Source organism: Oncorhynchus mykiss, chromosome 1, assembly GCF_057628025.1.
Source record: "Oncorhynchus mykiss isolate SJ-2025 chromosome 1, ASM5762802v1, whole genome shotgun sequence".
Lineage (NCBI taxonomy): Eukaryota > Metazoa > Chordata > Actinopteri > Salmoniformes > Salmonidae > Oncorhynchus > Oncorhynchus mykiss.
In genome coordinates, this window is record NC_143022.1 from 53,175,314 (window position 1) to 53,463,671 (window position 288,358).

The 288,358-nt window shown below is 43.2% G+C and overlaps 5 protein-coding genes and 1 pseudogene across 12 annotated transcripts in view; 4 read left to right on the forward strand and 2 right to left on the reverse strand.

Moving 5' to 3' along the window:
• Nucleotides 1-344: 344 nt before the first annotated feature.
• shank2b (SH3 and multiple ankyrin repeat domains 2b) lies at nt 345-136,433 on the forward strand. The gene is made up of 22 exons (XM_090233556.1): nt 345-621; nt 3,265-3,471; nt 5,059-5,130; nt 6,110-6,218; nt 6,770-6,921; nt 20,667-20,834; nt 21,801-21,917; nt 24,887-24,964; nt 27,702-27,768; nt 38,579-38,894; nt 48,107-48,267; nt 49,028-49,144; nt 67,636-67,717; nt 74,347-74,429; nt 75,858-75,982; nt 116,974-117,109; nt 117,903-117,989; nt 120,031-120,057; nt 124,836-124,963; nt 125,469-125,610; nt 127,060-129,496; nt 131,161-136,433. Exons 1-22 carry the CDS (start codon nt 403-405, stop codon nt 131,687-131,689), a joined length of 5,559 nt encoding a protein of 1,852 aa, XP_090089682.1. The 5' UTR covers nt 345-402; the 3' UTR covers nt 131,690-136,433.
• Nucleotides 136,434-151,975: 15,542 nt separating this feature from the next.
• Nucleotides 151,976-218,382, forward strand: LOC110524569 (anoctamin-1). Of its 8 annotated transcripts, XM_036979578.2 has the most exons (27): nt 151,976-152,466; nt 162,530-162,711; nt 168,145-168,492; nt 179,189-179,287; nt 179,545-179,696; nt 181,204-181,258; nt 181,419-181,470; nt 181,860-181,915; nt 183,199-183,240; nt 187,848-187,912; nt 188,176-188,310; nt 190,077-190,237; nt 192,549-192,631; nt 193,022-193,033; nt 193,763-193,834; nt 194,137-194,211; nt 195,278-195,352; nt 196,465-196,666; nt 197,397-197,508; nt 197,730-197,787; nt 198,351-198,451; nt 198,895-199,037; nt 206,198-206,350; nt 208,619-208,671; nt 215,447-215,631; nt 215,841-215,946; nt 216,849-218,382. In XM_036979578.2, exons 2-27 carry the CDS (start codon nt 162,604-162,606, stop codon nt 217,095-217,097), a joined length of 2,952 nt encoding a protein of 983 aa, XP_036835473.1. In that variant the 5' UTR covers nt 151,976-152,466; nt 162,530-162,603; the 3' UTR covers nt 217,098-218,382. The 8 variants fall into 8 exon arrangements, with proteins under 8 accessions (XP_036835473.1, XP_090089713.1, XP_090089701.1 ...); XM_090233587.1 differs by lacking the exon at nt 194,137-194,211; XM_090233575.1 differs by lacking the exon at nt 193,022-193,033.
• On the reverse strand, nt 211,876-212,619 carry LOC149985562 (uncharacterized; annotated as a pseudogene).
• A 26,234-nt stretch (nt 218,383-244,616) lies between the features above and the next one.
• LOC110524575 (fibroblast growth factor 3) lies at nt 244,617-246,499 on the forward strand. The gene is made up of 3 exons (XM_021604377.3): nt 244,617-245,205; nt 245,578-245,681; nt 245,943-246,499. The coding sequence occupies exons 1-3, from the start codon at nt 244,938-244,940 to the stop codon at nt 246,315-246,317; spliced, it is 747 nt and encodes a 248-aa protein (XP_021460052.3). The 5' UTR covers nt 244,617-244,937; the 3' UTR covers nt 246,318-246,499.
• A 4,079-nt stretch (nt 246,500-250,578) lies between these two features.
• Nucleotides 250,579-252,709, forward strand: LOC110524584 (fibroblast growth factor 4B-like). The gene is made up of 3 exons (XM_021604390.3): nt 250,579-250,996; nt 251,929-252,032; nt 252,398-252,709. The coding sequence occupies exons 1-3, from the start codon at nt 250,696-250,698 to the stop codon at nt 252,572-252,574; spliced, it is 582 nt and encodes a 193-aa protein (XP_021460065.1). The 5' UTR covers nt 250,579-250,695; the 3' UTR covers nt 252,575-252,709.
• A 26,616-nt stretch (nt 252,710-279,325) lies between these two features.
• The window catches only part of LOC110524590 (G1/S-specific cyclin-D1), a 12,026-nt gene continuing 2,993 nt past the window's right edge, over nt 279,326-288,358 (reverse strand). Inside the window, exons 4-5 of the mRNA XM_036979616.2 lie at nt 286,433-286,581; nt 279,326-282,261 (exon numbers count right to left, since the gene is read on the reverse strand). Coding sequence (XP_036835511.1) covers nt 282,106-282,261; nt 286,433-286,581 — 305 coding nt within the window. The 3' untranslated portion in view covers nt 279,326-282,105. The remainder of the gene's footprint in view (nt 282,262-286,432; nt 286,582-288,358) is intronic.

Sequence of the window (288,358 nt, forward strand, 5' to 3'; positions counted from 1 at the left end):
CTCCCCGGAACTTTTGACCCAAGTTAAACAATTTAAAGGCAATGCTACCAAATACTAATTGAGTGTATGTAAACTTCTGACCCACTGTGAATTTTTTTATTTTTTATTTCAACTTTATTTAACCAGGTAGGCTAGTTGAGAACAAGTTCTCATTTGTAACTGCGACCTGATGTGATGAAAGAAATAAAAGCTGAAATAAATCATTCTCTCTACTATTATTCTGACGTTTCACATTCTTAAAATAAAGTGTTGATCCTAACTGACTAAGACAGGGAATGTTTTACTGTGATTAAATATCAGGAATTGTGAAAGACTGATCCGACTTCAACTGTATGTGTGTTAGTAGTATATACTGTATAATGTACACTGTGTAGCACTGTCTCCTCTCTCCAGTAGACTATCATGCCTCGGAGTCCTACGTCCAGTGAGGAAGAAATGGCCCAGAGTGTCTCTGACGGGTCTGGAGGTTTTGAGACAGACAGCTCCAAGGAGGAGGCTGGCCATGGAGGACCTGGAGGGGAAAGGGCCAGCAGAAGGACCGACAGGAGAGCAGAGAAGGATAAGGCCGCCCGCAGGGAGTCACTGGTCTTCTGTGTGGTCATCCCTGACCTGCAGCAGTCTGTGAGTATACAGTTCTGTCTCATTAAACTGGTTTTTCTTATCATACTGCAGGAATATACTATCTAAATCCAGATCGAAGCCAAAACATAAGCACGTTTCACTTTCCATTTGTGTTGTCATCCCTGACCGACAGCAATCCATGAGTAGGGACAGGGACATTGTATATATATATTTTTTTTCATATTAGTCATTTAGTAGACAGCTTTATCCAGAGTGACTTACAATCAGTGCATTCAACTAAAATAGTTAAAACAATGAAGAAAAAGAAAAGGAGAGCCTCACACTATGAGCTCAAAAGCAATCATTTAATAACCAACATTTCAACAGACAAGCTGTCTTCATCAGGGTATAATGACAAACACTGCAGGTCACTAGTTTCTATCGTTTGGAAGGACACACACAGGTGTCTGTAATCATGGCCGGGTGTGGAACAACGACCACATCACAATCATTACAAGTAAAACATCTTCAAAGAAAACAGCAGCTATCTGCGAAATCAGTGCTAATGAGAGTAGAAAAATAATTGGGATGTTTGTTGGAATTACGACATACCGGTAGTTGTTTCTGCAGTTTGTTACTGCGTTTTGCTTATATGAAAGACTAAACCCTAGGCTAGTAAAATTGTAAGTAAAGCACAAACCTGTTAACAAAAACGAGGTCATAGCAATCGTGGGATATTTACGCCAACCTAGCTGCAAACAGTCAATGTGAAAGAGCGAACTACAATTGCTATGTACTGTATAATGTATCAACTGAAAGTCAGACTGTTCTCAGCCAAGCAATTAGATAGATACAGTGCCTTCAGAAAGTATTCACACCCCTTGACTTTTTCCACATGTTGTTGTGTTACAGACTGAATTTATTATGGATGAAATTGAGTTTTTTTTCCACTGTCCTACACACAATACTCCATAGTGTCAGAGTGGAATTATGATTAATTTTTTATTTTTATATTTACAAATTAATAAAAACTGAAAAGCTGAGATGTATTGAGTTAATAAGTATTCAACCCCTTTGTTGTGGCAAGCCTAAATAGGTTCAGGAGTAAAAATGTGCTTAGCAAGTCACCTAATGCATGGCATGGACACACTCTGTGTGCAATAATATTATTTAACATGGTTTTTGAATGACTACCTCATCTCTGTACTGCACATATACAGTTATCTTTAAGGTCCCTCAGTCGAGCAGTGAATTTCAAACACAGAATCAACCACAAAGACCAGGGAGGTTTTCCAATGCCTCTCAAAGAAGGCAGATGGGTAAAAAAAAAAGCAGACATTAAATATCCCTTTGAGCATGGTGAAGTTATTAATTACGTTTTGGGTAGTGTATCCATGTTATGGGAATGCTTGTAATCATTAAGAACTGGGGAGTTTTTCAGGATAAAAAGGAAACGGAATAGAGCTCAGCACAGGCAAAATCGAGAGGAAAAACCTGGTACCGTCTGCTTTCCATTAGACACTGGTAGATTAATTTACCTTTCAGCAGAACAATAACGTTAAACATAAAGGCCAAATCTACACTGGAGTTTCTTACCAAGAAGACAGTGAATGTTCCTAAATGGCTGAGTTACAGCTTTGACTTAAATCTACTTGAATATCTATGGCAAGACATGAAAATAGTTGTCTAGTAATGATCAACAATCAACTTGACAGAGCTTGAAGAAATCTGAAAAGGATCATGGGCAAATGTTGCATAATCCAGGTGTGGAAAGCTCTTCGAGATTTACCCAGAAAGACACACAGCTGTAATCGCTGCTAAAGGTGCTTCTACAAAGGATTGACTCAGGGGTGTGAATACTTACATACATGAGATATTTCTATGTTTCCTTTTCAATACATTGCGACATTCCTCTAAAAACACGTTTTTACGTTGTCGTTATGGGGCATTGGGTGTAGATGGGTGTAAAAATGTCTAATTTAATCCATTTTGAATTCAGGCTGTAACACAACAAAATGTGGAATAAGTCGAGGCATATGCATACTTTCTGAAGGCTCTGTACGTAAAAGGGAGAAAGAAAGCAATTGAAAATCGGTAGCTTGGTTATTCAGCCACAAAACAAATATTTTCTTGCTGAGAAGAAGTGCTGTTGTTTTTCCAAATTCCTTATCAGAAATGAACATGCACTCTCATATAAACCCACTAGGATTTTCTGGATAACAGCATAATCCATTGCTATAATCCTTACTAATTGATTGAGCTAATTCCAGTTATTGTTTCCTTCCACCAATACTGTGTAGTGTACACCTCTGCCAAATGACTTCGTGAATATGGAATTATCATTTTTTTGTCCAGCTTCTTTTGGGAAGAGGCTAGCTAATTACTGAAGCAGAATATCATTCGTAGACATTTCCATACTGTTCTATACAGGACTTCCTAGTCTATTCTACTGTAAATAAAATACTATATTCACAGCCATTGTCTCACTGGCAGGGAGACGTGTGCTATTGTTTGTCCAGGTCCATCTGTTACCACCTGCTGCCAGAATGGAACATCTGCATGTGTGTGTTAGAAGCAGAAATGTATGCTTTTTAAACCCAACGCCACCTGTCCTCTAATGTTTTGGAGCAGAAATCTATGTTTAAACTCCAGGTTTGGTATGTTAGCATGATCTTTGCATATGTTGTCTTTGTTTTGGAGCAGACATGTATGAGGTTTAAACCCGAGGCCACCGTATGGGTTGCTAAACAGCAGATCCTGTGTACACTGACCCAGACGTTGAGGGACGTGCTGAACTATGGCCTGTTTCAGCCCGCCGTGGAGGGCCGCAAGTCTGGCTTCCTGGACGAAGAGCGCCCCCTCAAAGACTACCCTACTCCCGCCAGCATCAAGGGGGTTCCAACTCTGGAGGTACAGTAAAAGTACGGCTTTGATCCATCCCTCAGGTCCAGCCCTAACCCTAGCCCGAGTCCTAACTCTAACCCTCAGACTAACTCACCCACCAGCAGCAAGGGGGTTCCAACTCTGAAGGTACAGTAAAAGTACTGCTTTGATCCATCCCTCAGGTCCAGCCCTAACCCTAGCCCGAGTCCTAACTCTAACCCTCAGACTAACTCACCCAACTCTGGTTGTACAGAAAAAAGTGCTACACCGTTAGTCTGTATTATTAAAACGCACATCCATAACTGATTGCTTCACCACATACAGTACTTTCATCAGGCTATTACGTTTTGATCAAAGAGTGGATCTTCGTCTTGTCAAATAGATGCGCTCCTGGCTCAAAACATTACACTATAAAGTATGCGGTAGAGCAATCGTGTGTGCATTGCAGGCCCTACTTAAATAACCCACTACGGCTCCATCCCTCAAGTCCAGTCCTCCTGTATTGGCAAACGTAAGTCACTGATTGCTCGACAACAGACCTTTATTAGGCGAGCACAATGTTGTTATGGATTGTGTGTGTGTGTGTGTGTGTGTGTGTGTGTGCCCTACTTCCTCCATCCAGCACTGCTCCATCCCGGCGGTCCAGTAACACAGCACTGGACACGCTGCTCGTACCCCAACCAGGGGTGCTGTATAAGCACTTCTCCGGGTTGATCATTATCAAAGAATCTAATCTGTAGAAAATTCAGCCACTTTAATGAATGATCGAGGGACTGCATCACTATAATAAGTCTTGTTTTCCAGCTCAGCTGGATTTGTGATGAGGCGGCATAGCGTGAAACTCCATTCAACTCCACTCCCTCTCTCTGTTCTTTGTTCTATATAGCCTCAGTCAGTGGTCCCCTGGTATCACAAGTACTTAATTACTGCCTGCCTGGGTGATATTATCTAGTATAGTACACCTTAGTTACTTAGTATTAGACATACGGATCACCCATTCTGGGGCAGTATTCATAAAGTGTCTCAGAGAAGTGGTGATCAGTTTTGCCTTGAAGATCATAACTGAGTCTTTATAGAACAATGACATGGACGGGGGGGGGGGGACACACCTGATCCTAGATCAGTACTCCAACAGTACGCTGAGATGATTTTGTGAATATGGGCCCTGGGTATGATTGGGAAGTAATCTTTTTTTTGAATCTCCTTTCTACAGTTTTGTTATAAGAGCAAGGTCTACCAACAACACAATGTGAAAGTTTCCATAGATACAAAAACATCCTCTTGGCTCCCTCTCTCTGCTTTGTTCTATATAAACCCAGTCAGTGGTCCCCTGGTATCGCTAGTACTGAAGTCTTAGTTACTACCTGCTTCTTCTACTGGTAGTTGAACACCTTACTTAGTATTGAATATATGGATCACCAATATCAGCGCCGCAGGGGATGATTATATCTGTTTTGTTAGTCGGGATCATTACGAGTTGATTATAAGAGGATGTTATATAGGGTGTTCATGCTCATGATTAGTATTAACAATGCATTACAACAACATCATAGTGTATTATACTGTTTGGCTTTAAGTAAAGCGTTACCAATTTTTCTCTTCTCCTATTTACAGTTCCGTTACAAGAGCAGGGTCTACCAGCAGCCCAATGTAAACGAAAAGCAGATTGCCAAAATCCACACGCAGGTGAGAAAAATAAATGAGGCTTCATATTCCTTTTTCACTTCTTCTTTCAAGTGCCTTGAATATCTATTGCTGATGTAATTTATTGTATTGGATCAGGTGAAAGCTATATCTTGGACCCTTTTCACACCATATATCCGTCAATGATGGAACCGTGCTGAAAAGAGCAATGTGAAAAGACAATATCAGCCGCAGTAGAGTACGGCTCAGGTCATTACAGTCGTGTGAAAAAGTGATATTATTAACGGAGCTTGTCTCTGAGACTTTCATTGCATTATGAGCGAAAGAACATCTCAGGGCCTTTCTCTGTAATACTGATCAAATCAATACACTATTCGGCTACAAGCTGAATATAAAGTGTGAATTATTGAACTGCATCATTTCAATGGGCTCAATATTCAGCAGGTATGCGTTTTAACACATAGAACAGGATGGATTATTGGATTAAGACAGAAAACGACTTGAGTCCAGGAGAAATTCTATCCCTGTCCTTCTCGGTCAAAAAGGAATGCCACACTAAATAATTCACCCATCAAATTCCATCCCTGCTGTTTCCCCTGTTCTTTCAAGTCCACTCTTCCTTTATATGTGTTCGTGCGCGCGTGCGTGTGTGGTGTGTGTGTGTGTGTGTTGGAGTTGTTCAAAGTGTGTGTACTGTGGCTGCGTTAGAGTGCTCTGGTCAGCGTCAGTCCCCCTGTAGTGTCTCTGTCCTGCCTGAAGGCTGCAGGCGAGCCTCTCTCTCTCTGCCTGGCACTGTTCAGCTCAGCTCAGCTCTGGGACCTGCTCTCTTAGCTATTTATAACTGGCCTGGAAAGCAGCACATGTGTCCCTGGTCCCTGGGAAAGCACCATGAGAAGAACAGCAGTGCAGAGACCTGTGTAACCATCATCTGACCTCCCTACTGTACCAACCTCCCTGTCCCTGTATCACCACCCCACCCTGCTCTCTCTCTCTGTCTTTCTCTGCCCCCTCCTACTCCTAGGCCAACTATAGGAAATTCATGGACCACATTCAGCATCTCCAGCTGGATAAAGTGGTAAAGATGCTGGAGAAAGGCCTCGACCCCAACTATCAAGACCCTGATACTGGTGGTACGCCACACACACACACACACACACACACACACACACACACACACACACACACACACACACACACACACACACACACACACACACACACACACACACACACACACACACACCTAGGCTCTTACTCAATATTGTGATGTGCACCTCATGTTGTATTATACAGCAGCTGCTGAGAAGTAAACAGTGTCTGCTAAATTATGAATAGCTTAGTTTACTGAAAAAGGAAATTAGAGATCAGCTCACCTCAAATGTTTTTAAAATCTCAGTTTACGGCTACAGTAGACTGAGACAATTGCTTGTGTTTTTGTGCACCTTCATTCTGTAGGACCTATAGGGCTGGTTTCCAGGACAAAGTCTCGTCCTAGACTACAAAGTTATTTCGATAGCCGTTCTTCATTGAACATGCCTTCTATTCCAGAATTAGCCTCCTATTCCAGGAAACCTACCCATCACATTTGCTTTGATGATGTTCATACAATAAACTCAGGGTTTCTTCTTTTAAGTAATATCCGTAACACTGAACAGCACCGTGTTGTGTGTTTGTTTTGTAGAAACTCCACTGACCTTCGCAGCCCACCTTTACAATGTGGAGCAGGTCATCGTTGTATTGAAACAAGGTGGAGCACATCTGGACTTCAGATCACAAGATGGGATGACCGCTCTCCACCATGCGGTCAGGGCCAAGAATCAGGCCACGCTGAAGGTTATCCAGCATCTCTATGCCTTTTACAGCTTATATAAAGTCGGCCACAATTCCCCTCTCTACCCCTTCCCCTTGGCCTTACCCTTTGATGTGTGCAGATCTGTATGGTTGAAGCAACATAGTGGAACATCCGCCACTACTGCTTTTCTCCAGACCCTTCAGATCTGCAAACGTAGAAGGGTTAGGACCAAGGATATGGGAAAGAGAGAGAATTGGTATCGGCTGATACCTTTAGATTTTTCTAAACAATCTATCCCATAACAAATCAAATCCAACTTTGTCACATGTGCCGAATACAACAAGTGTAGACCTTACCGTGAAATGCTTACTGACAAGCCCTTAACCAACACCCCACATATAGGAATCATAATTGACAATGTCCTACGCATAACACATGTGAACGACCACCTGGATTTGGTCGGTCGTATGTAGCAAAATTTGAAATGGTGTGTGTTTTTTTAAATACATTGGATAAGAGTAAAGACTCATAGCTACAACATGGTATATCATACACTGCAGTTGAGGAACAATGGGAAAGTAATTGAGTTTGAGTTTATTTGTATTTTTACAGGGACAGTGCACATTAATCAACGTTTTAGTAAAAATGCCGGTTTTAGCCAACTGCATAATTTTCAACTGCAGTCCCTGGGCAGGTTTTTAAAATTAATTACAATACAGACAATCAATGAGCTGTGAGCACACGCAGAGCAACATAGGACAAGCAAGACATAGCATGCAGACAGAGCAACATAGGACAAGCAAGACATAGCATGCAGACAGAGAAACATAGAACAAGCAAGACATAGCATGCAGACAGAGCAACATAGGACAAGCAAGACATAGCATGCAGACAGAGCAACATAGGACAAGCAAGACATAGCATGCAGACAGAGCAACATAGCACAAAAAGCAACAAGACAAAACCCATAAAAGCAACAAAGTGTTTTCACACCTCACAATCTACAGGCAGCAGACAACATGGAAAGCAGCAATACACAGCTAGGGATAATGTTCACAAATCTGATTGACCTTTAGCCGTGTTTTTTGTGAAAGTGTGATAGGTGGTGCAATTCTGCTTTGAAAGTTGATAAACTTGTAACATCACTTTTGAGATAATGGTATTTGCATGTTTTGGTACCTACTAGAGAGCTCTTCTTTGTCTATACCTATTCAGCATTGTTCACACCCAGATACTTTATGTCTATGTCCTGGGAAATTTTCTTGTCACTTACAACCTCATGCTAATCGATCCCGAAGAAGCTTACGGACAATGTCAAATGTGATATAACGAAGCACCTGAGTGAGTTGGGTGCGCAATTACGCAGGTACTTTCCAGAAACGGATGACGCAACTGGATTTGTTATCCCTTTCATGCCCCTGCCTCCAGTCCACTTACCGATATCTGAACAAGAGAGCCTCATCGAAATTGCAACAACTGGTTCTGTGAAAAAATGTATTTAATCAGAAGCCATTGGGCTGTGCTCAGAGTATCCTGCCTTGGCAAATCGCACTGTTAAGACACTGATACCCTTTGCAACCACGTACCTACAGTTGAAGTCGGGAGTTTACATACAACTTAGCCAAATACAGTTAAACTCAGTTTTTCACAGTTCCTGACGTTTAATCCTAGTAAAATACGCTGTTTTAGGTCAGTTAGGATCACCACTTTATTTTTTAAGAATGTGAAATGTCAGAATAATAGTAGAGAGAATTATTTATTTCAGCTTTTATTTATTTCATCACATTCCCAGTGGGTCAGAAGTTTACATGCACTCAATTAATTGCCTTTAAAATGTTTAACTTGGGTCAAACGTTTAGGGTAGCCTTCCACAAGCTTCCCACAATAAATTGGGAGAATTTTGGTCCATTCCTCCTGACAGAGCTGGTGTAACTGAGTCAGGTTTGTAGGCCTCCTTGCTCGCACACATTTTTTCAGTTCTGTCCAAACATGTTCTATAGGATTGAGGTCAGGGCTTTTTCAGTTATGCCCACAGGAATTTGTGATGGCCACTCCAACACCTTGACTTTGTTGTCTTTAAGCCATTTTGCCACAACTTTGGAAGTATGCTTGGGGTCATTGTCCATTTGAAAGACCCATTTGCGACCAAGCTTTAACTTCCTGACTGATGTCTTGAGATGTTGCTTCAATTTATCCACATAATTTCCCTCCCTCATGATGCCATCTAGTTTGTGAAGTGCACCAGTCCCTCCTGCAGCAAAGCACCCCCACATCATGATGCTGCCACCTCTGTGCTTCACGGTTGGGATGGTGTTCTTCGGCTTGCAGGCCTCCCCCTTTTTTCCAAACATAACGATGGTCATTATGGCCTAACAGTTCTATTTTTGTTTCATCATCCCAGAGAACATTAGTCCAACGCTCTTTGTCCCCATGTGCAGTTGGAAACCGTCGTCTGGCTTTTTTTATGGTGGTTTTGGAGCAGTGGCTTCTTCTTTGCTGAGCGGCCTTTCAGGTTATGTCGATATAGGACTCATTTTACTGTGGAGATAGATACTTTTGTACCTGTTTCCTCCAGCATCTTCACAGGGTTTACTGTTGTTCAGGGATTGATTTGCACTTTTCGCACCAAAGTACGTTCATCTCTAGGAGACAGATCGCGTCTCCTTCCTGAGCGGTATGACGGCTGCGTGGGCCCATGGTGTTTATACTTGCATACTATTGTTTGTACAGATGAACGTGGTACCTTCAGGCGTTTGAAAATTGCTCCCAAGGATGAACCAGACTTGTGGAGGTCAACAATTTTTTTCTGAGGTCTTGGCTTATTTTTTTCAATTTTCCCATGATGTCAAGCAAAGAGGCACTGGGTTTGAAGGTAGGCCTTGAAAAACATCCACAGATACACCTTCAAGAGGTGTAAAAAGCCTATCAGAAGCTTCTAAAGCCATGACATCATTTTCTGGAATTTTCCAAGCTGTTCAAAGGCACAGTCAACTTGGTGTGTGTAAACTTCTGACCCACTGGAATTGTGATACAGTGAATTATACGTGAAATAAACTGTCTGTAAATAATTGTTGGGAAAATTTCTTGTGTCATGCACAAAGTAGATGTTCTAACCGACTTGCCAAAACTATAGTTTGTTAACAAGAAATTTGTGGAGTGGTTGAAAAATGAGTTTTAATGACTAAGAGTATGTAAACTTCCGACTTCACACTACTGCATGTGAGAGTGGATTCTCAGCCCTCGCTAAGCAAGAAAACTAAATACAGATACAGACTATGCGTGGGAAATGATTTAAGACTGAGACTGTCCAAGGGGTACGAGACTATAAAAAGTTTGGAAACCACTGCTCTACGGGAGCTAACGTGCGCTAACGTGATTAGTATGATGTTTTAAGTCCCAGGACATAGACATATCTGATATGGGGAGAAATCTTAAATTCTTGTTCATTTAACTGCACTGTCCAATGTATAGTAGCTATAACAGTGAAATAATACCATGCTATTGTTTGAGGAGAGTGCACAGTAATGTATCAGGAATCAAGGTAAGACCCAAGTGAAGACTGTGTGAATTAACAATGTTTATTGTAACCACAGGGTCAGGCAAACGACAGGTCAAGGCAGATAGGGGTTGATAATCCAGAGTAGAAGCAAAGGTACAGGACGGCAGGCAGGCTCAGGGTCAGGGACAGGCAGAGTTCAGTAATCCAGAGGTGGAGCAAAGGTGCAGGGCGGCAGGCAGGCTCAGGGTCAGGCGGGTGGGTACAGGGTCAGGACAAGCAAGGGTCAAAAACCAGTAGGACGAGAAATAGAGAGGCTGGGAAAAGACAGGAGATGACAGGACAAACACTAGTAACATTGACAAACAAGACGAACTGGCCCAGACAGTTTTTCTGGGGCAGTGTGCTTTTGGGGGAGTGATTTTACACTCCGGGCAGCTGTGACAATAGTCTTCCACAGCCCTTCTTATCCCGGGCCAGTGGAACTAGGCGGTGATCCGTTCCCGGGTCTTATCCATTCCCAGGTGCGCCTCTAACAGGTGAACAATTCCTGCGTACAGTTGGGGCAGCAACAGTACCTCTCTAAGTTCCCCCTGTCTGCACGACACCTGATGCGGGGAATGGGCTCCTCCTCCAGTTGTTCACTGGGGGGGGATCGGGTTCCGTCACCCCCTCGGACTCCGACTCCGGACCCGTAGATACGGGTTTGTCAACTTGCTTCCGGGCCACGCTCTTGTCTTACACCGGCTCATACCTTTTTCCTCAGCTCCTGCCTCCACAGTGCCATGAACAGTGGACAATCTCGTCCCACGAGGAGGGGTACCCGGCAGCTCCGGTACGGCACCCACCGCCATTTGGCAGCCCCCTTGTGGCGTCCCGATATTGGTCTGTACGGTTGAATACCGCTTTGTGTCACCGTGGACACATGAGACGGACATCTCCCTACCACGTTCGGTCCCCTAGGCCAGCAGGGTCGTGGCTATGAGCGTAACAGGAGTTGACATAGTTCACTGCGTGGCCCACCTCGCCTACGGGGCTTGCTGATGGCATTGAATCCTCTCGAGTCGGACAATTCCATGAAAGGTGCCTCTGGGCGCCACACTCAAAACACTCCCTTAGATCTCCATCTACCTGGGGTCGACTGTCGGTTCGGGATATACTGCGGTGTGGGTGTCCTTCCATCCCCTCGGACGGGTCTCCGACTCGGCCCGGCTCCCCTTCAGGAGGGCCTCTGTGTTCTGATGCATCTCCACTGCTCCTGGGAGGCCCTTCAAGGTCTGGGGCGTGCATAGATTCGCTGCCCTTCATGTCGTGGGGTAGGTAAGAAGCGATCCATGACCACTTTGTCTATGATGGAGAGGGTGGATATGTCGGTTTGGAAGCACGTCCTGGTGATTCGCACTAGGTGCCTGATCTGGGCTCGGGGGGAGGCATCGGCCACGTACCTCCAGTCGTGGACCAGTTGGGCCCGCTGGGCCTGTCTGAGTATGTCGTAGTTAGCTGCCTGTTCGTTGTTAAGGTCCAAATACGCCTTTTGGGAAATCCCGGACAGGTACGGGGCCAGCAGACTTACCCACTTCGGCCTTGGCCATACTTTCCGTAGCGCTGTCCGTTCAAACATGCAGAGGTATGTTTTCGATGTCATCATCCTCTGTTAGCTTGTTTAAAAACTGGTCTGGATGCGATTCAGTAGACGTTCCTCCTTGTAGCTTCCTGTTTTCTTCAACGAGGCAAACATTTTGTTGCCGCTTTTCCTCCAGCATTCGTTCATGAACCGTCTGTTGGGCCCGGGACGAGCTGAACTATCAACGTGTCCAAGCGTCTGCTGCGTAAACGTCAACCCAGATCTGACCATGTTATCAGAATGCCCGCATTCTCCACCAATTGTGGCAGACCAGGGGGTTTGGTCAAGACGTTTAACAGATCAGACACAGACACAATCGTATTAGCTCGGTTTCAAGGGTGTTTATTAAATAACAAACAAAGAGAAAAGAATAGGAGACCTCCTCCGGGATATCATCTTCTGGGCTCCGGAGTCTTGCGGTATCCTGTGGGGAACAAAACCGAGCTCCCTCCGTTATCTCTGGTACTGAGCACGATTATACAGGAGTTACCTCTCTTCCGCCTAGTCCCCAAACTTGTGTGCTGCCCTTCTGGCAGCTTTATGGGACTCGTCCAGCTAGTGAGCAATCAGCCCCTTGATTACTGGGCTCTCGAGTGGCGCAGCGGTCTCAGGCACTGCATCTCAATGCAAGAAGTATCACTGCAGTCCCTGGTTTGAATCCAGATCCACATCCGGCCGTTATTGGGAGTCCCATAGGGCTGCACACAATTGGCTTGGGTAGGCCGTCATCGTAATTAAGAATTCGTTCTTAACTGACTTGCCTGGTTAAATAAAAAAATGTAAACAATTACAAATTACTCACCAACCACAATCAGCCCGAATTAGTCCTGACTGGAGAGCCCGTTGAGACCTGGCACGTCCAGCAGAGGGAGCCTTCGACGCGACAAGTCTCCCGCTGGTTGCTAACCTGCTGTATGCCACAGTAGGCATACATTTAAGCTATACAGTACCCCACCCCCATTCCATGTATTACATTTTGACCTACCAGCACCATCACCACCTGTCACATGACACCATCACCCATTTACCCCAAGGCGGCTCAACTTACCCTGTCCCTATGCTCAATTTACCCCATAGTTTATTAAGTACACCACCCCGTTCATGAAAATGGATCACTCCTACAAACAGTGAGTCACGTGGCCGTGGCTTGTTATATAAAGCAGGCAGGTAGGCACTGAGCCGTTAGAATGAAGAAAACAAGTGACCTAAGCAATTTTGAGCTTGATATGGAGTGCCGGATCCAGTATCTCAGAAACGGTCACCCTCCTGGGCTTTTCACGCATGACAGTGTCTAGGGTTTACCGAGAATGGTGAGACAAACAAAAAACACCCAGTCAGCAGTAATCCTTTCGGCGAAAAGAGCTTGTTGATGAAAGAGGTCGAAGGAGAATGGCAAGAATCGTACAAGCTAAACGGCCGGCCACAAACAGACAAATAACGGCGAGGTACAACAGTGGTGCGCAGAACAGCATCTTGGAATGCACAACACGTCGATCCTTGTCACGGATGGGCTATTGCAACAGACGACCACACCGGGTTCCACTCCTTTCAGCTAAAAACAAGAAAAAGTGGCTCCAGTGGACACGCAATCACCAACAGAGAACAATTGAGGAGTGGAATAACATAGCCTGGAACATGACATTGAGTTCAGTTTACTTTAGTGGCCCACACAGTCCCAAGACCTTAACCCAATAGAGCATCTTTGGGATGAGATGGAACGGGCTGTTCGCAGCATGAATGTACTACCGTCCAATTTGCTGCAACTGCCATTGCGTCAGCATGAACCAACATCCCTGTGGAACGTATCTGACACCTTTTAAAATGCCCTAAAGACTTCAGGTTGTTCTGGAGTCAAAGGGGGGCGGGGGTCAGACCCGGTATTAGATGGGTGTACCTAAACTGGCCGGTGAGTGCATGTAGATATCTTTGTTAGAAAGAATACTATATGTTGACCCGTTGACTCCTGCACCTCACTTTGATAGGCCATGAGAATGAGGAGAAATTGGATGTCCCAATCGCTCTGGTTCCTGGGCAGTCTCAAGGGCTAGTCGGGCAACTAAAGTACATATGAATCTTTCGACTAGCCTATCGTTGTGCGGATGCTAGTGGGTAGTCCGCGTCTTCCTGTTACCCAGACGTAGAGGTCTTCATGTGTCCAAAAAGTTGGACCTGTTCCGAAATGGATCCGTGGCTTTCCCACCGGACCCGATATGCATAAATTAAAACATTTAAACGGAGACCTGTTCCGAAATGGACCCAAGGATGACAATCGGACCCATTTTGAAACAACCTATGTAAAAACATATCCAAAAAGACCCGTGCAGGTTCAGATCCGAGAGATCCATTCAGATCTGAGAGAAGAAAGAAAGAGAGGAAGAAACCACAGACCTGGCACTGCCAGTGGCATCAATAAACAAGAAATATTGGCCAAATAACCAATAGTTACGTGTCCATAAAAAATGCCTCTAACAAATGACAAAAAAACCTATTCATTGTGGTTTGATGTGTAGCATATTAAAAACTTTATAGCCTATTGTTTTTTTTGTTTTTTATCAGGTATGAAGGTACCACCCAGATGCAGACACGTCGAATTAACAATGGTTTAATAATCCAACAGGGGCATGCAATAGACAGGTTAAGGCAGGCAGGGGTCAGTAAACCAGAGGTGGGGCAATGGTACTGGACGGCAGGCAGGCTCAGGGTCAGGCAAAGTGGTCAGGCAGGCGGGCTCAGGGTCGTGACAGGAGGGCGAGAAAAAAGAGAGTTTGGAAAAAGCAGGAGCCGAGACAAAAAACACTAGTTGACTTGACAAACAAGACAAACTGGCAACAGACAAACAGAGAACACAGGTTTAAATACACAGGGGATAATGGGGAAGATGGGCGACACCTGGAGGGGGGTGGAGGCAATCACAAAGACAGGTGAAACAGATCAGGGGGTGACAGGTTTTTACTTTCCTAAAACAATAATGGCTGTCAGTGATTTGAGTGCTAAATGCTTTAGGGTATTGCATTCCTATAGACCTAATAGGCTTAGGCATCCACTGTATGATGTTAATATTTCAAAAAGAAATATAAAGGAAGAAACACTTAGGTGCCATGTTCCCGACACCAACATGCATTCTTTATCTTTGTCAGATAGGCTACTACTGCTATACCGATATAGGCATACAGAACGGGGCTAATTTGTTAATTTTCGAACCAAATATTATTTTGATGAGCATTATATTGTTCGATTAAAAGAGTAACTCTGTTAGGCCTTCTTCCTCACCTCAAGTTCAACTGTCAAAGTCAGTTGGAGCTCCAGTGCGCATTGCCTTCATTGGCCTGCAGTAGCTAAGGCTAATAATAGCCATACCACACCAAACCTTCACAAAAGTTTATTTACTGTTCATTTCCTGGTAGCAGCTCTGGGAGTAACAAAGACCCACATTGGAGTAACAAAACTGTCTGGGTAGAGGTCTTTACGGATCCAACAGACCCGAAATTCTGAGATCTGACCCACTTGCAGGTTCATGGCCTTACAGTGTTTCTGCTCGATCACAGTCGCGGCATTCTGGCGCACATGGCCGCCTGGACAGGCTATCAACTTCTAGAAGCTCCCGGCGTGTTACACAATAGTTATTCTCTGGCTTGTCAAAGATGTGACTGTAATCGGCAACAACTCATTCTCTTTCCTGGGTCATTACTGGCATCCGTATCGAGGATGAACTTAGCGGAACTCAGAGGAACATTATCACTCTCCCCTCAGTCTCGATCTGTCTCGCTCTCGCTCAGATCCCCCTCAACACGCCAAACCTAGTGAGTTATCTGAACTAGGGGCAACTCCTTCCCCCATACTTTCCCCATGAGCCCCCGCACATAATAGAGCTAAAGGGTCGCTACAATATTGTAAAGCACATATGTCAGAGTCAAGGCCCGCGGGCCACATCCGGCCCGCAAGAAGGTTTTTTACGGCCCCTGGGATGATCTTGATTTATTATTAGAACCGGCCCGCAGCAAGCCGGCAGCCCGCAGATCTTTTACACGCACCAATACTACATTTCCCACAATGCAAAGGTGACGCACCGAGCAGTAGGCTGCTTCATTTCAATATTTATTGGCACAGCAGTCGTCAGCATCACAGTAAAATTAACTTTCAGATACCCATCAAAAATGGCAAAACGGAAGGTGGATACTGAGAACCGGGGGTTTCAAACAAGGTGGGAGTCGGAGTATATGTTCACGAAGGTAGCTGGAAAACCTGTGTGTCTTCTGTGTGGAGAAAGTGTGGCGGTACTGAAAGAGTATAATCTGAGACGACATTATGAAACGAAACACGCGGACACACACGCGGACGCAACTGTCAAGGCCAGTTTTATTTTGGCAGAAGAGATCGCTAAATCAGCCCGGCCATTTACGGAGGGGGATTTCATCAAAAACTGCATGATTAAAGTTTGTGACGAAGTTTGCCCAGAAAAAAGGCAACTCTTTTTAAATGTGAGTCTGAGCAGAAACACCATTGCCGAGAGAGTAGACCAGTTGTCCATCAATCTAAAAGAGCAGCTTGTGAAAAAGGGAAAAGATTTTATTGCATATTCCTTGGCTGTGGATGAGAGCACCGACATTTCTGACATTGCCCAGTTGTCAATTTTCATCCGCGGAGTGGACTCCAACCTAAGCGTGACAGAGGAGTTTTTGGCTTTACGTCCTATGCATGGCACAACTACGGGGCATGATTTGTATGAAGAGGTGTCAAGATGTGTAAATGAGATGGAGCTGCCTTGGGAAAAACTCGTGGGTTTGACAACCGACGGAGCACCTGCGATGTGTGGACACAGGAGCGGACTGGTGGCGAAGATACGGGAAAAGATGCAAGAGGAAAACGCGACAGGTGAGCTGACAGCTTATCATTGTATCATACACCAGGAAGCGTTGTGCGGTAAAGCCTTGAAAATGGAGCATGTAATGAGCATCATCACGCGCACAGTTAACTTTATCAGAGCCAAAGGTTTGAATCACCGCCAGTTCAAGGCATTTCTGACGGAGTTAGAAACGGAGCATGGTGATTTGCCTTATCACACAGAGGTGCGATGGCTAAGCCAGGGAAAGGTGCTTCAAAGATGTTTCGAGCTTCGTGAGGAGATTTGTCTGTTCTTGGACAGCAAAGGGAAAGACACAACACAACTCCGAGACGAAATGTTTCTGTGTGAAATGGCTTTTCTGTGTGACATTACGAGTCATCTGAATGCAATAAACTTGCAGCTGCAGGGTCGGGATCGTGTCATCTCTGATATGTACAGTACAGTGAAGGCATTTAAAACCAAACTGACTCTGTGGGAGACGCAGATGCGGAAAGAAAATTTGAGCCACTTTCCCAGCTGCCAGACCATGAAAGAGAAGCTCTCTACCAGTGCGTTCCCGAGCACACAGTTGGCTGATAAAATAGGTATGCTTGCCGCTGACTTTCGACGCCGATTTGCTGACTTTGAAGCACAAAAAAGCAGGTTGGAACTGCTCGGTAACCCATTTGCTGTTGACGTGGAAAGCTCACCACCAAACCTCCAAATGGAGTTGATTGACCTCCAATGCAATGATGCACTGAGGGCAAAATATGCGGCAGTGGGTGCTGCGGAGTTCGCCCGTTTCCTCCCCGGCACAATGCCCCAGCTGCGCATCCAGGCTGCTCAAACGTTGTCTATGTTTGGCAGCACATACCTGTGTGAACAACTGTTTTCTTTGATGAACCTGAACAAAACATCACACAGAAGTCGACTTACTGCTGAACACCTCCACTCAATTCTGAGGATTTCTTCAGCTCAGAGCCTTACCCCGAACATTGATGAACTTGTGGAAAAGATGGGACACCACCAAGTATCACCCTCAACCTCAAACAAGTGAACATTACTGTGCAATCACATATTTAGAGTTTTTACTCAGTTCAAGTTTAAAAGTTAAAATTTAATATTTGTTTTCACTGCATGTTACTTCTCCTTAAACAAAGTGTTGTTTTTGATTAATAGATTTTTGCACTTTATTTTTTTGTATTTCAATCCAATTATATTTTAAAAATATTTCAGTTGAGTGGATGATAGAAAATTGCTATTATTGTTTTTTCTTTGAAGTAAATTTAGCCCACTTTTGCTAAAATAGAAAATATAGTCTACTGATGGTGCCTTGAATACCGGTTTCTTTCATTTAATGTTCATGTTATGGGGATATTTATATAAAGGAAATTTGTCTTTTGTGTCTGTTGAAAATTAAAGATTACTGACAGAGCCATAAGAAAATATTGCTTTATTTATCTGATCATATTGTAATATATTTGTTAGGTTTTCAGTAGGTTCAATTAGGTTCACTAGACTATATGCGTCATTTAAAAAATTTTCAATGAACATTCGAACAGTCCGGCCCTCGTCTTGTAGCTGATTTTTTTATTTGGCCCTCCGTCCATTTGACTTTGACACCCCTGTTGTAAAGCAATAAAGAGGCTCCGAACATGTTAATAACAAGGGTTATGCAGACATGCAGACTGTACAGTAACTGTCCAGTGAAAATCTCACGTTTAGAAGTTAATATTCTGTTAAAACTTACCAAAATAATGTTGACTCATCAAATACCAATCCTGTACCACACTGAACAAAAATATAAACGCGATATTTAAAGTGTTGGTCCCATGTTTCGTGCGCTGAAATAAAAAAATCCCAAATTGTGTGCACTAATTTGTTTACATCTCTGTTAGTGAGCATTTCTGCCAAGATAATCCATCTGGTGTGGCTTATTAAACAGCATGATCATTACATAGGTGCACCTTGTGCTGACCTTGTGCTGAGGTTTTTTTCACATAACACAATGCCACAGATGGCTCAAGTTTTAGGGAGCATGCAATTGGCATGCTGACTGCAGGAATGTCCACCAAAGCTTTTGCCAGATAATTAAATTGTTCATTTCTATTCCATAAGCCGCCTCCACTAGAGAATTTGGCAGTATGTCCAACAGGCCTCGCAACTGATGAAACTGTGGGTTTGCACAACCAAATAATTTCTACACAGAAACCGTCTCAGGGAAGCTCATCTGCGTGCTCTTCATCCTCACGCTTCTCCAGTGTGCTCTTCACGGATTAATCCTGGATTCAACTGTACCGGGCAGATGGCAGATAGTGTGTATGGCATTGTGTGGGCGAGCGGCTTGCTGATGTCGAACAGAGTTGTGAACAGAGTGCCCCATGGTGGCGGTGGGGTTATGGTATGGGCAGGCATAAGCTATAGACAATGAACACAATTGCATTTTATGTATGTGTAACAGTATAGACTTTACGTCCGTCCCCTCGCCCCGACCTGGGCACGAACCAGGGATGCTCTGCACACATCAACGGTCACCCTCGAAGCATCGTTACCCATCGCTCCACAAAAACCGCGGCCCTTGCAGAGCAAGAGGAACCACTACTTCAAGGTCTCAGAGCAAGTGACGTCACCGATTGAAACGCCACTAGCGCGCACCACTGCTAACTAGCTAGCCATTTCACATCGGCTACACTCACCCCCCCTTATGACCTCCTCCTTTTTCTGCAGCAACCAGTGATCCGGGTCAACAGCATCAATGTAACAGTATAGACTTTACGTCCGTCCCCTCACCCCGACCTGGGCACGAACCAGGGATGCTCTGCACACATCAACGGTCACCCTCGAAGCATCGTTACCCATCGCTCCACAAAAACCGCGGCCCTTGCAGAGCAAGGGGAACCACTACTTCAAGGTCTCAGAGCAAGTGACGTCACCGATTGAAACTCCACTAGTGCGCACCACCGTTAACTAGCTATTTGATACAGTGACGAGATCCTGAGGCATGTTTGGGATGCTCTGGATCGACGTGTAATCCAGCATGTTCCAGTTCCCAAACAATATCCAGCAACTTTGCACAGCCATTGAAGACTAGTGGGACAACATTCCACAGGCCACAATCAACAGCCTGATCAGCTTTATGCGAAGGAGATGTATCTCACACCAGATACTGATTTTTTTTTTTTATCCGCGCCCCTACCTTTTTTTAAGGTATCTTGCATATCTGTATTCCCAGTCATGTGAAATCCATAAATTAGGGCCTACTGAATGTATTTAAATTGACTGATTTCCTTATATGAACTGTAACTCTTTGAAATTGTTGCATGTTGCGTTTATATTTTTTGTTCAGTGTATAAATTGGAGAAAAAACACTTAAAAAACACCACTTGTATCTCAAACAGACTGTTTATTTATTTTTTGTACTATTTCCTCCTGTCATCATCCTAAGGAGGATGAGCTGGCCAATAAGCGGGCTACTGCATGAATGTTTTTAATGACCAGTATACGCCCACACCATTCTGTTGTTGTGGTTTGCCCACACCATTCCAACACAGAAAATTGGCTATTTAACTTGCTTGAATACACTTTTTTTGGAAGCAAAGCTATTTCACTCATATTGTAATTAATTATAGGTCATCTTTTATAGAATTCGGGAAACATTGGACAGTTATTTTAAAGAAAGTGTAGCTCAGGGCTGAAGTTTCTCCTGTGTACAGATCTAGGATGTATCAGCTTCCCCAAACCTAACCTTAACCATTAGTGGATTTTTTTTTAAACTGACCTAAGATCAGCAACGTCAACTTAAACCTAAATTGCTCACCCTAATACTCTCTGTCGCCCCCCTCAGGCTCTACTGGACCTGGGCGCATCTCCAGACTACAAGGACAGCCAGAGTCTCACCCCCCTCTACCATACAGTCTTGGTGGAGGGAGACCCAAGCTGCTGTGAGCTGCTACTGAGGGCCCACGCCACTGTCTCTTGCCATGACGAGAACGGCTGGCACGAGATTCACCAGGTGTAATAATCGATTGGATTTATATAGAGGTAGCCTAACGGTTAAGAGCTTTGGGCCAGTAACCTTTTGGGCCAATAAGCTGGCAAGGTGGAAAAATCTGCCGTTAACCCCCAACAACAACTACTCCCCGTGCATTTGGTTGTGCAACTGATTAGGTATCCCCCTTTCCCGAAGGGTTTTACATACAAGCGTTCTACATAATGGTTTAGTTGAGAGTCTCAAGTTACAGCGCCTGATACAGTACTAAAGCAAATTAGCCAAGCCATTGAAATTATATGGACTCCCTTGAATAAGCTATCTTGTCTTTGATTAGATATAATTCTGCTTTTGGTAGATGTTTCACTTTATGAATTGCTTTGGTTGAGAAGCAAGCTTGGCTAGACCATCAGCAGCAAAAACAACAGTAAGATAGCTCAGCTCAGTTGGTACTCTGACTGACATCTAGTGTGCAGAGCAAGACGATACAGTTGAGAATATCCGTAGTCTACCGACTCCTGTTTGGTCATTTTCTATGATAGTCCCGGTGTGCCTTATGAAAGCTAGGCTGCTGTATAGATTGTTTCATTTTCTTTGTTTATGTATTTGTGACAGACGTGTAGATATGGACATGCCTTTTTTAAAAAAAAATGTTTTTACCTCCTCTCTGTTAGTTTGTTTGTATGTCAGACCTGTAGGTATGGACATTATTTGACCTGGTCTCTGTGTTTGTATGACAGACCTGTAGGTATGGACATTTTTTGACCTGGTCTCTGTGTTTGTATGACAGACCTGTAGGTATGGACATTATTTGACCTGGTCTCTGTGTTTGTATGACAGACCTGTAGGTATGGACATTATTTGACCTGGTCTCTGTGTTTGTATGACAGACCTGTAGGTATGGACATTATTTGACCTGGTCTCTGTGTTTGTATGTCAGACCTGTAGGTATGGACATTATTTGACCTGGTCTCTGTGTTTGTGTGTCAGGCATGTAGATATGGACATGTCCAGCACCTGGAGCACCTGTTGTTCTACAGAGCAGACATGGGTGTCCAGAACGCCTCGGGAAACACGGCTCTACACATCTGTGCTCTATACAAGCAGGTGAGAAAACACAAACCACCAATCGGCTGTCAATCAACAGTACAGAGGGGTTTATATTCTACCACCTACAATGTTTTAATTATAACATTAGCATATTGTTTTGGTACAGGCCCATAGTATTCAGGATTAGGGTCAATTCCATTTGAATTCATGCAATTCAAGAAGTAAACTGATTTGACTGAATTGAAATGGAATTCACCCCAATCCTGAAAATTATGCTATTATTAGCAAAGGGGGGAAATTATGATGAATACATATGCTGTTGATTCGTCACATGGATAAAGATTGACTGGATGCGCTGCTGATGATACATTTCACTGCGATGGATGAATCCTGGGGGAACACGAGTCAATATTGTCTTAACATTTTAAAATGTACCCATCTACCCATGTTCTATATGGGCTTAGAGATCGATGGAAACGAACGATGACAATTATGAAAATGCCATTCATTACTGTGCGTGTGCGCTGACCCTTGTGTCAATGGCTATGAATTATAGTTTAAATGTTAATCCCTCCACTCTGTCATATGAGCATTACACACACACTCACACACACACACACACACACACAAACACACACACATTTTCCAGATGGTGGTTTTAGCATGGGATGTGTGTGTGAGATATCTCTCCTGTTCTCTGTAGGGTTCACTGCTCCCATGAGATATGGCAGAGATTAAAAAAATAAAAAATAAATTAAACTCTCTCCTGCCATTAGAGAGAGAGAGTGAGGAATGATGAGAGAGACATAGAGACAGAATAAGAGAGAGAGAATGAGAGAGAAAGAGAGAGAGATGATTCCCTCTCCATTGTTTGGTGTTGTGCAGTCTCTTTCCTCAAGTGCTCTGCTCAGCTCCTACACGGGCAAGGTTTATCTCAATGGCTTTCTGATTGGACGCCCTTTTGCATGACAGCGTTAGTGTGATCTAATGACTGTAATGACAGCCACTGGGAGGGATAAACTTCACTGTACATCAACCTCAGCCTGATTTAACCTTCACATAATGTTATTATTATTATAGATATCTGCCCCATATTTTATGCATAATTTGTTGTTCATCTGAGGACTAGTGGCAGTAGAATATAAAAAAGAGCATGCTAAGTATGCTTCTTTGCATCTCTGCTAAAATCTGGGTAGCAGATTGAAAGGAATGAGTCTTATTCTGTACATTTAGTAATCGCTTGCTTTTCTAAAGTCTACCAACATTGACAGCAGGCATGCCAGCCAAGACAAGCTAGCTACTCTTAATTTATTGATAGCCTGAAATGGCTTCTTGGTAGCTAGTTATGTTGGGAGATTGGGAATCTATCTGGGCTAGCTAAAGCCAACTTCTTACAATTTCTAGGTAGCTAGTATTATTCCAACAACAAAACATTTAACCAGATAAATCTGAGGAGGCCACGCGCCCCTGTGCCCCCTATGGACATGATGCCTCTGAATTTATTGAACATTAAAACTATGAATATTCATATCTCAAAAGTACCCTTTTGATTTTTATAATTTTTTCGGCAGATTGTTTTTAAAAGTTTATCAAATTTCTAGTGTGGGCTCTCTGCTACTTTTAAAGTTATGATACATTTTATGAGCACCACCAACACAGTGGTTAGGAAAATGGATTTGAAAACTCCCTCTGCTGGTGATTTGCTGAAGGGTAGTGCTAGCAGGGATCCTTTGGACGTCCAACTCCACCGTCACACAATTAAGTAGAAAGTTATAACAGTTAAGGTAAGGGTTATTGTTAGGGTTAGGTAAGGGTTATTGTTAGGGTTAGGTAAGGGTTATGGTTAGGGTTAGCGTTAGTGTTAGGGTAAGAGTAGGGGTTAAGGTGTAGGGCAGGGACGTCCCAAGGACCCCGGATAGCACTACCCATTTTCTGAACACGCAATCCTACAGGAGGGATGCCATTGGTTAATGTTGTTAATATTGTTAATGTTGACTCAGTTCACATGAAAATTCTATTTCAGAATATAGCCTTACTCCATATTTTCGAGCACACTATAAGGAGTACAATGTCATCAAGATGTTGTCTGTATAGGGTATGGTTCATGGTCCATAAGGTCTAACAGGAGGCATGCATTGGTTTAAAAAGGACCTAAAATGGCCACTTTCATCATGATTTTCTATGTAAAAAGCATGTTAAACATCCTTAACATTTGCATGGAAAGGGAAAGGGGATACCTAATGAGTTGCACAACTGAACGCATTCAACTGAAATGTGAGTTACTAAATAAAAATTCAGGCCATGCTGGCGTGGAATCGCCCAGTAGGCGGAGTATTAGCCCTGAACTGGGGTGTGTGTGTGTTTGTTTGTGTGTGTGCAAGCACTATGCGCGTGTGTGTATGTGCAGGCACTGTTCGTGTGTGGGCGCCTGCGTGTTTGTGAGCCTGATTGTATGGGTGTGTGTATGCTTGCGTGTGTGTATGTGTGTGTGTGTGTGTGGGCACGTGTATATGTGTGTTCGCGTGCGTGTGTGTGTTTGTAGTGGAGCCTTCCGTGGGTGGGCTGCTGAATCCAGCTAGCAGCAGGCTATAGTGCCACATACAGTTACCACAGCTCCATCTCTTTATTCACCAATCTTTACACTACGTGTGTTCACTGCACTGAGATTCTTACTGGAGAACTGAGGTTTTACCTGGTAACAGACACAGGGCATCATCAGCCAGAACAGGGTGAGCTGCAGCTCCAGGACAATGATCAGTCCTGGAATGTTCTGGAATCAGTCTGGATCAGTTGATGGAATGGAATGCCTGAGCAAGATGGTTTCTGGTTCTCTCGTTTAATGGGCTCAGTACAGAAGAGGGTCATACTGTACAGTAGCTGGCTGGAGAAAGAGAGAGAGAGAGAGAGATAGAGAGGTGAAGTGGAGTTTAAATTAATGAGGTCCTGGTCACAACCCTTACAGTGTCTTACTCTGTTCTCGCTCTCTCTCTCTCTCTCTCTTTTTAATTGTATTTATCCTCCCTAAGGAACACTGTGCCAGAGTACTGCTTGTTCGTGGTGCCAACAAGGAAGTGAAGAACTACAGAAGCCAGACATCATTCCAGGTATGGACTGACTCACACCTCTAACCATTACTGCTTACAGTAAAGGTGTGCTGTTGAGGATAGATGGCTACATTCCAATCTCCAGTCTAGCATGCCACATGGCCAGTACACTGCTTCCTTCTTCTATATGGTATGCTATATAATGGTCATCCATTGTTTCCATTACTCTTCTTTTCTCAGATGAATTACATCAGTAGAGAGCTTGTTACAGTAGTGTAGTATGTGATACTATTTTTGCGGGCAGGTGGCAAGTCTAATAAGTCTGTGTTTTCGGGTCTCATTTTGTTCACTTGCCGTTTCAGAAGGGAAATGCAATAGGTTTGATAATGATTTAAGCAAAGCACTATGAGTCAGTGGTTCCTTATATGGTAGTATTTTATGTCGCTGTGAACAAGCAGTCAGTGGTCCTGGGATAATTATTCATGTTTTAATGGTTGTTTACATGCACGTGTCAGCGTTCCACGGTGTTCTAAATTTCAAACAACCAATTAGTCATACTGTAGGTGTGATGCATTTTGGGGGTTGAAAGTAAAACATATCGAATGGATATCGAAATAGCTTTCTAGCTATAGTTGACTGTATGTTTTATTTTTCCCATTTATCATTCCTATTCTGTTTACCAACTGTGTACTACTTTTCATGCAGATATTCCATATCCCACAAATAATTGAGCCGTGAATTCACACCGACATTGTTTTGACCTATTTTATTTTACTGGCAGCAGGCCCATATAGCTGCTAAGACATGTTGCTATTTAAGTAGCATGGCAAAATAAGAACTACTGCATGAGGTACATTAGTACCAAGCGCACAAACACAAATAAAGTTTATTCTGGGAAAGAGTCTCCCATTGTGGTACGTTTATGGTACAAAGTTGAACATTTTTCACCAAATCCCCTCTTTTCCTCCTCATGCTTTCTTAGCAGTCTGAACTCATCCTCAGTTACTCTGAACTCCTATTACTTGGTCTGATCCCCGGCGGAGCCAACTGTCTTCTCTTGCATCACGTAGGAGTCAGTGGAGTGTTGCTGTTTATGCAATGTACATTTCCGCCGAGCGCTGATGCGTCCTCAAATTCTCTCTATTATTCATTCATCCCTTCATACTTCTGAAATTGTTTCTTGCCTCAGTGACTCCTTAATTACAGCTAATTTGAAGGGGTCCATAAACCGCATTCACCACACCCAATCAAATTCTGATTAAGTCTTCCCAGTTAAACAGGCGTCTGCTGACTGATGGTGACAATTTAAGAGCTGAGATTAAGGGAGCATCCCAAATGGCACCCTATTCCCTATATAGTGCCCTATGGGCCCCGATTAAAAGTAGTGCACTATAGAGGGAACAGGGTGCCATTTGGGACGCATCACTGATTCAGAGCAAATTGGACCACTTCACTACTTGCTCCTCTTTTCTGACCCACTTTCATCCTAAAATCACATCCCGCTCCACTTCCTAGTACACCCTGCCGTCATACCTCACCTTATCTCCATATGGTTTGGGACAAGGTAATCCTCCCCTGCCTCACATCATTCCTCATCCCCCCTCTCCATCTCCCTCTCTCTCTCATCTCTCTCTCTCCCACTCTCTCTCCCACCCGCCTTCTGCTCTCCGTTTCTGTGGTCTTTTTTCTCTCTGTCCCTCTCTGCCCAGCCGTCATAACTTACCTCCATACGGTTTTGGGGACCAGGTAAACAGACCGCAGAGCAGAGAGCGGAGCGCGTATGGTGTACTTTGCTGTGCAGAGTTAAGAGGGGGGTATAATCGTTTTAGCAGAAAGGGTTCTATAGCAGGCTATCATGGTGGTTATACTGTAGCAAAAGGTTGTTTCTGGGAGATGAGCTGGGAAGCAGGAGTCATGACATGTGTTGTCACCCCCAGAGAGGACCTCCTGGCTCTCATCATCGTGAAACCATCAGCTGGAGATTATACAGCCTCGTTCCACACTCTAGCTGGCATTGAATTACAGCCCTACTACTCCAAGCCAATATACAGTAGCTACCGTAAGGTCATTGCTGTATTACATTGATAGGTTCATTGCACTCATTTCAGCTGTGCTATTGAAAATGGAAGTATACTTTGGGCTAAATTTCACTTATGCATCATTAATGGAAAATGCTATTTGTTTTTCAATACGGAGGCAATTTCATATTTGCAACGGAGGGATGAGTTTATTCCGTTTATTTCCATGATAAGTAGCGATTCAAGTTGTGATTTCGGTTGTTCTTTTCCGTGACTGAACTAGCTGGATGTTCATGAGAGGTGCTGTATGACTCAGGTGGAGACTTTGTATGGTCTTTGTCTCCAGCGACTAAAACTATGGTCGACCTGCTTTGATGCAGCCAGAGCCTCAAGTCGTTTCTTCTGACCTGACTTATGTAAGACGAGCTAAAGGTGGCCTGAGCCGGCAGGGTCTACTGGCTGGATATGTGTTGACTCACCCACTGTGGCTGTAGCTCGGCTGTCCGCCACCCACGACAGTACAACTCTTAGCGGGCTGCTGTTTGTTGTGTTATTATTAGTAGCTATAATCATTTCAGGTTGCATTTCATAAAAGTGAGTCCTTCGACAATGGGTATTAAGTTGTTTTCGGGCAAATAACTGAGGCACCGCATGTGGGAGGCCATCAGACCAGGTAGTCAGGCATTTTGAATTATGAATACCATAGGTCAGCCATTTTGCTTGATTTAAAAATGGTACTGTGATAAATGCTAAAAGACAAATCTATCATTCTGTTCCAGGTGGCCATCATCGCGGGGAACTTTGAATTGGCAGAATTAATCAAGAATCACAAAGAGACTGATATTGGTAAGTTACTGAACTAAACACTTATATGTGTGTCTAAACTGGGTGTATTTTAAGAGAAGAAGAAAAGACGTTCTTGTTCTAATATAGGAAATGGTGAGACTGGTAAACCATTGAGCGCAGCAGTCAGTATGGTTGACCAGGCTAGGAAATGGTTGCAAGCAAATCTGTTGTATTGAATGGGATTCAAGTCATGTCCAATTCATGTGCTTCTTTATAAATGTTGTATGTTGTTGACCAAAGATCTTCCTCTCTGAATGGGCCCTGCTGTTTACTGTTTGATGGACCTGCACTGTGGTTCCTCTCACCTACAGACAGTCTGTTTTCTGCTCCAATCCCACATCTACTTCCACACTTAGCCACAGTACACAGTGGAGCTGACCTACATAGTGCAGAGTAGAGCGCCTGGGATGAGAACACACACACGCGTCACACACATCCTGCATGCACACATACACACACGCATGTGCGCATGAACACATGTATGAACACACACACACACACACACACACACACACACACACACACACACACACACACACACACACACACACACACACAAACATGTATAAAGTGTACTCTTTATAATAGGTTACTTTGCTGTATAATGTGTACTGTATGTAGTACACTATAGAATACCCCTAAAAAGACAGCATGCCTTTGAGAACTAAGAACAGTGTTCCAGTGGTTGTCTGTGATATGAATGGGACAATCTCCCTATATTCTTTACAAAGGGCACATCCATCCTCTCTTATCCTCACATGACACTCTTAGAAAAAAAGGTGTTATCTAAAAGGGTTCTTCATCTGTCCTCATAGGAGAACCCATTGAAGAACCCAATTTGGTTCCAGGTAGAACCATTTTTGGTTCCATGTAAAAACCCTTTCCACCTCAAGTTCTACCTGGAACCTAAAAGGGTTCTCCTACAGGGTCAGCCAAAGAACCCTTTTTTCTAAGAGTGTACACTACCCTTCAAAAGTTTGGGGTCACACTTGTGTTATGAAAGAAAAGCTCATTTTTTTGTCCTTTAAAATTAAATAAAATAGATCAGAAATACAGTGTAGACATTGTTAATGTTGTAAATGACTATTGTAGCTAGAAATGGCTGATTTTTAATGGAATATCTCCATAGGCGTACAGAGGCCCGTTATCAGCAACCATCACTCCTGTGTTATAATGGCACGTTGTGTTAGCTAATCCAAGTTCATCATTTTGAAAGGCTAATTGATCATTAGAAAACCCTCTTGCAATTATGTTAGAACAGCTGAAAACTGTTCTGATTAAAGAAGCAATAAAACTGGCCTTCTTTAGACTAGTTGAGTATCTGGAGCATCAGCGTTTGTGGGTTCGATTACAGGCTCAAAATGGCCGGAAACAATTAACTTTCTTCTGAAACTCGTCAGTCTATTCTTGTTCTGAGACATTAAGACTATTCCATGCGAGAATTTGCCAAGAAACCGAAGATCTCGTACAACGCTGTTTACTACTCCCTTCACAGAACAGCGCAGACTGGCTCTAACCAGAAGTGAAAGAGGAGTGGGAGGCCTGATGCACAACTGAGCAAGAGGACAAGTACATTAGTGTCTAGTTTGAGAAACAAATACCTCACAAGTCCTCAACTGGCAGTTTCATTAAATAGTGCCCGCAAAACACCAGTCTCAATGTCAACAGTGAAGAGGCAACTCCAGGATGCTGTTCCTCTGTCCAGTTCCTCTGTCCAGTGTCTGTGTTCTTCTGCCCATCTTAATCTTTTCTTTTTTAATTAGCCAGTCTGAGATATGTCTTTTCCTGTGCAACTCTGCCTAGAAGGCCAGCATTCCGGAGTCGCCTCTTCACTGTTGACGTTGAGACGGGTATTATTTAATAAGGCTGCCAGGTGCCCTAAGGTGCTGGTGATGGGGATTCTCTCTAATCTTTCTTTGCTTGTCACTTTGTAACTGCTGGAGTCAGGTCTTTCCTATGTCCTTAGGCCAGGGTTTTGACATTATGAACTCTCCTCGGCCTTCTGGCATGCTGTCAACATAATGCTACTGCCAGCAATCTTACTGTGCAATTGCCGGAGCATTTCTGTCTTTTCCTCTCCAAATAGGCACTGACACTTACACTAACTCATTTTGTCATGCATTTTCAACCTCCCAAGAGAATTTTTGTTCTCTCTGTCTTCCATTCCGTTATCGCTTCTTAATGTTTTGTAACCTTCTTTTGTAAATTGCTGAACACCTTCTATCTGATCTAAACAGTCAAACTGAAAAGTCTTTGTAACAGTGGACCTCAGTACATGTTCATTTATAACTCTGTACGATATAGTACAACAGCATGCCTACAGACAGGGGCGTCATGCACCCATTATTTTAGATGGGGGACGAAGTATATGGCGATGGAGGGGGGGGTGCACATTGATTCTTTAACCTATTACTGGAGTGGGCTAAACCAGGATCACACAGAGTGTTTCTTAGTGGTCTTAAACAAACGTATACACCTCACACACATCATTATTAGCTTAAAAAAAGAAGACACCTGTACCATGTCAGCTATAGAGTTGAAATGTATCAAATGTTTGCATCCCAATAGTACACTTTATATACAACACAGAAGACTGAAATATAACTAAATCAGTTGGCATAGAAAAAAAGATTTTTGGAATTAAAAAAATAAATAAAATGAAAAATATTAATAACATTCCACCCATGAAGCCAATAGAGGGTGATTTGGTAATTTGACTGCAGGAAAGGGTATGAACTTTTATGCCTTTTAGGGTTTTAGTACAACTGCCACACTGGTATATACTATCGTAACACACTAATTAAAGCAATTCGAGTATTTTCTAAAGTCTAGCAACCTTGCCAGTTGGCATGCCAGCTAAGATAGTTTGACAACTCACTCTAACTTGATTGATAGCCTGAAATGGCTTGGTAGCTAGCCATGAGGTCGGGAGATTTGGAACCTATCTAGCTGGCTAGCTAAAGCCAACTTCATAAAATTGTTAGGTGGCTAGTATTACAGATGTAACGGTTTTCTTGAGGTGAAGGAGAGGCGGACCAAAATGCAGCGTGGTTTCTATTCATGGTTTTTTAATGAAGAAAACTATACATGAATAAACTAACAAAACAATAACCGTGAGAAAACCTAAACAGCCTATCTGGTGACAACAAACACAAAGACAGGAACAATCACCCACGAAACACTCAAAGAATATGGCTGCCTAAATATGGTTCCCAATCAGAGACAACGATAAACACCTGCCTCTGATTGAGAACCACTCCAGACAGCCATAGACTATGCTAGAAAACCCCACTAAGCCACAATCCCAATACGTACAAAAAAAAAACAAGACAAAACACACCACATAAAAAAAACCATGTCACACCCTGGCCTGACCAAATAAATAAAGAAAACACAAAATACTAAGACCAGGGCGTGACAACAGAGAAACAACAAAACATTTGCATTTGATTTATTCATCAAGAAGGAATCAATATGCTACCTAGCTTGATCAAATTAAAATTAAAATAAATAGCAAAAAAATACAAAAACTATAGTAACACAATAAAATAACATTAAAGAGGCTATATACCAGGAGTACCGGTACCGAGTGAATGTGCAGGGGTACGAGGTAGTTGAGGTAGTATGTACATGTAGGTAGGGGTAAAAGTGACTAGGTAATCAGGATAGATAATAAACAGAGTAGCAGGAGCGTGTGTGAAGAGTGTGTGTGTGTGTGTGTATGTGTGTGTGTGTGTGTGTGTGTGTGTGTGTGTGTGTGTGTGTGTGTGTGTGTGTTGAAGTGTCAGTGTAATATGTGTGAGTGTGTAGGTAGTATCTAGAGTCCTGCCTAACATATCTTTGCTCTGTGGTGCACCTTGGAAGCTTACACATCTTTTTTTAAATAATTATGATAAAACGTCAGCTTAAAAATTTAGTTTTGTAATTTATTTAATTTAATAAAAAAACTGACCTGAAAAATCTGAGGGGGCATGTGCCCTTGTGCCCCTTATGGGCATGACACCTCTGCGTACAGTCATGACATGAAAACCTATAGTATCTGCCTTGTTCAACAGTCAACTATGTAAATCATTGTCACATACCAGTGGTTGCCATGGTTCCCAGATCCATGTGATAATAGGCTTAGGGGATCTGAATCTTTGGTTCCTCGATGATGATGATGATGGGAGACTCATGGGTAGGGAGGTAGCCTCTTTATATAGTATACATCTATGCATTGATGGTTAGTTTTCCTAAAACATTTTTAACTCATTAGTGTTGTTTACATCAATGTCCTGTGAACAATTAACCGCCTTGCGTCATTTTATGGTCTACTGTATCACTGATCTATGTGGTGATTCATGTGATGCCAGAAGTGTTCTAACGAATTTCCTATATCTATGGATCCATCATTCAGGGTTTGTGATGCTCAAACGATGGTTCCTCAGTATTTTACACTCTTAGCGATTGATCTTTTCCAGCACAAGCTGCTCGTTAATTTGTGTTGTGTTTGATTGATTGAGTGGTTGATGTTTTAATGCAAATGTTTAGGTTTTGAAGAGTTCATGTTATTCCTTGGGGAGAAGAGCGGTGGTTGGTGGTTGTCAGGTTGAAAAAGTGGCTTGTGAAAGTATTTACCCCATTGGCATTTTTTCTATTTTGTTGCCTTATAACCTGGAATTCAAATGGATTTTTGGGGTGTTTGTATCATTTGATTTATACAACATGCCAACCACTTTGAGGATGCAAAACATGTGTTATTGTAAAACAAACAAGAAATAAGACAAAAAAAAACTGAAAACTTGAGCGTACATAACTATTCACCCCCCCTCCAAAAGTCAATACTTTGTAGAGCCACCTTTTGCAGCAATTACAGCTGCAAGTCTCTTGGGGTATGTCTCTATAAGCTTGGCACATCTAGCCACTGGAATTTGTGTCCATTCTTCAAGGCAAAACTGCTCCAGCTCCTTCAAGTTGGATGGGTTCCGCTGGTGTACAGCAATCTTTAAGTCATACCACATATTCTCAATTGGATTGAGGTCTGGGTTTTGATGAGGCCATTCCAAGACATTTAAATGTTTCCCCTTAAACCACTCGAGTGTTGCTTTAACAGTATGCTTAGGCTCATTGTCCCGCTGGAAGGTGAACCTCTGTCCCAGTCTCAAATCTCTGGAAGACTGAAACAGGTTTCCCTCAAGAATTTCCCTGTATTTAGTGCCATCCATCATTCCTTCAATTCGGATCAGTTTCCCAGTACCTGCCAATGAAAAACATCCCCACAGCATGATGCTGCCACCACCATGCTTCACTGTGGATGAGGTTCTCGGGGTGTTGAGAGGTGTTCGGTTTGCGCCAGACATACAGTTTTCCTTGATGGCCAAAAAGCAAAATTTTTGTCTCTGACCAGAGTACCTTCTTCCATATGTTTGGGGAGTCTCCCACATGCCTTTTGACGAACACCAAACATGTTTGCTTATATTCTTGGCCACTCTTCCGGAAAGCCCAGCTCTGTGGAGTGTATGGCCTAAAGTGGTCCTATGGACAGATACTCCAATCTCCGTTGTGGAGCTTTTCAGCTCCTTCAGGGTTATCTTTGGTCTCTTTGTTGCCTCTCTGATTAATGGCCTCCTTGCCTGGTCCGTAAGTTTTGGTTGGCGGCCCTCTCTTGGAAGGTTTGTTCTGGTGCCATATTCTTTCCATTTTTTAATAATGGATTTAATGGTGCTCCGTGGGATGTTCAAAGTTTAGAATATTTTTTTAGAACCCAACCCTGATCTTTACTTCTCCACAACTTTGTCCCTGACCTGTTTGGAGAGCTCCTTGGTCTTCATAGTGCCGCTTGCTTGGTGGTACCCCTTGCTTAGTGGTGTTGCAGACTCTGGGGCCTTTCAGAACAGGTGTATATATATACTGAGATCATGTGACAGATCATGTGACATTTAGATTGCACACAGGTTGACTTTATTTAAGTCATTATGTGACTTCTGAAGGTAATTGGCACCAGATCTTATTTAGGAGCTTCATAGCAAAGGGGGTGGATACATACAGTTGAAGTCGGAAGTTTACATACACCTTAGCAAAATACATTTAAACTCAGTTTTTCACAATTCCTGACATTTAATCCTCAAAAGAATTCCCTGTCTTTGGTCCGTTAGGACACCACTTTATTTTAAAAATGTGAAATGTCAGAATATTAGTAAAGATAATGATTTATTTCAACTTGTATTTCTTTCATCACATTCCTAGTGGGTCAGACGTTTACATTCACTCAATTAGTATTTGGTAGCATTGCCTTTTAATTGTTTTATTTGGGTCAAATGTTTTGAGTAGCCTTCCAGAAGCTTCCCACAATAAGTTGGGTGAATTTTGGCCCAGTCCTCCTGACTGAGTCAGGTTTGTAGGCCTCCTTGCTCAAACACGCTTTTTCAATTCTGCCCACACATTTTCTATAGGATTGAGGTCAGGGCTTTGTGATGGCCACTCCAATACCTTGACTTTGTTGTCCTTAAGCCATTTTGCCACAACTTTGGAAGTATGCTTGGGGTCATTGTCCATTTGGAAGACCCATTTGCGACCAAGCTTTAACTGTCTTAAGATGTTGCTTCAATATATCCACATAATTTCCCTACTGCATGATGCCATCTATTTTGTGAAGTGCACCAGTCCCTCCTGCAGCAAAGCACCCCCCACAACATGATGTTGCCACCCCCGTGCTTCACGGTTGGGATGGTGTTCTTCGGCTTGCAAGCCACCCCCTTTTTCCTCTTAATGGTCATTATGGCCAAACAGTTCTATTTTTGTTTCATCAGACCAGAGGACATTTCTCCAAAAAGTATGATCTTTGTCCCCATGTGCAGTTGCAAACCATAGGCTGGCTTTTTTATGGTGGTTTTTGAGCAGTGGCTTTTTCTTTGCTGAGCGGTATAGGACTTGTTTTACTGTGGATATAGATACTTTTGGATGAACCAAGGATGAACCAAACTTGTGAACCAACTTTGTCAACTTTTGAAGTTGACTTGTGGAGTTCAACAATTTTTTTCTGAGGTCTTGGCTGATTTCTTTTGATTTTCCCATGATGTCAAGCAAAGAGGCACTGAGTTTGAAGGTAGGCCTTGAAAAACATCCACGGTACACTTCCAATTGACTCAAATAATGTCAATTAGCCTATCAGAAGCTTCTAAAGCCATGACATAATTTTCTGGAATTCTCCAAGCTGTTTAAAGGCACAGTCAACTTAGTGTATGTAAACTTCTGACCCACTAGAATTGTGATACCGTGAAATAATTTGTCTGTAAACAACTGTTGGAACAATTACTTGTGTCATGCACATAGTGGATGTCCTAACCAACTTGCCAAAACTATTGTTTGTTAACAAGACATTTGTGGGGTGTTGAAAAAACGAGTTTTAATCACTCCAACCTAAGTGTATGTAAACTTCACACTTCAACTGTATACACGCACCACTTTTTCTTTCTTTTTTATAATTTCACCCCACCAATTTGTGCTTGAAATCCAAATAAAAATCCATTTAAATTACAGGTTGCAATGCAACAAAATGGGGAAAACGCCAAGGGGGTGAATACTTTTGCAAGGCGCTGTATCTTACAATCCGTATACCGTAGATGCGAAGAGGTGATCCATAGGGATTCCCCCATCCACAGTTCCCCTATAGCCTACAGTCATTTAGATGTTAGATTTTAAACTGGTTTGATGTCATAATGCTTTGAAATCCGTCATAGACAGCACATTTTCCGGCACGGGATAGAGCCACCATTATCATTTCCTGAACCATCAGAGTAAGTGAAAATGTTGCATTAAATGGACTGATTCCTATATATTTATTTAGCTAGGCAACCAATGACCACACCAATGGTTTGAGCAATGTTGATGGTAGGAGTATTTCCAAATGCCAGGCTCTGAATTCATTATGTTGTTTCCCCAATGAAAGTCCCAAAGGTATTCTGAAGAGGTGCTGAGTCTGACATTATAACATGTTATAATATCAGAACATTTCTTCATTTCCATCACATTCCCATTGGATTTGGAGTGTGTCTTGTGCTGTCAATGATTGGTTGCAAGGGCTGTGGAACCACACCATAATATACATAAGGAGTCAGATCCTTTCACAACCAACAAGCAACTTGCAAGTGACAAATTTAGACTTCCTCACTAAGGTTGCCTAGCAACACAAAGGGTTTGTTTCCGATACAGCTGTTCCCGCGAAAGCAAGGGTTAAAATCCCATCTCCCACTGAACATTGCATGTCTCATTTGGGTGCTATGGGATTGCAAGCGATGCATCTCTTCGCCATGTTTGACAGTCACATATTGAAAATGTGCCTGTCCTGTCATCTATGGCAAAATCATTAACTTGTTATTGAAGTAGTTTTAGTTAATGCAGCCCTTACTCTAGTTGATACAGCTGGCAGTGCTAATGATAATAATCAGAGTTGATGTGGTTTAGTTTAATTCTCCCCATCCGTGATGATTATAATAATGGACATATTCTTGCTCCTTCGAGTCCAGCCTGATATGCTGTGCTGCTTGTCTATGTGCCTGGGTGAAGCTGTGAGAGAGAGCGAGAGTGTGTCTGTGAGAGAGAAGTGTGTGTCTGAAAGAGAGAGCGAGAGTGTGTCTGTGAGAAAGTGAGTGTGTGTCTGTGAGAAAGTGAGTGTGTGTCTATGAGAGAGAGTGAGTGAGTGTGTGTCTGTGCGAGAGAGTGAGTGTGTGTCTGTGCGAGAGAGTGAGTGTGTGTCTGTGAGAGAGAGTGAGTGTGTGTCTGTGAGAGAGAGTGAGTGTGTGTCTGTGAGAGAGAGTGAGTGTGTATGTGTCAGAGAGAGAGAGAGAGAGTGAGTGTGTGTCAGAGAGAGAGAGAGATTGTGTCTGTGTGCGTGTGTGTGTGAGAGAGAGAGAGAGTGTCTGTGTGTGTTTGTGAGAGAGAGCAAGAGAGAGTGTATGTGTGTGAGAGAGAGAGGGAAAGGGATATGTGTGGATCTGGTGCATTGTGCACCCATCCTCATAGTCAGTGACAAGCGAAATCATGTGGGGTGGGCTCTCTCTGTCACCAGCGTGCCTGCCTGCCTGGCTCCGTCCCTGCCTTCCTCCCTGCCCAGTCAATCTCTCTCCCTCCCATTGTGACTCGCTATACCACTGGAGCTATTCGCTGCTGCTTTTTCGCGCTACAAGACTCGGATACATTTCACATTCACTCTTTCTCCACATTCCCCTTAATATTTAAGCAATAAGGAAAAGAGGGGAAATGAAGTCTTTTCTGAATGCCTTGAAGAAAGAAGGTGAGCTGTTGTAGTTGATTTTGGAGGATTTTGATGGCTCTCAATGTTTTGAGTGTGTGATTGAAAGTTTGTGTGGCATACAGGAGCTGAGAAAATGAGTTCTAGACTGTACGTTGTGGTATGCCTTTTAATTGATATGGTAGTTCTAGCTTAACAAAAACTCGGCGTGTAGTTTAATAGCAACTGTTCATTAACTAAGGCAATTGTTGAATCACTAATAGTCACCGTTGTATAACTTGTTTTGCTAATATAAATATTGATGGCTGCTTTCATAACCGCTTCAAAAAGTCTCAAGAGGATGCTAACTATTTTGGCCCTACGGTTTTCAAAGAACACAGCCTGGGAAAGTAATGTCTGTTTACCGGATATACTGTAGAGTGCAACCTAGGTTGTTGGTACTTGTAGGTTGATTTGACGAATGATGATCAATGTCGACAACTCACAATATCTGACTCTGCAAAGGGAACGGACTTTTTGCGACCAGTGAATTGTACATGTAATCGGACCATTCTTGCAGAAGAGATGGAGTTATATTGAACTGTCATACAGACACACAGGGAATGCATTTGTTAGCATATGTCACTTTGTTAAAGCAGATCCAAGCATATCGCCATAACTTTATTCGCTTTGCCTCTTCCGTTGATGATAGGCCATTCAGATATCACCGGTTATTGGGAGAGAGGTGAAGAGGGTGTGGGATCTGTCTTGTTCAGGTAGTGGTGGGTTGGCCGTTTTTCCTTTCCCTTACCTTTCCTCTCTTTCCTGCCTCACGGACGTACACTTTATTGTGGATCATTTTCACCGAGTTTTGGAGGTTCACTGGTACGGCTTTACATTGTGCAATCAGGACTTGACTCTTCCTCGGGGGGAATGCGTAGACTTCTTTTTTTGTAAGACGTCTTTTGGAAATGTTTTAAATAGATGACCCTTTTCCTAGGACGGTGTACTGTGATTTTGGCTGTTTTACAAAGCAGTGTCTTCTCTCTCACTAAGTGGCCTGTCTTTGCAGGGTTAAATCATGTGGATGCTGTATATAAGCCTCCTCTTCCTCCTTGGTGTTTAGAAGGCAGCGGAGAAATAAACATCATCATTAATCATGCTTCAGCTGTGTGCACGGTGCGCTGCTTCAAACACAGGGGAATTCCACCAAGGCTCCTATTATAGCTGGTGTTGAATAGAGTCCTCTCCACAGCCAGGCTGGCTGTTCTGAGGCCGTGAGCCTAGCGCGTTTGGAGCTCTCCTTGCATCTTCATTGAGAATCAAGATGCTTAATACCTCAAGGTTGTTAATTGAAGGTGTATGCGTGTGCGTTTGTGTGTGTGTGCGTGCGTGCGTGCGTGCGTGTGTGTGTGTGTGTGTGTGTGTGTGGAGTATTCTGCTTACTGACCTGCTTCTATTTGAGTTTCAAAGGAACAATGAAGAATCTCTACCATAATGAAACTTGGTCTAATTTCTCCCTCCCTCCCTCCCTCCCTCCCTCCCTCCCTCCCTCCCTCCCTCCCTCCCTCCCTCCCTCCCTCCCTCCCTCCCTCCCTCTAGTGCCTTTCCGTGAGGCGCCGGCCCAGACTGCCCGGCGCAAGCAAGCCCCACGGAGCACCCTCGCTGCACCACGGCCGACGCTCTTGCGCTCCAACAGCGACAACAACCTGAACGTGAACAACCGGTCACCCCTGCCGTCCCCGAGCCACTCTCCCCTGCGTAGCCTCTCCCCCCGCCGGCCCCAGCAGCAGCAGATGCCCAGCCCCAATGGAACAGTCAGGACCATGGGGAAGGGGGCTCCCCGCCCTCCCCGCTCACCTTCCCTGGGGCGCCTGGGGGAGGAAGCACGGAGACAGACCCCTCAGCGACAGCCCAGGTCAGTCACCAACCAGGGTTTGAGTTATATATTGGCTCTTGAGGGCTCCCAACTTCTTTTGCAGGTGCCCAAAGTGAAATCGTGGATTTTTTTAGGGGGGGGCCCGGCCCATATTGATATCTCCATACTTATGGGTGGGCCCTGATTTGTTATGGGGCCACCCAGGCTTACTAGACCTCCTTTTAGTTAAACAATGTCACCAACTTTAGGGTGCGACTGCTATAGGGAGTGACTTTCCAATTAGTGCCCTTGGTAGTTTACAGAACCTCTACAAACAGAGTGCAGTTACAAAGAAGGATTTTGGCCCAGAAAATATGTCCCAAATGAGTCCCTGGTGCACATGGCAGCCTGGGGAATAGAGATGGTAGATGTGTGGCGCTCACTGTAGGTCTGAGCAGTCTCTCTCAGGAGAGTGTGGATGTGTGTTCATGGATGTGTGTGGATGTTGGCCCAAAAACAGTCCCTGGTGTTCACTGCATCTTGGGGAGTAGAGATTCTAGATGTGCTCCACCATCGGTCCAATCAGTCACTCTTATGAAAGTGGCAACGTCGGAGTGGGGGTTTCTGTTGCAGACAGGGGAGGGAAGGGTTTGTTCAGTTGGGATGAGTGAGGCCCTGCTCAAAAGTAGTACACCGTACAGGGAATAAGGTGAGAGGAATTACAGGCAGGCAGAGGAGAGGCTTGGCAGTACAGCTGTCCCACTGCGACTTGGTTAATGTGTACAGATTCCCCAATGCCAATCGTGACAACTGTTACTCTTCGTGAACAATACCCCAGTCCTACTTCAGCAAACTGCTTTCGGTTGGTTTACTTAATTTGACACTCCAACCCCCCTACCCCAGATATACCCTGGATCCCGGTCTCATCACATATACCCCCCACCCTCCTACTTCACATCTGTCATTGTCACCATGGATGTACCACCAGATTTGAGTTGAGACCATTTTTTGGTCCACGTCAATGACGACGTGTGTTTGCGTGCGAGCGTGTGAATCTCTTCACCATAGCAGGGGGTCTGTGGAGAACAGAGCAGGCTCAGTAAGTGGGCCACGCCAATTACTCACTGCTCGCATAAAAGGAAAACGGAAATTCATCTAAATTGAATCTAAATATGACAGATGTCACACAATAAATGATCCTATGGGAATTGTACCTTTTTTTTTCTCCCCTTCAGCTTCCCCGTGTTCAGCCCGTGTTCAGCCCGTGTTCAGGATGCATAATGAGTTGTTGTGATTGCCTTCACTCGGCCTCCTCTCAGCCAGGTCAGCAGGCCTACTGGTGTATGAATACATTATTACTGGCACCGTTACTGGAGTAGAGCGGTTCAAATGGGACACCGTTAGTTCCTCCCTAGTTACTGGAGTGGTTGCTATGGCCATTACTGCCATATGGTGCATATGTGTTTTTAGCAGCTAACTAGCTTACTCCACGGTGTGTTAGATAATATCCTCCAACTGCGGACCAAAGCAAAGCGCTAACAGCTGTAGTGTGTTTCGGATGCGATCTGATAATTGCTGTTTGCTATTACGCTCCTGTTGTCCGTGTGGACAACGGTGATTCAGAGGCCAATATAAAACACACTATTTTCTGTATTTAGTTCTAAGGCGTAGACAGTACTTGTGCTAAATAACTGTTCAGGGTTAGAGCCTGCTATTTTAACTGTATTAGATAATTCACCTAGATTATTGCTTTACTTGGTACTGTAGTAGACACTCTATCTTGGTTTACATACTGTACCTAGAAAGAGCAATGACAAATAGCTCACACGTATAGGCCATTCCTTCTGTTTTTGATTTAGTCATTTTAGCCAATGATCTTATCCAGAGCAATTTATAGTAGTGAGTGCATACATTTTTCATACTGGTCCCCTGGGGAAATTGAACCCACAACCCTGGTGTTGCAAGTGCCAATGCTCTACTAACTGAGCCACTCAGTGCCTGTTATAGTTTCATTGAAACGCTGATATATCCTGACATGATACCTTAAAAGAAGCAATTATATACCATGACAGTGAGTGTTACATGAACACTCATCTGTTTTTGCCTCAGCATAGCAGTAGATCAGAAATAGACACATTGTGACAATATTCAGACACAACCATTGGCTGATGCTGCTGTTGGAGGACCTATTTTCTTCCTGTTCTTGTTTTGCATAAATACCTCAGCCCACGACTGCCTCTTCCAAATTTAACATCCTTATGTAATCACTGTCTTTGGTTCAGGGTATGAGGGGTGGGTTTGTGCACGGCTCCATCCCAAATGACACCCTATTCCCTACATAGTGCACTACTTTTGACCAGAGCCCTATGGGCCCTGGTCAAAAGTAGTGCACTATATATATATATATATATATATATATATATATATACACTGTTCAAAAAAATAAAGGGAACACTAAAATAACACATCCTAGATCTGAATGAATGAAATATTCTTATTAAATACTTTTTTCTTTACATAGTTGAATGTGCTGACAACAAAATCACACAAATATTATCAATGGAAATCAAATTTATCAACCCATGGAGGTCTGGATTTGGAGTCACACTCAAAATTAAAGTGGAAAACCACACTACAAGCTGATCCAACTTTGATGTAATGTCCTTAAAACAAGTCAAAATGAGGCTCAGTAGTGTGTGTGGCCTCTACGTGCCTGTATGACCTCCCTACAACGCCTGGGGATGCTCCTGATGAGGTGGAGGATGGTCTCCTGAGGGATCTCCTTCCAGACCTGGACTAAAGCATCTGCCAACTCCTGGACAGTCTGTGGTGGATGGAGCGAGACATGATGTCCCACATGTGCTCAATTGGATTCAGGTCTGTGGAACGGGCGGGCCAGTCCATAGCATCAATGCCTTCCTCTTGCAGGAACTGCTGACACACTCCAGCCACATGAGGTCTAGCATTTTCTTGCATTAGGAGGAACCCAGGGCCAACCACACCAGCATATGGTCTCACAAGGGGTCTGAGGATCTCATCTCGGTACCTGATGGCAGTCAGGCTACCTCTGGCGAGCACATGGAGGCCCCCCAAAGAAATGCCACCCCACACCATGACTGACCCACCGCCAAACCGGTCATGCTGGAGGATGTTGCAGGCAGCAGAACGTTCTCCACGGCGTCTCCAGACTCTGTCACGTCTGTCACATGTGCTCAGTGTGAACCTGCTTTCATCTGTGAAGAGCACAGGGCGCCAGTGGCGAATTTGCCAATCTTGGTGTTCTCTGGCAAATGCCAAACATCCTGCACGGTGTTGGGCTGTAAGCACAACCCCCACCTGTGGACGTCGGGCCCTCATACCACCCTCATGGAGTCTGTTTCTGACTGTTTGAGCAGACACATGCACATTTGTGGCCTGCTGGAGGTCATTTTGCAGGGCTCTGGCAGTGCTCCTCCTGCTCCTCCTTGCACAAAGGCGGAGGTAGCGGTCCTGCTGCTGGGTTGTTGCCCTCCTACGGCCTCCTCCACGTCTCCTGATGTACTGGCCTGTCTCCTGGTAGCGCCTCCATGCTCTGGACACTACGCTGACAGACACAGCAAACCTTCTTGCCACAGCTCGCATTGATGTGCCATCCTGGATGAGCTGCACTACCTGAGCCACTTGTGTGGGTTGTAGACTCCATCTCATGCTACCACTAGAGTGAAAGCACCGCCAGCATTCAAAAGTGACCAAAACATCAGCCAGGAAGCATAGGAACTGAGAAGTGGTCTGTGGTCACCACCTGCAGAACCACGCCTTTATTGGGGGTGTCTTGCTAATTGCCTATAATTTCCACCTGTTGTCTATTCCATTTGCACAACAGCATGTGAAATGTATTGTCAATCAGTGTTGCTTCCTAAGTGGACAGTTTGATTTCACAGAAGTGTGATTGACTTGGAGTTACATTGTGTAACACTCTCTCCAGAAGTTCAGTGAGGATCTCTGAATGATCCAATGTTGACCTAAATGACTAATGATGATAAATACAATCCACCTGTGTGTAATCAAGTCTCCGTATAAATGCACCTGCACTGTGATAGTCTCAGAGGTCTGTTAAAAGCGCAGGGAGCATCATGAAGAACAAGGAACACACCAGGCAGGTCCGAGATACTGTTGTGAAGAAGTTTAAAGCCGGATTTGGATACAAAAAGATTTCCCAAGCTTTAAACATCCCAAGGAGCACTGTGCAAGCGATAATATTGAAATGGAAGGAGTATCAGACCACTGCAAATCTACCAAGACCTGGCCGTCCCTCTAAACTTTCAGCTCATACAAGGAGACTGATCAGAGATGCAGCCAAGAGGCCCATGATCACTCTGGATGAACTGCAGAGATCTACAGCTGAGGTGGGAGACTCTGTCCATAGGACAACAATCAGTCGTATATTGCACAAATCTGGCCTTTATGGAAGAGTGGCAAGAAGAAAGCCATTTCTTAAAGATATCCATAAAAAGTGTTGTTTAAAGTTTGCCACAAGCCACCTGGGAGACACACCAAACATGTGGAAGAAGGTGCTCTGGTCAGATGAAACCAAAATTGAACTTTTTTGCAATAATGCAAAACGTTATGTTTGGCGTAAAAGCAACACAGCTGAACACACCATCCCCACTGTCAAACATGGTGGTGGCAGCATCATGGTTTGGGCCTGCTTTTCTTCAGCAGGGACAGGGAAGATGGTTAAAATTGATGGGAAGATGGATGGAGCCAAATACAGGACCATTCTGGAAGAAAACCTGATGGAGTCTGCAAAAGACCTGAGACTGGGACGGAGATTTGTCTTCCAACAAGACAATGATCCAAAACATAAAGCAAAATCTACAATGGAATGGTTCAAAAATAAACATATACAGGTGTTAGAATGGCCAAGTCAATGTCCAGACCTGAATCCAATCGAGAATCTGTGGAAAGAACTGAAAACTGCTGTTCACAAATGCTCTCCATCCAACCTCACTGAGCTCGAGCTGTTTTGCAAGGAGGAATGGGAAAAAATTTCAGTCTCTCGATGTGCAAAACTGATAGAGACATACCCCAAGCGACTTACAGCTGTAATCGCAGCAAAAGGTGGCGCTACAAAGTATTAACTTAAAGGGGCTGAATAATTTTGCACGCCCAATTTTTCAGTTTTTGATTTGTTTTGACTTGAAAAAGTTTTAAATATCCAATAAATGTCGTTCCACTTCATGATTGTGTCCCACTTGTTGTTGATTCTTCACAAAAAAATACAGTTTTATATCTTTATGTTTGAAGCCTGAAATGTGGCAAAAGGTTGCAAAGTTCAAGGGGGCCGAATACTTTCGCAAGGCACTGTATATATACAGTTTGTAGAGGCGGGTAGCTGGTAGCCAGGACTGTGCCCCACATAGCACCCTATTCCCTACAGAGCCCTATGGGCCGTGGTCAAAAGTGGTGGACCATATAGGGATTGGAATATGGTGCCATTTGGGACACAGGTCATCAACCATGGTTGGTTAGTGGTAAACAAGGACGTGCCTTTTTGTAGTTTGTAAGGGCGGTTATCTAGCCGGTAGTTGGTAGCTTGTGTCCTATAAACCTCTCACTGGGTTATTTACACCGTCAACAGTTTTTTTATGATCTATTATTCATCCCGTTCATAAGTTTCTCTTACGTCTCATACCGTCCATAGCACACGTGCGCAGTACAATACCCTTGTGTTCTTCCTATTTGGTATATGGCAACGCAAGAGTGTCCCGTTGCAATTTAATGACCGTCACAACCCTACACGACACTATAACTATGTAGACACTAAAGTACCCAGACCTGTTTGTTAGCCTAACCTTATCTCCATAGTCTTTCCATCATGCAGTAACCCGGTGCCAGTTTCACATTTTGGTTGCATCACACTGCTAAGTTTGATGCCCACTATTCTAGCAGATCCCCCAGACACTCTTTTTTTCTCCAACTATTACATTTTTTTCACACAATTGTGTCGACCCCAACCAAACTGTGCTGGCTCCAGCACATTTACAGCAACTATGGTGGATGTGTAACCAAACCAGCTCAAGACAGCTTGGCTCGGCTCGACACAGTAGTGTGTGTAGAGCCACGAAAGCATCTGGAGGATTTGATGTGACAGCTTGACTGTTAAACAGGCAGTGAGCTGCTGTCAGTCACAGTGGTCTGCCATCTCCACACACACACACACACACACACACACACACACACACACACACACACACACACACACACACACACACACACACACACACACACACACACACTGCCATGGCTACTAAGCGTAAAGTCATGACTAAAAGGTTAACATTGGTTTGACTGTTGCCATGTACAAAGGTCACGTTTTTATGATTTCGACCTACCAGTGAATGAATGGCAGTGACTTTGGGCCTATGCATTTATAGGCTATAAAGTGTGTAGCATCTGTAAGTCAAATAAAATCTCAAATTGTGTTGCTGTAGTTACACAAAAAAGTGTTACGTAACGTGAATGTCGGTATTGTTGGTGAGACCCTATCATGCTTTATGGGCTGGCAGGTAGTCTAGTGGTTAGAGTGTTGGGCCAGTAACCGAAAGGTTGCTGGATCGAATCCCCCGAGCTGACAAGGTAAAAAATCTGCCCCTGAGCAAGGCAGGTAACCCACTGTTCCCCCGGTAGGCTGTCATTGTAAATAAGAATTTTGTCTTAACAGACTTGCCTAGTTAAATGAAGGTCAAATGTACACACTGCATTGTATTCAGTGTGTGGACTCTGCAGAGTCTCTTGTCTTGATAGTTTGCTATCGTCAGCACCTGCTCAGACAATGGATGTGTCATGGTTTCCCTTATACTGCTTCACACTCTCAAAATCTACAACCTGAAAGGGTTCTTCGGCTGTCCCCATAGGACTCTTTTTAGCTCCAGGTAAAACCTTTTTGGGTTCCCATGTAGAACCCTTTCCGCAGAGGTTTCTACATGGAACCCAAAAAGGTTCTACCTGGAACCAAAAAGGCAACTGAAAAACCCTTTTGGAACCCTTTTTTCTAAGAGTGTGAAGGATAGGAGGCTATGCTATGCTATGCTAGCCTATCCAGTTGGCATGAGGGATGCCTTTGGCTGTGACTTCGACAGAAATAGTGATTCACTTGGTATGAAATCTGATCTCGGTTAGTTTGGTCTGCGGAATCCGGTCGGATGCTCGATTAAACCATTTACGTTCACGCAGTCGGGTACATTAGATATGACAAGGTATAGTCCCTGCCTACAGTTAAGCGGAGGAGGCTGTGCTACACTAGGTACCTACAGTGATGCTAAACTAGGTAGTTAGCATGAGGGATGCCTTTGGTTGTGACTTTGACAGAGTCTCTATAGAGTCTTAATGAAGCACCAGCCACTGAGGGCATGTACAGCTGGAATTCTCATCTGGCCCACTTTCTCTCTCTCTCTCTCTCTCTCTCTCTCTGCCGCTCTGCTGGCCTCTATCGCCGTGTGTGTGTGTGTGTGTGTGTGTGTGTGTGTGTGTGTGTGTGTCATGCTGTGTCCCTGGGCTAGCAGGTGGAGCAGCGAGGTGGGTAGGCTCTCATCCCCCAGGCCGAGCACAGGAAGTGAACATACCAGGACATCACATATCACTGCTCTGCTGCTGCCTTGGTTGTCAGACGTTTACAGTACACCATCCCCATCATCTCCATGAGTACAGCATGTCATCTGTGGCGCTTCAAAATGTGTTGTCATTTTCGGTGTAGATCTTGTTGAATTACACTGTGTTCATACCAGTGACATTGACAGATTATTTTTTTTTACCCGTTTTAAGTCTAAACACAGTCCACAAAGTTCTTTCTATGCAAATAAGCTTTGCTGTACAAGGCTCTTGTGCTAAATACACAAGATAATCTAAATTTGGGGCCCTTAACTTCATACTGTATTGCAGAAGACATTGTAATGTTTCCATCTACATCCTCTTCCCCTGTGTCATTTCTCTCTACAAAGCAGGTGAATGCCAAGAGCTCTGCGGATAATAGCTCTGATTGGTTTCCCTGTTCTCCTCATTGTGTTGTAGAATAGATGATGTGTGCAGAGAGTAGGTCTGGACCACAAGCTGGGATAGGAGTGGTAATAGGGCCCCTGTTGAGGGACCCAGACACTGTACAGCAACTCCAAACAACCGAATGGACAGAGAGAGTTTGCTGCTTTAATTAGCTAGAAGGAGCATTCGTATTCAACAGAGGAGAGCCTCGTTACTGCCTCAGGCTTCAATATAAAGCTATGTCCAAGGGATTGTAAACATATACGAGTGGACCATCATAGGAATTATATTGTCCAAGCACTATCCAATCATTTGATAATGTAATGTCTCTCAATTGCTACATTTTTCACATCTCCACGCTAACGAATGTCAGACTTTTGAGTGGGGAATGGAATATATCAACATCAAATGGATGATCAACACAGATTTGATGATACTCCTGTCATTAGTGTGGATAATGAGCCCGTTCCAGCTCTGATCTCCTATTGTAGGCCGTCAGTTTTACAGCAGTCCAACAGAGGGGGCCATTGTACAACCTTTCATTCCTGTCAGTGAATTTCCTCAGCTGCTATGATGTGCTGCTCATTGAGTAGAGTAGAGTTCACTAAATACTAGGGATGTGACGATCATGGGATTTTGTTGACAACTATTGGTCACCGTTATAAAATATACAAAATAAATAAATACAAGATAATGACTGGACTCAACCACACATGATATCTTTTTGAATGCCCGGGTGTCTCGTCTTGTCAGCTGTTCTTTCCAAACAAAATGATATTTTTTCCACCTCTTGTCTCTCCTTATGTCGGCTGTTATATGTAAACCAAGCTTACTTTTACTTTGCTGCTTTCGGGTAAAGTTTTTGCGACTTTAAAATGAAGTTGATGATATTTATTTTTGAATAATGTTATTATTAAAACGCTCATGACAGTTATTTTATTATAGACGGTCTTCATCCATAATCTGCAGTTACACGGTTATAGAGCCCTACTAAATACATACCCATATAATTTCACTGCTATGTGAAAATATGTACCTTGCACTTTTTTCTCTTCCCTATCCTGTTCCCCGAATATGCCCAACCCACAGTATACCGTTTACAGGGGGCACAGGCTGCTAAAGTGTGCTTTATACCAAAAGGCTGTGCTCCATTTAATAAAATCACTGTATGTGACCACAAAAAAAAAGTATGTTTCTATTTTTGTGACTACGGACTACGGACTAACCTCAATCTTTTTCCCCTCTCCCCTCTCCAGCCCCCACAGGGGTCGGGAAGCCTTCTCTGATGGCATAGACAGCCAGGGGCCCACGCGTAAGCTGTACAGTGCTGTGCCAGGCAAGCACTATGTGGTGACCCAGTCCTACCAACCACAGGCCGAAGGAGAGATCCCCCTGTACAAGAACGACAAGGTCAAAGGTAAACATCCTGGTCGATCTATGCTGTATCCCAGAGCGAAGTAGTGTTTTAATTGGGACACCTTTTTTACTGCTTGAGTACTGGGCGTTCTTATAGTATAATGGCTCTCAAATACAGTATGAGCGCCGGTACAGTACATTAGTAATAGTTCCGGCACCTTTTTCATTTCACTTTAAGCACTGGGGAGAGAGATATTAGAGGCAACCACTCAGAAGGATGTCATTAAGAAGTCCATCAGTAACCTGCTTAGATTTAGCTAAACGATTTTTCCCAACTAAGTAAACAGTGAAAAGCAAGACACTTATGCAAAAGACTGCAGTGCATTGTATTTACTCTAGTTATTTACTCTCACTTCTACTCTAGTTATTTACTCTCACTTCTACTCTAGTTATTTCTAACATCAGTGGTAGCTTTGTCTCTTAGGGAAAAGGACTATTTCGTTTACGGGTGTGTTTTTCCTCAGTGCTTTTTGAGTTTTAAAATTCAATTGTGCCTTTTCAAAGGTTACATAGTATTTACCTGTCAGGTTGTCATGTTGGGCAAGCTAGAGTGGCATTGAAGAGACCACAGGCACATTGGTGGAGTGGAGCTGGGGTCTTTTTTAGATGAATAATGACTAATGCAGTCAATTCTTCTTTTACATACTACTATTTACATTGTTCTTACACAGTCTTTCCCCCCTTATCTCACTCCCCCTTCCCCACCCTCTCTCTTTCTCTCTTTTCACCCACCCTTCCCCTCCTCTCTCTCCCCCTCGCAGTGCTCTCCGTAGGGGAAAGTGGTTTCTGGGAGGGCAGTGCCCGTGGTAACTTGGGGTGGTTCCCAGCAGAGTGTGTGGAGGAGAACATCCCTAACCAAGTCCAGGAGGAGAAACCATGTAAGTCCTCGGTGTGTGTGTGTGTGTGTGATCCCTAGCCAGGCCCACTAGGAGAAGCCTCCTCTCAAGACAGATCACCACGCTGTTCTAAATCACTTCTAAATCTCCACTCGCAGCGCCACGAGGATTGATGTTTTATTGATTGGTAGAACAGTTGTTAGTGTAAAGTCTGATGCCAAACGGCCTCATTTTTCGCCTCACGCATCCCGTCCCTCTCCTCCTCTACAACTCAATAGGGCTCCATTATATGAATAAAAGAAGGAAATGGACCTTTGTAACAAGAGTTATTTCGTGACCTATCGTTTTATTCAAATACACACACTCCGTTTCTTCAAAGAAAAAAGCAATCAGATTCTTGTGAGATATTTTTCTCCTGTGCTCGGTCTCAGCTTTAGCTCTCTTATGCTTCGATAACCATCTGAATATGTGAAGTGCCTTCTGGCCATGGCAGGCTGGTAATGCAATTAGCACTCGGCAGCATGGACACAGTCCACAGCCTACACATGCGTTCTCTCACAACACAGTGTTTGCGTGGATCATTTGCATTCAGTAGGCTAAGCCACAGGGTACATGCATTTACAGTAGCCTATTTTTGCCTGTACAGTAGCGAGCATGCGGACCTCATGTTCAATACATGCGTAACCTGTGTATTTCACGCTTGGTTCCCTGACCTCTCCTAGTATGTCATTCTGGATTATGGGTAGAGAGAGCCACACTGATACCTGAGACTAGACTACAATGCAGCTGTAGTACTGTAGTGAAGATGTTAAAATGTCTGAGATGTTGGCCGGTAGACTGCTTTCTTGCTTTGCATTTGTGCAAGTACAGTATTTTTGTACAGTTTGTGTGAATTTGTGTGTGTGTACTCTGTGCGCATACTACGTGTGTGTGTGTGTGTGTGTGTGTGGGTGTGCGTGCGCGGCGCGCGTGTATGCTTCTGTGTGTCTGCGTGTGCCCCTTGCTCCTGGGGGCAACATTCTGTTGAAAGTTATTTTGGTCCAAATAAATGCCTTCCACATCAGTGCAGCCAGTGTTCAGTAGCTTATGAGGCCATGCAGCTCTGCTCAGGCCAGAGGGGATGAGGGCTCTCTTGAGTTTAAAGCACACCATGATTGCATGATCCGGCTGCACTGATGTACTGACATAATAGTAAGGCAGCTATTGAAAACGCTTAAAGGGATAGTGCGAGATTTTGTCAAACCATTTTCGACCTACCCAAATTCAGATGGACTCATGGAGACCATTTGTATGTCTCTGCATGCGGTTCTAAGGAAGTTAATAACTGGCGTCAGCGCAATGACTGGAAGTCTACCGGAACGGCTAGCATGCACATCTACCTCTTACTTCCAACTGAATATGTGAAGGGCCTTCTGGCCATGGCAGGCACACACACAATTAGCCCTCAGCAGCAAGGACACCGTCCACAGCCTACACATGCGTCCTTCACAACGCAGTGTTTGCTTGAATTATTTGCATTCAGTAGGCTAAGCCACAGGGTACGCGCATTTTACGGTAGCCTATCTTTGCCTGTACAGAAGCGGTTGTGCGGACCTCATACATGCTATAACCTGTGTGTTTCACCCTTGGTTCCCTGACCTCTCCTAGTGTGTCTTCTGGATTGTGGGTAGAGAGAGACATTAACTTTTACTATGTTACGTCTATGCCTGAGTCCGGGTTGATCTTGCAGGAGTTGCTGTTCCACAACTACCGCATATCAACCAATCAGCATCCAGGATCCAAACAACCGTTTTATAACACATTATAAAAAGCAGCATTTGAATAAAGCGATACTTCAATGCTTTCACTTTCGCCATCACTGTCTTATCAATCTTCTTGAACAACAAAATAATATACAGGATTCCCACCGGGGACCAAAATATATGATGTCACTATTGTAGGTCATTTTGCATAAAAGTGTCTTCTAAATGGACTGTTAGGAGGGTGGTGTACAGAAATAAATGAATGATGTTTTAAATTAGAAGTCAGGCAGGCTTGAGAAGCATTGGCAAACCATCTGTGATACAATTGGCTGGGAGGGTCTGGTGTGTGTGTGTGTGTGTGTGTGTGTGTGTGTGTGTGTGTGTGTGTGTGTGTGTGTGTGTGTGTGTGTGTGTGTGTGTGTGTGTGTGTGTGGCATCACAATATGAGTCATTATGATGTCATTCTGCCTGCTACTCCACTCTGACAGAACACTGATATGCCATTGAATGTTCCAGACCCTCATGTTTGTGTGTGTGTGGTCCAGTGTGTGTGTGTGTGTTTATGTGTTCCAGAGTGTGTGTGTGTGTGTGTGTTCCAGACACTTACCTGTGGCTTATATAGTATCAGAACAATGTGCAGTGACTGGAGAGGTCTCTTGATAGGAGGAGGCTAGCTTTGGTGTTTACCCCTTAAAATGTGTATTGGCCTAAATGTATTTAAAGTCCAATAATGTCTATACTGAACGAAAATATGAACACAACATGCAACAGTTTTCAGGGAATTAGTCAACTGAAATAAATTATCTAGGCCCTGGGCAGGGGTGCAGGCATGGGTGGGCCTGGGAGGGCATAGGCCCACCATTGTGGGAGCCAGGCCCATCCACTGGAGAGCCAGGCCCAGCCAATCAGAATTAGTTTTTCCCCACAAAAGGGCTTTATTACAGACAGAAATACTCCTCAATTTCATCAGCTGTCCAGGTGGCTTGTCACAGACGGTCCTGCAAGTCAAGAAGCCGGATGTGAAGGTCCTGGGCCAGTGTGGTTACATGTGGTCTTTGGTTGTGAGGCAGATTGGATGTACTGCTAAATTCTCTAAAATTATGTTTTGCCAGCGGCTTGTGGTAGAGAAATTAATATAAAATTATCTGGCAACAGCTCTGGTTGCCAGTTGCACTCCTCCCTAAAACTTGAGAAATCTGTGGCATTGTATTGTGTGACAAATCCGCACATTTTAGATTGGCCTTTTATTGTCCCAAGCACAAAATGCACCTGTGTAATGATCATGCTGTTTAATCAGCTTGATATGCCACACCTGTCAGGTGGATGGATTATTTTGGCAAAGGAGAAATGCTCACTAACAGGGATGTAAACAACTGTGTGCATATGCAACATTTCTGGGATCTTTTATTTCAGCTCGTGAAACATGGGACCAACACTTTACATGTTACGTTCAGATTTTTATTTTGTTTATTTGTGAATCCTGAAAGACCTACTTGCTGTACTCAGTGACTGGACAGAGTCACAATGACTCAGTCAGTACATTTTGACCGAATCTGTGAATTATAGCAGTCCGTGCTACTGTACAAATGCAGTTTGTGAAGGATATGATAATTCACTATTTGACAATGCAATGTGGACGAGGCTATAATTAGCAGGTACTTTTCATCCAGTCTTGTCCTCACAAATACGTCTGTTTTCATACACCTGAAGGGAAGATAAAGCACAGAGGATTTCAGACATTGTTATTGCTCGAGGTCAATAATTACTACCGAAGGACCATCTGAATATTATAGTAGTGGCTACCTGTGCTTCTGTTTGGTTACTAACATCATGCAGTCGTACCAGCATGAACCCTTTACTGTAACACTCATGTACATTCCTGATTGATATATTGCCATGGAAACGTCCTCTGTACACTGTACAAGCCCGGTTGCTAAGGAGTGGGCCTTGGCAAGATTTTTTTCTCTCTCTCTTTTTGTACAATTTTTTTCTCTCTCTCATTCTCTCTCTGCACTAAGAACGGAGCTTACGTGGGATTTTGTCATTACCAGATAGAGTTGTTCTCTTCATGTCTATGGACATGGTTATGGGCTCTATAAATTCACATACCGGGATTGGTCAAACTTTCTGGGGATGTTGACGAAAGGCTTTCTAACCTGAGGACTAGAGGTGGAGAGGTGAGGTATCCTGACTTAGGACGGGGACTTGAAGGTGGAGGTGTGAGCGTTTCTGGGAAGCACTCCATTTCAGGAGAGGACAGAAGGGGGCAAATGGAAGAAACTGCCAAATCCAGGAAGAAGGTTCATTTTGGAGGTACAGCACTGTGTGAGTGTTGGGGGGGGGGGGGGGGGGGCAGGATTGAAGCGAGGACCATATCTAGCTGGTAGTCTGGTTGTAAACATTATTCAAAATGTTTTCTGGAATCCTAACGGAAAGTGTTTTACCTGGAAGGGAGAAAGGCATATGTAGGTGGTATTTCTGTTAGTTATTTTCAGTGTTTTTAGTTGGAAGTGTGTGTGTGTGTGAGTTTATTGCGTGGACAACGGATTGGGTAAATTCTATTCTCAAGTTGAGTATAGTGCTGCTTATATAAAGGAGGCGGAAGAATTCGTAATGGTAAATTATAAGGATTTTAATGCGCTGTACTGTATGTTCCTTTAATGTATGGCCTTACTGTATGTACATGTATGCATTCATCTTCCTCAGTTGAAGTAATTCAAAGGATGTAGACATCTGATTACACCCAACATATACAGTACAGTTCAGCACTGATGTTGAATCTATTCAGGGCCGAATCTATTCCACGGTGCTAGTTTTCTATTCCAAACACTTAGTATCCTTGGCCTGTGTCAGTGTCCATTTGAATCGCAGGAGTCAGGTTGGAGCCTCTGTGGATTTACCAAGCTAGCCACTGACTGTGCTATGCTAGGCTAGGCTAGCTACAGTGCCCCCATGGTGATGTGATTTAGTGTCAGCAGCTGTCAGAACAGTGCACGCTCTTGTCAAGTAGTCTTTTTTAATTCTGCTCTCCGTGTGTTAAGGAGAGGAGGCAAGTGAGGGAGAGAGAGAGAGAGGTGTGTTTGCACTCTCGAGAACAGCAGCAGCATTGAGAGGGAGACAGAATGAGAGATGGTGGGTACAGAACATACACTATATATTCAAAAGTATGTGGACCTTCAAATTAGTGAATTTGGATATTTCAGCCACACCCGTTGCTGACAGGTGTATATAACTGACCACACAGCCATTAAATCTCCATAGACAAACACTGGCATTAGAATGGCCTTGCTGAAGAGCTCAGTGACTTTCAATGTGGCACCGTCATAGGACGCCAGCTTTCCAACAAGTCAGTTCGTCAAATTCCTGCCCTGCTAGGGCTGTCCCGGTCAACTGTAAGTGCTGTTATTGTGAATTGGAAACAACATCTAGGAGCAACAACGGCTCAGCTGCGAAGTGGTAGGCCATACAAGCTCACAGAACAGGACCACTGAGTGCTGAAGCGCATAACATGTAAAAAGTGTCTGTCCTCGGTTGCAACACTCACTACCAAGTTCCAAACTGCCACTGGAAGCAACGTCAGCACAATAACTGTTCATTGGGAGCTTTATGAAATGGGTTTCCATGGCCAAGTAGCCGCACACAAGCCTAAGATCACCATGTGCAATGCCAAGCGTCAGCTGGAGTGGTGTATAGCTCCACAATGAAGAGGACCACAATGGAAATAAGTCCCGGACTTTATTTGATGTTATCCCAGCCTATCTAAGGTCTTCGAAAGCCAAGTCAACAAACAGATCACTGACCATCTCAAATCCCACCGTACCTTCTCCGCTGTGCAATCTGGTTTCCGAGCCGGTCACGGGTGCACCTCAGCCACGCGCAAGGTACTAAACGATATCATAACCGCCATCGATAAAAGACAGTACTGTGCAGCCGTCTTCATCGACCTGGCCAAGGCTTTTGACTCTGTCAATCACCATATTCTTATCGGCAGACTCAGTAGCCTCGATTTTTCTAACTGCTTTGCAGACAGAGTTCAGTGTGTCAAATCGGAGGGCATGTTGTCCGGTCCTCTGGCAGTCTCTATGGGGGTGCCATAGGGTTCAATTCTCGGGCTGACTCTTTTCTCTGTATATATCAATGATGTTGCTCTTGCTGCGGGCGATTCCTTGATCCACCTCTACGCAGACGACACCATTCTGTATACTTCTGGCCCTTCCTTGGACACTGTGCTATCTAACATCCAAACGAGCTTCGATGCCATACAACACTCCTTCCGTGGCCTCCAACTGCTCTTAAACGCTAGTAAAACCAAATGCATGCTTTTCAACCGTTCGCTGCCTGCACCCGCACGCCCGACTGGCATCACCACCCTGGATGGTTCCGACCTAGAATATGTGGACATCTATAAGTACCTAGGTGTCTGGCTAGACTGTAAACTCTCCTTCCAGACTCATATCAAACATCTCCAATCCAAAATCAAATCTAGAATCGGCTTTCTATTTCGCAACAAAGCCTCCTTCACTCACGCCGCCAAACTTCCCCTAGTAAAACTGACTATCCTACCGATCCTCGACTTCGGTGATGTCATCTACAAAATAGCTTCCAATATTCTACTCAGCAAACTGGATGCAGTTTATCACAGTGCCATTTGTTTTGTTACTAAATCACCTTATACCACCCACCACTGCGACCTGTATGCTCTAGTCGGCTGGCCCTCGCTACATATTCGTCGCCAGACCCACTGGCTCCAGGTCATCTACAAGTCCATGCTAGGTAAAGCTCTGCCTTATCTCAGTTCACTGGTCACGATGGCAACACCCACCCGTAGCACGCGCTCCAGCAGGTGTATCTCACTGATCATCCCTAAAGCCAACACCTCATTTGGCCGCCTTTCCTTCCAGTTCTCTGCTGCCTGTGACTGGAACGGATTGCAAAAATCGTTGAAGTTGGATAAACATCTGCTTAAACATCTGCTATCTGAGCAGCTAACCGATGGTTGCAGCTATACATAGTCCATCGGTAAATAGCCCACCCAATTTACCTACCTCATCCCCATACTGTTTTTATTTATTTACTTTTCTGCTCTTTTGCACACCAGTATCTCTACCTGCACATGACCATGTGATCATTTATCACTCCAGTGTTAATCTGCTAAATTGTAATTATTCGCCTACCTCCTCATGCCTTTTGCACACAATGTATATAGACTCTTTTTTATATTTTTATTTTCTACTGTGTTATTGACTTGTTTATTGTTTACTCCATGTGTGACTCTGTGTTGTTGTCTGTTCACACTGCTATGCTTTATCTTGGCCAGGTCGCAGTTGTAAATGAGAACTTGTTCTCAACTAGCCTACCTGGTTAAATAAAGGTGAAATAAAATAAAATAATAACCTCAATGATTTTATTAATGTGCATGTATGGCTTTTAAGTTTTATGTGTGCTTGTTTTTTAAAATGGTCGAATTAATAAACTAAACTAAACTCCGCCATTGGACGCTGGAGCAGTGGATACGTGTTCTCTCGAGTGATGAATCACGCATCACGATCTGGCAGTCCAGCGGATGAATCTGGGTTTAGCGGATGCCAGGAGAACGATACCTGCCCGAATGCATAGTGCCAACTGTAAAGTTTGGTGGAGATGGAATAATGGCCCAGGGCTGTTTTTCATGGTTAAGGCTAGGCCCCTTAGTTCCAGGGAAGTGAAATCTTTAAGCTTCAGCATACAATGACACTCTAGACGATTCTGTGCTTCCAACTTTGTGGCAAAGGTTTGGGGAAGGCCCTTTCCTGTTTCAGCATGACAATGCCCTCGTGCACAAAGCGAGGTCCATGCAGAAATGGTTTGTCGAGATCAGTGTGGAAGAACTTGACTGACCTTCACAGAGCCCTGACCTCAACCCCATCGAACACCTTTGGGATGAATTGGAACGCCGACTGCGAGCCAGGCCTAATCGTCCAACATCAGTGCCCAACCTCACTAATGTTCCTGTGTCCCAGCAGCGATGTTCCAACATCAAGTGGAAAACCTTCCTAGAAGAGTGGAGGCTGTTATAGCAGCAAAGAGGGGGGACCAACTCCATATTAATGCCCATGATTTTGGAATGAGATGGGCAGGTGTCCACATGCTTTTGGTCATGAAGTGTATATCACTGACAGGTTGTAGTGTACCATTTGGGGATGATTTGGGGATGAAAGAGAGACACGGGGGGCTGCTGTACAGCACAACACTGACACGGGCTTTGTTCTCAATGGCACTCTATTCCATATATAGTGCAGTACTTTTAACCAGAGCACTATGTAGTGCACTATAAAGGGAATAGGTTGCTATTTGGGACATAGCCAGAGCAACAACACTGACAGGGTGTTTCATTAGTACTGTGGATGGCTGGGGGATTTAACCTGTGCTAAAAAGGTGCTTTACACGTCTATCTCATTGCCATGGTGTGCATAGCCTACAATCTGGGCGTATCTCAGAATATATTAGCTTGGCAGTTTTATATCTGAGCCTTAAAATTTGAACTTAAAATTGAAACTAAAGATGGTGATTTAAGCCGTGATGTACATTTCAGATGTCTATGAGATTTAAAATAGTGGACTTTCATGAAAAAGCAGATGGGATGACCTACAGTGGGATAGTGTACTTTCTAGAAGAGGCCTTGAATAGGGTAATGCCCACATCACATGTTATCTACATGGATGATACGTGCACATAATATAAGTCATATAACTCACCCTGCTATCAAAGAGGCTGTGCTTAGAAAATAAATCAGTGACTATGACAACGAGGAAGTAGGTTGGAGGGGAAAGTGTTGAGTCCCACGCAGCCCAGCTTCTGACAACTGATATCATCACATATCAACATAGAGAACCTACAGAACAATGCCAAAATAACACTCACTGTGGTCTTCAACAACATCTTCAACATCTCCACATCCTTTGAATTAATTATCCTAGTTTCTAAAGGCTTTTGGATGGCTATCGGACAGCTAAATGTTTTCTGTTTTAAAAGGGCCTTTTGGTTTTACATTGGCTTATTGTTGTTATTATATGTCTATATTTAGAGTTCATCTTTTGTCAAATACTGAATATTTGGTGGTGTTTATTGCAATTAGGAAAGGGTGTTCTTAGGAAAGGCTAAGTGCACTATGTGCACTATACAACTTGGATTGTATCCAGTGTTAATTATTCTCTGTGCTATCCCTAACACACACACACACTGTAATGGGTGCGTGCCGGTGGCAGGGAAGTCAGGAGAACGAACTTGGTATAAACAGAGTCATTTAATAAGTGCTCACAAAATATACAAAATTATAAAAGTAGGTACAAAACCCGTCGCACACGAGAACATAACTAGCACATACCATACAATCAAACAATCACAGTCAAGGACATGAGGGGAAACAGAGGGTTAAATACACAATATGTAATTGACGGGATTGGAACCAGGTGTGAAGGAAGACAAGACAAAACAATTGGAAAATGAAAAATGGATCAGCGATGGTTAGAAGGTCGGTGACATCGAACACTGCCCGAACAAGGAGAGGGACCGACTTCGGCGGAAGTCGTGATAGCACCCCCTCCCCCCTCCCCCCTGACGCGCGGCTCCAGCAGCGAGTTGACACCGACCTCAGGGACGACCCGGAGGGCGAGGCGCAGGGCGATCCGGATGGAGGCGGTGGAACTCTTGCAGCATTGAAGGATCCAACACATCCTCCACCGGAACCCAGCATCTCTCCTCTGGACCATACCCCTCCCAGTCCACAAGGTACTGAAGGCCCCTCGCCCGACGTCTCGAATCCAGTATGGAACGAACGGAGTACGCCGGGCGGAGGAACATCCATCACCTTAGTATTGCGGAGGAACCTCCAGCACCTTAGTCTCCAGGAGCGGGTCAGCCACCACCGGCATGAGGAGAGACACTTGGAACAAAGGTTTAATGCGGTAATTGCAGGGAAGCTGTAACCTGTAACAAACCTCATTCACTCTCCTCAGGACTAAATGGCCCCACAAACCGCGGACCCAGCTTCCGGCAGGGCAGGCGGAGGGGCAGGTTTCGGGTCGAGAGCCAGACCCGGTCCCCCCGGTGCGAACACCGTGGCCTCACTTCGGTGAAGGTCTGCGCCAACTTTCTGGCGCAGCACGGCGCGCTGATGTCTCCTCCGTGCGCCGGAACCAGTCGTCCACCGCAGGAGCCTCAGTCTGACTCTGATGCCAAGGAGCCAGAACCGGCTGATACCCCAATACACACTGGAAGGGAGAGAGATTAGTGGAGGGGTGGCGGAGCGAGTTCTGGGCCATCTCTGCCCAGGGCACGAACGCTGCCCACTCCCCTGGCCGGTCCTGGCAATAAGACCTCAGAAACCTACCCACATCCTGGTTAACTCTCTTCACCTGCCCGTTACTCTCGGGGTGAAAACCTGAGGTAAGGCTGACCGAGACCCCCAGACCATCCATGAATGCCCTCCAGACCCTCGACATGAACTGGGGACCCCGATCAGACACTATATCCTCAGGTACCCCGTAGTGCCGGAAGATGTGTGTAACCAGGGCCTCCGCAGTCTGTAGGGCCATAGGGAGACCGGGCAAAGGGAGGAGATGACAAGACTTAGAAAAACGATCCACAATGACCAGGATCGTGGTGTTACTCTGTGAAGGATCAAATCAAATCAAATTTTATTTGTCACATACACATGGTTAGCAGATGTTAATGCGAGTGTAGCGAAATGCTTGTGCTTCCAGTTCCGACAATGCAGTAATAACCAATGAGTAATCTAACCTAACAATTTCACAACAACTACCTTACACACACAAGTGTAAAGGGATGAAAGGGATGAAGAATATGTACATAAAGATATATGAAGGAGTGATGGTACAGAACGGCATAGGCAAGATGCAGTAGATGGTATCGAGTACTGTATAAACATATAAGATGAGTAATGTAGGGTATGTAAACATATAAAAGTGGCATTGTTTAAAGTGGCTAGTGATACATGTATTACATAAAGATGGCAAGATGCAGTAGATGGTATAGAGTACAGTATATACATATGAGATGAGTAATGTAGGGTATGTAAACATTACATTAAGTGGCATTGTTTAAAGTGGCTGGTGATACATTTTTTACATCAATTTTTCCAATATTAAAGTGGCTGGAGTTGAGTCAGTGTGTTGGCAGCAACCACTCAATATTAATGGTGGCTGTTTAACAGTCTGATGGCCTTGAGATAGAAGCTATTTTTCAGTCTCTCGGGCCCGGCTTTGATGCACCTGTACTGACCTCGCCTTCTGGATGATAACGGGGTGAACAGGCAGTGGCTCGGGTGGTTGTTGTCCTTGATGATCTTTATGGCCTTCCTGTGACATCGGGTGGTGTAGGTGTCCTGGAGGGCAGGTAGTTTGCCCCTGGTGATGCGTTTTGCAGACCTCACTACCCTCTGGAGAGCCTTACGGTTGTGGGCGGAGCAGTTGCCATGCCAGGCAGTGATACAGCCCGACAGGATGCTCTCGATTGTGCATCTGTAAAAGTTTGTGAGTGCTTTTGGTGTCAAGCCAAATTTCTACAGCCTCCTGAGGTTGAAGAGGCGCTGCTGCACCTTCTTCACCACGCTGTCTATGTGGGTGGACCAATTCAGTTTGTCCGTGATGTGTACGCCGAGGAACTTAAAACTTACTACCCTCCCCACTACTGCCCCGTCAATGTGGATAGGGGGGTGCTCACTCTGCTGTTTCCTGAAGTCCACAATCATCTCCTTTGTTTTGTTGACGTTGAGTGTGAGGTTATTTTCCTGACACCACACTCCGAGGGCCCTGACCTCCTCCCTGTAAGCCGTCTCGTCGTTGTTGGTAATCAAGCCTACCACTGTAGTGTCGTCTGCAAACTTGATGACTTGAGTTGGAGGTGTGCATGGCCACGCAGTCGTGAGTGAACAGGGAGTACAGGAGAGGGCTCAGAACGCACCCTTGTGGGGCCCCAGTGTTGAGGATCAGCGGGGTGGAGATGTTGTTACCTACCCTCACCACCTGGGGGCGGCCCATCAGGAAGTCCTGTACCCAGTTGCACATTGTGAGGTCGAGACCTAGGGTCTCGGGCTTGATGACGAGTTTGGAGGGTACTATGGTGTTAGAGCTATGAGCTGTAGTCGATGAACAACATTCTCACATAGGTGTTCATCTTGTCCAGATGGGTTAGGGCAGTGTGCAGTGTGGTTGCGATTGCGTCGTCTATGGACCTATTGGGGGGGTAAGCAAATTGGAGTGGGTCTAGGGTGTCAGGTAGGGTGGAGGTGATATGGTCCTTGATATGGTCTCAAAGCACTTCATGATGAAGGAAGTCAGTGCTATGGGGCGGTAGTCGTTTAGCTCAGTTACCGTAGCTTTCTTGGGAACAGGAACAATGGTGGCCCTCTTGAAGCATGTGGGAACAGCAGACTGGGATAAGAATTGATTGAATATGTCCGTAAACACACCAGCCAGCTGGTCTGCGCATGCTCTGAGGACGCGGCTGGGGATGCCGTCTGGGTTTGCAGCCTTGCGAGGGTTAACACATTTAAATGTTTTACTCACGTCGGCTGCAATGAAGGAGAGTCCGCAGGTTTTGGTAGCGGGCCATGTCAGTGGCAATGTATTGTCCTCCAAGCGAGCAAAGAATGTGTTTAGTCTGTCTGGGAGCAAGACATCCTGGTCCGCGACGGGGCGGGTTTTATTTTGTAATCCGTGATTGACTGTAGACCCTGCCACATACCTCTTGTGTCTGAGCCGTTGAATTGCGACTCTACTTTGTCTCTATACTGACACTTAGCTTGATTGATTGCCTTGCGGAGGGAATAGCTGCACTGTTTGTTTTCGGTCATGTTTCCGGTCACCTTGCCCTGGATAAAAGCAGTGGTTCGCGCTTTCAGTTTCGCGTGAATGCTGCCATCAATCCATGGTTTCTGGTTTGGGAATGTTTTAATAGTTGCTGTGGGTACGACATTGCCAATGCACTTGCTAATAAACTCGCTCACGAATCAGCGTATTCATCAATGTTGTTGTTTGACGCAATGCGGAACATATCCTAATCCACGTGATCGAAGCAATCTTGAAGCGTGGAATCAGATTGGTCGGACCAGCGTTGAACAGACCTGAGCGCGGGAGCTTCCTGTTTTAGTCTCTGTCTATAGGCAGGGAGCAACAAAATGGAGTCGTGGTCAGCTTTTCCAAAAGCAGGGCGGGTGAGGGCCCTATATGCGTTGCGGAAGTTAGAATAACAATTATCCCGGGTTTTACCAGCCCTAGTAGCACAATCGATATGCTGATAGAATTTAGGGAGTCAGATTAGCCTTGTTAAAATCCCCAGCTACAATGAATGCAGACCCAGGATATGTGGTTTCCAGTTTACATAGAGTCAAATAAAGTCAGTTCAGGGCCATCGATGTGTCTGCTTGGGGGGGAATATATGCGGCTGTGATTATAATCAAAGACAATTCTCTTGGTAGATAATGCGGTCGACATTTGATTGTGAGGAATTCTAAGTCAGGTGAACAGAAGGACTTGAGTTCCTGTATGTTGTTATGATCACACCATGTCTCGTTAATCATAAGGCATACCCCCGCCCCTCTTCTTACCCGAAAGATGCTTGTTTCTGTTGGCGCGATGCGTGAAGAAACCAGCTGGCTGTACCGACTCCGATAGCGTGTCTCGAGTGAGCCATGTTTCCGTGAAGCAAAGAACGTTACAGTTTCTTATGTCTCTCTGGAATGCAACCCTTGCTCGGAGTTCATCAACCTTGTTGTCAAGAGACTGGAAATTGGCGAGTAGTATGCTCGGGAGCGGTGCGTGATGTGGCCGTCTCCGGAGCCTGATCAGAAGACCACTCCGTCTGCCCCTTTTATGGCGTTGTTGTTTTGGTTCGCCGGCTGGGATCCAATCCCTTGTCCTGGGTGGTGGGCAAAACACAGGATCCGCTTTGGGAAAGTTGTATTCCTGGTCTTTATGATGATGAGTTGACGTTGCCCTTATATCCAGTAGTTCCTACCGACTGTATGTAATCAAACCTAAGATTACCTGGGGTACCAATGTAAGAAATAACACGTAAAAAACAAAATACTGCATAGTTTCCTAGGAACGCGAAGTGAGACGGCCATCTCTGTCGGCGCCCCTGAGGAAGATCGGTGGTGCGATCACGGCCGTTGTGGAACGGGTAAGGGTTGTAACTTACCTATGGGCAGGTGCCTAGGAGCCTTACACTGGGCGCACACCGAGCAGCAGGAAACATAAATCCTCACATCCTTAGCCAAAGTGGGCCACCAGTACTTCCCACTAAGACAGCACACCGTCCGACCGATCCCAGGATGACCAGAGGAGGGTGACGTGTGGGCCCAATAGATCTGCCGGTCGCGGACAGCAGACAGAATGTACAGATGCCCAGCTGGACACTGGAGGGGAGGGGACTCTGCACGTAACGCCTGCTCAATGTCCGCATTCAGCTCCCACACTACCGGCGCCACCAGGCAAGAGGCCTCCTTCTTCTTCAAAAAAAGAAACTTGAGGAGGCGGGTGAAGGGGGCGACCGAATGTACCGCTGACGCAGGGATTCAGAGACATATGTTTCCATAGCCTCCATCTCCGCCTGTGAGAGGGAATACACGTGACTCCTGGGAAGTGCAGCGTCTCTATCGCACAATCGCCCCGTCGATGAGGTGGTAATTGAGTCACCTTCTTTTTAGAGAAGGCGAGGCCAAATCAGCATATTCAGGGAGAACACGCACGGTGGAGTCCTGGTCTGGACTCTCCACCGTAGTAGCACCGACGGAAACCCCTAAACACCTACCTGAGCACTCTCACGACCACCCCGTGAGAGCCCTCTGTGGCCAAGAAACAGTGGGGTTATGACAAGCTAACCAGGGTAGGCCCAGCACCACGGGAGAGTCAATAAGGAAGAGACTTCTCTCCGTATGACCCCCCTGCGTCACCATGCCCAAAGGCGCGGTGACCTCCCTAATCAACCCTGACCCTAATGGTCGACTATCTAAGGTGTGAAAGGGGAAGGGCACACCCACGGGAACGATGGGGATCCCTAAACTATAGGCTCTATCAATAAAATTCCCAGCCGCGCCTGAATCTACAAGCGCATTATGTTGGGAATGTGGGGAAAACTCAAGGAACGTGACAGATACAAACATATATGCAACAGGGGGCTCTGGGTGAGAATGGTGCCGGCTCACCTGGGGTGACGCCAGAGCGCCCTGCCTGCTGCCACGATTCCCAGAGGAACCAACCCGGCACCAACCGGCAGTGTGAACTCTGAGGCCACAGATGGTGCACGAGCGGGGATCCCCTCCGGTCTCCCTGCGCAGCGCCCCTCCCAGCTCCATGGTTATTGGAGAGGGAGTGCGGGAGGATGGAACCACCAGACACCGATCTGAACGTCCGCGAGTAGCCAGCAGGTTGTCCAGTCGGATGGACAGATCCACCAGCTGGTCAAACGTGAGGGTGGTGTCTCTGGAGGCCAGCTCCTGACGAATGGGACGACTGTTTGTGGACGACACAACAGTGGTAGGCTTGATTACCAACAACGACGAGACGCCCTACAGGGAGGAGGTGAGGGTCCATGGAGTGTGGTGTCAGGAAAATAACCTCACACTCAACGTCAACAAAACTAAGGAGATGATTGTGGACTTCAGGAAACAGCAGAAGGAACACCCCCCTATCCACATCGATGGGACAGTAGTGGAGAGGGTAGTAAGTTTTAAGTTCCTCGGCGTACACATCACAGACAAACTGAATTGGTCCACCCACACAGACAGCATCGTGAAGAAGGCGCAGCAGCGCCTCTTCAACCTCAGGAGGCTGAAGAAATTCTGCTTGTCACCAAATGCACTCACAAACTTCACCGTATCACCGCCTGGTACGGCAACTGCTCCGCCCACAACCGTAAGGCTCTCCAGAGGGTAGTGAGGTCTGCACAACGCATCACCGGGGGCAAACTACCTGCCCTCCAGGACACCTACACAACCCGATGTCACAGGAAGGCCATAAAGATCATCAAGGACAACAACCACCCGAGCCACTGCCTGTTCACCCCGCTATCATCCAGAAGGCGAGTTCAGTACAGGTGCATCAAAGCTGGGACAGAGAGACTGAAAAACAGCTTCTATCTCAAGGCCATCAGACTGTTAAACAGCCACCACTAACATTGAGTGGCTGCTGCCAACACACTGACTCAACTCCAGCCCCCTTAATAATGGGAATTTATGGGAATTTATGTAAAATATATCACTAGCCACTTTAAACAATGCTACTTAATATAATGTTTACATACCCTACATTATTAATCTCATATGTATACGTATATACTGTACTCTATATCATCTACTGCATCTTTACGTAATACATGTATCACTAGCCACTTTAAACTATGTCACTTTGTTTACATGCTCATCTCATATGTATATACTGTACCCGATACCATCTACTGCATCTTGCCTATGCCACTCTGTACCATCACTCATTCATATATCTTTATGTACATATTCTTTATCCCTTTACACTTGTGTGTATATGGTAGTAGTTTTGGAATTGTTAGTTAGATTACTCGTTGGTTATTACTGCATTGTCGGAACTAGAAGCACAAGCATTTCGCTACACTCGCATTAACATCTGCTAACCATGTGTATGTGACAAATAAATTTGATTTGATTTGAATGTCCTCGCGCAGACTGCAACGGTAATAGTCGATCAGGGCCTGTTGTTCCATCCAGCGCCGGCAGCCAGGGTCCTAAACTCCAGGGCGAACTCCTGGGCGCTCCTCGTCTCCTGCCTCATATGGTAGAGGCGCTCACCCGCCGATCAACCCTCGTGCGGGTGGTCGAAGACTGCCCGGAAGTGGCGGTTGAACTCCTCAAACTGGTCCAACGTCGCATCTCCCTCTCTCCACACGGCGTTGGCCCACTCCAGGGCTTTCCCGGTGAGGCACGAGACGAGGGCGGACACCCTCTCACGGCCCGATGGAGCCGGGTGGACGGTGGCCAGATAGAGGTCTAATTTCAATAAGAACCCCTGGCAGTTTGCAGACCTCCCGTCGTACTCCTGGGGCAAGGAGAGACAGATCCCACTGGGTTCAGGTGGGAAAGGGGCGCTCAGGAGAGTCCCCGGTTGTGCTGGTGAAGGTGCTGGAAGAACTCCCTGTCTCTCCCAGCGGTCCATTGTCTGGACAACATGATCCATGGCGGCGCCAAGATGGTGAAGCATAACTGCATGCTCCTGGACGCGCTCCTCCACCTCAATGGCCGGGGTACCTTCTCCTGCTGACTCCATAGTTCGGGTCGGTGATTCTGTAATGGGTGCGTGCTTGTTATAAACGGAAGTCGTTTAATAAGTGCTCACAAAACTCCAAAGACCAAAATATACAAAATAATAAAAGTGGGTACAAAACCCGTCGCACACCAGAACATAACATACATAACATACAATCAAACAATCACCGACAAGTACATGAGGAGAAACAGAGGGTTAAATACACAACATGTAATTGATGGGATTGGAACCAGGTGTGAAGGAAGACAAGACAAAACCAATGGAAAATGAAAAATGGATCAGCGATGGCTAGAAGGTTGGTGACGTAGACCGCGAAACACCGCCCGAACAAGGAGAGGGACAGACTTCGGCGGAAATCGTGACACACGCACACACACACACACACACACACACACACCTTACTTTTGTCCCCTTCTTTAATTTGCGTCAATCCACTACAGCATTTGCAGCCACTTCTTTCTAAAGCCATTACACACTTCCCTACACTGATTGTTAGGCAATATTGATCCATGCCTGGGTTCCAACATTATACCAATAACGTGCTGCTTAAGGTTACTCACAGTGGCTTGGGCTGACTGCTTGATCAGCTTGAGTACATTGAGGGTCCGGCTTATATTGCATAATTCAATTTGCTGGGAGACAGCACCTGGGAATAAAGTGCCATATGGTGCAGTGCTTGTTTCTGTGAAAGAGCCTCTATGAATCTCACTACGGCATCTTCTATTTCTGCATGGAGTCCCAAAATGCACCCTATTACCTGAATAGTGCACTACTTTTGACCAAATCCCTATGAGGTTCGGGTGAAAAGTAGTGCACTGTGTAGTGAATAGGGCACCATTTGGGACGCGGGATCTGTTTGTTCTGAGTGGTTTGTGACACTGGCTGACTGGCTCTGTTGTGCGGTTTTGGTAGTAGCCGCCATTGAAGTAAAGCTATTTCTAGCAGTACATGTACGGGGGTACATGTTCTGCTTATTTTCAGGGGTTAAGAGGGACTTCTTCAAACAATTATAAATGACGTAATGGTCATAATGTTTGTCGGTTTTCTGCCTCAGTACTCGTACCTATTTGATTTCATAAAATGGGTTGAACACAACCGCCACATAGAATAAACATGGATAATGACCTATTGATTTGGAAGGGTTCAATGTGATAAGATATCTCTTGTATCTCTCCATAAGCTTCATTTTGAAAATGAAAAGCTGTTATATTCTGCCTCTTACTTCGAAACAGTACCGTACTCCAGTAATCCATGTTAATTTAGAGCATGAGGAGGGCAGGAAATGATGTAATGCTGCATCCGTTGAATTGGTTACCCCTTTACACGTCACTAACTTAATGGCTTGCGTCCCAAATGGCACCCTATTATGGGCCGTGGTTAAAAGTAGTGCACTATATACTGTAGGTGACAGGGTGCCTTTTGGAAAACAGTCATGGTCACCCCTTTAATGAATTGTTCACCCCTTTTACTGATTGTTTTGTTGTCTGTACTGCAGATGCCAGGGCAGACAGAGCTGAGAGGAGGAAGCTCTTCAGGCACTACACTGTGGGATCCTACGACAGCTTTGATGCGTCAAGGTAAGGATTGGTTTCAGGATTGGTCTTGGTTTACTTACTGTTTTTCCGAATGCCTATTCAAGGGGATGTTCAGAGGAAATTGGTGGAACCATGATACTCTACAGGGTGTGATATCTTCTTCTAAACTGCTATAGCATATGATAAGTTTTGCAGACATTTATAGCTTCTGTGACGAAGATGCTGCTGACACATAACCCCTAATGTTTGGTGTCTGACTTCAGACTACAGATCTGAAGTAGCATCACCGGCCTTATTCAATTGTAAAGAATGGAGGAAGCAACTATGCACATAGTAAGCTATTCATCTGGGGGGGTCTTCGTCAGCCAATCCTCCCTGATGATGAGGCGAGGGGTGAATGTGAATTGTGAACTCAAGCGTATAAGGCACTTGGCTTATTTCATGTATTTTATTTTTCGTTTGGGAATAGCACGTATGGGACATTGCATGTTACCCTTTTACCTGGCTTTCATGTGCATATTTCGGTTATTTCATTCATTCGTATCAACCGCATTCATTTTGTATGTCAGATCATCTACAGTAGTACTGCACTCTAATCTGTGGCGCCACTGATTACAGCACAAGAAAGGGCTCTGAGAGGACTCTTTGGATCCTTCTCTCTGGTAAAAAAAAAGCTTCTAAAAGGGTTCTTTGTGGGCGACAGGGTTCTACCTAGAACCGTACAGCGTTCTTCTACAGGTGCAAGTCCTAAGGACCTTTTTATTTCCAAGAGTGTACTGTGCCAAAGCCTTTTATGGCAAAGCAAACTTGTGCAAGTGGAGAACATTGAGGAGGAAATTGGCTGGGTGGGAGTGTGTGTGCGCGTGTATGTGTTTGTCTCCAAAGGAGAGGAGATAGGCTGGGTAGGAGTGTGCATGTGTGTGTGTGTGAAACCTCTCGCTGTCAGATGGATGGTGATGTAAGAAATGCTTGAGCTCGGGGCCTCGCTTGTTCGCACTTGGGCATTCGATGCCGGGACTGTTATGCAAACAGTAACAAAGTAAGAAAAGTATACCTAGGAAAGAAAGCACTCCATTCACAATGTCCTCAGCTTCTTCCCGGGGAACGGTCCACATGAGAAAGCATGGGGTAACTACATGTTTTAACTAACCAACATCCCAAGGAGACTGTATTGCAGCCCATGCACTAGCCTACATACCGGATGGATTTAATGGAGAGACCAAGAGAAGAGACAAAGAGATATCCTCCTCCATCCAACAGTACTAACATACAGTGCCTTCTGAAAGTATTCAGACCCCTTCCCTTTTCCCCCACATTTTGTTACGTTGCAGCCTACTTGTAAAATGAAGAAGAAATGAAGAATATCCTCATGAATCTACACACAACTCATAATGGCAAAGCGAGATAAGTTTTTTTTTAGAAATGTTTGCAAATGTACAGTGCCTTACGAAAGTATTCGGCCCCCTTGAACTTTGCGACCTTTTGCCACATTTCAGGCTTCAAACATAAAGATATAAAACTGTATTTTTTTGTGAAGAATCAACAACAAGTGGGACACAATCATGAAGTGGAACGACATTTATTGGATATTTCAAACTATTTTAACAAATCAAAAACTGAAAAATTGGGCGTGCAAAATTATTCAGCCCCCTTAAGTTAATACTTTGTAGCGCCACCTTTTGCTGCGATTACAGCTGTAAGTCGCTTGAGGTATGTCTCTATCAGTTTTGCACATCGAGAGACTGAAATTTTTTCCCATTCCTTCTTGCAAAACAGCTCGAGCTCAGTGAGGTTGGATGGAGAGCATTTGTGAACAGCAGTTTTCAGTTCTTTCCACAGATTCTCGATTGGATTCAGGTCTGGACTTTGACTTGGCCATTCTAACACCTGGATATGTTTATTTTTGAACCATTCCATTGTAGATTTTGCTTTATGTTTTGGATCATTGTCTTGTTGGAAGACAAATCTCCGTCCCAGTCTCAGGTCTTTTGCAGACTCCATCAGGTTTTCTTCCAGAATGGTCCTGTATTTGGCTCCATCCATCTTCCCATCAATTTTAACCATATTCCCTGTCCCTGTTGAAGAAAAGCAGGCCCAACCATGATGCTGCCACCACCATGTTTGACAGTGGGGATGGTGTGTTCAGCTGTGTTGCTTTTACGCCAAACATAACGTTTTGCATTGTTGCCAAAAAGTTCAATTTTGGTTTCAACTGACCAGAGCACCTTCTTCCACATGTTTGGTGTGTCTCCCAGGTGGCTTGTGGCAAACTTTAAACAACACTTTTTATGGATATCTTTAAGAAATGGCTTTCTTCTTGCCACTCTTCCATAAAGGCCAGATTTGTGCAATATACAACTGATTGTTGTCCTATGGACAGAGTCTCCCACCTCAGCTGTAGATCTCTGCAGTTCATCCAGAGTGATCATGGGCCTCTTGGCTGCATCTCTGATCAGTCTTCTCCTTGTATGAGCTAAAAGTTTAGAGGGACGGCCAGGTCTTGGTAGATTTGCAGTGGTCTGATACTCCTTCCATTTCAATATTATCGCTTGCACAGTGCTCCTTGGGATGTTTAAAGCTTGGGAAATATTTTTGTATCCAAATCCGGCTTTAAACTTCTTCACAACAGTATCTCGGACCTGCCTGGTGTGTTCCTTGTTCTTCATGATGCTCTCTGCGCTTTTAACGGACCTCTGAGACTATCACAGTGCAGGTGCATTTATACGGAGACTTGATTACACACAGGTGGATTGTATTTATCATCATTAGTCATTTAGGTCAACATTGGATCATTCAGAGATCCTCACTGAACTTCTGGAGAGAGTTTGCTGCACTGAAAGTAAAGGGGCTGAATAATTTTGCACGCCCAATTTTTCAGTTTTTGATTTGTTAAAAAAGTTTGAAATATCCAATAAATGTCGTTCCACTTCATGATTGTGTCCCACTTGTTGTTGATTCTTCACAAAAAAATACAGTTTTATATCTTTATGTTTGAAGCCTGAAATGTGGCAAAAGGTCGCAAAGTTCAAGGGGGCCGAATACTTTCGCAAGGCACTGTATAAGAAAAAAATAAGAAAAACGCAGACGTATTCAGAACCTTTTGGAATGAGACTCAATATTGAGCTCTGGTGCATCCTGTTTCCATTGATCATATTTGAGATGTTTCTTCAACTTGATTGGAGTCCACTTGTGGTAAATTCAATTGATTGGACATGATTTGGAAAGGCACACAGTCTATATATGGTCCCACAGTTGACAGTGCATGTCAGAGCAAAAACCAAGCCATGAGGTTGAAGGAATTGTCTGTAGAGCTTCGAAACAGGATTGTGTTGAGGAACAGATCTGAGGAAGGGTACCACAAAATGTCTGCAGCATTGAAGGTCCCCAAGAACACAGTGGCCTCCATCATTCTTAAATGGAAGAAGTTTGGAACCATTAAGGCTCTTCCTAGAGCTGGCCGCCCGGCCAAACTGATCAGTCGGGGGAGAAGGGCATTGGTTAGGGAGGTGACCAAGAACCTGATGGTCACGCTGACAGAGCTCCAGAGTTCCTCTGTGGAGATGGGAGAACCTTCTTGAAGGACAACGTTCTCTGCAGCACTCCACAAATCAGGCCTTTATGGTAGAGTGGCCAGACGGAAGTCACTCCTCAGTAAAAGGCACACGACAGAGTTGGAGTTGGCCAAAAGGCACCTAAAGGACTCAAAGATGATGAGAAACAAGATTCTCTGGTCTGGAGGAAACCTGGCAACGTCCCTACGGTGAAGCATGGTGGTGACAGCATCATGCTGTGGGGATGTTTTTCAGCGGCAGGGACTGGGAGACTAGTCAGGATCGAGGCAAAGATGAACGGAGCAAAGTACAGAGAGATCCTTGATGAAAACCTGCTGCAGAGCGCTCAGGATCTCAGACTTAGGCGAAGGTTCACCTTCCAATAGGACAACGACCCTAAGCACACAGCCAAGACAACGTAGGAGTGGCTTCGGGACAAGTCTCTGAATGTCCGTGAGTGGCCCAGCCAGAGCCCGGATTTGAACCCAATCGAACATCTCTGGAGTGACCTGAAAATAGCTGTGCAGTGACACACCCCATCCAACCTGACAGAGCTTGAAAGGATCTGCAGAGAAGAATGGGAGAAACTCCCCAAATACAGGTGTGCCAAGCTTGTAGCGTCATACCCAAGAAGACTCAAGGCTGTAATCGCTGCCAAAGGTGCTTCAACAAAGTACTGAGTAATGGTCTGAACACTTATGTAATTGTGATATTTCCGTTTTTTAGTTTGAATACATTTGCAAAAATTTCTAAAAACCTTTGTTTGCTTTGTCATTATGGGATATTGTGTGTAGATTGATGAAGGAAAAAAACTATTGAATCAATTTTAGAATAAGGCTGTAACGTAACAAAATGTGGAAAAACTAGAGGTCTGAATACTCTCCGAATGCACCGTACCCACCAACCAGTACAGCCAGTGTAAAGAGCAAAGTAGGTTGTCATGGACACACAGACAGTCCCTGTTACCGGTGCTGTGATGGCTGTTTGCATGCTGCTCTGCTCATCTGCTCTGGCATGGGGGGTGACAGAGGTGAGGGACTTCAGCATGGTCCCAGATCTGTTGCTGCTGTCTTGCCAACTCAGCATAGCAGATCTGGGCCTTGCCAACTCAGCCCGAAACAAACTGATCTGGGACCAGGCTATAGGGACAGAGCCTCTCTGTAAACTTGGCCAGGCTTCTGGTTTGCTCAACAGACAACATATTTGGGGATTGGTCCTCTTGACCAGTTGCATTGTTGCACTGCACTGCTCCAATAAATGAATGTCATCTCTTCAAACGTCTGTTGATGTTCAAGCTACAGTGTAATCTCTTAATACATGTAGCAGAAAGGAGACTACTACTGATTAGCTTGGTAAATACTGTCTGCATTGAGATTTGTCTCCTTTCGGCTTCACGTACATATTTCACGGTAGCCTTTTGGGATAGCTATAGGCTGCCTTCTGGGTTCATACTAGGATATTGGAATATAGATGATTAGACTCTGTTTCCTGAAGGTCTGTAATCCCTGTATTACATGTGGAACACCCTTACAAAACGATTGCAGTCAGAGTGCAGTACAACCGCAGTGTGTTGCAAATACTGCATCCAAAATAAATAAAAAATAGTTTACTGCAGTAATTTTGCAGTGTAACTGCAGTTAGAGTGCAGTATAACTTCAGTTCAACTGCAGTCCACTGCAGTTATTCTGCAGAATCTACCATAACCTTGTTGCACAAAGACAGCGTTTCCCAAACTCAGTCCTCAGGACCCCAAGCACATTTTGGTTTTGCCCTAGCACTACACAACTGATTCAAATGATCAAAGCTTGATGATGATTAGTTGATCATTTGAATCAGCTGTGTAGTGATAGGGCAAAAACCAAACCTGCACCCCTTGGGGTCCAGAGGACCGAGTTTAGGAAACCCTGCACTATGATGACCTGTAGCGTGACTTTGGTCCTGGAATGCTATGACTAGCCCCCATTCTGATCACCAGCTCAAAGTAGAATTGGTTACCATGGCAACCGAGCATCCCACCACAATCACGCTGCTACCTCTGCTGCTCTCCCTTCAAGTTCCTCCTTGGAACCCAACCAAAGCATTGAACACAATACTAATTCTGGAATGATGTCTACTTCTGTAGCCTGGTTTATGACAATCAGGCTGACCTACTGTTTTTATTCAAGCATAGGCCTACCAGATTGGAAGAATGACAGTTAGATTGTCCATGCATCTGAAATGGTTAACTACTTCTACTCCAGGGGTTCTTGAGAATGAAATTCAGCAAATTCTTCTTGAGAAAATAATAAGTGAGCGCTTTTCATGTATTTTTTATTTTTTTTAAACCTTTTCACCAAATTGTGTATTCTTTCTTTTGGCACAATATTGGTATAATTATTTGTTTAGTTAAAGGCTATTTACTCCAATAAATCACATTACTGCATGTTGGTCTGCATGCAATTTTGCAAACATATGTAGGCTAATATAGCCTAACTCTTCTCAGCTTTCACCCATGATACAGATGTTCATCCAGATGTTGCTGTATACACAGAATAATACGAAATCTCTGAGACCAGGTTGCATACACTAAAGGATACTGCCGACTGAGGAATGACATACATTTGATAGGCAGGCTATGGGTGGTCGCTTCCAATAAATTGAAATAAATTACTCCAAATCGCCTGTCTTCATTCATCCATTAATTCATTCGTTCGTTCATTCATCCACTCAGCTTTGCACCCTATAGGCTACCCCTCACCGCTCCCTCCCTCCATCCTTCCCAGAGCCGCTGGCTTTTCAGAAGCATTTTTTTAAATTTTCTTCTAATGTTAACCGCTTTTGATTTTGCTCTCCTTTGGGTGGAAATGTTTTCTCTCCGCTGTCTCCGGCTCCACCCGTTTTTTGTTTTGTTTTGCCTCAACGTTTTCGGCAAAGGTGGACTTAATCTTTGGAGGAGCACTGTGACGGTGCGCTGTCGCTGTCACATCGACACAGGGAGCATCACTCATTACCATAATTGATTAATTCGGTGTGCAGCCGACGAGCTGTCATGATGAAGCACTCGGGGCGAGCAGCTGTGGCTATGATGCGGATGATAGGATGTAGTAACAACGGTCGCTTTGCGCGGAATTTTCTCCACAGCGACTGTGTTATTGACGAGAAGACGGTAGTTCTACAGAAGAAGGATAATGAGGGATTCGGGTTTGTGCTGCGAGGGGCGAAAGGTAGGAGACGGACCCTTAACTTAGTGTCTGTCTGTTGCTCCCTTGTTATGTTCATGTGTCGTCCCCGGTCCACGTTGCAATATTTGTTTCCGTTGCGTCAGTGATGAGAATCACACACATATTGCTTATTATGCACCCATGCTGTTTTGAACACCCACTTCCTTCCATAGAAATTCCAATACTTTTTTCCCCCTTCTGTTGACGACCGTGTGATAGTTTTTGTGTTGTAGCTCATTCTCAAGTCAGCTCTGCCCCATATCATGTTTTGTGTGACCACCATAATAAGTATAATATTGGTGCCTATAGGAGCCTATAATAACTGAATAACTACTGATATTCTGTTGACTTAAACAGGTTCCCCCGTCACAAACATATGTGCCTGATCAAGTAGACAAGAGCCTCTGCATCTGCTCCATAGAGTAGAAATGAACATAAGCTACTGTATTGAATGAGCAGACTAACAACGGCCTTTGGAGTTTTTTTCATGGCTGATTTATTGCAAGTGTCACTTGTCACCACCGGTTTCTTGGAGGTGCTGTGACTTCAGTTCTGCTAGAGAAAGATGCTACACAGTATTCATGTGACATCTGTAGCAATCTGCAACATCTAAACTGAAGTCAACTTTGATGTGACTTTGCTGATATTTGTAAAAAAAAAATTAAAAAAAATCTACTTGCATAGGTTTAGGTGTGTAGTATATGGCATGCGATCCTGTCAGATCTGCAGTTTGTCAGATCTGCAGTTTGAGACACACGCACACACACACGCACACACACACACACACACACACACACACACACACACACAGCTCTCTACTGAACTGTACACAGTCAGTGCAGGGAATTTATTTGGACCAGGTCTGGAGGGGTGAATGATGCGTCTCCCCAGCTCCAAACCTCTGCTGCAGCCCCAGCCCTAGCCCACAGTCTCTGTCGCTGTCCCTGGCCAGACAGCATGATTATGCCACTAAGCTGTGATTACATTGCCATTGTTTTCTACATGCATGTTTTCCGTGTCTTACTGATAATTACATTGCATTGGGATGATCCCGTCTAAATACAAATGTTACTGCAATATTGCTGTAAGGATGTTCCTGCATGTATTACTGTATATCGTCAATGCACGCACAGCTTCCATGTCCATGTGTTTGTGCGTACACGCGTACGCAACACGGTTTGCAACGTCGTCATATTATTGGGTCCAGTAAAACATGTTTTCCATTTCCCAGATGGTGTCTGTTTTGAATGTTGACATTCAAAGGTGTCTATTCCACGTTACACTTGTGTTGAATTGAATTGAATGACCTGTATTACATATGTGCAGTAATGATACTGTCCCAGTGACATTGCTTCCCTGCATTTCTCACCTTCTCTTCTCTCTCTGACTTTACCTGGGACGTTGCCTGGCCCTGCTCACCCACCCCTCCAGCGGACACGCCTATCGAGGAGTTTACTCCCACCCCTGCCTTCCCCGCCTTGCAGTACTTGGAGTCTGTGGACGAGGGCGGGGTTGCGTGGCGGGCGGGGCTTCGCAACGGAGACTTCCTCATCGAGGTAAGGAAACATAGTCTTTCTCAATTCATCTCTCCTCGATTGCTTGTGTCCTCTCTCCTTGCCTCCTCCATAAAATGCATTGGAAAAGAGGGTCTGATGGGCCTACTTCTCCAGTACGGTTGAGAGGGAGGCGAGGAGATGGGATGTGAGGATTCAAACGTTCCTTCCTGGACTTGGAAGATGCCTTTTCAGTGTGAAGAATTTGTGATGATTATGTGCCTTTTGAAACTGGATGGGAGGTCTGTCTGAAAGCATTTATGAATGTGGGCACGACAAGCTCCATAAGCATGGGTCTCTTTTATGGGAATTTAGGGTAGTTTACTCCATTTAGCATTTAGAGTTTTGTTTGACCCAGAAAATAATGGCTTTCAGAACAGAACAGCCAATTCTGGCATAGTTTTCTCTGCCTCCAAGTGAAGTGAACCTCAAAAAGTGAGTTATAAAAGTCTGGATAAGCTCCAGAAAGATTCCTCCTGAACATACTTAATGAGAAATCTGTGTTCTGTTAATGCTGAAATAAGGAATACTACGCTACTGTGCTGAAAGATTGTTTTTTGGCTGCACCTCGTCTCATGTTGGTTGAAGCGCTGTCTGCTCCCCTCCTGAACTACTGTAACGTCCTCCCATGCAGTACACTGTCCAGTTCTGTCTGTCAGTCTTTTTGGGTTGTAAGGCGATTTGAGTTCATCCCCAAGCATAGCCTGAAATCCAAACCGATACGTTCCGCTTCACTGTCATTTCCCCAAACGTAACAGGATGAACAGTTAAATTCCAGGCTAACTCAGACAGTCACTATGGATTAAATTTCCACTTGAACACAGCACATACTGTAGTATTGCGTAGCACTCAGCTCCTCTTGCTGTGGATTTATCTTCCCTTTGTCAGGACAGTGCTTCACCTAAATTCTTTATTTCTTTACTTCATTGTCTTAACATTTGACCACAACAGGTTGTGGTGGAACAGACCCTCTGGTCTAGTAGTTGAGATGAATGAATGAATGAATGCTTGAACAGACTATGGAGAGGAGAGGTCCGTTCCAGTTCATCCTTTTTTCCATGGCTGTCACTTCAGTTCTATGTCAGCAAAACAAATGAGAGAGATAAATTCAGAACTCCAACTCAGCATACCCTGTGTGCTGTGTGAAGGTTTTATAGGCACGTCCTAGATTTCATCCGTGTCGGTGTTCTTCAGTGTGTTACTTCAACAGAACTACAATGAGATTGTATTTCTAGGGTTACTTGAACAGGGACGGGTGGAAGTCATTTTGTACTACAAGGCAGAATAGAGGGGAGATAACGATTGGCCATCTGTCTTCCTAGAGCATACAGACGCCGTGTTCATGGACTCATTGGGCGCTGAACAGCCTGTGTTTTTAAAATCAGCTGTCAGAGCAGGACGGTGATGATGTTACAAAACAGGGGGGGGGGAGACATCAACTACACTGTAAAAATAGACAGTCAAAACACAGTGATTGTGTAACGAAACCATGAAAAGTAGTGTACCTAAACTAAGATGTGGTGTTTGAACGTAAACCCAACGTGTACGTGTTCTGATACACAGAAAGTATTTTTAAAAACAGAATAGAAGTACTCTGAATAACACCCAAAGGGGTTATTCATTACACACAAAAAAAAAAAAATATATATATATATATATATATATATATATATATATATATATATATTTTTTTTTGCAGACTGTCTCTCATATTGTCAAGTGGTTTAGAAATGCAAATGGTTTATAGCCAGAATATTGATTGATGATAAGGACCGATAGAGAATAGGTTTTTTCCACCTTCATTCTTTTCAGTGATTTATTTATTTAGACAGATTAGAAACAAGTGGGAAACAGGTATGGAGTGAAAGTGGGACAGGTAGAAGTGGGACAGGAGGAAGTGGGAATTCAACCTCCAACTTCAAATGGAATGTCATTGTAATTTTACACACTCAACCAGACAGCCGCACTGTAAAAAAATATATTATGGGGTGAATTGAAATTGACAAAACAAAAAAACAGCAACATATAATTAATATAAATTAATGCAAGTCATTTCAATGTTTTGTTAATTTCATTTGACCCCAAAAATGTAAGAACAAATCCAACGTAATATGTTGCTCCAAATGTCAGTGTATTTTATGAGGACAACCAAAGACAGAGGACATGGAATGATTTAACTCATTGGAAGTCTGGTTCTAATCTCCTATCATGCTCTGTTTTGAAAGTGTTGTGTGTGTTTAAAAAATGCTCAGACTTAATGAGTGTTTTACGCAACGTTGTTTGCATGTTTGACGAGAGAAACGTATACTTCTATATGAGTATTAAGCAGCTCGTTGTGCCCTGAGGCTCAATGGATCATGATGAACGGATATCAAAACCGTCAGGCAAAATGACGTTGAGGGATGAGACCACCCATTCCTACATTCCCAACTTTAAATGGTAGAGGTAATTACAGTATCCTGCCATTTGTTATGTAAAACCTCTAGTTACTGCTGTTGAATTGAGCCCTGAGCTCAACAATGCCTGCCAAAATGTGTTAAACTGGCAAGTGACCAGATACATAAATCAGTGTTAAACATCAAAATATTCCAGAAGAAGGGATCTAATTCTTCACTAGACAGGAGGTGAAACACCATAACAGTGTTTAGAAGCTATAGAAAGAGGAAACGACACCAAAAGAGGAGGGATCTAATTCTGCATGGTTTCAAAAACGTCTCAGGATGGTGTGTTTAGGGTACCACAGCAAAGTTAAGGTTTCATCTCCTTCGCATTGGTGGCAGCTCAGTTGCCACTAGTTTTGGTGTTACAAAACACTTCATTGTAACAGTTTTGAATAGAGTACAGTGGTGTATGTCTTGCAGCTAAACTAATATCATCCTACCACTTCCCATATTACTGTATAGTCAAGCTAGAGATAGCCCCAGGGAATTGTCCCTTTGCGTTCAAAGTTGTTGTCGTGCTATTACAGTCTATTAATCATGGGAAGCTTTAAGATTTGTCACACTTCTCCCGTCTTTTTGGTGATTATTCCTCAGAATAGGATTTGATCTTGATTTGATGTCATCCAACTAGCCAATAATGTACAGCATTGCCCATTAAATATTACATTCTTTAGCTCAACAGTAAATTCCTGTCAAATAGTATGATGACATTACAGCAAATCTGTGCCCTGGTTGGGGTTGGGGCAGTCTCGGGAGTTCACAGCTTACTCTTGTGTGTTTTGGTGCTCTGCTTGGTCATCCCCAACATCTCCAATGTCCTTGCAGGCTGCCAGTAAACCCCTGTTTAATGGTCCAGTCAATACTTGAGATGTGGATAGCTTTGGGAACGGGGATGGGGATGGAGGGTTTAAAGCCTGTCGGGTGTTGTGGGTGAATCTCCTGGGGATGTGGAGGTGAAGGTTTATCGCCTGTCTTCAGGGAGAGGGGGTTCTGCTCTACAGATGGGTATGTCTGGGACCTCAGAGTGATCTGTCTCGTAGGCCCTTCACTCTATCAGTGATCTGTCTCTTAATCCCTTCACTCTATCAGTGATCTGTCTCTTATTCCCTTCACTCTATCAGTGATATGTCTCTTATTCCCTTCACTCTATCAGTGATCTGTCTCTTATTCCCTTCACTCTATCAGTGATCTGTCTCTTATCCCCTTCACACTATCAGTGATCTGTCTATTATTCCCTTCACTCTATCAGTGATCTGTCTCTTATTCCCTTCACTCTATCAGTGACCTGTCTCTTATTCCCTTCACTCTATCAGTGATATGTTACTATTAGGAGTGTGAATGTTAATATGTTTAACACAATATTGAGATCCTTAATGTTAGGAAAATAAATATATAAAACCTGTGAGGAAGAGGCAAACTTTAAGCTACTTTGGTGAATTTGCGAGGCATGCAAGATAAGACTTTGCGATATAAAGATTACCAAATCAAATGTTATTTGTCACATGCACCAAATACAACTTCTGTAGACTTTACAGTGAAATGCTTGCTTATGAGCCCTTCCCAATAATGCTGAGTTTAAAAATAACAATACTAATTAAATAGTAACACGAGTAATAAAATAAAGCACACAAGAATGGAGCAGGGAGTACCAGGGAGTACCAGATCAATACAGGGAGTACCAGTATATACAGGGAGTACCAGATCAATACAGGGAGTACCAGTACCAGATCAATGTGCAGGGGTTCAAGGTATTTTAGGTAAATATGTACATGAAGGCAGGATAAAGTAACTAGACATCAGGAGTAATAAGAGTCAAATTAAAAACAGAGTAGAAGCAGAACAATAGGAGTGTACTTGTGTGTGTGTGTGTGTAATGTGTATGAATGTGTGTTTGTGGTGTCGGTATGCGTGTAGGTTTTGTATGTGTGTGTGTAATGTGTATGAATGTGTGTTTGTGTTGTGTCGGGATACGTGTGTGTGTGTGTGTGTGTGTGTGTGTGTGTATGTAGTGTAGTGTATGTGAATGTGCACACATTCTTTCTCCTTCCCCCGTCCTCTCTCTCCTTTGCACTGGCTCGACTGCTCTTTCTCTTTGCAAAGGATGTGAGTGTGTGTTCAGTCTTCAGTCTGTTGCATGTTGAATATCCTAGCAAAATATGTCCCAACCCTTTTCGGTTACTTTTTTCTCTGCCCGGGGGGTACTCTGAGGTCCTGCATGGAAATACTTTGAGAAGTTAAATTAGATGGTGCCAGGTGGAATTTTATGATTTCAAAAAAAATATTTAACAGAAAACCTGTTTAAAATGGTCACATTTGTCACATCCCTAGTTACTATCCCTTGTTCTTTTCGCTGCGAGAAAGTGTGTTGTTTTTCTTTGGGTGGCCTCTGGTTCTGGCTGCTCCATTTTATTACAGATGTTGGCCAGCCAAGACTTAATTTAAAGAAGCAGACCAATGCTGCTATGTAGTTGGTTGTGCCAGGCATATAGCCCAAATAACCTATTGTGACACTGTAGTCTAGGTTACTTTGGTGATCCACTGTTGTCCACTGTGACAGTAGCTCAAGTTGTAGATGCTGTCCACTGTGATGTGGTGCTGAATCTCTGATTGTCTCTGTTACAGTGTGTTTCCTTACTTTAGCACTCTAGCATATGCTGTATGCTGGAAAGAAAATACAAACACCACATGTATATGTATATTGTATACAGTGCATTCGGAATGTATTCAGACCCATTGACTTTTTCCACATTTTGTTACATTACAGCCTTATTTTAAAATTGATTTAATAAAAACATTTCCTCATAATGATAAAGCGAAAACTGTTTTTTTGACAAATGTATTACAAAAAAAAGTATTCAGATCCTTTGCTATGAGACTCGAAATTGAGCTCAGGTGCATCCTGTTTCCATTGATCATCAAAGGAAGGATGAATGGAGCAAAGTACAGAGAGATCCTTGATGAAAACCTGTTAGAGCGCTCAGGACCTCAGACTTGGGGCAAAGGTTCCCCTTTGGGAGTACCAGGGAGTACCAGTATATACACCGACCCTAAGTACACAGCCAAGACAAAGCAGGAGTGGCTTCGGGACAAGTTTCTGAATGTCCATGAGTTGCCCAGCCAGAGCCCGGACTTGGAACCTATTCGAACATCTCTGGAGAGACCTGATAATAGCTGTGCAGCGACACTCCCCATCCAACCTGACCGAGCTTGAGAGGATCTGCAGAGAATAATGGGAGAAACTCAAATACAGGTGTGCCAAGCTTGTAGCGTTATACCCAAGAAGACTCAAGGCTGTAATCGCTGCCAAAGGTGCTTCAACAAAGTACTGAGTAAAGGGTCTGAATACTCATGTAAATGTGATATTTCCGTTTGTATTCTTTTATGCATTTGCAAAAAAAAATAACCAATTTTTCCTTAGTATTCATGGGGTGTCGTGTGTATGTTGATGAAGGAAGGAAACTATTTAGTCCATTTTATAATAAGGCTGTAACGTAACAAAATGTGGAAAAAGTCAAAGGGTTTGAATACTTAACGAATGCTCTGTATGTATATTGAATGTGTATATTGAATATGTATATTGAATGCACCTATTCAGTATACTGTGTTTCATCTCGTCTCCTCTCTCGCATCTCTACTTTTATTTTCTCCTCACGGTTGTAGCCTACTTTTTCTCTGTTGTTTTTCCAGATAGACACATAGCTCTGCATTCTGTCAAAGCCCAGTAAACAGAGTACTGTTGTCAGTGAGCTTGTGTCAGCTTTTCGTTGCTAACGGAATTATTCAACATTTGGTCCAAATGAGCATTCATGCTGCATGAACACCAACCTATCCAGGAGGTACACACACAGCAGTCAAATTAAGTGGCTGTATATGCTTAAGTGAATGCTGAAGGAGGTACTGGAAGTGGGAAGCCCATAGGGTCACGGCAGGTTGTAATATGGTTTGTTAATGCACATAGTGGATGTACAGTTGAAGTTGAAGTTTACATTCACTTAGGTTAGTCATTAAAACTTGTTTTTCAACCACTCCACAAATTTCTTGTAAACAAACTATAGTAGTTTTGGCAAGTCGGGTTGGGCATCTACTTTGTGCCTGCAATTTTTCCAACAATTGTTTAGATAATTATAAGTGAAATAAACTGTATCACAATTCCAGTGGGTCAAAAGCCTCTGATTGGAGGTGTACCTGTGGATGTATTTCAAGGCATACCTTCAAGCTCAGTGCCTCTTTGCTTGACATCATAGGAAAATCAAAAGAAATCAGCCAGGACCTCAGAAAAACAATTTGAGTCCTCGACAAGTCTGGTTCATCCTTGGGAGCTACTTCCAAACACCTGAAGGTACCACGTTCATCTGTACAAACAAAGCACACAAGGATAAACACCATGGGACCACGTAGCCGTCATACCGCTCAGTAAGGAGACGCGTTCTGTCTCCTAGAGATGAACATACTTTGGTGCGGAAAGTGCAAATCAATCCCAGAACAACAGCAAAGGACCGTGCGAAGATGCTGGAGGAAACGGGTACAAATGTATCTATATCCACAGTGAAACGAGCCCTATATTGACATAACCTGAAAGGCCGCCCAGCAAGGAAGAAGCCACTGCTCCAAAACCACCATTAAAATACCAGACTACGGCTTGCAACTGCACATAGGGACAAAGAGCGTTTTTTTTTAGAATTGTCCTCTGGTCTGGCCATAATGACCATTGTTATGTTTGGAGGAAAAAGGGGGAGGCTTGCAAGCCGAAGAACACCAACCCAACCATGAAGCATGGGGGTGGCAGCATCATGTTGTGGGGGTGCTTTTCTGCATGAGGGATTGGTGCACTTCACAAAATAGATGGCATCACGAGGCAGGATAATTTTGTGGATATATTGAAGCAACATCTCAAAACATCAGTCAGGAAGTTAAAGCTTGGTCGCAAATGAGTCTTCCAAATGGACAATGACTCCAAGTATACTTCCAGAGATGTGGAAAAATGGCTTAAGGACAATAAAGTCAAGGTATTGGAGTGGCCATCTCAAAGCCCTGACCTCAATCCTATAGAACATTTGTGGGCTGAACTGAAAAAGCGTGTGAGAGCCAGGAGGCCTACAAACCTGACTCAGTTACACCACCTCTGTCAGCAGGAATGGGCCAAAATTCACCTAACTTATTGTGGGAAGCCTCTGGAAGGCTACCTGAAACGTTTGACCCAAGTTAAACAATTTAAAGGCAATGCTACCAAATACTAATTGAGTGTATGTAAACTTCTGCCTCACTGGGAATGTGATGAAAGAAATAAAAGCTGAAATAAAACATTCTCTCTACTATTATTCTGACATTTCACATTCTTAAAATAAAGTGGTGATCCTAACTGACCTCAGACAGGGAACTTTTACTAGGATTAAATGTCAGGAATTGTGAAAAACTGAGTTTAAATGTATTTGGCTAAGGTGTATGTAAACTTCCGACTTCAACTGTATATTTACATAAACATGTATGTATGGCTCTGGTAGTGAAGATAATATGACAGTGCTGCTGGCCTGAACGGCCATGGCCAAACGGACCTCCACATATACTCCGGCTCCAATTTAACCAATTGACAATATACACTGAGTGTACAAAACATTAAGAACACCTGCTCTTTCCATGACATAGACAGACTAGGTGAATCCAGGTGAAAGCTATGATCCATTTATTGATGTCACTTCTAAAATCCACTTCTTAAATCCACCACTAGATTAATCAAATCAAATTGTATTTGTCACATACTCCGAATACAACAGGTGAAGTAGACCTTACCATCAAATGCTTAGTTCCAAGCCCTTAACCAACAATGCAGTTGAAAATATATAGTCATGAAAATAGTCAAGAAAATAAACTAAAGTGAAAAAAACCTATAAAAATACAATCAAAAATGAACGCAAGAAATGTACGTAACAATAATGAGGATATACACAAGGGGTACAGGTTAGTCATGGTCATTTGTAAAGTGACTATGCATAGATAATAAACAGCGAGTAGCAGCAGTGTGAAAACAAAGGGGGGTCAATGTAAATAGTCCGGGTGGCCATTTGATGAATTGTTCAGCAGTCTCATGGCTTGTGTGGAGAAGCTGTTAAGAAGCTTTTTGGTCCTAGACTTGGCGCCCCGGCACCCCTTGCCGTGCGGTAGCAGAGAGAACAGTCTATGACTTGGGTGACTGGAGACCATTTTTGAGGCCTTCCTCTGCCTAGTACTGGACCCCAGTGATGTACTGGGCTCTACTCACTACCCTCTGTATTGGACAGGATGCCGAGCAGTTACCATACCAGACGTTGATGGAACCGGTCAGGATGCTCTTGATAGTGCAGCTGTATAACTTAGTGAGCATTTGGGGACCCATGCCAAATCTTTTCAGTCTCCTGAGGTGGAAAAGGTATTGTCGTGCCCTCTTCACAACTATCATGGCATGTTTGGACCATGCTAGTTTGTTGGTGATGTGGACACCAAGGAACTTGAAACTCTCGCTCCACTTCAGCCCCGTCAATGTTAATGGGGGCCTGTTCGGCCCTCCATTTCCTATGATCCACAATCAGCTCCTTAGTCTTGCTCACATTGAGGGACAGGTTGTTGTCCTGACACCACACTGCCAGGTCTCTGACCTCTGCCCTATAGGCTGTCTCATCATTGGTCAGCTAACTTAATGATGGTGTTGGAGTCGTGCTTGGACATGCAGTCTTGGGTGAACAGGGATTACAGGAGGGGACTAAGTACACACCCCTGAGGGGCCGCAGTGTTGAGGATCAGCGTGGCAGATGTGTTGTTGCCTAACCTTACCACCTGGGGGTGGCCTGTCAGAAAGTCCAGAATCCAGTTGTAGAGGGAGGTATTTAGCACCAGGGTCCTTAGCTTAGTGATGAGCTTTGTGGGCACTATGGTGAACGCTGGGCTATAGTCAATGAACAGCATTCTCACATAGGTGTTCCTTTTGTCCAGGTGTGAAAGGGCAGTGTGGAGTGCGATTGAGATTGCGTCATCTGTGGATCTGTTGGGGCGGTATGCTAATTGGAGTGGGTCTAGGGTTTCCGGGATGATGGTGTTGATGTGAGCCTTGACCAGCCTTTCAAAGCATTTCATGGCTACCAACGTGAGTGCTACGGGGCAGGAATCAGTTAGATAGGTTTACCTTCACTTTCTTGGGTACAGGGACTATGGTGGTCTGTTTGAAGCATGTTGGTATTACAGACTTAATCAGGGAGAGGTTGAAAATGTAATTGAAGACACTTGCCTGTTGGTCCGCGCATGCTTTGAGTACATGTCCTGGTAATATCTCTGGCCCCGCGGCTTTGTGAATTTTGACCTGTTTAAAGGTCTTGCTCACATCGGCTACAGGGAGTGTGATCACACAGTCGTCCGGAAGACCCGGTGCTCTCATGCATGCTTCAGTGATGATTGCCTCAAAGCGAGCATGAAAGGCATTTAGCTCATCTGCTAGGCTTGCATCACTGGGCAGCTCGCGGCTGGGTTTGCCTTTGTAGTCTGTAATATTTTTCAAGCCCTGCTACATCCGACGAACGTCAGAGCCGGTGTAGTAGGGTTCAATCTTAGTCTTGTATTGACGCTTTGCCTATTTATGGTTCGTCTGAGGGCAGCTCTAGCATTTGGAAGTTTCCTGTAATCCATGGCTTCTGGTTGGGAAATGTACGTCACCGTGGGGACGACAATGTCGATGCAATTATTGAAGAAGCCGGTGATTGAGGTGGCATATTCCTCAATGCCATTGGATAATTCCCGGAACATATTCCAGTCTGTGCTAGCAAAACAGTCCTGTAGCGTAGCATCCGCGTCATCTGACCACTTCCGTATTGAGCGAGTCACTTGTACTTCCTGGTTTAGTTTTTGCTTATAAGCAGGAATCAGGAGGATAGAATTATGGTCAGATTTGCCAAATGGAGGGCGAAGGAGAGCTTAGTATGTTTCTCTGTGTGTGGAGTAAAGGTGGTCTAGAGTTTTTTTCCCTCTGGTTGCACATGTGACATGCTGGTAAAAATGAGGTAAAACAGATTTAAGTTTGCCTGCATTAAAGTCCCCAGATACTAGGAGTGCCGCCTCTGGATGAGCATATTCTTGTTTGCTTATGGCCTTACACAGCTCGTTGAGTGCGGTCTTAGTGCCAGCATTGGTTTGTGGTGGTAAATAGACAGCTACGAATATTATAGATGAAAACTGTCTTGGTATATAGTGTGGTCTACAGCTTATCATGAGGTATTCTACCTCAGGCAAGCAATACCTTGAGACTTCTTTAATATTTGACATTGTGCACCAGCACTTATTGACAAATAGACACACACCCCCGCCCCTCGTCTTACCAGATGTAGCTGCTCTGTCCTGCCGATGTACGGAAAAGCCAGCCAGCCAGCTCTATATTATCCGTGTCGTCCTTCAGTCAAGTCTCGGTGAAACATAAGATATTACAGTTTTTAATGTCCCGTTGGTAGGATAGTCTTAATCGTTGATCGTCCAATTTGTTTTCCAATGATTGCACGGCCAATAATATGGGGGGGGGGGGGGAGTGGTGTATTACCCACTCGTCGGCTAATTCTTACAAGGCAGCCCGCCTTCCTCCCTTTTTTCCTCTGATGATGATAGGGATTTGGGCCTTCTCTTGATAAAGCAGTATATCTTACGTCAGACTCATTAAAGAAAAAATCTTAGTCCAGTTCGAGGTGAGTAATCGGCAAGTAATTGTCCAGAAGCTCTTCTCGGTCAGAAGAGACATTATGTACAAAATGAGTTAAAAACAATGTGAAAAAACAATTGGTTATGAGCCTGTGAAAGTGGTGGGGTGGGGTTGTAGACAGATTAAAGAAGGATTTTTATGCCTTGACACAATTGAGACATGGATTGTGTATGTGTGCTATTCAGAGGGTGAATGAAAGCAAGAAAAAAATGTAAGTGCCTTTGAACGGGGAATGGTAGCAGGTGCCAGGCGCACCGGACGACTCAATATTAGGAAGGTGTTTTTTCTGTTTTGTACACTCAGTGTATCATAGCTCAGATACACAATTTAACATTCATATTCACCTGACGTTCAGGTCGGATGTGAGGCAGTCACAATCAAGCATTGTTTGTTTGAACAGCCTCTCTCTCTGAGAGTGTAGATAAAAGGACTCAGGCTTCATCCCAAATGGCCTCCTATTCCCTACATAGTGCACTACTTTTGACCATTCCTTATGGGCCATTTGGGAATGCCATTTGGGACTCAGCCTCAGTGCATCCTCACAACAATACAGAAGCTCTTAGCAGTGGCCCTCCAATGCTCTTTAGCTCCCCGTTGGATGAGGAGCTCTTATCTGTCTGTGTGGCTCCCTCTCCTCTCACAGAGAACACAGCAGCTGCTTGAAATAACCTATAATCTAGCTTATGTTTAGCACTGATGTTATGTTCCCTGCAGGAACACATTTTCAGTGGGAAAGGTTGTGGGTGTGGGTGTGGGTGGAGGTGTGTTTGTGTTTGTGGGTGTAGGTGCAGGTGTGTTTGTGAATGTGGTTGGTCTGTGTGTGTGTGTGTGTGTGTGTGCGCGCGCGCATGTGAAGAAGGAACGCATTTTCACTGTTTAAAGGTACAATCAGAAGATGAAACAATAACAAAGCCTTTTCCCCACCATTGTTTTGGTAGAGGAGAGATAAAGTTAAAACAAAGCTCCAATTGCAACTGGCCTTTTTGTTACATGTTTTGTTGCGTTCAAACACCATTTCATTGATTTTAAATAAGCGTAAGATAAGAGTTGAGCACATTCTCTCCCTTTACCTGGTACTGTATTGATATGACACTCAGCCAGCCCTTCTCAGCCCTCTGCAGTGCTCTGCTTTCTCTGTGACCATGACTATCTCATGGACAGTAGCCCAGAGTGTGGACGGTAGCCCAGAGAATGCAGGGCATGCCTTGGAGGTACCTCATGGCCTAATAACCACACAACCTGTCACATCCCTGCTTGGTGTAACCTATTTTGAGGATAGGAGGAAAGTGAATTAGTAACATTTCCAACTGTCTCTTAGTTGTTTATTTGTTAATATTGTAGTCAAATGTATTTGAAATAATTCAATCCGAGCTTTTAGAATGATGACGTTGTTCAGTGTTACACATTCCCCAAGGGAAAATGTGGGAGATGCAATGTGGGACAATGCATTTACAGGAATCACCATTATTACCCAATGAATAGCCAGTAGAATCATTATACTTCCTATTCATTGAGTAATGGGGATTCTTGTAAATACAATCTAATTAGCGATGGTGGGGACCTGTTCATTCATTCCCTACACATGCTGCTGGACGTCCAGGGTTCACGCACGTCGTAATACATCACAATGGTCACCTAGCAACCAGCTTCACATTGTGTCCCTAGGCTCGCTGGGATGGATAAAAGGGAGGCAGACAGCTGTTAGAGATTTACTAGCAGCACCCTCTCTGTCTCTGTCTCTCTGACGGTCTGGGTACTCTAATCTGAACGTGTTTTTTAAAACGTATGCGGGTGGCTGGGGTTCGGTGACAGTGTGATTGAGCTGTGTCGCTGTGTGTCCCAAGCCATGAATGTTGCTTTATTGTCTTATATACTGTAGTAAAGCCTGTATACTCAGACAGTATACTATTACTATTTCTAACTTAGCTGATTAGCTACATTTTATGGTATTCACTTCAAGGTCATCTCAGATGTGCACGGATCAAACCAAAGCGAGAGATTATACACCGAGTCTAGAAAACATTCAAATGTATTCAGGCTGAAGGGAGAAGACAGGTTAAAGAAGGACTTTTAAGCCTTGAGACAATTAAGACATGGTGTATGTGTGCCATTCAGGGGGTGAATGGGGCAAGACAAAAAATGTATGTGCCTTTGAACAGGGTGTGGTAGTATGTGCAAGGCACACCGGTTTGTGTCAAGAACTGCAACGCTGCTGGGTTTTCCACGCTCAACAGTTTCCCATATCTATCAAGAATGGTCCACCACCCAAAGGACGCCCAGCCAACTTGACACAAGATGTGGGAAGCATTGGAGTTAACATGGGCCAGCATCCCTGTGGAACGCTTTCGTCATCTTGTAGAGTCCATTGCCCGACAAATTGAGGCTATTCTGAGGGCAAAAGGAGGGAGTGCAACTCAATATTAGGAAGGTGTTCATAATGTTTGGTTTACTCAGTGTATATTTTCTTGTGGTGTTTACATTTCAGGTATTGGGTACACCATTGATACTTTGTTTTTCTATACTTTTTTTCTATACTTTAAGTTTCCATATGCTTACTCTTCGACAATGACATCACATAGTATCTAATGTGGGTTATGTAATTCCTTTCTCTTGAATGTTATCAGTGTGTGGGGATCCCTTTCCTCTCTTCATTAGTCTCTTATCTGTGTGTGCCTGACGTACGATACCCCTACTCTTAATACATGGGCTTTGAGCTGAGGTAGCTCCAATTCAGGCCACCCAGAAAAGGCTCTAAAATGGAATGGATAAGTAATCACACCCAGCAGCTCCTCTGTGCACTTGGTAATTAGCCTACTCAAGACAAAAGAGTTTTGCCTGCCCCGAAGACTGAAGAATAGAATAGCAGAGAGGAGATTGCACTTGATCATGGGATTGCAATGGGACTGTGGGTGATTGGCCACTGTTAACCCTCCCGCTCTCTGAAGTGGCTCAGTGAAACCGCAGTGAAACAGCCTGAACTCCATTGATTGCCAGCCACTGGTCTTTTCCCTCTTACATGATAACATCCCTGTCCAAAAGGGAAGAAAATGTTTGTTGGCATCCTATTCCCTATGTAGGGCTTATAGTGCCCTGGTCAAAATTAGTGGACTATTTTGGGAATAGGTTGCCATTTGGAACTCATCCATTCTCTCCGGGCAGCTGGAGTTGATTGCACTGTATGACTCCATAACCACAAGACAACAGGTGTGTCTCAGAAGGATTTTTACACATAACCTGGATACATATTTTATACATCAGGTGAAGTGTATGTGGTTTCTGTGCATTTGAGCCTGTGTACTGGGTGATGAATCAAGCAATGAATAATGATTGTGTTGTTCTGTTACTGTAGATACAGGCTGTATCTACTCATCTCTCTCTTTCCTTGAATTGGCTGTATCTGGATTGGGTTGTTTTTCTCAAGTTATTTTCTTATCAATCTAAAATGGATCATCTCTCTATCTCTGTGTTCTGGGCAGGGGTACCCGAGGGTCTCTATAGTTCACTGAGCAGTGCTATTTAATGATTGGGCTGGCAAACATTCAACATTATGTAATGACTGTGTGTGTGTGTGTGTGTGTGTGTGTGTGCATCCTTTTAGTACAATGTTAATTCTGCTGGAAGTGACCAGAAGTGACACAAAATCCTATTTCTGAAAGATGTAAGGGCCCTGTAGACACTTTCACACAACCTCTCTCCTTGGCAAATCACTCACTGCATTCCATGCTATCTGTTTTTCAAAGTCAAAGCCATGAATACCACATCCCCATAAGATCTACTGGGTGCCTGTAGGGTTATTAACATTAAGTCCTGGACCCATGTTGTCCAAAAGCGTATACTTTTGAATCATCTGTCCACAGAACATTCTTCCAAGAGTCTTGATGATCACCCAGGTGCTTCCATGTGCTCTTTTGAAAACTTGAGTCAACTTTTTGGATGACATGGGTCCCATTTTGACTGGATAAAAAACAAACACTGCATTCCAAAGTAAGAACCTCATACCAAAGGTCAAACAAGGTGGTGGTAGTGTGATGGTTGGGGATGCTTTACTGCCTCAGGACCTGGATGACTTGCCTTAATAGAAAGAACCATGAATTCTGCTCGGTATCAGAGAATTCTACAGGAGAATGTCAGGCCATCAATCTGTGAACTCTGCTGGGTCATGCAGCAAGACAATGACCCGAAACACACAATCAAGTCTACATGAAAATGGCTAAAAAGCAACAAATTTGAAGTTTTGGAATGGCCTAGTCATAGTCCAGACCTAATCCCATTTGAGATCTTGTGTCAGGACTTGAAATTAGCTGTTCATGGTTGAAAACCTACAAATGTTGCTGTGTTAAAGCAGTTCTGCATGGAAGAGTGGACCAAAATTCCTCCACAGCGATGTGAGAGACTGATCAACAACTACAGAAAGTGTTTCATTGGAGTCATTGCAGCTAAAGGTGGCACAACCAGTTATTGAGTGTAAGGGGAAATACATTTTTCACACAGGGGGTGTTGCATAACTTTGTTGATTAAATAAATTACATAAGTATGAAATTGTGTTATTTGTTCACTCGGGTTCACTTTATCTAATATTACGTTTTGGTTAAAGATCTGATAACATTCAGTATAAAGAAATATGCAAAAGTAGAGAAAATTAGAAAGGGGGAAAATACTTTTTCACAGCACTGTATATGTACTGTAGAAAGGGACTGCATATAGGATATGAAAGTATGGGAATGTACATTTTTTTTAATGTAGATATTTTTCTATTGATAATGAGAACTGTGAATTTCTATTTTTCTACAAAGCAATTGTGATGAACCAGATAATTGACACTTGACACTATTGGAAAATATATCTTTATTAAATTCTATTAAGAACTTTTCCTGAAACCAGCCAACTTTCTCTTGTCTCATATTTTCTCGTGTTTTACAGGAAACATCTGTTTTCCTGGTCTCAATCCTTGGACCTGTAACAAACACGTCATAGGCTATGGTATATACAACAAGATGGCGTAGCAGTTGGATGTCTGTTTTGTCTTGTCCCGTCCCATGTCTATATAGTTTTCTACGTATATATTTGGTATATATTTTTTTTATCTCAATTTCCATCTCCTCCAACCCACCTCACCCAATGTGTTACGAATCTGCTATTTATACTTTAGACCCGGATCCCCCATCAGAAGCTAGCCAGCTAACTAGCTAGTAGTCAGTTAGCCACTGCTAGCGGTCATCACCAGCTGATTCTTGGGCTGCAATACCTCTTTTGCCAATTGGCCTGGACCCTTTACTGCCGACACGGAGCCCCGCCGATCCATCACGACTGGTCTGCTAACATAACTGACCGAGGGGATTTCAACAGGCTCTTCCGTTACGACGTCCCCTGGAGGCCCATCTGCTAGCCTGCTAGCCTAACTTCTGTAACCATAAAAGCCTTTGTTTCATGCATGTTAACATTAGAAGCCACCTCCGTAAGTTTGTTTAATTCACTGCTTTAGCACACTCCGCCAACCCAGATGTCCTAGCCGTGTCTGATTCCTGGCTTAGGAAGGCCACCAATAATACTGAAATTTCCATTCCTAACTATAACATTTTCCGACAAGATAGAACTGCCAAAGGGGGCGGAGTTGGAATCTACTGCAGAGATAGCCTGCAGAGTTCTGTCATACTATCCAGATCTGTGCCCAAACAATTCAAGCTTCTACTTTTAAAAATCCACCTTTTCAGAAACAAGTTTCTCACCGTTGCCGCTGGTTATAGACCATCTTCAGCCCCCAGCTGTGCCCTGGACACCATATGTGAGATGATTGCCCCCCATCTATCTTCAGATTTCGTACTGTTAGGTGACCTAAACTGGGACATGCGGCCGTCCTACAATCTAAGCTAGATGCCCTCAATCTCGCACAAATGAACCTACCAGGTACAACCCTAAATCCGTAACCATGGGCACCCTCTTAGATATCATGCTGACTAACTTGCCCTCTACATAAATCTCTGCTGTCTTCAACCAGGATCTTAGCGATCACTGCCTCATTGCTTGCATGCGTAATGGGTCCGCGGTCAAACAACCACAACTCACTCTGTCAATCACCGCATTCTTATCGGCAGACTCAATAGCCTTGGTTTCTCAAATGACTGCCTCGCCTGATTCACCAACTACTTCTCAGATAGAGTTTAGTGTGTCAAATCGGAGGGCCTGTTGTCCGGACCTCTGGCAGTCTCTATGGGGGTGCCACAGGGTTCAATTCTCGGGCTGACTCTTATCAATGATGTCGCTCTTGCTGCTGGTGATTCTCTGATCCACCTCTACGTAGACAACACCATTCTGTATACATCTTCTTTGGAAACTGTGCTAACAAACCTCCAAACAAGCTTCAATGCTGTACAACACTCCTTCCGTGGCCTCCAATTGCTCTTAAATACAAGTAAAACTAAGTGCATGCTCTTCAACCGATTGCTGCCCACACCCTCCTGCACGACTAGCATCACTACTCTGGACATTCTGACTCAGAAAATGTGAAAGACTACAAAAATCTAGGTGTCTGGTTAGACTGTAAACTCTCCTTCCAGACTCACATTAAGCATCTCCAATCCAAAATTACATCTAGAATTGGCTTCCAATTTCACAACAAAGCCTCCTTTTCTCATGCTGACAAACATACCCTCGTAAAACTGACTATCCTACCGATCCTTCACTTCAGCGATGTTATTTACAAAATAGCCTGCGACCTGTATGCTCTCGTTGGCTGGCCCTCGCTACATATTCGTCGCCAAACCCACTTGCATCAGGTCATCTATAAGTCTAGGTAAAGCCCCACCTTATTTCAGCTCACTGGTCACCATAGCATCACCCACCCATAGCACGCGCTCCAGTAGGTACAGTATATTTCACTGGTCATCCCCAAAGCCAACACCTCCTTTGGCTGCTTTTCCTTCCAGTTCTCTGCTGCCAACAACGAACAAATTGCAAAAATCATTGAAGCTGGAGACTTATCTCCCCCTCTAACTTTAAGCATCAGCTGTCAGAGGAGCTTACCGATCGCTGTACCTGTACACAGCCAATCTGTAAATAGCACACCAAACTACCTCATTCCCATATTGTTACTTATCCTCTTGCACATCATCATCTGCACATCAATCACTCCAGTGTTAATGCTAAATTGTAATTATTTCGCCTCTATGGCCTATTTATTGCCTTACCTCCCTTCTCTTCTACATTTGCACACACTGTACATAGATTTGTATGTTATGTTATTGACTGTACGTTTGTTTATGTGTAACTCTGTGTTTTTGTCTTTTTGCGCACTGCTTGCTTTATCTTGGCCAGGTCTCAGTTGTAAATGACAACTTGCTAGCCAGTGCTTAAAAAAATATCTAGACATAACTATTAGACATTTACACAATTGTATTTATTTCACCTTTCATGCGACACAAAGATAAATAGAATAATTTTAACTCTGCAAATAGGACTGCTGGGGGATTTAAAAAGTCAGTCAGTCGATCAACAATATAATAATACTCATAGAAAAAAAGGTAATTCATTATTTAATTTAGAAACTATGAGAATAGAAAGGTTTAGAAAGAACTCTTGTGAAACATCACAGCACTGTTGAAAAATATATGGCAAATAGCAATCAAAACCAGATGGTGTTCAGAGATGGATGTGAGGGGTATAATGGAGCTGAAGGGTGGGACTAATATAGGAATTAGACATCACTTTGCAAGCCATCATAATGTGACTTGGTGCTGGTAAATAGTCATTTAATTTCATCAGGGTTTAATGATTTATGGGATACATACCACAGAGCAACACTCTCCCCTTAATTAATATGCAAGTGTGTATGTTTGTTATGCCTTCTCTGTCTCAGCCTGTCCGTATCCTGCTCTCTCACTGTAGCCCAAACGTCTCTTATGACCGAAAAGAGCTTCTGGACATCAGAACTGTGATTACTCACCTCAGATTAGACAAAGAGTTTTTCTTCAGTGAGTCGGACCAGATCCCCGTCAGATCCCCGTCATTCGCTTGAGAAGGAAACAGAGATTTAGCGGAAAATGATCAGGGTGCCTTGTGAGGATTAGGCGAGGAGTGGCACCCTGCTAGCTAATGTTCAATCGCTGGAAAATAAATGGGATAAACTGAAAGCAAGTATATCCTACCAACGGTACATTAAAACTGCAATATCTTATGTTTCACAGAGTCGTGGCTGAACGACGACATGAATAAACATACAGCTGGCGGGTTATACACTGTATCGGCAGGATAGAACAGCAGCTTCTGGTAAGACAAGGGGTGGCGGTCTATGTATATTTGTAAACAACAGCTGGTGCACGATATCTAAGGAAGTCTCAAAGTTTTGCTCGCCTGAGGTAGAGTATCTCATGATAAGCTGTAGACCACACCATCTACCTAGAGAGTTTTCATCTGTATTTTTCGTACCGGTCTCCATACCACCACAGACCGATGCTGGCACTACAACCACACTCAATGAGCTGTATATCGCCAAAAGCAAACAGAAAAATGCTCATCCAGAGGCAGCGCTCCTAGTGGCTGGAGACTTTAATGCAGGGCAACTTAAATCAGTTTTACCTCATTTCTATCAGCATGTTAAATGTGCAAACAGAAGGAAAAAAATTCTAGACCACCTTTACTACACACACAGAGACGTGTACAAAGCTCTCCCTCGCCCTCCATTTGGCAAATCTGACCATAATTCTATCCTCTTGATTCCTGCTTACAATCCAAAATTTAAGCAGGAAGCACCAGTGACTCGGTCTACAAAAAAAGTGGTCAAATGAAGCAGATGCTAAACTTCAAGGCTGTTTTGCTAGCGCCCACTGGAATATGTTCTGGGATTCTTCTGATGGAATTGAGGAGCACACCACATCAGTCATTGGGGACGTCATCTTCACAGTGACTGTACATACATACTAGAGGTCGACCGATTATGATTTTTCAACGCCGATACTGATTATTGGAGGACCAAAAAAGCCGATACCGATTTAATCTGCCGATTTTTTTTTTTTTTTTTTTTTAAATACGTTTTTTTTCTTTTTTTTTTAATAATGACAATTACAACAATACTGAATGAACACTTATTTTAACTTAATATAATACATCAATACAAACAATTTAGCCTCAAGTAAATAATGAAACATGTTCAATTTGGTTTAAATAATGCAAAAACAAAGTGTTGGAGAAGAAAGTAAAAGTGCAATATGTGCTATGTAAGAAAGCTAACGTTTCAGTTCCTTCCTCAGAACATGAGAACATATAAAAGCTGGTGGTTCCTTTTAATATGAGACTTCAATATTCCCAGGTAAGAAGTTTTAGGTTGTAGTTATTCCAGGAATTATAGGACTATTTCCCTCTATACCGTTTGTATTTCATTAACCTTTGACTATTGGATGTTCTTATAGGCACTTTAGTATTGCCAGTGTAACAGTATAGCTTCCGTCCCTCTAGTTAGCGTGCGCTAACTAGCTAGCCATTTTACTTCGGTTACACCAGCCTCATCTTGGGAGTTGATAGGCTTGAAGTCATAAACAGCGCAATGCTTGGCGCACAATGAAGAGCTGCTGGCAAAACGCACAAAAGTGCTGTTTGAATGAATGTTTACGCGCCTGCTTCTGCCTACCACCGCTCAGTCAGATTCTTGTATGCTCAGTCAGATTATATGCAACACAGGACACACTAGATAATATCTAGTAATATGATAAACCATGTGTCGTTAACTTGTGATTATGATTGATTTTTTTTAATGAGATAAGTTTAATGCTAGCTAGCAACTTACCTTGGCTTACTGCATTCGCGTAACAGGCAGTCTCCTGGTGGAGTGCAACGAGAGGCAGGTCGTTATTGCGTTCGTTATCAGATTAATTGGTCGACCTCTAATACATACCCCAACCAGAAGCCATGAATTACATTTGCACTGAGCTAAAGGGTAGAGCTTCCGCCTTCAAGGAACGGGACTCTAACCCAGAAGTTTGTATGAAATCTCGCCCTCCGACGAACCATCAAGCAGGCAAAGCGTCAATACAGGACTAAGGTCGACTCGCACTACACTGGCTCCTACGATCGTCGGATGTGGCAGGGCTTGCAAACTATTACAGACTACAAAGGGAAGCACAGGCAAGAGCTGCCCAGTGACACGAGCCTACCAGACGAGCTAAATAACTTCTATGGTCGCTTCGAAGCAAGTAACACTTAAACATGCATGAGAGCATCAGCTGTTCCGGACAACTGTGTGATTGCGCTCTGCACAACCGATGATGAGTAAGACCTTTAAACAGGTCAACATTCACAGGGCCAGACGGTTTACCAGGACGTGTACGAGCATGCTCTGACCAACTGGCAAGTGTCTTCACTGACATTTTCAACCTCTCCCTGTGTGAGTCTGTAATACCAACATGTTTCAAGCAGACCACCATAGTTCCTGTGCCCAAGAACACTAAGGTAACCTACCTAAATGACTACCGACCCATAACACTCACATCTGTAGCCATGAAATGCTTTGAAAGTCTGGTCATGGCTCACATCATCACCATTATCCCAGAAACCCTAGACCCACTCCAATTTGCATACCGCACCAGCAGAGCCACAGATGACGCAATTTCAATCGCACTCCACACTGCCCTTTCACACCTGGACAAAAGGAACACCTATGTGAGAATGCTATTCATTGACTCCAGCTCAGGGTTCAACACCATAGTGCCCTCAAAGCTCATCACTAAGCTAAGGACCCTAGGGCTAGACATCTCCCTCTGCAACTGGATCCTGGACTTCCTGACGGGCCGCCCCCAGGTGGTATGGGTAGGTAACAACACATCCGCCATGCTGTTCACTCATGACTGCATGGCCAGGCACGACTCCAACACCATCATTAAGTTAACTGATGACACAACAGTGGTAGGCTTGATCACAAACAACGGTGAGACAGCCTATAGGGAGGAGGTCAGAGACCTGACTTTTTGGTGCAAGTATAACAACCTCTCCCTCAACGTGATCAAGACGAAGGAGATGATTGTAGACTACAGGAAGAGGACGACCAAGCATGCCCCCATTCTCATCGATGGGGCTGTAATGGAGCAGGTTGAGAGCTTCAAGTTCCTTGGCATCCACATCACCAACAAACTAACATGGTCTAAGCACACCAAGACAGTCGTGAAGAGGGCACGACAACACCTATTCCCCCTCAGGAGACTGAAAAGATTTGGCATGGGTCCTCAGATCATCAAAATGTTTTACAGCCGCACCATCGAGAGCATCCTGACAGGTTGCTACACTGCCTGGTATGGTAACTGCTCTGCCTCCAACCGCAAGGCGTATGGCCCAGTACATCACCGGGGCCAAGCTTCCTGCCATCCAGGACCTCTATACCAGGCGGTGTCAGAGGAAGGCCCTAAAAATTGTAAAAGACTCCAGCCACCCTAGTCATAGACTGTTCTCTTTGCTACCATAACACATTGCAAGCAGTACCGGAGCGCCAAGTCCAAGAGGCTTCTAAACAGCTGCCAAGCCATAAGTTTCCTGAACAGCTAATCACCAGACTATTTGCATTGCCCCCCCTTCTACTTTGCTGCTACTCTCTGTTATTATTTATGCATAGTCACTTTAATAACTCTACCTACATGTACCATGTACCATGTACCTATTACCAATTACCTCGACACCGGTGCCCCCTGCATATTGACTCTGTAACGGTGCCCCCTGCATATTGACTCTGTAACGGTGCCCCCTGCATATTGACTCTGTAACGGTGCCCCCTGTATATTGCCCCGCTATTGTTATTTACTGCTGCTCTTTAATTATTTGTTGTTCTTATCTTTTACTTTTTTGTAGGTATTTTCTTAAAACTGCATTGTTGGTTAAGGGCTTGTAAGTAAGCATTTCACTGTAAGGTCTACACACCTGTTGTGTTCGGGCGCATGTGACTAATACAATTTGATTTGAGATCTCGTTATGGTGTGGTGGAATTAGGGGGTTGTGATGTTAGGGCAGGGGTGAAAGTAGAATACACTTCTTCCTGGGGGGTCATAATCATAGAACTACACATAGAATCCCTATTAATGCAATAGGATCTCTGTGGCCTAGTTGTAAATATTTTGTCATTTCCCTTTTAAAATGTATTATTTTTATTGTGGCAAAAACACTTTATTGTGGCCAAAATTATTGTGGCAAAAACATTGCCAAACAATCACCACAAAGGGCACCTTTACTAGGCTACCCGTGCACGTTCATCCAAAACATATTTACAGCCTCCAAATTAGTGGTGAACGGAAAGAATCATCTGTGACACTAAACACCAAGAAGTTGCAATAATGTGGCAATTGCTATTAGGCTAGAATGTATGCGTCCACTGCTGTCCGTGCATGCCTCAGTGTCGGGCCACTCTTCTCTGCCTTGGCAAAATATCATTGTTCTCGTCAAACCACATCACATTTTGGAGTGTAGACCATACCACCCGTATTCAAGTCCATTCGCTCATTTTTCATGCCTCTGACATGCGGTAATGATTTAAAAGTAGTCCACAGTTTTCTTGACATTTTTTTATTTATTATTGTGATGGGCTCATGTTTTACTCTTCCTGCGTAACCCCCGCTGTTTATTTTGCCGGGATGCTGTACCGGACCGTACCGCCTTACTTTCACCCCTGTATTAGGGTGTTGTGTCTTTTGGGAGTTGTGGTGGTGTAGAGAAAGCAGCATTAGGGTGGTTGTGTCCTTAGGGGAGTCGTGGTGGTGGCTTGTATAAGGCAGAGGTTCACAGAGGGGAAGGAGTATTTCACCTTCCCCATGGGATGAGCATGATCCTGTCACTCTGGGGACTCTTTCTGTTATGGAGGCATCATCATTATGAAATACATGAGCTTTGGTTGTAGTCTCTCTTTCTGGACACTTTAGAAGCTGGGGGATAGATTGCTGTGTGCAGAAGGCTTTTGAACTTTAATGTGGAATCAGAGGTCAGTGAGGAGACTTGCCTTCCCCAAAGGATCAGCATTGTCTGTCACACTGGGACTGTGGAACTGGCGTTATAGAAGCTTTGGCATTCTATTATGTTCGCATAACAGCTGGTCATGTTTTTTTTGTTTTCTTATGATTTCAACAATTCAAACTAGGTTCGAGTAACCTTCTCAGGGCAAAATGGGCGAACAAACTGGCCATCCATTATCAACACCATGTGTGAACAGCCTTCTAGCTGTTAGGTTCTAAATAAAGAGTAAAAACTCACAGACAAGTAGTAAAAGCTCAAACTAAGTTTATTCACCCAATGGGTCAGACAGCTGAACAGACAAAAACATGTTCCCACCAGCACAAGTATATACAGTATACCGCAATTTGGGTGAAGTCTCCTCCTTCCCTCTAAACATTCCATCTTTATTGCTAGACAGGGAGTTAAGTGACTCCCTTAATGTGACCTGACCTGACCTCGGCCCCTATTCCTCACCGATCCACAGCTCTCCACCCTTATCAGTGACCGCAACCATATACATTCCTCCTACAGATAAACCATTAACTTCTGGTGTAGAAACAAGACTGTGGCCCTTCTCCTTTCCATAGGATTAACTGTATTTCAAATCTAGAAGTCAGAACCCATCCTAGCCATTTGGACACTTCTTTGGCAGATGGGGGTTGTGATGACACTTGGCTTCAATACATTGCTTGCTGTCCCTATTATGATGAAGACACTCCCCTGGCTTTTGGCTTGGCTCAATAATGCAGTCACACAGATCTCTTAATATCAGCTGTCCAGCTGTGCGATGGAAGCTTTAAGACTAATTCATGATGCGTATTGAGAACTTTTATGAGTAAAAGTGTCGCGATTGTTTGGTAATATTTGGATATGATGTGTCTGTGACAGGACCTCCGATTCGAAAGAAGATTGTTGGCTTTAGCTCCCAGAGCTCATGTTTATTCTGTGTTTTCCAGTGTCAGCCATATATGCAGAAAATATATGCTGTAATGTGTGTTATTAGAAGTGGATGAGTGAAGACATTGCTAGTAGGAGCAGTTTTTCATGCGTGTATTCACGAGTGACACATCTCTTGTAAAATCTTTTTAAGTCTTCTATTTGTCTAATTTCCCTCTGTCTTAGTGCCACTGATTTCTGTTTAGTTTTTAACTATAATGGAATTGTAGTCCAACGTTGGATCATAGTCTTGCATGCTATTGACAGCTCCAGTATACAACACATTAAGAACACCTGCTCTTTCCATGACATAGACTGGCCAGGTGAATCCAGGTGAAAGCTATGATCCCTTATTGATTTAAGAAGGATTTTTAAAACAATTGAGACATGGATTGTGTATGTGTGCCATTCAGAGGGTGAATGGCAAGACAAAATATTTAAGTGCCTTTGAACGGAGTATGGTAGGAGGTGCCGGGTGCACTGGTTTGAGTGTGTCAAGAACTGCAACGCTGCTGGGTTTTTCACGCTCAACAGATTCCCGTGGGTATCAAGAATGGTCCACCACCCAATGGACATCAAGCTAACTTGACACAACTGTGGGAAGCATTGGAGTCAACATGGGCCAGCATCCCTGTTGAACGCTTTCGACACATTGTAGAGTCCACGCCCTGATGAATTGAGGCTGTTCTGAGGGCAAAAAGGGGTGCAGTATTAGGTTCCTAATGTTTTGTACACTCGGTGTACATGCTTATGATGCAGGTTCGCTACAGCACGATGCATTCTGAGTGTGTGATTAGCCTAGCTGGAAGCTGAGGGATAGTTTGCTGTGTGCAGAAGGCTTTTGAATGTTATTGTCAGAGCTTGGTGTTTGGCTTCTTTGGTTGGTGCTTAGGAATCTATCCAAGTTTAACCATATTTTATGGGCCCTGGTCAAAAGTAATGCACTACATATAGGGAATAGGGTGCCATTTTGACACAACCATGGTTTTGACCAGTTTAAACAGAAGGCTAAAAGATGCTGTGTCAATAGGACGAACAGTCTCTTTGGCAAGCCTTAGCGTTTATTGCTGCATAGTTCCAGCAGCACAATCCCCTCATGATTTATGTACTTAACAGTAATGATCTGTTTATCACCAGTGACATAAAGAGAAGAAGCATTGGCCAGTTTAAATTCACAATACCGCTGACTAGATTAATTCCTCGCAGCCAAACACAGACACACATACACAAATAGCATGTCTATCTCCCATAAGCTACCCAGGAAAGGGCTAAGAGTGGCCCAAATGAATATAGGTAGCCTTAGAAATAAGGTTCACGAAATCAATAACTTGGCTAACATCAGATAACATTCATATACTGTCCATCTCTGAAACTCTACTTAGATAATACCTTTGATACAGCAGTAGCAATACAAGGATATAACATCTACAGAAGAGACAGAAATGGGGGAGGCTTTTCTGTATGTGTTCAGAGCCACGTTCCTGTACAGCACATATGTCAGAGTCAAGGCCCGCGGGCCACATCCGGCCCGCAAGAAGGTTTTTTACGGCCCCTGGGATGATCTTGATTTATTATTAGAACCGGCCCGCAGCAAGCCGGCAGCCCGCAGATCTTTTACACGCACCAATACTACATTTCCCACAATGCAAAGGTGACGCACCGAGCAGTAGGCTGCTTCATTTCAATATTTATTGGCACAGCAGTCGTCAGCATCACAGTAAAATTAACTTTCAGATACCCATCAAAAATGGCAAAACGGAAGGTGGATACTGAGAACCGGGGGTTTCAAACAAGGTGGGAGTCGGAGTATATGTTCACGAAGGTAGCTGGAAAACCTGTGTGTCTTCTGTGTGGAGAAAGTGTGGCGGTACTGAAAGAGTATAATCTGAGACGACATTATGAAACGAAACACGCGGACAAAAACAAGAATATGGACATGGAACAAAGGCTACAAAAGGCAGAGGAATTAAAACGAGGCCTCAAATCTCGACAGGCTCTGTTCAAAAAAGCCAAATCACAAGGCCAGGCTGCTGTCAAGGCCAGTTTTATTTTGGCAGAAGAGATCGCTAAATCAGCCCGGCCATTTACGGAGGGGGATTTCATCAAAAACTGCATGATTAAAGTTTGTGACGAAGTTTGCCCAGAAAAAAGGCAACTCTTTTTAAATGTGAGTCTGAGCAGAAACACCATTGCCGAGAGAGTAGACCAGTTGTCCATCAATCTAAAAGAGCAGCTTGTGAAAAAGGGAAAAGATTTTATTGCATATTCCTTGGCTGTGGATGAGAGCACCGACATTTCTGACATTGCCCAGTTGTCAATTTTCATCCGCGGAGTGGACTCCAGCCTAAGCGTGACAGAGGAGTTTTTGGCTTTACGTCCTATGCATGGCACAACTACGGGGCATGATTTGTATGAAGAGGTGTCAAGATGTGTAAATGAGATGGAGCTGCCTTGGGAAAAACTCGTGGGTTTGACAACCGACGGAGCACCTGCGATGTGTGGACACAGGAGCGGACTGGTGGCGAAGATACGGGAAAAGATGCAAGAGGAAAACGCGACAGGTGAGCTGACAGCTTATCATTGTATCATACACCAGGAAGCGTTGTGCGGTAAAGCCTTGAAAATGGAGCATGTAATGAGCATCATCACGCGCACAGTTAACTTTATCAGAGCCAAAGGTTTGAATCACCGCCAGTTCAAGGCATTTCTGACGGAGTTAGAAACGGAGCATGGTGATTTGCCTTATCACACAGAGGTGCGATGGCTAAGCCAGGGAAAGGTGCTTCAAAGATGTTTCGAGCTTCGTGAGGAGATTTGTCTATTCTTGGACAGCAAAGGGAAAGACACAACACAACTCCGAGACGAAATGTTTCTGTGTGAAATGGCTTTTCTGTGTGACATTACGAGTCATCTGAATGCAATAAACTTGCAGCTGCAGGGTCGGGATCGTGTCATCTCTGATATGTACAGTACAGTGAAGGCATTTAAAACCAAACTGACTCTGTGGGAGACGCAGATGCGGAAAGAAAATTTGAGCCACTTTCCCAGCTGCCAGACCATGAAAGAGAAGCTCTCTACCAGTGCGTTCCCGAGCACACAGTTGGCTGATAAAATAGGTATGCTTACCACTGACTTTCGACGCCGATTTGCTGACTTTGAAGCACAAAAAAGCAGGTTGGAACTGCTCGGTAACCCATTTGCTGTTGACGTGGAAAGCTCACCACCAAACCTCCAAATGGAGTTGATTGACCTCCAATGCAATGATGCACTGAGGGAAAAATATGCGGCAGTGGGTGCTGCGGAGTTTGCCCGTTTCCTCCCCGGCACAATGCCCCAGCTGCGCATCCAGGCTGCTCAAACGTTGTCTATGTTTGGCAGCACATACCTGTGTGAACAACTGTTTTCTTTGATGAACCTGAACAAAACATCACACAGAAGTCGACTTACTGCTGAACACCTCCACTCAATTCTGAGGATTTCTTCAGCTCAGAGCCTTACCCCGAACATTGATGAACTTGTGGAAAAGATGGGACACCACCAAGTATCACCCTCAACCTCAAACAAGTGAACATTACTGTGCAATCACATATTTAGAGTTTTTACTCAGTTCAAGTTTAAAAGTTAAAATTTAATATTTGTTTTCACTGCATGTTACTTCTCCTTAAACAAAGTGTTGTTTTTGATTAATAGATTTTTGCACTTTATTTTTTTGTATTTCAATCCAATTATATTTTAAAAATATTTCAGTTGAGTGGATGATAGAAAATTGCTATTATTGTTTTTTCTTTGAAGTAAATTTAGCCCACTTTTGCTAAAATAGAAAATATAGTCTACTGATGGTGCCTTGAATACCGGTTTCTTTCATTTAATGTTCATGTTATGGGGATATTTATATAAAGGAAATTTGTCTTTTGTGTCTGTTGAAAATTAAAGATTACTGACAGAGCCATAAGAAAATATTGCTTTATTTATCTGATCATATTGTAATATATTTGTTAGGTTTTCAGTAGGTTCAATTAGGTTCACTAGACTATATGCGTCATTTAAAAATTTTTCAATGAACATTCGAACAGTCCGGCCCTCGTCTTGTAGCTGATTTTTTTATTTGGCCCTCCGTCCATTTGACTTTGACACCCCTGCTGTACAGCTTAGAGAGGGTCTCACGTCAAATGTTGTTGAAGTGCTGTGGTTGCACCTGCCTCATCTAAAGCCTTTGGGGTGCTGCTATACGCTACCAAGTGCTAACAGTCAGTATTTGGACTATGTGTGCAATGCTTTATAATGCGTGTGATGTCAACAGAGATGTCTATTTTCTGGGTAACCTGAACATTGACTGGTTAGCAACTAGCTATCTACCAAGAGGACGCGTCTAATTGTAACTAATGCCTGCAATGCCTCAGGTTATTGCTCAATCAACTAGAGTGCATTCCAAATGTATTGGATCCATAGAGATCATATTAAATTACTATAGAGGCTATGTACGAACCCTCAGTTCCATAATAGTGCAAAAAATTACAGCCATCTTGGTCAGGGAGAAATCCTAAACAGTCTAATTTGAATTAATGGCAGTAGAGGCATTATCCAGATTTTGCATATGCAGGAAAATAATAGTAAGGCTTGTGATGTATCAGAAATGTTTTAATGGAATTATAGTCAACCTAGAATATTGTCATATAATTATAAATACAGTCTGCATGGGTTGTATACCAATTTCCAGTATAAATAGCCTCTAAAATATATGTCATCATATGTCTCCAGATTTTGTTTTCTTGGAAAACTGGGAGCGCTATTATATGATACAATATCAGTACTTGTTGCATTTACAACTTGTCTAAGTCATATCATCAACTGATTTGAGCCAGTGTATGGCTGTGGATTGACAACATTGTTTGAATGGAATGTTGTCATATTGGCAGTTAATTAGGACATTTTATGGAATAATTTTTCCAAAACTGGCTGACTAGCTAGCTAAGACAAATACAGTGCAGATAAATTCTTCACATTCATTGTTTTAAACTATATCTTATGACAGCACTTGCATACTATGGTTGACCAACTCCCTGACCAACATAGCTGACCTTTGGACCATCATAAGAAGGTTTATTTCCCATTCTAGTATTCTAAGTCCCAATTCTATGATTGGATCTGTGACATCCACTTGTATTGATCATATCTTCACTAATGCTGCAGAGCATTGCTCCAAAGTAATATCAGTTCCCATTGGCTGTAGTGACCATAACGTTGTGGCAGTAACCAGGAAAGCCAGTGTCAAAGGTTGGGCCTAAAGTCATTTATAAGAGATTATACAATTGAACATTTTTTGTTTAAGATGTGAAACATGTATGTTGGTCTGATGTGTAGAGGAAGTGAATCCAGATGCAGCACTGGAAGTGTTTGTATTACATGCCAATTGTTGACAAGCATGCACCTGTTAAGAGCCCCCTGATTTGATGAGGAGTTGAGAAAATGGTATGGTTCAAAGAAATTATTCAAAAGTGGTGGGAAACAGTACAGGTACAGTAGCTCAGCAGTTTAGGTGACTTTAATTGTATTTATTGTTTTACCTTTATTTAACTAGGCAAGTCAGTTAAGAACAAATTCTTATTTTCAATGACGGCCTACCAAATGGCAAAAGACCTGCGGGGACGGGGGCTGGGATTGTTATAATAATTTTTTTCAATATATTACATATAAATATAGGACAAAACACACATCACGACAAGAGAGACAACACTACATAAAGAGAGACTAAAGACAAAAAGATAGCAAGGCAGCAACACATGACAACACAGCATGGTAGCAACACAGCATGACAGCAACATGGTAGCAACACAACATGTCAGCAACATGGTAGCAAAACAACATGGTAGCAGCACAAAACATGGTACAAACATTATTGGGCACAGGCAACAGCATAAAGGGCAAGAAGGTAATGACAACAATAGATCACGCAAAGCAGCCACAACTTTCAGTAAGAGTGTCCATGATTGAGTCTTTGAATGAAGAGATTGAGATAAAACTGTCCAGTTTGTGTGTTTGTTGCAGCTCGTTCCAGTCGCTAGCTGCAGCGAACTGAAAAGAGGAGTGACCCAGGGATGTGTGTGCTTTCGGGACCTTTAACAGAATGTGACAGGCAGTGTTGTATGTGGAGGATGAGGGCTGCAGTAGATATCTCAGATTGGGGGGAGTGAGGTCTAAGAGGGTTTTATAAATAAGACTGGTATACAGAGATAACCAGTTTACAGAGGAGTGCAGTGATGTGTCCTATAAGGAGCATTGGTGGCAAATCTGATGGCCAAATGGTAAAGAACATCTAGCCGCTGGAGAGCACCCTTACCTGCTGATCTATAAATTATGTCTCCGTAATCTAGCATGGGTAGGATGGTCATCTGAATCAGGGTTAGTTTGGCAGGTTGGGTGAAAGAGGAGCGATTTAAGATAGAGGAAACCAAGTCTAGGTATAACTTTAGACTGCAGCTTTGATATGTGCTGAGAGAAGGAAAGTGTACTGTCTAGCCATACTCCCAAGCACTTGTATGAGGTGACTACCTCAAGCTCTAAGCCCTCAAGGGTAGTATGCACACCTGTGAGGAGAGGGGCATTCTTCTTACCAAACCACATGACCTTTGTTTTGGATGTGTTCAGAACAAGGTTAAGGATAGAGAAAGATTGTTGGACAGTAAGAAAGCTCAGTTGTAGGGCATTTAACACAAAATCCGGGGAGGGCCCAGCTGAGTATAAGACTGTATAATCTGCATATAAATGGAGAGAGTTTCCTACTGCCTGAGCTGTGTTGTTGATGTAAATTGAGAAGAGCGTGGGGCCTAGGATTGAGCTTTGGGGTACTCCCTTGGTGACAGGCAGTGGCTGAGACAGCAGATTTTCTGACTTTATACACTGCACTCTTTGAGAGAGGTAGTTAGCAAACTAGGCCAAAGACCCCTCAGAGACATCAATACTCCTTAGCCGGCTCACAAAAATGGAATGGTCTACCGTATCAAACGCTTTGGCCAAGTAAATAAAAATAGCAGCACAATATTGCTTAGAATGAAGGGCAATGGTGACATCATTGAGGACCTTTAAGGTTGCAGTGACACATCCATAACCTGAGCAGAAACCAGATTGCATACTGGAGAGAATACTATAGACATCAAGAACGCCAGTCAGTTGATAAGTTTTTCCAACACTTATAGGGCAGAATAGAAATAGGCCTATAACAGTTAGGATCAGCTTGAAATAAAGGACGAACCGTGGCTGCCTTACAAGCAATGGGAACCTCCCAAGAAAGGAGAGACAGGTTAAAAAGGTTGGAGATAGGCTTGGCGATGATAGCGGCAGCAACCTTAAAAAAGAAAGAGTCTAAACCATCTGACCCATATGTTTTTTGGGGGTCAAGTTTCAGGAGCTCCTCAAGCATCTCGGACTCATTGACTGCCTGCAGGGAGAAACTTTGTAGCGGGGCAGGGGAAAAAGAGGGAGAAGCATCGGGGATAGTCGCAGTCGAATGGGTGGGAGATGAGGAAATTTTGGACGGGCAAAATTCCTATTTTTCCCCATGGCTGAGTCAAATAGGAATACTGACTTAATGAAGTGGTGATTAAAGAGCTCAGCCATGTGCTTCTTGTCAGTAACAACCACATCATCAACATCAAGGGACATGGGCAGCTGTGAGGAGGAGGGTTTATTCTCCAGGTCTTTAACCGTTTCCCAGAACTTCTTGGGGTTAGACCCACAGAGCGAGAACTGCTCCTTAAAGTAACTAACTTTGGCCTTCCAGATAGCCTAAGTGCACTTATTTCTCATTTGCCTGAACGAGAGCCAGTCAGCCTAGCCGAGTATGCGTGTGCTGAGCCTTTCACCAAATGCAGTTCTTGAGGTGGAGTAACTCTGCAAGATCACGGTCGAACCAGGGGCTGAACCTGTTTTTAATTCTCATTTTCTTTATGGTGGCGTGTTTGTTAACAATACCACTGAAAATATCCAAAAAGAAGGCCCAAGCGTCTTTGACAGAGGGGATCCAGCTGATTCTATACCATTTTACAGAGGCCAGTTCATGAATGAAGGCTTGCTCATTGAGTTTTTTTAGCAAGTGTCTGTCTAACCAGGACAGGTCATTTTCACTGAGCAGCCATTACGAACACAGGCTGTAAAACAGTGATCACTAAGGTCATTACAGAAAACACCAGACTGATACCGATCAGGATTATTTGTGAGGATAACATCAAGAGTAGCCTTTTCTGGGTGTTTGGAGTCATACCTTGTGGGATTGGTAATAATCGGAGAAATATTTAGGGAGTCCATTTCTTTAAAACTTGGTCAGGTGGTTTAAGCATGTCCCAGTTTAGGTCACCTAGCAGGAGAAATTCAGACTTGGCTTAGGGGGCCAGGAGAGAGCTTAGGGCAGGTAGGGTACAGGCCGGTGTACTGATAGCACCCAGCAACAGTCAACAAAGAGCTATTTGAAAGTTGAATACTTAAAACCAGCAAATCATATTGTGATCAGATGACAACAAGATCATATTGTACAGCAATTTCATCAGGTAACATGACTACAAAGCCGGCGAGAGGTGTTTAGAATAGGATGGGAGGCCAAACGCCAGTGTAACCAATAGAGAGTCCGAGCCCCGAGTGTGGGAACAAACATAGTCTGTCCCACGGTTGGGTAAAGAAAGTTTGTAGTCAACAAAGCATGCATGAGGCAAATAGCAAATGCATTTACATTCTGTAAATTGAGACATTTTGGGACTAAACTTAACAAAAGGAAGAGTAAATGATATTACCAAACCAACATGAATGACATAAAACACAATGGAAACATACTTTGGAGTACCTTAAATTATATCATGGGCAGAAAGCACAATTCATTTCCATCGTTCAGTGAAGTTGATGGGTCATTTATTTATATATATATATATATATATATAACCCCACCAACTTTGCCAAAGCACAGCCCCCACACCACTAGAGGGATATCTTCAACCACCAACTTACCATCCTGAGACAAAGCCAAGTATAGCCCACAAAGATCTCCGCCACGGCACAACCCAAGGGGGGGTGCCAACCCAGACAGGAAGATCACATCAGTGACTCAACCCACTCAAGTGATTCTTATCCATCTATAGTGATACCCACCAGGTATAGACAACCATAATGGGAAACTATTAAGAATGGTAGCAGACTGTATTAGCAACTCTATGTGCTATATCTTTACCTAAAGCCTAAAGGAGCGTGTGTCCACAGGCGTGGACAGAAACTAAAGTCATTTCACTGCCTAAAAATAGTAAAGGACCATTTTACCTGGTTGCTAAAATTATAATAGTTTCAGTGTATGTGACAAAATAAGCATGTATTGTATAGAGAATCATTGTACCATCTAAACCGCTGTGAAATATATTTTAAGTAACCAAAAATATTGTATTTTTAGCTGTTTGTAGCTGGTGTACAAAACTGAAGTTAAAAGAAGCAAAAACTTAAGAATTGGAATATAGAAATAGCGCACATAGGACCAGTCTAGCAATTCCTAGACTTGCCTTCAATGCAGATCTGTAATTCATATTTCTATACTGAGCAAAAATCGAAACGCAATATGCAACAATTTCAAAGATTTTACTGAGTTACAGTTCATATAAGGAAATCAGTCAATTGAAATACATAAATTAGGCCCTATTCAATGGATTTCACATGACTGGGTGGAGCTGGAGCCATGGTGGGCCTGGGAGGGCATAGGCCAACCCACTAGGGAGCCAGGCCCAGCCAATAAGAAATAGTTTTTCTCCACAAAAGGGCTTTATTACAGACATAAATGTTCCTGTTTCGGTGGCATTGTGTTGTGATAAAATTGCACATTTTAGTGGCCTTTTATTGTCCTCAGCACAAGATGCACCTGTGTAATGATCATGCTGTTTAATCAGCTTATTGATATGCCACACGTCAGGAGGATGAATTATCTTGGCAAAGGAGAAATGCTCACTAACAGGGATGTAAACTAATTTGTGCACAAAATTTTAGAGAAAGTAGCGTTGTGTGCATATTGAACATTTCTGGGATCTTTTATTTCAGCTCATGAAACATGGGATCAACATTTTACATGTTGCGTTTATGTTTTTGTTCGGTGTATATGAATTTGGTCGGGTCGCCCAAAAAGTTACATATTGCAGCTTTAAAGGCATCTAAAACTAAAAGCATTGTATTTGATTCAGAACATTTTCTAAGGCCTAAACCTCAACTGTGTATTAAGGGTGTGACTAGGGCTGTTATGGTGACCATATTACTGCCACACCAGCTGTCACGAGTCATGAACACAGTCAAATTCCACGTGAACGTGTAGTCACGGTAACTCGGCTTCTCCAAAACTGTGCTTCTGATGCTGCTAACGGTCATTAGTAGCCTACCAAACTTGCTAACTGCCTGTCGCTAATGACATGTCCCTCTAATCCCTCTCTAATCATTTGGCATCAATGCAAATGCAATCAAAAATGAAATCAGACACTTCATGAGAGCCCATGAGCTCATGTTGCACAACATTTCTATAGGCTATGTAATTGCGGGAGAATTGTTTTGTTGTTGATGGCCTTTATTAAAAAGAGGATCCCATCAGCTTTCTAGAGGCTAGACCTACTATATTTATTTCTCATCTTTCCTAATATGAAGCACATTGCTCTACTTTACAACAGGAGTTGCCTACCTGGCTGGCATGGAAATGAACCGCTGGAAAAGCGGCCTCCATTCGCTATGATCTTTTTCTGTACTGAAACTCCAAATACTGTGCCGCGTGGCAGTTATGTACATATGGTTGTTTCCTTCCTTTTCCTCGTTTTCTCATTTAACTGTAAGATGTAAATATTGTTTTTTTTATTGTTCCCGGAGGCAGTTGCTATAGAGAGAACCAAAATATAGCTTTTTCAATTTCTTTACTCCAGTTCCAACAGACGCATGATAGTGGTCCATTCTAAATCAAAACTAATTCCACACCTATATCATTTAGGATATGTAAAGACAATATCAATAGTCTGATAGGGGACAATGTTATCACTTGTGAATGATGTATCATCGCTTGTGAATGATGCCCAGCGTGTGCAGTCTAAGGAAATAAATGTTGCATACCTTTTTTTGTGCTACTTTTTCAAATCCGTGTCGCATGAAGCATGTAGCCTAGCCCATAGGCCTATATGTTTTGATCGCCCATAGGCCTATATGTTTTGATCGCCCATAGGCCTATATGTTTTGATCGCCCATAGACCTATGTTTTGATCGCCCATAGGCCTATATGTTTTGAGCGCCCATAGGCCTATATGTTTTGAGCGCCCATAGGCCTATATGTTTTGAGCGCCCATAGGCCTATATGTTTTGAGCGCCCATAGGCCTATATGTTTTGATCACCCATAGGCCTATAGACCTAGGACCCATGGAACACAGTTAGAGAGCACATACTACAGAACCCAGTGAAACGTGTTCTTATAAGCCCAATTGCACAATCGCGTGTGAAAACAGAGTTTTGACTAGCCACTATTTAAAAGCGGATCCCAGCTTTCTCGTTCTGCTATATTTATTGCTCAATTCTTCAAATCAAGCACATGAATCCGCTTTACAACCGGTGTAGCCTACCTGGCATAGGCCTACATAGGCCTGTGAGTTTCAAGTTTGGGGAAGAACATTTTCACCATAGAAATGCCCCTTTATAATAAAGCATTACGTGCATCATCGCATTTGCAGACTTATGTAAGATAGCCTGCTATCCCTATTGTGATTGAGTAGATTGGATAGTCATAATTTAGGCTAATAATATAACTCAATCACTGTTTGCAAACTATATCGCTCCATGCTTGGCTGAGCACATATAGTTTAGAGTAGGCCTAGGTTATAGACTATATAAGATCTATTTCTTCATTCTTTGCATGGGGAAAAATGTGGCCTTTTATGAACACATTTCATACAATTCTACGACACTTTCGATGACTGGAGACATTAGATTAATCTTTTTTAATACTACAAATGAAAGGGTAGCCTACTTCGCTGACACTGACAAACCAATTAAAGTGACTTGAAGGGGAGACACAAATATAATATGACGTCCATCTTAACTGGAGGACATGTATTGTCCAAAAACAAACTTTGAAGTAGCACTGACTCAACAATGATAAATAGTGAATATGCGCACGGGGAATCACCAGGGATATTGCTGATGCTCTCTGCTGGTGCCAATAAGATAGGCTCTATTGTTGTTCAAACAATTCATTTAGCACATTTTGAATACTAAAAGACAGATTTGTGTTTTCATTGTCTTCCCTTTACAGCAATAACCATATTCTTTCCAAACTGTTTTCCCGTGATTATATTTAGAAATATATTGCGAGATGCCTGGGTTGATCACTTTACTTTGCGTGCGCTGCCTTTCCTTCTCACTGTAGAAGGAAAGGCAGATTTAAAACAATCCACAACTCATGCTCTAGCCAAACCAAGCTCTAGTAGTCTATTTTGAATAATTCAATGTATTTCTGTATAGAAAGGAGTAATCTAATTAGGTTAAATAGATAGATGACATGTTTTGTTTTTGTGCGCCGTTCGAAAATTAAAAATAATTCCACACATATAGGCTATTAGTAGGTTATAGGTATAAAGAAAAACAGATTCAATTGAGATTAGTCTGAAGGCTGAGAATATTACAAAGTGCTTGTCAAATTGTGAATGAGAGACTGATGAAGTGTGTGCAGCCTTCGCAAGAAACAGAGAAGAGCACAGGCCTCTCATGCGACTTTTTTCAAATCATCATTAGAGTCGCATCATGGCAGCCTTCGAATGTATTAACAATATAAACACAGCCTAACGTTTGTATCACTAAAGTTGCATAAATAACTCTACATTAAGCATATACGAGGACATGTTTCTTTTTTTATCTGCTCAACATAGAAAAGCCGCATGTGCTCACCTCGGAAATCGTTTGGGGGAAAATGTCCTTTCTATTTTATTCAGCTATGTTCAATTGTATTTTTCTTACTATAAAATCATATAAAATAATGCCAATGAATAATAAGCAAATATTGTTGGCATAGCCAGATCACAAACTAACATAAGGACAACTCAGAATATACTATTCTGTTCTGTTCTTCTGAAATGGGCTGGAAGCCAGGAAATGCTAAACGTGTTTATGTTAGTGAATGGTCAATTACCGTGAGACTGGCAGCTATTTACATGACTATCACCGGGTGACAAAATGCCATGACCATCACAGCCCGAGGTGTGACCATTGAGCAAGTTGAGGAAGCTAAACTCCTAAGTATAAAATTGGATGGTCAATTATCATGGTCAAGTCATATTGACAAAGTTCTTGTAGAGATGTTATAAAAAGTTGGTCTGCATTTTTGACACAAAAATCAACTGTACTAATTGTTCAGGCTTTGGTCTTGTTCCATCTTGATTGCTGTCTGGTAATATGGTCAAGTGCAGCAAAGCTGCAGCTGACTCAAGACAGAGCAACAAGCCGTGCCCTGAACTGCACATACAGAACTAACATCAACAACATGCATGCCAGTCTTTCCTGGTTGAGGGTTGACTAGAGATTGACTGCTTCTCTTCTAGTTTTTATGATAAATATTACTGTGATTATAATTCCAGATCGTCTAGATAATCAAATAACATTCAACTCAGACAAACATACACACCCCACAAGGCATGCCACCAGGGGTCTCTTCAGACATTCATACATACCCCACAAGACATGCCACCAGGGGTCTCTTCACAGTCCCCATGTCCAAAACGAATTCTCGGCAATGCACAGTATTATACAGAGCCATAAGCAAACAGCAAAATGTACTCCATTTAAAAAAAAAAAAAAACATCCTATGGCACTATAGGGATTGGGAAATGACACACACACACACACACACACTGACACTCTAACACACACAATCTACACACATTATTCTTTAGTTGTATTGTTTGTATATTGTTGTATTTTTTATTTCTGTGAATGTTCTTGTCTGTCGGTCTATCAGTGTTTTGTTACTTGTCATCTTTTGTGTTTTTGTGTAGACCACAGGAAGAATAGCTGCTGCTTCGGCAACAGCTAATGGGGATCTGAATAAACCAAATCCCACACAAACGCACACGCGCACATGGTGTGTCTTTGCCTTTGCCAGATGACAAAGTGGAATCAATAGAAGGACCCCCTCCTCCATTACTGACCAGGCCTGTGCAGTGAGCAGAGCAGCCTGTCAATACCGACTGCAGATTTAACATGGTGTTATAGGAAGAGTAATGGACCTGATTGAGTGGCTTGAAATGATGATATATTAGACAGCAGCACAGGGTAGTACAGACTGGTTGAACACCTAAGTGACCACCTCTGAGCAGGAAATACAGGCCTGAGAACAGTCCATAAACCGTTAATTAGACAAAGCAGCACAGTGTAATACAGGATGGTTGAAACACCACCAGAGACCTCCAAGTAGGAAATACTGTTCTGAGAACAGTACATAAAACCTGGCTGAATCACCACAAGATACCTCTGAGCAGGAAATGCTGAGAAACCTAGCCTACACCATACAACAAGAAATGTCACGGCTAATAGAGCTGAAGTTATCTAATCACCTTTAATGTCAGTCAGACCTCAGTACTTTGCCATGTTTTTCTGGGTTGTTGCATTTCTATTTTAAGGGTTGTGGTTTTATACAGTATATCAGGCCAGTCATTGAGTCACGACGAGATGCTGACTTCATGACTTTGCCAAGTTCAGATCAACTTGTTGGAGAGTTGTATCCGTGTGGTTAAGGAGTTGTTATAGCATACTTTAATGAACATTAAGGGAAAATGTAGATCTCCACCTAAATGGACATGCCCCAAGGTAATTATTTTTTCATGACTTGCCCATAAACAATATCCAGTAATGCTGCATACTTTTAGAAAGTTCTGGAACTTGCCTTTCTGATGACAAATAAATAGTTATACATTGCTTAGGTGTACTCACTTTTGAGGACACAAGCTCAAATACGTAGTACAACATATTATGTTTTTCCTCTTCAACAAAAGTGGTGTGATAGGGCACGAAATGACTGCAGTGCCTTCTAGATATAGTAACATTGAAATGATAAATGATCTACCATCGTATTTCACCTGTCTTACAACCTTCTAATAAATACGATCATGCTTTTATGACAGTACAATATTGGCACCACGTCACGTAACTGACTACAGAGAGTTTTCTCCAAAACGTCCTCTGAGGGATGCAGAGACACCATTCAAGTGGCTGCAGACTCATTACAACTTCTGCTCTAATCACACGGTGGTTTTGGTCCTTCTGTGAACAAGAGAAAGTCTTGTTTAAATTCTACTAAATGAAATTCATATTTTTTCATGCTGAAAGCGCTAAATCCATCTGAGAACATCACAGCGAAATGAGACTGCTTTTTGCTCAAATCGCTAGACTCTTCCGTTTCACTTGTAATCGCAGTCTGAGCCGCGTGCTCCACAACCCGAGCAAAAATATCCTTTGTCTAGATAGGCCAGGAAATGTGACGTGTCTCTCGCCGTGCAAATTAGGTGTCAGGTTTCAAATACTGGATCTCATAGGTGAGTCGGAGACGGCATCAGAAGCGGGACAACCAGACCTTTCACAGAGTGCACAGGAATGGACATTGTGTCGTTCAAAGAGTGCTGTACACAGAAATGTCTGTTGGAACTGGTCCAGAACCACTCAAGGTCCCCTAAATCGTCACCATAATGGCTAAGAGGCTTTAGTTCAGGTTGTGATTTTATATTTCTGTCCAGTCATTGAGTGATGAAGGGATGTTGACTTTGCGAAGATCAGCTTGATAGTGAGTTGTTGTTAAGAGATGTAACAGCCGTGGGAATACGTGTTGTTTCACCTGCATTTTAGGGTTGTGATGCTATGTTTCTGCCCAGTCATTGCGTGATGTAGCGATGTAGACTGTACCCTAGGTGTCTTGTCTTCTGTGTTGCAGGTGAACCAGGAAAATGTGGTGAAGGTGGGCCACAAACAGGTGGTCAATACGATCCGACACGGGGGAAACCGGCTCATCATCAAAGTGGTGACGGTTAGCAGGAATCTGGACCCTGATGACACGGCTAGGAAGAAAGGTAAGCCTTTTATCCTCTCTCTCTCTATCTCTCTATCTCTCTAGCTCTCTAGCTCTCTATATATACTATTTGAATTATTACAAATACTTCATATGTGCTTGACCAATAGATAGGCCCGAAACTGCGAACCCCGCAGTCTGGTCAGACTAGAGCAAACGTTCAAAGTATTTGAAATAGTTTTTGAACCCAGGTCTGTTCTAAACCGTCTTGGCTCGTCCTCGTACTGTAGTGCATCGGGAAGCTAGAAGCTGACGAGCTAGAAGAGCATTGACCACATTGCAGTTTTTCCTGATGACTGTGCTGATTTTCAGCCTTGAAGTTAAGATGGTGGTTTTACAGTTGGGGGCATTCAAAAAAATTGCCCGTACTGCAGCACAGGTAAAAATATTTCAAAGCTGATGTACATCAACTGTCAGGGGCATATTTTAGAAGGGCATTTGTAAGGTACTTTGTTAGATGATTGCTGAACTTGGTCGCCTGCTTGGCGTCACCCTACGAGACTTGTGAAGTTGTCACATTAACAACTCAGCGTTGCTGAAGCGCATACAAGCATTTTGGAAAGGAACTTTTTAACACGCCCAGCTGTATACTGTCGATCTCTCATCTGGGGCTTGTTCAGGATGATGTAACGTTACAGAACGCTCACGTATAAATATAGGCCTATGGCATAAAGCAGAAATGATTTTCTTGTCAGATGGAATCGGGAATAGTGTCAGCTCTATTCATTCTATCTTTATCTGAAACGTTCAGAACACGACCCTGAATACACCCCTGCTTTTCTGTGTTGTTGCAGTGCCCACACCTCCGCGTAGGGCTCCCTCCACTGCCCTGTCCATGGCCATGCGCTCTAAATCCATGACATCAGAGCTGGAGGAGCTTGGTAAGAAACCATCCGTACATGGGAGATTGTAATTCCAAGAGGTCAAATGCATTTTGTATCCTCTTGGTTTGTTCTCTGTGTGTTTGTTTAGTGATGTTATTCTCTGGAAGATATAAAAAAAAAAAAAAAGTAATTATGTCCTCCTGATTTGTTTGTCAATACACGACTACAGTGGACAAAGGTACGCAGCATACAGTAGCTACTGTTTGGTCACAGCTGCTCGCAACTGTCTTAAAATAGTTTTGTTCTCTCATTTTTAAATGTTAATTTCCTCCATTTAATATAGTACTATATTTACTCGACTTTGAGGGGGCATAGGCAATTATGCACTTTGCGCAAAGGCACTAAGGTGTTCTGCTCTGTACCATTTGATCTGAAGAGGGCTGAAGAGAAACATTTTAACGACAGTGCGGAAACATCTAATGTGATAAAGAGCTCATTAGACAGCGTGACTGATCATTTTGACTACTTTGAATGATCATAACAATTGCATAATTCCATTCTATGTCATCATACATCTAACCTAATGAACTTTGGATTATTCATTTACTTAATCATTTCATTTATTGTTTGATTGTTTTAACCCGGAACCGTATAAAGCATGTAAATAGCTTTGATTTAACTTCACCATTTGAAAAAGCTTTCACCTTATTGCTGACTCATCTGTCGCTTATAACTGTTCTGCAGTAGGTATTTTTTGAAGGGCCGGTCGTAGAAATGGCATGAAAGGGTTGATCATTCTATGTCTATTTGTCAGGTGTCATGTTTAGAAGCTTTTAAACATGTATACAATTGCTTTACGAAAATGCACTATATATACAAAAGTATGTGGACAGCCCTTCAAAAATTGTGACTGCTGCTATGTCATGCACGCCTGTGGCTGACAGGGGTATAAAATCGAACACACCGCCATGCAATCTCCATAGACAGACATTGGCAGTTGAATGGCCTTACTGAAGAGCTCAGTCCCAACAAGTCTCTTTGTCAAATTTCTGCCATGCTAGAGCTGCCCTAGTCAACTATAAGGGCTGTTATTGTGAAGTGGAAACGTCTAGGAGCAACAACGGCTCAGCCGCAAAGTGGCCACACAAGCTCACAGAACGGGACTGCCGAGTGCAGAAGCAAGTAGCGCGTAAAAATCACCTCTCATCTGTTGAAACATTCACTACTGTGTTTCTGGAGCGTCAGCACAAGAACTGTTCGGGGAGCTTCATGAAATGGGTTTCCCATGGCCAAGGGGTACTGAATGTTTCAACCTAGGATGCATTCCGACAGACAAATCTGGGTTTGGCAGATGCCAGGAGAACGCTACCTGCCCCAATGCATACTGTAGTGCCAACTTTAAAGTTTGGTAGAGGAGGAATAATGGTCTGGGGCTGTTTTTCATGGTTCGGGCTAGGCCCTTTAGTTCCAGTGAAGGGAATACAATGACATTCTAGACAATTCTGTGCTTCCAACTTTGTGGCAACAGTTTGGTGAAGGCCCTTCCATGTTTCAGCATGACAATGTCCCCATGCACAAAGCGAGGTCCATACAGAAATGGTTTGTCGAGATCATGTGGAAGAACTTCACTGGCCTGCACAGAGCCCTGACCTCAACCCCATCAAACACCTTTGGGATGAATTGGAACGCCGACTGCAAGCCAGGCCTAATCGGCCAATATCAGTCCCCGACCTCACTAATGGTATTGTGGCTGAATGGAAGCAAGTCCCCACAGCAATGTTCCAACATCAAGTGGAAAGCCTTCTCAGAAGAGCGGAGGCTATTATAGCAGCAAAGGGGGGGCCGACTCTATATTAATGCCCTTTGATTTTGGAATGAGATGTTCGACGAGCAGGTGTCCATATACTTTTGACCACCCCCTAGGCTTACATTTGGCAAAGAAGTGATGAGTAGTGGTCTTTATATTACGCTGCTTTAAATGACAATATTCCACTATTTTTGCATAAATTGCCTGTGTTCTTGTTGAGAGATACTTTTTGTTGATTTCTTTTTGATCACCATTTGTTACATACGTTTGTATATTCTCTTTTTTTCTAAGCCACTTTGAGGAAAAAAGTGACCGGTGGTAAGTGTGATCGGCATGCTTCACACATTACATGTTATCTGTACGCCCATAGAAAGTACAAAATGCTTGACGCACTTTTCACTTTTTCTCTTAGATCCCTTATTTCTTTATCAACGCAATTTGTGCATTTTACTTGCATGCCTACTAAACTGTAAGAGGGCAGGTATGAAGGTCAACTAATGTTCGCCGTCTCAGGGTTGTAAACGGGCGTGCAAGCACATTAAGAACATAAGAAAGTGCCCTTCTGAACTAGAAGCTTTTTAAAGACTTGTTAGCACATCACAACACTTGATATGTCCTTAGCTTTTCACAGCGTTCACATCATACGTACTTCAGTTCGGTGTGAGAGTGCAATGCTATTGCCATGCATTATTCATTGCTCTGCCCCTCTTTTAAACACAGTTATGCAAGATCAGGAAAAAAACAACAGCCGAGATCTCACATGCATCCCAAATGGCACCCTATTCCCTCTATAGTGCACTACTTTTGACGTGGGATCTGGTCACAAGTAGTGCATTACAAAGGGAATAGGGTTCAATTTGGGATGCAGCGCTCAGCTCACCACAGATTCTTATCCTTCCGAAATAGTTGCACTGTTCTCTGTAACGATAAAAGGATTTGAAACACCTTTATGGAATAAGAACTAGGGGCCTAGGTAATGCACAACAGTCAGCTGCACATTTCAAAGAGCAGCTAGCTACCTTCTCAGAATACACTGTGACTTAACTTTAAGGGCACAACACTGTTATACAATGAGCCCACTACAGATAGGCTTTGACTCATACGGAAACAAGGTGTTGCCATGGAAATAATGCTGCATACAGTGTAGTGTGTCGTCCAATAAACTGTAGCAGCACAGCATAGTACCTGCAAAAAAATTGTCTCTACAGTCCTGCAGCTTCCTACTCTTAGACACGTTCTTCAGCTGTGTTGGCCTCGTTCTGTGTTCACTGCTTTAAACCACAACACTGGAGATTTGCAGGAATGCTTCTAGAATGTGTGGTGACACCAGACACTGAGGTGTCCTAGAATGAGTGGCTTCATCAATCCACCAGTGTTCCTTACTGTCATAAATACTGCAACGTTACTGTAGCCAGAGGATGTGACAGAGCGAGCGAGAGAGAGAGAGAGAGAGAGAGGTTGCTGATTGGCCTAAACATCAGCACCACAGGTAACTTCCACAAAGCTGTGAACGATCTGAGAGACAAGGCAAGAAGGGCATTCTATGCCATCAAAAGGAACATAAAATTTGACATACCAATTAGGAGCTGGCTAAAAATACTTGAATCAGTTATAGAACCAATTGCCCTTTATGGTTGTGAGGTCTGGGGTCCCCTCACCAACCAAGAATTAACAAAATGGGACAAATGCCAAAATGAGACTCTGCATGCTGAATTCTGCAAAAAAATATATTCTGTGTACAACGTAAAACACCAAATAATGCAAGCAAAGCAGAATTAGGCCGATATCCGCTAATTATCAAAATCCAGAAAAGAGACGTTAAATTCTACAACCATCTAAAAGGAAGCGATTCTCAAACCGTCCATAACAAAGTCATCACATCCAGAGATATGAACCTGGAGAAGAGTCCCCCTAAGCAAGATGGTCCTGTGGCTCTGTTCACAAACACAAACAGACCCCACAGAGCCCCAGGACAGCAACACAATTAGACCCAAACAAATCATGAGAAAACAAAAAGATAATTACTTGACACCTTGGAAATAATTAACAACAAAACAGAGCAAACTAGAATGCTATTTGGGCCTAAACAGAGAGTACACAGTGGCAGAATACCTGACAACTGTGACTGACCCAAATTTAAGGAAAGCTTTGACTATGTACAGACTCAGTGAGGATAGCCTTGTCATTGAGAAAGGTTGCCGTAGGCAAACCTGGCTCTCAAGAGAAGACGGGCTATGTGCACACTGCCCACAAAATGAGGTGGAAACTGAGCTGCACTTCCTAACCTCCTGCCAAATGTATGACCATATTAAAGACACATATTTCCCTCAGATTACACAGATCCACAAAGAATTCAAAAACAAACCGATTTCGATAAACTCCCATATCTACTGGGTGAAATACCACAGTGTGCCATCACAGCAGCAATATTTGTGACCTGTTGCCACAAGAAAAGGGCAACCAGTGAAGAACAAACACCATTGTAAATACAACCCATATTTATGTTTATTTATTTTCCCTTTTGTACTTTAACCATTTGCACATTGTTACGACATTATATATATTTATAATATGACATTTGTAATGTCTTCATTCTTTTGGAACTTCTGTGAGTGTAATGTTTACTGTTCTTTTGGAACTTCTGTGAGTGTAATGTTTACTGTTAATTTTAATTGTTTATTTCACTTTTGCATATGATCTACTTCACTTGCTTTGGCAATGTTAACATGTGTTTTCCATGCCAATAAAGCCCCTTGAATTGAATTGAATTGAGAGGCAGATATGGCTTTAGGAAGAGGGGGTGGGTGATAGGTGGGTGGGTTCATGGAGAGGAGAGGGTCAGCCTTGGAATCTTCTCCATCTTAATCCTACAGCACACACATGGGCATGTGTTCAAGCTTATTATGTAGCAGAGGGAGAGCAAGATGTATCCTTAAGACGTACACCTTTAGAAACAAAGGGTTCCAAGGTGTCTTTGGGCTGTCCTGAAAGGAGAACCCTTTTTGGTTCCAGGTAGAACCAGTAGCACCTTTTTTTTTCTAAAAGTGTAGGGGAAGTAAAGGGAGGCTTAAAGAGAATAACAAACATGCTTATTATTTACGATACACTGATTCTACTGTACAGTATCTGTCAATGCAAAAAAGGCAACATATATCAAAAATCTAGCTAAACTGACATTTAAAAAAACTAGAGTTTACTACAGAATATTACAGTACTTGCTATAGAATTATGTAGTAAACTATAGTGTACCATGGAATACTATACTACACACTGAGAATCCTTTGATCATGTTTAGTTATTGCTATAGAATTGTGTAGTATGCTGTGAAATACTATAGTAAATGCTACAATGTTATCTGCAAAAACACGACTGTAGTTAATACTACACTAATGTCCGCAAAAATACTACAGTCCGCAAAAACAGAACAGCTTTTTTTACTATAGTAAATACTAAAGTATTTAATTGCCTATACTCTGCCCATTCCCTTCCCCCTTTTCCCAATTTGTTCCACCCATAAGTGAGAAACCTACATGCCAAGTGTAGACCATATAATGGGCGGCAGGTAGCCTAGTGGTTAGTGTTGGGCCAGTAACCAAAAGGAATCCCAGAGCTGACAAGGTAAAAAATCTGTCTTTCTGCCCCTGAACAAGGCAGTTAACCCACTGTTCCTAGGCTGTCATTGTAAATAAGAATTTGTTCTTAATTTACTTGCCTAGTAAAATAGCAACAACAATATATATATATATATATATATAAATATATATTAGTGTGTTCCCTTTCAGGATAATAGAAAAGAGCAGAAGCTCTGAACTATTGGTTCAGACCCCAGTCCTACCTGCTTAGAGGTTATGATAAATTATTTGCTCTTTCAGTATTTCTCCACTAGGTTTCTTCAAGGAGAAAGACCTCCACTTCTATGTCAAAGCGAATAAAACAATAACGCTATAGTAAATACTTCTGTAATGTCCGCAAAAACACTACAGTAAATACTATGTCTGCAAAAACACTACAGTAAATACTATGTCCGCAAAAACACTACAGTAAATACTATGTCCGCAAAAACACTACAGTAAATACTATGTCTGCAAAAACACTACAGTAAATACTATGTCTGCAAAAACACTACAGTAAATACTATGTCTGCAAAAACACTACAGTAAATAATATGTCTGCAAAAACACTACAGTAAATACTATGTCTGCAAAAACACTACAGTAAATACTATGACTGCAAAAACACTACAGCATGGGGACGTCTGCTCTTGGTTAGATGAATGAATCATGTGTTTCAGGAAGACAATAAAGTGGGATGTATGTAGCCTACAGCTTTCTCTCTCCTCCGTTGACAGGTTTTGACAGCAGTGACTTGAGGGACAAGTGTGTGTGAATGTACTCATCACTAGCTATAGAATAAGGATGCATGTCCGTATCTGAACTGCCTTTTCTTCCACTGTATTCCTGTTGTAGATGATCAGTCTTCCGATAATGAGAGTCTAAAGAAGAGGATTGTTTTCTCAGTCACTCTAAGTAATCGTCCCATGCATGGGAGCGCAAAACTACAAAACAAAAAAAAAAGCTAGCATGTTGGTTGTGCAGTGGCTGCTGAACCATAAACCTATTCCCAGATCTGTTTGTGCTATCTTACCGACTTCTTGTCACTCATTGTAAATGATTTAAGGGCTGTGTCCTAAATGGCACCCTGTTCCCTACATATTACGCTACTTTTGACCAGAGACCAATGGGCCCTGGTCAGAAGTAGTGCACTATATGTAGTAGGGTGCCGTTTGGGACACGGGAAGGAGTTGGAAAGAGAGCAGAAATAGACTGGCACCCAGGATCGCTAAACCATAGAAACAAAAGGAAAAGCCTGATGGAGGTATAGCTAGCAAGGGAAGCTTGCACGGCTTTGACTTTGACCAATGTCAGTGTGACTATTTCTGTTCTCTTTCTTTTCCTTTCTGCTCGGTTTGATATCAGTTCTTACTTACGGGCCTGGATTGCCATTGCCTGAGATGAAGGCTCGTTTTAGCTTAGAGACGGATGTAGGCTACAGTGTCCTGTACTGACAGTAGAGGTGTGTATTACTTTGTGTTCCAGATAAAGTGGACGAGAACATGCCTCCTCAGAAGCCTATGTGGGAGAACTCCAATGCTGACGTAAGGGTCGCTAACACAGTCAAGTCACGGCCCAACAGCAGGTGCTTCGCCATGAGCCCCGAGATGAATGTAGGTATAAACCCTACCGTCAGTGTACATTTTGTTGGCTGCGTGGCACAGGAGTGAGACCAAATTTCCCAGGTTTTCCCAAAATCAGCTGGGACTGAAAATCCAACTGGGAATCAATAGCCATTTTTTGAAAAACTGTGCATTCTGGATTTTTTTTAAAAGTTAGTGCTCAGATAATTCTGGTGGCTGCACCATTGCCTGTTGGAAGTTACTGCTCTATTCTGGCTGGTAATATAAATGCATGATTGGCTTCCTTTGTTAGACGCTGTACATGGCCCTGATGGGAATTGCATTCCCTGATTTGCTTGGTCTCAGAAGAGTATATGAAGGTTGAACAGCTTCTTGTTCTTTGTTGTCCTTCATTTCCTTCACAAGTTTATCTGCAACGCTGAGGACTAACAAACACAGTTGGATATTGTTGATTTAATGTACCTCGAAAATACCTCTGTAATACTATGTAGTAAAGATCAGTCCAGGCACCCATTGTCTTCTCTCTGCGTTGCAGTCCATGTGTGAGAGCCAGGATATGTCGATGCAGACCCAGACCCAACCCAGAGAGCCAGGCAGTCCCAGAGGTCGAGGACCCTACCTGGGGGTGCCTAACAGACAGGGGACCATGAGACGACAGAAGTCCATAGGAACATCTGGTAACTACATATCAACATGTTTCTGTCAAGGCTAAATATTGAACCTGCATACAGTACATACTGTATGGTACACACATGCAGAACCAATGTGTGGACACACTCACACACACACACACATGCACACATCTGTGGGTGAATCCCTGTAATCGACAGAGCAAAATAATGAGGAAATTACCTTTTTGCACACACACCCTTGATGGTTTCAATTGTATACAGTGCCTTGCGAAAGTATTCGGCCCCCTTGAACTTTGCAACCTTTTGCCACATTTCAGGCTTCAAACATAAAGATATAAAACTGTACTTTTTTGTGAAGAATCAACAACAAGTGGGACACAATCATGAAGTGGAACGACATTTATTGGATATTTCAAACTTTTTTAACAAATCAAAAACTGAAAAATTGGGCGTGCAAAATTATTCAGCCCCTTTACTTTCAGTGTAGCAAACTCTCTCCAGAAGTTCAGTGAGGATCTCTGAATGATCCAATGTTGACCTAAATGACTAATGAGGATAAATACAATCCACCTGTGTGTAATCAAGTCTCCGTATAAATGCACCTGCACTGTGATAGTCTCAGAGGTCCGTTAAAAGCGCAGAGAGCATCATGAAGAACAAGGAACACACCAGGCAGGTCCGAGATACTGTTGTGAAGAAGTTTAAAGCCGGATTTGGATACAAAAATATTTCCCAAGCTTTAACGTTATGTTTGGCGTAAAAGCAACACAGCTGAACACACCATCCCCACTGTCAAACATGGTGGTGGCAGCATCATGGTTTGGGCCTGCTTTTCTTCAGCAGGGACAGAGAAGATGGTTAAAATTGATGGGAAGATGGATGGAGCCAAATACAGGACCATTCTGGAAGAGAACCTGATGGAGTCTGCAAAAGACCTGAGACTGGGACGGAGATTTGTCTTCCAACAAGACAATGATCCAAAACATAAAGCAAAATCTACAATGGAATGGTTCAAAAATAAACATATCCAGGTGTTAGAATGGCCAAGTCAAAGTCCAGACCTGAATCCAATCGAGAATCTGTGGAAAGAACTGAAAACTGCTGTTCACAAATGCTCTCCATCCAACCTCACTGAGCTCGAGCTGTTTTGCAAGGAGGAATGGGAAAAAATGTCAGTCTCTCGATGTGCAAAACAGATAGAGACATACCCCAAGCGACTTACAGCTGTAATCGCAGCAAAAGGTGGCGCTACAAAGTATTAACTTAAGGGGGCTGAATAATTTTGCAAGCCCAATTTTTCAGTTTTTGATTTGTTAAAAAAGTTTGAAATATCCAACAAATGTCGTTCCACTTCATGATTGTGTCCCACTTGTTGTTGATTCTTCACAAAAAAATACAGTTTTATATCTTTATGTTTGAAGCCTGAAATAATTTCGCAAGTCACTGTAATTGCCATCGATGTTTTGTAATTCATCATGCGTTTTTCTTTTTCAGGAATAACAGAAGAGGAGACCCCTCAGTTTCTGACCCCTCCCATGTTGAAATTCACCAGGAGCCTCTCCATGCCGGACACATCAGAGGACATCCCACCCCCACCCGCCATCTCCCCTCCATCTCCCCCTTACAACAACGCCCCCAACCCCCAGGGCAGAGGCTACGGCATCATCAGACACTCTGCTCCTAAAGGCACCGCCCCAGAGCGAGGGGACCTCACCGCGGGTGGCAGCGATGGGTGGAGGGAGCAGGGGGGTATGTACTACAGAGAGCCCCAGTCGGAACAGTACCAGTCTGAGGACCACCAACAGGGAAGCCACAGCCCAGGCCAAGGCCTCACAGCCCAGCAGAGCTTCCTGAACCGCAGGGCCCAGATCCCTGAGAACCCCTACTCAGACCTGGGGAAGATGGGCAACCTGGGGCTGTTTGCCCCCAACAAGCCCCAGAGGAAGAAGGGCATGCTGGTGAAGCAGGACAAGATCGAGGACAGCCCTGAGAAGATCTGCACCATCAAAATCCCAACCATCATCATCAAGGAGCCGTCTACATCCAGCAGTGGTAAGAGCAGCCAGGGCAGCAGCATGGAGATAGAAACTGGCGCCCACGACCACCCGGGACAGCTCCGGCCCGACGACGGACACAACCCCAGCAGCCCCTTTGCCACGGCCATGGCGGGCGCCGTGCGAGAGCGCGAGAGGAGGATGGTGGAGTCTCACCAGAACTCCCCATCCTACAGGTTCACCGACCAGGGTGACGAAGACTCGCCTCCCGCCCCAACCCCTCGCCTCCGCCACTCCAAGTCCATCGACGAGGGGATGTTCAGTAGTGATGAACGCTTGCGCCGCATCATGGCCCCACCTGCCTCTCTCCTCAACATCCCCAAAGGAGGAGGCAATGTGACCAACTTCAATACCTCAGAGCCCAACATGGTGAGGGAGCCACTCCACACCCGCACGGGTCACCACAGCCCGGTCAGTCTGCCAAACAAGACCTACACCTCCAGCAGCGGACACTACGTCCACCCAGTAACTGGGAAGCCTCTGGACCCTAACTCCCCTCTTGCACTGGCTCTAGCTGCACGGGACCGGGCCATGAGAGAGCAGTCCCAGCCTCTCCCACTGAAGACTGAGCTACCCAAACCTGACCTGAACAAGCCTCTGTTCATCGACACTAAGCTAAGGACTGGCATGGATGCGAGTTTCTCCGCGACGGCCACCATGGGTCGACCAGGCAGGGCAGGGCTTCGCAGGCAGATGACCGAGGCCAAGTACGAGACAGAGTCCAAATACGACCACCCGCTGGCTAAAGACCAGGACAAGAGTCTATCCCGGCCTGAGAGAGAAGAGGAGAAGAAGAACATGTTGATAGACAACGTGGACACGTCTCAGCAGAAGTCTGCTGGTCTGCTGATGGTTCACACCACTGACGGAGCCAGGTCTGAGGAGAACAGCCTGTCTGAGGGGGACAGGGACGGGGCAGTGAGTCCGGACAGCACCCCCAGCGAGCTCCGGGATCCCAACCAGCCTAACACCTCCAAAATGTCCTCCCCTAACCCCCATAACTCCCACTCTATGGGCCCTGGTCCCAGAGGTAGTAAGACCATGATCACCGTCACCTCAGTAGATGAGCCGGTCAAACTCCCCTTCGGCATCCCCCCTCCGCCCTGCGTTCCCTCTGTTGACATCGACGATGACTTCTTCGCTGACCCACTGCCACCGCCGCTGGAGTTTGCCAACAGCTTCGACATCCCAGAGGACCAGAAGGGGGCGATCGCTGAACTACTCAAACAGCATCGAAACGCTGGCAGAGCCCCATCGTCTCTCGCTCCCTTCTACCCCCATCACGGTAACACCCCAAGCCACCCTGACCAGACGATGATCAAACGGCCTGCAGTGCTCACTAACTGTATGCCCCCCAGCTTCACCCCCAACGCCCTGGAGAGCTACGAGCCTATCAGTGACTCTGGGATCGATGTGGAGCCCGACAGCCGCAGTAGTGGAGACCCTCAGATGGAGACTACGAGCACTGTATCCACTGTGTCCAGTATCTCTACGCTGTCGTCAGACGGTGGTGAGATGCTGGACAACACTTGCACAGTCTATGCAGACGGACAGGCCTTTTTGGTGGACCGGACCTCAAAGCCAAAAAACAGGCAACCTGCCGCCAACAAGAGTAATGCACTTTACAAGGACCCCGCCTTGATGGATAGAGAAGAGAACCTGAGAACTTTCGGAACGCCCTCCTCTGTCCCGCCACCTCCCCCCGGGGCATGCATCCACTCAGAGCCCCCCAGAACACCAACGCAAAGGACCTCAAAGCTGTGGGGAGACCCGCCAGGCTCTAACCCCTATGACATGCAGAACAAGGACAAGACACCAAAGCCAGTGGATGGGATAGACTCTTTTTCCTCAGGATGTAGGACCGTTTTTGGATCAAGGTAATCTTTGTTTTTGCTGTGTGTGTGCATGCCGTGCATGTGTGTGTGTCCGCGTTTTTGTGTGTGTGTGTGTGTGTGTGTTCTACCGGAGAGCAAAAAGAGTTGCCTAGCAACCTAATAATGAGAGCAGCAGCCTTGAGGAGTAGATGAGCAACAACGTCATGTCAGTCTGATTATCATAGAGACCCAACCGCCACAGCGCTCTCCTTGGAAGGAAGGGGTGAGCCATGTGTCACTGTGTGTGTCACAAGCAGCACGGTTCAAAATAGCACAGAGGCTACGTCCCAAATGGCACCATATTCCCTATTTAGTGCGCTACTTTTGATCAGGGCCTGTAAGGAAATACGGAGTAGTGTTCAATTTGAGACCCACCCAGAGTCTCTTTAAACCCGGGGTGGATGGTGTGTGTAACCTGTCTCTTTATCATCTATCATTTCAACAAACCCAGAGTATGTGAAATATCTATGAGCAGCCGGGGCTCTCTCTTCAGTTAACCCTCCTCTTCATTCCTCTACCAGTCATGTCAGTTTACTAAAGTAGAATGGCGTTGTAGACTAGAAGTGTGTATACATTGAGGCTCCAACAGATGTAGGCTATGCAGTGTTGTGTGTGTGCGATGTACGATTGTAGCCTGTAATTGTGTGGTCGGTTTTTGCCAGTGTGGAAACGTATTTATGTCACCAGCTTTGTGTCGGCTACACAGGTTTCTCTCTGTACGTTTGTTTATTTGGTGTGTGAATAGTTGCCGTTTGTCCGTTTGTGTAAATTGCATATATCTGTTTTGTACAGTAGGCTACCTACCTAAGCCTGCGTGGCATTTCTTAGACACTGCGCGTTCCTCACCACAGCAGTCCCCTGTGATAGCAGCACTTATTATGGAAAGCTGCCGTTATTTACAGAGCAAACCAGACGAGGCTAACCCTAAAATGCATGGCTATACCAGCAAAGTTCTGCTTGTGGTGGCTACAAGCTGAATATGCTGCAGAGCAGAGCACATCCCTGCCGTGTGATCTGAGTGAGACATTAGGTTAACCTGATTCAACCGGATTCAAAGTGTGAATAGATGAATAGCATAGAGATCTTCTGACCCTTTCAAAATAATGGCTGTCACTTTATATGGGAAGAAAAACACAGTTCGTTCATTTGGTATTTGGAATGAATTCCCCACTTCCTACTTACAAAGGAGTGAATGCAGTATCTCTTTTGTTTTTATTCTTAACTTATTTTACTTCCCTCTCCTCTGACACAAACAAACAAACAAACACACACACACACACACACACACACTCAAACACACACTGTAGCCTACTCCCATTCTGCAGTTTTGCAGGAGTTGGTGTAGTATAGTTTTATTCTCCAGTAGGTCTGTCAGGTCAGGCAGGTCAGGTAGACTACTTCTTCCCGTCCCCTCGCAGGAAGAGAGACATCAAAGCGTCCGTCTCTTACTGGCCCCGTCAGAGCAGTCCGTGAGGGAGGGGGAAGGATTAGTGGATGAATGTATATACTATGTACTGTGTTTGTTTGCATCCAGGTGTGGTTGTGGAATATTTCAGTTTGTTTGTCAGGCTGACTTAGCGTCTCTTACTAATGTTTAAGTTCAATATTTTCTGATAAACAACACCCTCTCTCGTCCTCTAACCTGGTGCGTTCTGTAATTTCTGTAGGGGTCCAGACGGTGGGTCCCTTGCCTCAGGTACACTGCGGAATACCACAGTCACTTTTGCTGCCCAGCTCGGCTCGAGCGTGCCGGCCCCATCTCCAAAACGAGAGACAGAGAGTCTCCCCCACCACCGAGCCCCCAGCCCCATCCTCTCTCCTCCAGACTCAGGCCTCGGCTGTGCCTCCTCCCTCCCCGCAACCTCCCCCACCCTCTCGGATGTGTTCGGCCTGCCCACCCCCCCTCTCAGCCTGGGCACGGGGAGCAGCCGCTCACCCTCCCCTCTCACCCTCATGCAGGCCGTCTCCAACAAGCCTTTTGCCACCAAGCCGGTTCTGATGTGGAGCAAGCACGATGTGGCCGACTGGTTGGAGAGCCTAAACCTGGCAGAGCACAGAGACACCTTCATGGACAACGACATCGAGGGCTCCCATCTGCCCAGCCTGCAGAAGGACGACCTCATAGATCTCGGGGTGACCAGAGTCGGCCATCGGATGAACATAGAGAGAGCTTTGAAACTGCTGATGGACAGATGAGAAGAGAGGATAGAGGTCTCTCAGTCTCCAACACGACAACTTCACATAATAGTTTTATTTACGTTGACTTATTTCAAACTATACTTACTGTATAATTCTTATGACGATGCTTGTTTTGTTGAAACTTAGAAATATCCTCATGTATCCTGAAGAAACTGCAACTTGAAACAGCACTGCAGTTTCCTGAATAAGCACAAAAGTCCCCCAGGGTGGGATAGAGTGATCCCAGGTGAGACACAGCCGCTCTGTCAGTAGAAAGTAAGGAAGCAGACACACAGGGACCTGGCTGCGATGTGAAATACACTACAATATCAAACAGAACGGCAGCCTAATCACTACGAGACTTAAGGACTTTTGAAATCAACCCCATTTGAATGCAAAACCAGAGTCAGCTCTGCAGGGGTTTCATTTTCTATTGTATCTCTGTTAGAAAGTATGTGAACACTGATCTCTTCAGGAAAAAGGGTGGGAATCTGCACTGCACAGGGCCGGCACTAGAACCAATCAGTTGGCCGGGCACACTTTTTTTTTACGGGACCTCCTATGTGTGTAAGTGCTTGGCCTCAAGGTACCCCCCTCCCCCCCTCAAGCTAAATTGAGCATTCATTTAATATATGCTATTGCCAAAATAATAATTTGGCTTGTGTTTATCTTAAGTAACATTAGAATACAACAAATATGTTTCAAAAAACACAAGAGCATTTTCATGCGTTTATGTTACTGTGGGATACAGTATGTAAAAAGCTGAAAAACACGACGACAAAAAAAAACATCCAAATTCAAGTGTTCAATAAATTGTATTCGTGGAGTGCCTTTGTTACAACTATGAAACAGAAAGCATAGGTGTGGGAACGCGGTAACAGCTTCCTTTTTATGACAACAAAATAAAACGCACCCCAACCACCAAGACGCGCGGTGTGCAGTCAAACGATGAAAACATCAGTAGCCTAAACATATAAGCGCCAAGTGTGCTTGATAAACAGTGGAAATCATCACAAAGCAATAATGGCATTTTACAATGGATATACAGCAAGTGTCGATGACAGCCGTAAGAAATGGTCAATTATCAGTTGGAGAATGTCCACCTCATATAAACAACGACAGCGCTTGAGCCCTGCTCTTTCAGTGACGACATTTTGTGCTGCTATTTGGCCTGTAGCATTGTCACCGGCTTGTTCTTTTCCAAGCGGTGCCATCCCTTCCTCTCTCCTGTCTCACCCTTTTACTTGTTGGTGGCGCAGGCACCTGCTCAGTGTGCACCATTCTGGCTTTTTTTTTGGCCTTTACGCCTCGGAGGTGTAGATTCAGCCTGAGGCTCAGAATCAGAAGAATAATCATCAGAGATTTCATCGTGATTCATTTTTTCCCCGCCATCTGAATCGTTTTCCATTCAGATTTTGTAGCAACGCTTGCCATTTTACATTACGCACGCTCTCGCTGTTTACTCCAAGTAGGCCAGACTAGGACTGAAAAGACTGCTTGGTTTCGGTGAACTGATATAGGGTACATACTATTTTGAGGTTATAATTAGAATAGATCAATACAATAGAATGTTCCGCACTGTTCTTCATTCACAATTGGTGATTATATAATGATGTATTGTTCGCTTCCCCTCGCTCATCAACTCACCCATTCCCCACATCGTGCTTTACTTCGTTTATTGAATCTGTTGTATGTGTGAAAATAGTTTCAGTATAGTTTAGGTTCAGATTCGAGACCGTTATCGGGGTGGTTATCAACTGGGCATGGCACTTATCAACTGGGCATGGCACTATCATGAGAAGAAGGGGAGCAGGCCCTACTGTCGGCAGGGCAGTAGGCAATTGGGGAGAAAAAAAACATGATAAAACTGGTTCTGTTTGATTCTAACAACAACAGTGTGATTTATAGACTTATTTAGGAAAGGTCAAGGACGAAAGGGGAGTAGTGCATGTTTTAAATGAATGGGCAGTCCAAATGACCGCTTTAGCGGTGCTTGTGTGGGTTTTTATGGTAAAGACATTTAGCTGTAAAAATGTATGACCTTTTAATGTGGCATGAACATAACCAGTCATGATGTTTTCATCCGATTGTCCAGCAAATCACTTCAAGAGATAGGTTACCTTCGTGCATTCGTCCTAAAAAAGCATCCGAGTTAGCGAGACAGCGCTCCTCTGTCTTACTCTATGTAGCCCATGTATCTGATGAGATCTGGCAACAAAAAACAGAGAGAATGACATGCCATGCTCTTTAATTCCAGACACCGTCACATACGTGGACTGCACCTACTGAGACAGAGGGGGCGCTGTTTCGCTCTCTCGGATGCTTTATCTGAGATTGATGCTGTCTTTATGTCGGCGCGCGTCTCGGTCAAATAAATTATACGCCACAGTGGACGCGTTATAATACCCATAAAAGCTGTGTAATTCCCCCACGGACAAGGTGAGTTTTATCAATATATTCGCCTCAATTTAATATAATCAATGTGAAAAGCTAGTTATTGAGAAACATTTACTTGTCCGGAGAGATTTGCGCGGTTTATACGAAGTAGTTCTAAAATCCCAGACACAAAAATTAATGGTGACAAAAAATGATTTCAACCATTTCCTGGTTTTATGACTTGTACTGTGTTACTCAATAGGGCTTAGGGGGCGGGCCATGGCAATTGCCCATAACGCCGGCCATGGCCCTGCAGTGTGTGTAATTCATTTTTCTCTCTCTCCCTTTTTACCGGGATGTAGTTTGATTTGAGGGACAGTGCAGTGTTTTCTCAGACGAAGGTATTGCACATTTCTACTCCTGAAAGGGAGATCACATCAGATGGATTACAAAATAGGTACAGTAGCAAGTTGTTGCCCTTAGATTTCACTTGCCATGTTTTCAACATACTTTCAAGTTTTAATATTTGTTTGTAGTTATGTTTTACTTGAGGATGGAAAGTGGAACACAATACATATTGAAAATGTAAATTCAGTTTATAAATCATTATACTGTCTTCCACAGGAAGCTGAAATGTGTGCCAACAGCTCTCCCTACTGTTGTCTCCTGAACATGACATGGCAGAGAGAGCAGAGCTTGGCAGTCAGGGCTTTCCAATCGTTATCACCAACCATCATCCTTTCTTTCGCAGTCTTCTATGTCCTCTGAGAGGAATAATACACACATTATCACATTAGGTTATTACTATACCCTGAACTGATGTTTACGGCTTTGGGATTGAAGACTCAGGAATGGATTACCCTAGTTCAACAGAGTAGCAGGGATGGGGTCCATTTCATTTCAATTCAGGAAGTAAAGTGAAATTCCAATTCTACATTTTTCTCATAGAGAAGCATTGAAGAGAATGTCCGTTTACTTCCTGAATTTAAAAGGAATTTAAACCAACACTGCAGAATAGGCATGTTTCTGAAGACGAACATCAGTCACGTTTATGCAACGATGAGAAAAAGTAGGCGAACAAACACTAAAGCTGGAATTTCCTTTTCCCCTTCCCCTAGAATAGGAATAGTTCAACTTGTTTGGCAATCGAAGAGAGGCAGATACCTCTAAGAATCAAGTTGCTAGAAATGTTGTATGATTATTGAAGTATTAGAGATAGTATTTATTCTATGATGGTGTTTTGATGTGTTTCGTTGATGAGGAAGAAAGTTGTAGATACCCACAGAGCTCAACATGCTTCTTTTTAGAATTAGGTGATGCTTTTAGGGGGGATTTTTACTCCCAGTGACTGCTGTTCTGGAACATATGGGAGCCACAGGACATTTGCTAAACCATGTGCCATTGGACTTCTTTGACAGGTCTCTTTTATACAACACGTCTGAAACTGGCCAAATCCAAAACAGTATCACCAGAATAAGAATGTCCTGAAGTGCAGCATCATTTCCCTCCGTGTTCTCAAGGCAAAGTCTCCTCATACCATCGCCAGTCCAAAAGGGCAGGGATTCGCTCATCGTAATGTTGATGAGTTTAAATGTAATTTACTCTCTCCACTGTTTTTACTTACTGAAACGGTCTGAGGTGGTATTTTCCACTCAGTTTGCAGTGTAAACTTCTTGATATTGAACCCCCCCCCAAAAAATGAGGGTGCTAGCTAAAATTCTAACATCAGTATTTACGAAACATTCTTTTGGATTGACATCCGGGGGGGGGGGGACTGATGACTGATGACTGTCTGACTTTGTAAAACAAAAAAAGTTTTTAAAAAGTGTGATGGTCCGCAATCAAAAGGATGTTGCCTAAAGCATACTTAATGTGTACGGTATTCATCTACGACTGTCCGATGACTGTAGTATGACCTCATAACAGAAAAGTTCCAGTGCGATAGGCTGTAGAGGGGTACTTGTCACCTGTCAGTTGTCACTGTTGACACGCGGGCACACGTTGAGATGAGATCTTATGTTAAGAACCATAGGAACAAGAAAGAGTACAGTATTTTTTTGATTACGCAGAGATATTTAATGTTAGGATGTATTCCTATCCGTGTTGTTGCCATATCAACCCTGAGCTGTGGTTAGGTTTTCCAAAAAGAAGAGAAATATGGTTAAGAAGCAATATAATATAAATTCTGTTTCAAGTTGTTGTTTTTCTTATTCTTTTCCAGGGGGATAATTATACATGTAACAGGATTTCAAGTCTCTCTATTTTTAAAATTGATATAAATAATTGTGTTATAATCCATATTCCTATAGAGCATATTTGAAACTTTTAGCAATTGATAGTCATGCATTTACAAAGCCTCTGTAATTATTAAAAGCTGATATAAACTGATTTGCATAGTTTTTTGCATCACGTGTGTATAAATGAAGATTCTCAGGCTGTACATTTCGACACTATTTGCTATAGAAAGCGTTATATGACCACTATATGACCGAGAGAAAATCACACCACTTGAATGTGACATTTGATGTACAGTAGAGTTGACGGCTGCACGTTGCACTGAGGTCATGTACAGGCCTAAAGGCCTAGTAGTGAAGCTGACTAGACCTATATACTTAATAAGGCATCTGAAGCTCATTTTAAAAGCTACTTTTCCTTACTTTGCCCTGTAGGGCCACCGTAGTATGCTGTCAATGGAACATAGCATAGCAATCCAGACTGAATTCTGCTTTATTTCAGGTTTATTTCACTCCACTGGGAAACAATGGTGAAATGTAGTACAATGCAGTCTGGCTACATTGGACATGTTAAGATGCCGTAAACCGACAGGCATCAGCTCCAAACGTTATGTCCTCTTGTTTTATTCTTCATAGATACAGAATCACTCTGCTTTTTGTCAACGTCCTTTTCATGCTATATATGTTGCTGTAATTTTATGCGACAAATAATTCATTTACTTTAGAGAGAAATTCATATTATCGCGATCAAAGGAACATAAGTATTTGTAACTGCACTTTCCCCTAAGTTCACAAACCAACATTTTATGGAGGTTAATAAATGTAATATTGCGCAATATTTGATCACATTGATGTTGTATTGCTTTTTTGTCTTGAAAGGACATGTCCAATGGTGCTCCATGTTTGATTGACAACTGATACAGTGGGTGTTGCAATGACTTCTAACGACGTGTTCAATTATTCTGGTTCCAGATCCGTTTTGTGCTGCCTTGCCGACGCCTATGGTAAATCATATGGTCGCTTTGTATCTCTCAATAGTCCTGTTTTATACCTGGTTCTAACTTGTCTCCTTTGTCCTGATTTTGTCCACATTCTGATTGTGCCCACATTTTTTGACCGGTGGGGACAATCAGAAGACACGTTGTGATCTGATCAACCTGCCCACCTCCGGGAGGTAGTCAGACGCGCATTGTCTGGATATCTTACGAGTGTAGACAGAGAAACAATTTAAATCATCATTATTCCACCCTCTAAAATCACTTACAGGTGGCACCATTAACTGATTACATCAATATTTGTCTAACAATAAATAAATAAATATTATTTTGAAGAAATAGCTGTGAAATAATTTGCATAAAGGAAGGGACCAGGATATCTGGTCACAATGCAGACACAGTGGACGGATAACAGACACATTTTAATACCATGTGTAGACACATTTCTGGAAATGTGGGCACAATCACAATGTAGACAAGATCAGGACAAAGGACCCATATTAGCAACAGGTATAAACAGGGCTAATGTTTGGCTTGAAAATGATTATCGGAGTTGGCAAGACAGCCAAAACAGATCTGAGATCAGCCTAGTGTTCAATCATTTAGATATATGGATGTGATGCAATCCACAGGAGGTTTGGACATACGTCATCATCTCCACTACCCTTGCAGCTTGATCAAAGGTACGATATACAGTACTCCACTCACCCAACCTAATCCTGTGCCAAAGTTATACCTTCTGATATACTGAGCTGTTGCTATTGTAGTGTCTCTCCAATGATGCCTTTTAAATTATCTCAGGATTACACTTTTGTCCAATATTAAGCTAGTATTTGGCAGCAGGTGTGTGTGTGTGTGTGTGATCTAATATTATTCTGCTGTAATATACATTTTAGTGTGACATTTGTTGATTTATAATTATTTTAATTGAAGGATAATTACTCCTTGTGTGAGCACCTGGGTAATCGTCCATTTGGAGCCAACAGAATAATTATATTCTGAACTCTATCCTTCTAGAATTAGGTGCCCTTTATATAGATGAAGAATACTGCCCTCTAGTGGTTATCATGATTCTGAGAAATTGCCCCTGAATGCCTTTTAATCCATCATTACATTTTTGCACAAATTAGGAGAGAAGAACTCAATCCTAACGGAAGATATCGCACAGATATAGGCTACACTGAACAATAGGAGATTGTTTTTCCTCACAAGGCATTTGCTTTGAAAGTACATGCAAATTCAATTGCAATTACACTGTAATAACTTATGAATGTAGCTTTTTTTGGGGTGAACCTCTTGAGCCACTGGAGGGTTCCAATCAGGGACCTGGAGTGGCCTTGGTCAGTGGTTCTGCTGGCACGAGGTACACACACACACACACACACACAAAACACACACACCCTGCAGGCCAGTCATCCCTCAGTGGTCATCAGGTCTCTAAGGACAGCTGCACGTCCAGCTGGGGTTCATTAAACTGGACGCCCATTGTGATAATGTGAGAAAGTTCCTTTATATACCCAATGGGTGTACATACACACACGTACACATATACACACACGTATGCATGTACAAATGCATACACAATGCATGCATACACACAAACAGTACCAGTCAAAAGTTTGGACATACCCACTCATTACAGGTGTTTTCTACATTGTAGAATAATAGTGAAGACATCAAAACTATGAAATAACACATATGGAATCATATAGTAACCAGAAATTGTTAAACAAATCAAAAATATATTTTATATTTGAGATTCTTTAAAGTAGCCAACCTTTGCCTTGATGACAGCTTTGCACGCTCTTGGCATTCTCTGAACCAGCTTCATGAGGTAGTCACCTGGAATGCATTTCAATTAACAGGTGTGCTTCTTAAAAGTTCATTTATGGAATTACTTTCCTTTTTAATACGTTTGAGCCAATCAGTTGTGTTCTGACAAGGTACGGATGGCATACAGAAGTTCGCCCTATTTGGTAAAAGACCAAGTCCCTATTATGGAAAGAAGAGCTCAAATAAGCAAAGAGAAACGACAGTCTATCATTACTTTGAGACATGAAGGTCAGTCAGTGCAGAACATTTAAAGAACTTTGAAATTGTCTTCAAGTGCAGTCGCAAAAACCATCAAGCACTATGAAGAAACTGGCTCTCATGAGGACCGCCACAGGAAAGGAAGACCCGGAGTTACCTCTGCTGCAAAGGATAAGTTCATTAGAGTTACCAGCTTCAGAAATTTTGGTCCAAATAAATGCTTCACAAAGTTCAAGTAACAAGAAATATCTCAACATCAACTGTTTAGAGGAGACTGCATGAATCAGGCCTTCATGGTTGAATTGCTGCAAAGTAACCACTACTAAAGGACAGCAATAATAAGAAGAGACTTGCTTGGACCAAAAAACACAAGCAATGGACATTAGACAGGTGGAAATCTGTTCTTTGGTCTGATGAGTCCAAATTTGAGATTTTTTGGTCCAACCGCCTTGTCTTAGTGGGATGCAGAGTAGGTGAATGGATGATCTCTGCATGTGTGGTTCCCACTGTGAAGCATTGAGGAGGAGGTGTGATGGTGTGGGGGTGCTTTGCTGGTGACGCTGTCTGTGATTTATTTAGAATTCAAGGCACACTTAACCAGCATGGCTACCACAGCATTATGCAGCGATACGCCATCCCATCTGGTCTGCGTTTAGTGGGACTATCATTTGTTTTTCAAGAGGACAATGACCCAACATACCTCCAGGCTGTGTAAGGGTTTTTTGACCAAGAAGGAGAGTGATGGAGTGCTGCATCAGATGACCTGGCCCCCACAATCACCTGACCTCAACCCAATTGAGATGGTTTGGGAACTCCTTCAGGACTGTTAGAAAGGCATTCCAGGTGGAGCTGGTTGAGGGATGCCAAGAGTGTGCAAAGCTGTCATCAAGGCAAAGGGTGGTTACTTTGAAGAATCTAAAATATATATAGTCCTGTTTTATACCTGGTTCTAACTTGTCTCCTTTGTCCTGATTTTGTCCACATTCTGATTGTGCCCACATTTTTTTACCGGTGGAGACAATCAGAAGACACATTGTGATCTGATCAACCTGCCCACCTCCGGGAGGTAGTCAGACGCGCATTGTGTCTGGATATCTTACGAGTGTAGACAGAGAAACAATTTAAATCATCATTATTCCGCCCTCTAAAATCACTTACAGGTGGCGCCATTAACTGATTACATCAATATTTGTCTAACAATAAATAAATAAATATTATTTTGAAGAAATAGCTGTGAAATAATTTGCATAAAGGAAGGGACCAGGATATCTGGTCACAATGCAGACACAGTGGACACAACAGACACATTTTAATACCATGTGTAGACACATTTCTGGAAATGTGGGCACGATCAGAATGTAGACAAGATCAAGACAAGGGACCCATATTAGCAACAGGTATAAACAGGGCTAATGTTTGGCTTGAAAATTATTATCGGAGTTGGCAAGACAGCCGAAACAGATCTGAGATCAGCCTAGTGTTCAATCATTTAGATATATGGATGTGATGCAATCCACAGGAGGTTTGGACATACGTCATCATCTCCACTACCCTTGCAGCTTGATCAAAGGTACGATATACAGTACTCCACTCACCCAACCTAATCCTGTGCCAAAGTTATACCTTCTGATATACTGAGCTGTTGCTATTGTAGTGTCTTTCCAATGATGCCTTTTAAATTATCTCAGGATTACACTTTTGTCCAATATTAAGCTCGTATTTGGCAGCAGGTGTGTGTGTGTGTGTGTGTGTGTGTGATCTAATGTTATTCTGCTGTAATATACATTTTAGTGTAACATTTGTTGATTTATAATCATTTTAATTGAAGGATAATTACTCATTGTGTGAGCACCTGGGTAATCGTCCATTTGGAGCCAACAGAATAATTATATTCTGAACTAAAAATATATTTAGATTTGTTTAACACTTTTCTGGTTACTACATGATTCCATATGTGTTATCTCATAGTTTTGATGTCTTCAGTATTATTCTACAATGTTGAAAATAGTAAAAAATAAAGGAAAACCCTTGAATGAGTAGGTGTGTCCAAACGTTTGACTGATATTGTACATACGGACAGACATACACACACACACACACACATTCACACATGAACACACACACGCACACCCTGCAGAGGAGTGGAAAGGAAACATATTACCAAGACTAATCTGTAATGTGTGTACACAAGAGGAGGGGAAACCAATTAGTGTGCATTTATGTAGAAATTATAATACCGGTTGAAACTGCATTAAACAGCTGTAGGGCTAATTTGTGATTCAAATGAGCCACTTGAACCAATCTCAACCATAGAGATCTAGTTTTTCACCTATAGGATATTCATGGTCTCAATATTCTCAACAAAATTAAAGCACTGCCTTTTAATTTGATTAACCCGGTTTTTACTGTGTATGTTGAAACCTCAAAATTATTTTACTTAAGGATCCCTAGACTGTTTAAAAATAGCAGAAAGCCTACAGTTTGTTTTGGTGAGAGAGCTGTAGTCTATCATGGGCTTCGTCCCAAATAGCACTCTATTCCCTACATAGTACACTACTCTTGACCGGCGCTGGTCAAAAGTATTGCACCATATAGTGAATAGGGTGCCATTTGAGACACAGTCCATGATGTGCGTGAGGAGGTGGTCGCAGAGTCACGCTAGCATTGGTCATTCTAAGTGACCTTTGACCCGAGGCTGGCCCGGCAGTCTCTGGAGGCTGGCTGAACTCTGCCAGATCACTCTGTGTGTTCCTACATCCACATCCAGCTGTTTCGAAGGACTCACTTCATCACTAACCCATCCTCCTTCAGAGTCCTTTGGGACAATGACAGGAACATAGAAGGCTCTCAGAGTTAGCTCACTCACTGCAGTGCTGGTTTTTATAAGGCTGTAGGTTGAAAACACGGAGTTTACAAATCCATTTGTCAAAAAAATGTATATCATCAGTAAAAGTAATGTGACTGAAGCAATATCCTAATGCAGGGTTCCCCAACTGTTGGACATAAAACACTGTAAGAAATGCCAGCAAATCAGCTCCAAGTGATTTCATTCTGGGAAATTGGTTCCAAGGTATTCCCTCACATAATAGAGAGATCTACTGTATGTGGTCGTATACAAATGTAAGCAATGTTTGAAATGATTATGCTTTCGTCAAATGTTATATATGTCCGGGGCGATCAATTGTCTGTCAACAAATAATATGTCATTATGATCCAGCTCAAGAAAAAAAATCGGCCTGCGGCTGAATCTTGTTGACGATCCCTGCCCTAATGTTTCCACTTCCTGTGTTTCTCATATCAGCAATAAAACTCCCCCACCCCAACCCATTTTTACATTGACATTTTTGTAATTTAACAGATGCTCTTATCCAGAGTGGCCTACCTTTGTGCAATTCTCTTAAGATGGCTAGGTAAGAAGTCAATCGTAGCAAGTACATTTTCCCTCAAAATGGGTACAATAGTTATCAGCACGCATTGACACATTCACCCCTTTACACATTCACAACCCCCAACAATAACATGTTTAAATATGACTTGGAGACAATGGAACAATCAACCTTCAGTCGGTAAAAATGGATTTTGGTTTATTCAGTGAAATAAAATGAAAACGTTGAAATATATGGGTCAGCATATTCACATTCATCTCGAAAACAAACAGCTGATAAGCGAACATACTCTACTGGTTAACATGGTCCCACGCCACAAGTTCAGACAACAGATGTTTTTTTAGTATCTGGAAAAAAAGAAGGGGGAAAAAAAAAAGAGTTATTAGTCATTTATATATAGCATCCCATGCTTCTATTTCCAGGCAGTGAAGTAAAGACTGGTGGAAAATAAACCGAATGGATAGAGGTTTAGGAAACAATATCTATTTCAACATTATGAGGTGAATTGACGAGTTATTTGGACAGATTAAGGAGAATAATGTGTTGGGTGGTAAGGTGGTATACTTTATTTTAAAATCAGTCACACACAGGTGACTGACTGCCTGCTGGTCCCAACGTGTCTAATTTCACATTTTCTTTCAACACGGACACAGTATATCTATTATGAATTAGGTTTTAAAATCTTAGCCCCAAATTATAATAAACCTATAGTCTTAGCCATAAATCATGTATCTAACTTTCAACGGCTGAGTTTGTTTACACTGGCAGCCCAATTCAGATTTTTTTGCCTAATTATTGCCCTCGTTTCCGAGAGCCTTCCTAGCATTACAATCATCGTTAGAACCTTCTTACGATATATCTTTAGTAGCGCTGGTGTTTCCCAGAGCTCGTAATAAAACCCCTTTGCACATCTGCAAGGGATTTTTACCCTATCAATATCGACACATGGTCAAATGACGCACTTAGCGAACGTTCTCTCCACTTGCTTGTTTGGGAAACACTTAAAAAGTTGGCTCGTAAATAATGATACACTTTATTCATAGAAGTTATCCACTAAAGATATAATCAAGATTTGTTTATGCTGTCTGTCTGACTGTTACTACCGATAACTTCAGAACGAAGTTGACTACAAATCCAAAGTTGCCAAAGTATTTGCAATTGTTACAAACAAGTGAAGGGCAAAATTATGCTTCAAATGAATACCGAGGTGATTACATCACATTTAGGCCCACATAGTCAGTTGAGTTCTATTTTGCGACTAGGCTACTTAAATGCTTTGCCTAAATGGGTTTCATAATGTGTGACAACATGTGCGCAATGATGTGCCCAATATGTGATTTAGTGCATTATTATTGGGTAAGCATCATAAACCACCTCAAAAGACATAGGTGGTAATATCTCTCTAGGAGCTGATCTGTCGTCAGTATTGTGGAATCATTTTAATGTTACTGAAAGATCCGAATGGATAAAGCTGCTTTTCTTTCGATCCTATCATTATCGACATATGTTTAATGACGCACTTTGCGAATGTTCTCTACGTGCTTGCTTGGGAAACACTCTTAAAAAGTTGCTTAGTAAATAAGGATGCATATGGTACGATCATTGTAATGCTTAAATTACATTGCAACTGGGAAACATGGCCTTGATTTGATTGGCCATTCGTGGAAAAAGATCAGACTCACGAACAGGGAGATTTGTGGGATCTCAAATCTGTATGAGTTAACATTTCTCAACCATATATAAACGATGCATTCTACCTCTACGTTGTTTTACTGATTATATCTGACCTCACAGTTGACCTTCGTGGCTGTAGAATGTGTGCCATTAAACATGAACTATTTTAACTTTCCTAAGGCCTCTGCTATCTGTTTATCGTCACAGCAGACCAGGGTTCAAATACTATTCGAAATTATTTCAAATACTTGAGCTGTGCTTGATTGAGCATGCCTGGCACAATAGAACCAATTGGATAGTCAAAAAAGTGTAACCCCTCCCACTCTGGCACTCCTGGCAGGGTAAAGGGATGCTCCAGAGATGTAATTGCATTTTATGGTGTTTTTTGCTGGCAGCCAGACAACCCCAGTGGATTTCTTCAGTTCAGTTATATCAATGCCATGCCATGGACCATGAAAGACTGTTAGACTGACGTTTGTTGGCTTCAGTGGATGGGCAGTTCCTAATTTTTACAAGGGGTTAAGGTAGCAAACAGTAACTATACAGTCTCTTGAACCAGGGTCAATCTCAAAATTTGTTTGCACAGTGGTGCATTGTGGACAGAGAGTGGCAGGGCAGCCACATAAACTACTATATCTGTATTTATGTCAATCAAAGATAGAAACAGCTTCTAGTCAGGAAACATACTGGTTCAAAAAAGGAAACCTGTGGAACTCAACTCACAAGAAGCTAGATGGTTAGATTATGATTTGATTTTGATTTGATTTAGATAAACCAACTGAAATAACCAAATGTGGGAATTGAATGCTCTAAATGTTTTATGGTTCCTCCTGGCACCAGAGGGCGGCAGAGACCGCCCTAGAGACTTTTTATGGTACTCAGGTGAGTCTTATCATTTCATTATTGTTTCCCCTTTAAGAGAGGTGTGTTTTCTGTTTCTCTTTGTTAGCTCTTGAATTTAGCTCCCTGTATGTTTCCCCCACATGAGTTTTCGAGTGTTGGTGTTTGTTGTTTAGAGTTTTTTGTTTCCCTGTGTTGTTATGTTCTCCATTTTAACCTCCGCCAAGGGGCCAGACCAGTGGGTGACTTCGCCATTCATTTTCACCCTCGACGCCAAGAGTGGGTGGAATACGGAGGCACTGGTTACCGCTTTCCACCGGGGACTGTCTAACTCCATCATGGATGAACTTGCCGCTCGGGAACTGGGAAAGGATCTCGAGTCCATGATAACGCTGTCAATCAGGATTGGCAACCGCATCCGAGAACGGGTGAGAGAGTGCCCTTTTGACAACACTCCAGCATTCCGGTTTCCTGAGCACCCCAAGCCCACCGAGTCCAGCATGGATGATCCCATGCAGCTGGGTCGCACACGTATGAGTCCACAGGAGCGTGACAGGCACATGCGCGAAGGCTGCTGTATCTACTCCGGAGGTCTCAGCCGTGCTACATTCCCAGAGCTGACGGGAAACACCAGACTTGCCAGGCCGGGAGAAACTCTGGCGAGCTGTGCAGTTACCTCCCGGCAACCCAGGCACCCTCTGTCACTACCTGCAATCCTCCACTGGGACAACCGTCAGCACTAGATTCAAGCCTTTGTGGAATCCGGGGCCACAGATAATTTCATGAATCAAGACTTCACCGGAGATTTACAAATCCCCTTGTGTGAAATGTCCCATCCCTCTGCAGATTCAAGCCCTCGATGGACGCCCCATTAGCTCCGTCCAGGGGTCAGGGGTCAGATCAAGCTCATTCTACTGCAGGTTCGGGGTGACCCACTGTGAGACTCTTTTTTTAAAGGGGTGGATCAGCTTTAATATTGCATCAATGTAATTGTCCATCAATGTAATTGTCTGCATCTTTTCTAATCCCCCATATATTATGGAAGTAAATATGCATACAGTATATACAGTTGAAGTTTATATACACTTTTCTTTCCACTCCACAAATTTCTTGTTAACAAACTATAGTTTTGGCTAGTCGGTTAAGACATTTACTTTGTGCAGGAGGAATGGGCCAAAATTCACCCAACTTCACGTCAGCGACCGGCTGGGTTGCTTCAACCTCTGCCATCCCAACCGGCCCTGGGCTCATCTGTCTGTAGACTTCATCATTGGGTTACCTCCATCTTTGGGTTACCTCCATCATTGGGGCGGCAGGGTAGCCTAGTGGTTAGAGCGTTGGACTAGTAACCGGAAGGTTGCAAGTTCAAATCCCCGAGCCAACAAGGTACAAATCTGTCGTTCTGCCCCTGAACAGGCAGTTAACCCACTGTTCCTAGGCCGTCATTGAAAATAAGAATTTGTTCTTCTTTAAATAAAGATAAAATATACACATTTCAAGGACTTACCACTATCCTGGTGGTCGTCAATCGGTTCTCCAAGATAGTCCATTTCATCGCCTTACCCAAGTTGCCTTCAGTGGAGAGGGCTGATCTCATGTCTTGGAGAAGTTCCTCCGCCGCTACGTCTCCACTCAGGCCAGCAACTGGAGCAAGTACCTCATCTGAGCGAAGTATGCTCATAACACACTGCTGAAGTCGTCCACTGAACTGTCAACGTTCGAGTGTCAGTTTGGTTTTGCCCCCCCCCCCTCCGAGGCGTTCATTCGACGATGTCGCCGCACCTGGATCAGAGCACGATCCTCCTTACTCCGCTCCTATGCTCGACATCAACATCAGGCAAACCGGCACCGAAGACCTCTTCGACTCTTCAGACCTTGTCAACGAGTGTAGCTGTCCACCCGTGATCTTCCCTTAAAGATGGATTTGCGGAAGCTCGCTCCTCTACGTAGGACCATTCAAGATCCCGAGTCGCATCAACCAGGTCATCTATCGTCTCCAGCTTCCCAGATCCATGGGGGTCTGTCCGTCCTTCCAAGTCTCCCGTCTCAAGCTGGTAAGGACCCATCCCTTCTCTCCCCCCATACCTGCTCCTCCTCCCCCTCGACTTGTGGATGGCCGCCCAGCCTACACTGTCCCGTGTCTGTTGGAGGCTCGTCGGTTCCGAGGGACCCTGCAGTATCTGGTGGACTGGGATGGCTACGGTCCCGAGGAGCGGGCGTGGGTGCCTGCCTGGGACATCCTGGATCCTGGTCTTGTTAGAAACCTCAACCGACTACGTGGTGGTCGTCATGGCTCCGCTGCTGAAGCCGCTCCTAGAAGGGCTTCAGCAGGTCATGGTTCCTCCTGGCAACAGAGACTGCCCTAGATACTTTGTTACTCAGGTGTGTCTTATCATTTCATTATTTCCCCTTTAAGAGAGGTTTGTTTTCTGTTTGCCTTTGTTAGCTCTTGAATTCAGTTCCCTGAATGTTTCCCCCACATCAGTTTTCGAGTGTGTTTTGAGTTTTGAGTTTTTTCCTGTATTGTTACGTTCAAGTATTTAGGTTTTTTCCAAGTCGCTGATTCCTGGTCTGGTTCATTCTCTGCTCTTGGGTTCACTCTATCATGTCACAAAATGTGTTGTGTGGCTCTATTGATTGTATAACCACTTAATATTGCACCAAAGAACAAGAAACTATCAGATTGCTTCACTCTAAAGTGTTAAAGTTCCAGTCTTTTAATAATGTTGTGGCATGGCCACTGAATTCTTGTTCTAATTGTTCACTTCTGTTTTGTCTGCTTGAACTGCGTATGTGAAGGCAAATCATATTATTCAATTGCCATTTAATTGTAAGAATGTTGGCCAAATGTTAAGCCTCGGGCCTTGGGGATAATCATTTTAGGAGGGAATCTCCCTTACATTGTTTAGCTTGAAGTCATGCGAGTTCAATGACAACTCAAATACTCAAGTAGAGTTTTACCTGGTCAGGTCGCATGGACAAGAAAAGCTCTATCTTACTATTTGAGGTGAACTCATATAACTAATGACGAGCCGTAAGCAAGTGAGATTCTCTACTAACAAGGGCGACCTTAACGATGATGATTGTAATCATTATGCGTGACTAACAAGGGTTTCCTGAAATAGTTGATTCTATCACACCAAAGGTTGAGGTGACAGATCTAGTGCAATCAATTAGAGTTGAGTGTATGAGTTGAATGAAGGACCTACTACATAGTTACCCTTAATGGAATGCACTTGAGACAAATATCAAAGGTCAGGGTTCTCTTGTAGGATGCACCTGTTTGATAGAGATTCAGAGAGCTCTACATACAACAGTCAGAGCTCATATTTTCTTACGGTGGACCTTATTACATTTTACAAAGGGGAGTACCTAGCTATCAGTGGATTGGTTAGGTTATTGTTCACTGTTAAAATCGAAAGACTCAAACCACTATCACTGTGTAGAAAAACCATGAAAAGTAGTGCACCTAAACTGAGATCTGGTGTTTTGAATGTAAGGGTGTTTTAAATCTAAAATGAGATCTGGTGTTTGGAGGGTGTTTGAATGTAAGTGTTATGATACACAGAAAGTGTTTGAAAAAGAAACCCAATTTAGTGCTTCAATCTGATAAATTGTGTTTTTAAGATTTTTTTTGTGCATGTAAAATACTGGTTTGGCAGACTGTCTCATACAATGAAATGGTTTTAAATTGCCAATGGTTTAAGGTATAACTGTTGATTGATGATGATTTTCAGTCAATATTTTGATCAACATTTTAAAGAAGACACAGGGGAATGTAATACTTTTCCTAGGGTATAAAATGCCACTAATTATAGGCAGGCCCATTGTGAGATCCTAAATAATGTTACAATAAAAATGTTTAGGGATATGTAAGTTATAGCAGAGGTAACATGTATAAAGTGGGCTTTTGTGTGAGAGGTGGATGTGAACCCTGGTCTCCCACTTGTGAACAATATGCCTTAGTCTACTCAGCCAGTGTTCAAGCCTGAACTGTTGTGCTGAACCACCCTTGTAACACTGAGCAAATGGAGCCCGATTCAGACTTGAGATAAGTAGACTTTAACAGGGACTCAATGAAGCATAGACTTAAGTAAAAACGTTTTTAAAGTCTATGTTAAATAAACATATCGCAAGTCTGAATAGGGCCTGAGGAGAATATTTTTCTGTAAAATTCCACCTTTATTTTGTCAGTGCTTTGTTTAGACAGATAAGAAACAGTTATGAAAGTTGGACGTGGGAATTGAGCCCCAGACTGCTGGGTGAAGGAAGTAAGATGGCACATTTCTTCTGAATTTTAACCCTCTCAACCACAGCCACATGCCGAATGAAGAATGTGGGCCCCCATATCGGAAGACAAATGTTTAGATTATAGGAAAAATGTGAACTTCAAACATTGTGCTGCAGTACTGTTCAGCATTACCCCAGTCTGAGGCATGGAGGTGGTAAAGTATCAAACACGTTTGCAGGCACCTCCCCAGTGTTTGGGTTCTTCCTGAACTCATACAGGTGAGAGCACCAAATGCTCAGACAAAACTCTCCAAAACAATCCAAGAGATGATGCGTAAATTAAAACGTGCGCTAATAGTCGAAGTCAAACAAACATTTTGATTCATTGATCAGTTTTCTTGATGCTACGTGTAGTTGTTAATCGACACGTGTCATTGTTTACGCCTTTCGTGCACTTGTTTTTCATGCAAATGTTGCTATTTAGTTAATAGTGCTGGCTTGTTTGCCTACTAACTGTATAAGCTTCATCTAGTGTTTGATGATGCATGCAACACATGCTATATGGTACACTAAATAGCCACTACCAATTTAGTGTACCAATGGTCTTGCAATGTATTAATATTATAGAAGTTAAGTTAACCTAATTATGCATTGATATACTTTAATTATTGCTTGTTATTATTTGCTATTTCTCTGTCTCCCTGTAGAAAAACATACATACAAACTACATAACACACAGGCTGGCCAATTCTAACCAAAAGCAATCAAGACAAGAATCGGAATGTCAACTGAACTGTCAACTGTCAATCATATAATCTAACTCAACTGTACTGGGATTCAATCCATCAGAACAACCTTCCATGCCATGTACCCTCTTCTGAATATAAAGATTATTTTCCGGGTTAGTGCTCCCAGTCTCTGGCAAGGTGTTGCACAACTCTTTATTAAGTGCTGTTACAACCAGTGGAGGCTTGTCAGAGGAGGAAGGGGAGGACCATCCTCCTCAGTGAATTTCATAAAAATAAAAATTGCCAAACGTTTTAAAAGTTGTCCTTTTTAGATAAAACTATACTAAATTTAATCTCATGTCACCAAATAATTGAATAAAACACACGGTTTTGCAATGAAGGTCTAGAGTAGCCTCAACAGCACTCTGTAGGGTAGCAACATGGTGTAGACGGAGGACAGCAAGCTTCCGTCCTCCTCTGGGTACATTGACTTAAATACATGGTTCTCCCTTCCATAGCCTTACACAGTAATTATGACAACTTCCGGAGGACGTCCTCCAACCTATCAGAGCTCTTGCAGCATGAACTGACATGTTGTCCACCCAATCAAAGGATCAGATAATTTAAGCTAGTACTGAAAGTGTAAACTACAGCTAGCTTGCACTGCAGTGCATAAAATGTTGTGAGTAGCTGACTCAAAGGGAGAGAGAGACAATAGTTGAAAACAATAATTTCTTCCAAAATGAAGGAGAAGCAAGATAGAGATATTTCATACATTTTTTCACTTTTAGTTTTACTTACTTGGCTAGCAAATGCAGCTAGCTAGTTTAGCCTGCTCAAACAGAGGGATGCCATGTCAGCTAGCTGGCTATGACAATCCAACACAACACTGGAACTGTTCCAAGTCAAGGTAAGCTTTTGGTTTTACTAATTTATTGCCACCAGGGCCCGCCGGTGTAAGTGCTAATCTGCTTACTGGCTGAACACTAACGTTACTGCATGATTGTAGCTGGTTTACTAACACAGTACATCTATTAGCCATGTTGGCTATGGCGTTACTTTAGCTAATATGGGGTCAACGATGTAGGCGGTGTGTAGCGGTTATGATATGATTTGGCTTGGAAAGGTTTTTTCCCCTGGTCTCATACAGCTGATGTGTTGTGCATTGAAGTCCACAATCGAAGGGAAAAGGTGATGAGGAGAGTGCATTAATGCGAGAAGGAATACCATGCGGCTGCTATGAAAGTGAACTGTGTTTTCGGGTGATCAGGGTTGTATTCATTCCATCGAATCTGTTGAACAACTTTTCTTAAACGGAAGCAAACGTAACAGGGGCAAACATACCTGATTTTTTCCAGTAGAAACTCTCATTTGCATCTGTTGGACTAATGATTACTCCCTAGATCAGCTAGATGCAGGAGAGTATGTCACTGTATTGAATGTGTCACTGTCACTTCAAATCTTTCTCTCGACCTGTGTGCACCTACTTTGTAAACCTTCATTCGTTGGCTAGGTTGTAGCAACCTCATGATGGGTATAGGGAAAATGTGAGTTTAAACCTATCGTTATTACATTGAAATGGGTGAATGGAATATGAATGACAGTCATCCGAAATGCTGTAATAGATATAAGGCCATGGTCATGAAAAAAAAGTAGTCTCCCTCATCTTAAACGGCACCGACCACCACTGGTTAAAACACACCTTGTCATGTTTCAGTACACCTTAAATCTGTCCCACTACCCTCACACCCATATGTTTCAATACTCCAGGAAAATAAAGGTTTTGTCTCCTTTAAGGTGGTGGCAGCTCAGTTGCCACCAGGTTTAGTGTTCCAAAGCACCTCATTATTACATTGTGGTAAGTTATGGTATTTGTGGGACATAATAATGCCCAATCAAGTGAAGTAGTCTCATGCATATGGAACAAACCCCGATGGCTAATTCAATACAGCCTAAATACATGGCCTGCCTAAATGTATTAGCGAATTAAATTATTGAGTTGGGCATGTTTGGCTCCTAAATTACAATTGGTTTACTCTACGCCATAAAAAAAATGGGCTGATACTTCAATGGCAAAGAGGAAAAGAGGGACTGCCTCAGATATAGATCTTCGTGCATATTCCTCTGCCTCACACTTTTCGCGCGACTCGACGAAGGAGGGCTGACAAGAGCGCAGCGCGCACCGACTGTCCTCCGGAAGAACGAGGAGAGGCTGACTGCTTGATGGTCACTATGGATTTAAGTTCTCTGTAAACCTTCTCAGCAGGTTGCACCGGAGGCTTTTTATTTCATCCACTGCAGGTATAAAGTTGCTGCTATACATCTCTGTATCATGTTTTTCAGTTGGTATGGCTATGTGGCGATGTTGAAACAATGACAAGACTTGCCTAAGTCATTGTCACAGCAAACTGTTATTTTTCGTGTTTAAATGCATATTTCAACATGATACATGTCAACTCAATTTCTCACGCAGGACAATAACACCCTTTAATCTGCATGCGTAATAACGATGTAATAAACATACAACGAGACGTGTATCTATTTTTCGATTGTTTTGTGAATTGATACAATGGTGTAATTATGAGTGTGATATAAAATGCAGAGAATTAATTATTTACTTTCGTCTTTTGCATCTTTAATTTGAACTGTAAAGAGAGTCGGTTAACCTGCGGCGCTTTGCATCGGTCGGACTCCGCTAGATGAAAGGGAATTCAAGCAGAGAGAGCAGGGGAAAGTCGTTATATTTTTGAGTCTGAGCAAGCGTTAAAAAAGTTTTGTTATACAGACATGAAACTAGGCGTCAGTATGTACCTGTACAAAATGTGAGTATATGATTTGGTGAACAAACATTAGGCAATCCCATTGACCGTTTAAAATAAGAAGCTACAAAAGTCTGACTTGGAGCGCAAGTCAGTTAAGAATAAATTCTTATTTACAATGACGGCCTACACCGGCCAAACCCTAACGACGCTGGGACTCCCAATCACGGCCAGTTGTGATACAGCCTGGAATCGACACCTCTAGCACTGAAATGCAGTGCCTTAGTCCGCTGCGCCACTCAGGAGCAGAAACATCCACTCGTATCTTTCCTATTGTTTGGATGTGATTTAGTGACAGTCGAGCTCGAGGAGGGGAAGCCAATTTATATTCTATGGTGTCAGGTGTACAAACTAATCCAGGAGTATGACGATCATGTTGTGAGAAAGTAGTTTCCCTGTCGCAAAACCCTCACCTGTCTTTGTCAGTCAGGTCGGTGTGCACTGTGCAATGCTCTCAGAAGGTCATATTGTCGATGCTGCATGCATTGCGTGTTCAGTCATTACACACTGTAAGACTTTTCTGTAATTTCAACAGTTAAACACTGTAGAACATACAGTAAAATACTTTACAGCTTTTACAGAATTAAATTGCATTGCATTATGGGTAAAATGCAGAAAAATAATTTTATTGGTAGCCTATTATTGGTAGCCTCTTGTGAAAATTACTTTAACACACTGCATTTCAAGGATGGGCCCTCTGATCAACTTCCACCAGGGGTCTCAACTTACTGTTACAAGTTAGAATAGTAGAATACACAAGGTGCAATATGTAAACTTGGTTGTGGATCAGCAGTTCTTCTCTTGTTTTGTCAGTCACTGATAGTCAGTCAATTAGCCTATGTCAGCTAACATTTTTTAGATAGGATTTTGATCTCCAAATGAGCTGAAATGTGTTGTACAATCTTCTCTCCGCCCCATGGCAAAATGTGTTGAATTGCAGAAAACTTGCTTTAAAACTGCAACATTTTCCCTACACCCCATGGCAAAAAGGTGTAGAATTACATGAAATTGACTCCAAAACTAAGTTTTACTGTCTAAAACTAATCTCTACTGTCAAGAGGGGGGCCATTTTTTTTGTGTGCGATTGGGGACAGGGGCGGATATGGATATTAGCAATGGCGGCCCCTCATGATAAGTTCAGGTTTTTGGTGGCCCCCACCCCCATCAAAGTCCCATCCCTGTATTGCTTTACAGTAATTGCTTATGTATACTGTAGATAAAAAATGTCCGTTTCAGGGGCCAACCTCATGCTTTCAGGTGAGACGCATTAAGCTCAGACCATTTTAGTAAATATCTTCTTGAAGCGGCGGTGAAATTGACAAATATTTTCAGCACCTTCTGGGTACACTGTTAAAAGATCTTGTTGTTTTTACAGTATTATACAATACAACTAACATGTGATTTTAGGTGGAACTGGTAAATTGTACCTTAAATTCCAATGAAACATTGGTTTAACAGTATACATTTCTGTAAAGATCTACTGTATTTCAAATGGTACTATAATTACACCCGGCAGAATACAGTACCCTACCGTATTTTTGGTGGGTGCATGGTATTGTTATTTCTGGCTCATGAACATATTCTGAGGTGTGCCTTGTAAGAGGCTACATTTGTTGCATCTCTGAGTGAGAGTGCTGTACCAATTTAACTGATATGTGCTAGTAGTGTCCCAACAATGAAATGTGTATAGGGGGGATAGTAGCAACTCTAAAACCTAGAATGGTTGAGTGTTTGCCATGCCCTTGGTCTGTTTTGTCCTGTAGTCACTGCAGGTTTGGAAGCCTTCGTTAAGGACTCTAGAAGTACAAGTGATATTAAAGACCAAATATTAATATATACTGAGTGTACAAAACTTTAGGACCTGCGTTGCATTTCTTGACACAAACGCGCCTGGCATCTACCATCATACCCCTTTCAAAGACACTTGCATATTTTGTCTTGCCCATTCACCCTTTGTCTTCTCCAGTTAATCTAGAGTGATAATCTATACTGATTGAAGTGGATTTAACAAGTGACATCAATAAGGGATCATAGCTTTCACCTGGATTTGCCTGGTCAGTCTATGCCATGGAAAGAGCAGGTGTTCTTAATGTTTTGCAAACTCAGTGTGTGTTTCATATGCTGTAATATGTAAACACATTACCTGGCAGCCAACCTGCTTGCACCAATCCCATGCATTTACAGTAAAACTGTAAATTGCAAACCCAGCCCCCCCCTCAATACATTTCATCCATCCATTAACGAATTCATTAGTTCAATACAATTCCAGAAAAAAGACTACAATAAGAGTATTAGTACTGTAAAACTGGTTTCGGTAACATGCTGTACTGTAAATTGACAGCATTATACTGGCATCAGAGTTGCCTTCATATTACTATAACTGTATTAGACGCCACTATTCTTTTTACTGTAAAACATTATACAGCATCCCGGGTGTAAAGCAAATTACAGTATTTACCTGGCAACTCTGCTGCCAGTATAATGCTGTAAATTATGAGAGAAAAGTTTTACAGTGCAGCCTATCAAGTTCGTACTGTAGGTTGCGGCTATCCACACGGTAAGTGAGAGACTTGAGTAACTTGTAACTGATAAATGTGTTTGGTTTATCATGTAAGACAACAAGACTGATTGCATTTTGGTTTGGTTTGCACTAGTTCTTCTTGTCAATATTTACTGTACAATTGGACTAATATGTGCTCACGCATTGCATATTTTCTTAAACTCAAGGGCCTCCCTCAAATCGAAAGTGTCATTAGGTCTGGGCCCTATGTGCTGTCAATGTGCATGAGATACATTTTGGTTTGGTTACATTGGGATTGTTACTTAAGTCCAGTCCAAATACTTAAAAATGCACTCCTGTGTCTTAATCACAACAAATTCATAAGATATTGTACGAATTGGAACATCATTTATAACATATCACACAAATTGGAAAATTCGCATCAGATCAAAATCAAATCAAATGTGATTTATTTGTTGTATACACATATTTAGCAGATATTATCGCAGGTGTAGTGAAATGCTTATGTTTCTGCTTATGTTTCTAGCTCCAAATGTGCAGTAATACCTGACAATGCAAAACAATACACGGAAATCCCAAAAAGAAAAAGAAAGGAATTAAGAAATATATCAATGTTTTGAACGAGCAATGTCAGAATCAGGAATACAAATATAATGTGCATGTATATAATGGTGTGTATACACATTATGGGCAGTATATGAATAGAAAAGATGTGTACAGCCGTAGTTACAGTTGAAGTCGGAAGTTTACATACACTTGGGTTGGAGTCATTAAAACTATTTTTTTCAACCACTCCACACATTTCTTGTAAACAAACTATAGTTTTGGCAAGTCGGTTAGGACATCTACTTTGTGCATGACACAAGTCATTTTCCCAATAATTGTTTACAGACAGATTATTTCACTTATAATTCACTCTATCCCAATTCCAGTGGGTCAGAAGTTTACATACACTAAGTTGACTGTGCCTTTAAACAGCTTGGAAAATTCCAGAAAATGGTGTCATGGCTTTAGAAGCGTCTGATAGGCTAATTTACATCATTTGAGTCAATTGGAGGTGTACCTGTGGATGTATTTCAAGGCCTACCTTCAAACTCAGCGCGTCTTTGGTTGACATCATGGGAAAATCAAAAGAAATCAGCCAAGACCTCAGAAAAAAACTGTACAACTCCACAAGTCTGGTTCATCCTTGGGAGCAATTTCCAAACGCCTGAAGGTACCACGTTCATCTGTACAAACAATAGCACGCAAGTATAAACACCACGCAGCCGTCATACCGCTCAGGAAGGAGGCGCATTCTGTCTCCTAGAGATGAACGTACTTTGGTGTGAAAAGTGCAAATCAATCTCAGAACAACAGCAAAGGACCTTTTAAAGATGCTGGAGGAAACAGGTACAAAAGTATCTATATCCACTGTAAAATGCGTCCTATATCGACATAACCTAAAAGGCTGCTCAGCAAAGAAGAAGCCACTGCTCCAAAACTGCCATAAAAAGCCAGACTACAGTTTGCAACTGCACATCGGGATTAATATCGTACTTTTTGGAAAAATGCCCTCTGGCCTGATGAAACAAAAATAGAACTGTTTGGCCATAATGACCATTGCTATGTTTGGAGGAAAAAGGGTGAGGCTTGCAAACTGAAGAACACCATCCCAACCGTGAAGCACGGGGGTGGCAGCATCATGTTGTGGGGGTGCTTTGCTGCAGGAGGGACTGGTGCACTTCACAAAATAGATGGCATCATGAGGCGGGAAAATGATGTGGATATATTGAAGCAGCATCTCAAGACATCAGTCAGGAAGTTAAAGCTTGGTTGCAAATGGGTCTTCCAAATTAACAATGACCCCAAGCTTACTTCCAAAGTTGTGGCAAAATGGCTTAAGGACAACAAAGTCAAGGTATTGGAGTGGCCATCACAAAGCCCTGACCTCAATCCTATAGAAAATATGTACGCAGAACTGAAAACACGTGTGCGAGCAAGGAGGCCTACAAACCTGACTCAGTTACACCAGCTCTGTCAGGAGGAATGGGTCAAAATTCACCCAACTTATTGTGGGAAGCTTGTGGAAGGCTACCTGAAATATTTGACCCAAGTTAAACTATTTAAAGGCAATGCTGCTACCAAATACTAATTGAGTGTATGTAAACTTCTGACCCACTGGGAATGTGATGAAAGAAATAAAAGCTTAAATAAATCATTCTCTCTACTACTGCAATTTCACATTCTTAAAATAAAGTGGTGATCCTAACTGACCTAAGACAGGTACATTTTACTAGGATTAAATGTCAGGACTTGTGAAAAACTGAGTTTAAATGTATTTGGCTAAGGTGTCTGTAAACTTCAGACTTCGACTGTATATAGGATGATCCTTGACTGGAATACAGTAAATACATATGAAGTAGGTAAAACAGTAGGTAAACATTATTAAACTGACCAGTGTTCAATGACTACAGTATGTACATAGGGCAGCAATTTCTTATGTGCAGGGTCAGGTACCGGGTGGTTAGTAACAGTGACTATTGTTCAGGGCAGTGTACTGGGCGGAGGCCGGCTAGTGGTGACTATTTAACAGTCTGATGGCCTGGAGATAGAAAGTTAGTTATTCAGTCTCTTGGTCCCAGCCCAGAGTGACTTCCGGCGCCGACAGAGATGGCCGCCTCGCTTCGCGTTCCTAGGAAACTATGCAGTGTTTTGTTTTTTTACGTGTTATTTCTTACATTAGTACCCCAGGTCATCTTAGGTTTCATTACATACAGTCGAGAAGAACTACTGAATATAAGATCAGCGTCAACTGACCATCAGTACGACCAAGAATATGTTTTTCGCGACGCGGATCCTGTGTTCTGCCTTTCACCCAGGACAACGGAATGGATCCCATGCTGCGACCCAAAAAAACGACTCCGAAAAAGAGGGAAACGAGGCGGTCTTCTGGTCAGACTCCGGAGACGGGCACATCGTGCACCACTCCCTAGCATTCTTCTCGACAAGCATTTTGCTACACTCGCATTAACATCTGCTAACCATGTGTATGTGACAAATACAATTTGATTTGATTTGAGCTTTGTGGCACCTGTACTGTCTCCACCTACAAGATGGTAGCGGGGTGAACAGGCCATGGCTCTGGTGGTTGAGGTCCTTGATGATCTTCTTGGCCTTTCTCTGACACCGGGTGCTGTAGATGTCCTGGAGGGCAGACAGTGTGCCCCCGGTGATGTGTTGGGCTGACAGTACCACCCTCTTGAGAGCCCTGTAGCTGTGGACGGTGCAGTTGTCATACCAGGCACTCTCAATCTTGCATCTGTAGAAGTTTGTGAGGGTCTTAAGGGCCAAATGGAATTTGTTCAGCCTCCTGAGGTCTTCCTCACCACATCCTTGCTTAGTGAAGTTTTTCATCCTCTCCATTGTGGCCCCGTTGATGTGGATGGGGGCGTGCTCCTTCTGCTGTCTCCTCAAGTCCCTCACCTCCTCCCTGTAGGCTGTCTAGTTGTTGTTGTTAATCAGGCCTACCACTGTTGTGTCATCTGCAAACTTGATGATTGAGTTGGAGACATGCTTGGCCACGCAGTCCTGGGTCAACAGGCAGTACAGGAGGGGCCTGAGCATGCACCCTTGTGGAGCCCCCGTGTTGAGGATCAGCATAGCGGAGGTGTTGTTGCCTACCTTCACCACCTGGGTTTGGCCCGTCAGGAAATCCAGGACTTAGCGAGCTTAGCGGGGTTAGGACCCAGGGCAGCGAGCTTAGTGATGAGCTTCGAGGGCACTATGGTGTTGAAGGCTGAGCTGTGGTCAATTAACAGCATTCTTACATAGGTATTGCTCTTTTCCAAGATGGGATAGGGCAGTGTACAGTGTGATGGCAATTGCATCATCCATGGATCTGTTGGGACGGCATGCAAATTGTACTGCATCTAGGGTGATATCATATAAATTGCTACATTTGTAACATATCACATGAAATAGATGACCTAGTGTACAACTGGATGACACAGTAAACAAAAAACAGGGACCCGTTTTGGCTCGTGAGCACCACTTTCAAAACTACTGTTTGAAATGAGACATAGGTTAGAGACCGCATCGTTAACTCAATATCTGCTTTGGAATTACTATGTGTTTACACACATCACATCCTAGTTTAACTGTAGGGCCCCTGGAAACTGCAATGTCATCAGCTCAGGGTCTTCAGAAAGATTCGCTGCTACACCACCCTTCTACTTCCTGCCATGGGGACCGTCATGTGGCAGATGCTTTTTGGGATGTGGGATGAAATGCAGTGACCGTGTAGTGTCAACACACTGTGGTCACGTTCACTTTGCTAGGTTTTCTTATGACCTATGGTGTCCCATCGAATCAATCAATCAATCAATTGGTCAATCAAATGTTAAAAACCCTTTTTGCATCAGCAGTTGTCATAAAGTGCTTTTACAGTAACATAGACCACAACATATTTCTAGAAGGAAGACCTGGTGAGGAACCAGGCTCTTCTGGCTGCACCAGTTTGAGATGAAGGGGTAGGCTACACTGAGTATGTTTACATGCTCAGTGTAGTGAGCGTAATGATGATGGCAGAAGTGCAACATAGTGTTTTGCAACAAAAACCCATTTTGATACACATCTAAAAACTATGAATGAAACATCTGAGAACAGTAATATTTTACACACAAAAGAAGGTACCGATGACCAATAATTTCTGATTTAAAAAAACACAAATGTGAAAAATGTGTGGATATAGCGTTATGGAACTAAACTCTTCATATGTTTGTCAAACTGGAAGAGTCACGAGCATTGACCTCAGGACTGATTAGGCGTTTGGCTCTCAGTAAACACCTGCTTTACTAACGAAAATATATGCATAAAACATATTTGATTACCCCAATAGCCCATGATGTCATCATCTCTGGTCCTATATTGATCCTATACTTCCTCTTCCATTGTCTTATAGGGGCCCGGGATGGAGCTAGATACACACTTTGAGTAGGGTTTGGTGTTGGATTACAATTTGTGGTGGAAGGATAACCTGATTCTGTGTCTAGTACCGTGTGTGTCTAGAGAGATTGTTGTGATCCGTTGACTTTGCAAGGTTGTTCTAATTGGAGTAGCATCGTGTCTGGTCTGGGAGATCTAACAGAGCACCTCCGTTGAGAGTCTACTGATTTCTGCTGAATAAGCATGTTTTTTGTTAAAACATTTTTTTTGTGAATAACTTTTTCTCGGTCTATGAATAACTTAGTGTCAAACTTTTTCAAAGCAGGTCAAAGAGAACTCTGGCAATCTTTTAGGACTTTTCTTTCAGGACTGGGATTTCGAACTTTACTTTCGAGTTGAGTGTTTCCGTTTGAGTTGACGAGATACTGCAGTTCTTAGAGTTTTAGAGTTCAAGAAGAACAGAATGGATGAGAATGGGACTGGACACGACAACAAAGGACATGTTAAGAATGAACGATGACAATGAATTGACACATTTTATTAGTACGAATATTTGTCCGTGTAGTCCATTGTTCATTTAAAAGTCATGTTTAATATGTTTAAGATAACCTATAGCATCATGACATCATCATAACAAAACCAGCATTTAGCAATATTTAACCATTTATTAAGTTCACTTGGATACAGTCTATAGGACTTTAGATGTGTGGGTGTGTTTGTGGACCCATTATGGTTATCATTAGATCTCCTTTATTCTGATTTATATATGTAATATTAAATGCATTTAATTTTCATTCGGTTATTGAACACAAATTGTGAATTCACAGCACTTTGGTTTCTCTTTTATTCAACATTTTTGTAGTATCCTGTGTAGAAAGATTGACCTATGGTCAACTTGATATTAATTGAAGTGTAGCTTGTCCAAATTCCACAGAGACCATTCTAATATTAGAACGAGAGGAAGTTATTTTTTCCCTTTTTCTTTTCCTCTTCATTCTTTAAAAAAAAAAAACAATGATTCCCACGGAGACTCCTTCTAATCCTCGGGTCTGCTTATTTAAACTGCCAAACACACAACTGGGTGGAAGCCCAATGTTTTGAAGCTAACAGATAATTCATGTTGCAGAGAAGTGAGCCCTGAGTCAGAGATAGTCAGGGACTTGATGGAGACCAGCTGGACAGTAGCTTATGTTAGTGAAGATGCACGCACATCTTCCCTTTGAGTTGAGGAAAAGCACCATCCGGGTGAGGTTCAACAGAGTCCAAGGAGCAATTCACATAGTGCAGTATGTCTGAAAAATAAACAACGCTCAGCTGCAAACTCTCAGATGTCATCTGAGTCGGACCCTGGCCTGCCTGGGCAGCTAGCGGGAGATTGAGAGGGACGATTTCACAGATATAAATGTTGCTTTTGGATGCTTTAGTTATGGATGACCATGAAAAACAAACAATAGCACTTTACACTTTTATAACTGTTTTGTTATTGCATAGATTATTAAGGAAATTAATTACACAAGGGGGATGAAAAATCTTTTGATATTTGATATTATTTAGCCAGTATGTCCTTATTTGATATTATTTAGCCAGTATGTCCTTATTTGATATGCATGCACATCCAGTTAGAGTTAGAACAATTGATTTAATTTGTCACTCCGCAATGATATAACAATACAAAATAAAGATTTTTAAAAACCACATTGTGGACCACCCCAAATTGAGTTTAAAACACTAAAAACAATCATATAGCCAAACATCCATGAGCTAGATCATTTCTGTGATATGGCCCACTATATGTCCAGTACATCTACTGCTTGCTGTCAGTGTTGCATGTGATAACTCACAGTTGTAACTTTGAAACATGGCCTGAACTAGATGGAAACATGCATAAAGAGTGCCTGAAGGTATGCTCCTGCAATTTTAGCACCGGAAACATATCATGGACACATACTCTACATTATATGAGCCTATACATTTGAACTCACGTAGGCCTATATTATAGCCTACAGAAAAGCTTATTCATCATCTATGGTACTTTACAACCAACCCAGAATGTATGTGTTGAGACTTGAGAGGTGCACCTTGCTGTTTGTCTCCCCAGGTAAAGCCCACCTGACCCAGGACACGGACCCGTCGGGAGACCCCCAAGAGACTGGCCAGCAGTCTGGGGAAGCCATGGAGAAGAATGAGAGGTCCACCCCCATCCCTGGCAAAGAGAAAGAGGTGGATATCATCAATATCAAGGGCATCGAGGACATAGGCTATGTCCAGCCGGATTCCATAGTAAGCCACCTTTACTTTTCAGCAACTGCTAAATCACAGTCCACAGCACATGGTAGCTAGCACATAGCAACATCGGATTCCTGGAAAGAACACCCAGCACAGTAAAGCTAGTGTTGACAGTGTCGAACACCCTTGCAAGACTAATTGGTTGCTTTTCCCGATGATAAGTTTAGATGACAGTGGGGGTACCTCATTCCTGCATTGTTTGTTTCCTTTTGTATTGATGGCCTTTTTATTAACTGACTTTATTTGTCAATTGCTGTACACTATATACTGTATGCAAAACCATGGGGACACCCCTTCAAATTAGTGGGGGAATCGGCTATTTCAGCCACACCCTTTGCTGACAGGTGTACAAAATCGAGCACACAACCATGCAATCTCCATAGAGAAACATTGGCGGTAGAATGGCGTTACTCAAGAGCTCAGTGACTTTCAACGTTCTACCGTCATAGGATGCCACCTTTTCAAACAAGTCAGTTTGTCAAATTTCTGCACTGCTAGAGCTGCCCTGGTTAACTGTAAGTGCTGTTATTGTGAAGTGGAAATGTGTAGGAGCAACAATGGCTGAGCCACGAAGTGGTAGGCCATACAAGCTCACAGAATGGGACCGCTGAGTGTGGAAAAATCGTCTGTCCTCAGTTGCAACACTCACAACCGAGTTCCAAACTGCCTCTGGAAGCAACGTCAGCACAATAACTTTTCGGAGCTTCATGAAATGGGTTTGCATGGCCGAGCAGCCGCACACAAGCCTAAGATCACCATGCGCATTGCCAAGTGTCGGCTGGAGTGGTGCAAATCTCGCAGCCATTGGACTCTGGAGCAGTGGAAATGCGTTCTCTGGAGTGAGGAATCACCATCTGGCAGTCTGACAGACTAATCTGGGTATGGCGGATTCCAGGAGAACGCTTCCTGCCCCGATGCATAGTGCCAACTGTAAAGTGTGCTGGAGGAGGAATAATGGTTTGGGGCTGTTTCTCATGGTTCAGGCTATGCTCCTTAGTTCCAGTGAAGGGAAATCTTAACGCTACAGCATTCAATGAAATTCTAGATTATTCTGTGCTTCCAAATTTGTGGCAACAGTTTGGGGAAGGCCCTTTCCTGTTTCAGCATGACAATGCCTCCGAGCACAAAGTGAGGTCCATACAGAAATGATTGTTTGCTTTTGTCTTGATGGCCTTTTCATTGACCGACTTTATCTGTCAATTGTTGTATGTCACAGATGTACGTATGACAAGTCACAAGATGTCTGTCTTAGCTAAATAAACGATCTTAGTGTTACACATTTTTCTCCTCTGTCTGCATATGTCCCACTCTGTGACAAGAGTTTGGACTGGACTGACTGATACTGTATAATGTGAACCGATGTCTGCTATGTGTTGGATATTTTGGGTCTATGTAGACATGGAACAGTTCTGTAACAAGCCGTTTGGGAAATGCTGGCTGAAGAATTGAATGAAGGTTGAATTTACATTTGGAGATTTGCATTTATCCCTCTGGTGGCCGAGTTGACCTGTTTTAAGAAATGCCATTGGTTTCTGGAGAACAAATGTAATATCTTTAATAGGATGATGAGGAATTTCTTGCAGGAAATATTCACTGCCACCTGTTGAGGTTAGCATAGGGGCTAACATGTGCCATATTATCTGATTGGACCAGCTACAATGTAGCGTTCTATCACGTGACACTATGTCAATGATTTTAATTGGCTGATGCTTAAACCATTTTTGAATGTGTTTAATGACCTCTCATTCAACGCTGCGTATTTTGTGCCACATCCGAAGTGGTGATCCATCTCTGTGTTGCGATGAGAAGTTATGTCACCGAGGACCCTCTCAGGGGAATGTTTGTACTGGTTGGGCAAAGGCCGCCGGAAAACATGTGGTGAGGCGGCATTTGCCACAGCACTTTTCAATCAGGTTGGCCTTATGATATGTCAACTTGCGAAGAATTTCTTTGTCCTTCACATCAGAGTGCTGTTGCAGTCTGTTTGCGTGTCTCATGCAAATCAGATTCACGGAAATCACAGGTCGTGGGCGCTCTCCGCTTTCCTCCGGTATTTATTTAGCAACCATGATAACACATCACTCAGACAGACACAAGCAAAAACTATTCAATACATGTTGCAGCCTACACACCTAATCATTAGCGATCTTGCATGCTGTATATTGCATGGACAAAAGAAAACATTTCTGATCTGTAGGCTGCGTCCCTCTGGCCAGGGTAAACAAAGTGGTAACATTGTGTATTTATAGCCCGTTTGTGAGAAAATGTGAGTGGGATCAAATTTGTTTTATATTAAAACTTGGGCTGGCTAGGCTACCTAGACTTTTTCATTCCAAAATGATGAACTGGAACGAATCAATAAACACAATAGCTAACATAGAGCAGGACTGGGCGATGCAAACCTGCAGAACGCAAGCTCAGAGTTTTATTGTCCAATCATGTTGCTTTCTCTGTGTCTGCGTAAAGGTACCACCTCTAGTCCTTCTTTAAAATATAATGCATATGAACAAGCACAAGGATGCTGCAGTTTGACGAGGGTTTTCATCCTCCCCAATGCTTTTTTTAAACCAACCTGATTAGAAAAACTCTGGTCCCATCATAGCCTCATAGCCATATTAAACCTTTTGACGGCAGATTAATCGCATCATACCGTATTAGTTTTAACTGGTTAGGTTCCAGAATTGTTTTTCTACCAAACCACCCTGGGACCTGTGGAGTCACCTCTGGGTTGGGCCAATGTTTACGTTCTAATCAAGCAATATAGCCCGAAGGGGTGTGGTATGTGGCCAATATACCACGGCTATGGGCTGTTCTTAGGCAGACGCAATGCAGAGTGCCTGGATACAGCCCTTAGCCGTGCTAATATTAGCCATATATCCCTAACCTCCAAGGTGCCTTATTGCTATTGTAAACTGGTTACCAGCGTAATTAGAGCAGTAAAAATACATGTTTTGTCATACAGCCATTCAGGGCTTAAACCACCCAGTTTATATTTAAATGTATTGTGGCTTAACCTTGACCTCCGAATGATTAGCAGCCCCTGAAATAATGCTGAATATCTGGTATGGCTTTTATATGTAATGAGGGATTGAGATAGGAGAGGGCACCTTGTCGCTTTCAGATCAAGGCTAATATTAGCTACTTGGCGTCTCAGACTCTTCTCAAGTAACAAGTAGTGGGTCTTGTAGCAGAGAGACGTTGGGCTTGTTCACCCCTGTGGACGGTGACAGAGAAAGCTGGAGAGAGAACGAGAGAGCGAGGGAAAGAGAGAGAGAGAGCTCTGTTTAATAGCAGTAGTCAGCGGTGGCGCTCGTCTAGTGATGGGAAGATGGCAGAAGAAACACCAGAGAGCTCAGGGACTTCACTGCTTCATAACTCAGCAGACACATCTAGCAAGCCCAGGCACTTCTTAAAGGATGTGGTTTTTCATGGCAAATTTCAAGTGAGTGGAATGACGAAGATACAGCATGTGTGGATTTACATCACGTGTTAACGTACTAGTGCTTCAGTAGAGACTGAGACGAACTATCTCAGGGGGACTGCTGCTTTGTCGTAGTTTGGTATTTGGTTTTTAGAGTGAAGATTCATTTGGCAGGTATTTCACTTTGCTTATGATTTGAAACTTTGATTTGCTGGAAAATAATACTGTAGGTGGAAGTCAGACGTATGATTGTTTTGTGGAAATGAGGTTTCCACTTCAACTTGGTCAAGTAATGAATACATTCATTTTGTCGGTTGTGAATCCCTTTTTAGTAACTGTTGTGCTAGGATTGTTTAATCTCAATATAGTTGAGAGATGGCTTGACCTGGTTTGCCAGCTTGCAGAGAGAAAAGGATCACGTAGCCGAATTACAGAACAAGTATCTACCGCACACGTCTGACACTTTTTCACGTCTGTCTCGTTCCACATTACACATGAAGCCCTGTGAAGACTTGTACTATATAAGAGAGGGGTGTGTGTGAAATGAGTGAAATGTATATATCCGATAACGTCATCACGCATCACTCTTTTTCAACTCCCTTATCATTGTTGCGGTCTGTGACCATGTGTTTCCAGTTTTACACATAACGTTCGGCTAGTAGCGAGTGGATCCTGAAACCTTCTCAACCAGTGGTACACATGGAACAGTGTATTCAGTTTTCCTTGCTGTCATGTGAGGGTAGAATGTGGAATTGTCAAATTAGGTCAAAATGATTGTGTATGTGGGGCGGGCCACAATCCACTTTTTAAATATTGTGATTAAAAATAGAGAATCAGTGGGGTCAGTCTGTTCTATTAAAATAGTTCGCAGGAATATTGAACAATATTATTCTAACTGATAAGTCACACAATTTGAAGTATGTTGGTATGGTCAATGGGCTGGACACTGTGAACAGCAGCTTGTAGTCAGCTGGACCCAACCAATCCAGACCTCTCAAGACCATCAGCATATGCCTAGCATGTCGTCTTGTCTGCACCCAAACATCCAAACACCCACGTCTACACACACACAAAAAACAATCATCAACCATTTTGGCACTCTTACCCGAAATAAAACAGTTCAAGGGTGTCTTGAAGGTGCCTCGTACAACTGCCTTTAAGGTAAATAATACTATATTGATAGTGGCTCACAGAATACCGGTATGTGCGGTTCTTCATCAGTCTACCAAAACAAATGTATTTTCTGTCTTTGAATAGCTACAGATGTTTGAGAGATGAGACTGTTGGATGTCTCCAACGATAATACCAACTATTGATACAATAAAAGGCCAGCAGATCAGGAATAAGCAATGAGTTTTGGAGTCGATCCCTCTGAAAACTCCATGGAAATGTCCAACTCTGACCGGATCAAACATATGCGTATGTGATGAACCTAGTTAGAATTGTGACACCAGATATTCAGGTGGATGTCAACAAACTTAGAAAGAGTAGAGAAATCACAGGGATTTGAATGATCTACCGTATAAAAAATTGTTGTGTTTGATGTTCAGCAAAGTTTGTACAATAAGAAATTATAATATCATACCTATAGATGCCATTCATATAATTGAATGATATATCATGAAATAAAGAATCAGGTGTGTTTGGTTAATCGTTTGTATGCACACATACATAGTAGCAACACTAGCCTTTTGTTGGACACAATTTTGTTTAATAACTTGTTGTTTACTGAATAATTCTCAATAGTGCTTGCCTTGCAAATCAGCATTCAGGTTCAAAGTCACTAAGTGGTCACTTCTCCCAAGGGGAACCAGAAATCCACAGGAACCCTTTTGGGACTAGGTGACTCTCCCAACTTGACCCCTGTAATCTAACTGGCTCACTGACCAGTCGAATGGCAAAAGCTTCACAGCACACACACATGAACATGGTTCAGGTAGGCAACTAGTCCTCTCTAATGCACAGCCCTCCCCTCTCTAATGCACAGCCCTCCCCTCTCTCCACAGCTCCTGAACTCCCTGACACCCGAGGAGAACACCCAATGCCAGCACGGCCTATACTTCCAGGATGGAGAGAGGCGTGTGGACTACATCCTCACCTACCACATCAAAAAGCCCAGCAGCTCCCGCTCTAACAGACAGTCCTCCCGCTTCACCGACAATGCCTTCACACGGAGCCTCCGCCGCGGGACGGCCAGGCTGGGACGACCCCCGCCCCCGCAGCCCAGAGGTGACCCGGAGGTGGCCTCTCAGGACCACAGCATGGACTACCACGAGGACGACAAGCGCTACCGCCGGGAAGAGTTTGAGGGCAACCTGAGGGATATGGGCCTGGAGCTGGAGAAGGATGAGGATGTGAGTTGCTTCTCTATGGCTTCTCTGTTCTCTTCTTTTTTACAGCCTCAAACCCACCTGATATTATTAGCTACAGTATATCACAAAAGTGAGTACACCCCTCACATTTCTGTAAATATTTGAGTATATCTTTTCATGTGACAACACTGAAGAAATGGCACTTTGCTACAATGTAAAGAAGTGAGTGTACAGCTTGTATAACAGTGTAAATTTGCTGTCCCCTCAAAATAACTCAACACACAGCCATTCATCTCTAAATTGCTGCCAACAAAAGTGAGTACACACCTAAGTGAAAATGTCCAAATTGGGCCCAATTAGTCATTTTCCCTCCCCGGTGTCATGTGACTCGTTACTGTTACAAGGTCTCAGGTGTGAATGGGGAGCAGGTGTGTTAAATTTGGTGTCATCGCTCTCACACTCCCTCATACTGACTGGTCACTGGAAGTTCAACATGGCACCTCATGGCAAAGAACTCTCTGAGGATCTGAAAAAAATAATTGTTGCTCTACATAAAGATGGCCTGGGCTATAAGAAGATTGCCAAGACCCTGAAATTGAGCTGCAGCATGGTGGCCAAGACCATGGTCGACCAAAGAAGTTGAGTGCACGTGCTCAGCGTCATATCCAGAGGTTGTCTTTGGGAAATAGACGTATGAGTGCTGCCAGCATTGCTGCAAAGGTTGAAGGGGTGGGACCATACGCCGTACACTGCATCAAATTGGTCTGCATGGCTGTCGTCCCAGAAGGAAGCCTCTTCTAAAGATGATACACAAGAAAGCCCGCAAACAGTTTGCTGAAGACAAGCAGACTAAGGACATGGATTACTGGAACCATGTCCTGTGGTCTGATGAGACCAAGATAAACTTATTTGGTTCAGATGGTGTCAAGCGTGTGTGGCGGCAACCAGGTGAGGAGTACAAAGACAAGTGTGTCTTGCCTCCAGTCAAGCATGGTGGTGGGAGTGTCATGGTCTGGGGCTGCATGAGTGCTGCCGGCACTGGGGAGCTACAGTTCATTGAGGGAACCATGAATGCCAACATGTACTGTGACATACTGAAGCAGAGCATGACCCCCTCCCTTCGGAGACTGGGCCGCAGGGCAGTATTCCAACATGATAACGACCCCAAACACACCTCCAAGACGACCACTGCCTTGCTAAAGAAGCTGAGGGTTAAGGTGATGGACTGGCCAAGCATGTCTCCAGATCTAAACCCTATTGAGCATCTGTGGGGCATCCTCAAACGGAAGGTGGAGGAGTGCAAGGTCTCTAACATCCACCAGCTCCGTGATGTCGTCATGGAGGAGTGGAAGAGGACTCCAGTGGCAACCTGTGAAGCTCTGGTGAGCTCCATGCCCAAGAGGGTTAAGGCAGTGCTGGAAAATGATGGTGGCCACCCAAAATATTGACACTGTGGGCCCAATTTGGACATTTTCACTTAGGTGTGTACTCACTTTTGTTGGCAGCGATTTAGACATTAATGGCTGTGTGTTGAGTTATTTTGAGGGGACAGCAAATTTACACTGTTATACAAGCTGTACACTCACTACTTTACATTGTAGCAAAGTGTCATTTCTTCAGTGTTGTCACATGAAAAGATATACTCAAATATTTACAAAAAATGTGAGGGGTGTACTCACTTTTGTGATATACTGTATGTCCGGCCAGGTCTAGCATTAGCTAGTGTTAGCTGAGCGTTAGCTTAGGGAAGAGGGGAGAACATCACGTACAATACTGTTGCCCCTCTAGAGTTTTCCAGGAGGCTGGTGGATCAGGGTTATTTTTGTCCCCACCATGCAACATTACACAAAATATACATTGTAGTTTGGCACAGCACCAGCTGAAACCGGCCTATAGAAGGCTAGCTGGACTAGCAGGGGGGTGGGTTAACTGCGTCAACCTGTCTGGCTGCTGTCATTGGTTTGTTTGTTGGATTTATTTAGAACCGCATCACAGAACCAACTGCATCATCAGTCTGTTTTCTGAAGAGGGTTCTGTTTCTCACACCTGACAATGTTTGGCTGTCTTTGAAAATGCCATTATGGACTTCAAAATCCTTTCAACATTACATCAGTAATTTCAATGTAATCTTATTTTTCTTCATTCAAAGCCAATGCATTTTGAAATCAAAATCACTGATCAGGATCACATCAAATCAACGTTTTGGACTAGAGAGTGAGAGTGAATGAAAAAGGGAAAACCCTGTGCACTTCTAGTGATAGCCTTCAGTGTGCTTGTGGTGTGTTGACCAACTGTAATCTGTAATAGAGAGTAAGAAGGACATGAGGGTGAAGTCTCAGTAATCTGAGACTATCAAGTTGGTCCGAGTGCTGATGATGGCAAGATGACAGCTGCCATGGTGGATCTCTTTACCAGACAGGGCAGGGCAGGAGAGGGCAGGGCAGGATAGGGATGGTCCAGTGGAAGGATCACACCATGCCCATGCACGCCCATGCAGACACACACACACACACACACACACACACACACACACACACACACACAAGCACACTCCAGACAAGCACACACACACATACACACACTCCAGACAAGCACACACACACATACACACACTCCAGACAAGCAATGTGGCAATGCCAGCTAGAAGATAACACAGAATACCTTGACTGTACATACACTCCTGCACATTCTCACACACTCTCACACACTCTCACACTTACAATGGGCACATTTCTCAAAAGCTTGATGTCCTATTGATATCATTAAAGTAAGTGTGTGAGAAAAAGAGACGTATGTCGTATGCCAAGTGTTCTTTGGGACTTTGTGACAGGCAGTGTACACTTCGAGAATTGGTTCTGGGTGCCAAGATGAATTGTGATTCATCTATAAACCATCCGGTTATAATTTCCATTTTGTCCCCAAATTGCATTAAAGCAACCATTCTAGTACTGAAGCTTATTCCCTCATAGATACCGCTGTTATTACAACTGTTTGTGTTCTCTGTGGGGGAAAACATACTGAATAATCTCTTTCTTATCATGTTAGTGGAGTGGAGAGAAGGGAGTAATGTTTAGGTTTTTTATCGTTTCCTCTCATCGACCGTCCATTGTGGAGTTAGTTGATTAAAACAGGCGCCCTAAGTATTATAGATCATTAAAGTGCTGTTGACTTAAACTTATCTGTATATAGAAGACACTTAGTGGATCTAATACTGGGATGGGACTGCAGTGGGAAGGGAGGAAGCGGAGGTGGTAACGGGATGTGGAGGAGTGTGAATGTTTGAGACTGAAACAGTGATGGAAACTTCTGGAAACCCATTACCTAAATCTGACCACAACCGCTCCAGAATGTTTCTCAGACTCCTTGAACGAGAATGCAGGGTGATATCTGGCAGCGCAAGACTACATAATACCTGATTGGACGTCTTTCAGAGCCGCAGGCCTAAACTCATTACTTGTTGAAACATTTATTTCATGTTTCATTTAACATGAATTCCAAGATGGCGTAGCAGTCGGACGCGTGTTTGTCTTGTCCCTTGTAAATAGTCGAACTGAATATACTTTCATGCAACCTGCCTGACCCAATGTTGTAAGGATCTGCTATTTTTATACTCAGTTAGCCACTGCTAGTGGTCTTCTCCGTTAGCTCGGACACCAGCCAGCTTTAGCTCGGTCAATACCTGCCAGTCTGCACAGCGCAATATCAACCCAGAGCATATCGGACTGCTTTTCTCTACTGCATCAATGGATTCCTGCCGCAAGCTCTGGACCATTACACAGGATCATCGCAGCTAGCTAGCTTCAACTGAGTGGCTATTTGCTGGCTAACGCCTCTGTCCCGAAGCAAGCACCAGTTAGCCTTGAGCTAGTCTCAAGCTAGGCTCATCTCCCGGCTAGCCGAAGAGGCATACCAGCTAATTCTTGGGCTGCAATACCTCTTTTGCCAATTGGCCTGGACCCTTTATTGCCGACATGGAGCCCCGCCGATCCATTACGACTGGTCTGCCGATGTAATCGTCCAATGAGGTTTCAAAAGGACTTTTCATTGCGATGTCGCCGAAGACCCATCTGCTATCCCCGGCCCGCTAGATTTCTGAACGCCGTGTCTCCCGCTCACCTAGTGTAGTAGCGACTATCATACGGCTCCCTGTCTCACCTATTGCTGTTCATTAGGACGCTATGATCACTCGGCTACACATGCCTCTCCCTAATGTCAATATGCCTTATCTACTGCTGTTTCGGTTAGTTATTATTGTTTTATTTCACTGTAGGGCCCCCAGTCCCGCTCAACATGCCTTAGATAGCTCTTTTTTCCCACCCCCCACACATGCGGAGACCTCACCTGCCTTAACTGGTGCCTCCAGAGACACAACCTCTCTCATCGTCACTCAATGCCTAGGTTTACCTCCACTGTACTCACATCCTACCATACCCTTGTCTGTACATTATGCCCTGAATATATTCTACCATGCCCAGAAACCTGCTCCTTTTATTCTCTGTTCCCTACCCACTAGATGACCAATTCTTATAGCCTTTAGCCGTACCCTTATCCTACTCCTCCTCTGTTCCTCTGGTGATGTAGAGGTTAACCCAGACCCTGTATCCCCCAGCACTACACTCATTCCCCAGGTGCTCTCATTTCTTGACTTCTGTAACCGTAAAAGCCTCGGTTTCATGCATGTTAACATCAGAAGCCTCCTCCCTAAGATTGTTTTATTTACTGCTTTAGCACACTCCGCCAACCCGGATGTCCTAGCCATGTCTGAATCGTGGATTAGGAAGGCCACCAATAATACTGAAATGTCCATCCCTAAATATAACATTTCCCGACAAGATGGAACTGCCAAAGGGGGCGGAGTTGCAATCTACTGCAGAGATAGCCTGCAGAGTTCTGTCATACTATCCAGGTCTATGCCCAAACAGTTTGAGCTTCTACTTTTGAAAATCCTTCCAAAAATAGGTCTCTCACTGTTGCCACTTGTTATAGACCCCCTCAGCCCCCAGCTGTGCCCTGGACACCATATGTGAATTGATTTCCCCCCATCTATCTTCAGAGTTCATACTGTTAGGTGACCTAAACTGGGAAATGCTTAACACTCCGGCCATCCTACAATCTAAGCTAGATGCCCTCAATCTCACCCAAATTATCAAGGAACCTACCAGGTACAACCCTATATCCGTAAACATGGGAACCCTCATAGATATCATCCTGACCAACTTGCCCTCTAAATACACCTCTGCTGTCTTCAACCAGGATCTCAGCGATCACTGCCTCATTGCCTGTGTCCGTAATGGGTCCGCGGTCAAATGACCACCCCTCATCACTGTCAAACGCTCTCTAAAACACCTCAGCGAGCAGGCCTTTCTAATCGACCTGGCAAGGGTATCCTGGAAGGATATTGACCTCATCCCATCAGTAGATGATGCCTGTTTTTTCTTTAAAAGAGCCTTCCTCACCATCTTAAATAAGCATGCCCCATTCAAAAAATGTTGAACTAAGAACAGATATAGCCCTTGGTTCACTCCAGACTTGGCTGCCCTTGACCAGTATTAGAAGATCCTGTGGCGTGCTGAATTAGCATTGAACAGTATGCAACTTTTCAGGGAAGTCAGGAACCAATATACACAGTCAGTTAGGAAAGCTAAGGCTAGCTTTTTCAAACAGAAATGCATCCTTGCATCCTGTAGCACTAATTCCAGAAAGTTTTGGGACACTGTAAAGTCCATGGAGAATAAGAGCACCTCCTCCCAGCTGCCCACTGCACTGAGGCTAGGAAACACTGTCACCACCGATAAATCTACGATAATTAGTTTTACTAGTATTTAAGAACAGTTGGAGGCCACAGAAGGAGTGTTCTGGCCAACAGCTCTACACCCTCCGCAGCAACTTTCCCAAGCCCCCCGAGCTGGTCATGGATGCACCTCAGCCACGCTCAAGGTCCTAAATGATATCATAGCCGCCATCTATAAAAGACAGTACTGTGCAGCCGTCTTCATCGACCTGGCCAAGGCTTTCGACTCTGTCAAACACTGCATTCTTATCGGCTGACTCAATAGCTTTGATTTCACAAATGACTGCCTCGCCTGGTTCACCAACTACTTCTCAGATAGAGTTCAGTGTGTCAAATCGGAGGGCCTGTTGTCCAGACCTCTGGCAGTGCCACAGGGTTCAATTCTCGGTCCGACTTTTCTCTGTATATATCAATGATGTTGCTCTTGCTGCTGAAGATTCTCTGATCCACCTCTACACGGACGACACCATTCTGTATACATATGGCCCTTCTTTGGACACTGTGTTAACTAACCTCCAAACGAGCTTCATTGCCATACAATACTCCTTCTGTGGCCTCCAACTGCTCTTAAATGCTAGTAAAACTAAATGCATGCTCTTTCACCGATTGCTGCCTGCATGCTCTTCAACCGACCCGCCCGCCCGACTAGCATCACTACTCTGGACGGTTCTGACTTAGAATATTTGGACAAATGCAAAAAACTAGGTGTCTGGTTAGACTGCGAACTCTCCTTCCAGACTCCCATTAAGCATCTCCAATCCAAAATTAAATCTAGAATCTATTTCGCAACAAAGCCTCCTTCACTCATGCTGCCAAACATACCCTCGTAAAATTATCCTACCGATCCTTGACTTCGTCAATGTCATTTACAAAATTGCCTCCAACACTCTACTCAGCAAATTGATTGCAGTCTATCACAGTGCCATCTGTTATGTCACCAAAGCACCATATACTACCCACCACTGCGACCTGTATGCTCTTGTTGGCTGGCCCTCGCTAAATATTCGTCGCCAAACCCACTGGCTCCAGGTCATCTATAAGTCTTTGCTAGGTCAAGCCTCATAGCATCACCCACCCATAGCACGAGCTCCAGCAGGTATATTTCACTGGTCATCCCCAAAGCCAACACCTACTTTGGCCGCCGTTCCTTCCAGTTCTCTGCTGCCAACAACGGACGAATTGTAAAAATCACTGAAGCTGGAGACTTATATCTCCCTCTCTAACTTTAAGCATCAGCTGTCAGAGCAGCTTACCAATCACTGTACCTGTACACAGCCCATCTGTAAATAGCACACCTCATCCTCATATTGTTATTTTTTGTTGTTGCTCTTTTGCACCCCAGTATCTCTACGTGCACATCATCATCTGCACATCTACAGTGGGGCAAAAAAGTATTTAGTCAGCCACCAATTGTGCAAGTTCTCCCACTTAAAAAGATGAGAGAGGCCTGTACTTTTCATTATAGGTGCACTTCAACTATGACAGACAAAATGAGAAAAAAAAATCCAGAAAATCACATTGTAGGATTTTTAATGAATTTATTTGCAAATTATGGTGGAAAATAAGGACACCTACAAACAAGTAAGATTTCTGGCTCTCACAGACCTGTAACTTCTTTAAGAGGCTCCTCTGTCCTCCACTCGTTACCTGTATTAATGGCACCTGTTTGAACTTGTTATCAGTATAACAGACACCTGTCCACAACCTCAAACAGTCACACTCCAAACTCCACTATGGCCAAGACCAAAGAGCTGTCAAAGGACACCAGAAATAAAATTGTAGACCTGCACCAGGCTGGGAAGACTGAATCTGCAATAGGTAAGCAGCTTGGTTTGAAGAAATCAACTGTGGGAGCAATTATTAGGAAATGGAAGACATCCAAGACCACTGATAATCTCCCTCGATCTGGGACTCCACGTAAGATCTCACCCTGTGGGGTCAAAATGATCACAAGAACGGTGAGCAAAAATCCCAGAACCACACGGGGGGACCTAGTGAATGACCTGCAGAGAGCTGGGACCAAAGTAACAAAGCCTACTATCAGTAACACACTACGCCGCCAGGGACTCAAATCCTGCAGTGCCAGACGTGTCCCCCTGCTTAAGCCAGTACATGTCCAGGCCCGTCTGAAGTTTGCTACAGAGCATTTGGATGATCCAGAAGAAGATTGGGAGAATGTCATATGTTCAGATGAAACCAAAATATAACTTTTTGGTAAAAACTCAACTCGTCGTTTTTGGAGGACAAAGAATGCTGAGTTGCATCCAAAGAACACCATACCTACTGTGAAGCATGGGGGTGGAAACATCATGCTTTGGGGCTGTTTTTCTGCAAAGGGACCAGGACGACTGATCCGTGTAAAGGAAAGAATGAATGGGGCCATGTATCGTGAGATTTTGAGTGAAAACCTCCTTCCATCAGCAAGGGCATTGAAGATGAAACGTGGCTGGGTCTTTCAGCATGACAATGATCCCAAACACACCGCCTGGGCAACGAAGGAGTGGCTTCGTAAGAAGCATTTCAAGGTCCTGGAGTGGCCTAGCCAGTCTCCAGATCTCAACCCCATAGAAAATCTTTGGAGGGAGTTGAAAGTCTGTGTTGCCCAGCAACAGCCCCAAAACATCACTGCTCTAGAGGAGATCTGCATGCAGGAATGGGCCAAAATACCAGCAACCGTGTGTGAAAACCTTGTGAAGACTTACAGAAAACGTTTGACCTCTGTCATTGCCAACAAAGGGTATATAACAAAGTATTGAGAAACTTTTGTTATTGACCAAATACTTATTTTCCACCATAATCTGCAAAAAAATTCATTAGAAATCCTACAATGTTATTTCGCCACTATGACCTATTTATTGCCTTACCTCCCTAATCTTACTACATCTTACTACATTTGCACACACTGTACATAGATTTTTCTATTGTGTTATTAACTGCATGTTTGTTTATCCCATGTGTCTCTCTGTGGTGTTTTTGTTGCACTGTTTTGCTTTATCTTGGCCAGGTCACAGTTGTAAATTAGAACTTGTTCTCAGCTGGCACATCACTTGTTAAGGGGTACTGTACACACACACGATTGCTCCTCCACAAACCTTTAATAAGGTCAGTTGTAGGATTTTCATTTGGTCTGTATTGTAGCAGCAAAATAATCCTGCAGCAACAGGATTTTAATCCATAATGTTGCTTGATTGGTGCTTAGGCTATTAGCAGGTCAAAATGAGGTTGCATGAAAAGTGTAATACTGCTAATATGCTACATTTTTAGAAAGAAAGAGTTCCAACAGGGTTCTTCTGTTGTCCCCATAGGAGAACAATTTTTGGTTCCATGGAGAACCATTTTTGTTTCCAGGTTGAAACCTTTTGGGTTCCATGTATAACCCTCTGTGGAAAGGGTTCCACATGGGACCCAAAAAGGTTTTTACCTGGAACCAAAAAGGGTTCTTCAAAGGGTTCTCCTATGAGGACAGCCAAAGAACCCCTTTAGGTTCGCAGGGTAAGTCTCGGCAACAAAATTGATCAAATTAAGATCCTATCTATACACAACTACATTTTGATCCAAGACTGGCTCTATCAAAAGCTCTAATTTTGTCCAGGAGGGGTCTGTATGTTTTGCTATGTGATGGTGGGAACAGGAGACATAATGCAGTCTCACAGACTAGTTGTTGCATTCCAAAATCATTCTCGGTCCGATTACTCACAGACATACAGCCTTTTGATAGCAACGACTCCACCATGTCTTGAGTTGTAGGAAATGTCAATTCCTCATGTTTTGGATAGTGTGACATCTGTGTTTTGACGTGCAGAACACAGCACAGAGGCACGTCAAGTCCAAGGTACTTTGACAAGACGTTATACAAAGACCGATGATCTGTATCACAACCAAAAACAAAATGCTGGCTCTGAAATGGAAGGGAAAGACATCTTAAGAAGTGACAAAGCTGTTAAGACAGTCAGTGGTTCCAGAGTTCGAGATCCAAGTAAGAGACTGTGTTTTGTTTTATGATTATGCGTCCCTTGTTGCTAACGATGCTTGTCGCAGCTCTATTGGAGACTATATAAACTGAGAAAGCCTGTTAGAGTTGGTTGTTTAGAATTTGAGATCAAAGTTAAAGGCCATTCCCTGCTGCTGGTGATGGTTGCCTTGTCACAGGAGGAGTTGCACATTGAATCAGATATTCTGTGCTGTACCATGAAAGATCATCTCAGTAACCACTGATTCCATGTAAATAAACAACTAACTAACCATGATATCCTGTGGGTCATAACTGGGTAACTGAGTGACAGCAGCATCGAAGTCTTCACAGTGAATCCCTCCTGTGTGGATGTTCATGAACAGACACACTGCGAAATAATATTTGTGTTGGTACTACTTTTTACTTTTATTTTGTCGTTGTGTGCTCGACGTGCTGCGATCGCTCCCTGACAGGTCGTCATTGTAAATGTACAATGGTGAAATAAATTAAATCAAATTGAAATGCTTACGTTGAGAGACTTGTTTGTAATGATAATGATGATGTGTTTCTAAAGAATGGTAGCATATTTCTCTCGTGATTTCCCATGGTGTCTTTCCCTCTGTGTCTCGCGTAAGTAGCCTTCCGTTCCCAGACGTTGTTTTGATTGAAGTTACTGTAGAGGAGGAGGGATTTGTTTGGAGAGTCCCGTTTATTGTTTACCCAACTGTTATCCAGATGAATGTATTGCTTTCCTTAATGGCACGAGATAAATGCATGCATTTCTTTAATTATTTAATTCGGTCACCTTATTTCCCTCTGATGTTTATCCATGTCTCCATGTCATGTACTGTTTGTTGGTCTAGCATAGAAAGGGCCATATGGGCAAAGTGTTGGACACTCAGATATATTTGCTCTTAACAAACCTTAAACTTACAATGTATTGTTTCAAAAATAAACTTTGATTTTATGAAATGAATCCGCTCTGTTTATTTCAGACTAAAACTCCAGGTGTGGGTTTTGTGAAGATCCACGCTCCATGGCATGTGCTCTGTCGAGAGGCAGAGTTTATGAAGCTCAAGATGCCCACGAAAAAAGTATGTCAACTGTTGAATGACATGTAAAGGTTACCAGCTGTCAAGTCCTTGCTTCCTCCGTCCTCGTTTTTCTCCTTTGGACCTGCTCCTCCAATGAGCTTTGAGAGGGAGACGAGGAATCAGAGGAAACGAGGACTGAGGAAGCGAGGCTTTGACAACTAGTAACCTTTTCAGACACAGACTTCCTGCTAGTCATTGTCATCACCGATGATCCGTTCTATAGTGCCCTGGTTAAACTCCTGGTGGTTTTCTTCTAGGTATATGAAGTGAAGCAGTGCAGTGGTGTTGGGGCGAAGATCAACACATTGGTAAACAAAGCCACTGAACCACTTCACCCCAACGTGGAAGAGAACAGGGGACAACACGTTAAGCATCTCTCCTACGCGTTTTCCAGAGAAAAACAACACTTGTGAGTTTACACTGTATGTCTTATGGTGATATGCAATGTACAAGGCTGTATAGACTGTGTACATGTACGGTAACATATGGACTTCGATTCCTGCTCCAATCCATCTTGGTTTCAAGGACATTTAATGCACTTTTAATGTATACGTGTAGTGGCATATGGTATGGCATGTGGTGGCATATGCCTGTTGGCACACATCGAAGGACAGGCAAGAGAAACAGCTGAAGGCTTGTAAACGTGAGTATATAAGTATCACGATTATATATACAAGATTGTTCTCTAAAGCCCTAATGGCCGCTCCTATCCATCTGTGTTTAATGAGCATTTCATCAACTTCCTCAAATGGACCACTGTAGCAGCATATGGTATAACATGTGGCATACCTATTGCCACACACTGAAGGCCGAACAGAAAAATAGCTAAAGGCCTGAAGGTTTGAGGGCTTGAACAACGAGAGACTATCAATATTAACTGTGACACAGTTTAGGAAGAGCAAAAAAACAAAAAGGCTAGTTAGAAATAGTAGCCTAGCAGTTAGGAGCGTCGGGTCAGTAACCGAATGGTTGCTAGGTTGAATCCCAGAGCTGACTAGGGGAAAAATCTGTTGATGTGGTCTTGAGCAAGGCACTTCGCCCTAATTGCTCCTGTAAATCGCTCTGGATAAGAGTGTCTGCCAAATGACAATAAACGTGAAGATATGGTATGGTAAACAATTTCCTGAAAAGATGGAGTTACTCTACTGAGAGCTGAAATTGAACCCATTATTCTGTAACTCTTCCAGGAAAGAATTACCAGGAAGGACAGACATACCAGCTCACACATGATCTAGCCCAGAAGCAGAAGTCAAATAAACATGATGTTGATGTTTTGTTTAATGTAAAAAAAAAAGTTTAAAAAAAAAGGTCTTGTCAGCTTTTACTCTTACTCAAACAACACACAACAGTATTTGTCTAAGGGCATAAGCTATAAACAGGGTTATTTCTGCCTGCGTTTGTTGTTGATTTGTTTTGTCTAGAGATTGGGTGGGAGTCTATCTCGAGCTGCTGGCTTAATGCTGGAGTCTATCCTATTCCATCCATGCTCTCTGTTCATCTGGTGTAGCTGTACCTATGCTAACCAAAACAATCTCCCATGGGTTATCTATTACAGGTCTGCAAGACCTTTAAAGACCTTTAGGCCCTCTAGTCCCTGGATGTGCAAGCCTGGTCCCAGATCTGTTGCTGCGGTCTTGCCAACTCCACGTCGCGTGACAATAGCCATGGGAGTTGGCAAGACAGTAGGAAGAGATCTGGGACCAGGCTTTGTCCGGGGTGCCTAACCACTGACATCCTCTCTATAATTGGTTTCATTCCAGTCTGTGTGTAAAGCACTTCTGGGAAGGTCTTTATTGTGTGCTGGTACAACAGTAGGAAAGAGTGTCTCTCTTTATAATGTGGGTATATGACTACAAAGACCAACTGCCTGTATGTCCCCAGTTAACACAACGGTCTCTGTGCGTTTTCTGTAACAGGTTTGATTTATCAGACAGAGACTCCTTCTTTGACAGTAAAACAAGAGCTTCAATAGTAAGTGTTTCTTCATTGTGTCGGCCAAATCCTCCATTACAGTAGACTCTAGACTGCAGTCATAATGACCGTTGGTTAGATGTTCTCAGTGTATTGAGGGGAAACGTAATAGGAATGTGCTGTTCTGTATTCACTTATTCTTCACTTCTTATCTTATCAGGTTTTTGAAGTATTGAAACGTACAAAATGCACAAAGGCTAAGTATAGTATGGGTAAGTCATAACAGTCTGCCTTGTTTTTATATACCCGTCATCTAGGAGGGGTTCTCCTGTCACTGGTTAGTTGGAGTGTTATATCTGTGCTTATGTAGTACATATGTATCATGCACAAGAACGCAGTAAGTATGCAGAATGTAGACAATAGTCTGTTCCTTGCGTGTGTGTGTGTGTTTTAGAACCTATATGCCTGAACAAAATGCTGATTCTCAAATGGTCCTTTAGACTGAAATGGTACCTCTGAGTTGTCACTAGTACCCGAGGTGCAACCCCTTTTAAGGGCATTTGTTCATGTACTTGGATATGCCAAAAGCAGTGACTAAAGATCAACAGAATGACCTGCTATTTCATTTGGATTTGAAACAGGTTTTTTTTTCTGCCTGTAGGGATCACCAGCCTGCTAGGTAGTGGAGTCTACACAGCTGCCTATCCGCTACATGATGTGAGTACTCATTGCAATCAGCATGTGTGTTTACAATAAAACTAGATTGTACAATTTGTATCTGAAATGTGTCTTTTTGCAGTATTATGTTATTCCCAACCACCTGGACATCACATGTGTTGCTGTTTTAATGACTTTTGAGACATCAGCAGTCAATTCAACTCTTGAGTGCTGACTATACGATACATTTAACTTCCAACTTGACTGTCTATGGATATGATTCTTAATATTTTAATAGGTGTTGTTGAGTCCAGTCAAATAGGTCATGCGTTACAGGCCTAGGCTTGCAGTAAATTGAGGTACAGTGGAGTCCGACATTATTGACACCCTTGATAAAGATGAGCAAAAATGACTGTATAAAATAAATTATTCAAATACTGAGCAATATTGTACGAAAAAATTATACTAATACAATTTCTCAGAGAAATATATTTTGTTTAATACGTTTTTACATTTTTTTTTTATCTCAAAATGCTAACGGTCAAACTTATTGACACCCCTAAAGATTCTTATAAATAAAGTAGTCCAAATGTTGTATTTGGTCCCATATTCCTAGCATGCAATGACTACAGCTTGTGACTCTACAAACTTGTTGAATGCATTTGCAGTTCTTTTTCATTGAGTTTCAGATTATTTTGTGTCCAATAGAAATGAATGGGTAATAATGTATTGTGTCATTTTGGAGTCACTTTTATCATAAATAAGAATAGAATATGTTTTTAAACACTTCACATTAATGTGAATGCTACCATGATTACCGCTAATCCTGAATTAATCGTGAATAATGATGAGTGAGAAAGGGTCAAAGATCCCCAAGAAATGCGAACCTCTCACTATTACCAATAAAAAGGGAGTTTAGCATGTCTTGGGGGTGTGATCTTTGACCTTTGACCTTCTTTGACCTTTAACTTTCTAATCTGAAACACAACAAAAACGAATGAACTGCAAATGCGTCCAACAAGTTTGTAGAGTCATTACATACTGGGAATATGGGACCAAATACTACACGTTTGACTACTTTATGTATAAGATTCTTTAGGGGTGTCAATTTTGACCACTACCTTTTAGAGATACACAATTATTACTTGTTAAATAAAATCTCTTTCTCTGAGAAATTATTAGTATTAGTTTAACATAATATGATTTCCCTTTTTTTTTTTTTTTGGAGCATACAATATGGCTCATTATTTTGAATGATTTGCTCATCTTCGTCAAGATGTCAGTGACCCTAGTCTGGACGAATCACAAGACAGAGACATAACTCTGTTTCATTTGTTTTGCAGGGAGATGTGGATGGTGAAAACGTGGAGCCCAATGATAGGAAGGTGAGTGACATAAACATGACCACACTGAACTAATACTTTTTTTTTAAGGAGACACTGATGTTAATATACCACACTGCAGCCGTGTTTCTGCTGCTGCGACAATCAATTGGAGTACAGCTGTGTGTGTTTGTGAAAACCTAAAAGCGCCAACATGTTTTTTTCTTAAAAGTGCCAACATGGGTCTTTAAAAAATATGTTTTTATCCCAAATTGGTCATGATTGTAAAAGAGACACTTTGGTTACATAAATTATTGGTTTTAATCCCCCCAAAATAAGCACATATTTGAAAATGTTCAACATTTATAGTCAAATTTGATATTTAAAAAATATTACTTTTTGCATGTTTTTCAAAATGTTTTTAACAGTTGTTTTGACCAATTTCATCTATAGCAACTTGCCATGAACATGTTTCTGTTTCAGTGTTGATTCTGTGATACTTGGCAATTGAGCTGACGTACCGGTACAACCTAAGATGGCCGCCAATATGAGCGTTATAAGCGATGTACAGTAGGTGCCAGTGCCATCAGACTCTAACTTTGCAACTCCAATTGCATCTGAAATATGAAACGCTCAGCTTAGTATAACAACATTGACTGGAATATAAATATGTATAGTGGATTTGGAACAGAGGCACAGATAAAATATATAAACGTTTTTTTTTTTAAATAGTATTTGAACCCAGTTTTAGTTTAGAGCAGACTCAAAGGTTTGTTTGGCTTTCCAACAGACATTCCTGTTCTTCAGCACCTTCATATTTTTTGGTCCTCTGTTCTTTAATGGGCTACGTCCTTGAGTTTACACCTCAGATGTCGTATGGAATTGAGGTCTGGACCGTGCTTTGAGGTCTGGAAATTGGCTAGTCAAGAAGAGTGCTTTGTCTTTACCAATCTGGTAAAGGGCATTTATGATGCCCTAAAACATAAGAAAGCAAAAAGGCATAATTCTGCCTATAAATGAGTTAAAACAACATGAAAAGTAGGAAATATCCAGCATCTTCATTGCTGTTTAGCTAGGCTGCTGTGCGTATTAATGGTGGTGTGGTGCTGTATGGGCCATCTGTTGAGTGCTAAAAGGAGGATCCTTGGCATCCCCATCATTGAAAAAGAGAATAACGACATGTAATTGAGGAATTCTCTCTGAATGCAGACGTCTCAAAGTCTCTTATCTTTCTCCCCCTGGGAACGATTACAATAAGCTCAGCTTGGCAACAGAGGGAATCTACATAGCTCCTAGTGTGTGCGTGTGTGCGTGCATGTGTGTGTGTGTGTGTGTGTGCTGCCACATCCTCAGCCAGATGCCTTTTCATGTTTCATCACTTATCACCACCACCATCTGTCCCATCCCCACGATAACCAAAAATGTGTCTAACTATCCAACTGTTTACACTCTTATAGCTAGCATAATCACGCTGATAAAATCAATGCACGCATAATATAGTTCACAAAGGATAAGTGTCTCTCAGAAATGAGAGGGGGAAGAGGGGGGAGGAGGAGGGTAGTTTTGAGTGGTGACAAAACAAGAGAAGAAAGCTGCCTGTCTGTAGCCTGTTGATTAACTAGACGTTGTGGAGAGAAAAGTCTCGTGTGTTATGTTGATGTGGCCTCTGCAGTATTTCAGTAGGATGGTTGTGGTGGAAACCCTGCCTGTTAAGGGTGGAGGGTGGAGAGACAGAGAGACCCTGACTGTAGAGGGGAGAAAGGGAGAGAGAAAGAACGGCCTCATCACCCTCTTGTGACACTGGCAGGACATCAGGAGGGGACAGTTCCAACACTCTGAGCCTGCACTGCCACTGGCATGGCCCAGCCAACCTCAGCATGTTGTACCCGAGGCAGAGGAGACGAGAGGAGCAAGGGGAGGAAAACAAAGCCCTGGCACCAAGCGTGCGTCACCACACTTCTCTGTCCACATCAGAGAACTGTCAACATCTGAGCACTAGCCTCTGACAGAGCTCCAGAGTTCCTCTGTGGAGATGGGAGGACTCCACCAATCAGCATTTAATGTGTGGCCTGATGGAAGCCTCTCTCTCTCTCTCCCTTTCTCAATTCGACTCACTCTCTCTCTCCTTAATTCAATCTCTTCTCCCTCCCTTTCTCTCTACCTCCTAAAATTTTACACTGGTTTCTGGTACAGTGGCACTTGACCCAGCAAGAGAATGACACATCACTGAGATAGAGAGAAAGAGAGAGAGACCCTGAGGCTACTCATTGTTTTCTTCATTAGTTGGATTATCTCTACATGTATTGTCTGAATGTGGTATAAATATGATATGATGGCTTGGTTTCAGAGTACCTTGCCTCACCCATAGTGACACTGAGGTGTTGGGGGCGGGAGTGTTAGAAGGAATGTTTGTGTGTTCTAAAACTTAAAAACTGGGTCGCACACACACAGATCACTTACTGATGTCTGCATGGCTGTGAGATCCACTATGTGACCCGCCCAGGCACAACCCGATACCAGGGGGCCTCGTCCATGAGGGAATATACACTTTGAGATTCTTCAAATAGCCACCTTTCGCCTTGATGACAGCTTTGCACACTCTTGGCGTTCTCTCAACCAGCTTCACGAGGCAGTCACCTGGAATGCATTTAAATGAACAGGCGTGCCTTTTTAAAAGTTCATTTAATTTATTTATTTCCTTCTTAATGCGTTTGAGCCAATCAGTTGTGTTGTGACAAGGTAGGGCTGGCCATACAGGAGATAGCCTTATTTGGTAAAAGTGCTATGAGTTACCTCTGCTGCAGAGGACAAGTTCATTAGAGTTACCAGCCTCAGAAATTGCAGCCGAAATAAATGCTTCACAGAGTTCAAGTAACAGACACATTTCAACATCAACTGTTCAGAGGAGACTGTGTGAATCAGGCCTTCATGGTTGAATTGCTGCAAAGAAACCACTACTAAAGGGCACCAATAAGGAGAAGAGACTTGCTTGGGCCAAGAAACATGAGCAATGTACATTAAACCGGTGGAAATTTGTCCTTTGGTCTGGAGTCCAAATTGGAGATTTTGGTTCCAGCAGTCGTGTCTTTGTGAGATGCGGTGTGGGTGAACGGATGATCTCCGCATGTGTATTTCCCAACGTAAAGCATGTGGGGGCGCTTTGCTGGTGACACTGTGTGTGATTTATTTAGAATTCAAGACACACTTAACCAGCATGGCTACCACAGCATTCTGCAGCGATACGCCATACCATCTGGTTTGGGCTTAGTGGGACTATCATTTGTTTTTCAAAAGGACAATGACCCAACACACCTCCAGGCTGTTTAATGGATATTTTACCAAGAAGAAGAGTGATGGAGTGCTGCATCAGATGACATGGCCTCCACAATCCCCCGACGTCAACCAAATTGAGATGGTTTGGGATGAGTCGGACTGCAGAGTGAAGGAAAAGCAGCCAACAAGTGCTCAGCTTATGTGGGACTCCTTCAAGACTGTTGGAAAAGCATTCCAGGTGAAACTGTTTGAAAGAATGCCAAGAGTGTGCAAAGCTGTCATCAAAGCAAAGGGTGGCTATTTAAAAGAATCTCAAATATAAAATCTATTTAGATTTGTTTAACACTTTTTTGGTGAGGGGGGGGGGGGGGGCTGAGAAAGAGAGAAACAGAGCATGTCTTCTTTACTCTAAAGACAGCCTCTCAGATTTACTTCAAGAGAACCATTATTTTTTGGGGGGTTGATAAAATGATCAAGGATACATAAGAGGCTAGACGAGATTATGAATTAGACGAAGATGAATGAGAAGTGACGGAGTCAAAAATAAATCAGTCTTTCAGTAGTAGATAAGGACATTGTTGCGCTAGGATGTTCAGCTTCACAGTTCTACTCTAGCACTTGACAAAAGCAGTCACTCAGCGAAACACCAGCATGAAGGGTGTTGATCAGAGACACAGTGGTGTCATGGAGAGGAGAGGGAGGACTGTAACACACAGTAACTGTGTTTGATGGAAGGAACACAGCCTGTGTCCCCAACCCCCAATAGTGTAGACTGTGTTCCAACTCCACCAGTCACAACGTTCCCTACTCCCAGTCTCTCCACCCTATTCCTCACCACCTCACCCCTCCCCCTCTCTGTCTCGCCTACTCCTTGAGCCCTCCCAACTCCCACCTCCCCCTTAACAACCTCACTCATCTGTACTTTACCACGGTAGCACTGTCTCTCTATTCGTCCCCCCTGTCATCTGTTGTCAGTTGAAGGAAGAAAAAGGAGCTGGCTTCAAACGCCTTTCACGCTCTCGCACCATCTCTCACCCTTTGGCCCGCGGGTCTCTAACTGCAGCTCATGTTAGCCCTCAGAAGTCAAAAGACCCATTCACAGTTCTCACACACTCTCTCCAGCAATCATGCTTAGAGCTGAGACGGATATACTTGTCAGTGAGAGTCATAGGGAAGAGGGGTCTAATGCTGAAAGATTGAAGTGAATGCATGTTGGTTTGAAAGCAATATCTCTGACGGGAGACTAACAGCCAAAACATTTCCTCTACACTTGTTTACTGCTTGAATGAAGAGATCAAGCAAAAAAAAAAAAAAACTTTTAAACTCTCTTTTGAGTGTGGACCCTCTAATGCATGTGATGGTTTCAAAGTAATCCATCACGTTGTTCTTTGTTTCAGCTCTTGTATGAGGAGTGGGCGAGTTACAGTGTATTTTACAAATACCAGCCTATCGGGCTAGTGAGGTGAGTTAAAGTTTCAAATTCTGAACCGGATCTTGAAAGCTTAGATTGCTCTGTTCTTCCTCAATCTCTGCCTGGTTAATGTCTGTTCAGATCAAAACGTCACAATATGTTTTTATCTACATGTAAAAAATATATAAAAAGTCGGAATGGAGAAAGTGTTGGACCTTACTTTCTAATGCAGCGTGTTGTTTATCATGCAGGAAGTCCTTTATACGTGTTCTATTCTATCCAAAAGCTGAGATTGTTCTGTTCTTCCCATGCAGGAAGTACTTTGGGGAGAAGATAGGGCTGTACTTTGCTTGGCTGGGGCTGTACACCCAGATGCTGATCCCTGCTTCTCTAGTGGGAGTCATCGTGTTCCTGTACGGCTGTGCCACTGTAGACAACAACATTCCCAGGTTAGCAACATAAGGCCCCATACACAGCTTGTCAGAAAACCAAGGAAATAGTCACAGGTTCTAGCAGATAGAATCATAGGGCATGTCTACGTGAGGTTACGATACACACAATTCGTTCACTGTGTGCAAGGGGCCAAGAACCATTGAAACCAAATGGAAAGCCCATAAAGTGTCCTCCGGAGACATAGCTCAAGTAGAGGTATGACCTCACGTCCTAATCAGACATCCAATTGAATCGCTTCAAATATTGTGACAGACAGACAGCTGTAGGCTGTAGAGTGGTAAACAGTGGGATGGTGACACACAGTAGAGAGGAACTGTGCCATGGTAACTGACAAGTGCTCAACTTGAAGCCTTGGCCAAAGATGGAACAAACAGACATGTAAACGATTTGTATTCAATCATCTTCACTTCCTGCTAGCATAAATAATGCAGTTTAATAACGCATTGACAAGATAGACCAGGTCACTTCCTACTGCCTGCTGCCTTAAGCTTAGTCTTGGTTTGGCAGTCCAGAACAATAAAAAGGAAACAAGGAAACGTGTTCCTCCGGAGACAGAAGGGGTGATTTCTAACGACCAACATCTGGTTGATGTTAGAATAGACGACAAGGCGAGCTGAAGCTTCACCCCTGGCTAACGTCTCTCGTCTCAGTCAGGATAGTTCGACACTGCTCTCTGTGTCTCAATTCTCTGCCACTGGAGTTCACAGGAACTGAACATACTTAGACTTAGCCTCGAGCTCCAGCATTCTACTGTGTTGAGAGCCTGGCTCGTGAGACTAGAGCCAGCTAAACTACACAATCCAGATCCCTGACATTATTGTGTAAATATTTTCATCAATAGTCGGTTCAGCGAACTCTGGGCAGGTGTACATTCACCACATTTACGATGATTTATTCAATACTCACTATAATATTATAATACTGTATATTAGATCTATAGAAGTCAAAAGTCCCTATAGCTTGCAGTGGTTCTCCTAGGATTTCTTTCAGCTTTGGTGGACAAGGTAGCGAGGGAGTTTTTTTTTGGATGTTGTAGAACGACTATGAGAAGGTCACTTCTGGTGATATTGTTTTAAAGACATTCTACTCCAAAATGCACAAAAATTGAATTACTGTATGTTGACACCATCTGAAATATAACTACCGCGTGCCACTGCACTGTGCTCTGTTTGTTACAAATATATGATGTAACTTGTCACTGATCTTAAAGGGATAACGCAAGAGATAATGTTAAATATAATCTTAAAGGGATAATGCAAGATTTTGGCAATTGAGCTATTTTATTACTTACCCAAAGGCATATGAACTCATGGAGACCATTTGTATGTCTCTGTGTGCGGTTTGAGGATGTTCAAGGTAGTTTTCGAGGACCATCGCTAACTAAAGTTAGCGCAATGACTGGAAGTCAACAGGAACAGCTAATAGCTGTCATTGTGCTAATTAGCAATTGCACTAATGCTAGTTAGCTACTTCCTTTGAACTGCATGTAGAGACATAAACTGTGTCCATGAGTATCCATTCTGCCAAAATCACGCACTATTCATTTAAAAGAGCATCTCTGCAGAATACAAATACATTTTTTGGGGGATTGGCGGCAACAATTTAGCAGTGACGGGCCACAGCTGCTAAAGGAATATAGGGGAAACACTGGCTTGACAGGCTGGCCTAATAACACTGGTGGTAGTGAGATGAAGAGGGCTGACTGTTTGTCTACCCCCCCCCTCCCTCTACACCTCCTTCCTACCATCTTCCCTCTTTACAGCATGGAGATCTGCCACCCCAGGAACAACATCACCATGTGCCCGCTGTGTGACAGAGCCTGTAACTACTGGAAACTGAAGGAAGCCTGCGGGACAGCCCGGGCCAGCCACCTTTTTGACAACCCTGCCACCGTCTTCTTCTCCATCTTCATGGCCCTCTGGGGTAAGAGGCTGAGGCTCGTCCACACCACATAACAGAACAGCACAACTTTATTTCTGTCTGTAGGATTGTAGGACACTGTCTGTGTCTGTAGGATTTATTTAACAGGGATAAATACTCAATAATCAACCACTCGGACAGTACTGTGAAGCCCAGCGATAGACTAGCATCCTGCCCATGGGGTGGACTTGTACATCAAGCTGCCGCACACTACAAAAACAGGAAATAGGCTATTGCCCAATGGGCCGTTCTTGCTTGGACAAGATGATACTAAAATGTAACAGTTCCGGACTTAGCTAGACAGTTCCTTTTTATCCAAAGTGCATCTCAACTTTTGTAAAAAAAAAAAAAAAAATTAAAATGAGATAGGCCACTTAGCAGATGTGTTTATCCAAAGTGTTCAAACATGGAGATAGTTGTGTGCTTAGAGGGCACAGTTAGACAGACTATTTCCTCTGTACGGCTTCCCACCTGCGACTGACAGCACAGTGCATATGTTTTTAGTGTGTGTATGTGATCCCTGCAGGAAATGAACCTACGGCCTTGGCGTCGGTAGCGACTGAGCCACACAGGACCCCTCGAAACAATAGGACTCCTTTTTCTCAGCTCCATCTATTTTCTTCTTCCAGATGTTTAGTCTCCCGGGTTGTCTTCTTTCTTTCTTTCTTCCGTTCATTTTCCGACCATCTGCATCCACTATTCTCTCTTTCTTTCGCTCCTTCCGGGCTCTTTCCTCTATGGCTGTCCAAGCAACACTAAGCCCTGTAGACTAGACTGTATAGTGTCTTGCTGAAGTGAATTAAACCACATTCACTTTAAAAAACGGACTCTTTGGTGATGCATTCCTGTGCTCTGTTCAGTGTCACAGTAACACTGGGCCTGTGTGGCCTGAGACTGAAGGGAGGAAGCAATAGACTGGAGCACTGTATGAGGGCACAGGTACAGCCCTGGGATTTATTTGTGTGTGTTATTTTCACTACTGGGTGTTATCATCTGGCGGTGATGTGACAGGCGTGGATGAGGCTTTGTAGGATAGAGCACAGTACACGATTCAAGTAGTACAGTATGTTGTGTCTCGTTGTTGTTCAACTAGGGAAAGAGTGATGCAACTGGGGTCCCTCGCTGTTGGAAGTAGGACGTAGGGCATTACCGGTCTACTAGGATTAAAAGGTGCCATTCTGAAGGGAGTTTCAGGCCAACTGAAGTCAAATAAATGATGCATATTTTTAAATAATTGTCTGTATGCCCTCCCTGCCTCTGTTGTCAGAGTCAATATCGTGAGCACAAATAGATGTTTTGGTTATCCACAAATGTACATAGCAGCATCCCTAATGTAGTCAGATACCTGTACACATTGTCATCCTCCACATAGGGGTTCTTTTTCATTCAGTCGCTCGACGTCAACACTATGGGAAACAGTATAGTCGTGACGTCTCGCTCCTCCAGGCTCCTTCATCCCGGGTCACTCATCCAGTCTCGCTCATCCAGTCTCGGCGTATCCACTCTTGCCAAGACGCTTTCGTGGATGACCATTATACGGAGGAAATGTAGAACATGCTATCACCCCAGGTGCCTGTCTGCATATAGACTGCCACCGCCCTTGCTGTTCCACTGGACTAGAAAATACCTACCTTCAATCCATGTCATCTCCACACTGAGTTTCATTGAGTTAGTGACACGTTTAGCCCCTCATCCCACGCACGTGGCAATTGATCATTTTGCTCATATTATTACATGCTCATTATACATGTAATAATTGATCACTGCAATCTTAATTTTAGCACCTTTATTATGCCGCACTAATTATCCTTCTAGTCTGGCTGAGGAGCCATAATTGGACTGCCAGTGTCACTGATAATAACTAATACAAATATACCATTTAAAAGACACTTTCATCCAAAGCATCGTACAGTCATGCATGCGTGCGTTTTATGTACGGGTGGCGCCAGGAATTGAACCCATAACCCTGACAGCGCAAGCAGCACGTTCCACCAACTGAGCCACGCAGGACACCCGTCCACGCAACTTTCTGCATAATCTGCCCAATGTTGAAAAAACTGCTGAATAAAACGCTTTAAGGAGATTGAATGGCTTTAGATTTGTATCAAACTGTACCATCTGGGATTTGAAAAAACATCAAACCGGCAGGCGCATCACCTTGTTGGGCATACAGCTGGGGGATGAGGCTTTGGACGTGTGGACCCTTCTCAAAGTTCATAGACAGCACTCAAGATGGAGGGACTGACACTCTTGTTGATATTGTGGATAATGTTCTCTCTTAGCGTTAACTCTTAACCGCGTCGTGTTTCTGCAGCTGCCATGTTCATGGAGCACTGGAAGAGAAGACAGATGCGTCTCAACTACGAATGGGATCTGACCGGCTTCGAGGAGGAGGAGGTGAGTGCTCTCCTGTCGGTGTCTTGCATTTCACTGCTATTTGTTTGTGAATGGGAGCGCCATATTGTAGACTGACCAAATAATGCCGCGAGTTGTTGTTTGTTTCAAAAATACTGCTCTTACTTCCCAGGAATATTTTCTCCACAAATAGTTAATTATTCATAATTCCATCACGAGCCATGGAAAACTGAATAGAAGAGAAAATGTGGCATAACTACATTTCAGTTGTCTTGTCAGTGTTGTTTTATTTGGAGACAGTAATATTAACTGTCACAATAGACTATGACAGAATTTTTTTTTCTTTCTTCAAGTCCATTTTCAAAAAGATTTCAAGGTTGGGAGATTTTTGTAACTCTCTTGTCCTCCTCTTTCCCCCGTGGGTACCTACAGGAAGAGCTGAAGGTTTGGAACATTTCATTTTACACAAATATCCTTTCCCCCCTCGGTCACCATCTGGCTTTGCTACCCTCCACACTGGCTCTTCTTCTTCAGACTGTCCATGGACACCTTCACGCCCCCCTAAAGCACCCACAAACTACCACGACCCATTGAACCACTACTCCTTCTCTGAATGCCATCTAGGGTTACAAAATTCTGCAAACTTCCAACTGGGGTTTGCTGTATAATACCTGGGAATTTTACAACCCTAATGGCCACTGCTTCTGGCCTGCTTTACAGCACCTGAAACATCCTGTCTCCTTGGAGTCGGATGCCAGGTCCAGCTCACCAGCCCACAATCTCCTGGCCTGGCCAGTCCTCTCTCTGTCTCTCTCTGTCTCCCCTGACCTGTCCCCTCTGCAAAGATCCATCCTGCTCCAGACCAGCAGCAACTGCAGCCTTGTCTTTGTGATAATGTCCTACCCATCTCAGTAGAAATAGGTAGAACCTGACTTGAACCTGGTACCAGCAACTGCAGACAACTGTAGTCTTTGAAAATCTTCAACCTACTTTATGCTGTAGAACTTGACTTGACTGTATAACCTCACCTCGACGCCGGGTTTGTTGACCCAGTTGGACGGACAGTGACATCCTTAACGCCTGTATTAAATTCTGCACCTGATGGGAGGATTCTATGTATCCCAGTCAGTCCTCATACAGTGTTAAGTGCTTCTGCCTCTATTACATCCTTAGGACCACCCGAGAGCTGAGTACGAGCTCTGCGTTATGCAGAAGTCCCTGAAGAAAGAACACAAGACGCAGAAGGTACTGATTTCTTATTCCTGGGTTTTTACTGTCATCCAACTTCTTCTTGTGAATTGATTTGCAGTCTCTTCTTGACTCCTGATGTTTGGAAAAGTGTTTGCCTCTTACATAATGATTCAATCCTCTCCTGTGGTAGATTGACGTGACACTCGTACCACACAGGTCTTTAAAAGACTCCAGTGAGATTGTCTGTCTTGTAACAGTCTTTACGCCTTTACATGACTAGCGTGTGTTTTGTCTTGTCTTCTTTTACCTCTTTGTCTTGTGGTTTTGTTGTGTTTGTGTCCTCTGACTGTATGAAGCCTACAGAGATAGCAGAAGAACCAACAAACAAATGGAAGCAAACGGTTCAATCTGCCATGGCTGGGCTTAAACTGGTACTTTTAGTGTCCTCGCCTCCTCCTCCTGGCCTATTTCAATGAATAGAGAGAAACTGCTCTTTTGTCTGTAAAGCATGTTGCACATTTTCACAACAATTCCCAGTACAAAGTACGAATAGAGTATAAGGGTTACAGTAAGATGTGACTTGACATCTCTGTCCATTTGACGTAAACAGCCCCCTCACTAAGACCCCCCCCACCCCCACACACACACACACACATACACTCTCTCTCTCACTCTCACTCGCACACGCACACACACACACACACACACACACACACACACACACAAATGACCATGTACACACACACACACATGCACATACACACACTGTCACCGTCTGTCAGAACCAGTGCACTTTCTTCTTTCTTGACTTTCTTGTTCTTTTATTTGTTGTTGTTCTATTCTGTGTAACTTGAATCTGAATTCTCCATAGCGATAGTGCCTGGATCGCCATAGAGACAGTGCCTGGTGCTTGGTGCATGTTGAAAATGTCCTGGTAATGAGATGGAGACTGTATGGTTTGTTTTCTTGTACTTCCATGGACAGCATGTTAGCCTGTTCTGTTCCAAAATGGCTGCTGGAAGGTGCTGACCCCTTCATTGACTTGGCTCCGTCGAAAATGCCACCCCATTCCATATACTGTGCCCTACTTTTGACCGATGCCGTAGGGCTTGTTACAGGGCTCTGGTCGAAAATAGTGCACTACTGTATGTAGGGAATAAGGTGCCATTTTAGACACTAGTCATGTTCTGCCTGAGATTTGCTGCATAGAGAATGGAATGATGAGAACGATGAATGACTAAATGCTTGAAATACAGTGAATAAACTGCTGGAACACTGTCATCTTGACTTCCAGGCTTGAATAATTCAGTTTGAAACGTTTATTTCGGCGTAATGGTTTGTCCGCATCAAAACACCAGCTTTTCTCCTCTCTCCTCTCCTCCTCCATTGCTGTTTGGATTCTTCTGCTGACTGGCTGCGATGTTTTCCACGTGCAAACAGTAACAGTAGACTTGGCTGCACCTCCTATAGATCTGAATATTTTCTCCCCTCTTTTAGACTGAAAAAGAAAAGCTGACCTGCAGAGACCGGTTACCGGCATACATGACCAACATAGTCATGATGCTTCTGATGGTGAGTCCAACCCATTTAGCAAAGCACAACTGCCAAGGGGCATTTACGATTGAACCACATGCATTGTACAGACTTCTAATACCGTACATCGTTCATAAAATAAACCGGTGCGTCAACAATGACATCATTTTGAATGTTGAATAGCTCCCTGTGTGTTTATTCTATAGACTTACCGTTATTTGTAGTGGCTGCATCTCAATCCCCCTCTTTCCGACGATATAAAGTTTGTTCCTATTCCATAACATGGGGCTTGTGAAAGGGGTATTTTTCTACACGTGAGAGGATCCAGGCAAGAAAATCGTCACAAACTCGTCTGTAAAACCTGAACCGTTTTGAGCTACAAACTAATATGTCACCGCTATCGACAGATGAGACTCATGAACAAGTCAGTGTTGGTGGTTTGGCTCTACGACATCCCAAAACTTTCCGGCAGTCGTCTGAACTCTCTGTTGTGGATGTCCTCATTTCAAAGAGGTTTTCTCACAAAACCGACTCTCCAGACCGAACCGTCGGAGCTACAAACTAATATGTCACCAATATCGAAAGGGGGGACTCTCACAAAGGCGTCGGCTTCAGAGGAGTGGTCTGAAGGTAAAACAGTACCGGGCTTTAAAAATGTCAAAAAGTGTATAGGGGGTCAAATGTGCCACGAATAACGTGAGTAAACATGGGTCGAAAACATTATTTTTCCTACGTTTTCTTATATCTCTCAGATATGGGACAGACACTTTGAAACCTTATTCCTTATCATTTATTTTCTGACTGTCTGTTTTGCCATGCACAAATGTGTTATTCAATGTGTCTCTATGGGCTATAGCAGTAAAGGTCAAATTTTCATCAAATATTTTGTATGTATATATTTTTATACCTACAGTGGTCCTAGAATTCTAAATCAAATGGATAAATTCTGAATTTTATTAGCATCTTAAAAGAATTCCATACGTTAGCTTAGTAAATATTTTAATCCAAGGGTTTAGACCTACAATTCCTAAACTGTGTAACAGATGATACAGTACCTAAGCGTTTGACGGCACGCTGGAAAAGATTCTCAAAACCAAACCTACCAGTATTGACCTTTGCCGGGAGGCCTTATCCCTGTCACCTCTTTCCAGATCGGGGTGACCTTTGCTATAGTGTTCGGGGTCATCCTCTACCGGATCTCCATCACGGCAGCGCTGCACATGAGCAACAACCCCACGACGCGATCCAACGTCCGTCTGATGGTAAAAACAACGGCCGCAATCATCAACCTGGTGGTCATTCTGATCCTGGACGAGGTCTACGGAGCCGTGGCCCGCTGGCTCACTGTCCTCGGTACGTCTGGCAACTTGTATAGAAGTAGGGCATGCACATCCAGTAACCATCAAGTACAGTACATGGTATACAAAATCAAGTCATGGAAGAAAGATTCCCTATCTTTGCATGTCCTTGGGATGTCAGCCTGACAACCTAATTCCGATACTGTAATAATAATAATACATGCCTATAGCACATTTAATGTGCTTTTAAAGACTGTCCCAAGCTATCAACAAGGCATTTTGGGTTCTATTTATCAGTGTCCTAGGTCAGTCTGACAACTTGTTTGAACAATTCCTCGGGCAAGACCCATTTACAGAAAGTAAAGTGTGCATTTTGCATTGACAGTCCGCCAACTTCCCTATTAGCTGTGTCACCGCTAGCAAGGATTTCCGTTGGCCATTTCTAACAACAGGCCAATGTACTGCGTCACTGTGCCACCAACTTTTCCCACTGAATATACTGTAGCTCCAAAATGTATTTGCATCTAAGTGACAACAAACGTACCGTCATTAGGTGTACTGAATGATCTAATCGATCAAATGTATTTATAAAGCCCTTTTTTTTTTTTTTTTTTTTTTACATAAGCAGAGGTCACAAAGCGCTTATGCAGAAACCCTCTAAACACTCCTCTTCCTCTATAGGCCTTGTGCTGATCCTACTGTTCTCTTTTCGAGTCAAGTCTCGAGCAGCAATGGCCTTCATAGTTATTCATTAACGTCTGTTCATCTCCTGTCTGTTTTCTCAGAGGTCCCAAAGACAGACAGGAGCTTTGAGGAGAGGTTGATATTCAAGACGTTTGTCCTAAAGTTTGTGAATGCCTTTACTCCCATCATATACATAGCATTCTTCAGAGGCAGGTGAGTTCCCGCACCTGCTTTCTCCACCCCCAATTGTTCTGTGTGAGCTTGTGATGTGATGTGGGGTGTGACGCAATGTGGTGTTATGCAATGCTTTTCCGCTATGCTATGCTATCTTATGTCGTGCCATTTTAATGTCACAGTCTATGTCAAGTGAGAGGTCGTAGAGTTTCTCTCAGTGTTGCCTCTCCCGACTTCCTTCCTCATGTCTCCTCATACAGGCTTGTTGGACGACCTGGAAGTTATCTGTATGTGTTTGAGTCGTACCGCATGGAAGAGGTGAAACACTTTTTCACTATAAACCCTCCTCTCAGTCTCTGAGAGAACTCTGCATCATGAACAGTAATTTTAGAGAGTTTTATTAAAGATTTATCACATTATTTGCCATGTTATACAGGTATATTTAATTTTGATATGTGTTATCATATTGCATAGTGAAGTATAATGTCATTAAGAGCAGATGGCTACGAATTAAACACTGTTAGTTAACCTAGGAACATAAATTAGGAGTTCACATGTTCAAAATAAATCTGTAGAATTCAAGTGCTGCTCTCTTGAAGCTGTCAATCAAAACACTAAGAACAGTGTTAGGCTGGGATTCAATCAAACATAGATAAACGGCTACAAGTGTCTCTCTTGAGCCGATACGCAGCGTTTACAGTGAACTTCGACCTCTTTGAATGTCAGGGAAATTGCCTTTTGCTGTGAGGAAGTCGTAAATCTGGGTTTGTTCGAATCCCGTCCTTAGTACTTGTCTTTTATCATGTTAGTCTTTCTGTAATGAAAGTGTGTTACAGTACAGAAGTGTTTAATTAACTAGTGTTTTTTTTTCTTTTCTGCAGTGTGCTCATGGAGGATGTCTGATGGAGTTGTGTATTCAGCTCAGTATCACCATGTTGGGAAAGCAACTCATCCAGAACAATTTATTTGAAATCGGCATCCCGTGAGTACGCACACAAGCGCACACGCCAGCCTCGTCACACACACCACAAAGCAAAGTCTGCATATCTGACTTGCCTAGTTAAACAAAGGTTAAATACATTATATAAATACATATCAAGGATGCAAATGCCAGGCCCATAAGTACTTTTCTATGCTGATTTGATCCCAAATCATGACTGTGTTCCTGTCCCTGTCCCTCCACTGTGACTATGTTCCTGTGCCACTGCCTGCCTTTGGCTCTGACTGTAACTGTGTCCCTGTCTGTAACTGTGTCCCTGTCTGCGACTGTGTCCCTGTCTGCGACTGTGTCCCTGTCTGCGACTGTGTCCCTGTCTGCGACTGTGTCCCTGTCTGCGACTGTGTCCCTGTCTGCGACTGTGTCCCTGTCTGTAACTGCCCTATATGCTGTATGGCGTCTTATGATTTGTGATCCTTTGTGTGCAGGAAGCTGAAGAAGTTGATCAGGTACATCAAGTCTAAGAGAAGGTCCTTCCAGGAAGAGGAGAGGGAGAAGAAGTTACAGCGCTATGAGACGGACCACTTCCTAGAGCCCTTCGCAGGCCTCACTCCAGAGTACATGGAGATGAGTGAGTCTCTCTTTGTGTGCGCGTGTGTGTGGACGTGCGTACGAGTGTGCGTGCTTGCGAGCGTTTATGTGTGCGTTTGTTGAACCCTCTGACACTCCCTGTGAGACCTTCGGTAGCAAGGCCAATCAGTCAGACAGACCCTATTCTCAATTATTTGTTTTGAATATAGAATGTTGCCTTTAGTTACATTCAATGCCATGCAAATCGTAATCTGGATATGCATGTCTTGTCTACATTGTCCAGTTTTTTAAAAATCCTCTTCTTTCTCTGCTTGTTTTCTCCATTTTTCATGCACCTTGGTTTGAAAGCAAGGTAACAACAGCATTTCTGATTCTCCTTTATGTTCCAATTGAGTTGTGAGGGAACTGTTGCCTGACCTCTAGGTGTGAGGTAACCAAACCCATTCTGCTGCTGCACTGTGACTGTGACATGTTTTTAGTATGGCAGATATTTCACACTACACACCTCTGCTATGGCAATTCGAGTGGGCTTTAGTCCGAAATAGCTGTACTGTACTTTGAAGAAGGTTCCATTCCCATGTTGAATTTTATTTTTGATCACATACTACTCTTAGAGAAAATATTTTTTTTGGGTTGTCCCCATAGAACTGTTTTTGGTTCCAGGTAGAACCCTCTGGGGAAAGGGTTCTATGTAGAACCCAATAGGGTTCTACCTGGAACCAAAAAGGGTTCTTCAGATGGTTATCCTAAGGGGACAGCCGGAGAACCCTTTCATGTTCTGGATAGCACCCTTTTTTCCAAGAGTGTAGGACAATATCACTGTAATGCTTTAATACATGTTATCCTCAAAAGGTGATAACATGTGAAGGACCACTGGTAGCACAATCCACAAGCTGGTTAGTTGGCACCTTCATTCAAAGACAAGTGTCACAGCAGGTGGATGAAGGTCCCTTTCAAGGTCAGTATAATGGTAGCATTCTAGGTAGACTATTTTGCAGTCGCATGATGGATGACATAGCACCTGGATAGGTGTTTAACAAATCAGCTGAACCACATCATATGATCTAGCAATCTGATGCCCGAGGTGCCCGACTAAGCAGTCGATGACGTGCCACACAGCCATTGGTTGATGCGTGCAGTGTGACTGCAGTGTATTCGGCCTGGAACACTGTCATGTCAACAGGAAGTGGCACAGTAAAAGTTGTGGAAACTGTGAGGACTGGGGTCTCTACTGAGTAAACTCAGGGTTTATTTCTGTTGGCCAGAGGACCAGTGAGACCCTGTGATGAATAAAACAAATATCCTTGTTTTTGTTGTTATGGAGATCTTTAGATGTAGCCCGTCGTGAGAGAATTCTGATAGGCCTTCATGTTGGTTTAGAAACTATGGTAAATGAATTGCATCAAATAAGCAAAGCTTTTTAGTCTCACTGTACTGAGTTTGGCTCTGGCTTCAAACCGGCAGATGTGAATAGATTGATTCAAGAATTAGATGGAGATGGCTTTTATTTTGTATTGACTTGAATGCTGATGAAACCTCAGGTGGCTGGCTTTAGCAAATGTCAAAGATAGACACAATTAATAGATGAGAGACCCACAGGCCTTTTTCCTCAGCTAGGTAATTAGAGCCCATGTCTTTTGATGAGCTAGTAGAAGATATTTATGACTTAAATATTTAACAGGGTATTGGATAATGTGTTGCAAAGGCTGTATGGGGGAAAAAAAGATTTGGGGATAGGATCTTAAGTTTTTTATTATTCAAATTCTGTATTTGTGTTTACTGCTATTGTAAAGTAACATTGATTGAGTAGAATATCGATTATTTAAGACATAATTTTCCCTGCACTGTGAGTATGGACATTTTAGAGTAATTTAAAGTACTCAAAAAAAGCAATGTTCAAGATTCAAGTTTTTAATGTGCAGTGAAATGTCTTTCTTTTAAGTACTAAACCTAAAAATGCAGAAATCTATAACAATGTAATACAAAAAAATTACATAAAGTAAAACAAAAACACACAAGAAAGTAAGTAAGCATACTATATACCGGGTTAGTAAGTTCCAGTACCATATTTGCAGTACAGAGATGGTGGAGGCATACTGGAGTGATAGAGGTCAATGTATATGTATATTGGGTAAGATGACTAGGCATCAGGATATATGATAAAGAGAGTAGCAGCAGCGTATATGATGGTTGTATGTGAGTGGGTGTGCGTGTGTGTAGAGTCACTTGTACAGTGCCTTCGGAAAGTATTCAGACCCCTTGACTTTTTCAAAATGTTGTTAGGTCACGGCCTTGCTCTAAAATGGATTAAATCGTTTTTTCCCCTCATCAATCTACACACAATACCCCATAATAACAAAGCAAAAACAGTTGTTAGAAATGTTTGCTAATTTAAAATCATTTAAAAAAGTATTCAGACCCTTTGCTCAGTACTTTGTTGAAGCATATTTGGCAGTGAGTCTTCTTGGGTATGACACTACAAGCTTGGCACACCTATATTTGGTGAATTTCTCTCATTCTTCTCTTCAGATCCTCTCAAGCTTTGTCTCAAGCTTTGTCAGGTTAGATGGGGAGCGTTGCTGCACAGCTATTTTCAGGTCTCTCCAGAGATGTTCAATCAGGTTCAAGTCCGGGCTCTGGCTGGGCCCCTCAAGGACATTCAGAGACTTGGGTCGTTGTCCCATCTCCACAGAGGAGCTCTAGAGCTCTGTCAGAGTGACCATTGGGTTCTTGGTCACCTCCCTGACGCACCAATGTGTCACTGTGCACCTGGCGACCTGGTTAGTGTGCACTGCGCCCGGCCTGCCACAGGAGTCGCTAGTGCGCGATGAGACAAGGATATCCCTACCGGCCAAACCCTCCCTAATCCTAGGCCAATTGTGCATCACCCCATGGGCCGGCTGCGGCAGAGCCTGGGCTCGAACCCAGAGTCTCTGGTGGCACAGCTAGCACTGCGATGCAGCGCCCTAGACCACTGTGCCACCCAGGAGGCCGACCAAGGACCTTTATGCCCAGATTGCTCAATTTAGCTAGTCAGCCAGCTCTAGGAAGAATCTTGGTGGTTCCAAAGTTCTTCCTTTTATGAATGAGGGAGGCCACTGTGTTCTTGGGGACCTTCAATGCTGCAGACTTTTTGTGGTTTCCTTCCCCAGATCTGTTCCCTCCACACAATCCTATCTCAGAGCTCTACAAACAATTCCTTCTGCCTCATGGCTTGGTTTTTGCTCTGACATGCACTGTCAACTGTGGGACCTTATATAGACAGGTGTGTGCATTTCCAAATCATGTCCAATCAATTGAATTTACCACAGGTGGACTCCAATCAAGTTGTAGAAACATCTCAAGGATGATCAATGGAAACAGGATGCACCTGAGCTCAATTTCGAGTCTCATAGCAAAGGGTCTGAATACTTATGTAAATAAGGTATTTCTGGTTTTTATTTTTAATACATTTGCAAAAATGTCTAAAAACCTGGTTTGCTTTGTCATTATGGGGTATTGTGTGAAGGATTGTGTGAAGGATTGTGGAGGATAATTTTGTAACAAATTTTTTTTTGAATAAGGCTATAATGTAACAAAATGTGGAAAAAGTCAAGTGTTTTCAATACTTTCCGAATGCACTTGATGCTCATGTTCATTGAGTGAAACAAGAATATCTGGAGCAGCAAGATACAGTATTTAAAAGAAACATACTTCCTCTTCGTGTGGGAGTTAGACGAATATTGTTTTTATTCATCCTGGAAACTCATTACCGTTTTATAATTGAATTGCTCCTAAGCCAAGCACATAACTAATTGAATGAATTACTTCCTTACTCTGTACCAAACCTACACCCTGGGCCTTCTCCTCAACGACAGACAGCAGTGTTTTATGCAGATCCTCCTGTTGGCACACACCTCTTCTGTCCCGTAGTTTAGTCAACATCGCCCTGGTCCTGTGGCCCTCATCTTGCTTTGCCTGTCTTCTTCTCTCTCTTTCTCAAGTGTCTCGATTGCTCCATCTTTCTATCTATCTCTCGCTCTCTCTCTCAACTGTATCGATACTCCATCTCTCTCTCTCTTTCAAGCTCTACAGATGTAGGATCTTATTTTGATAACCCTGTAGCAGGATAACTTTTCTGCGGTGCAGGAAATTTAAAATGTGTCGTGTATTTGAGGTTTTAAAAAGGCTTCTGAAGTTTGTAATTTCCATTTAGAAATTTCAGACTTGATTTTCCCTTCACAGAAAAATGTCTACATAATAATTAACATTTCCTGTTGCTGCGGGGTTATTTTCCTGCTGTAGCAAACTGGTTCAAATGAAGATCCTACATCTGTATCTCTCAGATTATCGTATATATTTGCAATCTAAGAGGACTGTTGAGACAGCTCTGAAGACATACATTGTTTGTTCTCTGTCTGCTCTCTGTACTCTTGAGAATGTCTTAAACAACAGGAGACCCCAGTTCCAGGGCTTTTTAACTTAGGTCACTCTCAGAAGACGCAGTGACTCTCAGTTAATGCCCGGTGAGTAGGTCTATTCTCAGAGAGTTCAAGACTTAACTTCATTTTCATGGCATCGCATATATTTCACGCTCCCACATTATAGGTATTAAGGGATTGTAAGAGGAATGTTCTTATCCAATGTTCCTAACCTGCAGGCATCGGTCTATTAGTCCAAGCCTTCGCCAGGCACACCCAAGTTCCACACATTTATTATAAGAGTTGTCAAAATTTCACAAAATGCTGCACCTTGTGGTGTTCGATTTCCCCTAGCATGGCTTTTGAAGAGCACCTGCTTCTCAAACTCAACTGAGAACTCTGTGTCTGTGTGTGTGTGTGTGTGTGTGTGTGTGTGAGTGTGGCTAGAGAGAGAGAGAGAGAACATTTAACAGTGAAAACATGATGATTGAATGCAAAACCTGTCTGAAGTGTTTTTCAATGTACCCTTGCTGTGTGGATCAAAGACTACTAGGGCTACTACTGAGGTTGTGGTGTGACATTACAGAGTACTAGGGGTACTACTGAGGTTGTGGTGTGACATTACAGAGTACTAGGGGTACAGGAGTAGTACTGGGGTTATGAGAGAGTGGCATTCTGGGCTTGGTCATGCGTTGGCTCCATGTCAGTAGAGATTACAGCCCGGGTCTCTGGTCTGATCAGCTTTCCTCTGGCCTGCGTCCTTGTCTGTCCCCTCCCAGGTCCCTGCGTGCTCCCTCTTGCCCCCATCCCTTTTCCATCCCCTCACTGTCTCTTCTCCATGGTAACTGCCCCTCCCTCATCCCTGACTTGTCCCTGCCTCTCCCTGCCCCTCACCTCCTCCTCCCCCTCAAATGTCCATGCCCCTTCCCTCACCATATCCTCTCCCTGCCTGCCCCATGAAGAGGGTCCCTGTTCTGTTCTCTCTGGTCTGGTCCACTCCCATAATTATCTTCAGCTGCTTCAATAAGTTAACCACTTAGGAGGATGATGTTGCTTTGAATTACCTAAAGGTCAAAGTTGTTACTACGTAACAAATGTTCTTAATTAGTTTATTTATACTTTTACAAGGGTCATTCAAGTGTTTCTTGTTATCCTACATGTGATGAGGGAAGAAACCTTTAACATGAGCATGTTTCAGTGCTAGCTGCAGTGTGATGTGAGGTTCAGAGAATCTCTTTTGATTGATTTGTTTAGTCTTGTCGAGTGATCAGGGCCTGTATTCATAGGACGTCTCTCTACAGTGCCTTCAGAAAGTGTTCACACCCCTTGACTTATTCCACATGTCTTGTGTTACAGCCTGAATTCAACATGTATTAAATATCTTTTTTTTTCTCCACCATACACACCTCTACACACAATACCCCATAATGACAAAGTAAAAAAAACGTGTTTTTAGAAATGTTAGAAAATGTATTGAAAACCTTTGGCAGCGATTACAGCTGTGAGACGTTCTGGGATTCCAAGAGCTTTGCATCTGGATTCTACAATATTTGACAAATTCTTCAAGCTCTGTCAAATTGGTTGTTGATCATGCCAATTTAAGTCAAAATTATAACTAGGCCACTCAGGAACATTCAATGTCATCGTGGTACTGTAAGCAACTCCAGTGTGTTGTGCTTTAAAATGTGAATTTGTCTCTAAGTCTCTGTTGGAAAGCAGACAGAACCAGGGTTTCCTTTAGGATTTTGCCTTTTCTTAGCTCTATTCCATTTATTTAAATTAAATAAAAAACTCCCTAATCCTTGCTGATGACAAGCATACTCATAACATGATGGAGCCACCATCATACTTCAAAATATGAAGAGTGGTTGTCAGTGATGTGGTGTTTTGGATTTGCTCCAAACACAAGGCTTTGTAATTCAGGTCATGAAGTTAATTTCTTTCCCACATTTTTTGCAGTTTTACTTTATTGCCTTGTTGGAAACAGGATGCATGTTTTGGAAGATTTGTATTCTATACAGGTTTCCTTCTTTTGATGCTGTCAATTAGGTTAGTATTGTGGAGTAACTAAAATGCTGTTGATCCATCCTCAGTTTTCTCCTATCTCAGCCATTAAACTCAGTAACTGTTTTAAAGTCACCATTGGCCTCATGGTGAAATTGCTGAGCAGTTTCCTTCCTCTGCGGCAACAGAGTTGCATCTTTGTAACATCTTTGTTGTGACTGCGTGTATTGATACACCATCCAAAGTATAATTAGTAACTTCACCATGCTCAAAGGGATATACCATGTCTGCTTTTTCTTTACCCATCTACCAATGGGTGCCATTCTTTGCAAGCCATTGGGAAAATCTCCCTGGTCTTTGTGGTTGAATCTGTGTTTGAAGTTCACTGCTCGGCTGGGGGCCTTACAGATAATTGCGTGTGTGGTGTACAGAGATATGAGGCAGTCATTCAAAAATGATGTTAAAACACTACTATTGCACATGGAGTGAGTCTATGTAACTTATTATGTGATTTATTAAGAACATATTTACTCCTCAACTTGTTTGGGCTTTCCATAACAAAGTGGTTGAATACTTAATGACTCAAGACAGCTTTCAGCTTTTCATTTCCGATCTATTTGTAAAAATGTCTAAAAACATAATTCCACTTTAACATTATAGGTTATTGTGTGTCGGCCAGTGACACAAAATCTCAATTGAATCCATTTTAAATTCAGGCTGTAACACAACAAATGCGCGGAAAAAGTCAAGGGGTGTGGATACTTTCTGAAGGCGATGTATATCTGTGTCCTTGCAGTAATCCAGTTTGGGTTTGTGACCTTGTTCGTGGCGTCGTTTCCGCTGGCCCCACTGTTCGCCCTGCTCAACAACATCATCGAGATACGCCTGGATGCCAAGAAGTTTGTGGCTGAGCTCAGGAGGCCGGTCGCTGCGAGGGCAAAAGACATTGGTGGGTTTACTGTTCAAACTCTGTCTGCACACAGGTTCGTTTTTTTATTACACTCCTATATTGATTCCTTAAACATAATATTGAAGTCACTCCAATAGAAGTGATTTACAAAGAAGGGAAAAAAACACTTGTTGTCTTTGGGATTCTTCGGTCCCTTGAGTTTTTCCTTACCATATGACCCAAGGCTTTAAAAGTGCGACCAATTTGGCGTGCGATATTTTGCTCTGCGACCTGTAGTTTGAATTTGGGATTATAATTTTTAAATAATAATGGTTGGAATTATAAGGCTTCGCAGTACTGTTGTTTCACAAGCGCAGTTTCGTTAGCGTCATGCTTGCAGCATTACTACAGCGAAAACTTCTTCTTTCGAGCCCAAATGTCATTTTAAACCATGTTGGGGGCTCTTCTAAAACTATTTGCGGGAATCTTAACCATTTGTTTTACACATTTTTCAGTCATGTATGGTACCTCATTAACTAGCTAGCTAGCTAAGAACCTGATAACTTATATATATCCAAACTTATGTATATCCAAACATTTGGGCGCACAGAAAGAAAGGAAATGAATAGCTTCTTCAGATCAATTATCATAGGAATGAATGAATGACGGATGTATATCACATCGTCACAAACTTGACGCTCTGGAGTGTCAATGTTAAGCGGATGACCATATAAAACATATGCTTTAAGCGGTTAGAAAGCTAAGGCTCAGATTCTTTGCTTTTTTTTTATTGTATTTATTATTTATCAATGATTTGTATGCCCTTTTTTGCACTGGTATGCACCGCTATAGTAAATAGTACACCGCTGATTTCATTTGACAATTGTTTTTATTTGATTACAGAGTGACATATACAGGGTCACAGTTGTAATTACAGGGTACAGTGAAATGATTGCGCTCCTAGCGCCAACAATGCAGGACAATGTTAAATAAAACAATACAAATATAATAAAAATAGATCATCATTAAAAATACAAGTTATAATATTAACAACTGTGGCAAGGATAAATGTCCATCGGGGTTGGTGCAGGGGTAAATGTCCGGGGGGGGGGGAGTAGGTACTGTAGCTGACTAGTGGTGGCTATTCAGCAGCCTGATGGTCTGGGGGTAGAAGCTATTAGCCAGTCTTACAGTTTTTGCCATGATGCTACTCTACTGCCCGCATCTGATTGATGGAAATGGGGAGAACAGGCCATGGCTCAGGTGGCTGGGGTCCATGATGGTCATAATCAGTGTCGAGGAGGTAATATTGGATACCTTCACCACCCAGGGGGCGGCCCATCAGGAAGTCCTGGACCCAGTTGCCGTTTGTGGTGAGCTTAGAGGCCACTTTGGTATTGAAGGCCGAGCTGTAGATGATGAACAGCATCCTCACATATGCGTTCCTTTTGCCCAGGTAGGTGAGGGCAGTGTGCAGTGCCAATGGCGATTGCATCGTACGTGGATCTGTAGGCGAATTTCGTATGCTATGATCAACCTACTCATGAAACATGGGGGAAAAGGGCTTGAAACATTTAATCTACATATAATATACATATACTCACGATCAACTATGAAGTTGACATGATGTAAGATTTCAGCTGCCTTAATACTGTAATAATTTTGTATTTAGTTAGCGGTAAGGGAAAATCTGACTTATTTTGTGGTGCACTGCTCTTAATCATTGCTGTCTCTAGCCTTGTGAATGAGTTGATTTGTCCTTTTGTGATGAAGACAAAGTGGTTTTGTATCTTGCAATTGTGTTCGTTTTTTTACATTTTTTATTCAATATAAATTGATGTGTGTTTGTCATAGAACTGTTTCCTATCGCTGCAGTAGATGCGACTGTTTCCTATCGCTGTACCTGTAACGTACCATTTTGTCACAAATTGACAGACCGTCCAATCAGCAAATGACCATTAAGGCAGGACTCCCGAGCCTCTAATGGCTGTGGATATGTAACCCGATACCCCATAGTCTTTCAAGGCCAAGTGTTTTGAAGTAGGGAAGCTGGGCTTTTAGACAGAACTGCCGTGAAGCCATTTATAAGCAAATTACCTTGATATTCCTTGATAAAGCAATTAAATTATAACGAAAATCCATCCAAAATGGGGCTATTCATATTTAAGATGTACCCAAAGAGAATGATTGTTGAGGAATGGAACCCAATGAATGGAACTCTGTGTGATTATAATCAACTTAATTAACAAATATATTTGTTATAAGACTGTAATGTCAATTACCATCAAGAGTTCTAACTCTCATGTGATTCTGCTTCTCTTATTCTAGGTATATGGTACAACCTTCTCCGAGGTGTGGCTAAAGTGGCCGTCATCATAAACGTAAGTCATGTAATCCCAGCAAAACATAACAGTGACCAAATGATAAAAATGTAAAAGAAATCTGACTAACATATACTGTTTTGATTGTTTTGAATGTTCTGCCAAAGGTACTGTTTTTTATTCCATCTTATCCATTCCACAACCCCCTCAACAATAACAAGTCTGCACTTAAAACTAGAACATATTTCATTGAAGCTCAGCCCTGGTCCACACAACATTTACTGGGAATTTACCCCCACTTTTGGGGGGTTACTTGTAAAAGCTCATAATACGGCTTTTAAATGCCTGCCCCTCTGTGCAGAGAAGACCATACTTGGTCAGAAAGAGAGCTAGCTTGGTTATAAATCCGACACCGGGCTCACACTTCCCTTCCACAGGGATCACAATCGTCATGGCAATGGTGAGTTGAGATCCAGATCTGGGTTATTTATGACATTCAATCAAGATGGAAGGGAGGGAGGGATTTCATCACCTCCATTCTCTTACTGATAAGGTTTTCAACAGTACAGGATGTCAATGTGTTTTTACTTTAAGGCCTTGGATTCACTGTAGGTTTATGTGCTGACAATCGCAGAACCCAGAACCAAATATCGCGTGGGTACTGGCCAGCTTCACAGGTTAGGGTTAGGGCTAACATTTCTGTTAACAGTCAGTCACCCTATGTGCTGGCAGGCAGAGAGTTGCAGATGAAACAGCAAGATGGCACTGACAGATATGGCAGCTCTGCTTCTAGCGCCTAAGCAACTTTGCAGTATTTGTTTTTTTGCCTACTGGGAGGAGGCGAGGGCCCTGGCGGAGTCGATTATGGACTTCAGGTGAAAAGCAGAAGGAGCACGCCCTTATCCACATTGACGGGACCGCAATGAAGGTGGAAAGCTTCAAGTTTCTCGGCATACACATCACTGACTATCTGAAATGCTCCACAAACACAGAGACAGTGTGGTGAAGAAGGCGCGACAGTGCATCTTCAACCTCAGGAGACTGAAGAAATTCCATTTGGCCCCTAAGACCCTCACAAACTTCTACAGATGCATGATTGAGAGCATCCTGTCGGGCTGTATCACCCACCGCCTGGTACGGCAACTGCACCACCCGCAACAGCAGGGCTCTCCAGTGGATGGTGCAGTCTGCCCAACGCATCACCGTGGCACACTGCCTGCCATCCAGGACACCTACAGCCCCCGACGTCACAGGAGACCAAAAATATAATCAAGAACATCAATCACCCGAGCCAGGGCCTGTTCACCCTGCTATCATCCAGAAGGTGAGGTCAGTACAGGTGCAACAAAACTGGGACCAAGAGACTGAAAAACAGCTTCTAAACTCAGCAAAAAAATAAACGTCCTCTCACTGTCAACTTTGTTTATTTTCAGCAAACTTAACGTGTAAATATTTGTAAGAACTTAATTAACAAGATTCAACAACTGAGACATAAACTTAACAAGTTACACAGACATGTGACTAACATAAATGGAATAATGTGTCCCTGAACAAAGGGGGGGGTCAAAATCAAAAGTAATAGTCAGTATCTGTTGTGGCCACCAGCTGCATTAAGTACTGCAGTGCATCTCCTCCTCATGGACTGCACCAGATTTTCCAGTTCTTGCTGTGAGCTGTTACCCCACTCTTCCACCGAGGCACCTGAAAATTCCCGGACATTTCTGGGGGGAATGGCCCTAGCCCTCACCCTCCGATCCAACAGGTCCCAGACGTGCTCAATGGGATTGAGATCGGGGTCTTCGCTGGCCATGGCAGAACACTGACATTCCTGTTCTCTTGTCTTTGGCTATGCCGGATTAATTGCTATGACATGCTATTCTATAAAATACTTTCTCCGTAATTAATATCACCTGATTGAGCTAATCAGGTAAATGTAATTAACTAGAGAGTTGGGCACCACAAAATAATATTTATAGAGCTGTTATCTTCCGAATAAACTCTTAAAGATTTAGCAATATTTTACATCAATAGCAGTCAACATTAATCGTCATCTTACTTCAGTCTCAAATTCTGAAAGTTGTAAATTCTTGGTTATCTGCAAGAATCCTGGCTAACAAGCTGAATCAGCAATACAAAATTGGGTTTAATTATTTATTTACTAAATACCTAACTAATCACACAGAATAACATATACAAAGAATTAATTATACCGGGATAATTCTTTAATTCATAGGAAACGTCCCTAGCGGGCGGAACAGATATGACAGCTTGTTACACAAAGGAAAAGGGGCGGGGTTTGAGTGAAAGCGCGGAAGACTGGGGGACAAAAGGAGAAGCTATACTATCGTAAATACAGTATCTTATGCATTCTAAATTACCGCCCATTTAGAAAAGGAAAATGCAATAAATATTTACTCTGAGCTGCGCTTCAGTAGGTTGGTGGTAGACGGAAGACCGTGTTGCCAAACCGAGTCCTCTGTCCTTTGAAGAATGTCTCTGGTGGTCACTTGAATAAGTTGTAGTAACGTTGTTGTGTGGTAGAACGCCGTTGTGTGGTAGATGGGATACTCTGTCTGTTCCTTCCTAACCTGCATTTGCAGCTGCGGTCGCTAACTCAACAGCTAGGAGGTATCACTTCTGTCGTGAATAAGAGTTCAAAGTCCATACCATTCGCAACCAAAGCTCATGCTGATGTTGGCTTGTAGTTTTATCTGAACCATTCTGACATGGGATTGTCATCCTCACATCCGCGGAACAGAAAGTTATGTTGTAGTCAAGAGCTTATATAGGAAGGAAGAGGAGGATGTGTTTGAAAAGTTTTATAGTTTTATAGCCTAGGGGAGGGCCACTGATTGAGCAGCCCTATCTTATGAAAATCCAAATCTCACATTTTAAAAACTAAAATCACATTTCATCCCATCACAAATAATTTCAAATTCAAACATTTAAATTGAACAACAATTCCATGTGAATCTGATAACTCTGATGTATAGACTTTCCACTGTAGAGTTTATGTAATCTTATCATTGATGAGAATGTCTCAGATGACACCCGAACTGACATCATATTCATTAAGTACCACTGCATATGTTCAATTGTTCGGATTACCAGAATATAGTTAATCCCCCCCCCCCCACATTCTGAAGTTCCCAGAACCTCTATGTTAACCAAGGGGTTTTGCAAATGTAACCTTAGTAGGGTAGAGAGAGGAAAAAGGGGGGAAGAGGTATTTATGACTGTCATAAACCAACCCCCAGGCCAACGTCATGACACTGTTTTGCTGGAAATCATGGACAGAACGAGCATAATGGCTGGTGGCATTGCCATGCTGGAGGGTCATGTCAGGATGAGCCTGCAGGAAGGGTACCACATGAGGGAGGAGGATGTCTTCCCTGTAACGCACAGCGTTGAGATTGCCTGCAATGACAACAAGCTCAGTCTGATGATGCTGTGACACACCGCCCCAGACCATGACGGACCCTCCACCTCCAAATCGATCCTGCTCCAGAGTACAGGCCTCATTGTAACGCTCATTCATTCGATGATAAACGTGAATCCGACCATCACCCCTTGTCAGACAAAACCGCGACTCATCAGTGAAGAGCACTTTTTGCCAGTCCGACAATGGGTTTGTGCCCATAGGCGACGTTGTTGCTGGTGATGTCTGGTGAGGACCTGCCTTACAACAGGTCTACAAGCCCTCAGTCCAGCCTCTCTCAGCCTATTGCGAACAGTCTGAGCACTGATGGAGGGATTGTGCGTTCCTTGTGTAACTCGGGCAGTTGTTGTTGCCATCATGTACCTGTCCCGCTGGTGTGATGTTCCAATGTTTCGATCCTGTGCATGTGTTGTTACATGTGTTGTCCATCCTGTCTCCCTGTAGCGCTGCCTTAGGCGTCTCACAGTATGGACATTGCAATTTATTGCCCTGGCCACATCTGCAGTCCTCATGTCTCCTTGCAGCATGCCTAATGTACGTTCACGCATATGAGCCGGGACCCTGGGCATCTTTCTTTTGGTGTTTTTCAGAGTCAGTAGAAAGGTCTCTTTAGTGTCCTAAGTTTTCATAACTGTGACCTTAATTGCCTACCGTCTGTAAGCTGTTAGTGTCTTAACGACCGTTCCACATGTGCATATTCATTAATTGTTTATGGTTCATTGAACAGCATGGGAAACAGTGTTTAAACCCTTTACAATGAAGATCTGTGAAGTTTTTTGGATTTTTACGAATTATCTTTGAAAGACAGGGGCCTGAAAAAGGGACTTTTCTTTTTTTCTGAGTTTATCTCAAGGCCATCAGAATGTTAAATAGCAATCACTAGGTTACTGTACCCTGCACCTTAGAGGCTGCTGCCTAATATACATAGACATGGAATCACTGGTCACTTTAATAATGGAACACTAGTCACTGTAATAGTGGTTTCATACTGCTTTACTCATTTCATATGTATATACTGTATTATGGTATTCTAGTCTACTGTATTTTAGTCAATGCCACTCCGACTCCTAATATTTATATATTTCTCAATTCCGTTCATATACTTTTAGATTTGTGTGTATTGTTGTGAATTCTGCACTGTTGGTGCTAGGAACACAAGCATTTCGCTACACCCACAATAACATCTGCTAAATATGTGTATGTGACCAATAAAATGTGATTCAATTTTAGTAGATGGTATAAAGCACACTGAAGACAGCGCTCCTTTTGCTGAAGTTGACCCCTATATTCAACCAATATAGCATTACTAGAGCCCAACCGATAAAGCCATTGGCCGATATTATCTGCCGATATTTGCCTTTAACAGAAACATTTGTGTCAGTCTTTACTCCACAGATAACGCGCAAATATTATATACAGTACAAGTGAAACGTTTGGACACACCTACTCATTCAAAGGTTTTTCTTTACTCTTGCTATGTTCTACTTTGCAGAATAATAGTGAAGACATCATAACTATGAAATAACACACATGGAATCATTTTGTAACCAAAGAAAGTGTGAAATAAATCCAAATATATTTTAGATTTTAGATTTTTCAAAGTAGCCACCCTTTGCGTTGATGACAGCTTTGCACACTCTTGACATTCTCTCAACCAGCTTCACCTTGTCACGGATCCCTCCGGAACTTTCATTACACACACCTGGCCCCTATTGATTAGTAATTGTATAAGTGTGCCCTTTGTTCATCATTGTCCTGTCGATTATTGTTACAATGTCTGTTGGTTTGTGTGAGTACCTGTGCTATGTTGTTTTGGCTTTCGTGCCACGTATATTATGCAAATGATTGCGGTTCTCGTCCCGTTTGAAAATCATTGTGCGAATGTGTATTTACTCGAGGTACTCCTCGCTCTTTTGTTTTGGTTTCTACCCTGTGTTTTGTATACGTGTTTGTTTGGTCTTCGCCCCCATGCCTTTACACGGCACGCTTTAATTTTGGAAATAAAAACCCCTATTATGCATTCCTGCGCCTGTCTCCCGACCCATTTATACCAACGTGACACACCTAGAATGCTTTTCCAACAGTTTGGAAGTAGTTCCCACATATGCTGAGCACCTGCTGGCTGCTTTTCCTTCACTCTGCGGTCCAACTCATCCCAAACCATCTCAATTGGTTTGGGATCGGGTGATTGTGGAGGCCAGGTCATCTGATGCAGTTTGGAAATAGTTCCCACATATGCTGAGCACCTGTTGGCTGCTTTTCCTTCACTCTGCGGTCCAACTCATCCCAAACCATCTCAATTGGTTTGGGATCGGGTGATTGTGGAGGCCATCACTCTCCTTCTTGGTCAAAGAACCACACATGTGGAGGTCATCCGTTCACCTACTCTGCGTCACCTACTTTGTCTGTCCAGAGCTCGTGTTTCTTGGCCCAAGCAAGTACTTTCTTCTTATTGTTGTCCTTTAGTAGTGCTTTCTTTGCAGAAATTCGACCATGAAGGCCTGATTCATGCAGTCTCCTCTGAAAAGTTGATGTTGAGATGTGAATTTATTTGGGATGCAATTTCTTAACTCTAATGAACTTATCCTTTGCAGCAGAGGTAACTCTGGGTCTTCCTTTCCTGTGGCGGTCCTCATGAGAGCCAGTTTCATCATAGCGCTGGATGGGTTTTGCGACTGCCCTTGAAGTCTCTTTCAAAGTTCTTGAAGTTTTCCGGATTGACTGACCTTCATGTCCTAAAGTAATGATGGACTGTCGTTTCTCTTTGCTTATTTGAGCTGTTCTTGCCATAATATGGACTTGGTCTTTTACCAAATAGGGCTATCTTCTGCATACCATCCCTACCTTGTCACAACACAACTGATTGGCTCAAAGGGTGGCTACTTTGAAGAATCTCAAATATAAAATATATTTGGATTTGTTTAACACTTTTTTTGGTTATGACATGATTCCTTCCATATGTGTTATTTCATAGTTTTGATGTCTTCACTACTTTTCTACAACATAGAAAATAGTCAAAATAAAGAAATACACCTGAGTAGGTGTGTCCAAACTTTTGACTGGTACTGTACATGGAATAAACAAATACGTCTGCTCATTTGCTGTAATTTTTTGGTTATGTTCAATGGTTTCCTGAAGAAGAAACCATTGGCTCTACCAGCAGCTCATTGAACATCATTCAGCCTTCAGTCACAATGTGAGAGAGAGTAGGCATGGTGGTTTGACGGTGAGTAGCTTGCCACAGCCGGCATATATGAATTTTAAAAAATGTAAACGGTCAAATGTGAAGAAGCGACGTGTGACATACGCCTAGTTTCTTGAGACGGTTCACATTTGTTACATTCTTACTTATGTCTTCAGGTGCTTTCTCATTGATCACTGTCGGTCTCTCGCCAGGCGTTTGTGATCTCCTTCACGTCAGACTTCATCCCGAGGCTAGTCTACCAGTACATGTACAGCCCAGATGGCTCCATGCACGGCTTTGTCAACCACACCATGTCCTATTTTAACGTCTCAGACTTCCAGGATGGTAAAGAACCTATGGATCCTCATCATCTGGGTTACCAGGTGGAGATGTGTAGGTGAGATAACGCACAGCACTTGGTCAACAACTTCGATTTTTGTAATTACAGTGTAATGACCATGTAATGTCTTCATTTTCTGTACCGTAAAATAAATTGTTACCAGTTTTTGTCATGCGTAAAAAATAAATAGTTGTTGCGGTGTCGTCTGTTCCACAGACTTTTGCTATCTGCTTTAGTCTTTGTGATCAGTTGACTCTTGACTCTAGGTATAAGGACTACAGGGAGCCTCCATGGTCCAACACGCCCTATGTGGTCTCTAAAGAGTTCTGGGCGGTCCTGGCCGCCCGACTGGCCTTCGTCATAGTCTTTCAGGTGAGTGAAGGAGAAGTCTCTTTGTAGTTGGTAACACACTTGTCTGCAAGCACTTCTATATGCCTCCCCACCGGAGACTGGAGTTCGATCCCTGTTTCCACCCTCCCTTCCCACTGTGTCTCCCCTCTTCATCTTACTCCATCTGAACTGTCTAAATATAACATGAAAAAAGAAAGAATGCAGTTGATGGAAGTGTACACTTAGTGCCAGATTTTACAGCTACAGTGTATGTATATGAGGTATTCAAAGACACACTCATTTTGCTTTGTGAGATTAGTATACAGCAGGGATCATCAACTAGACTCAGCCGCAGGTCGATTTTATTTTCTTGAGTGGATGGTTGGGGGGCCGGAACATAATTACAAATCATTTGTAGACTGTAAATTGACCGCAAGATGGCCTAACAGATATATTAGACTTAAACATAATTTCGCATCTTGCTTACATTTGTATATGATCGCATGTGTTTCTCTATTATGCGTGGGAATACCTGAGAACATATTTCCCGAATTAAAATCACTTGGAGATGATTTCCTGGTGTTTTTACAGTCTTTTATTTATTTACAGTCTTTCTTTTTGAACAAGTTTTTGCTCAAAAACATGGGGGGACAAATAAAACCACACCCACAGGCCACCAGTTGGGGAACCCTGGTATACTTCCTGTTTCCTGCTGGTTGACCAATGACATGCTGTCTCTCCACTTCCTGTAGAGTGTGGTAATGCTGATGAGTGACTTAGTGGACTGACCAAATATTATTAAATATTAAATAAATATTGATGTCATTAGTGCGTCAATAGAAAATATGTTAGCTAACACATTTACAATTATATGGGAAAAGAAAGTGAATATTCTTTAGGCAAAAGATATTTGAAAAGTTCATACCTCTCTTCCCTCCCTGTAGAACGTGGTGATGCTGATGAGTGACATCGTGGACTGGTTGATCCCAGACATCCCTAAAGACATCAGCCTTCAGATCCACAAGGAGAAGATCCTGATGGTGGAGCTGTTCATGAAGGAGGAGCAGGGCAAGATGCAGTTCATAGACAGCATGACTCCTTGTGACGGCAAGGGGCGCAACAACCACGCCCCTATAGCCCGCTCGCGCTCCATCCCACACACACACAGTCACACGCACGCCAACAACTTCTAGCAGCTCCTATAAGGTGTAGCCTTGCTAGCTAAGCCAAGGGTTACTACTCTATGTGTCTTTATCCATGTCCAGACATTCCGTAGAAAGGGAGAAGTGTTCCCTTCAAGACGTTGTCGGAGGCCGAACTACGAGAAACAGAAACAGTCCCCGTGCACAATGCCTTCCTGTCAAACCATTCAGTGAATAACTAACTAGCTAACTGCCAACCAGATAACGAACTGCCAGCCAGTGGGGTCATGGTTTTGAGGGATGATCTTAAATGTGGCGGACCATACCATATTCAGAGCAGCCAGAGAAGAGAGAAAATGTTTGTTTAAAATGTTCTTTACGTGCTTTACGTTACAGCATATCTGGCATCCGAGGTATTTCGATGTTTGCCTCTTTATAAACAGGATGTAGATTATACATAATCCTTTTACTCTTACGACTCAACCATATCCATGGTGCAACCGTGCGAATAACCACTCTCATAAACGCTAAACTTTGTATTCAATTCTTACACAACATTAATGAACAATTATTTTCTTTACCTAGATTTTTTTTTATTTGTATTTTTAACTATAAAAAAAACTAACTTGGATATCTTGAAATGTATGTGTGTAGAGCAAAGGATATCATCTTAAATGGGTGACAGGTTTTTGTATGTCTTTGATTCAAAGATCTCAAATGTTTTTAGCTACCAAGCACACAGTTGAGCATGGTTGATACATCACCTGGTTGTGGGCTCCCATGCTATCATATAGCAAAAGCTGTTAGTAGAGTATTTTATTGCGTTACAGTATTCAAGTAAAATAGCAATGTATGATGACTAGAGTGCTGCTAAACATAGTGAAATACGTTGAATCACTTTAGTTCAGAATATATACGACTTAGCAGTGTTGTAAGAATATACCCCTGTTGTAACATGTACAGTTCAGGAAAACCTTTCTCTGCCACAAGACATACATTATACTATGTGACTTCTACGCTTCAAAGCCAATCAGGATATTCTCTTACATGTGGAGCAATAATAATGAAACCTTTCAGTTGTACTTAAAATTGTATATTGTTTACACTTACTTCTGTCTACTGGATATACTAAGAAATATAATATTTCTCATTCTTTACTTGCCTTTCTTCAGAGGACAAGGACACTTTGATCCTTTTATATGTCAAACTAATGTCTTCATACAAAATGAGAGTAATTTCATAGCAGCATATTTTACTGTATTGATACCGACTATGTTGTAAATCATTTTGATGTGATGTTGAATAAATAATGCATTAAATTGAATGTAAACAACAATGTGGTATGGCTATTGAGTGCTGTCATGTTCTTAGGCTTGGGAGAGAAATGTAATTCCAAAAAGGATTGTGGCCTTTGCAGTAACTTAGAATTTAAAAATAGAGTATCGGTATCAAATGCAATAGAATCTCGTTGAACCTAGTTTGTTTAAACAGTGTTTTTTATTCGACATTCAACGTTCAAATACACAACACAGCCAAAAGTATGTGGACACCTGCTCATCGAACATCGCATTCCAAAGTCAAGGGCTTTAATATGGAGTTGGTCCCCCCTTTGCTGCTATAACAGCTTCCACTATTCTGGGAAGGCTTTCCACTAGATGTTGGAACATTGCTGCAGGGACTTACTTCCATTCCGCCACAAGAGATTAGTCAAATCGGGCACTGATGTTGGGTGATTAGGCCTGGCTTGCAGTCAGCATACCCATTCATCCCAAAAGTGTTCAATGGGGTTGAGGTCAGGGCTCTGTGCAGACTAGTCAAATTCTTCCACACTGATCTCGACAAACCATTTCTGTATGGACCTCGCTTTGTGTATTCTGAAACAGGAAAGGGCCTTCCCCAAACTGTTGCCACAAAGTTGGAAGCAAAGAATTGTCTAGAATGTCATTGTATGTTGAAGTGTTAAGATTTCCCTTCACCGGAATTAAGGGGCCTAGCCTGAACCATGAAAAACAGCCCAGACCATTATTCCTCCTTCACCACACTCTACAGTTGGCACTATGCATTAGCATTCTCCTGGCATCCGTCAAACCCAGATTCATCCGTCTGACTGCCAGATGGTGATGCGCGATTCGTCACTCCAAAGAACGCTTTTCCACTGCTCCAGAGTCCATTTGCGGCAAACTTTACACCACTCCAGCCGACGCTTGGCATTGTGCATAGTGCTCTTAGGCTTGTGTTCGGCCATGGAAACCCATTTCATGAAGCGATGAACAGTTCTTGTGCTAACGTTGCTTCCAGAGGCAGTTTGGAGAGTTGCTCCTAGACGTTTCCACTTCACAATAACAGCCCTAACAGTTGATCGGGGCAGTTCTAGGAGGGCAGAAATTTGATGAACTGACTTGCTGGAAAGGTGGCATCCTATGATGGTGTCCTGTTGAAAGTGACTGAGCTCATCAGTACAGGCCATTCTGCTGCCGATGTTTGTCTATGGAGATTGCATGGCGGTGTGCACAATGTTATACACCTGTCAGCAATGGGTATGGCTGAAATAGCCGAATCCACTCATTTGAAGGGGCGTCCACATACTTTTGGCCATAGATTGTACCTGCTATATATAGTAACATTTGTAAATGTAAGAGTGCCGTACATCATTTGATAACATAATCAAAACGGTGTTTACCAAATCCTATTGTAACTTACTATCCTACCAAGCCAAGCCAGTCAAGGATCCTAGACACTTTGCAGTGTTCTGGAACCGGTGTTATTTGAGATAGGCCAGGCCTGACCCAGGACAGGACAGATAGTTTTAATGGAGCTTTCAGGAGATGGAACTCAGAGGAAGCACTTCTTGATGTAAATAAAGGGAAATGTTCCATTTCAGCCTACAACGGAACTTCCTCTCCTTGGCTTGATAGCACTCATGACATTTTTTAAGACGAGACAAAAGAAGCAACTTTAACTGGAAATCGTACCCAAAAATCAGAAACGGACTGTGAAGAGATATATATTTTCAGACTTTAGACTAAACTTACTTTTTGGAGGAAAATACAAAATCTTTTCTGAAATAAAGCAAACTGATAGAATTCTGGATCTTCCCAGAAGTTGTTTTTTCCAATCACTAGTTAGGTTTCCATCCAATTGGCTTCAGATTTTCCTGTGGATATTCTAAAATCCGCAAAAATAAAATATGCAAATGTTCCATCAAATTGACTTGTTGCGTGATGAGATAGGCTAGTGGAACGAATAAAGAGTATCATAACTTACACTCAACAAAAATATAAACGCAACGTGAAATATTGGTACCATGTTTCATGAGCTTAAATTAAAGATCCACAGAAATGTTCCATACGCACCAAAAGCTTATTTCTCTAAAATGTTTTGCACAAATGTATTTTAGTGTGCATTTCTGCTGTGTCAAGATAATCCATCCGCCTGAAAGCTGTGGCCTATCAAGAAGGTGATTAAACAGCATTATCATTACACAGGTGCACCTTGTGCTGGGGACAATAAAAGGGTGCTCTAAAATGTGCAGTTTTGTCACACAACACAGTGCCACAAGTTTTGAGGGAGCGCGCAAATGGTATGCTGACTGCAGGAATGTCCAACAGAGCAGTTGACAGAACATTGATTGTTAATTTCTCTACCATAAGCTGCCTCCAACATCGTTTTAGAGAATTTGGCAGTACGTCCAACCGGCCTCACAACCGCAGACCACATGTATGGCGTTGTGTGGGCGAGAGGTTTGCTGATGTCAACATTGTGAACAGAGTGCCCCATGGTGGCGGTGGGGTTATGGTATGGGCAGACATAAGCTACTGACATCGAACACAATTGCATTTTATCGATGGCAATTTGAACGCACAGAGATACCGGGATGAGGTCCTGAGGCCCATTGTCATGCCATTCATCCGCCACCAACTCCTCTTGCATGATAATGCACTGCCCCATGTCGCAAAGAGCTGTACACAATTTCTGGAAGCTGAAAATGTCCCAGTTCTTCCATCGCCTGCATACTCATGAGACATGTCACCCATTGAGCATGTTTGGGATGCTCTGGATCTACCTGTACGATAGCGTGTTCTTGTTCCTGCCAATAGCCAGCAACTTCACACAGCCATTGAAGAGGAGTGAGACAACATTCCACAGGCCACAATCAACGGCCTGTTCAACTCTATGCGAAGGAGATGTGTCGTGCTGCATGAGGTAAATGATGGTCACACGAGATACTGTCTGGTTTTCTGATCCACACCCTTACCTTTTTTTAAAAGGTATTTGTGACCAACAGATGCATGTCTCTATTCCCAGTCATTTGAAATCCATAGATTAGGGCCTAATGAATTGATTTCATTTGACTGATTTCCTTATATGAACTGTAACTCAGTAAAATATTTGAAATCATTGCATGTTGCGTGTATATTTTTGTTCAGCATATTTCATATGTAGCCTAATAAACTGTATGCTTTCCATAGTCGTAATGGGAGGACCACACGACTCCAGCTTTACTTCGATATGATGGATATTATATCAATATTTCTACCGCAATATCCGGCATAATTCATTTTACCGACACAAAAGGATCTCACCTTGTCTAGCGTATTTTGTTTTTGTAGACATTTGGAAAGTTTATTGACAAATTTGCTATTTCCATCAGGGCTGTTGTAAAAATGTTTATCCAACATATACTTTACTGGAATGAAAAGGTTGGACGGAAACCTGCTAATACTAATTTAGCTCCAAAATATTTATGCTTTCAAATGTTTTGCCAAAACCTAATGCTCAGCCTTATGGTATAGTAACAGTCATCTTTGAATGAAAGCAAATACCTCTTTGTTTGTGTGTGTGTTTTTCTTTTTAAACGTTTTTTCAATATTCCTGCACCCATGTGGTATGTTAGGGTGGCTTATCTAACTCACTATGGCCAAGTGTCTGGTGGCTTATCTAACTCACTATGGCCAAGTGTCTGGTGGCTTATCTAACTCACTATGGCCAAGTGTTTGGTGGCTTATCTAACTCACTATGGCCAAGTGTCTGGATGACACACTACCTGCTCCTCTATGCACAGCTGGCACAATGCATATACTGTACTGTGTATGTACTGCTTTATTCCTTATAACCACTAGATGGTAACAGTGGTCTTTATACAGTAATCTCTTCATCATTGCCAGTGTGGGGCATACAGGTAACTGCCAAAATAAAGGAAACACCAACATAAAGGGTCTTAGTCGGGCGTTGGGTTACCCCAAGCCCAGGGCAACTTCAATGCCCTTGGTATATATTCTACATGTGTCTAGAACTGTATTGGAGGGATGCGACACAATTTGGGGTTTTGTTGATGGTGGTGGAAAACCGCTGCTCCAGAATCTCCCAGTATTCAATTGGGTTGAGATCTGGTTACGGAAGCCCCGTTTGTTTATACCTGGTTCTAACTTGCATCCTTTGTCCTGATCTGGTTCTGATTCTGATTGTGCCCACATCTTTTGACTGATGTAGATAATCAAAAGACACATTGTGATCTGATTGTGATCAGATCAACCTGCCCACCTCCGGAGGTAGTCAGACACGCATTGTGTCTGGATATCTTACGAGTGTAGATAGAGAAACCATTTAAATCATCCTTATTCTGCACTCTAAAATCATATTATGTGTCTAACAATAAATAAACAAATACATTTTTTAAAGAATAGCTGTGAAATAATTTGCATAAAGGAAGGGACCAGGATATCTGGTCACAATGCAGACACAGTGGACGGATAACAGACACATTTTAATACCATGTGTAGACACATTTCTGGAAATGTGGGCACGATCAGAATGTAGACAAGTTCAGGACAGAGAACCCATGTCAGCGCCCGGTATGAAAGGGGCTTAAATCACAGAGATCTCTTCTTCTAGCCATGGTAGCCAAAATAATGGTCAACTGGACATTTTTATACAAGCCCCTTAATTCACTCAGGAACCATTCCTGTTTGGATGCACCTGCTTTCAATGTACTTTGTATCCCTCATTTACTCAAGTGTTTCCTTTATTTTGGCAGTTACCTATATGTCTATGTGTTGGAATCTGAGCCATAGTTTAGCATTCTGAAAAGGCTTATGTATATCTCTAGTTCTGTTTAGGATTATTAAATCATTTACTATGCAAAATATTTTCTTAGGTATTGTCACCATATTTCATTGAACAAAGTACAGTTGAAACTATAGTTCTGTCGCTGAACAGATTTATAACACTGTAGTAACAGAAAACTGCATTCACCTATTTTACCAGTAGGGGTCCTCATCCAATCATCCTACAAAGCATCCAGGTAGATGCTCCTTGGTCCATCGAAGAGGCTCCTTGTGACGCATCACTTGTTGTGCCCCCTCATGGGAACCTCCAGGAGGGCTGAGTACCCCCTTCCTTGCAAACCCCCCCCCCATAGCCCTCCCAAACACACACCACACACGCACACACCTATTCCCAATACATCATCCAGCACCCAGAGAGAGAGAAGGCCCCTCTGAAGATAGACCAGTGGGCGAAAACTTGGCCTGGGTGACCGACCAAATGGGCCCTGGATGGGGCCTATTCAGATCAGGGGTGACAAGCTGCCATGGTGGGGATACCCCCAGCCGGTGCTCTTCGCAGGCCTCCTGGGTGGTTCTCTGCATCTCATAGTGAGGTGCAACCCTCGCCTCCGGCCCCTGCCTCTACTCTGTTGATGACACAGAGGGAGTTCTGATACAGAGCACGTAGGGAGTTGTGTTTATGACAACATAGGGAGACCTGAGACTGAGCATGCAAGTAGGTTGGGAGTCCTTGGTATGACACGGTAGGAGTTCCCTGTGTGAGCATGTAGTGAGTCCTCAGAGTCCTGAGAGCACACAGGGAGTCCTTTGACTCCTTTAGGGAGTACAGAGACAGCACAAAGGCAGGGAGTCATGTTTTGACCAGATAGGAAGTCCTCAGTGAAAGCACAAAGGAGTCCCTTTATTAACCATGTAGGTAGGGAGTCATGGAGGGGAAGACCTAGGGAGTCCTATGACTGAGAAGGTAGGTAAGGTAAGTCCTGTGTATGATAACAAAGGAGTCCTGACTGCGTAACTAGGACGTTTTACTGGAGAAGACCTTGGAGTCTTGTGTGAGAAGATGTAGGCCAGTATGTCTTCCTAGGGAGTCATTGGAGGGGTGAGTTCAGATTTCACCGCTGCCACCAATTATTGTAAGTGGAAATGTGGAGGCGTGGGGTAGTGTTGGATCTGGTCAGGCTAGTTTTCTATTTGGGAGTTATCCAAAGATTCTCACTAAACCATGTGAAGAGCATAACAAATGCCATTTAGCAGACACTTTTATCACTTGCAACAGTCATGTCTGCTTAATTTTACAAGTCCTGAACCCACTACCCTGGAGTTACAAGCACCTTGCTCTGCCAACTGATCTACAAAGGACCACTTTCAATCCATTGTGTCCAGCGCATGGATTATAGAAAACAATATTACACTATTTTGCAATGAAGGCCAACAGTAGCCTCAACAGCACTCTGTAGGGTAGCCCAATGGTGTAGCCGGAGGACAGCTAGCTTCTGCCCTCCTCTGGGTACATTGTCTTCAATACAAAATCTGGGAGGCTCATGTTTCTCACCCCTTCCATAGACTTACACATTAACTATGAGAACTTCTGGAGGACGTCCTCTAAACTATCCGAGCTCTTGCAGCATGAACTGACATGTTGTCCACCCAATCAAAGGATCAGAGAATTAATCTAATACCGAAAACATACAGTAAGTTACAGCTAGCTAGCACTGCATAAAATATGGTGTGTACTTAACTCAAAGAGGGAGAAAGACAATAGTTGAACAGTTTTGAACAAATTAATTTCTTCCATAATGAAGGAGAAGCAAGTTAGAGAGATTTCATAATTTCTTTTCACTTTTAGTTTCACTTACTTAGCTAGCAAATGCAGCTTCTCAAACAACCTGCTCAAACAGAGGGATGCTATGTTAGCTAGCTGGCTATGACTAACAAACACAACACCTGGAACTCTTCCAAGTCAAGGTAAGCTATTGGTTTTACTAGTTTATTGCCACCAGAGCCCACCGGTGTAAGTGCTTAACTGCTCAATGACTGTTCATTGTAACATTACTGCATGATTGTAGCTAGTTTACTAACACGTTAGTTCTAGTATCTAGGTTGACTATGACGTTACTTCAGCTAATATGGTGTAGGCTGTGTGTAGTGGTTATGATATTGTTTGGCTTGGAAAGGTTTTTTCATCTGGTCACATACAGCTGATGTGTTGTGCATTGAAGTCCACAAGCGAAGGGAAAAGTTGAGAGGAGGAGAGTGCATAGATGCGAGAAGCAATACAACATCGTTGCTATGATAGTGAACTGTCTTTATGTGTGATGGATGGTGTATAAATTCCATCAATTCTGTTGAAAAAAAATGATGTAGCGTAAGGAAATGCAACGAAATGGGGACAAACACCTGAATTTGTCTAGTAGAAACTCTCATTTTCAACTGTTGGACTAGTGATTACACCCTAGATCAGCTAGGTGCAGGCAAGAGTGTGCAAGGCGGTATTGAATGTGTCACTGTGTCACCTCAATTTTTTTCTCTCGGCCTATGTGCACCCACGTTGTAAACTTTCATTCATAGGCTAGGTTGTAGCAACCTCATGATGGGTATAGGGAAAATTTGAGTATCATGTAGTAGCCTAAACCTATCGTTATTACATTGAACTGGGTGAATGGAACATGAGTGACAGCCATCCAATATGTTGTAATAGAAATAAGGCCATGGTCATGGAAAAAATAAATCGTCCTCCCTCATCTTAAACGGCACCGACCGCCACTGGGCTAGAGATATACTTAACGTCTAGATCCTTATTATTGACGACCACCACTACGGTACAATAGCCTATACTGATCCAGTTACAGTAGAACTCTGGTTTTCATTCTTCCCCTCTAATCAGGGACTGATTCAGACCAGGGACACCAGGTGATTGCAATTAACAATCAGATAGAAACAAAAAAACAGAAGTGTTCCAACCCTCCAGGACTCTAATTGAACAACCCTGCTATCCTGTGTGTACAATATCAATGTCTAAAACTTAGCAACTTTTTCATCCTCAACTATTTCCAGTTCTTTGAAACCTAGTGACTGTGAATGACTAACTATGTCCTATAACGTTGGGCCCTGTGGCTGTATTGAGTCTGTTCGAGCATACGTATTTCCACCAACAAATTGAGTCAGACAAATAAATATATGCACCAGAAGGAGGGAGAGGCTGATTTTCCCAGACGTGGGCTGCGTCAGAGAGGGGTAAAGAGCAGCGGTAGGTCCTCACATCTCCCTGGGACTTCCATTTGAAGGCTGACAGGGGAGGGCTGGTCCTCCTGAGCGGGTCGACAGCATCAGGATGGGAACTGTGTTATAACATCAAACAGATCAGGCCAGCCTGTCACTGTAAATAATAATGTGTTCTTAACTGACTTGCCGAGCTAAATAAAGGTTAAATAAATCAAATAAAGACCAGAGAGATGATAAGGACAGACACCGACGGGGGAGATCCTGCTGAGACTGAAGCTGTCCTAATATGGACACTGTAGATAAGGTTTTGGTGACGATCGAAGCTGCCGGAGCTTTCATAAACACTTTCCCCCTACAGACTCACGTCACTCCAGTGTTAGCAAAGCCACTGGTCTTGCGTAACAGGTCAACATGCTCACTGACCAACTGACCGAACACTAAACCTGCATGTTAGGTTTGATCATATTGCATTCGTGATGCATGTTAAATCATTTGATTGCAGGTAAAGCTATTCGTAGAAATGTTACGGGGGAAAAAAACATGTTTATTCAAACGTTTTATTTAAATAATGCGCAAATCTAAGATAATACAATTTCTACAAAATTGTGACATTCTTTACACTCACACACCTATGCACATACTCAAGAGACATTTACTCATATACACACATTTAGTACTAAAGCATTGGTACATATTCAGAGCACATGGAGGGTGACTAATGCCCAACACTGGTTGGTGGTGAGTCACTATTCCCACAGCACAGCTTTACATTCTCCTCTCCTCACACATATACGTACAACACGGAAGCACACGCAGCCACCGTCAGCCACCCTGGTGCACTGACCTATACAAAATGGTGGCAGACCAGAGTGGCTTGGCCAACCGAACAGTCCTAATGCCAGCAGAGTGGACATGGAGCGCCCTGAGGCTCTCTGTAACCCGCTGAGGTCATTTCCTGCCATTTCCCCCAATGTAGTGCTGCAGCCTGAACTGCCCAGGGTTCCAACCTTGGGTTCAAATATTATTTTTTATTTCACTTTGAGCGTCTGATCTAATGCTGTCTCTTTGAATACTTTTTGAACCCAGGTCTGCAGGTTCATTCCCCTTTCACGGTGTCTCTGAGCCGCAGGTAATACCGCCTCATACAGAGACGGGGCTGAAGGTGTTAAAATGATTCACTGCTGACATTTAAAATATATCAGGGACCAAATTGATGTGCTGCAACATTCTCACCAGACTAATTTCAAATGGTGTTTTACGTCATCACATTTCTGAAGCTCCTGTGCTCATCGAACTAGCACATTCTCTAACTATAATTACACTTTGTAAAATGAAAATGACTATCACCAAAGTCTAAATGACAGCAGTGAAAGCTACGGTGTCACAATGCGAGGCCATCATTGCAAATACGAACTTAACTGACATGCCTGGCTAAATAAAGGTTAAATAAATAAATAAAATAAAATTGGGTCCACTTTAAGACACATACAGCCGACGGCTCATGACTCATAAGCGCTCTATTTTTAGAGTGCATTGACCAATCACATTACCTGTCCTGTGCACTGAGGGAATATGTTAGCAAAGTCTTCTCCCCTAAACTGACCTAAATAACACCATCCCAAACTGCAGAAAGACTACAAACTAACATAAAACCTCTACTGAACATGTTGTACTTGATAAGATGGTGGGATGGTGGGATGGCCAGATAGGATGGCTGATGTTTTATGGGCTCTTAACCAACCGTGCTATTTTGTAAGTTTTTTTGCATTGTTTGTAACTTATTTTGTACATTAGGTTGCTGCTACCGTCTCTTAAGACCAAAAAGAGCTTCTGGACACCAGAACAGCGATTACTGGCCTCGAATTGGATGAAGAACTTTTCTTTAATGAGTCGGACGAGAGGGATTTACTCCAGACACCCGAACAGGCCCTTATCCCCGTCGTTCGCAGGTGAAAGAGACGGAGGTTTCATGGAAGGAGATCGGGGTGCCTTGTGAGGATCCGGCGACGAGCGGCTAATCTGCCTTTGCCATCGGTACTATTGGCCAACGTACAATCGCTGATAAGAAAGTGGACGAACTGAAAACACATATATTCTACCAACTGGACATTAAAAACTGTAATATCTTATGTTTCACCGAGTCGTGGCTGAACGACGACATGAATAACATACAGCTGGCAGGTGATACACTGTATCGGCAGGATAGAACAGCAGCCTCTGGTAAGACAAGGGGTGGCGGTCTGTGTATATTTGTAAACAACAGCTGGTGCACAATAACTAAGGAAGTCTTGATGTTTTGCTCACCTGAGGCAGAGCTGTAGCTGTAGACCACACTATCTACCTAGAGCGTATATTCTTCGTAACTGTCTATTTACCACCACAAACCGATGCTGGCACTAAGACCTCACTCAATGAGCTGTACATGGCCACAAGCAAACAGGAAAACGCTCATCCAGAGGCGGCTCTCCTAGTGGCCGGGAGCTTTAATGCAGGGAAACTTAAATCAGTTTTACCTCATTTCTACCAGCATGTTAAATGTGCAACCAGAGGGGGAAAAAAAACTCTAGACCACCACCATAGCACTCATGTCTGCAGCCACATCAGCACCATTATCCCAGAAACCCTAGACCCACTCCAATTTGCTTTACCGCCCCAACAGATCCACAGATGATGCAATCTCTATTGCCCTCCACACTGCCCTTTCACAGGCGCATGTGACAAACACAATTTGATTTCATTTTGTATTGATGGCTTCCTTTTAAAAGGTTCTCTGGATTTTTCACTGTGGAATATGGACCCCGTCTCCAGTTTCATATCTAACATCCTACAGTCACATATTTTATAAACTCGCAACATGAGGCAGTTCATAATGGTGTGCAAATTTGTTTATTTAAGTTGGCATAGCAGCAGTCCCAAGGACAGCGGTCTTGGGACTAGACTACAAAGTGAGGCAATACCACAAAAAACACAGTAGATGGCAGTGTTTTTACTTTTCACTTTCACTTTCACAGCACAGATGTAGGATTTCATAAATGGATTGTTGCAGTGTGAGTTACACTTGCTTGTAAAGACAGCTATAACTGTTTTTGACATCCATCTTATAACTTGAATGAAAAAAACACTGGATTGACTTTTCGCATGTGCAAATTTGATCAACAAGAGCGTAATAAACTTGGTCTTTCCATGAAAAGAGTGCCTTTTGAGTCACCTTGATTTTTTTCAGTAGAAATGGTGCAACAATATTGAATTTTATACTTAATTAAGTGCCCTGTAACATAGATATTTATATAGATATTTATATTATAAAAAATGTCCTTCCTCATGTTTTCCATCTAGGAAGATTTTAACCCACTTAACCCCACATTTCCACAAGTTTGTTGCTTTGACAAAGTCATTTCAGAATTGTGTTTGGTTTTGTTTTGAAACTTGCATTCAATTGCCCATCCCTGTTGCACACGACAAGCTTCCATTCCCCATGTCACAAGGGGATTCGTGGCTCATTTAATGGGGCGGTGCAGTCGAAAATGTGATTTCCAGTTTATTAGGTACGCCGCCCTGTTCACGAAAATGGTTTGCTTCTACAGATAGTGAGTCACGTGGCCATGGCTATATAATACAGGCAGAGAGTCATTCAGTTACTGTTCGATTAAATGTTAGAATAGGCAAAACCAGTGACCTAAGTGACTTTGAGCATGGCATGATCGTCAGTGTCAGGCATGCCGGTTCCAGTATCTCAGAAACGTCCGGCCTGGGGACATCGCCAGGCGATATAAGTTTATAGACCAATAACAAAGAGTTTTTTCCCTCTTCTCTGCCAATAACAGCTGGTTTTTCAGGTTTACACATGCCTCCCATTAGGCTCCTCCAATTAGACGCCGCTCTCAGACCATTCCAAAACAGTCCGAGCAAAAATGTTGCTTGAGAAATTGCATTTGCGAAGAAGCTATTTTTGTTTCTTTTTGACAATTTTAATTGAAAACAATCACTGTAAGGTACTTAATCGTTACCCTGCAATGATTTTATATTGAGCTAAAAATGGCTGCATTTGACCTTTAAGATGAACTCTTAATGTAACCTTTTGAGACGGGACAATATTTCTTTCATTAAGTTGAACATATGCTCTTTATGAATTAGGTGAAATAAATTGTTCGTTTTTTTTAACCAAATGACACAACCCAAAGGGCACTCACTATATTGGTGGAGTGACCCAACTAGCCATGTAAGAGACCCAATTATCCAGTGCTTTATAATCCATAGAGATGCTGGTGGTCATAAACATGATTCTGTGAATGTGGAATAAGTTTAAGATGTGAGGAGCAGACAACAGTCTGACTGCAGGACATGAAGGGGAGCCATGCTTTCACTCAAACACAACAACAGTTTGACTCCCAATGCCCAAGCCCAGGGCTACATCTGAGGCAGGGCTGCACCGGGCAGAGCTGTATCAGGACAACCTCCAAAAGGACCAGCCAGACCTCGGTACCTATTCAAAATCATTCAAATACTTTGATCCTTTGCTTTAGTCTTCCCGGAGTGCCAGTTGGAAGGGTTTAGTGAAGTTGTAGGACCATTCTATAGGTTCATTAAGCCAGGCACGGTCAACCAAGCACAAATAAAGTGTTTAAATTATTTGAAATAGTATTTGGACCCAGGTCTGCCCTGGGACAAGGATAATGTTTTTGCCTCCTTTCCTGGTTTTAAACATGATGCATCAGCTTGACAAATGTTATTGGGTATACAAAATAAAAAAGTGCCTTAGATGTCAATTATACATCCTATAGTAACAACATGAGTATAACATTTAATAGGTGTTAAAGCCCCCCCCCCCTGAATATCTTTATGGAGATTCCCAGTACACCATAGATAGTGTTCTTCATAGGATGTTTCATTGTATTGCAATAGCTTTGCAGGCTGTCTTTGTTGTGAGGGGAAAATGGCTGAAGATGGAGCCATACTGGATGGCCGTCGTTTTACAAGCTCCAACCCAACTTTGCCCTTTTGTGATTCTTTTTTGGTTTATTATTTCTTTAGTTTCATGGAATGTATACGCTAATTTTTGTTTTTATAACCGACAACAACTGTTGAACATTAGATCGGAAGTTGCCCCAGTTCTACTTAGGCTTTGACTCATCTGCCCGGGGCTCTCTCTACAATTCCGACCCAATTTCTTTGGCCTACCCAAGAGGAAACGCTGGCATTATAGAGGCAAGAGAGGGGGGATCCTGGTGAGATTAAGGCGGAGGGAAAACCGGCCACCTCTTCCCTCCATTCACTTGATAATAAGATGGATGACCGCCGATCGCAGATGTGCTACCAACGGGACTCTCGGAACTGCAATATTCTTTGCTTTTCAGAAACACAGCACTCGGACAAGATACACCCCCACGGCTATCCAACTCGAAAGATTGTCCGTTCACCGGGCGAACAGGACAGTGTAGTCGGGGAAATCGGGGGGGGGGGGGGGGGGGGGGGGTGTGTTGCCTCTACATCAACTCCGACTGGTGTGCTAATTCCAGCTCGGTGGAAGTGTCAACCCACTGTTCACCTGCCTTGTAATACCTGATGATCAAATGCCGACCCTTCTACCTCCAGCTGTTATTGTGACCGGTATATACATTCCACCTCAGGACAGTAAAAATAAGAAGCAGGTGCCTAAAAACTGTACAAGACTACAAACAAGCAGGAAAACCTACATCCAGAGGCTGCCTTCTGGTTGCCAACTTCCATCAACATCTCTCCAACGTCACTAGGGGCGATAAAGTTCAAGACCACTGCTATTCTACCCACAAGCAAGCATGCAAGGCTCTCCCTCGTCCGCCGTTAGGTTAATCAGATCATGACTTTGTTCACTTGCTTCCTGTTTAAAAGCAGAAGCTGAAACAGGAAGTACCCGTGATTCGCTCAGTTGAGAAATGGTCAACAGAATCAGAGGTTATTCTACAGGATTGCTTTGCTCGTGCTGATTGGTGTATGTTTCAAGACTCCGCTGATAACATTGACGAGCTAACCACCTCCGTCACCGGCTTCATTAGACAATGCATAGGCAATGTTGTACCCTCGGTGACGGTTCGCTGCTTCCCCAATCAAAAGCCCTTGATTAACACAGAGGATGGCACTAAAGTAAAGAACAAGGCTACCGCACACAGAGCTATCTTAGACAACCCTGATGCCACAGCCAAGGACAGGAATAAGTACAATAAGTCCTGCTATGACCTCCGCAGAGTCATCAAACGAGCAAAAGGACAATATAGGGATAAGGTGGAATCATATTACACAGGCTCAAATGGCAGCCGCATGTGGTAGGGGCTATAGTCCATTACTGCTCACAAAGGAAGGCCCAACCGTGATCTGTCCAACGATGCCTCTCTGCCAGACGAACTCAAGTCATTTTATGCACGCTTTGACAACAACAACATCGAGCCTGGGTTGTGAGGACTGTCACCGACCAAGAGGATTGAATGATCTCGCTCTCTGAGGTCAACGTGAGAAGAGTTTTTAATCAGGTCAACACACGCAAGGCAACTGCAGTATTCCAGGGCGAGTTCTCAGAGCATGCGCAGAACAGCTGGCAGGCATATTTTCACCCTCTCCTTGTCCCAGTCTGTAATCCCCACGTTTTAAGATGACCACAATCATTCCTTTTCCTAAGAACTCGAAGGCTTCATGCCACAATGACTACCGCCCTGTAGCACTCACTTCTGTAATCATGAAGTGCTTTTAGAGGCTGGTTATGGCACACATTAACTCCGCCATCCCAGCCACCCTAGACCCACTGCAATTTGCATACCGCCCCAACAGATCATAGACAACGCAATCTCAATTGCTCTTCAAACTGCCCTCACCCACCTAGATAAGAGGAATACCTATGAGAGAATGCTGTTCATTGATTACAGCTCAGCGTTCAACACCATTGTCCCCTCCAATCTCGCTATCAAGCTTAGGACTCAAGGTCTGAACACCTCCCTCTGCAACTGGATCCTGGACTTCCTGACAGGCCGACCCCAGGTGGTGAGGGTAGGCAACATCACCTCTGCCACGCTGACACATAACATAGGGGTTGCTCAGGGGTGTGTGCTTATTCCCCTCCTGTACTCCTTGTTCACCCACGACTGCATGGACACGCACGACTCCAACACCACCATCACGTTCGCTGACGATACGTGGGTGGTAAGCCTGATCACCGGCGACAATGAGTCAGCCTGAAGGGAGGAGGTAAGTGACCAGGCAGTGTGGTGCCGGACCATCAACCTCTCCCTCAACGTCAGCAAGACCAAAGAGCTGATCGGGACTTACAGGAAAAGGGGGGGGGGGGCGACAACGCCCCCATCCAAATCGACGGTGCGGCAGTGGAGCAGGTAGACAGCGTCAAGTTCCTCTGTCTCCAAATCTCTAAAGACTTAAAATTGTCCAAACATACACACGCAGTCGTGAAGAAGGTGGGACAATGCCAGGCTGAAAATGTTTGGCATGGACCCTCAAAACCTCAAAATGTTCTACAGCACTTCCATTGAGAGCACATTGACTGACTGGTCACTGCTTGGTATGGCAATAGCACTGCCCTCGATTGCATGGCGCTACAGGAGGTTGCGTGGACAGTCCAGTACATCACTGGGGCAGAGCTACTTGCCATCCAGGACCTCTGTATCAGCTGGTGTAAAAAGAAGGCCCCAAAAATTGTTAAGGACTCCAGCCACCCAGTCCATAGACTATTATCTCTGCTGCCACACGGCAAGAGGTACCGGTTCATCAAGTCTGACAAGCTCTTGAACACCTTCTATCCCCAAGCAATACGACTGATAAATAGTTAACAAAATAGCTACATGGACTATCTGAGTTAACATCGTATCTTTATGGACCTTTAATTTCAATGTTTGCCCTGTCTCTATGCACACTCACAGGGCCCTTCACACTCACACACACTGTCACTCCAACACACACACAAACACGCCATAATTTGCCCACTTGCTCATAATATGCACATACATGTATACTGACTCTACACACCTGCACAACCACTGACATACAAGCTGCTTTCTACTCTGTGTACCTTACATCCTGTTACCTAGTCCCCTTTACCCCTCTACATACGGTATCTACCTCCATCACTCCAGTATTCCTGCACATTGTACATATGGTATTGGAACTGACTTTAAAAAATGATTCCCTGTATGTAGTATGCTTACTTACTTACTTGATTGTGTATTCCATATTTCTTATTCTTATTTCTCATGTGTTTTTTTCTAGTGATACATTGATATTGATTACTGCATTGTTGGGTTTTGAGTTTGCAAGGAAGGCATTTCACTGTACGTGTGCACGTGACATTAAAACTTGAAAGTTGAAATCTAAAATGTGTGCGCTGTTAGTGTAATGAGTAATAAATAACACGAGTGGATAAACATCTGTCAGTGGATACAGGGTGCCTGGGGCTTCCTGCACACTTTATCACACACAGGGAGAGAGCGAGAGCGAGAGAGAGAGGTCTGCTTCTGAAGACGTAGCCAAGAACCAAACCAATAACACATTAAGACTGCGTGTACAGGGACGTCTCTCTCTGTTTTCCTCTCTCTCACTCCCTCTCTCTCCATAGCAATGGCAGACACTAGGGAGCAGTTCTGGAATATTTGAGATGCAACTAGTGTTAAAGGGATAAGTCACACAATTCATTAACGTGCCTCATATTATGGACACCTAGAAAGTAGTCTTCCCCGAAGAATCAGCAATCCAATATTTTGTGTTTTTTTGTTGCTAAGCCACATGTTGGCTACCTGGACTATTTGCATTGTGTGCCCCCCCCACCCCTCTTTTACGCTGCTGCTACTCTCTGTTTATCATATATGCATAGTCACTTTAATTATACGTTCATGGACATACTACCTCAATTGGGCCGACCAACCAGTGCTCCCGACCAACCGGGCTATCTGCATTGTGTCCCACCCACCACCGCCAACCCCTCTTTTACGCTACTGCTACTCTCTGTTCATCATACAGTGCCTTGCGAAAGTATTCGGCCCCCTTGAACTTTGCGACCTTTTGCCACATTTCAGGCTTCAAACATAAAGATATAAAACTGTATTTTTTTGTGAAGAATCAACAACAAGTTGGACACAATCATGAAGTGGAACGACATTTATTGGATATTTCAAACTTTTTTAACAAATCAAAAACTGAAAAATTGGGCGTGCAAAATTATTCAGCCCCTTTACTTTCAGTGCAGCAAACTCTCGCCAGAAGTTCAGTGAGGATCTCTGAATTATCCAATGTTGACCTAAATGACTAATGATGATAAATACAATCCACCTGTGTGTAATCAAGTCTCCGTATAAATGCACCTGCACTGTGATAGTCTCAGAGGTCCGTTAAAAGCGCAGAGAGCATCATGAAGAACAAGGAACACACCAGGCAGGTCCGAGATACTGTTGTGAAGAAGTTTAAAGCCGGATTTGGATACAAAAAGATTTCCCAAGCTTTAAACATCCCAAGGAGCACTGTGCAAGCGATAATATTGAAATGGAAGGAGTATCAGACCACTGAAAATCTAACAAGACCTGGCCGTCCTTCTAAACTTTCAGCTCATACAAGGAGAAGACTGATCAGAGATGCAGCCAAGAGGCCCATGATCACTCTGGATGAACTGCAGAGATCTACAGCTGAGGTGGGAGACTCTGTCCATAGGACAACAATCAGTTGTATATTGCACAAATCTGGCCTTTATGGAAGTGTGGCAAGAAGAAAGCCATTTCTTAAAGATATCCATAAAAAGTGTTGTTTAAAGTTTGTCACAAGCCACCTGGGAGACACACCAAACATGTGGAAGAAGGTGCTCTGGTCAGATGAAACCAAAATTGAACTTTTTGGCAACAATGCAAAACGTTATGTTTGGCGTAAAAGCAACACAGCTGAACACACCATCCCCACTGTCAAACATGGTGGTGGCAGCATCATGGTTTGGGCCTGCTTTTCTTCAGCAGGGACAGGGAAGATGGTTAAAATTGATGGGAAGATGGATGGAGCCAAATACAGGACTATTCTGGAAGAAAACCTGATGGAGTCTGCAAAAGACCTGAGACTGGGTTGGAAGACAAATCTCCGTCAAGACAATGATCCAAAACATAAAGCAAAATCTACAATGGAATGGTTCAAAAATAAACATATCCAGGTGTGAGAATGGCCAAGTCAAAGTCCAGACCTGAATCCAATCGAGAATCTGTGGAAAGAACTGAAAACTGCTGTTCACAAATGCTCTCCATCCAACCTCACTGAGCTCGAGCTGTTTTGCAAGGAGGAATGGGAAAAAATTTCAGTCTCTCAATGTGCAAAACTGATAGAGACATACCCCAAGCGACTTACAGCTGTAATCGCTGCAAAAGTATTAACTTAATTATTAACTTAAGGGGGCTGAATAATTTTGCACGCCCAATTTTTCAGTTTTTGATTTGTTAAAAAAGTTTGAAATATCCAATAAATGTCGTTCCACTTCATGATTGTGTCCCACTTGTTGTTGATTCTTCACAAAAAAATACAGTTTTATATCTTTATGTTTGAAACCTGAAATGTGGCAAAAGGTCGCAAAGTTCAAGGGGGCCGAATACTTTCGCAAGGCACTGTATATGCATAGTCACTTTAACCATATCTACATGTACATACTACCTCAATCAGCCCGACTAACCGGTGTCTGTATGTAGCCTCGCTACTTTTATAGCCTCACTACTGGTATAGCCTCGCTACTGTATATAGCCTTGCTACTGTTATTGTTCACTGTCTTTTTACTGTTGTTTTTATTTCGTTACTTACCTATTGTTCACCTAATACCTTCTTTGCGCTATTGGTTAGAGCCTGTAAGTAAACATTTCACTGTAAGGTCTACTACACCTGTTGTTTTTGGCGCACGTGACAAATAAACGTTGATTTGATTTGATGTTAGCTGGAGAGTCACTGAATATAAATCAATGGAAGTAGTAAAAAAAAAAAAAACGTTTGATTACACTCCAAATATCAAGCCTGAATCCCAAACAGATTGAATTGAGCAGCTGGGAGAATCTTGGGTCGTTGAACTGAAGCCACACGACAAGTGATGAAGTCCAAGAGCAAACAATGTCCTCAAAGGTCGCCACCCACAAGTGTTCACGAAGGTGACTGCAGTGAAGATTTAGATGAAGTGATCTGTTTTCAGTCCTCAACATTCCTTGGTACGAAACGTGCCAGAATAAAAGGTCATGAGGGAGCAGACAGTAAACTACAGTGGTATGTACGGGAGTATGAAGCAGCATGTTGAGTATGAAATGTGCCATCTCACAAGAAAACCCAAGTGATTTAACAGCTGGATTTCGACAAAGAGTACTGTCTCTATTGCCCTGGCAAGAAAGGGCAGCAATCCAAAAGACTCCCTACGCTGCTGTTGACATATTCTAAATATGGTCCGTATTATTCTCTATCGTTGTTTATATTCGTTTTCTGTGCCAACCATTTGTGGAATCCGAGGCAGAGTGAAATAAAACCATAATACTTCCAAACCGCAGAATGGTAGACCTTAGCACACTGTTGTGAAATGTGGCTTCCTTTGAAAGCTGTGAACAATTTCTGGCATGCGTACTTGCATTCAACCTCCTCTTCTTTCAGTGTAGCCAAGAGGGTCATTCTCTCGCTTACAGCTGCTGAAGCAGAGGGACTGTGTGACGCATATTGTTCAAACTATTATGTAGGTGGCTGTTGTAAAACCAACCAGAAACCATTGTAGGTGGATCAGTATAGAAATCCCTGTAGGTGGCTCAGTATAGAAATCCCTGTAGGTGGCTCAGTATTCTCAGCAGACTAAAAGAGCAGACCAACTGGGCACACCACGTCATCTCAATGGATAATTGGATAATTGGGATAATTGTGGATAATTGTGTAATATTTGGTTGAGACGTTGACCAATGAGACTACAATGAAACCTACATTCCAAAAGTTAGTTTCATTTCCAATGTGTTATCACTATGCTTTTCAACCATTCGAAAGCACAGCAAAGTTCAAATGGGAATACAATGTCAGACAGTTTGTATATTTATACAGCAGATTGACGTTTATTCACAGTGCTTCTTCTAATGACCTGGATTGGAGTTGAGATTACATTCGAAATCCATGGTTCAAGTGATCAATGCTGTTCGAGATTCTGCACAGACTATTACAGCAATTGTAAAGGTCTCCACAGACCTGCAACGACCTATGCATGCTATCTTGAACATGCACGCTTTATATGATCACGTAAGAATAAATGTATAGTTACAGTAATCTCAAAATGTGCCCATGGATGTGTTCCTCATTTTAAAGTTGAATGTCACATAGTTTGTAACATTACGCTACGTTGCGCTATTTACTGTATTACCAAAAGTAATATTCAATGATGTTCGGTTAACAACACAACCAAATAACAACATTTAAAGGAGATGTATCTACAGCTTGGATAGTTGTGTGCCACTAGCTTCATTTCCATTCTTTAACTTAGTTTATTTTGTTAAAGGATGGGAGAATTGAATCCAGAAAAATGTAATTTGTTACAGTAATATTCCTAAAGGTCTCTGACAAATGATATATTCCTGGCTTGTGTGGATATTTGACTATATGCTGGTTATTTAGAGTCGAGACTAGAGTGTTGCTCCTGCCCTGACACACGTGCACCTCCCGACTGAAGAAGGGAAGGAGTTGGGCTGGAGGGTCGTAGATGCAGCTGCTCCTCTCTTTCTGCCTCTCTCTCCTGCACATAGGCTATCAAACATAATCCAAATTAAGACATCAATGGGAAGCTATAAAATGCTTTTAAAATATCAGTGAATGGGGTAATTAAGATTGGGCAGGGCTCTGTAGTAAGTATGAACACCGGATCTCTATTGAGCTGATAAGTAGAGCCTCTCCATACTTAGGATGCATCCCAAATAGCACCCGATTCCCTATACAGTGCACTACTTGTTACCAGAGCCCATATGGAGTAGGGTTCCATTTGGGACATGCCCTTAGACTATGGAGACAAAGGCAGTGTCTTTGTAAAGCTGGAGTGGATGATAATGTACCGTGTATGCAGTACTTAAGCCTGCTTGGTTGGCATGTGAATTAATACTGTTTGAACATTGAGTGATCTTAATTGCATTGAGAATGGAGGGGTTCGGTGCACTACGTACCAATTAAGTCTATGGGGGGGTGCCGGGTGGGGAGGTACTTTGCCCCCGAGGGCCACTGTGGAGGCAATAGTTATCCCGACTGTATCATGGCTATGCTATGTTTACGGATGACTTCAAGAGACAAAAATCAAGGAGGTATAATACCATGTATGAGTAGTGAACCTGATGACAAACCCCCTTTCAGTCATACTCATATCTGTGATATCAAAGATCCCTCCTGAAATGATTTATATTGTATGTTGCATTGCTGCGATTTGTGAGACAATCTGTTCGAATTCTCACTTCCAAAACCATTATAATGTTCTGATAATACTGTAGGGACACCAGGATGTGTCATCATTTCTCCTTTCCAGATGACGTTCAGAGAGAGGAGCCAACCAACCGGTTGAGAGAACGCAGAGCATCAAAATGTAACACTTCCTTAATTACAGATTAGAAAGCATCTGGTTCATTGAACAACGTTCTGCTTCTTATTTCATGTCAGTCCTCCCCCCATGCTGGGTGCATGCTCCCTGCATTCTCCCTGCAGCTCAGATCAGATCTGCCTGAAGGAGCAGACCAGATGGATATGATCATTTACCACATCCAAATCAACCGCCTCTATATGAGCTGTGTACGCGCGGGTTTGTTGATTGTTTCACTACTTTTTTTCCAAAGCAGAGGTCTATAAGCAACAAAGACTCATATTGATAATCTATATAAATATATGGATCATCAAATCATATTAAAATGTATATACATGGAAGCATTTTATGTAAGATATACTAAAAGTTTGATCCAGGGTCAAAGGCCAAATATCCATTAATAATTTGTCATGATCAATAGACCTGAAGATGATCAAGATGAACAAAGCTAAACTTCTCAGGCAACAAATAGCTCATCGACCACTTCAGAGTCATTTATCTCAAATCAAATCCAATCAAATTGTGTTTGTCACACGTGAATACAACAGGTCTTACCGTGAAATGCTACTTACAAGCCCTTAACCAACAACGCAGTTCAAGAAATAGAGTTCAGAAAATATTTAAGAAATAAACGAAAGTAAAAAATTATATAAAAGTAACTCAATAAAATAACAATAACGAGGCCATATACCGGGGGTACTGGTACCGAGTCAATGTGCGGGGGTGCAGGTTAGTCGAGGTAAGTTGTACATGTAGGTAGGGGTAAAGTGACTATGCATAGATAATAAACAGCGAGTAGCAGCAGTGTAAAAACAAAGGGGGGTCAAGGGGGTCAATGTAAATAGTCTGTGTGGCCATTTGATTAATTGTTCAACAGTCTCATGGCTTGGTGGTAGAAGCTGTTAAGGAGCCTTTTGGTCCTAGACTTGGCGCTCTGGTACCGCTTGCCATGCGATAGCAGAGAGAACAGACTATGACTTGGGAGACTGGAGTCTTTGACAATTTTTAGGGCCTTCCTCTGACACCGCCTAGTATATAGGTCCTGGATGGCAGGAAGCTTGGCCCCAGTGATGTACTGGGCTACACTTGTGTAGTTTCCTGCTCCTTAAGATAATTGTCACTGTGCCCTGGGGGTGGTGGGCATTTTCAGCTAGATAACCTGCAAGGTCGATGATCTGCCTGTATGTGCATTGCATGGGTTTATTGTTAAGTCATTAGCCTACTACTTTCGTTAATAGGGGTGTTATTCTCTGAGACAATATAGGGAATCATTTGATGTAATTGTTTTTGTTGATATTGGGATCATCTCTATTTTGGACAAAGTTGATGACTACGCAAGATGTATACCAATCATTCGATCCAGGGCCAAGGGCCCTCTATAACAAGCGAACAACATTTAACCCTTTAACCCTGGAGGTGTTGTGTTTCCACAGCCTGCCTGCAGTTTATATTCATACATAGACCCGTTCAGAACCATTTATCTCAGGTGATTTCCTACTCCGAGTGATAATTGTTGCGGTGCCCTGAGGGTGGTAAGTATTTTCAGCTAGCTAATCTGTGAGGTCGGCGATCTCTATCAACAAGTGTTTATCTCTTGCAATCTGGAACCCGTTAAAACAATTCGACTCGACGTAAACACTTTTGACTTCTCTCTCAAGATTAATCTCCAATGACAGACTTCAGTAAAGGAGAAAAATATTGTTTTGTCCGTCATCCAGACTGACCGGATGAATAACACAGAAAATGACAAAAAAAAAATGACATTACTCTCTTTCAAAGACAGACAACCCCTATACAGTCCTAGCTCAATAGCCAGAAGGGCTTACAACTCTATAGCCTTCCAACCCTACCGCCTCACAACTTTCCAACCCTGAAGCCCAACAGCCCTGATTCTCTACAACCCTAACCGGGCCCTCAGATCAAAAATACTTCAAAGTGCCTCATCTAACTATACTCTCAGTGCCACCACATCAGACAGACACAGTCACCAGCAAAAACATGAGACGATAGTCAGTTTTTAAGGCCTATGAGCTAAACAGTGGGACAAACTACACAACAGATTTCCCTGGTAAACAGTGTGGCCAACAGGCATTCTATAAAGGGCCGGGCAAATTATCGACACCATCCAGTGAGTACGCTCTGTGCAATATGCCATGGATCTATGGCTTTATGAGCAAGCGCCCCACTCTCACATAACGCCTAGGGCATGATGTATATCTAGCTTAACGATGGGGTGCTAATTATCAAGATTGTGACCACAACGCTGTCGAGATGGAAGCAATTTTAGCAGGAGTAATTTGCGGGTTCAAATCTTGGCTTCAGCAAACTTCAATATCTTACGGTGAACTAGGATCGTGTGAGAAAGAATGGAGAGAACATGGAGTCCCAATCTTTGGTCTAACGTCCAAGTGAGGTGAATGGACAGTAACAATGAGCCTTAGAGAAACAGGCCAGTAAGCAGAGGGTTGCCGGTTCAAGTCCCAGTGCTGACTGGATATATTTGGTGGGAGTGAGCTGCTAACCGAATCTGCCATCAGTATAAATCTGACTATATCAGGTGCCACCAACTACCATTGTGCCCTTAAGCAAAGCACTTAACTTGCTTCAGGGGCGTTGCTCTGTGGCTGATCATGTGTTGCCTTATCCTGGTGACCAAGGACAATCTTAGTAACACTGGCTTGTGTAGCAGATGGGGATCTGTGAAACTCAATCGTCACCCTGAACTGTCTCCACTTGCGATGCTTGATAGATAGCTTTTTCGCGGAGCGACTGGTTCAGACTCTTCAGGAGGGTGGTCAGATGTGTTTGAGAAGCAGAGATCCTGTGTTCAAGCCTCAGTATGACCCGAATCAGGAGGAAGCGGTACTTGCCAAGAAAGCAGCGTGACGTCCTTTACACTTGCAGTCAATATCGCATCAGTGGCGTATATTCATGCGCGCCGAGGGAAGCCAGGCTTCCCACAAAATAATGCAAGAAAACAAACAATAATAACATAAATCATGTATCGTCCATCTCTCCGTGTTTCATCATTTTCCTTCAATTCGCCTGAGGGTGAATGTATCTCACAGGAGAAAGCATCCGAGCGAGAGGAACAGCGCCCCCTGTCTCTCTACGTGTAGGCCATCTATCTGATACTGTCTGGTCCAAAAAAGTAAGACATTGTTGCCTGTAGCGTTGAATGCAAGGGAAGCCAGCGAGTATTTTGCCACCTCTGACAAAAAAAAAGTACAAAAAATGTGCCAATCTGCGTTGAGTTAAACTGAGCGAGCTCAACTGTGAATGGTCCTGACGGGGAAAATAAAAGTGTCATGGAAAGCCAGCTTGGATTTGGCATTACTCCTATCAAATCACTCTTATCAAATTGCTTTGATGGGCATACATCATTAACAGAAACAACTTGAATTGTTGCACCTCGTTGTTGTTGTTGTCCTCCGGTGGCTAGCTAGCTAAAATTGCCCCTTTACGAAATTAACCAAGGACACAGATTGGGATTTGGACTTGTGGTTTTACTTAATTCTCCATACTGGCCAATGATTATAATAGCAATTCTGATCCAACCATTAATTCATACATTGTCCTGCCCCTTTCCTGAGAGGATTTAAGTTCAATATGTACAGTAGCTGGATGTACAGTAGCAGACTAACGTTAACTAGGGTTTCAAGTGAGCAAGCATTTTTAGAAAGGTAGCCCAGGACACATAAAAATATAGGTGTGTACTGTATGTACTGTATGGCATAGTGGTAGAAGTTTCCTCAACATGAAAGCAAGGAGGATGGCATTGGCGGTTCTCTACAAGTAGGCTGGATCAACATGTTTTCTACTTGCAGGAACGCGCGCGCACGCATGCACACACGCAAGGAGAAATCAGAACCATGGACAGCCACGTCATATTTAGTTTATATTGATAGGACTACATTAGTTTCACTGTATCAGACTAAGCAGAGGTGATTTGGTGATGCCGAAATGTGGAAGTTGCTGGAATAGTTCAGGCAGCTGCTGTTTTCTTTGCAACTTGCTATGGTTCTAAATCAATAGTTGTTTGGTGGTCCGAAAATGTCGGAAACAACTGTCTGGTACATGCAAAATGCATCGTGGACTTCACCGGAGAGAGGTTGCTATTCGGTTTTGAGATAAACCAAAGGTGTGGTTGAATTTATTCTGCCACTGTCTTATTATTGTCTCTGACTTTAGGCCTATATATCATGGTCGCAAGGTATATGAATTAACAGCAAACAACGATGGCTTCCCCAGTGATTTTAACCACGCACCGTTACTGTATGGCATAACCCATAACTCTACTCTATACATCCAACTCTTCGAAATATACATTTGTTATTCAGTCAGATGTATTTTGACACTGAAAAACAAGCAGACAGACATCAGTCATAACATTTACCAATATCATGTTAGGGGTCTAGCCTATGCATTCTTTGTATGAATACTTGATGTAACAATATGTATATATGTTGTATTACTATGTCTGCCCTCTAAATAACGTTTTAATGTCTAGCTGTTTAGAATTTCAAACAATTTCTGCTATCTTCGCAGCCGATGTCCTCGTTTAAGCTTATTCTCACCAAGTGGCCAAGAATGGAATTGACCCGGGGAATATTTATGTCGAAACCCAGTGTCTAATTTGGGAATGTCTAATTGGCGTTTTGGATCCATCAGTAAAGCTGAGAGGAGAGCCCTGCCCTTAGATGGCTGGCTCGCCCTTTGTGATGCGGCTTTCAGCAATGAGCCTCCGTGTGTAATGTCATGTAATTTTATCCATCCATAGCCTAGCATACTGCACACACAGCTCACACAAAACGGTACCTTGCCTTGAATGATGATAATTTGATTTTTGCGCGCAACTTGGGCATTCTCTCTTGCGCGCTATATTTGTCACGAGAGGCTGTTTCAATCAAAAGTAGATGTTTGAAAAGTACCCATTTTTTCGGGGTGGATTAATCAATGGACCTAATAAGACTTCGATGGAAACTATTGATTCCGATTTTGGCACTCATGGAAAAGGACTAAAATACTATTTTCGGCCATGCCATAATGGTTATAATACTGGTTTTGTTATTGTTGAATTTGATGCATCCCAGTCACCAAAAGCCCCGTTATTCTATGACGCTTAGGACATCTACTCCACAGCATCAGAGCTTTAACCCGAGGCAGCGCAGGGATGCTGCGGGGCGTGGGGGAGTGTACGAGCACCTTGGGGGAGCACCGAGACACAGAAAGTTGTACTGTGCCACAAAGTATCACTTACAAATACATCCCAACGGGAGAATAGATGGGACCCTGGAGGAGAATAACCCTTTCAGTGAGTACAATATAACTTACTCTCGTATATTTATGCCTTGTTAAATGCTATGCATGTGAAGTTTATGTTCAGCCACTATATAGGCTATAGCCGAATAAGAATAGCCTGTACAGAAACACTTTTAAAGTAGGCCTGGATATATCATGTAAACAAGAACACTTCTTACCAATTGCGCACGTTATTATGCTGTTGTTTTTTCTGCCCGTCACGAATGCATTGGTAAATTGGAGTGATCAGAAGGCAACTTCAAAAAGTGAAGACAGAAGCATGGTTGTAGAGACACTACAACTCTACATTATAATAGCATTGTTATTACATTGCCATGGCGTTTGGTGTCGCAGGAAATGAGAATGAATACCTTTTTCCGTCCAGGCATATTGGAGATAGCAGCAGTGGATGTGGGAGTGGTGGTGATTAAAGGACTGTTCTCTGATAGATATCTGGCCATGAACGAAAAAGGAGGACTATATGCATCGGTAAATGTGGCATGATCGCTGAGGTCTTTCTCTGTCTGTCTGTCTGTCTGTCTGTCTGTCTGTCTGTCTGTCTGTCTGTCTGTCTGTCTGTCTCTCTCTCTCTCTCTCTCTCTCTCTCTCTCTCTCTCTCTCTCTCTCTCTCTCTCTCTCTAATAATTGGATAATTGACTACCATTCATGTTCAGTCTCATTTTAATATAACATCTTCATAAAGCTTTCGTTGTAATGCATTTGGTTTCAACTAAATGTCTCTTTTCTCAGGCTGCCTTCAACCAGGAGTGTGAGTTCATGGAGCGGATCCATGAGTTAGGCTACAACACGTACGCCTCTCGCAACTACCAGACAACCCCTCCCTCCATCTCAACAGGAAGCAGCAGCAGGCGAAGGGCGAGCGCTGAGAGGCTCTGGTACGTGTCAATCAATGGAAAGGGCCGGCCAAAGCGTGGCCTGAAGACTCGCAGGACAGAGAAGGCCTCCCTCTTCCTGCCCAGGGTCCTTGGCCACAAGGACCATGACATGGTTCACCTGTTGTTCAACAGTAGTCTCGGGTACAGACAGACTGCCCTCAGACTTGCAGGAAAGACAGGGCCACGGAGACAGAGACATGTTTCCATATCCAGGCAGTTTGATGACTAGTCTGACTCATGTCATTCCACACTGCCCAAAGCCTGACTACCTACCTGGTGACTGAGAGATACCAGGACGCCTTTCCCTCCTTTAAACTGGCATAATGATACTGTTGGAATAATGTACAACCTTATATAGAGATTGCATGCATCATACTGTCTTGTGAATAAAGTGTGTCAATGTCTTGAATGTATCTTTGTACTGTTATTGTTAACTCACATTATCGGAAATACATGCAGTTAATGTCCCGTGTAATTATTCTTGAGGACCATTCCATACAAAGATGTCTGGAAGGATGCATGTGGATTACTCAATAATATGTTGTACAAAAAGCACTTTGGTCTAATAATTGTCCTCTGTAGCTCAGTTAGTAGCTTTTGATGCATTCAACGCCAGGATTGTGGGTTCGATCCCAGCTGGGACCACCTATATGAATGCAGGCATGACTGTAAGTCACTTTGGATGAAATCATCTGCAAAATTATGTATATACAGTATATATATACTGTGCATTCGGAAAGTAATCAGACCCCTTTTCCACATTTTGTTAAGTTACAGCCTTTTTAAAAAATGTATGAAATAAATAAAAAATCGGATCAATCTACAAACAACACCCCCTAATGACAAAGCAAAAACCGCTTTTTATAATTTTTTGTTAATAAAAAAAAAAAACAGAAATACCTTATTTTATTTAAATAACTATTCAGACCCTTTGCTTTGCGACTCGAAATTTAGCTCAGGTGCATCCTGTTTCCATTGATCATCCTTTAGATGATTCTACAACTTGATTGGAGTCCGCCTGTGGTAAATTCAATTGAATGGACATGATTTGGTAAGGCACCTGTCTATATAAGGTCCCACAGTTGACAGTGCATTTCAGAGCAAAAACCAAGCCATGAGGTTGAAGGAATTGTCCGTAGAGCTCCGAGACAGGATTGTGTAGAGGCACAGATCTGGGGAAGGGTACCAAAAAATGTCTGCAGCATTGAAGGTTCCCAAGAACACAGTGGCCTCCATCATTCTTAAATAGAAGAAGTTAAATAGAAGAAGAACCATCAAGACTCTTCCTAGAGCTGGCCGTCTGGCCAAACTGAGCAATCGGGGGAGAAGGGCCTTGGTCAGGGTGGTGACCAAGAACCCGATGGTCAAGAACCTCAGTTCCTCTGTGGTAATGGGAGAACCTTCCAGTAGGACAACCATCGCTGCAGCACTCCATCAATCAGGCCTTTATGGTAGAGTGGCCAGACAGAAGCCACTCATTAGTAAAAGGCACATGACAGCTCGCTTGGAGTTTACCAAAAGGCACCTAAAGGACTCAGACCATGAGAAAGAAGATTCTCTGGTTTGATGAAATCAAGATTGAACTCTTTGGCCTGAATGCCAAGGGCAAAGTACAGAGAGAACCTTGATGAGAACCTGCTCCAGAGTGCTCAGGACCTCAGATTGGGGTGAAGGTTCACCTTCCAACAGGACAACGGCCCTAAGCTCACAGCCAAGACAACGCAGGAGTAGCTTTGGGACAAGCAACTGAATGTCCTTGAGTGGCCTAGCCAGAGCCCAGATTTGAACCCGAACATCTCTGGAGAGACCTGAAAATAGCTGTGCAGCGACGCTCCCCATACAACCTGAAAACCTTGAGAGGATCTGCAGAGAAGAAAGGGAGAATCTCCGAGAATACTGGTGTACCAAACTTGTAGTATCATACCCAAGAGGACTTGAGTCTATAATCGCTTCCAAATGTAAACATGATATTTCAGTATTTATAAAAAAAAGTGCTAAAATGTATAAAAACTTGTTTTTGTTTTGCCATTATGGTGTACTGTGTGTAGATTGATGAGGAAAGAAAAACTATTTAATATATTTGAATAAGGCTGTAACCTAACAAAATGTGGAAAAAGTAAAGGGGTCTGAATACTTTCCAAATGCACTGTGTATAGACTGCCATTGTGTTGTTAATTTATTTATTTGCCTCCATTACTTGTTATATCATAAACACGTTTTCTGTGTCTTTTTGTGTATTGTTTTTTTAGTCTATGAAACTCAAGTTTCAATATTAATTATTCAGTCTCCCAATGTATTTTAGCCTACATTTTTGAAGAATTATCTTAAAATAAATAGTAAATATATCTATAAAACAATTGAATAATAAAGACTACCAGACTGAAAGTGTTGGGATATGCAGTGTTGAGATTTTTCTGAACACAGGGCTACTGCTAGCATGTTGTGTCAGTTATCATTGCGTTTCATTGGCATGTGGTCTGTGTGATTTCGGAGTTAAGCATAGGATTGGCTCTGTTCTGTTCCTTTGTCGACACTGCACTCTAGAGGCAGCAAGTCAAACATCTTCTCTCTCTTCAGAGGTTCTGTACCCAAGAAATGACATTCCATGAGAGCAACATTACTTTTATCTAAATCTATTGTTCCCCAATGACAACAAAAACATAAAGGTAATTTGTTGTTGTTGTTGTAATGATACAGCAAGAAAGTTGTAGGGCCTGTTAATCTGTTAATCTCAGTAAAGTATTCTCATTTACAAAATGTAACAAGGACGTCACTGATGCAGCACCCTGGCCAGCACAGTGAGGTGATGATAACGCAAAACCACGTGACTGAAATGCAGCACCTTGGAGAGCGGCTGAGAACAGGTAATCTGGTCTACATGAGAAAACTCTGACGATACTATCAGAAATTCAATAGCCTATCTTAAATTATTATTGCGATATTGGCTCTTCATTGATACAAAAGGTGGGTAGACTACTGTCAACAAACGCTATAGAATATGTATGATAATGTATTAATTTTAGTCTACTTGAGAGTGTAGAAGTTAGATTTTATTTAAAAACATATATATAAGTATTCAACTTTCAGCCCCAAATAATAACGATTATTTTGAATCTATTGAATAAAAAATTTAATATTTTGAAACATCAAATGAAAGAAGACGTCTATAATTTGAGATTATTTGCCACACAAATTCCCGAAATTGTTAGTTTTAGGTATAATTTAACAACAATTAGCCGCGTTGTTTCCACCAGTAATTCCCCAGTTCGAAAGAAAATAATAAACTAAAGTCGTTGCTCCGTGCGTGTCACTTGATACCTCTATGTCATCTCGGTTGGTGGTTGTGTATTACACTGGCTAAGTGACAATAGGCTTTTCATGGTGTGGATGGTCACACATGGGGTTCAAATCTCGAGTGAACCTTTGATATGGGTGTTTTACGCATGGGTACTTCACTCACCGTGGGCCAGAAGTTCAGTCTAATAACGGACATTTTCAACATCCTATGCGTAACGGCTTAGTAGCCTACATTGTACATAAGTGCTTGGCACAGTCTACGGATATTACATTGTGTTAGGTTGATCAGATAGGCAAAAGAGAACTGTATCCGATTAATTTATATAGCTCATCTTCATGGAACAGTAGGAGGCTTGGGTTGATAAGGCCACTAACTGTTTTAAGATGAAACGTATTTTTGCCTTGCATCAACATATTACACGTTTTGTTGATATTGTAATCTTGAGATACTTGCACCATGTTATATTGTGTCTGATGATTATATTCTGTGCAAGAGAAGCCCGTCCAATATTTTCGGTAGTCAAAAAGTAGAAAATCGTATTAAGAAAGCGGTTGAATTACTTATGGATTAATTTATAGAACTGTCCCCTGTGTAACAGTCTGTTGGCGTTTCAGCTTCCTTTTCTACATCCTGCAATACATTATTTTATTACATTTATTTGATTTCAGTCGATATTGGATGGTTTTAGACAAAGATCTCATGCGTAATCCTCCCTGTCGCCTGGACACATCTTGAGGAGTCTGAGAAGTTTGCGCGGCGTCAAGACACAATAGACTAAATAAAGGATGAGCAAAACACGTTGTAGAGGCTACATGTGTCAGCTCACACTAAAATTACAGTGGCAACTACTGCGTTCATTGAGATGTTGTGCATGGTGCGCCCTGCCACTCGAGATCAGAGCGCACAAGGGGAGGTGGTTTTCTGAGTGACTTTGCGTCGGAGGTAACTAGCGTGCATGTGGATTGAGTTGAGAGCAACCTTTTGTTACAGTAGGTGGCGTGTGATGTCATTTCGGGGCACATATAAGTATCATCAGGAGAGGGACATGGCTATGTCTTGCAACACGACTGACAATTCACAACTCGATCTAAAAGCATCTCGGAATAGAGTAATTCAGCGGAGTCATTTGAAGTAGCCTACAGAAAATACTTCATGCAGACTCAAAAATAAGTTCACTGGAGGCTCAGTCAGTCCCACAGTCTCCACAACTTTTCCGTCAACCTGTGAGCACCACGGAAAGGGGAAAGAGGGGTTTGGGCAAAATTGTAAAACAAATTCAAACACGTGAGACCGCACTGACCACACAAGGATGTCTGTCCACGCGTCCTGGCTACCAGTACCGCTGCTGGTGTGGGGACTGGTCTGCAGCTCAGTGCGCACTGCCCCGTTAGCGGGTGTGCAGAACGGCGCTCTTGAGCGGCATTGGGAAACGCTCTACTCGCGATCACTGGCTCGGAACCCATGGGAGAAGAGAGAAATCACCCGGGATGGTGAATATCTTATGGGCATCAAAAGACTTAGGCGTCTCTATTGCAACGTCGGCATTGGGTTTCATATTCAAGTTTTACCAGACGGAAAGATAACTGGAATACATAACGAAAATAGATACAGTAAGTTTAGTTTCATACTTTTATTTAAACCAGCATCTTTGGGCACACGTGTTGGACGCCCCTCTCTTCGTCTGGAAACCTGTTTGTGCCATGTGCCACCACTTTAGAACTTCATATTGTGAGTTTGGGTTGTGTGAATGGGCACCATGCCAACTTCAACATAGTATTGTGTTTAGATTAGGCCACTAGCCAATTGACGTCACGTGTTAGTATTTTCGTCCGATGGCCATGAGGACAGAGGAAGGAGTGTTTTAGCCAAGTAAGATTTCGTCTTCTTTGGGCAACATTGAAAATCGTTTGCGGCTCTGTTTCAACGACATAACAACAAACAAGGCTTTAGTACATGTTTCTGAAGAGTCAAAATAAATCACGGATAGTACCAGATCTGGGGGTTTGGACTTGACGATAACTGTTGGCTACCAGTATATTGGGGTGCAATTGGGTTAGTTATTCTTTACTGACTGTCCAGTATAAAGTCAGGACAATTTTCTACTTTTTTTTTCTTCCTACCTAACACATTAGCATTGTATTTTGATACATACATTTGATACATTCCTCCAAGAGAATAACAAAGACTAGACAACATTATTATTATTATTATTATTTTGATCTTATGTAAACCATAGACATAACAGTTTGAAGTTTTCTCAGAACTTCAAACTGCCAGGAACTCATACTGGGAACTTTAGTGAGGGGAAGTCTATATCATATGCAGCCTAGTTGTCATCTAATGCCAAGGGAGAAATGCACCAATTTCCTTGCAGGGTGTTTTAGTAACAGTTTGAAAATAGATCTAAATAGATCTGTGTCTACTACAGACTTCCTTATCTACTGGATCTATTTTACAAGACTGGCATAAACAATGGATTATACACAACTTTGCTATGGTGTACAGAATAAACCTTTCAGTAATATTCTTTATCTCATTTCAGGTCTCCTTGAGATATCACCTGTGGAGAGAGGGATTGTGACCATCTTTGGAGTACGAAGTGGTCTGTTTCTAGCCATGAACAGCAAAGGGAAGCTCTATGGCTCTGTAAGTGTACATGATGTGTTTTCTGGGACGTATTTCTGGGTCACAACATACTTTATTGCATGAAAGGTCTCCACAGCAAAATGACTGTCAATGTCTTGGCGGGCCTTTACGTGTTTGTAGCTTATGAACTTCATTATAAGCTACATCACAGGTGCGTTCAAAATAAGTCCATGTACAGTATATGGTATTTCAAAGTAAAGTTGAATTGGGCCACAAAATCCCTAAGTGTTGAGATTGATCTGTGTGATTTGGGTCATTTGCCAACAAAGGTTCGACATCAGCTTCCATATGGCCTGCTGTTCATTGCGTTATTTTATTGTCTCTTAACGTAGACCGTAACCTCTCCTCTCTCATCCTTTCTCTAGGGTCATTACAATGACGAGTGCAAGTTCAAGGAAAGCCTCTTGGCAAATAACTACAATGCGTATGAATCTGCAGCCCACCCAGGGATGTATATTGGACTGAGTAAGACTGGCAAAACCAAAAAAGGAAACCGGGTAACACCAGCAATGACAGTGACACACTTCTTACCGAGGATCTGAATGATTCCAGACAGCCTGTGCCTTCAACAGAGGGCAGAGGAGAGAGAGAGAGGAAACAATGCACTTTCAAATGGTTTTTCTAGAGTGAGATATTTAAATAGTTTATTTATGATTCTTGAGACTTTTTATATTTTGGGAAAGTGGAATTACGTAGAAAGGGAACATGAAAAAAATGACAATCGTTTTTTTTTATTTTTTATTTTTTAAATCTATTGAATGTGCGCTGCTATAAGTGTCTTGAGAGGAGTACATTTTCTTTTTAAACGTCAAATGGATTTTGCACTGTTTTTAAGTTATTGTTGTGCGGCAATGGTTGTGCAGTACGTGTCCTTGTCTTACTTGTGTTACTTTGAAAGAAGTTGCTGGCCCAAGTTTGTCAGAGTTGTCTCTCGGCATCAAAAAGATAGACAATGACGGCAAAGGTCCAAACCATTCAAAGTTAATTACAGGTCCCATGATTAGTCATTTGTTGGCCGATACAATGACAATTGGGACTTACAAAAACTCAACAACACAGAAATGGGTTTCTGCATTGAATTTGTCGTGTGGTCTTGGTCAGAGTTGCGTGTGTCATGGCAGTATTTCTACGTCAGAAAGACCACTTGTTATTTTTCCATTCCTAATTGATTTAGTTTTTTACTACCTCAGTGTGGACGTGCAAGCTCCAGGGATTGTGTTGTTGTTTGTTCTGTGTCTTCTACAGTATGTTGTTCTGTCATATTTCTGAGCGTGACATATGACGCTGCCACACTTCTGTGTTTTACAAGTTACAACTTAACCTACACTGTATACCACCGATAAGGTGAACTGGAGGAATTGAGAGGAACCCATTCAGAGAGAGGGAATCTGAGGTTAGAAGGCACATCTATAGTGTACGGTCAGGGTTAAAAGTAACTCTGGTCTAGGGTTGAACTATATTTTTTTGTTGTATGCATGTATGGTATAAAACTCTTTCATAAATAGTACATGCAGCACACAAATGACTGGACGGTACTTGATTATCAGTAATTTATGACAATTCCACTTTCTTATGTTTTCTGTATTTCAAATATATGTATTGTTGTACTCAATGCCTGATATGTGGTTTTGTAAATCCTTGTGAATTGACTTCCCTTGCAGTTGTCAATAGTAAGAACCCATATTAGCTTTGGGAGTATGTTGCTATTTCAGTTTTTTTTATTCATGCAAACTAAACCAAGAAGAATGTCCTTTCTTGCTGGCACAGAGGATGCAGAAAATGAACAAAAACTGAAACTAGATGTGTTTCTTACTGTGTTCATTCATATGATCCCTTGTGACCTCCTGCAATCAGTTCAACATTATATTATGTTCTCTGTTATGCGTTTCATGTGTATAAAAACTATGTCTGTAGTTTTATACAGGTCCTGTTCAACTTTGTGATGTATGTGCTGTGCACATTATCAAAAAACGTAAAGAAAGTCAATAAATGATGTTCTGCAGCATAGACTATGTAGTGTGGATTGCTTTCTTCCAGAAAGGAGTTCATTGAAAAGTGACGTCTTGATCAACATCAATCTACAACAGACGTGTCTGTGAATAATGCCCCAATTTCTTATTAGCGCCTACATAAAATATGAACATATCACAGATCATTTGTCCACACTCATGACCCACAGCACTTTGAGAAATGTAGAACGCCTTTTCAAGTACTGATTGGTGCAATACATAGCCTGGGGGACATAGGCCTATCACACGGTCCCATAACAAGGAAGTGTTATGCAGTGTGCTCTTCTGAATGGTGACTCACACGTATACAGTTCTGACTTCAAACTATGACGCTTCAGTCAGTTTCACTAAATAATGGGGTTCCCCAACTGTGACCATCTTGCAATGCATTTTCAAAACAGACCAAAACAATTGAGACGTGAAAGATGAATAACGATGCTTTTAAACTCTCCTACCTCGCATGTGATTTCCATGCATTTTCAGACCTGCAAAACAACATTCATTTAACCTAGAAATTCAGATTGAATTCAGATCTGTTTCACGCTTGTTTCACTCATTGAAACCACGGTGAAACATAGCAGGGTTGATTTCCAAGCTAACTTTCAGTGACACTTGAACTCAAAATCAACGGCAAATCCACACTGGAGGTCACCATGCAGGGTGCGGAGGTCGCCATGCAGATCACTGAGACAATGGGGTAATTTGTATGCTTGGATTTAACATGTTAAAAGCCTGTTGCATTCACACCTCTCTAAAGTGGTAATGCTGCTGAAATCTCATCGGTAAATTGGCTATGCTAATAGGGATAAACACGACTAGATTGTTTTCCTTGTGGCAGGCTGAGACAGTGTGAATGGAGGACAAAGCATTCGTCAATATGAGAGTGTGATTTCAATGAATGAATGCATGTACAGTAGGACAGTAGAGCACCAGTCCCGCCTCCCTCTTTGGGCCCGCTCAGCTTCTATACATACTCTACTTGATTAATCCGCCACTCACTATGTAGTCATAGCTACATTCATAAGGTTACACAGTGACCAGCTCATGTAAATTAGCCTTCTGACAGTTTACCATGCAACATCTACAATGGCCCTAAGCCTTTAGTACGTTCAGAAGATCACAGAGAGAAGTGTCCAATCCCGACACAAGCATTTTGGGCGTCTTCTCTTTTACACCATAAAGATGACAGTACACTGGTACCTTCCCAGCCCAGATGAGAGACCACTAAAAACGGTGTCATTTCTGCACCAATCGTACTGCCATCATCAACACCAACATTTGCACATCACTAGGGTGCTACTTCTACATTGAACAATTCACCTCGAGGGTCTGTTTTATTCCCTGTAATCCTTTCATGTCCTTTAGATGCACAGAGGTCTCAGCAAACTCCAGACAATCCAGGAAACTAGCAACAATGTGTGTGTTAACAGAAAGTGTATTGATTGTAGTTGATTGGTGGTTAAATTGATGGCCTTGGTAAACAAGATGCAGCATGGCTTGGGCAACGGCTGGTATTTGCTAGTAGCTATTTTCACATGATTTTTTCCCTCTCTCTTTTTCAGTGCTAATGCACACACACTGGCTGGGAGGCTAGCAGCAGGGAACAGACAGCCAGGCCAACACATTGACAGCAGGCAGTTGTGAAAAGGCATGTATAATGCAACCGTCCTTTCGCTTCTGTGTCTGAGAGCTCAGGTGTAAAAGGGGGAGGTCCTAAATGCTTACTCCTTTGGCTCGAGTCTAATGTGCTGCCGTCAAAGGGAACACGGAATGGTAATTCCTGAATGCAGTAGTGAACTAATTGCTACAAACTAATATCATCGCTGTAATCCCTAAATAAAGGGCCAACAATAACACTCCCAGGCCAGGAAACTAGTTAACGATAGTGGATGAAAAATGAAGGATATGTTAAACTAAGCATTTGTCTTAAACTCTTAGACCCACTTAATCTTCCTCTACCTCTACTGCTGTGAGTGACTGGAAGGGGAACCTTTGACTATTCATTGTTCCATTAGAGTCTCAACATCCACAATTGTTGAAATCATTAAATTACCGTTTTTTTTTAATCCCCCTATTTATCCTCCTTTAACAGACAAACAGACACACAGCCTCTGCTTTTGGAATAGGGTTATAGGCTCAGCGCTGGGAAGAACTCTCCAGGACAGGGCTTATGTCTAATTCTCTGTTATGGCCTGTAGGCCTGAGCAAATAGAAGAAGAGCTGTGGGAGGAGGACTGCAAGTACACCACAGAGAGGGAGGTTGTGGGTTTGGTAGTTTGGTGAGAGGTCAGGTTTACTGCTGAAGACTCAGAGCATCTCACATAGTTCCTCTCCGGACGTGACCCCACTCTCTAAAAGGGTCTCAGGGGGAGTTGGGATATGCAAAAAAAACACATTTTCAAATTCACATATGCATATAATACTCACTTGTACATGTGTGAAACAGAACAAATATAAGCATTATTATTATAGTGCAGTGATGATAATATGGACACTGGAGTGTAAAACCATGCAGCAATTTGGTGAATCCAGTCAGACTTCAGTTGCTGGTTTTACCGGACACGTTACCCGATAATTTACCTTTCAACAGGTGCTTTGGGGACAGGAAGACACAAATGCAATTTATGCTTCAACACAAATTCACTTGCCTTAAGATTATATCAAATGGAAGATTCACAAGCGCTATTTGAGCCACACAAAGCTTGTTTTGCCTGTGTTAAGGTTTTGTTCTCTAGATCTCAGATATTGTATATATATATATATATATACATTTTAAATGTGTGATAGCCCGGCCTCAGTTTATTGTTTTTCTTTGCTACTGTTTTGTCTGTCTCTGTCCCTTTATCTAGTCACTTCCCCTTGAGTTAAAACAAAACACTGAGCAGATGGAAGTCTTTCTTTCCCTAAGGTCAGACCACATTGCACACAACAAGCTATAATATTGTAGCAAACGGCGACAGAGCAGCACTTGTTGGTCTCTAACCCGAGTCTCCAAGCCCGTAGCCAAACACTCTAACCACTGCTACAATATTGTCATGTAAAAATGAATGTTACAAATATTTTTTTAAATATCATCGTTTGCGTGATTTCTTCTTGTATGCATTGAATCCAGGCGAGTCTTAAGCGAGTTTGCTGTCCATGTTTGAAATAAGCAATTCTCAATGCAAACAGCACATTAAACATCAAAGGGGAATTACTCATGGCCAGACATGAAAGAGGCGCTCATTTAAGAGTGAAATCGCATGATATACAGTCAGGGCTGCTGTGAGATGCCACATGCTCTGGTCTGTTTGTCTGTAATCATTTCTAAGCACGTAATGGCCAGCCTTTTCTTTGGTTGGAATTCACGATCTGGGAAGTCATAGCCTAGCTGTTTACCTGCCTCTCTTTCTTCTCCTCCCAAACTAAATGGCCACTCATGTGAAAGTGTGCATTTCCTGTCTGAGCGTGCTCTCTATATGTGTGCGTATGTCTGCTCCTGTCCCATGCAGCAATGCCGGCCCAGGTTTGGCCTGGATCCATGGTGCGGCAGGCCCGAACCTGCAGCTGGGAGAACGAGGCCTGGCCTAGCGGATGGAGGGAGGGATGTATTTAGCTGGCGCGTTTGTGCCCCTGGTCTCCTTTGTAGAGCCAGCTGTGAAGTATGTGTTTGGGACAGTGGTGTAGTGCGGGCCTGCAGATGTTTGGCCATAAAGAGCAGCACTTCAAAAGAGAAGAGACACTCCCCCCCTTTCCTCCAGCCCCTCTCTTCTAGGACAGAGCTCCACTCTGGAGGACTTTCAGTGAGGGGAAACAATGCAGACTTGGGCCCTGTAATCAGTGGCCACTGACAGGTGTTGTGAAGAATAAAGGGCTAGTTCTGAACTGGTGAAACAAGTTTAGACCCAAGTCACTTTCTATGCTGTTGTCTCACATTATGGAGCAGTAGACTGGTCTGTCCTGGCCAGTCAAGGCTTTATGTCTGTAAACTTGGGACATCTTGAACTTGACTGCTGCTTGCACTCCGTCTGTCCAGGAACACAAGCTGGTAAAGCAGTCTTCAATGTGAAACAAACCAGGAAATGACAACTGAGTTACTGTGTGTGAGCTGGGAAAGCTTATGCTAGTATTAACAGTGTGTGTTGTTACAACAGCTGGGAACTGGAGCACTCCAGATTAACCTAAAGTGTTTGGGTTATCTCATTAAGGATCCTTTTCATGCTCTGACAATTATGTGTACATGTGTTTTTTTTTTAACCAACATTTTAGTCCTTTTAAACCCCATCTGTTTGAAGCTCTTTAGAGCTGGATCACACACGACTGCAGGGACCACAGAGGGAAATGTGAAGTAGTAGTACTAGAGGTAGCAGCAGAAGTACTGGAGGTAGCAGCAGTGTTGTATTTACTGTGTTATCTCCTGTTTCTTCTCTAGAATCTAGCCAAGTTCATAATCTAATAGAATATCATGTGTTAGATTCAATCAGAATGTCCCATCATCTAACAACTGTACAATAGGGGTTCCTCAGGGAACTAGCTTAAGGCCTATACCCTTTGGCATACAACGTGTCTAATTAATCCTAGTATCCTAATAGTGTCATAGCTACTGGTATATTATAACTGCTCAGCCCTCCAGTTAGCTCCATTGAAGCCGCAACTAGTTGACGAGCCCCAGGTGACGAGCAGAATAGGAGGGACATAGGAGGAACTTGTCACACCTCCAGTGTTTATGTGATTAGAATTCTCTCTAAGGGGGAATAGAACAACTTCTGTTCTCAAAGGTCAGTCTGATTTCCACTGCATTCCTGCTACATGTTTTCACATTTGCATCTGCAGTCAAACATTCCCATGATTCTCATCTGGCACTCCCTCACAGCTGAGATGGTGCAGCCAGGGCATGACAAAACAAAAAAGGCATGACATGTTTTTTTAGGCAGGCTGTGAAATGAACAAACAAATAAAAAGACACGACAAAAGCTTGCAATTTCTATCGAAAGTTGAACGGTTGTTCTCCATTTCAAGTAGTCAAACACGTAGATTCTAATGGAACATAAAACAATGGTTTATTTTTCTTTCATCAAACTTTCTTTTAATCTCCCTTAAGGTCATGCACAATGTGACACTCCTCTAATGACACATGTGTGTTTTTTCTCTGCACCTTCTCTGAGGTCGTTAAGACCACACACCTTCATTTGACTGGCTCCTCCCTCTCAGCAGGGCTCTCCTTGATATCTAGTGCTGTGTTGACATGGACCGCGCCTCAGAGAGGATAATACTCCTGTCCTGCCGCTAGACTCCTATCATAGAGAGAGAAGAAGTGATGGCTTGGGGGGGGACGTCTCATCTCATTCATCAAAGCTGCTGAGTTCAAGCCCTGCCCTAACTCACCATGGGAAAGACGTATTATATCTGATCTGTCTGTTGAGCATAAGAAGCCGTCTCCTTTCATTTAGCAGCCTTTTGATCAAACGCTTCACTCGCAGGTATCAGATCCAGCAAAGGTTTGGTTGCGACAGGGAACAAGGTACTGTATCAGCACGAGGGATCACTAAAAACTGGGATCTTATCGTTTTATACATAATGTGGGACACTTGATTGATCTGCTGCACCACAGCCAACATGTTCCTCTGGATTAACGTTGGTAGTTAAAGGTCTTTGAGATTTTAAGTACTCTGTGAACTGTGACTACACCAGACACACCACTTCACTGTGATTATCTTTATTTATAATGCATTGTGCATTAGTTACATGCATGGTATTCCTTTCACATAATATGACAAATATGTGACGCAGTCAACATTTACTCCTATTTTCCAGCTGATTCGTCCTTTGCCACTGCACTGCCTGTGGGGGTTGATGTCAAATCAATCAGAGACTATCAGTCCAAAACGCTGCCAAAGCTCCCCCGCCCCCGCGTGTGAGCTAAAGATCAAACGACCTATTAAGGGAAGACATTAAGCAGTGAGGAGGGTAGGTACACACACTTTGTATCTAAATCAAACTTCACTCAATGATTTAAGTCAACAGAAAGGGGCAATCAGTGAAACTTCGGAAGGGTACAAACATGTGCCCTTGGGACACAAGCTTCCGAAATCGTAACATCGCCCTTCTTTTGTTATGACATAACGTTTGATATCGCTCAATCCCTTTGTGTTTGATGGAATAATGGGACAGATACTTTCCCAGTGCAGTAATAACAATAATAAATCAGTAATAACACTAATAACAGAAATAACACTTGTCCTACAACTGTAGAACTTCCATATAGCTGGATGACCCTGGTTATCTGACAGCATTACAAACTCTCAAGGACAATCTGAGGGGGGTGAGCTGCATAATAAACACTTTAAAAGCATTATTAGTGGAAATAAACATCAGCGTGTTGAGAGTTGCACTCGGGGGTTTCTAATCATCAAACAAATGAGTCATCAGTGAGTTTCCCAGCTGGTGAGCACTGAGTTCTCTGGGTGTCTGTCCTGCGTATGAGTGTGTGTCTGTCTGTGCATACCTGCGTATTTGTGTGTATCTCCCACCCAGCGTGGAGTGACACTACATCTATATGGGCATGGCTGAGTGTCACGCCCTGGTCTTAGTATTTTGTTTTTTCTTTATTATTTTGGTCAGGCCAGGGTGTGACATGGGTTATTTATGTGGTGTGTTTTGTCTTGGGGTTTTTGTAGGTTATGGGATTGTGATGTAGTATAGTTGTCTAGGTAAGTCTATGGTTAATATTGCCTGCTAACATGAATTTCTTTGTGTCACTTCTCTTGCAACAGAGTCAGGGTATATGCAGCAGTTTGGGCCGCCTGGCTCGTTGCGAACTTTGTGAAGACTATTTCTTCCTAACAAAGACAGCCAACTTCGCCAAACGAGGGATGATTTAACAAAAGCGCACTTGCGAAAAAAGCACAATCGTTGCACGACTGTACCTAACCATAAACATCAATGCCTTTCTTAAAATCAATACACAGAAGTATGTTTTTTTAAACCTGCATATTTAGGTTAGCAGGCAATATTAACCAGGTGAAATTGTGTCACTTCTCTTGCATTCATTGCATGCAGAGTCAGGGTATATGCAACAGTTTGGGCTGCCTGGCTCGTTGCGAACTAATTTGCCAGAATTTTACGTAATTATGACATAACATTGAACATTGTGCAATGTAACAGGAATATTTAGACTTATGGATGCCACCCGTTAGATAAAATACGGAACGGTTCGGTATTTCACTGAAAGAATAAATGTTTTGTTTTTGAGATGATAGTTTCCGGATTCGACCATATTAATGACCTAAGGCTCGTATTTTTGTGTGTTATTATGTTATAATTAAGTCTATGATTTGATAGAGCAGACTGAGCGATGGTAGGCACCAGCAGGCTCGTAGGCATTCATTCAAACAGCAATGTCGTGCGTCTCGCCAGCAGCTCTTCGCAATGCTTCAAGCATTGCGCTGTTTATGACTTCAAGCCTATCAACTCCCAAGATTAGGCTGGTGTAACCGATGTGAAATGGCTAATAGCGTTTCAAACGTCACTCGTTCTGAGACTTGGAGTAGTTGTTCCCCTTGCTCTGCATGGGTAACGCTGCTTCGAGGGTGGCTTTTGTTGATGTGTTCCTGGTTCGAGCCCAGGTAGGAGCGAGGAGAGGGACGGAAGCTATACTGTTACACTGGCAATACTAAAGTGCCTATAAGAACATCCAATAGTTGTATATGAAGGTATATGAAATAGAAATCGTATAGAGAGAAATAGTCCTATGATTCCTATAATAACTACAACCTAAAACTTCTTACCTGGGAATATTGAAGACTCATGTTAAAAGGAACCACCAGCTTTCACATGTTCTCATGTTCTGAGCAAGAAACTTAAATGTTAGCTTTCTTACATGGCACATATTGCACTTTTACTTTCTTCTCCAACACTTTATTTTTGCATTATTTAAACCAAATTGAACATGTTTCATTATTTATTTGGGGCTAAATTGATTTTATTGATGTATTATATTAAGTTAAAATAAGTGTTTGTTCAGTATTGTTGTAATTGTCATTATTACAAATAAAATAAAAAAATTGACCGATTAATCGGCATCAGCTTTTTTTGGCCCTCCAATAATCGATATCGGTATCGGCGTTGAAAAATCATAATCGGTCGACCTCTAGTGTGAACCAAGTAGTTGGAGCTATCAAAGGAGTTAGGGGAAAATGGGAAGTGGAGGCCTACACAACTGAGACTCCTCAATGTTTGATCCTCAGTTGGTGAGCATTGCGTTGGTGCAGGAGCGGTAGCTCCCACAAGAGGACGACGTTCTGTGAGAACAGGCTGAATAGGAATTTCAAAGGCTGCGTTTGTAATGCTCATGCTCACCTGTTGCAGTGGAGTAGATTTAGAGTTAGGTACACTGGCATTCATGCTTATGCCCTGACACGCATGGAGTTTGATTTTTTTTCTGCAAATGCCAATAGTGTAAAATACATACTAAAGGTGTCGTATGCAACTCCCATTTACAAGCTCGGCACCCTTACACAAAACGTCCAGATGCCAATAAGGGTCATTTTTGTGTGACGATAATCACAAACCGACATGGAACACATAGGACAGTACAAATGTATTAACATAAACAAATGCATTAAACATGTATTTGACACGTATTAGAAAACGGAAGGATCTAACATATTGAGACTAGCGTGTCAATTTGTCACCAGCCTTGATAAAACAGTCTTCGTAAGGCGCTTTCAAGCCACCTTATTTACCGGCTTCTCCTCTGATAGGGAGCCCTTCAAAGGCAGAGCTGCTGCAGATAAGACACCAGGACACAACATGTATTCTTGGAGGAGCACTACACCACAGAGACCAGAGACCAGGGGACACAGATTACCCCGATGCTGGCTGCAGGAATGCCCATATAGAGTAGGGTGTTTTGTAACAGCACGGGCAGAAACACACTGCACTCCAGAAACCCCTATGTACCAAGCTGAACCTCAGAACAATTATTTGTTATTTTCTGTTTGAGGATTTGAGAGCTTTGAACAGCATGGACCTCAGTATATTTTGCCAACGCTTGTCCCAACCCCAGCAATGGTCATTCTGCTAGATGTGAATAGACTAGATTGGACTGAAATGAAAACATCATGAATGATTCAATAACATCATGATCCCGTAGTAGCCGATAAGAAGGCAAGCTTATAGTTCTATCAATCAAAGCCCTTTTCAAATCAGCAGATGTAGCCTCAACCCGGCCCTAAACCCCAAACAGAAGTCAATGCAGACGTAGAAGCACGGTGGCTGGGAACAAACTCCCTAGAAAGGCCAGAGCATTCTAGATCATGTTAGATGTTCAAACGTTCATAGATGACCAGCAGGGTCAAATTATCCTTTTATACCTAATGCTCCAAGGATCATTGGGGTTTAAAAAATATCAGACACTTAGGTGATAAAAGCTGGTAAACCACTTGTTATAGTAAAAGCGACACTTAATCTGACACTTTAATTAAGATCATGATTTGACCCCAGTCACAATATGAACTTACTTTTTGTGAGTTCCAAATGATAGCAAGTAGACCGTATTGGGAAAGTCTGGGTGCCATAGCTAGTAAGCATAATCCAGTAAAGTGCTGCCCTCCTCTGGGTAAAATAGAGAACCACAAGGTAGCAACATAGCATTGTTATTTGCCGCTCCGTATCCATTTTGAATGATTTCAGGAAGCATCTATATAGGCCTTATAGAGGGTTTATGACAACGGCATTAAGCGTTTAAAAAGTGTCGTTTATTTAAAGTGGGACACAAAATCCCATCAAGAGGAAGAGGTATGACAGCACAATTTATTGCCTTAGTATCAGACATGCGCTCAAGTCTGTTCTGGACCCTCCAGTAGAGGGTGATATGACCCTTCCTACTGGACCCCGTGACACTACATGACTGCAGTTGGTTCAGAATGAATGAGAGCCACAGAGGCTGTCTGCATAATGCTGCTGCCTGCCAAGCTGGTTTTGTCCTGGGCAGCTGCCTTTCTCTGATTTTCCTTTTCCTAGAAGAGGCCTGGATCAGAATTCAGCGGGACAAAGCAGGCAGGGGCCAGCTGCCGGACAGACAGCTGGCCTATAGCACTCTGCAGCAGGTGAGCATTGGACTGGCGGCATGAACTGAGGCCCACTGATAACATTGCCCTGCTCTCTCTCTCTCTCTCTCTCTCTCTCTGCTCTTTCTCTCTCTGCTCTCTTTCTCTCTACTACAAGACTCCACTCTGCAAGCAAACAGCACTTCACTTCAAATGCTGCCAGCTGTACCGCCTGGAAACCCTTGTGCCAACGGCCATGACCCTCCTCTACTGTTTCATAAATCTGTGTCCGTGGAAAATGCAAGAGCATAGAAGCACTATCTGGAAGAAAGATAACGTGAAAAGAAAGAGAAGGAAAGAGAAAGCAATATTCCCTGGAAATCAGTCTTCCCTATTCCCTGGATGGGAGAATGTGATGGAATTTCGGAAGCGACAGGTGGTATCAACGGTAAAAAAAACAATTAGAAGTCACGATGCTGCAACTGACATACCATTATAATAGCGTACATTACTTTACTTTACTTTGCAGGCTATGCTACAGGCTACGAGAACAGCAACAAAAGCAGATTTACAAGTTACAATCGTACAAGCTGCTTGCGAGGAAACTTCTCCCTCTACTTTTTGATAAAACACAGTATGCAGTAAGAGGCCGCTTCGGCAGCTGTTCTGTTGTGTGACATAGCAGTGGTGGTGCAGTGTGTCCTGAGGCCATAGGCTTAGGCTGACTGGGTTACGCTGACTGGGTTGGGCCGCTGTGTCCTAAATGACACTCCATTCCCTATATAGTGCACTACTTTTGACCATGGCCCCAAAAGTGTTATGGTGAGTGAATGAGGACCCAAAAGCGAACTAACTTAAACAGAGCTTCTTTAATAACCAAACATAGGTAGGCTCAGATAGACCGGCAGATTCCGACAGGACAGGACAAGGTTACAGCAAACATGACGATAGTCTGGCTCAGGCATGAAACACAACAAACAAGAATCCGACAAGGACAGGAACAGAAACAGAGAGAGATATAGGGACCTAATCAGAGGGAAAAAGGGAACAGGTGGGAAACGGGGTGAATGGGTAGTCAGAGGAGACAAGGAACAGCTGGGGGAAAGCGGGGGAGAAAAGGTAACCTAACAACGACCAGCAGAGGGAGACAGGGTGAAGGGAAAGGACAGAGACAAGACACAACATGACAGTACATGACAGTACCCCCCCACTCACCGAGCGCCTCCTGGCGCACTCGAGGAGGAAACCTGGCGGCAACGGAGGAAATCCTCGATCAGCGCACGGTCCAGCACGTCCCGAGAGGGAACCCAACTCCTCTCCTCAGGACCGTACCCCTCCCAATCTACGAGGTACTGGTGACCACGGCCCCGAGGACGCATGTCCAAAATTCTACGGACCCTGTAGATGGGTGCGCCCTCGACAAGGATGGGGGGGGGGGGGGGGAAGACGAGCGGGGGCGCGAAGGACGGGCTTGATGCAGGAGACATGGAAGACCGGGTGGACGCGACGAAGGTATCGCGGAAGAAGAAGTCGAACTGCGACAGGATTAATGACCCGAGAAATACGGAACGGACCAATGAACCGCGGGGTCAACTTGCGAGAAGCCGTCTTAAGGGGAAGGTTCTGAGTGGAGAGCCAAACTCTCTGACCGCGACAATATCTAGGACTCTTAGTTCTACGCTTATTAGCAGCCCTCACAGTCTGCGTCCTATAACGGCAAAGTGCAGACCTGACCCTCTTCCAGGTGCGCTCGCAACGTTGGACAAAAGCCTGAGCGGAGGGGACGCTGGACTCGGCGAACTGAGATGAGAACAGCGGAGGCTGGTACCCGAGGCTACTCTGAAAAGGAGATAGCCCGGTCGCAGACGAAGGAAGCGAGTTGTGGGCGTATTCTGCCCAGGGGAGCTGTTCTGACCAAGACGCAGGGTTACGAAAAGAAAGACTGCGTAAGATGCGACCAATAGTCTGATTGGCCCGTTCTGCTTGACCGTTAGACTGGGGGTGAAAGCCGGAAGAGAGACTGACGGAAGCCCCAATCAAACGGCAAAACTCCCTCCAAAATTGAGACGTGAATTGCGGACCTCTGTCCGAAACGACGTCTGACGGAAGGCCATGAATTCTGAAAACATTCTCGATGATGATTTGTGCCGTCTCTTTAGCAGAAGGAAGCTTAGCAAGGGGAATGAAATGAGCCGCCTTAGAGAACCTATCGACAACCGTAAGAATAACAGTCTTCCCCGCTGACGAAGGCAGTCCGGTGACAAAATCTAAGGCGATGTGAGACCACGGTCGAGAGGGAATAGGAAGCGGCCTGAGACGGCCGGCAGGAGGAGAGTTACCGGACTTAGTCTGCACGCAGACCGAACAAGCAGCCACGAAACAACGCGTGTCATGCTCCCGGGTGGGCCACCAAAAACGCTGGCGAATGGAAGCAAGCGTACCCCGAACGCCAGGGTGGCCGGCTAACTTGGCAGAGTGAGCCCACTGAAGAACGGCCAGACGAGTAGGAACGGGAACGAAAAGAAGGTTCCTAGGACAAGCGCGCGGCGACGGAGTGTGAGTGAGCGCTTGTTTTACCTGCCTCTCAATTCCCCAGACAGTCAACCCGACAACACGCCCCTCAGGGAGAATCCCCTCGGGGTCAGTGGAGGCTACTGAAGAACTGAAGAGACGAGACAAAGCATCAGGCTTGGTGTTCTTAGAGCCCGGACGATAAGAAATCACGAACTCGAAACGAGCGAAAAACAGCGCCCAACGCGCCTGACGCGCATTAAGTCGTTTGGCAGAACGGATGTACTCAAGGTTCCTATGGTCAGTCCAAACGACAAAAGGAACGGTCGCCCCCTCCAACCACTGTCGCCATTCGCCTAGGGCTAACCGGATGGCGAGCAGTTCGCGGTTACCCACATCATAGTTACGTTCCGACGGCGACAGGCGATGAGAAAAATACGCGCATGGGTGGACCTTGTCGTCAGAGAGGGAGCGCTGAGAAAGGATGGCTCCCACGCCCACCTCTGACGCGTCAACCTCGACAACGAACTGTCTAGAGACGTCAGGTGTAACAAGGATAGGAGCGGATGTAAAACGATTCTTGAGGAGATCAAAAGCTCCCTGGGCGGAAACGGACCACTTAAAGCACGTCTTGACAGAAGTAAGGGCTGTGAGAGGAGCTGCCACCTGACCGAAATTACGGATGAAACGACGATAGAAGTTCGCGAAGCCGAGAAAGCGCTGCAGCTCGACGCGTGACTTAGGGACGGGCCAATCAATGACAGCTTGGACCTTAGCGGGATCCATCTTAATGCCTTCAGCGGAAATAACAGAACCGAGAAATGTGACGGAGGAGGCATGAAAAGTGCACTTCTCAGCCTTCACAAAAAGACAATTCTCTAAAAGGCGCTGGAGGACACGTCGAACGTGCTGAACATGAATCTGGAGTGACGGTGAAAAAATCAGGATATCGTCAAGGTAAACGAAAACAAAGATGTTCAGCATGTCTCTCAGGACATCATTGACTAATGCCTGAAAGACAGCTGGAGCGTTAGCGAGGCCGAAAGGAAGAACCCGGTATTCAAAGTGCCCTAACGGAGTGTTAAACGCCGTCTTCCACTCGTCCCCCTCCCTGATGCGCACGAGATGGTAAGCGTTACGAAGGTCCAACTTAGTGAAAAACCTGGCTCCCTGCAGGATCTCGAAGGCTGAAGACATAAGAGGAAGCGGATAACGATTCTTCACTGTTATGTCATTCAGCCCTCGATAATCTATGCAGGGGCGCAGAGACCCGTCCTTCTTCTTGACAAAAAAAAACCCTGCTCCGGCGGGAGAGGAGGAGGGGACTATGGTACCGGCGTCAAGAGCTACAGACAAATAATCTTCGAGAGCCTTACGTTCGGGAGCCGACAGAGAGTATAGTCTACCCCGGGGGGGGGGGGTGGTTCCCGGAAGGAGATCAATACTACAATCATACGACCGGTGTGGAGGAAGAGAGGTGGCCCTGGACCGACTGAACACCGTGCGCAGATCGTGATATTCCTCCGGCACCCCTGTCAAATCACCAGGCTCCTCCTGTGAAGAAGAGACAGAGGAAACAGGAGGGATAGCAGACATTAAACATTTCACATGACAAGAGACGTTCCAGGAGAGGATAGAATTACTAGACCAATTAATGGAAGGATTATGACAAACTAGCCAGGGATGGCCCAAAACAACAGGTGTAAAAGGTGAACGAAAAATTAAAAAAGAAATGGTTTCACTATGATTACCAGAAACAGTGAGGGTTAAAGGTAGCGTCTCACGCTGAATCTTGGGGAGAGGACTACCATCCAGGGCGAACAAGGCCGTGGGCTCCTTTAACTGTCTGAGAGAAATGTCATGTTCCCGAGCCCAGGTCTCGTCCATAAAACAGCCCTCCGCCCCAGAGTCTATTAAGGCACTGCAGGAAGCTGACGAACCGGTCCAGCGTAGATGGACCGACAAGGTAGTGCAGGATCTTGAAGGAGAGACAGGAGTAGTAGCGCTCACCAGTAGCCCTCCGCTTACTGACGAGCTCTGGCCTTTTACTGGACATGAAGTGACAAAATGACCAGCGGAACCGCAATAGAGACAGAGGCGGTTGGTGATTCTCCGTTCCCTCTCCTTAGTCGAGATGCGGATACCTCCCAGCTGCATGGGCTCAGCACCCGAGCCGGCAGAGGAAGATGGTAGTGATGCGGAGAGGGAGGCGACGGAGAGCGCGAGCTCCTTTCCACGAGCTCGGTGACGAAGATCAACCCGTCGCTCAATGCGAATAGCGAGTTCAATCAAGGAATCCACGCTGGAAGGAACCTCCCGGGAGAGAATCTCATCCTTTACCTCTGCGCGGAAACCCTCCAGAAGACGAGCGAGCAAGGCCGGCTCGTTCCAGCCACTGGAGACAGCAAGAGTGCGAAACTCAATAGAGTAGTCTGTTATGGATCGATTGCCTTGACATAGGGAAGACAGGGCCCTGGAAGCCTCCTCCCCAAAAACAGATCGATCAAAAACCCGTATCATCTCCTCCTTAAAGTCCTGATACTGGTTAGTACACTCAGCCCTTGCCTCCCAGATTGCCGTGCCCCACTCACGAGCCCGTCCAATAAGGAGAGATATGACGTAGGCGACACGAGCAGTGCTCCTGGAGTAAGTGTTGGGCTGGAGAGAAAACACAATATCACACTGGGTGAGGAACGAGCGGCATTCAGTGGGCTCCCCAGAGTAACACGGCGGGTTATTGATTCTGGGCTCCGGAGATTCGAAAGCCCTGGAAGTGGCCGGTGGATCGAGGCGGAGATGGTGAACCTGTTCTGTGAGGTTGGAGACTTGGGTGGCCAGGGTCTCAACGGCATGTCGAGCAGCAGACACTTCCTGCTCGTGTCTGCCTAGCATCGCTCCCTGGATCCCGACGGCTGAGTGGAGAGGATCCGAAGTCGCTGGGTCCATTCTTGGTCGGATTCTTCTGTTATGGTGAGTGAATGAGGACCCAAAAGCGAACTAACTTAAACAGAGCTTCTTTAATAACCAAACATAGGTAGGCTCAGATAGACCGGCAGATTCCGACAGGACAGGACAAGGTTACAGCAAACATGACGATAGTCTGGCTCAGGCATGAAACACAACAAACAAGAATCCGACAAGGACAGGAACAGAAACAGAGAGAGATATAGGGACCTAATCAGAGGGAAAAAGGGAACAGGTGGGAAACGGGGTGAATGGGTAGTCAGAGGAGACAAGGAACAGCTGGGGGAAAGCGGGGGAGAAAAGGTAACCTAACAACGACCAGCAGAGGGAGACAGGGTGAAGGGAAAGGACAGAGACAAGACACAACATGACAGTACATGACAAAAAGAATCTCCTTTATAAGAAAGCATTGCATGCATATCATTGTACTTGCAGATCTGAGAAACAATTTATTTTCCTAAAATCATTTCAAGGAATTCTTTGTCATTTTACATGACTGGAGACATTACAATAATGACCAAAATGACACGCTACTCTGACACTGACATAGGGAGATCAATAAAACGAATGACTTTGCCTTAAATGCAACCAATAGTATAAGCCAATGAAAGGAGTGGAGACACAGATTGTACAACATGATTTGTCACATCATGAGCTCACAGAGTATAGGCCTACATGGGGAGGAAGTTACAGTCCACCTTTCTAGTGGCACTCACTCATACAAACTTTTTTTCACGCAATTGTATTTTGAAATATTGTGAAAGACCTTTTAGCTACTGCCTGTTGTTCATTGACAGCCACAACTCAACTCAGCTGTTTGATATTTGCTGTAAGGGTTGCACAAATGCAGGCTTTCCAATTGTGGGCTTCTCGACTGTAGGCCTATATGTGCTCGGAATGTGACAGAACACAATCCATAGCGATTTTTTAAAAGTAGTTATTGATCATCTGTGGCTAAATTATGTGAAGTATTTTCAATTATTTCATTTATTTCTATACAGACAGGAGTATTTATGTAATTTGGCAAATGTATTTAAATGACTCAACACATATTATTATTATTATTCAATGGATTGTAGCCAGTAACCCCAATCAGTGCTTTGCAAAAGTATTCATCCTCCTTTGCCTTTTTCCTATTTTGTTGCACTACAACCTGTAATTTAAATGGATTTTTATTTGGATTTCATGTAATGGGCAAACACAAAATAGTAAAATTTACAAAATATTTATTTCAGAAAATTCGAGTACAGTATATACATATGAGATGAGTAATGTAGGGTATGTAAACAAAGTGGCATAGTTTAAAGTGGCTAGTGATACATGTATTACATAAAGATGCAGTAGATGATATAGAGTACAGTATATACATATACATATGAGATGAGTAATGTAGGGTATGTAAACATTATATTAAGTAGCATTGTTTAAAGTGGCTAATGATATATTTTCCATCAATTTCCATCAATTCCCATTATTAAAGTGGCTGGAGTTGAGTCAGTGTGTTGGCAGCAGCCACTCAATGTTAGTGGTGGCTGTTTAACAGTCTGATGGCCTTGAGATAGAGGCTGTTTTTCAGTCTCTCGGTCCCTGCTTTGATGCACCTGTACTGACCTCGCCTTCTGGATGATAGCGGGGTGAACAGGCAGTGGCTCGGTGGTTGTTGTTCTTGATGATCTTTATGGCCTTCCTGTGACATCGGGTGGTGTAGGTGTCCTGGAGGGCAGGTAGTTTGCCCCCGGTGATGCGTTGTGCAGACCTCACTACCCTCTGGAGAGCCTTACGGTTGTGGGCGGAGCAGTTGCCGTACCAGGCGGTGATACAGCCCGACAGGATGCTCTCGATTGGGCATCTGTAGAAGTTTGTGAGTGCTTTTGGTGACAAGCCGAATTTCTTCAGCCTCCTGAGGTTGAAGAGGCGCTGCTTCGCCTTCTTCTCGACGCTATATGTGTGGGTGGACCAATTCAGTTTGTCCGTGATGTGTACGCCGAGGAACTTAAAACTTACTACCCTCTCCACTACTGTCCCATCGATGTGGATAGGGGGGTGCTCCCTCTGCTGTTTCCTGAAGTCCACAATCATCTCCTTTGTTTTGTTGACGTTGAGTGTGAGGTTATTTTCCTGACACCACACTCCGAGGGCCCTGACCTCTTCCCTGTAGGCCGTCTCGTCATTGTTGGTAATCAAGCCTACCACTGTAGTGTCGTCCGCAAACTTGATGATTGAGCTGGAGGCGTGCGTGGCCACGCAGTCGTGGGTGAACAGGGAGTACAGGAGAGGGCTCAGAACGCACCCTTGTGGGGCCCCAGTGTTGAGGATCAGTGGGATGGAGATGTTGTTACCTACCCTCACCACCTGGGGGCGGCCCGTCAGGAAGTCCAGTACCCAGTTGCACAGGGAGGGGTCGAGACCAGGAAGTGGGACATCTGAGGTTTGTAGTTTTTCAAAGCTTGGCCTACCGAATACACATTGAGATATGGATGAGGTTGCACTTCCTACGGCTTCCACTAGATGTCATTCATATTTTGAAACTTGAATAAGGATTCTACTATAAAGGAGGGGCTCATGAGACCTCTTTGAGTCAGTGGTCTGGCAGAGAGCCTTGGTCTCACGACGCGCGCTCCCGACAGAGTTACCTCGCGTTCCAGTGCTTTTTCTAAAGACAAAGGAATTCTCCGGTTGGAACATTATTGATGTTTTATGTTAAAAACATAAAATTTTATGTTAAAAAAAAATTCCATACATCGTTTGACATGTTTCTAAAGGACTGTAACGGAACTTTTTGAGTTTTTGTCTGGATGAAGTGCCTGCGCCTCATGAAGATGGATTACTGGGCTGAACACGCTAACAAAAAGTGGCTATTTGGACAAAAATGATGGAACTTTAAAAAAAAAAGATTGTTTTTTATATTTTCTGGGTCAAGGTTTGGCTTTTTCAAAAGAGGCTTCATTACTGCCACTTTTAGTGAGTTTGGTACACATCCTGTGGATAGGGAGCCATTTGTTATGTTCAACATAGGAGGGCCAATCAGAGGTAGCAGCTCTTTCAGTTGTTTAGTTGGATGCAGCTTGAAGGTTTAGAAGCCATGACTATTTTCATGAATGTGTCAAGAGATATAATATTAAAAGCTTTGAGTGTCTCCCTTCATCCTAGGTCCTGGCAGTGTCGTGCAGACTCAGGACAACTGAGCTTTGGATAAATACGAAGATTTAAAGAAGATTTAAAGACAAGTCCATAATTTGCTTTCTAATGATCATGATCTTTTCGTCATAGAAGTTCATGAATTTATCACTGCTGAAGTGAAAGCCATTCTCTCTTGGGGAATGCTGCTTTTTAGTTAGCTTTGTGACACTATCAAAAATACATTTTGGATTGTTCTTATTTTCCTCAATTAAGTTGGAAAAATAGGATGATCGAGCAGCAATGAGGGCTCTTCGATACTGCACGGTATTGTATTTCCAAGCTAGTCGGAAGACTTCCAGTTTGGTGTTGCACCATTTCCGTTCCAATTTTCTGGACGCTTGCTTCAGGGCTCGAGTATTTTCTGTATACCAGGGAGATAGTTTCTTATGACAAATGTTTTTTATTGTTAAGGGTGCCGACTGCATCTACGGTATTACGCAAGGTTACATCTAGTTCCTCAGTTAGGTGTTTAACTGATTTTTGTACTCTGACATTCTTGGGTAGGTGGAGGGAGTCTGGAAGAGCATCTTGGAATCTTTTGGTTGTCACAGAATTAATAGCACTGCTTTTGATGATCCTTGACTGGGGTCTGAGCAGATCATTTGTTGCGATTGCAAATGTAATAAAATGGTGGTCCGATAGTCCAGGATTATGAGGAAAAACATTATGATCCACAACATTTATTCCACGGGACAAAACTAGGTCCAGAGTATGTCCGTGGCAGTGAGTAAGACCATGTTGGACAAACCCCACATGTTGGACAAAACCCACTGAGTAAATGATGGCTCCGAAAGCCTTTTGGAGTGTGTCTGTTGACTTTTCCATGTGAATATTAAAGTTACCAAAAATTTGAATATTATATGCCATGACTACAAGATCCGATAGGAATTCAGGGAACTCAGTGACGAACGCTGTGTACTGTTTGTGGGTGAGTCCCAGAAAGAAGGCCAATTATCTACAAATTCTATCTTTTGGGAGGGGCAGAAAACAGTTTTAAACCAGCGATTGAGTTGTGAGACTCTGCTGTAGAGCTCCTCACTCCTCCTAACTGGGAGGAGGCCAGAGACAATTTCTCGTTGCCGACATATCTTTCTAGCTGATTTACACGCTGAAGCTATGTTGCGCTTGCTGACCTCTGACGGTTTCATCTTAACATCGTTTGTCACGATCGCTTAAATGGAAGGACCAAGGCACAGCATGATTTGAGTTCCACATCTTTTATTCACCTTGAAACTTACACAAAAAACAATGAACATACACGACCGTGAACTACGTGTTGCAACAGGCACAAACACAAAAAAATATCCCACAAAGCAGGTGGGAACAGGGACACCTTAAGTATGATCCCCAATTAGAGACAACAAACATCAGCTGCCTCTATTTGGGAACCATGCTAAGAGCACCAACATAGAAATGAAAAGACACCCCCTAGTCACGCCCTGACCTACAACACCAAAGGTGCGGACGCCCTGACCTACAACACCTCCCCCCCCAAAGGTGCGGACTCTGGCCGCAAAACCTCAAACCAAATGGGGAGGTTGGGGGGGTGACTAGTGTCGGTGGCGGTTCCGGTGTGGGTCGTGGCCCCCGCCCAGACCACGGATCCGGCCATGGAAACGGGCTGAACGCCGTGGGCATTGGCTCAGAGGAGGGCTCCAGACATGGAGCTGGGTTGGACGCTGTGCCTGGACTGGGCACCGGCGCAGAGGAAGGTTCCTGCCCTGGAGCGGGACTGGACACTGTGCCTGGACTGGGCATCAGCGCAGGTTTCACCGGAATGATGACACGCTCCTCAGGTCGAGTGCGTGGAGCCGGCACAGGACGCTCCTGGCTGGGGAGGCGCACTGGAGGCCTAGTGTGTGGAGCTGGCACAGGTTTCACCGGACTGATAACACACACTTCAGGGCGAGTGCGGGGAGCCGGCACAGGACGTACCGGGCTGGGGAGGCGCACTGGAGGCCTGGTGCGTGGAGCCGGCAGAGGTGGCACTGGACTGTTGACACGCACTTCAGGGCGAGTGCGGGGAGCCGGCACAGGATGTACCGGGCTGAGAAGGCGCACCGGAGGCCTGGTGCATGGAGCCGGGCAGATGGCACTGGACTGGTGACACGCTCTTCAGCACGCCTGCGCTGTAGCATACTCCTCGCTACCACCTCTCTCCTGTGTCTTTCATTGAATTCCTCCACCGACTCCCACACAGGCTCTGGCACTCCCCGCTGCTCAGCCGACCACTCCTTGTGCAGGGAGTAGTAAACAGCGTTATACAAGATCTCAATTTTCTTGGCAATTTCTCGCATTGAATAGCTTTCATTTCTCAGAACAAGAATAGACTGACGAGTTTCAGAAGAAAGGTCTTTGTTTCTGTCCATTTCGAGCCTGTAATCGAACCCACAAATGCTGATGCTCCAGATACTCAACTAGCCTAAAGAAGGACATTTTTATTGCTTCTTTAATCAGGACACAGTTTTCAGCTGTGCTAACATAATTTCAGAAGGGTTTTCTAATGATCAATTCGCCTTTTAAAATTATAAACTGGGATTAGCTAACACAACGTGCCATTGGAACACAGGAGTGATGGTTGCTGATAATGGTCCTCTGTGTGCCTATGTAGATATTCAATTAAAATCAGCCGAATCCAGCTACAATAGTAATTTACATCATAAAAAAATGTCTACACTGTATTTCTGATCAATTTGATGTTATTTTAATGGACAAAAAATGTGCTTTTCTTTAATTTCAAAGAAAATTTCCAAGTGACCCCAAACTTTTGAACGGTAGTGTATATATACACCGCTCAAAAAAATAAAGGGAACACTTATACAACACAATGTAACTCCAAGTTAATCACACTTCTGTGAAATCAAACTGTCCACTTAGGAAGCAACACTGATTGACAATACATTTCACATGCTGTTGTGCAAATGGAATAGACAACAGGTGGAAATTATAGGCAATTACAAGACACCTCCAATAAAGGAGTGGTTCTGCAGGTGGTGACTACAGACCACTTCTCAGTTCCTATGCTTCCTGGCTGATGTTTTGGTCACTTTTGAATGCTGGCGGTGCTTTCACTCTAGTGGCAGCATGAGACGGAGTCTACAACCCACACAAGTGGCTCAGGTAGTGCAGCTCATCCAGGATGGCACATCAATGCGAGCTGTGGCAAGAAGATTTGCTGTGTCTGTCAGCGTAGTGTCCAGAGCATGGAGGCGCTACCAGGAGACAGGCCAGTACATCAGGAGACGTGGAGGAGGCCGTAGGAGGGCAACAACCCAGCAGCAGGACCGCTACCTCCGCCTTTGTGCAAGGAGGAGCAGGAGGAGCACTGCCAGAGCCCTGCAAAATGACCTCCAGCAGGCCACAAATGTGCATGTGTCTGCTCAAACGGTCAGAAACAGACTCCATGAGGGTGGTATGAGGGCCTGACGTCCACAGGTGGGGGTTGTGCTTACAGCCCAACACCGTGCAGGACGTTTGGCATTTGCCAGAGAACACCAAGATTGGCAAATTCACCACTGGCGCCTTGTGCTCTTCACAGATGAAAGCAGGTTCACACTGAGCACATGTGACAGACGTGACAGAGTCTGGAGACGCCGTGGAGAACGTTCTGCTGCCTGCAACATCCTCCAGCAAGACCGGTTTGGCGGTGGGTCAGTCATGGTGTGGGGTGGCATTTCTTTGGGGGGCCTCCATGTGCTCGCCAGAGGTAGCCTGACTGCCATTAGGTACCGAGATGAGATCCTCAGACCCCTTGTGAGACCATATGCTGGTGCGGTTGGCCCTGGGTTCCTCCTAATGCAAGAAAATGCTAGACCTCATGTGGCTGGAGTGTGTCAGCAGTTCCTGCAAGAGGAAGGCATTGATGCTATGGACTGGCCCGCCCAGTCTGGGACATCTGGGACATCATGTCTCGCTCCATACACAGACTGTCCAGGAGTTGGCAGATGCTTTAGTCCAAGTCTGGGAGGAGATCCCTCAGGAGACTATCCACCACCTCATCAGGAACATGCCCAGGCATTGTAGGGAGGTCATACAGGCACGTGGAGGCCACACACACTACTGAGCCTCATTTTGACTTGTTTTAAGGACATTACATCAAAGTTGGATCAGCCTGTAGTATGGTTTTCCACTTTAATTTTGAGTGTGACTCCAAATCCAGACCTCCATGGGTTGATAAATTTGATTTCCATTGATAATTTTTGTGTGATTTTGTTGTCAGCACATTCAACTACTATGTGAAGAAAAAAAGTATTAAATAAGAGTATTTCATTCATTCAGATCTAGGATGTGTTATTTTAGTTTTCCCTTTATTTTTTTGAGCAGTGTATATTTATTTGAACAAAAATCTGACAATTTGAGTGATTATACAAAAAAAATTCAATATTTTTTGTTATTTAATGTTTTTGCGTATTGCCTTAACATTTTGCCTGGGGTACGCTGTGCAAATGTAGGCATGTTTACATAATTTTGCGCTCACATCTTATGCTCACATCCATTGAACTGTACAAAGCTAGCTAGCTAGCAAAAACAACCTGAGGGACAAATGGACTCTATTGCACCTCCAACAATTTTCCAAGTCGACTGACAGAATTGATACTTGCTCTATCACTGATGGGAGTGCAGATGCTGTTGCCATGGACTCGCCAAGCACTGAAAGACCTGCACAGGAGATATTTCAATGGTATGTAGCCTTTCATTCTCTGTTAACCGCAAATAACATGGTTTGCTCTCAGAACAGCCTCAATCTGTCAGGGCGTGGACTCTACAAGTTTTTAAAAGCGTTCCACAGGGATGCTGGCTCATATTGACTTCAATGCTTCCCACAGCTGGGTCAAGATTGCTGGATGTCCTTTGGGTGGTGGAACATTCTTGATACTTAAAAAATATATATATACTTAACACTTTTTTTTACCAGGTAAGTTGACTGAGAACACATTCTCAATTACAGCATCAACCTGGGGAATAGTTACAGTGGAGATGATTGAGCCAGTTGGAATCTGGGGATGATCAGGTGGCCATGATGGTCTGAAGGCCGGATTGGGAATTTAGCCAGGACACCGGCCTTAACACCCCATACAATAAGTCAAGACAACCATTTAATGCCCCATCTGAAAGAGGACACCCTACACAGGGAAATGTCCCATATCACTGCCCTAGTTGCCTCCTATTGGTCCTCTAACACCTCTTCCAGCATCATCTTGTCTCCCATCAAGGGGCCAACCAGGACCAACTCTGCTTAGCTTCAGAGGCAAGCCAGTAGTGGAGGGTGGTTTGCTGCTGAGTGTGAAAACCCCAGCAGAGTTGCAGTTCTTGACAAAAAAACGGCACACCTAGCTCCTAATACCATAACCCTTACTACCATACTCCATTAAAAGGCTCTTACATTTTCTGTCTTGCCCATGCACCCTCTAAATGGCACACTTACACAATCCATCTCTCAATTGTCTCAAGGCTTAAAAATCCTCCTTTAACCTGTATCCTCCCCTTCATCTACACTGATTCTAGTGGATTTAACAATTGACATCCATAAGGGATCATAGATTTCACCTGGATTCACCTGGTCAGTCTATGTCATGGAAATGTTTTGTATACTTAGTGTATATCAATCTTTCTAACAATGAATATCAATGTCCTGTGTATTTGCATGTCATTGTGGACGCTACATCAGTCAACATGTCTGAGCTGAGCAGTGTGTAATTTTGTCAGATGATATTAAATTTGCAAACATTAAAAGTTTTTCTATCTTGGCTACAATGGTATTTTCATTTGGTAAAAAGATTTGGTAAAAAGAAGAAGTCAATTTTGGTTATTAATAGCCTATTTCACTCTGGTTGTTGGCGCTATCTGTTGTATGGTGAACATGGGCTTCATCAAGCTTTATTTGTCAGTAAATCTGGCTTTGAGAATAGCCAGTGCTTACCCAGCCACCAACCTCACTTCATGTCACTGGCGCAATGGCGCTGTCCCAATGAAAACGGTGCTGAAATGATAATGTAGTTGAGAACACACAGCAATTGCTTTGCATGTATTATAACGGTTGGATGACTTTGTGAGTTTCACGTAACCACGGCTCTATGAACTAAGCGGTGCATTCAGCTGACTAAATTATTTTTACACCATCGCAGCAGCGCAAAAGATTCAGGGCTGACCACAAATCATTCGAGGCTAAAGCCCCAAAATCCCGATCCTGGTGAGGTCTTTGCCTGTGGGAAAGGATTAGGGTTTCAGCCTTTCTATTCCTCTATACAGAATTCTCCCTTCAAAAGCATTCCATGCATAACAAAACAGAATGTACTGTGTCCCTCTTCTCTCTCGCTCCTTTCTCTCAATTCTCCCTCTCAGTCTCTTACCCCCCCACCCCCCCTTACATACACACACGCGCATGCATACGCAACCTGATGTCTCTTCAACAGATTTCCCCCACTAGGTAGGAATCAAAGTGATTAGGACCTGGATAGCAGCTTCATATCCAAGCAGATGTATTTACTTTACTTTGGTCACAAAGACCAGAAAAGTATTTACTTATGTTGAGGCAAAACCAACAATATTGCCTCCATATGGAACACTCTAACATACCAGGAAGAGAAAAGAGACAGTAGTCTTTATGGTTATTTATTTTTTATTGTGCTGCAGCAAAAACACATGATTGATAACATCATGTCTCTGGTCGTTTCGAGCTGATGACATGAGGTACATTTTTTTTTATTATCAAAACGGTGTTAAATCGCTATCAGAAAACAACCTATGGCTTAATAGGTAAACATGCCATTTACAAAAATCTGTTTTCAATTTGTACAAAAGCTTTATAAATATATATATATATATAAGGGCCATCAACGGCCTAATGGGGGATAGTCTCTTTTAATGAAACAGCTTAAAAAGGAGTTATAAAGGTGTTTTAAACTAGTTATAACAACTTTCTAACATCAGGTTGGTTGTTATGTCACCAGGTTCAATCAATGCTTTCTACTAGCTCCCTGAAGGACCCATTTGGATAATAGTATTCAAATTTTCAAAATGGACAGACAAATAAAAAAAAAGATACAGTCAGAATTAAAGTAAAACTCAGACGAAATAATCAGATATTTTTGTCTGTAGCATGAGGTATAGTGAAGGAAACAGGAGCTCTATTTTTTTACGTTTTCTTTTTTTCTTTTTTGGAATAGAGCAGAAATCATAAAACATAGTAAGAAAAATCTGATCACATTCCAATACACTACAAATGACAATGTCAATAATATCATCATTTTCTATGAGAAATTCTATTACATGGCAGTATATTGACATTTAACTAATACAAATATCCACAAAATAGCAGCAAACACTTTGAGAAAAAAAAGGATTGTTTTTCTTTTCATTTTCATTTCATTTAAAGTCATGCAACTTTGCTGGGAATATTCCTCCATAGCAGCTTGTTGTTAGGAGTGTTAACCATTTTTTTCTGTCACTGTACAATCAAACCGTTTGCCCACATACCTTATGCCCCCCATCACTCACCTCGCAACCCCATAGCAACTTCAGTTATTTCTTCCAGCTTCAACAATATGCAAAAGACATCTTTGAATATGTGCAAAATGATTTCAAAGCCTTTTCAATTTTCATTTGATGACAAGGGAAGATTTGAGACATTCCTCTTTTGAATTCTAGTTTTTCCTTAATAACATTCAGTACACTAAGCCAATGCAATGATTTCAAAGCAATACTTTTGAGTGTACTTTTACTTCATATGCCTTTCAAAGTAGGGCCAAAATGTTGTATTTTGATTGGATGAAATTACACATATTTGTAAAAAATGTATTTGCAACTCTGAATTGAATGTTTTGAAATATTTACATATATGAAATAGCTTCTGTCATCATGATCCACACTGGCCTTGAAAAGAGAATACTCTGCAATAAATAGTTCTTAGTGTAACTACAAATTACAAGCCTCAGATGCAATTCAAGCTGTTAGAAAAGTCTGTTATCAACTGCCATGAGGAGAATAGGTAGATAGGTGCCTTCTTGCGTGAATGGGACTACCATTTTTCACTGTCTTTACTACCAAGATGTCGGAAAGATGGGGTCCAGGTATTTTAGCTAGACAAATAGATTAGATTTGCCCAAAACACTCTAATATGTCCTGCCATTCCCACATAACACCATGTTTAGAAACACTCTTCATCCCAGAAGCTGACGTTGTTCCCAAACCATTCCATTATGTTACGTCATGTCCCATATGGTTCTTCTCAAAATAGGCAGTAAGGAGTTATTGACCCAAAGTGCTTTTTTTTGATGGAATGGTTTTTAGATAGTAAGACAGAATTACAATTCGATAAAGACTGTGGACTACGTTAGCTTACATAGAGAGAACATACAGGACAGCTAGCTAATTATTCTGTCGCAGAATGCAATGTTGCAAGCATTCAGTATAATATGATCTAGACGTCCTGCAGATATTTTGAAGTAGCTGTACTTCACTGGTTAGCTTGCTGTCTCCGGAAAGCAGTGTGTTAGCAGTTAGGACAGAGGCCTAGGTAATCCACAGACCTCTGATGACAATTGAATAAAAGGCTCTATTCAATGAGTATCGCTGAAGCGTTACAGATTGCGCGATCGAAGAGGTAAAGGTCATTTCCGATTAAGCCGACATACGCAGAGTTTACAGTTAATGCAGTCTCTGCTAACGCGGGAACATTGCCTTTCAATTTCAAACCTGTCGTAACGATGAACTTCCGCGATATGGATTGAATAGAGGCCTTAAGTACGCTAAACAAATTAACATTGTACATTCTCCATAAAAAAAAAGAAGAGGAGATTAGAAGACTGATTTTCAAAACAATATCTCAAAGTTGGTTAAATGGCCACACCAAACTAACCAGGGACAACAAAAACGCCCCTCCATTAGAAACGGGTTTACCATACCATAAAACGCCTATGTCATCAAACAACTCAGGACTAGCTTTTTTTACGTGAGACATTGCAGGTGTATCGTGCTCAATCTGTCCAAACAACAACAAAAATACCTAGTTCATTATTCTCTAGTTGTCTATTCTGTTGTACATACAGCACTACATTTCTTTTTTTTGTTATTCAAGTTTGTTTCGTCTAAAATACATAATGGGAACCATGCCCAATTGATGCTGCCTCAAACCAGTGAGGGGACAGAGAGCAAGTGTACGCATGAAGCCCGGGCTGATCCCTTACAACACCTGTTAGGAGCCAGACAGGATGTTCAGGCCAGACCCTATGCTACGAGCACAGGTGTGTGAGTAGGTGAGAGCGCAGTCAGTGGGAGCGGTGCTGCTGAGACAGTGTCAATCAGCGCGTTCTCTTCTATCCCCGAAGCCCTATCCTCCATCCATGGCTTCTGCTTAGTGTGCACCAGAAAAGGCTGTCCAACTCAGATGTTCACATCTCTAACGTCCGTTGGCGTGCACGACAGGTCGACCTCCTCATCCATGCTCTTGGTGTCAATGGAAACAGTGTGTTGTTGTGCCTGACGGAGACTGGTCTCCAATAAGGACTCGATCTGTTCTTGACATGCCCGTAGACAATCCTGCAGAGGGGGGAGAGAGAGGCATTGTTAGAGATGACATAAGGACTCGTGTTGGTTCGTCTCTCAGCAACAAGCACCACTTACAGTCATGGACATTTGTCTAACAGGTGGCTTTTTTGCCTGCCTTCTAAAATAAATCTTCAAACAATCGGAACAATCTGAAAACATATGCAGTATTAGAATGGTATGACCATGGTACCAATGGTATACTGTGTAGGCTTTAAGGAGTGGTGACAACACAAATAGCCAAAGAGGCAGAGTTGCACTCTAGTGGGAAGGGCTGTGACTGTGTGAGGATTAGGAGGAAGAGAATACATCCAGAAAGACTGGAAACCCAATCTGCTAGCACCAATTCCTGGACACAAAACAATAGGAGCAAAAGCAATTCATTGGGCGAAGGATAAGAGGGGCAGACCCTCAGTCAGGTGGTGGAAGGAGAGCCCCAGGGACCTCATTCTATTGATTACGGTTCTTATTACCTGGATCAAAGAGACCTGTAGAAACTAGAGCCAGACCAGTGGGTGAGGAAGGTTTCAGAAGTTATTCTATTACTATACAACACTTAGATATTACCCTTTGATTAAAATAATAACAATACACTGAACAAAAATATAAACGCAAGATGTAAAGTGTTGGTCCCATCTTTCTTGAGCTGAAATCAAAGACCCCCGAAATGTTCCTGTATGCACAAAAAGCTTATTTCTCTCAAATGTTGTACACAAATTTGTTTACGTCCCTGTTAGTGAGTATTTTTCCTTTGCCAAGAAAATCCATCCACCTGACAGGTGTGGCATATCAAGAAGCTGATTAAACAGCATGATCATTACACAGGTGCACCTTGTGCTGGGGACAATAAAAGGTCACTCTAAACTGTGAAACTTGGTCACAAAACACAATGCCACAGATGTCTAAAGTTTTGAGGGAGTGTGCAATTGGCATGCTGACTGCAGGAATGTCCACCAGAGCTGTTGCCAGAGAATTGAATGTTCATTTTTCTACCATAAGCCGCCTCCAATGTTGTTTTAGAGAATTTGGCAGTACGTCCACCCGGCCTCACAACCGCAGACCACGTGTATGGTGTTGTGTGGGTGAGCGGCTTACTGATGTCAACGTTGTGAACAAAGTGCCCCATGGTGGTGGGTGGGGTTATGGTATGGGCAGGCATGAGCTATGGACAATGAACACAATTGCATTTTATCGATGGCAATTTGAATGCACAGAAGTACTTTGACAAGATCCTGAGGCCCATTTTGTTTAGGTATCTGTAACTAACAGATGCATATCTGTATTCCCAGTAATGTGAAATCCATAGATTAGGGTCAAATGAATTTATTTAAATTGACTGACTTCCTCATATGAACTGTAACTCAGTAAAACCTTTGAAATTGCTGCATGTTGCATTGATATTTTAGTTCAGTATAATAATAATAATAATAATAATTTGTGACATTCCTTTGAAATAATGAGAGTGCCTTGCAAAATAATTCATCCCCCTTTGCTATGAAGCCCCTAAATAAGATCTGGTGCAACCAATTACCTTCAGAAGTCACATTATTAGTTATATTGCACACAGGTGGACTTTATTTAAGTGTCACTTGATCTGTCACATGATCTCAGTATATATACACCTATTCTGAAAGGTCAGAGAGTCTGCAACAACACTAAGCAAGGGGTACCACCAAGAAAGCAGCACCATAAATGAGCTCTCCAAACAGGTCAGGGAAAAAAATGTGGAGAAGTACAGATCAGGGTAGGGTTATAAAAAAATATCAGAAACTTTGAACATCCCATGGAGCACCATTAAATCTATTATTAAAAATGTAAAGAATATGGCACTACAACAAACCTGCCAAGAGAGGGCCGCCCACCAAAACTCACAGACCGAGCAAGGAGGGCATTAATCAGAGAGGCAACAAAGAGACCAAAGATAACCCTGAATGAGCTGCAAGCTCCACAGCAGAGATTGGAGTATCTGTCCATAGGACCACTTTAAGCCATACACTCCACAGAGCTGGGCTTTATGGAAGAGTGGCCAGAAAAAAAGCTATTGCTGAAAGAAAAAAATAAGCAAACACGTTTGGTGTTCGCCAAAAGGCATGTGGGAGACTCCCAAAACATATGGAAGAATGTTATCTGGTTAGATGAGACTAAAATTGAGCTTTTTGGCCATCAAGGAAAACGCTATGTCTGGCGCAAACCAAACACCTCTCATCATCCCGAGAACACCATCCATCACCGGTGGGGAACACGGTGGTGGCAGCATCATGCTGTGGGGATGTTTTTCATTGTCAGGGACAGGGAAACTGGTCAGAATTGAAGGAATGATGGATGGCACTAAATACAGCGAAATTCTTGAGGTAAACCTGTTTCAGTCTTCCAGAGATTTGAGACTGGGACGGAGGTTCATCTTCCAGCAGGACAATGACCCTAACCATACTACTAAAGCAAGACTTGAGTGGTTTAAGGGGAAACATTTAAATGGTTTGGAATGGCCTAGTCAAAGCCCAGACCTCAATCCAATTGAGAATCTGTGGTATGACTTAAAGATTGCTGTACACCAGCGGAACCCATCCAACTCGAAGGAGCTGGAGCAGTTTTACCTTGAAGAATGGCCAAAAATCCCAGTGGCTAGATGTGCCAAGCTTATAGAGACATACCCCAAGAGACTTGCAGCTGTAATTGCTGCAAAAGGTGGCTCCACAAAGTATTGACTTTAGGGGGGTGAATAGTTATGCACGCTCAAGTGTTCCGTTTTTTTGTCTTATTTGTTGTTTGTTTCACAATAAAAAATATTTTGCATCTTCAAAGTGGTAGGCATGCTGTGTAAATCAAATGACACAATTCTAGGTTGTAAGGCAACAAAATAGGAAAAATGCCAAGGGGTGTGAATACTTTGGCAAGCCACTGTATGTACTAAAATATGACATTAGGACTGAGTTGTGTCCTGTGTTTGTGCTACTACAACTGACTTTGTAGTTGCAAGGAAAGTGCATTTATTCATGGTGCCTCTTTCTTTTTTCTTCCTCCTTTCCTTTTGGACTCCACAAGAGCCTGGCCTCCTGCATCAATGACAAAGGGGACAACGAGCGAGAACTTTTGCACATTGTCGTCGACTGCACTAGAGTGAGGGACTGTTCGCTCGCCTCTCATTTCCTGACCTCATTCAGAGACAGGGTTTATGGCCTGGCTACCTGCTGCTCTACATCCCCTGTCTCTCAGATCTCTCTCTCTCTCTCTCTCTCTCTTTCCTCTAGTGCTGAGTGATTAGTACTTTTTGAGGTCGGTTCGGGTTTGTTTTGATTATAAAAAAAAAAATTTAAACGACTCCGGTTTCGCTTATTTATGTTTTTTAAACATTAAATGCAACATGCATTATGGGAGTTGAATGCTGTAACAACACAGAATAATTTTTTTATAAAAAAATCCCATGATGGTAGTGATTGCCCATCACATCACTTATTAACCATCATTTATTCACATTACTTGAACAAAATATTTCAGTTGTTGTGTATATTACACTTGTTTTATTTGATGATTACTACGTCATTCCAAATCATCATCTCATCTCTATAGAGCTGCTGCCCCATGCTGTCTTACAAAATCACTATAATAGTCCTTCTTCAAAGTAAATAAGGCATACTTTTATGACTGCTGAATACCATCTAACAATCACTGAGATCATGTACTTTCAGGTAGAGATACCATGCGAAGTAACTGCTCTCTATCCTTCTCAATAACGCATTCTTCGGTCTCTTTTACATAGCAGGTATAGCAGACATGAGTCAGTCATGGTCACATGATGAGGTAACCCTGCCTACGAACTTCAAAACCAGTGTCTGCCCTCGGCCCAAGAGGGAATTTCCTCTTGATCTAATGGTCTAAGATGTTGGTTGCTCCCGTGGGAGACCCGGGCAACTGATACTTCGGGTTAATGCTCAGGACTACTCCTCTCTTGTTCTACTGTCACCCCCTCTCCCCCACGAGTTACCACACAGTGGAAGCAATCCGATCAATAAAAGGAAATCTGTGGAAGATAAAAGACGGCCATTCATTCCATTGCAAAGCTAGGCAAAATGGTTGCACGTTTACTATATTAGGCTCTCTTGTCACATTTCTAAGCTATATGTTCACTTTCAACATTTTTGCATGAGACTTGGTTGTCCTTGCATACCGGGTCACTTCTGATGACTTGAGACAGGAAGTCAGTGAGTTGCTGGGATGACAGTGCATCGTCCATGCTCTTCAGATTCAGCCCCTGGACAGCAGCCGCCACACTGCCCGCTGCGATCATTGACGGAGGGTTGGCAATGAATTTGACATCTGGTGGAGAGAAAAGGAAAAGAGAGAGAGAGAGAGAGAGAGACAGACAGAGAGAGAGAGAGAGAGAGAGAGAGAGAGAGAGAGACAGAGAGAGAGAGAGAGAGAGAGACAGAGAGAGACAGAGAGAGAGAGAGAGAGAGAGAGAGAGAGACAGAGAGAGAGAGAGAGAGAGAGAGAGACAGAGAGAGACAGAGAGAGAGAGAGAGAGAGAGAGAGAGAGAGAGAGAGACAGAGAGAGAGAGAGAGAGAGAGGGTCAGAGGCAACAGGTCAAATTCCCGAAGCAAGGCATTTGATCCGCAAATAATTCACACAACAACCTTGCTAATGGGGCAGCTCACTGGCTGCAGAGCGGCAGCTCAGGCCATTGACACTGGTGCGACAACAAAAGAGAGATGACACCCTGGCAGTGAGGGGCGAGGCGGCGGTGTGGGGGAGGGAGAGAGGGCTGAGAGGAAGGAGGTGGGACGAGGCAGCGTAATGTGGCACAACCAGATAATGGCAAGGCAGAGAGGAGAGAGACACTGCATCCAACAGAATCAGAACAGAGCCACCATGCTGACATGTGGCAATGTGCCCTGACTGCAACTGAGGAGCTATGCTGTAGGTCCCAGTCACACTGCCCCCTCCCCCATTACACTCCTATAGCCGTCACCCCCTCCTACTCTCTCTATCCTCGTCTCTGTAGCCTCAAATTTGCATACATACAACACTCTGTTAAGAGCAAGGAGGAGCAGATACAACAAATGACATAATCAAATAAGAGGTAAGACATATTGCTGGAATCTGATGTTGGTGATAAATGATCTATTCAGCCCAAGAACTGCTTGACAATCACACAGAGAGAAAGAGACAAGCTCATGAAATGCAGATGTATTCTCCCCAGACCCTCTTCTCCCCCTCCACCTCAAGCCCAAATCCCCTTTCCCCTTCTCGACAGCCTCAGTATGCAATAAATCACTCTTCAACTCGCTTGGCTTGGACCCCTCTCTGGAAAGATCATGTCTCACTTCCTCTTTTCAAGTGCTTAGAGAGACAATAAATCTACTCCAGGCAGGGGCGCTCACACACGCACCACATGTGCGCACAACACACACACACACACACACACACACACACACACACACACACACACACACACACACAGAGGGGCTCCTCAGACGATGCACATTGTGTGAAACAACAGGTCTAATCACCAGGCTCAGACCATTAATTTTACCATATTAATTAGGGGGCCTCTCAGTCTAGGAGACGAGCCCCCTTTACACCCCCCCCCCCAGCCCAATGGGTGTGGGGCTGGGGCATCATTGTGAGTGAGCTCCCATTGCAAGGGCCTGCACCACAGAGAGCTTAGAGAGGAGGGTTGAGGAAGAGCGCTGCGAGATTAATTGAACTCGCATAAAGGCAAGCCAGAGAGCCATTATCCAGGCCCATATCCCCACTAGATCTGCCCAATCCTAGCCTCCCTATAAAAGAGAAAGGAAATAAATGCTTGCAACCCTCAAGATGAATGCAAGGAATGCCAGCCAGCAGCTGCTCTTAAGGACAAATATCAGGCAAGAGACTCCACAGTCTCAGAAGAAAAGGAAGATATAAAAAGGGGATACATTTCTTCTATTGCCGGCAAGATGAAGGAAGTAAATGAATGTCACAGAGGTGCATCAAAGAATATTAAAACACACTCCTGATACCAACAATGTTGCAGCAGGTCCGAACTCGTGAAGTGCCTTCCTTTACGCAACGCAAATAGCACATACAGGATCTTCAACATGCTTTCAC

Bases quoted from the DNA above. Each gene is read 5' to 3' on its own strand.
- shank2b (XM_090233556.1), top strand. From the start codon at position 403: ATGCCTCGGAGTCCTACGTCCAGTGAGGAAGAAATGGCCCAGAGTGTC. The intron at 6,922-20,666 runs GTTATCCAGCAT...CGCCCCCCTCAG, and splicing joins AGAATCAGGCCACGCTGAAG to GCTCTACTGGACCTGGGCGC. The intron at 21,918-24,886 runs GTGAGAAAACAC...ATCCTCCCTAAG, and splicing joins TCTGTGCTCTATACAAGCAG to GAACACTGTGCCAGAGTACT.
- LOC110524569 (XM_036979574.2), top strand. From the start codon at position 166,046: ATGGCAGAAGAAACACCAGAGAGCTCAGGGACTTCACTGCTTCATAAC. The intron at 168,493-179,188 runs GTGAGTTGCTTC...TGTTTATTTCAG, and splicing joins AGCTGGAGAAGGATGAGGAT to ACTAAAACTCCAGGTGTGGG. The intron at 181,259-181,418 runs GTAAGTGTTTCT...TTATCTTATCAG, and splicing joins GTAAAACAAGAGCTTCAATA to GTTTTTGAAGTATTGAAACG.
- LOC110524575 (XM_021604377.3), top strand. From the start codon at position 244,938: ATGGTTATAATACTGGTTTTGTTATTGTTGAATTTGATGCATCCCAGT. The intron at 245,206-245,577 runs GTGAGTACAATA...TTTTCCGTCCAG, and splicing joins GGAGGAGAATAACCCTTTCA to GCATATTGGAGATAGCAGCA. The intron at 245,682-245,942 runs GTAAATGTGGCA...CTCTTTTCTCAG, and splicing joins AAGGAGGACTATATGCATCG to GCTGCCTTCAACCAGGAGTG.
- LOC110524584 (XM_021604390.3), top strand. From the start codon at position 250,696: ATGTCTGTCCACGCGTCCTGGCTACCAGTACCGCTGCTGGTGTGGGGA. The intron at 250,997-251,928 runs GTAAGTTTAGTT...ATCTCATTTCAG, and splicing joins ACATAACGAAAATAGATACA to GTCTCCTTGAGATATCACCT. The intron at 252,033-252,397 runs GTAAGTGTACAT...TCCTTTCTCTAG, and splicing joins AAGGGAAGCTCTATGGCTCT to GGTCATTACAATGACGAGTG.